The sequence below is a fragment of the Hakea prostrata genome, chromosome 2 (assembly GCF_041222555.1).
Source record: "Hakea prostrata isolate BN-2017 chromosome 2, UWA_Hpros_2, whole genome shotgun sequence".
Lineage (NCBI taxonomy): Eukaryota > Viridiplantae > Streptophyta > Magnoliopsida > Proteales > Proteaceae > Hakea > Hakea prostrata.
In genome coordinates, this window is record NC_142601.1 from 61880797 (window position 1) to 62110298 (window position 229502).

A 229502-nucleotide genomic window follows, 5' to 3' on the forward strand; every position below is an offset into this window, starting at 1 on the left:
TTTTCCACATTAGATGCTTGAATTGACTTCTCCAATGCCTTATTTGAGATTTGAAAGCATTTTTTGTTCTAAGTGAATGGAGTTGTAATTGTATTTTCAAAGTTTGAAATATTTATAATTAAAAATTACGCAAGTATTATTGTGGGTGTTACTCAATGCCGTTTGAACAAGTTGAGTTAGAGAAGCTAAGTTTGTCTACACCGCGCGGCCAAAGATTCATACAGACGCAAAGGGGTTCGACAGACGACAAAAAAAAAAAGCGGGGTGCTCCCTTTTACTCATCTATATCTATAGGGCGTATAAGACTGAATTTGCGATAGTCAAGGTCTGTATAAGTGAGAATGTTATGGATAATGTATAAATTTCTTTTCATAAAATCTATCGTGTGACCCTAATAGTTGCCATAGATAACTTAAACTTCAAATCTTGTTAAACAATTTAAGTTTTTTTTATATTTATTTTTCACATATTTCCTACTTTCTTTTGGTAATGTTCTTAATTGTTTATCATGAGACGCATTGCAAAACATCCTTAGCAATATTTTTGAGCTAAGTACCATCATAGGATTGCTTGATTATTAATTTTTTTTTTTAAGTTATCACAGGATTGATTGGTTGGTAAGACCAACACCTCTTAGTGAATAAATTGTAAGTTAAATTTTGCATGAAAAGTGCCTTTATACTCAAAAGTATTTATAGACTAAAAAAGAAAATAAGTGACTATGACATTAAATTTATTTACTTATTTTTACATTTTATAACGAGTGGCAAAGAAAAGCATACAAATACAATAAAAGAAATGACATCAACACTTGTAAATTAAGGTAAGGCATATATATATATATATATATATATTGAATATCATGTAAACTTCTTTCTAATTTATGATGTTTTTTTGTTGAGTAATTCGTGATATTATCTATTAATAAAAGCACTCATGATAAATTTCATCGAATATTAAAAATAAAACTAATGATAAGTACATGATATACAATCCAAAATGGCAACCCATTATACGAAATTCTCATGACATCATGATCGTATCGTTTAATTTTATGCATAATCTTCGGTGCAAAGGCCTATAAGATATATTTCTCAAGTGTAGATTGACTAAATGCAATTTCAAGCACATGTCTATTAGAAACAATGTTAAGTGCATGCTTCTTAGAAACAATAGTACGTGCATGCCTCTTGGAAACAATAGTACGTCTAGGCACGCTAGAAACATTTTCTTATGTAAGCGCATGAAAATTAGAATTAGAATCAAACAACCCGTCTTCTCTTAAAAACACAACATTGGGTTCCAAAATAAAATATATAAAAATAAATAAATAAATAAAAAGAAAGAATAGAAGATCTTTGAGTGTGTGAGATTTATAAAAAATAAAAATAAAAAAAAAGAAACACACATGCATACAAACAAACAAAAACCAAACATTCTGAAACTAAATGAAACATCTTAAACAACATAAATATACAAAGCATGTGTCTATGATCCTAAATAACCAACAATGTTGACCCAAAAAAAATAACCAACAATCCCCAAACATTTTTTTCTCATTTTTCTTAGAATAGGATTTAATGGTACAAAATGCCCCATCACTAATCTTGGTTGTCGTCTTATTTCTTGGCTCCTTTTGATACATGAATGGTAGTTTCAAGAGTCTTTTGACTCCAATGGATTACTGACTATCTCTATAAGTTGTTCTATAAAATTATATATCATATAGATTCAAGGGTCTTTTGACGTATTCCTATGGGTTACCGACTACCTCTAGACATGATAGACAATGAAAGGCTTATAACTCGTGGAGATATCTATTTTACTCACATTCAATCCATCCTCTTGTTAGGTGCAAGTCACATCTGATAACAACTTTGTGGGTCCATTGTGTACAACTATAGCTTTACACTCAAAAAAAAAATTCCCTCCATAATAGAAATCATTGCAACTTCTTAATTTGTAACGTAATTTTTCAAAACCAATACATGATCGTTAGCGATTACTCGTGAACATTGTTTTACTCTTCGTCAGCTTCTGAACTGATGGGGATTCCATTAATATGTGTTTTATGCAGAACTCCTGCAATAGAATTCAATAATAAGATCAATACACTTGTAAAAATTTATTTGTTATACTTCACTATATGTTATTTTTCACACGTGCACAATACTGATCAACATTTATACCTATTTTGTAGAAATACATGAACAAAGGTACATGCTACCATATTAGAAGATCAATTGATATCATCAACCCAACCTAATCATTTATATTTTATTAGTTAGACCCTCTAATCAATTGAGCACAATTTAACAACTACACTAATCAATCGATTAACCCTACTCAAGAGCATTATTGACCAATTGATAATTAGGTTTCAACTAATTGGAGTTATTCACAAATCGAATCCTCGTTGATTGGAATGGTTGGTAACGTTATTATGACATGAAACCATGCATGACCCGGTCGAGTCAACTCCGAGTAAGAACCAAAGAAGGCAAAGATCTTATTTAAACTTCTTTTGTTCTCTTCTTGAACTTAAATACGGTAGAAAAACGTGTTGCAATTACTAATTTCTATTTAAATAGGAGATATGACTTTTTTATTATTTTCCCATTTTCTTGGTAATAAGATAACAAACTCAGGGGTATTTCGGTCATGTCGACGATTATTTATTAAGCATCTGCGAGCTCAGCTTCGGCCATAAACATTCTCATAAGTCATATCTTCTCTTCTCCTCCTCCATCTCGATCTGGAAATGGGTATGTTCTCACAGCCGTCATTATTGGAAGCTGAAGAAATGCTAAAGCTTTTCGACTCTTGTTGGTTTGGGCATGAAATCTCCATTGAAAAGCAATCTTCCACAGCTTCTCCAACGAACCCTGTTCTTGAAATCCCAGGCGAAACCCCAAGCCGAAAGCCTTGCATCTCTCGTCTTCCCACGATTCTTGTTCGTTCTCAGAGCGAAGATTTGAACTTTAAAACGAGCTTCACATCAAATTCTCCTTCCCCGAAGTCAGTTCTCCCCTTACAAAGGCTCCAACCGATTCTTTCAGGCAAAGAAGTTGTAGAAGTCGCAGAAAGCAGAAAGGAACAAGAAAAGGTCAAGAGACCTGTCAAGAAGAAGAAGGATTTGAGAAAGAGAGGTAGCAGCAAGAGCTTAACAGACCTGGAATTTGAAGAGTTAAAAGGGTTCATGGATCTGGGTTTCGTTTTCTCTGAAGAAGATAAAGATTCAAATTTGGTTTCTATCCTTCCTGGTTTGCAGAGATTAGGGAAGAAATCTGATGAAAAAGAGACCAACATTGATGAATCTGTAATTTCAAGACCTTATCTTTCTGAAGCTTGGGGTCGTCTTGATCGAAGAAGGGAAGAGAACCCATTAGTGAATTGGAGATTTCCTGCTTCGGGTGACGAAATCGTCAAAAAAGATCTTCTTAGAAGTTGGGCTCACACAGTTGCATCAACCGTTAGGTGAAGAGATATGGTCTGAGATAGAATTCCACCTCTTCTTTCCCGTGTTCTTATCCAACATCTGGACAAACAAATCTCCAAAGCAAGCTTCTTAGTTTTACCGTATTTGGTTCAACAGTGTAATTTTGTTTTCCATTGTTTACTCGTGTAGTTGCACTTGTGCACTGCTGTAAATAAATAAACTAATTAGAGTGAATTTCTTCAAGATTTTAGTGCTCAATTTAATATCTTTTTGGATATTCTTTTCTTTGCACCAAAAAAAATATTATTTTCTTAGGAAAAAACAAGTAAAGGTGATGACATTTAAGAATTGGATTAGGATTGGAATAGAAAAGATTAAATTCACTATTTTTATTGATTATACTTTAGTAGAATTAAGCACCTGGATTTTTGTTGTCACCATCAACATAAGGACTCAGATTTCATAGGGAAGTTTGAACTTACTATTGTTCTAGAAACACATCCACAGATAGTCCGGGAGATGGTAATTGCCATCTTTTATTTCTTCTAAGCTCGACTGTTGTTGGTTACTATTAATTTTCACTTAGCCATCTTGAACTAGCGCCAAACCCATTCGGGTTGGACCGGTTTATTTAAGTTACTCAAATTGCTTCATTTCATTATGTTTGGGTGATTGATATTTATTTAAAAGAAAAGCCCCTGGAATACAAAGTACCAATTACATCAAAATACAACAACCAAAGAACAAAAAGGGGGGGGGGGGGGGAGAGAAAAAAAAGAAGAAGCCTGAGAAGCTACAGCATAAGAAGCTAATCTATCAGCTACAAAATTTCCTTCTCTATGTGTATGATTCACAATTAATACATCAAACTAATTGGAAAGATTGAAGATATCATGTATGTAATGGCTGATCATCCAAGGTGGAGTCTCTGATTTGTTGTTAATCAGACTAATAATAGCTTCATTGTCACTTTCAATAATGACTTTTTTTAAATTAAGGGAGATAGCTAGCTTCATTCCTTCTCGAATTGCAGCAGCTTCCATTTGAATGGCTTTTGAGTTTCCTCCTTTACAGTAGAAAGTGAAGAGAGTGTGACCCAAGAAGCTATGATTTGGGGATTTAAAATCACAAAGAAGCTATGATTAGGTTTTTTGGTGTTTCATTCTTTCTCTCTTGGTGATAAGTATTCCCATAGCGTTCTTGGCTAGTTTTAATTAGATCTCTTGTGGTTTTGGGATCTTAGACATGAGGTCTACGTTCAATTGAGTCTTGAAACATGTATTTTGTATACATTTACAACTTGTTATGGTGCATTGAGCTTCATCTAAGCTCCTGGGACTTGGACCCTATTTGGCCAAATTCCATCATCAAATCCTCTTGTCTCTTTTATATTATTTGTTATCTTGTATTGTTCTAGCACTGTTCATCTAGGATCAACTAATCCTCTCTAATCCACGCATTTTCATATACGCACATAACAGCGACTTTAAAACTAAAGAAAATTTTGCTTCTGAAAAATCCAAATCAACGAAAGACCGGATATGGAAATGGAGACGATACTTGACATGAACATGTAGCTGCTAGAACATATTCATTTCATGCCATTTAAAAGGTAAAGGGAGATTCTACAACACCACCCCAAGAAGAGAGAAGTCAATGAAAAACTTCTTTTTTTTCCTCCCATAGATCAAAAATAATGGATCAAAAAAATATCATGTCTTTGATTTATATATTTTCTCATATTATTGGCTGTTTCAACTTTATTGACATTAAGTTCTAGTCCAGTACCCGTCACTATTTACACTCTGCATTTCTTTTGTCTAATTCTTCTTGTTGGGGGAAGAGAAAGAAGATATATCATAATCTGGAAAGCTAGCATTACTTACAACCACGAAAGGCATCTAACTTCTGATGCAAAGTCCCTCCAATGTCTAATGCGAAGGGAAGAACAGAGAGAACAGAGCATGCATTGGCCACAGCATATATAAGGCAATCAATATTGAAGTAGAAGACAGCATAATTTGGCCATTTTGTCTCAGTTGCAGAGACACCCAGTTGCCCTCAAGACTTCAATGTTCTCCTCTTCATCATCACAATTCATTAAATAAGATATCTTCCTTCTCTGTTTTCATTTTTCAACCAAGCTTAAAAGCGTTACTGTTCACATGCTGCAACACATTCCAAAAGCCAGCCCTTTTTCCTTTTCCATTATAGCTTTCACCCACTTTTCTTTCTTTTCCTGCTGTTTTCCACCCTTTATTGGTATTCAGAAGAAAAAAAAAACATCATTCAAGGTTCACGAAGAAACTATTACAACCCATGAACCCATGGAGGATTTATGGACTCTTTGAGAGATCATAGCAGAAATGGCATCTTTTCTGGAGTGGTTGATGTCCTCGAGAAAATAGAATATTTTAGATTTTAGGGCTAAAGAGTCAAAAAGTGTAAAAGGGAAAAGTACAGTATCGCAAGGGCCAAGGGCCCCTCGTGACTGAGAAAATAATCTTAATTTTATCAAAGACATCCACCAGTAATGGTTGACCATGTTTTTATGACCGTTAGGTGAAATATCGTGCCTCGCTCCTCTGGTAGTCCCGTTTTTACGAAATTGCCACTGAGATTGCACCTGAGAACAGCAGAGAGAAGGTTAGTTTCGTCAACTAAAAATGAGTAGCATAAATAAAACATATACTTATTCAATTACTCCTGACCCCACACGGGACACAAAGCTCTCTCCCTGTGCTGCTTCTTGTAGTTTCTCTTTGGTCCCTCCCAAGGACCTGCACTGATTTTTTCATGGATGGCTGACCAAGCCATCCTTGAGAGCTTGGATGATCTTTGGTTCTTCTCCAATGTCTTCGCCTCTTCACCACTTTCCTTCTCATCCTGTGGAGTTTCTAATACAGATCAACCCCATCTCAAAGAGGCTCCAAGAACAGAACAACCCAAACCCAGAAGCCCGACCATTCTGAAACTGAAACAGCCAATTCTGTCTCCAAATTCTGCAGTTCTTGTTGAGGTAAGGTCACAATCCAAGGACTTGACTCCTGAAACCCGAATGCGGATCATGAAATCACCTGTTGTGGAAGGGTTTGAAAGCTCTTCGAAATCACCACGGAGGGAGAGGAAATCTAGTAAAGAAAGGAAATGCTGCGTTTCCAGTATGAATAGAAGGAAGAATCACAGATTGCAGGAAGTCATTGAACTGGGTTCCAGTCACAGAGAGGTCTCAGTCGTTCCTGGGCTTCGTAGGATGGAGAGAACTTACGGATTTGAGAAGTGTGAAAACCTCAACCAGATGAAAATGCCTCCATTGAGTGATGGAATGGCCATGAAGGAGCATCTCAAGTCATGGGCTTATGCAGTTGCATGCACTGTCAAGTGAAAAATTAAAAACTGACACACTATTAACTGGTAGGGAGAGAGCTCTGATGAGAGATATTAGGTAGTAGCACTTACTAATGAGGGTGAGGACTTGGAAGTGTAATGGGGTTTAGGGTTTTATTTTTCCTGCCGATCTTTTTAACCATTTTCTTCTAGCTAGAATGCAAAAGTTAGAGACTATCTGAGGTCATGTACAGGATATTAAATGCAATAAAGACATACAAACCAACTATTTTATCTACTTTCAGTCTCCCTCTTGGACTTGACATTTCCTTTTCATTGCAAATGAGCTGATCTTTTACAGATCCTATGCTCAAGAGGATACTCAAAAAGTCTGCATCTCTGTGATGATTTCAATGGGAACCTGATGAAACAACCTGCCTCCACATTTCTTTTACTACAACATAAAGTGTTACTGAACAAATAATTTGCAACAAATAGAATAGAACTTTGCAGCTTTGTGTTCTATGGTACCTAAACAAGACACTAGCATGAAAAATTACAGGAACAGTTTTTATCAAAATAATCCTGGGGCAAAATGCAGAGACAGCGGAGATTCACAAAAACCCCAAAACACATTTTTGGGGGGCTCACTGCGTAATTCCTTCATGGAGATTGACTCTCAAGTTGGAATACAGGAGGCTCATCAGCAATTCAGCACCTTTACTTGAGCCTCCTCTATATCTTCACGCAGTAGCAGCAGCACCCCTCCTTGCTCTTCCCTTCACTTCTTCCTCTGTCAGTCAGAAAGCAAAACTATTTCAAGTTAAGATTCCGCAACACAGCGAGCCCATTATGGTTGTGTGCGTGTGTGTGTGGCATTGTGTGAGAGCGAGGGCATTCCTCAAGATAATTTGACTATATTAATTTGCTAAAACTAATAGTTTGGGGTTTTGCTGGACCCAAATCAACAATAAAACTAGGTACTATTTCAAGGAAGAAGATGAAAACTGATTTCCAAAATGAAAGCCTAAACAAATACATTTAAAATCCCCATTGGATCAAATAATTATAGTTTTCTATCTATCAATAATTAATAACTAGTCATTTTTTCAAAATACTAACTAAAGCTACAGAGGGTGCACCAAAGATGATTACTGACACATAGTTAAGCCGTAGATAGGAAAAAAATTATGACCAAAACCTATAAGTGAGTTATCAGTTTCATGCACTGGTTATGTAACCAAAGGGGTGGACCTGTAAGAGCACACATTTGTTTTAACCTCGTTGAAAGAAGTTGCAGCTTCTTTTTCACTAACTTAGGTTACAACAATGTTTCCCTTTCATTTCATGTAATACGAAAGCACCTCCTGGCAACCACATTCAGTTAAAAACACTAATTATAGGAGGAAAATCAGGGATCCCCCAAGAAAATGGTATAACCAAAAATAAGGACCTATGAATGTGAAATCCTTTCAGCATTACTACAGCAGAATGTAACAGAGGCCTGGGCTACATTAAAATGTAAATAAGTTTTATGCCTCAGTGCAATGGTCAGGATTTGGGAACCTATTGACAGAAAAAATTATGCTGGTGGGACAACAACAGCATGACTTTCTGAAGCTATATAGGTAATGAGCATAGCTTCAAGTGGTGTGACCTGCAGAAAAAGGACCTTAACAGAATGCTTCTTCAAAAGCACAACATGATCCATAACATATCAACACTGCCACTTGTGGTAGAAGGCTGAAACAGCAACAGAACAGGAATAGTCACAAGATAATATGAGCATGCCCATCGGATGCTAGACATGCTATTACAAGTCCAGGTGACTTGCAGCCCAAACTCCTTCCCAGACCTACCAGCTGCATTAGTTGACAGTCATCTCATCAAAGGCTTATGTAGCATGCAGCCATGCCAGGTTCCATTCCCATTTTCCTACATTCACAAAATCCATATCCCACAAGCAAAAGGCACAAAACCATATCAAAGAAGCACAACCAGTTACTAAGAGACAACAGCAAACTTGACATGTTCATTAAGTATATTGCAGGAACAGCTAATGGTCATCAGAATTTAATAAAAATAAAAATCTAAAGTGAAATAGAACCAAATTGTTGAAGAAAAATAAAAAACAAGATTTAGAACTCTCTGTCTTAAAAATGAAATTTTCATTTTTACCCTTTACTTTTAATCCAGTGAGTAAGCAAGATCAACTAAGTTTTGTCAAGGGCACTCAGTTAAGAAATTCTGGTTACGAGTATTTTCTAGTTATCATCATCAGTCATTAGTTAATGTTTACATGGTGGTGTTTTTGTAATGGTACATTTCCAGTCAGGGGGCTATGGAATATTATTATTCTGTCCTTGGTTGGAATTTGCAGTACCTTTGATGTAGAGTAATAGAGATTTAGCCCACAGTTTGGATAGCTAACCCCATAATGAGCCAGGTTCCCCCTACTTCTCCACTTCTTTCTCTTCCTCTTTATTTCTCTTTTTCCTTCTTTTCTTCTTCCCTGCATGCTGGTTTTCTTCTTCCCTACAGAAACAGATTTTTCTGCTTTAATTCTGTGACACGATATCAAAGCCACAGTTAAGGAGTTTGATCTGCAGTGAACGTGAGGGACTTGTGTTATGTGTTGCTTTGGAACTAAATATAGTGCTCGCTTGATGCCAAGTGATGGTGCCACATGCAAACCCATGTTTGCGATGTGGGTGTGTGGTTTCCATTGTTGTGGTCCTCATATAACAGCTTGAGCTTTTGGAATAAGCAGTAGTAACAAGTCTTTAAGTTCAACCAGACTTTTCCCCATATAATAGCTGTATTTTGGTATATGTTTATCCGGATTAATGCTGCTTTATCATCCTCCTTTTCTTTTTTTCTGTACCCAAAATTAGTAAGTGTATCTCAACTAAATGTGCTAAATATAACTGTACCATGTCATCTTTGTCTGGTAGAAGACTGCTGACTGTGCATACATGCACAAGCAACATGCATATAAGAGTAAAGAAACCAAAAATAAAACTCCATACCATGCGTTCATAAGCATGCTGCAACCATCAACACTAAATGCAGCAGTCAATTGCATTTGCAATATTCCCTCACAATTGACAGATGGGCATTTATTGCCTCACTCAAGCTTTAAGATTAATCAGAGGCCAGTACCATGATAACCTGTATCCTGATAAGACATGGTCATTTATAAACCATTCCTACTAAAAACCAAAAATTATTTCATAATCTATGGCAGGTTACCAAATCCAGAGGCTTGAGTTCGAAGAACAAACAAAATCCTTTTGGAATTCATAGGCTGTTAATCTGGAGGGCACAGCAAGCACAAAAATAAATTCCAGAACCATTCAGAGAAATTTTGTCTCCACTAAGGAGAAGTTAAGAAAATAAAATCAACGGCAGACTATGAATAACTCTAAAATATGAGGATGGGAGTATATATTCCAAGATGCCAGAGGACTTGTAGCTGCAGAGACCAAGCACGAGACAAAGCTCTTGCTGGGATGGAGGCAGGCTTTTGTCCAGATTAATATCACTCCTAGTGCTGGCCATGCAAGGTTATAGAAGGGTCTTACCCATTTTCACACACTGCTAATAAAGTCAGATTCCCTACACCCCCCCCCCCCCCCCCCCCCCCCCCCCCCCCCCCCCCAAAAAAAAAAAAAAAACCATCGGCCCCCAGAACCACCAAAAAGGGAAAAGGTATAGGGGGGCAAAAATGAAAATGCATGACAAATAAGAGTAGTAGTTTTCTGGAGCTTATGAGTCGGCAGATTTATGTATATGTTGCCCTAAAACCTTAAAAATGATTCTGCACAATGATGGAACTTTTGAAGCATAAGAATCATTAGAAGATTTTCTAACACTTCCAATTGAAAAATATACTGAAACAGGAAATAAGAAATAAAAAGGAAACATCGCCTTCCACATGCACTTTAGCAGAAATACACATAAAGAGGAGGACATATTATATTCCCTAACCCCCCACACTTCCACCCCAAGAAGATGAAGAGGCCACAAATATTATTAATCCTAATATTAGCTATATAGCTTAACTATGTAAGTGTAGTCAGAGTCCCTACTAAAACTTGCAATTTGCTTCTCCTACCACCTGGTCCTTGCCTGCCACCTTATCAAAAGTGTTAGATAAACAAAGGCAATTGTAATGCAGAAAAAGTCTGACTCATGTATCAAAACACCTGAAAAGTACTTGCCTGTTACTCCTGTCTTCTTTGAGTGTAAATAGAAAAAGGTAACAAAGGTACCTTCAGGTGGAGGCCAAGGTTTTCTCTCTAAGATGGTGCAAGCTGCTTCCAGCTGAAGTTCTATGTTTGAGTCAGGGCAAGCCTAAATATAAGAGCATGTGTACTGTCAGTAAAGTTGACCTAGACTGCGTCAAGTAGTGCAACAGAATAACATTCAACCCATTGATTTACCACACCAAAATCCTTGGCTTGCATAATGCAGTTCTCCAATTCCACCAGATAATTTGTTTTACATCAAATAGGAGCAAAGATGGGCGCTGTCCACCAAAACCATCAAGAGGATTTCACAGGCGAGCTGCCTAGATATCCAAGAGAGCAACACCATTCACTTTAGTCCAATCAAAAAAAGGCTTACACCAGTAAACCTTGCCAATTATTAAAACAGGCCAAGAGATGGAGAGAATATCAAGCGTTCTCACACAGATCAAGTCAGGAACCTTGCTCATGGAAGATCTAAAGAGGTGTCAATTCTCTAAGATTTTTTCATGAACCAAATCAAAAGTATGGTCAACTTTTTTAATTGACCTTCATAGATTCTAAATCATTTAAGACCATTTAAATCTGCACTGCAGCCTAAGTCCAACCTTAAGACGGATCCACTACTTTAAATTTCCTCTTCTGCAAAAGAAGTAAATCATCATAAGATAACCGAAAAGGCCACATAGAAAAAGGTGTGCTTGCCTAATTAACACCAGTCTCTTTATACTTGCATCCCAGTAGAATATAATAGATTTTGCTACTATAGTGTAATTGTATTGGATATCTGTAACAGGGATGAACGACGATTTGAAATTTATGGATAAAGCATTGACATGCTTGATTGGAGAGTAAAAAAGCAAGAAAATGCAGCACTGTTTCCATTTTTCCTAGATCAGCATGCTTAAGACATAATCAATCATTAACAGTGGAAAATAATTGGCAAATCTCCTGGAGCTTCACCCATTCAATATCATTAGAGGAGAAAGTTTAACGGATTATTTCACTAGTTACACTTATCCACCCTGTGTACTTACATAAATATACCTACATAAATTTTTTATAACCAATAATTACACATTCAATCAGTGTATTAACATAAATACAACTGTATGATTCTCCACAGATCTCTTTGATCTTTATCTCATTGAAGGCATAAGCACAACTATAAATAGAAAATCAAAGACGCCAATCACCAAAATCTTCAAATGAATAAACTAGGCATCTTGTTGAATTTCCTGTACTATCAAAAAAAATTCTCATCCCAATCCACCCAAATCAAATCATCCTTCACATGGAGTTGGAAGCAGTATGGAATGTGTTGTGGATATGTAACCCGAGAACCCCCTCGGGAGGAAACGCACACCCACTCAGGTAAGTGTGTATCACCCCTTCAAAAAAACCCACGGGAAGAGTTGAAGAACCCCCTCGGGAGGAAACACACACCCACTCGGGTAGGTGACTATCACCCCCACAAGCAGAGTTGAAGAACCCCCTCGAGAGGAAACACACACCCACTCAGGTAAGTGTGTATCACTCCTTCGAGAAGACTTGAAGAGCCCCCTCGGGAGGAAACACACACACACTCGGGTAAGTGTGTATCACCCCTTCGGGAGGACTTGAAGAGCCCCTTGGGAGGAAACACTCACTCACTTGGATAGTTGGATAAGACCTTCCCTAAGGGATCTATCCATATTTGAGATAGGCTCGTGAACTGAGAAGACGTTCAATGCTAAGTCCAAGAATAACGTTGGAGACAACCAAGTCAAAAGGGTTAGTTAGAGATAACTACCCATCGTATCCACTCCGAAACGTGGGGAAGTGGATAATGGAATAACGGCTCTATTAGGCCCGCTAAGGAAGGGAACGTGCTTCCTAAGGCAACTCGGCCACTCTTCAACTAAATTGGTGAAATTAACGGAGATGCCGCCTCCAGGTAACCTCTATATAACCTCCATCCTAAAATGAGAAAGGTACGAGATTCAACTTACTATTAGTCTCTACGCTTTGAGAACCCTCTCAAGGCCTTCTATTGTTGCCTATAGACTAACTTGGGCGTTGGAGGCGGTCCCCCGACCAACACCAGGTCGGCCCGCTCTTATTTTCTTTGTGATTTCAGGAATCTCAGATACTTGTATTCGGTAGGAGAAGTCTTCAAGAGTTCATCCAATTATTCGGCTCTCGAAGAAGGTCTAGATGCAACAGAATGTAATCCGCTTGTCTTGATGAGAATTTGGAGCAGGATTATATTAGATCAGATTCTCTATCAGCCATTGATATCATGAATGTTAAAGTAGTGGTTCCTTGGATGGTGCAGGTTTTGAGATGCAAGATTGTGAATATTACAAGAGAACTTTTAAGAGTGGAAGTTACACATGTTTGGATGGATCTTAATAGAGCCTTTGAATACATGATAAGTGTGGATGTGAGAAATGTTAATACTATATTAGAAGCAAGGGAGTTTAATGAGAGGTTGAAGTACATAATAGGAGAGGACATGGTGGGTGTTACTTACTTTAGGAGGAGTTTGGAGAAGGCTTTTTGCTGTACAGTGAGAGGTTAGTCCTTGCTTGTTTAGGCTCTCCCCCCTTCATCTAAGCCTGTTTAGCTGGTGGGGTGCGTAAGGCCTTTTGATTTTTGGGTTCATTTTCTTCTTTGATGCAACTTACCTTGCCCGGGGGTAAGGGGCCATAAAGCACTAACTCTTTTGGTTCATGTGTTTTCATCTGTATCATAGTGTAAGCTAGGGTGTTATGTTACCACTGGCCTTTAAGTACCACCTTGGTGAATGATACAATCTTCAAAATATTCTGAAACTAGCCACTAGAGAGAAATAAGATTTACTAGGCAAATGAAGGAAAATTAATTACCACACAACTGAAGCAGTTCCATTCCTAGAAGCATCCAACCTATCATATCTTATTTTAACTTATGCTTGCTCACAATTAGCCAAAAAAACAGAGAGTTGGTCGTGTCCACTCAAACAGAACTAAAAGGGCAAAGGTTACCAAATTCAGAACTGTACAAAGCCCTATTGCATGGTTTTTGACATTAATAGTGTGTACGTGGTCATTAATACTTATTATACCCAGACACAGTTGCTGGAACCAACTCAAAAACTGAAGTCTTGTAAATAGGATCATATAGTTGTTCAAACCAGGAAATTTTGGCCTTCATAAACAATAAGAATCTCATTCAAACTAATTTTTATTTATTTTTGAGGCCAACACTCAATGAAGATCAACTTTGCAGTGGTATAAAAATTCTCATTGCCCACCAAGAAACCCTTCTGATTATAAGCGAAGTGCTAAATAAGAAGGGGCAGCATGTACAAGTGAAAATGACCAAGGACATAGAGACAAAAATACCAAAACACATACCTCAAAGAAACAGACATGAACTATGGTTGTAACCTTTCAAAAACATACTTAGATTGCTACCACTGTATAAGTACAAGAAACTACAAACAAAAACAAATCTAATGAAACCATCTTTATAATCAGAATACCAAGTAAATCATCCCATACCTGACATTCTTGCAACTAAATTCATCAACAGGAACCTGGTCCTAGAGATTATCATTCCAAAGGGTATTCGAGAGTCAATGCATACCCATGGAATTAATCAACCACCATTCACTGCACAGGCCTCAAGGGAAGCACATCCACTTTAGACCAAAAAAAGGAAAGGTAAGCACATCTACTACAGTGATATTCAATAACTAGAATTAAAAGTTCAAACAGTAAGCTTCAAACCCATCATTAGACTTTAACACAGTATTTTAAGATTGAAAACCCAGCCCATCAACCTCACTGATGAACATTCGTGACCCTAACATGAAGACGGGGAAGTGTTCTTCTGTTATCGAATACTCAGAAGCCACTCCAGCTTTCCCAATCCACAATGTAGGGCAACAAGTAAAACCAGAAAAAATGGGGTGTCCGAGGAGGCGAGGACGACCAAATGATCAGTGAACCGCGGAGCATTTACCAAATGCCGGCAGCACTCCCTACTAGCCAACCCGAGGGTAATATTGTCAACCGTGGGTAGCCACGTGCGTAGTACATCGGTATTTCTCATTTCACACGGAGGGAAAACACCGGAAAACCACCTCTGATTTACGAACGAACACAACTCTGTGTTCAGAGATCGGGTTTAGGGTTTAAGACACACATGACACCCACCCCACACCCCTAAAGATGACAAATGCTCTTGGTTTACTCCTTTAAATTAGTCTGATTTTACCGTAGCAAAACGATGTGGGATTAATTCTGACGTTTTCCTTCATCTTATATGACACCATCGAACAAAGGGGCTATGTGTAATTTCCTCTGAGACCAGCCGAACGAAGGCCCGAAGCAAGCGCTCTTGTCTGATTTCTGCGTGGAAGAGATCCTAATTACCGGAAAACAACTACAGCTGAGCTCAGAGATCTTCCAAGCTATGGCGACTGGAGGTGATGACGATAATCGTGGAGGCATTGACAAAGATGCCGCAATTGCTAAGACGGCTGGTTTCGTAGTTTTCTCAGGCATCGCCATAAGCCTCCTTAAAACCCTAATTTCATCGGAGAAGAATAAAAACACCACCATCACCAGCTCAAGCATCGAGTCTTGCAACGGATCGACACCGCCGGTTCAAGAATCAAGATCTCCTCCTCTGCAAAAACCTACCAAGGTAAGTAAAACCTCAAATCCTGCAATGAAACCCACTGTAATCCAAGAAAGGCCACCACCATCTTCGGCTCGGACACCATCTTCGGCTCGGACCGTAGAGATTGTGAAGGGAGATACTCTATGGGGTCTCTCCAGGAAATACGGGGTAAATTTTTCTTATTTCATTTTTTGTTTCAGTTTAAAATTGTGCATTCAAAATTTTAGTCCTTTCCCTTGAATTATCTGAGTTGCTGTAATTGCTTGCGATTCAAAAAATGAAACTCCTGATTTCATCGTTGAATGTAGGTATCGATTGATGCGATCAAAGAGGCTAATGGGATCACGGGAGACAAGATCTATGCTGGGAAGAAGCTTGTGATTCCATGATGGTGTTAGGTCATGGGTGATTGTTAATGATGCTAGCCTATTTTAGGGTTTTACTCGAAATCGTATGGAGATTAGTACAAAATCCAAATGTCGGTACGTTGCGCAAGAAATTGGGAGACGAAATGAAATGAGATGCTTCTGTTTTGTTGATTCTGATTTTTATGATTCGATTTTTTTTTTTTCAAAAAGATTTCATTCCATGATGGGTAAGTGTACATGAGCATATTTAAGCATATTTATGGACCAGAAAATATTTACATCTCTTAGACTAGAAGGGATTTTTATTTGGAGCAGCTGGGAGGTTTAGATTATGTCATGAAAAATAAGATATTCGAGAATCAAGTGGAAGGATTTAAATGTAAATAATATTTATTAGTTTTACGGTTTAAAGTTACCAATTTACAAAATTAGATCCTTTCATTCACCAAACTCTCAAATCTCCATTTCGTTTTTCTCTACTCAAATATCTACAACTTAAGACCAAGATTGCATGCAAATGACGAAAATCATTTTTGTATTAAAAGAAACCTTTGCTCCTTAAAGCATGCGATGTTGCTCTTCTTCCATGATTCTACTGCATGCCCTTTCTATCCCCTATTTTCTGCAGCTACATCATATTTTCTGTAAATCTTCATTTTCGTTAGGGTTAAGTTTTTCTCTTTGGGTTTGTATTCTTTCTTTAAAGAATGGTTTTTACTCTTCGAAATTGAAATTCTTGAAGTTTTCTCTACCAAACTAATGTTTCTATGACCTAGTAACACAACTGTAGGTTTTGATTTCTGTGAAATTTCAATTCTATTGATCGCTTGGACTTGTTCTTCGATTACTCCTTGCAATTCAGTTCAGTTTGGGGAAAACAAGGACGACGGTGTAAGGGTAGTTTCCATATTTCGCTTCTATTTCTTACCGGTTTTTACATTTAAAACCTTGCCACTTGATTCTTAAGCATTCGATCTTATTTTGATTACGTAGCATAATCTACGCCTTCCACTCCTCGCAGCCGCAGTGACTGCTGCAAACAAAAATCAATCTACAAAAGATTGTAGAGACCCCATCAACCTAGTGTGTGTGTGTGTTTTTTTTTTTTTTTTGGTAATTAACCTAGTGTGTGTTATATCTACAAGTACTACATGACTCAACTTCTGAAATATTGCAAGCAAAAGTGGTGCTAATAATATGGTCAAGCAATGTCATTTGGTGACGGCAATAAGGTCTAAATATTGCACAATTTGACCACACCTCTTGAAGGATCACACCATTATTTTATGCCACCTCGATTGCTTTGTGTATTTCATCCAAAACAACACACCTGCATGTGTATAGATAATAAGCCTTGACTTATAAAAAATAAACCTCATCGCCAACTTTTTATTGACTCGTCTCGAACAAAGGTAACATTATACATATTCTTTTTCAACAAGAAAGATTTCGTACACCTACGATAATTAGTGAGAAGCGTAGACACTCTAAAATAATGTCAAATTGACAATAACTCTAAAAAAAATCTCTTAAATTTACAGAGTATTGCACTTCCGATACCAAAATCTTTTAAATTATACTTTGATAATTTCATAATTTTTAAAATACTTTAATTTTTTTTTATAATAATTAATCTTTTTGTAACTTTACAATGTTGCTCTCAGTGCAATAGAATCCTAAATTTAATCTCTCTTTTTTTTTTTTTTTTTTCTTTATTTCTGCATGAGTTCATTTTTATTTGTTTTACATTTGTCAAATTTATACTAGAACCATACAACTAAAGGTATATTTGTTAATTCCTCTAACCAACTAATGGTTCTAACGAAGAAGAACAACATTATCATTTTGACATAATAATGGGGTGTTATATTTTTTTGTAAAAGGATTATGCTAGCATCTCATTGATATAGTTCAATGACTTGAAGACTTATGAATGTCTAAAATAATAAAAAGTTGAATAAATGTTGCTATATATTCATTAAAAAAAAATTTGTTTTTGTATTTAAACTTTATAGTAGTCGTTCATTAGGTACCACTTTACAATTTTACTTAGATCTTTCAATCACAAGTTTGAGTAACTTGAAGAGCTATCAGAAGTTTCTAGTGAATATGGGGAAAAATAACACCTAAACATTAAATTGAAATTTTGTGAACTTGAATCATCAGATCGTGGAATAGATCGCTCAACCAAACATGGCACAAAAATTTTGTAACTGAGTGAATTTATCGCAATTTTTTTTGGGTCTTAGTGTTAGATATTCTCCTTTGATTAAAGACCAAATAAATTTTCATGATGTAATACAGAATGATTTTTATTTTTTATTTTTTGGTGAGCCAAAAAATTAAAAAAAATCATATGAAGTAAATAAAAAGATATTTTACATTGAAAAGCATCAAGGTCTTGTCTTGTGAGTTGTGAGTCTTGTGACTATAACAAAGAAATGCAATGAACCCAATTGGGTGGAAAGATGTTTCTCTTGCAGCTACTTAGGGTTAGGCTTCCCTACATGGCACATTAAACAGCATGTCAAAAGGTACCTTCAATGGTTATAAAGTCAATCTCAGAAAACATGGTTTTAACAACTGAAAAGTGCAACCGATAAAAAAAATGTCAAGACCACCAAATTGCTGAGGGGCTTAAAACGTACAGCCTGGTTTGTAATGGGTTGGGCTCTTATGATAAGAAAACTATCCATATTTATGTGGGCCGGGAGGCCCAGGTTTACAACGGAAACTTCATTTATGTGACGTGTCATGTGGCTATAGGTCGGTGTCAACAAGTTGGTTAGCTTTCGAAGGGTTCCCCGCGCCAACTGTGGCGGTTCCTTAAAGCAACCCCGCGCTTTGCTCGTATCTTCATTAATTTTTGAATTGTTTCTGTAGAGAGAGGGAAAAGGAAAGAGGAAAATGGACGTTACTTCTCATCTTCCCCAGCTCTCTTGTTTGCTGCAACTCTCGATGACACCAACACCTCAACCTCCATTTCTCACCAACCGACTTCTCCTTCTTTCACATCTTTCCATTGCCATTACAAAGATGCAGACAACACCTTCTCTTAAACTCCACCCATACCTATCCAGGATAGGGCTTCTTAGGGTTTTCAAGCCAAAGAAGAAGAAGCAGACAGGTTGGGAGAAGTGTGATAAGGTAACCTTTGCTAGGGAAAAATTCCATCGAGATGATGGAATCTGGAGTTCCCCTTTGCCATTCCTGCGGTGAATCTGTCGGTTTAGCTTCCAATGGTGAGGTTTTCGTCGCTTGCCATGAATGTAATTTCCCAATGTGTCGATCCTGTTTGGATTATGAACTCAAGGATGGGCGCAAAGTCTGCTTGAGATGTGGGGCTCCCTATGATGGTATGATACCTCTGAGAAATTTCCATTCAATTGATTTCTTCTTGGTTTGAGCGTATCCATTAGGACTTGAACTTGATTCATATTAGTATATTTTTCGGTTGTTTGTTGTGATAATACTGTTTGTTCGTTTTCAGAGAACTTGGCATTGGCTGATGAAGAGCTGAAGACATCAGGAAATCGTTCCACGATGGCATCTCATCTCCAAAGTGATGGGGTGTGTTCATGCACTTACCTTGGTGCATTTGCTTAGTATTTTTCTGAACTCTTTTGAAGTACAAACATTCGGGCATGTGGTTTTGGTGTTGTGTGTAAACGGACTGTAAATTTATACATGATTTTAAGGAAAACTCAGTGCAGTCCTTAGGATTTTACCTCTAGCATATGCTCTAGTGCTTGATGTGGCATTCTTTATGAAATTTCTACTTCTCAAAAATCTCTCTTTACCTGCTAATTTGTAATTGACACAGGAGAACGGTGTTCACACAAGAAATTTGAGCAGCCTGTCTGCGGTGGATAGTGGTGAGTTCTAAGCTAATATTTTTAACCTACATTAAGTGAAGTCTATACCTCAAGCAGATACTAACACTAATTATTTGACGTTTTGAAGAGTTAAATGGTGAATCTGGGAATCCTATATGGAAGAACAGGGTTGAAAGCTGGAAGGAGAAAAAGAATAAGAAGAAAACAACCAAAAGTAAGCCTGATAAGGAAGCTGAAATGCTTGAAGTTCCAGCCGAAGTGCAGATGGAAAACAAAGAGTAAGTAGTAGTTTGAATAGGAAAATGTAGAACATTGAGAGTAATTATTACTGCTAAAAAAATCATTACATGATGGTTCATCAGCTGAGATGGATTAGGAAGTGGCCAATGCAAAACATCTTTTTTCTAATTACCACGGGCAGATTGGCCACAATCTGCTCACATGGCTTAGATGGGAGGGTTAACTACCAGAGGAGTCCATGTGGCTCACCCATGAAACCTTTTTAAATGAGAAAGGTGGAAAGAATGATGTTTAGTATGAAGATAATGATGCATATGATAGTTTTTATTTCTTTAGATCTTTCTCTCTTCTTCTTTTGCCCTTTTTCTCCTTTTTTTTGGGACTGGGGATGGGCATGGGAAAGTCATTGATCTTGTATTATGGATTGGGTAATGTTGAATTTGAATATATCTACTTGACAAAACATATCCTTAACTGATAATCTGGCCATTTGCTTGCAGATCCACAGAAGCTGCAGAATCCTTTTCAAGAACAATTCCAATTCCTTCCAGTAAAATCAAGCCATATAGATTTGTGATTATCATGAGATTGATAATTTTGGGGCTTTTCTTCCATTACAGAGTTACAAATCCTGTTGATAGTGCTTTTGGCCTGTGGCTTACTTCTATCATATGTGAGATCTGGTTTGCCTTTTCTTGGGTGTTGGATCAGTTCCCAAAATGGTCTCCAGTCAACAGGGAGACATATCTTGACAAGCTATCTGCAAGGTATATTTATAATTGCCACAATTATGCTACAAGATATGTTTCAAATTGTTGAACAACTAAACTGATATACCTTTAAAGTGTTTATGGTTACAACATAAGGGTTTTCAATATCACTATGGCAGGTATGAAAGAGAAGGCGAACCCTCAGGGCTTGCTCCTGTTGATTTTTTCGTTAGTACAGTTGATCCCTTAAAAGAACCGCCATTGATCACTGCCAATACTGTGCTTTCAATCCTCGCTGTGGATTATCCTGTTGAAAAAGTATCTTGCTATGTGTCTGATGATGGATCTGCTATGCTTTCATTTGAAAGTCTTGCTGAAACAGCTGAGTTTGCGAGGAAATGGGTCCCATTTTGCAAAAAATATTCAATTGAACCTCGTGCACCAGAGTTCTATTTCTCACAGAAAATTGATTATTTGAAGATCGATCTTCAACCACCTCGGGGGGGGACGGAGGAGAAAAAACATGTGAACCTCTCAGATTTGTAGTATGTACCCACCATTCTATCCCTGTTTCCAGGTTCATAAAAAAAAATTTTGGCGGTTTGGTATGGTATGATGATGGTGCTTGTCATTATTTTTAACAGTAGTAGTAATAGTAGTTTATTTCAATTACTTGGGAGAATTTTTTCTGTCTGGTGGTCCCCAACCGACCTGGGGTGGGGGCCCCCCCCCCCGCGGAGGGGGTGGGGCGGCACTTTAGTTGTCGCCTGCTCCCCCCCCCCCGCCCGAAGGAAATTTTTTTGAAGTGAACGCAGAGCAATGAAAGTAAGCATGTCAAAATCCTGCTACTTGGTGTGCCAACCAGGGAAACTCCTGCCTTATTATTATTGTGAGAATAATAAATCATGAGATTTTATTTTCATTTGACTACAGAGAGATTATGAAGAGTACAAGGTGCGAGTAAATGCTATGGTTGCAAAGGCCCAGAAAACACCAGACGAGGGCTGGACAATGCAAGATGGGACACCTTGGCCAGGAAACAACCCCCGTGACCATCCTGGCATGATTCAGGTCTAATCTGTTTATCTTAGTTTTACATTTTCTTTTCCCCTGAACTGTGGTATGCAGTCAATGCCAATTTCTTTTGATCTGGAATATCTTTAGCATCAAGGTTTTGTGCTCAGGTATTCATCTCCTGTAGTTTTTAATCTGGTTGCTTGCTTATTTATGTCCTCGTCAAGTCTTATACTTGTTAGAAATTGATTTCCTTTCTTTTGGTGGTTTCTTGATAGAGTTATTCTAAACATTTAATTGATTCTTCATAGAGTTTGAATCATTAGTTGAAGTGATAATTCTTGGCAAAGGTCATGCTAAACTCTTATTCAAATTTGTGCTCATAAAAAGTTAAAATATAGAAGAGATGTTCTTTGATCAGTGGGTTAAAAAAAAATTGGAATAATGACTTTTGGGTGGTAGTAAACAGCTTTTTGTAACTTTGTTCAATAGGGAGAGTTTTATTGCCTTCTCCATGAGGGATGACTCCAGACCACGGAATCATTTTCGAGGTCAACAAGCAGAAAACATTTCTCCATGTGTATATATCAGTTTGAGAAGTTAGTTGGCTTCAGATCTTGTGATATTTAAACTTGTATCTGAATTCTGAACCGATACTTGATTTCTCTGACGACACAATGCGAGTGTGGACATTAATGTTCTTATCTTTGGATCATTGGATGCTCTTGCCTCCTTTTGAAATAGTGCAACAAGCTTTAGGAAGTTTTCTATATGTTTTCTGGGAGAGGATAGGCACACTGCCCATGTGCAGTAAGCCAGCAGGCTCCACCACTAGGGACATGGCTTGGGGTGTCGGACAAAAGGGACATGGGTCTCAAAGGAGAAGAGATAAAGAGAGACAACACAGGTGCTGGCTTGTGGTATACAGGTGGTATGCTCAGGCTATTCCCATGTTTAATAAATGTAGATATTTGTGTATGTTATTGTGTGCATGCACATCTGTGCATAAAGTGTCTCCATTCATTCATTGAGATTATGCCCTTGATGTTGTCTTTTAAAGAAAAAAGGGGGGGGGGGTTCATCATGCAGCCTATAAGTGGGAAATTTACTGAGGAATTTTCCTGATCTGTATCAGGTTTTTCTTGGACACAGTGGTGCCCATGACATTGAAGGAAATGAGCTTCCACGACTCGTTTATGTTTCAAGAGAGAAGAGACCTGGTTACCAACACCATAAAAAAGCTGGTGCCATGAATGCTCTGGTATTTTACCTACAATAACTGAAGTAAAAGTAGGTTTCCTGAGTAGCATCTTTGTCCAGTCTAATTTAAGCTGCACTTACTGATTTTGTACAGGTCAGAGTATCTGCAGTTCTTACTAATGCACCCTACATTCTTAACCTTGACTGTGATCACTATGTGAACAATAGCAAGGCAGTTCGTGAGGCAATGTGTTTCATGATGGACCCAGCAGTTGGTCGTGATATTTGCTATGTTCAGTTTCCTCAGAGATTTGATGGGATTGATCGTAGTGATCGATATGCCAACCGGAATATTGTCTTCTTTGATGTAAGTTTGTAAACCAGAATATATGATTCTTCTCCTATATCTGAAACACTATTGTTGCATCCTGATAATGCATAAATTTACATTTCAGGTTAACATGAAAGGGTTGGATGGCATTCAAGGGCCAGTTTATGTGGGCACAGGTTGTGTCTTCAATAGGCAAGCACTCTATGGGTATGGGCCTCCATCCTTGCCTAGCCTTCGCAAGGCTGATTCATCTTGTTCGTGGTGTGGTTGTTGCTCTTGCTGCTGTCCTAAAAAGAAATCCAAAGATATTGCAGAGCTTTATAGAGATGCAAAGCGTGAGGATCTCGATGCTGCAATTTTTAACCTCTCAGAAATTGATAGTGAGTGTTTTCTTTTTTGTGATATTCAGATTTGAGCAGCAGTTTTCTCACTGTTAACAATACTGACACTTGGGAAATTCTGCAGACTATGATGAGCATGAGAGGTCACTACTGATTTCCCAGATGAGCTTTGAGAAGTCTTTTGGCTTGTCTACAGTGTTCATTGAGTCTACACTTATGGAGAATGGAGGAGTTCCTGATTCTGTCAATTCATCAACATTGATAATGGAAGCAATACATGTCATCGGCTGTGGTTACGAAGAAAAAACTGAGTGGGGAAAAGAGGTAAGTTACATTGCTTTTATGTTTATATTCTTGCAATAGTACTCTCAGAAATTGAAGGAGCATTAGACATTTTACAGGTGTGACTACTAGATGTTAACCATTCAGGGCTGTCTGGAAGCCTCCAAATTTGGCTTAAAGGATCAGCATCTAGTTTCCATCGCATGTTTGTCTAGGAAGTTCATGTTGGCCTATAAATGAACAGAGAACCTGCAAAACTAGAAATGTTCTGAATAATGGGCTTCACACACTATAAAATGCTGAAAAGAAACACTGAACTTCCTGAATTGTCTTCTTCCATTTCATTTCTGGTTGTTCTTCATCTTGAGCTTTCTCCTCTTTTTTGTAAAATTAGGATTTTCTTAATGTCTTGTACTTTAGCTAGAATGTCTTACCAAATGGTTGTGATTTGTCCTTTGTGCATGACAAGATAATACAAACACTAACACGGATTTGATTTTCTAATCTCAGCTTGGTTGGATATATGGGTCTGTTACGGAAGATATCTTGAGTGGGTTTAAGATGCACTGCCGAGGATGGAGATCAATTTACTGCATGCCCTTGAGGCCAGCATTCAAAGGCTCAGCACCCATCAACTTATCTGATCGGCTGCACCAGGTTCTAAGGTGGGCCCTTGGATCGATTGAGATTTTCTTCAGCAGACATTGTCCCCTCTGGTATGGATTTGGAGGAGGTCGCCTCAAGTGGCTGCAAAGACTAGCATATATAAACACCATTGTTTACCCATTCACTTCCCTCCCACTTATAGCTTATTGCTCGCTTCCTGCAATATGTCTTCTCACTGGGAAATTTATCATACCCACGGTAATTCTTTCCCTGCCATATGAAATAAGCACTAAATGCAAAGTTAAGAGATTATATCCTGACTATAGTTTACTATTATAACTTTGATATTTTAGTTATACAGAGACCTGGGAGAACTGCCCAAGTGGCTTCTGTCATTTTAATTATATTTAGGCCTTCAATTTACTTAATTCTGTGTTTTAAGGTACATCTAAATTTTGAAGCACGTTATTCTAAAGAAACTAATGACATTTTATCTGAATTTTATCTTCCTAATTTTCAGCTTTCAAATCTTGCAACTGTATGGTTTCTTGGTCTTTTCATCTCTATCATAGCAACTAGCGTGCTTGAGCTGAGGTGGAGTGGTGTTGGTATTGAAGACTTGTGGCGTAATGAACAATTTTGGGTTATTGGCGGTGTTTCAGCCCATCTCTTTGCCGTCTTCCAAGGATTCCTAAAGATGGCTGCTGGGCTTGATACTAACTTCACAGTTACATCAAAAGCTGCAGAAGACACAGAGTTCGGTGAGCTTTATGTCTTCAAGTGGACAACTTTGCTGATCCCTCCAACAACACTTCTTGTTGTCAACATGGTGGGCATTGTTGCTGGATTTTCTGATGCGCTAAACAGTGGATATGAAGCATGGGGCCCACTTTTTGGCAAGGTCTTCTTTGCATTCTGGGTGATATTTCATCTTTACCCATTCCTCAAGGGTCTCATGGGCAGGCAGAACCGGACACCTACCATTGTTGTCCTCTGGTCAGTGTTGTTAGCCTCAGTCTTCTCTCTTATTTGGGTCAAGGTGGATCCATTCTTGAGCAATACAGATGGTAAGACAGCTTCACAGAATTGCATCTCTATTGATTGCTAAATTAGCTACTGAAGAAAGTTTGTTTGCTCGAGATGTCTCAAACCTCGATACTGCTTCTCTGGCAATCTCTGAGAGCTGTATAATTATGGGTTACAGTTGCTATTTTTTGGAATGTTGTTCATATGAGATTTCCTCTTTTCCTTTACTATATCTTCAGAAGCTGTAAGCAAATCTTTTTTAAGATTGTAAGTTGAGCATACATTGCTTGTTCTCTTTAGCTTTTGGATATGGCTAAAAGTGAGCAAAACTTGGATCTGAGTCAGATAATTCAGTATGAAAAGATTTTGTAGTGGAATGCAATGGGTGAGATTTTTATATATATATATATATATATATATATATATATATATATATATATATATATATATATATATATATATATATATATATATATATATATATATATATATATATATATATATATATATATATATATATATATATATACCGTAAAGGGGGCAAGTTAGAAATTTTGTCTTAACATAAAAAAAGAGCTGGAAAGTAGAGGAATCCTCATACCCAGACGAATAAGAAATCTAGAGTGTGGAAAATGTTTTTCCATGTCAAAACTCATTCACCCTACCATATAATGAAATCCATGCCCCTCTGCCCTGATTTGGTGCATGGTTCTCTGAGATATGGCTTACTAAAAAGAAAAAAAGTTAAAAAAAAAAAAAAATCTTTGGCTTCACAGTTTATTCAGGAACTAGAATTCAAAATTTTCAAAAAATTAGTCATTAAGAATATAAAAAGCAGAAGACAAAGCGTTAGTGACCCGAAACAGGGCCACCACCTCTGTTCTTTCCAGTAAGGAGATGGGCATTTGTCTATCCATACAGTCTAGGAGCAAACATCAAACTCATCACAAGGGAGGGATTACTTTAAGATGAAAGATGCATCTCTATCATTGAAAAATCTTGACAATTGGAACTCCTCCCAAACCCAATTCAGTACAAATGTACAATACATAAACTCTATTAATCATTCAATGTCATTTTCTTGTGTGAAATGACTATACAATTTCTACCACTCGGTCACCTTGGTTTGTATTAAACTGCTTGCCAAAATTGAACTTCAGCTAACAAAGAATTTACCAAATTTTCTAGAAAATAGCTTGTGAGCTCCCAGATTCTTCCTCTCCGGATATCTATCAGAAGCAAAAATTCTTAAAAGCAGAGAATGACTGTCCAAATGCAACTCGCATGTCCACCATATCAAGAACTGCAAAATTGGAAAGCATCTATACAGCATATTCTAGTTCAATGTTGTTAAGGGAATTTGATCAAGTTATGGATACGGATGTCCTTTTGGTGAATAATAAACCACTGATAAGGTAACCAGTTCTTTCCAATTTTAAGTTCCAACCTAGCAGCAAGAACCACTGGAGTACCACATCCGTAAAATACCTTAAATTTCCAATATCCAATACTAAGAAGTCATGACTCAACAGGTGAAAAGTGACAGGTGAGAACCTAGTAGTACATCTGAATAATTGAATCCTTCATTTTCCAAGTATTTCTATTTGGGTCACCAGTAACCTCTGCATGAACATCGTCCATGCTCAAAGTGATGAAACCGATTAGAATCTCTCAATACGATCTCCCTCCCAACCATCTTGGACATGAATTTAGCCATCTCATGACAATCATCACATACTCGTAAATTCTTGGTGACCCGCACGGTCTTGCCAGGTGGCAAGCTTAGTATCCCAAAAGCCATGGCCAACTTCTCACTGTGTCCACAAAGGGCCTCTTCCTTTTCCATGTCGCCTGCATTTATCAACGCATACCTCTTGTTTGAAAGAAACCTTTCCTCTTTCATCCTTGTTTTCACTTTTTCCAAAAATGACTGTATCCTTTTGGAGTGTGGGTGTGATCTATCTCCTGAAACAAATACATGTTGTTTTTTCTTGAGCTCAATCCAACTACAACCTGGATTCTTCTTCAAGCCTTTTCTGCCAATCCTCTCTCTCAGCTTCTTCACTTCTTCCCACTTCTCTGCCTCCGAGTATATATTGGCTAAAAGTACATAATATCCAGTATTTTCTGGTTCTAGTTCAAAAACTTTTTCTGCAACTTTCTCAGCTAGCTTCACATCTCTGTGGATCCTGCAACCACAGAGCAATGCCCCCCAGACTGTTGAATCTGGTTCAATTGGCATCATTTCAACAAACTTGTATGCCTTCATTAAATGTCCGGCCCGGGCCAGAAGATCCACCATGCAGGCATAATGCTCCAACTTGGGCTCAATCTTGCAGTCATTTCTCATGAAATTGAAAAATCTCCATCCTTCAACTACTAATCCTGAATGGCTGCAAGCATAGAGTATTGCAATAAAGGAGATCTCATCTGGTTTGGTGCCTGTTTGAAGCAATTCTTTGAAGACAGCAATAGCATCTGTGCCACGCCCATGCATGCCATAACCTGCAATCATCACAGTCCATGAAACCAGATCCTTCACGGGCATCATATTAAACAGCAACTGTGCAATCTCTAATGCCCCACATTTCACATACATGTCAACTAGAGAATTATTTACATAATGGTCTAAGGAGAAACCATTCCTAAGTACATTCCCATGGATCTCCCGGCCTATCTCCAGTGCTGAGAGGCTAGAGCAAGCTGGTAGGACACAGGCCATGCTTACACCATTTGGTTTTGATTGACTTTGCATTTTGATAAACAAACTGAGTGCCTCATTGGGAAGGCAGTTCTTTGAGTAACCACCAATCATTGTATTCCATGACACAATATCCTTCACAACCATTTCGTCAAAAACTGATTGAGCATCAGCCATGCTACCACATTTTGCATACATGTCCATGAGAGCATTAGAAACAAATAGATTTGTTTGCAGGTTGTTCCTTCTGACATAATCATGTAAATTCTTGCCATCCTCTAAGGATCCATTAGATGCAGAGGCATGAATGATACTAGTGACTGTAAAAAGGTCCGGCTTTACACCATCTTTTTCCATTTTATGGAACAATAAGATAGCACTACTTAGCAGTCCCTCCCGAGCATATCCTGCCATCATTGAAGTCCATGAAACAACACTCCTTTCGTTCATTGTCTCAAAAACTCGAACTGCAGCATCCAGGCAGACACATTTCGAGTACATGTCAACTAGAGTATTATTGAAGGTGATTTCTCTTCCATAACAGGCTTTTATGCCATACCCATGAAGTGCCCTGCCCAAGAAAAGCCTACCCAGTTCCGCACAAGCTGGTAAAATGCTGACCATTGTAGCTAAGTCCATCTTAACTTCCAAAAGTTGCATCTCCCTGAAAACTTCAAGTCCCTTTTCAGCAAGACCGTTGGTTATGTGGCCACTTATTATCGAATTCCAGGATATCACATCTCGATCACTCAAATCTTCGAACACTTTGTTTGCACTTTCCGTTCGCTCACATTTAGCATAAAATGAGATCAGGGCGTTCGCAACAGTGTTGTGTGAATCAAATCCCATCTTGATCAGATAGCCATGAGCCTGCTCACCTCCTACGAGGTTTTCCAGAGCGCCAAAACACTTCAAAACAGAAGTAAATGAATAAGAATTCGCATCGATTCCCAGATGATGCATCTGCTTGAATAGAGTGACGCTTTCTCTGTAATCCCCAACTTTAGCGTAATGGTTCATGAGAAAACTCCAAAGAAAAACGTCCTCTTTCGGTATTCCATCGAAAACACTTCTTGCTTCCCTTAAATCCCCACAAGTAACATACATGAAGACTAGTTTGCAACCCAAGACACCATTAACATCAACACCATTGGAGGATATGACTAAATGCACCTTCTTTCCGTCTTGTAACGACTTTTGATGAGCACAAAGCTGCAGGATAGAACAGTAAGTGCTGGACTCAAGCTTGGATTTTTGACAGTTTTGAAGCATGTCCATGGCACTTCTCAAGTTTCCCAATTCACACAGTCTGCAGATTTCTGCATTGCAATCGGCTTCTACTCTTTTGTTGGTTTTCTCAGTCAATAAAGAGGCTCTAATGGACGTAGAGCTAATGAAGTTTGAGGGAATGATATGGATTCTAGAAGGAGGTCTGCGGCTGATGAACCCATTTTGATTGTTAGGATTAATTTCTCTTCTGTGATGACGAGGAAGAGCAACAATGTTAGCTGTTATTGTTATTGTTGTCATGGCGGAAAGGGAGAACGGCTAGCATTTGGGTCTGCAAATATAAGAGAGAAAATCCATTTTGAAAAAGATTTACTTAATAAAAATGAGAATTTTGCTTCTCCTATCAAAGAAAACAGAGAAAACCAGAAGAAGAAGAGAGCTGGTTCGTTACATTTGACCAGAATTAGAACCCCTTCCGGTTTGTTTCCCGGTCCAATAATGAAAGTTGTGGTCCAACCAATATTCACTCTCTCTATTTTGCTTTGGGCTATATGCAATTAAATCCCTACGCATCGGTTACCAGTCGCGGATGCAGCGGCCCAGCCCATTGACGACATTGTAAGAGTTGTCCAGCCCATTAACGACATTGTAAGCAAGGGTAGTCTGGTCATGAGAAGTTGAGAACAAGTGATTAGTACAAAAGCAAAACCCTAGGAGGGTTTTTTTTTTTTTTTTGGTAGAAACTCTAGGTGGTTTAAATCGCGTACTTTTTTCCTCTTCTAGGGCTTCTCTCAGTCTTCATCTTCATTCCTTCTGAACGCTCTCCCCTGCCGCTGTGAACTCGGTCATAGCCATGGTAGATCTTTCTCTCTCTTTATCCCTGAATGTGTTATGCTCTGCTCTGTTGTATCTATTGTTGTTCCTCACCATTTTCTCTGTAATTATGACAGGCTTCAGAGAAGAAGCTGTCGAACCCTATGAGGGAGATTAAGGTGCAGAAGCTAGTGCTTAACATCTCCGTCGGAGAAAGCGGAGATCGTCTCACCAGAGCCGCTAAGGTTTTCCAATACCTTCAATCATTCACTTTTTCATTTATTCACTATTAGTAATCATAGGTTGATTATTCTAAGCCAGATTTTGGTTTGGTTATTATTCTGCTTATAGGTGTTGGAGCAGCTGAGTGGCCAAACCCCTGTGTTCTCCAAGGGTAAGGTCTATGTGAACCGTCTAAAGTTACGGCGAGCTTTACCTGTATAAGTGCCTTCTCTTCCAACAATCTAATGCTGTGTTTTTTAATTTTCATGTTTATAATAAACAGCTAGGTACACCGTGCGGTCTTTTGGAATCAGACGTAATGAGAAGATTGCTTGTTACGTTACTGTCAGGGGTGACAAGGCGATGCAGCTACTGGAGAGTGGATTGAAAGTGAAGGAGTACGAACTGCTGAGGAGGAACTTCAGTGATACCGGCTGCTTCGGATTTGGTATCCAGGAACATATCGATCTTGGAATCAAGTAAGATGAAGCCTTTCTTATCATTGCAAATTGGTTTCTTTTGAATGATTTCTTATATGACACTGAATTCCATCTGTATGTTAATTGATGCATAGAAGTATATGGAACTTTAACTTGTTCATAAATGTTGTATTTGATCCACTTATATAAATATCTACTTATTGAGGTTTTGTAAGTGCATTGAACCAATTGGAAAATTCTCCTGAGGAACTTATAATTCTGTGTTGTGTCTTTTGGGTTAAGATTGAGTATAGGTTTTATAATTTTATTGTTTCTGTTATTCTGTTTTAGTCTTTATTGGAAATGTGATTGTCAATACGTTACATGCTTTTATTTTTACTTGTGATGTAGTTACTTGGTTTTTCATTGTGACATGCCCTAGCCCCCTACCAAGTTAGTCTGTAAGTGTATTTCATGTTACTCTCTTTATTTGGTCACTTGTGGATATCATCCTCCTTTGAAGGGATCTTCTGGTGGAACATGGTTGGCTCAGATATGCTGTAGGTGTTCTTGGAGCTGCAAATTGTTCATGGTTGCTACTAGTAAATTCAGCCACTTATTGTTTACTATTTTTCATGGGAAATAGATTATTTCCTAACCTGAGGTAGACACCCCTGCTTAAAGGGAACCTATCCGTTATCGGGGTTGATTTGTTCTGTTATCATGCTACCTGATTTTTGAGTGTACTATGGTGTGATGGGATCAGCACATTGTAGAAAAAATGTTGTGCGCAGCGCATGAGGCTCCTGCCACTGGGGTCTGGGAAAGGTTGCAAATCACAGCCCTGAATTCATCTATTTCTTTTGTTTTTCCTATGGATTTACTCTTCTTGCAAGAATTACTGTTAATAGAATGTTTCTTGAGGTGGACAACTAAATAGAAAAATACTCCGTTATATGTATCAAGTTGTAGAATCATGTCTGGGCTTGTGTTGAAGTTTAATCTTGTCCCTAATATTTTGTTTTGGTAAAAATTCATTAGCTTGAAAGTTGAAACCATGTTGAATATGTGTTGGTTGTTAAAATATCCTTTTTAAGTTGCTTTCCACTTACAGTATGCACTCTACTGTACCTTTCTATCCAGGTATGATCCCTCAACAGGTATTTATGGTATGGACTTCTATGTTGTCCTGGAACGTCCTGGCTACCGTGTAGGGCGTCGTCGCCGGTGCAAGTCTCGTGTGGGAATCCAGCACAGAGTCACAAAGGAAGACTCGATGAAGTGGTTCCAGGTCAAATATGAGGGTGTTATCCTTAACAAGTCTCAGTCCAACACTTCTTAGAGTGAAGGAAATACAACTTGGTTAATTTTTGTTTTGAGAAGCTTTTTAAGTTAAGTTCCCCTTTTGTTCTTTGTAGAGAGCGAGTTGTTTGACTCTTATTTTATCCCGAGAATTGGTAATTGGTTGTTACAGTAGTAATTTTGTGTGGTTTACATCACCATAGCTTAAATGCTGGTGACATTAACTGTTGTGCATCAAATGGTGAGGGTCTCTATTTAGCTTCTTAGGTTCAGCAGCGAATGAAACTTTTTGCCATCTAAGTTGGTTTCACTTTGATAATGCTTGGATGCAGTGTTGCAGGCTGCAGCCGTAATTTCATTCTTAGAAGCAAAAGTGTGTCTTATTGACCTCTTTTGAGTTTTGACTATAAAAGGTCAGCCTCTCAAAATCAAACAGAAGAAGAAGAAAAAAAGTGAATGTGGTTATGAAACTACCTGTTTGCTTATTATACCAATTCTCTTGTAGTTGGATTTGGTCTGTACGTTCGGCCAATTGAGTTGGGAATTTGGTTATAATCAGAGTTGTAAATGGAGCTGAACTGTTGATTTTTTGATACCTTCACAATTCGAGTTGCTCATTTAACCACTCAGTCCCCAATTTCGTATCTGGTTCACGAGCTTTGCCTTGACCTGGTTTCTGATTTGCTTTGTAATGTTATATTACATGATGATTATTCAATTTCTTTCCCCCAAACAAAGGTACGTGTTTTCAATTTCTTAGGGTCGAGAACAGCTTTTTCACGTTTTTGTTTTTCTGGTATAAAGAAATTCAGAAGGATGAATTATGTGCATGTAAAAAAATCTTAGTATTTACATGTCAAGAATCCAAAAAAAAAAAAGATCTTAGTATTTTCATGTCAACAATCCAAACTCGGTCTGTGGGCTCGCTCTAAAGCCATATGCTTAAACGAAAAATCATTGATCTCTTGCATGGATTAATGAGAGCTCTGTAACTACGGCTTTCATTTAGTTTGTTTTCTTCGTCTAACAGGAAAAAAAAAAAAAATTATTGACCTCTGAAGCCAGATGCTTGAACCAAGTTAATGAAAAATCAATGTCCCAAAAATTTGGGATTAATATAAGGGTGTGATTCTGTAACTTCGGATGTAAAATTTGTTGTTTTGTAGAGAGACAGGATTTTATATGTTGGAGAGATTCCTAATACCACAACTAATACCACAATAGCTTCATTCTAGGGCTGTGATAGAAGTTTGTATTCTTTGATTATAGGCAGTTTTTGTTGCACCTTGCACCAAATTTCAAGTATACATATGCAACTTGACTATGAACGTATGAGGATGTAACCAAGATCCTGGAGTTGCTGACAAAAGTCGTAGAGTTGTTTGGTAACTTAAATTTAATCTTGACTATGAATGTAAAATGAGTATTGTGTAACCCATCAAGTATTCCTGGATAGTTTGTTTACAAAAGTCAGATAGAATTATTTGGTAATTTAAATTTAATCACAATAGAAAGATCATTATAAACAAAGATCTATTGGTTTGCAATTGGTGTGACTATATTTTGGTAAAGGAGATTTTTGTGTGTTTCCTTATATTTACTTTTTATTTGTTCCTATTGTCCTCTTATTAATCAACTTCGTGTCTCCAAAAAGGAAAAACTAATATTTTTTCTTCTCAGATGAGGAGGAAGAAGAATCATACATGTTGGCATAGGTTATTTTGTATCTAATGTTATGAAAATAATTTTCTACGATAAAAAACAGGTGTGAAATTATTTTACCCTAAAAAGAAAAAGTTATGTGCCAATTGAAAAATTGAGGGTTTAATAATCTACATCAGTAGATACCCGAATTGATAAATGACGGGTACACGTACAACCGAGTAAATGAATATCAACGGATCTGTTTCGGATGAAACTTCAGAGAGAGTCGCTCCCGCTCTTTTTACATATTCCCTTCCTTTTCAACTTCCGCTGTAGGCCTCAGTTCTAACTCCCAGTATCAACTTGGCAACTCCCATCTTGTGTTTCTATTTCTATTTCCGATTGTAAACTCGGAAGACGATCAGCTATACTTTCTGGTAATCGATCACCAAAATGAGAGAGGAAGAGGTAGAGAGGCTGCGAGGTGTTGTAAGGGATTGCGTGAGCAAGCATCTCTACTCGTCTGCCATCTTCTTTGCCGATAAAGTTGCTGCCTTTACAAATGACCCTGCAGATATTTATATGCAGGCACAAGCTCTCTTCATCGGTCGTCATTATCGCCGTGCTTTCCATCTTCTTAACGCTTCCCAAATCGTTCTTCGCGATCTCCGTTTTCGCTACCTCGCTGCCAAATGCTTGGTACTGTCTTTTTGTTTCACTACTACTTTGGAAACGTTTGTGTTTATTCTTTTATTGTTGTTATTGTTTTACCGGTATTTCTTGCTGTTTGGTTATCGGATCTAGGGTTTCTGTATGTTTTCTTTTGTTCTACCCTTTTTCTTATGTTGATGCCTAAAGTTTATCAGAAATAGCATTCGAGTAACATACCATGCATGTCACACACTCCTAGCACCTAACAGAGCTGCCGAATTGCCGAAGAAATCATGATATGTCAAGATAGATGCCAAAGACGTGGATGCTCTGCTCTGCCTCTGCCCTTTACTCCTAGCACATATGTTGGAATACACCATCCGTGTGGAGCCAACGAATATATAGAACTTTTAAATGTCAAAGGAGGAGGAAAAATATCAAGTTGCTAATCAATGCTGAAATGAAGGTGCAGCACTGTAAACTAAAAATTTGTTGCTTTAGCTTATATTCATTTTGGTGATTCTCTCTTTAAACGGAAACATTTATAAGTTTGTTTCTTAGGGGAGGCACTGATATAGAATGGAAGCCAATACTTCAATAAATTCTAGCATTAGAAAAACAGAATATTTTGTTCTTTTAGAACCTCTTTGTGGATATTCGTGGTTCTCTTCTTTTTTGGTGCTCAAACTAAGTATCAATTAAATAGGAAAAGATCCAGAATTATCCTTATTTCTCTTGATTCTGTAAACGTTATTTCTTATGAATTTCCTGCAAAGTTGTTTGGTATGCTGAGGCTGAGCTATTCTTTTTGATATGTATATTTTACATTAAGCTTGACTTAGCTAGCTTAGTTGCTTAGCTGACCCACTAGTATTTGAAGCACATTTTGTTCAATACTTGATGCATCAAACCACAAATTCTCTCTATTTTCTAGATTACTTCTTGGTTAATTATAGTTTTCTGTTTGTTATTTTTTCTTTGCAATTTATTCAGGAAGAGCTTGGGGAGTGGGATCAATGCCTACAGATGCTTGGTGATGCTAAAATAGATGAACATGGAAATGTTCATGATGTAAAGGGTTGTAACGTCATGTACTTGGATAAGGATGGAGAAGATCATGAAATCAATGTACGTTTGTGTAAATAATTTTATGTTTACGATCTTTAGTGCTGCTTTTGTTTTCTAAAAGCCATGCTTTTTTTTTGTGTTTGGATGAGGGAGGTGGTTGGTGACTTTCTTGGATCTCCTATTTGTGATACCAAGTTCCATTATATTCATCATTTGATTGAAAATCAACAGTATTTCATGACTATAATAGATGTGTTCTTGTGTTTATTTACACTCCAATGGGTTGAGTACACACTTGTGGTGCACATACGTATTTGTTTAATAGGCTGATGAAATATGGACATCATATGGCATTCATTTGCTAAACATTGAATACACAACCTATGATATGGCTATTACATTTGCGATTTTTCCTAATCTGGTATACTGTTTTATACTGTTTTGAGCCTAAGAAAGTTTAACACATAATGTTGTAATGTTTTTGTTTAAGCATTTCTTGTTTTTGATGATGGGCTGCTGATTTCTTATTTAATGTTGGTTGAAAGCATTCTTCTTTTACATGAGATGTGTGTTTTGTACAACATGAAGGACAGACTCCAGGTTGTCTCTAGAGCAATGCTAAAGAGGACCACAGGGGGAAGCCATGTAGCTGACCTCCTAATTGGATTGGGTTGTATGGTATCCATTATTTCATTGCCTCTTTCCAAGGAAGTTTTCATTCCTCATGGTCCACTTCAATTTGGGGTTTCTCCAGATGGCTGATCCGGTGTCTTCTATGTCATATATGGGTTCTAGTGGGTGGGGGGTTGTGTCTGTTGTAGAAAGAGCAACACACTTTAGAGTACCTGGCATTCTCTCTATATCTAATCCAGCTGTGTTGAAATCTTAACTCTTTTTCATAGATCCCTAACAAAAGCCATAGGTTGAAACTTTTATTTTTCCAAGAACTCCATGAAATACCTTTCCTAAGTAAGGCACAAACTTTTTTCTGCTGGGGGATGGGGGAAGAAAAGAAAAAGGTGATAAGATGAGGAATCATAATCTAACAATATCTGCATTGTTGAGCTCCTTCCTTTGTGTTTTTGTTCTGATATGTTGCCGCCGAAAAGCAAGGTTCCCTGGAACTGGCTTACTATTGCATTTTATTTGACCCTCCAGACCACTTGGTTGTGTTGCAATGTTTGCAGTCTTTAGTTTAATAGTGCTTTTAGTTGGTGAGTCTTCCTCCAGTATTGTGTTTATGTTATAACCTGCCTTTGAATCCTTATATTCAGAAATTGATGATATTTCCTCACTTTTGTCAAAGTTTGAAGGGTTTGTAATCAACCATCTCACTGTTTTGTGGTTGTAAATCAGTTACTAGGCCACATGTCATTATTTTTATCTTTAGATCTTGAAGCCTGCAAAAGCTCAAACAAGATATTTATTTTTGTATAGGAACGCAATACAAAAATAGAGGAGCATTACTGGGTTCAACCATATAGCAAGCACACAAATTAGAAGAATGCACTATTATGTGCCAATCAGAAAAGGGAAATACTAATATATCACAACGTTTAACTGATATGAAGAAGTTGATGCCTTGTGGTTCTCCATTTCTATCCATTTAGCTGCCTTTTTATTACCTTGTGGAGTTATATGACATAAGATTATTTTTTTTTCTTAATTCAATCAGATATTTAAGTGGCTGAAGTGAACAATGATTGTGTTTCACTCCAATTATGTGTTCTGAGAATGTGAATGCATTCTTTTTCATTATCTATATACATCTTGTGACAGATATCTTCTGCTATATGCTTTCTACGAGGAAAGGCATATGAAGCTCTGGAAAACCGTAATCAGGCTAGGCAATGGTGAGTTTCGCCAGTAATCCCTTGTTCATATGGGTATTGAATATCATTATGGGGTCCTTAATTATTTTAGGATATCTTTTCAGTAGCCTTAATGATCATGAAATCAGGTTAATTTCATAGTTCTTGATAAGGAACCAATAGACCATATAAGGTACCGTGTTGCATGATGTCCTAAATATGGTCTTTGGTATGATTCCTATGATTTAGATTTTTCTTTTTAAAATTTCTGCAGGTGTTTGGTATGATTACTTGCCATTTGACATAAACAGAAACAAACAAATTTGATATAGTTAAGGACTTTTTCCTGATTTCTGGTTGATGGTTGTAGATGATTTATGGCTCTTTATGCATTGCAGGTTATGAGAACATTATGAGGGTAAATGTCATTTTACACTTTTAAAAAAATGAAACCAAAACAAGCTGCCTTCTCTCTCTTTGTTGCAGAAGATAGAGAGATGGCTGGAATGAGAGGTGTTGCCAAAGTCACTTGCCAAAGGTCCACACCTCACTGGAAATCTGTCAATCTCTAGTGGGATTTTCCTCTCTTTATAACCCCCTACTAGGTCCAGGGTTGTTTCTTTGCTATGCTCCCATTGCCAGATCATTCTCTTGATCTCTTTTTTTTTGGGGTCAAAGATCATTCTCTTGATCATAGATCTAGAACTCATGAGATCTCACTATTTTGGATTAGTGAGATGAGATCAGTGGCACAATAAAAAAAACTTCCTGACTTATGAGATATCTTGATCCATTTGAGATCCTGACTTCAGACCTTGATTCAACTAGACCAACTATACATATAAAAGCACCCAGGACTTGATTGAGCTGAGATGTCTCACCCCAATCAAGTTCCTATGGTTTGCTGCTGGAAGCCGAGTTCAAGTTTTGGTGCATTAATTAAATTCCTTATTTCAAAATGCAAAGTGATGTACTCACTACTCACAGGTATTCAAAGAGTCTAAGATAGGCATATTGAAAACACATGGTGCTCGATTGAGGATATAGACTGGCTTCTGATTATCTTCTCTCCGTCATGCAGGAATTGTAGTTATCATGAAATTTCAATGCTTGTAGAAAAGACATATGATGGAACTATAGTGTTTTCCCATTTTATGCTTCCCCTTGCCAATTAGAGAAAGAAAAAAGGGGCAATCAAACCTTTTCTACTCTTCTGCTTTTTTATAGCTTCACTTGGTCCTTGACCTTTGATCATTGTTAATATTTTCTTGTCAATCTTCTAATCTTTAGTTTTAGGACCTTCTGCTTCACATGCATAATGCATTTATTCTTAACTTGTAAGTTGTCTTTTTGTTTTTCTAAACATCTGCTTGTTTTTTCCCTTTTCAGTTTTAAGCAAGGCCACATTCTTTGTTGGTGGAAGAGCTCTTAACTATAATTCCTTTATTTATTTTTAGGTACAAAGCTGCTCTCAAGGCTGATCCTTTATGTTATGAGGTATGTAATACCAAAAAGTGTCCTGTTGATTCCTGCAACCATGACGTAATGTTATGAGCATTAACGAGCATCTAGAGATCTAGCGGAGTTTCAGTAACTCCTTCAAATTCCTAAATCAACAATTTCCACGGTTGCAACTCTAGATGATAAGATGAGTTGTGATTTGTTGGACAAGTTGTTTCTCTAAAATCTATTGATCGCACTTTTATAGGATACTGTCTCTCTCTCTCTCTTTGGGTTCCTAGTGCTCTTTTAGAAATGGTAATAGATCTGTGATTTTGTGTCTTTATCAGAATATCTCTTAACATTGTATTTCAGGCTTTGGAATGTCTTATCGACAATTACATGCTGACCTGTGAGGAAGGTAAACTTCCATACTCAGTATGTGCATTAAGGTGGAAACTTTACTCTTTTAACGTATTTATTTTTTCTTTTTCATCTCATGGTCTGAAGTTCCCCAGAAAATTTCCCATTGGGTGGCCATATGAATTCCCCCCCCCCCCCCTCTTCATGAAATTGGTTTATACAAGTCATGGGTCTGGAAGATGGTGGATCGTAGAGAGGAGATGGAAGCACCAACCTTGCAAAAGTAGCATTAATTCTTTGGTGGCCCAAAATGTATCCCATGGTTTTGTATTAAATTTACAGGGGACACTCCCATCACCATGTATGCATATGATAACTTCAGGGAAACACATTTTACCATGTGACTGTGTAAGGGTTTGAGATATTGATCGAAAGCTAGTTCTGGACTGATTTGTTTAATGGATGAATGAAGGTATCAGCTGATGCAGCTGGCCAGCTTCTAGGATGATAGTTGTTGTCATTGTCGCTTTGGTCAATCCCATCTTCATCTTGAGGGAGGATGAGGTGGGGGAGGGCTAAAGGGTGGAGGTTATGGTAGGTCTCATAGAGATGACATGGTGCTTGGAAATTGTCTCGTGAGGAATGTACGTGGTGTCTAATATATCCTACAATTAGATAGGTCATGTAGGATTTAGGCTTCCTGGGGTCAAAGTAAACTGGCCTTAAGGAAAGCTTTTGATGGTGTCATGTAGAAGACATTTCCTGCATATATGGAATTTTTATTTCAATTTATGGAGAAAAATGGCTCACATTGTTGGTGCAGGAAATCTTTCTTTTATTGTCAGCTATATATGCCTTGTGGATTGACAATTTGATTTTTCTGACTATTGGATTGATGGGGTAATTCTCTGGGTTGGCTTCATTTGGAATTTAATGGCCTATCTCCAAATTATTAACTTTATGGCCTTTCATAAATAAAGTTCTCCTACTTTTCCCTTCTTTTTCTAGTTTTCTTCTAGTCAAGTTGTGTTAGTTTGTACTTTACCCATATTGATTCCTGTGGAAGTTGCAAGCTGAGTTTGAATGATGAAATAAGGATCTTTCAAACTATTGATGTTTCGACCCAGGGAATTCCCAGAGGGGATTCTTTCTTGCTGAGAGGGAGGAAGACATTCGACCTTGAGTCAATTTCGAATTAGATGAGTCGAAACGACTTGACAAAGCATTCTTTTGGGCCATTTCCTTATTGACTCTGAGTGATCACAAAAAAATTGCTACGATGAATCTTGTTTTGTAGCTAACAGAATCAGGAGAAGAAATGGCTTTTTTTTTTTAATGATTAATTGGGGTTCCTCTTTTAATGCATAGGCCTACAAAATAGATGAGAATGGAAACAAAAATATCTGAATATTCTTAGTAGGGGCATGGATTAGATACACATAATAGATGTTCAAGCACAATTACATCCATGGCATATGGTGCTTCAAATGGTGTGATGGTATGCAATGGATATCATACCATTGTGAAAAATAATATGCTGGTGAATATAGAATTTGGTATCATGACATGATGATCTACTCCAGGCATAATTGTGTGAGAAAACAATATTGTAATTGGTACACTAAAAAAAGGTGATGACTTCTAGATTTAGGTACCCTTTTTTTTTTTTTGGTCTTGCACACACACACAGACTAATTGATTGTAACAAAAATTTGTGCTGCACTTTCCTCTCAATCTTCTATCATTCAAATCTTGTAAAATATTCATTAAGTTTTCATTAGCGAAGTCCTCTCAGCTATGGGTTTTCCCTCCTCTTTTGTTCACTGGATTGAGTCTTGCATTTCCACTCCACACTTCTCTGTCATCACTAATGGCTCCCCTGTTGGCTACTTCCCTTCTCGAGTCGGTATTCGCCAAGGTTGTCCCCTCTCCCCTTACCTCTTCACCTTAGCTCTAGAAGTGCGCTCCTGCCTCCTCCAATCCAAAACCGACCAACTACTCATTTCTCACATCCCTAAGTGTGAATCCCTTAAGCTCACCCACCTTGCTTTTGCAGATGACCTTATGATTTTTTTCTAAAGCTAACCATTCCTCTATCTCTTCTATCCTTTCCACCCTCTCCTTCTTCAAATTCCTTTATGGTCTTAGTGTCAATTTCGAGAAATCCACTATATTTTTCTTAGGTATCTCTGTCACTACTAGAGCTACCCTCCTTCAGCTTTCGGGGTTTAGCCTTGGATCATTCCCAGTGACCTATCTTGGCCTCCCTCTTATCCTCGGGAGACTTACCCGCCACCACTACTCTCCCATGCTTGATCATATCCGAAAGAAGCTCCAACTTTGGAAGGGTAAGTTACTATCTTTCGCCGGTAGAGTGGTGCTCATCCGTTCTATCCTCCAATCTTCCTACCTTTATTGGTGTGGTATCTTTTCCCTTTCAAAATCCACCATCCACTCTTTGGAATCCATCTTTTGTTCCTTCCTCTAGAAAGGCCAAGAAGCTTCCCATTTTCTCCACCCCATTAGTTGGAATTCCATTTCCCGTCCCAAATCTGAAGGGGGTCTTGGGTTTCGCCGTATTCAGAATATGAACCTAGCCTACCTCATGAAACTCATTTGGAGGATCGCCTCCAAGCATGACTCCATTTGGGTATCCTAGGTTTATTCCTATCTTCTTAAATCTGACTCCTTTTGGACTGCTCCTCTCCCCTCAAACCCCTCTTGGGTCTGGAGAAAGCTCTTGCTCCTCCGTGGTCGTGCCATTTCCGCCATCTCTGTCCTGGTCTCTTCCGGCACCCCCACCTCCTTTTTGCTTGACCCTTGGCATCCAATGGGTATCTTGTTCACTCTTTTGGGCCCTAGAACTGTCTATGACTCCTGCATCCCTAAGACCACCCCCTCCCTCCTTTATCTCCAATGGCTCCTGGTCTCACTTGCCTCCCCTTGTCTCACACAGGTTTGGACCACCCTCCCCCCCTCTCTCCCCATGCCACTGACTGCATTACTTGGCTTCACCCGCCTTCCACATTCTTTACCATTTCCTCGGCTTGGAATCTCCTAAGAACTCCCTCCCCCCTATCCCCTAGCTCCCCCTTGTTTGGTTCAAAGGTAATATTCCCTGCCACTCCCTTACCCTTTGGAGAGCCCTTAACCTTGCCCTCCCAACCCAAGCTTTCCTCATTAGCCGCCACATCCCTGCCAACCCAAATTGTACCCTTTGTTGGAATAATACGGAAGACCTTGACCATCTTTTTTCCCGTTGCCCTATATCCTCCTCCGTTTGGACCCTTGCACTTGCCTCTACTTGGCCCTGATCACGGAGGTCCTTCGGTTTTGCTCGAGACTGGAACTGGATCCTAAGAAGCTATGCCGGTGCTACTATTTGCGACCAAGTGGGTAAGCTTGTCTTTGCCGCCACGATCCATCATCTTTGGTCGGAGCGTAATATGTGAAGATGGACTTCCAAATCTCGTTCTCGAGATATGATTTGGAAAGCCATCTTCCATGATGTCTCTTCTAGACTCCTCTCTCTCCCCCCATCCTTCTGTGTTTGACACTCCAAGAAATAGGCTGATTGTTAGTTCTTGGAATCCATCCTCCTCTCTCCAGTCCCTTCCTTGACTGCTCTCCCCCCCCCCTTTCTCTCTCCCATTGTATGTGCTATTGTATGTGCTAGTGTTTGTATGTGCTTGTTGTTTTTCAGTTAATTAAATTATTTATTCATCGAAAAAAAACTGCTAGTAGAAAGAAGATTTTTTTTATGTGCTTGATAATGCTTCTTGAAACTTGCAATATGTTACATAAATGTGTCCCTCATATCATGGAAAGATCATTTTGTTGTGGAACGAAGAATTCTGGAGTTCTTAGTAATCATATATAATTATATATATAGGCAAAAGATGGTCACACATCAGCTTCTTGGTAAAATTGCATACTTGTATCTGTCCTAAAATTCAGGTTACTGTGTCACAACCCACCTTTAAAATGTCTTGTCTGCCCCCTTCGTGTTCATGTTTCCACTAATATCCCTCCTCCAATGCATGAAACTTCACACGGATTGTGTATCAAACCTTAAAAAAAATTCGGGGGTTAATCGTTTATGTAGGGTTTGGTTTGACTAATTGATTTTTGCATCTGTCTATTTAGTATTTTTGTGTCCAAATATGATGTTAAGCATGGCCTCGAACAGAAATGATTGGAGGGCAAGAATCCATGTAGCCGACCCCATTTAGTTGGGACAAGGCTTATTGTTGTTGTTGTTGTTGTGTCCAAATATGATGTTAAGTTTTCTTCTTTTTTTTTTCTTCCAGCTGAATTCAGTCTAGCATCAATCATGTTATTTAGTCCAACTCCTATGGTCCAAACAGTGTCTGTTTTTCTTGATTTTGGTGATATTTGATGTTATTCAGTTATATAGCTAATAGGATCAAGTTCTTCCACGTCCAGGTTGATTTTAAAATGTTATGGCCAAAGTGTGGATGTTATATTAATTATTTAGTTTGTGGTGTAGTTAATTAGCCCATGTTGACCAGTAGATCAAGAGTTTGTACCACATGATTGGTACCGTCTCCCCTCCCTGCCTATCCACAAAACATATGATGCTAAATTGTATGTTTTGTTATTAGAATGGACTCCATGGAGAATGCTCCTTTACTAAGAAAGTGTGAATTTGCTCATCTCTTTTCTTGCAATCTATTTGTGCTTCTTTTTTCTATTTCATTCTAATAGGTTCAAATTTTCCATGGTTTTACCAAGATCATTGTATCCCTTGACTGTCTTCCCACCCCCCACCCTACACCTCTCCCTGGTGCCTGGGGAAGAGTGTTAGCAATAGCTGTTATGCCTGCCAAACCATTTTCCAATACTTGGGTTGTTTTTCCTTTTATGAATACAGAAACAAATCTTCTATCATCATTGCATTTTGGTCCTGAAGATGGATGGCTTGCATCTTTCTACTCATGTTTAATAACAAAGGTAAGCTCACTTTTGACTTCATGGTGTATTATGCAAGAGTGCACATGTTAAAAGTCTTTTCATGACTACTTAAAATTGAATGCTAATGGTAGTTATTCTCATTTTATATGTGCTGCCTTTAAGATTGTTGAGCTATCTCATTTCTTTTTGGTTATCCAGTATGGGAAGGAAAGCGTTGTAGAAGCAAAGTTCAAAGAATTGGAGAAAGAAAATTATGACAATAACTCTCGAAACACCTCAGTCACTTGCACGCTGAAAAACAACACGGATCTATTGGCCTGCAAAGCTGAATACTACCATCAATGTGGAGAATATCAGAAGTGCTTCGAACTGACATCTGTGTAAGCTGTACAAGGATCACACACTGAAAGTAATGTTAATTTGTAAGTGATAAGATGGTATTCATGAAAATTTCTGTTTCATGCCATTTTTATATCAGACTACTGGAAAGAGACCCCTTCCACTTGAAATGCACTCTGGTGCATTTAGCTGCTGCTATGGAGCTTGGCCATTCAAATGAGCTCTATCTTATGGCTTCCAGTCTAACGAAGGACCATCCTAAAAAGTGAGTTTCTGGGCACCCTTTTTTTCCTGCCTGTCCAGAGATGCTTATGAGCTGAAAGATTCATTGGCGCTGACCCTTTTTACTTTGAGATTTTCCTATTAGGATGCTTGGGTGACTCACAAACTCGTGATCAAATACTTACATTGGCCTTTTTATCTTTCAGTGTTTTGTTTATTTTGATCATACAAGCATTGGTGTTTAAAGTCCAATGTGCTAATTGTGGTGCACCGTTCTAGTCTTTTTTCCTTTTGTTGGAGTTGAAACATCACTGAGTCTATATTTGCATGGTAAACCGTCTTCATGTGGCCTGAAATAGTTCCTATCTGCTGTCCTTGCACTTGCAAATGGTAAATGCTATTTCTGATATATATATATATATATATATATATATATATATATATATATATATATATATGCAACTTTAATTATGGCAATGAACAACGAACCAATTATCTTCATGGTTTTTATCTTTCAGATCCTTCTCTTGGAAATGTCTATATAGATATCTGCATATGTTCTGGTGGTGAAGAAAGCTTTCTGCTATTCTTCTGGTGTTTCATCATGTAATATGACCAGTGAGTAGAAAAAAGAATGATCTAACTGAATTTTGAAGGGAGTTAATAACTGAGGAAAGTGGAAGGTGATAAGGGGAGAAGCTTGGGGAAAGGAACAATATAGAGTGGAACTTTGCAATCTGCCTTTATTGTGATTGTATGCAAATATAATTTAGGCGATGCATGCACCTTCCTTGATGAACCGCTAAGGTACCACCCCCACACCCCCCAAAAAAAAAAAAAAGAAACCATGTGTTTCTGAAAATACGAAGGTGACCTCCCTTGGGACCCAAAACATTAGATAAGCATTAGGTAAATACATGATGACCACATTTCCCTTTCTTGTAAATGACTTCAATCCTAACTGCCATGGAGTTTCGAGACTGTGGAGGATCCAGACCAGCTGGAAAGTAAAAAGAACCAAAGCCCCTTGCAGCCCCTTAACTCCATTTCAGGCAGTCTTAACCATCTGGGTCACACCATGTGAAAATTTAACCTTCAGTCAGCAGTTATTGATAAGGCATCAAGATATTCCTACAGGTTAGGTTCACTAGAAGGGGAAGAATATGACAATCATAGATCGAGCTACAGTGTGTAGCATATACAAATAAAGCTAATTAGCAAGTATTTATCTTTGTTCGCAAAGAAATATTTTTGGGGAATATCTCCAGCTACAGATGTTGCATAAATCTTCCTACATCCCAAGTTCTTTAACCCCATTCAGAAATAATTTTCTTCCGGACGACTCGTAGGAGGTGAAATGACAATGAATTGTTGCTTCCAATGCTTTCCTGAATTGCCCAAGTAGTTGTCCCGACCTTTTATGACAGTGATTTGGCAAAAAAATCACAAGACATGAAGTTCTGAGAGGTACATGGTTGAGACAAATGAAACTGGCTAAATGGGTTAGAAGATGTCCCTGCAAGCTGCTCTATAGATCTCCCTGTTGGTACTTTTCTCCCATTTGGAAGCCTTGTTGCTGCTTGTAATTTCTGTATCAGATGAATGTTGAAATTTACCTCTCCTTTTGAGTAAGTGCTATCAGAAATACTGATTGTTGAGAGATAAGATTCAAGTGTGCCTCGCCATTATTCATATTATTCTCGATTCCCAGTGGCTCACAGTTACATTCTTTGGCAAAATAATGGTTATTGAATTGCGTTAATATAATTTATATGTTGTGTTTTAACAATATGTTATATGCTGACAAAGACTTCTTTGTTGTTTAGAGCTTTATCGTGGTTTGCAGTTGGTTGCTACTACTATTGTATCAAGAAGTATGATCAATCAAGACATTATTTCAGGTAATAATTAGGGCAAAATCAGGGTGCACTAGTCTATTGTATTTCTATTCTGATTTTCAGACTTATCTTTCTTTTCTACTAAGATCACAGTCTGTCCATATCTTTGGTTATGTTTTTATCTGCTTGTTCAATTCGGGCATTTGGTTTGAAGTGGATAAAACATGTAGGTCTTTCAAATCTATGTTCCTCTCGAATTGCTATGTAAAGTTTATTTGTAATTTTGGAGTTTGTTATTACATTAAATGGTGGACCTTGGGACAATGGTTGGTGGACCACAGTTGTAGCCTAAGGTCAAGGTATTGAAACAGCCTCTGAACAAAAGGGTAATGCTGCGTGGGAAACTTACTCCCCAAACTCTACTTTTGCGGAAGCCTTTGGCACCAATTTGCCCCCTTTTTTTATTAAATACATTGTGTGAGTTTGTTATTATATTGCGTTGTTAGGTTTTCAACTTTGATTTTTGGCCACATTTGTAGATATTCTGGAACAAGTGCAGAAGGTGACTTGTTATTAGCATAAATTTTTTTCTTTTTGAGTGAGCAAATAATTTAATATAAACACCTTGAAGGGGGAAAAAGAAAACTTACAAGAGAGGGGGATGAGGTGGGGAAAACAGGCTTAGGAATGTACAAAAGAAAACTAAGAGAGCAAATATTTTAATATAAACACCTTGAAGGGGGGAAAAGAAAACTTACAAGAGAGGGGAGGAGGTGGGGAAAACAGGCTTGGGAATGTACAAAAGAAAACTAAGAGAGCAAATATTTTAGAGCAAATTGCACTGACACAGTGACACCCCAAAATGGAGGCTTTAAAGCACTGACACTCCACTTTTTGTTTGAAAAACACAGGTCCTATTCTGTTAGAATGCTTAGTTTTATTATTGCAAAGACTATTATACCCTTCAAAAATATCTTATTCTCATTTACCCAAAAAAGAAAAAAGACATTCTTCCGCCTACAAAGGTTATTTGATGAAGACATTGTTGGATTTTTTTATTTTTTTCCCCTCAGATTTTGGTAAGGGCATTTTTGCAATTAAAGAAAAATAAACAGTGGGTTAACTATTTTACTAACAGAATGGACTTATGTGGTTAATGAATTGGGGTGTCTGTGTTTTTCAATCATAAAGTGGGGTGTCAGTGCTTTAAAGCCTCCATTTTGGGGTGCCAGTGCAATTTGCTCAATATTTTAATAAAAACACCTTGAAGGGGGAAAAAGAAAACTTACAAGAGAGGGGGAGAAGGTGGGGAAAGCAGGCTTAGAAATGTACAAAATAAAACTAAGTCCTAGTTAACAATAATGTGCCTATTCCTTGGTTTTACAAGAGGTCTGAGAGGTAAGAGAGGGTTTGGCGGTTACATTCTTGCAGATGGCTTGCCAAATCTGATCCTGGAATCAAGGAGTCTATCCACCAAATGTGGGGATGCAAGCACCGAGCAAGAGTTTCCTTGTGGTGTCAGCAATTGTAGATCTCCTGAAAGTGGAGGCTATCCGGTAGGTCTCAAAAACAAATGGTTTGGGGCATCAAGATCTAGATCAAATTGGTTTGGAGAAAGGTCAGGCAAACAAGAGGTGAGGCATAGTTTCAGCTAAGGTGCAGAAAATGCAGGAGGGGTTGGTTGGTCTATATGTTTCTGTGGAGGAGCATGGACTGGTTGGGGAGGCAATGGAGGATGTTCTCCAGGTAGTGAAGGCTGCTGGGGATGTGATATTTGAACCAAACAAGTTTGGCACAGGGAACCTGTGGTGGGGGTGCAGATGAGGTTCTAAGTAGAAACAGTCAATAAGGATGAGTTTCTGGAGGGGAGCCAAAGTAGTTGAGAGGAAGGTGGGGGGCAGATAGGGTGAAGCTCGTGCGGAAAGGAGGACGGGGAGAGCAGGATCTAGAATTTATGAAATGGGAGAGGGAGCACGACTTAGGTATACCAGAGGTGTAGAGTTCCGAGAACGTGTTTAAGGATGCTTAGGAGGTGCCAGGGGTCTAGCCAAAATGAGATGGAACATGTCCGTGGTTTTGAAGGACATAGTAGATAGGCCAATGGGCAACACAAGAGAAGTTTTCGCTAGGTCCAAGAAGGGTATAGGGGACAGTGGTAATCCAGAAAGAGTTGGTCTTAATGAGCTGGGAGTGGAACCAGTTGACCCAAACAGAGTTCTCTTTGTTGGAGACCCTCCAGATGAGTTTGAGGAACCTAGCAATATTGAAGTCTTTGATTCTACGGAGACTCTTGAATTTGGGCTTACAGATAATGTATTAACTAATTTAGTGGAGGTATTTAGGGGATTTTGTGCCTTTCCAAAGAAGCTACAGGAGGCATTCTATAGCGTGGATTGTGGTCTTAGGAAGGACAGAAATTTGCCTTTCTTAGTCTAAATTGATTAGTGACTTTAAGAAGCTGAAGTCTTAACTGGTCATAAGTGCATGACAAGTCTCCAAACCATTGTGTTCATTGGAAGAAAAACCATTTTACCTCTTTCTGACAATTAATCCCCCCCCCCCCCCCAAACAACAAAAAAACCCCACAAAACCAACAATTATTTATTTTTTTGATAAATATGCTTTTACTGAATGAAAAAAAAATATATATCTTCAAGAGTTTATTTGGTTGAAATCATTTGAAGCATGGCTGTGTTCCATTTTTGTTGTTGATAATAGGGTTAGTTCTCGAAGGCTTCAGTTGAAGTTGACATTTTGTAGATGTGTGCAGTGTGCCTAGATTTGCTCTTGATATTTATGGTGAAATTATTGTTTTTTGTCAAGATATCCATAAAATGCTTCTTGTAAAAAATATATTTATTATATGCTTGAATTGTAACGCAATAAATGAGTCACCACTTTATTTGTTGTCTAATTTGTTAATTCTGCAGCAAGGCTACAACTATGGATGGAACATTCCCTCCTGCTTGGATAGGGTATGGTAATGCTTATGCTGCTCAAGAAGAAGGAGACCAAGCAATGTTGGCTTATCGGACTGCAGCTCGTCTTTTTCCTGGGTAATTATCATGTTGGAACTAATCTACTCATTTTCTGCCATCATTTGCTCATCAGATGTAAAAGAGAAATTTTAGTTGTCATTTAGATAACTTAAGGAGTCCAAAATATGAATTTCCTATCAATAATTGATATCTAACCAGAAGTTTGAACCCTGAGGTTGGAGATCTTTAATAGCTTGTCTGTATCCTTCAAAGTTTTGTTGAGAATTGAGGAATGCTCTTTATATCTAGATTACTGTGGTCTATCCTAATTTGTAGCTAGGTTACCATGATTAGTGGATGATCACCAATCATAGTTTAAAACTCAGATTTCAGTCTTTCTTTTTCTTTTTACCTTTTTTTGTTTTTTTTGTTGTTGCCTAAATGGCTGAAACGTTGCATTTTTTGCTAATGAAATTTCAGGTGGTCATTTTGGGGTGCAAATGCTATGTTAAGCTGTGACACTTCAGGGAGACCTTATTCTATCATATGTAAACAATAAATGCAAACCTTTGTTTTGTATGAAAAATCATATTAAATGGTGGTTTTGGATTTGCACCCTTGGTTGGAAGTATATGCTGAATGTATTTCTACACCTGCCGATTCTAGATATAGCTTTAGTATTAGGAGACAGAAAAGGCAAGTAAAACAAGTAAAATTAAACCGTGAATGAATAAACAGAATATCGACAGTGTGTGTAACATAGACCACTTGTGCCAAGGTCAATTTTATTCTGACTGGATGAAGAATGGAGGCCACATCACTGTTGTATCTGAAGAAAATGCTCGAAGTCTTCTACAGCTGCCTTATAATTAGTCTCATATATGACTCTAAATATTGGAGGATAAACAATCTTATTTTTAGGTCGTTGCACTGTGAAGTCCCCCCCTGGGCAGTGAAACTGCCATAGACACCACCATATGCACTGTAGTCTAAGTGTTTTCTGTGGTAAAGTATGGGGCATGTCATTGCTTACCCCAGTATTGTCTACTGTACTTAATCCTCCAGTGCTACACACGCTGTCTATGTCAACATCCATGTTACTACAACCAGCCTGCTCATCTGGTTGAGATTGGCAACTGGCTCTCTGATGTAGCCTGTACATAAGAAGGATCAATGAACATTGTATTTCATTTCTTGTGTGGTTCTTCAAATTGAGTCTCTGCAGTGACTCTAATTGGCTCCAGTCCCTCTCCTTGCCAGCTCATGTCTTTCCTGACTCCAAAACAATAATTGTTATTATCGTGATGAATTGGAACTTAACCTGGAGTCTCTACCTCATGATTATACGGTTCAAGGAAAATAGGCTCTTGCTGTAATTAATGCAGTTTGCAAACTATTTTGGTATAATTTGAGTCAAAATTGTAAAGGAGGCAATCTCTCAAGAATGATGCTATCAAAAGGCCTAACTGTTTACCTTTTTTGTTCTTTTAATGTTGCCGTTTTTGTGATTGTCTATTATTTCTGTGTTGTAGCAATCAAAATTCTATTTTCACTTGTAATGTCCAGTTTTGGTTGAATTTCCTTCTTCTCTTATTCCAGGTGCCACTTGCCAACCATATACATAGGGATGGAATATATGCGAACACACAGCTTTAAACTAGCCGAAGAGGTGACACTGATGATTGTTTGCACAGTTGTAGTATGCAGTCCACTTGTTGAAGATGAGTTGGATGTGTGATGTCATTCATATGGATTTATCCTGTAGATGCTACTGATAATTGATGCATGAATGCCTTAGTTTTGGTATATTAGTGATCTTATGATACCTGTTTCCATGTAGTTTCTCTTGGAATGCTGTCAATTGCTTGCTTAGTCTTTGGAGAGAACCTCTGTGAACAGCTTTGGAATGGTTGGGCTATCTTTTCGTCATCTTCCATAACCATAAAGATGATGATTCTCAATGGATTAGACTATTTCTCCAAAGAAATCCTCATAAAGTGCATGTAGCTTCCATTTGCTAGTTTGCTTTTGATTGCGTATGCCTCAGCTTCATGCATTGTCCCAGAGTATAACTTGCTTCTTCCAAGATATTATGAAACCTTTCTTTGATACATTGTTCTTTCGGAGGTATATTGATGTAACCTCAATTGAATGAGGGCCAATTCTTCCAAGATCATTAGATGATTAGCAGTTAAGGACAATTAGGGCTTCTAAACGGTATCAGCCAGAACAGTTCAATGTTTCTGTGTTGGGGCAAAACAAGGGTCAAAAACAGGTCTGGTTCCCTATACAAGGTCCTCTAATTTGGGAAAATTACCACTGAAAAAATGCTGGACTGATCTCCTTTGTACTCTGATCTGCTGGTTAGGTTTTTTTAGGACAGCAAGAGATGGTGTAACGAATGGAAACTAGGGACTCTAGTGGAATTTGAGTGATGGTATGAACAGAAGGCTGTAATGGATGTAAAGAAGGGCTGTAAGGGACTAGTAGAACAAATAAATAACCTATTTTTGTACTTGGACTAGGCTCTAAACTTAAGGACCCAGAGAATAGGCCCTTAATATATAAAGAAGGCCCAACCCCCATATCTATCTACCCTAGGTTGATTTCCAAGGATAATAAGCCAATTTGGTGTCGGACCTGCATATGTATAATTCCTAAGTTTTAAGAAAGGCTAAAAACACTATTTCTATGCAATCATTAAATTCCAAAATCTAATCTTTTTTTCTTCTTTCTTTCCCTTTGCTTCAGTTTTTCATGGAGGCTAAATCAATTTGCGCTTCTGATCCACTGGTTTATAATGAACTTGGAGTTGTTGCATATCACATGAAGGAGTAAGGATACCTTGAGCTTGCAAAATGCTTCTTCTTTGTATCATACAGTACTCTGATGAGTTTCATATCGAGTAATGAATGTATTTGTTTGAGTACAACTTCTTGTTCAATTCTTGCAAGATAATTTGGTTCTTGTCTAGCCAGCCAGTCATGTAGGATGACTATTCATTGATTTTGTTGTTAAACAGAATATGCTTCCTGTTGAATACAAATATCTGGATGAAAGGCTGTCCACTTGCATAAGTCTAATGTTTTGGAATGTAAACTGATCCTACTTATTACTAATAATGGTTATTTGCTAGAAGAAATTGTGTTCATGCCAACCATAGTTATCAAGATGGCAAGGTGACTAAGGAGTTTAGGGGACTTCCTAAGCGCCGTGGCAATTAGGGGGCCACAAAGCATTGCCTTGGAGAACAAAGCATATTAGTTCACATTTTCTTAAATATGATCATTTCATGCAGCACAGATAACATACTAAAACTTACATAATTGTACTTACAGGCTAAAATAGAGATTAAAGAGTCATAATGATGAAATATTATCATTTAAAAGAACTTTAGTCTCACCATAATACAATAGCAACATAGCATGATAGCATATGATTATGATTTATATATAAATATAAAAATGGAAGTAGTTTTTATACCTACCTCTATGATGTTAAACTAGTAATGATTTTGATGGTGTGTAAGGAATGGAGTTTCTTTTTCTTTTCCCCCTTCTAACATGAATCCAAAAAGTCCCAATCTATCTGGTCTCTTTTGCTGGTAGTTTTTTTTTTTTTTAATCTTTTATTCTTTATTTTTAAGTGATCACATGATTCTCGTAACAAAGTATACAACCAATAATATGATTGTGTGGTGTTATGGAATAAATTTTGGTCATTTAAAAATCCAAAAATATGAAATCTAAGTACAAAATGAGAAAAGATACTGCGCTGGAAGGCATCAATATGTGTTGCCTAAAGAATAAAGCATGGAATTTTTGCATGTATAAAAGGCACACCGTCACTATGGTGCCCATAACATGCCTTATCACCAAGGCATTGCCCAGGTGTTGCCTTGGCAATGCATTAATAACAGAGTTGCCTACTACTTGACATCGACAATACCTTCTATATTGATATGAACAAGTAGTAGTCATCACCCACTAATACTGATCTCTACTTAGCACAAGATCTAATTTTACTTTCATAGAATCAGGGTGGAAGATGATTGTGTGGCTGCATTCTGTATTTATTCCCTCTTGGCCTTTTCAGTTGGTTGACTATTCCAGATTTCATTATTGATGATTTCAAACTTGCTAGATTTTTGACAAATTTCGTATTGTATTATAACTTTAGCTTAAAGGAAAATTTTATAGGACTGTTATTTGACCAGCTATGATGTATGGTGCAAAGTGTTGGGTTGTTAAAAAGAATCATATAGATCAACTCAGTGTAGCAGAAATGAGGATGCTAAGATGGATGAGTGGCAAAACTAGGAAGGATAAGATAAGGAATGATCATATTAAAGTTGGTTTGGGAGTTGCTCCCATAAGTGATAAGCTTTAAGAAAGTCGTTTGAGGTGGCATAGCTACGTTCAACAGAGACCTATAAATGCCCCAGTATGGAGAAGTGATATAATCCAGTTTGAAGGGACTAAAAGAGGTAGGGGTAGACCTAAGATAAACTTAAGAGAAGTGAGAAAGGATATGCATTGCTTAGGCCTTGTGTCTAACATGGCCTCAAGCATAACTGATTGGAATGCAAGAATCCATGTAGCCAACCCCATTTAGTTGGGACAAGGCTTATTGTTGTTGTTGTTGTTGTTGTTGTTGTTGTATTATAACTTTAGTTAAAATACCAAAACTCACTTATCTTTTTATATATGTTTTTAGGTATAAAAAAGCTGTGTGGTGGTTTGAGAAGACGTTGGCTCAAATTCCATGTTTAAGCGAAATGTGGGAACCAACTGTGGTGAATCTTGCACATGCATTCAGGAAACTTAAGTATGTGTGCTGTACAACTTTTGTAAAATGGCAATAGTACTCTACTCATATTGTCACTGTCAACTCTATTTCTCAAATACATATTGATAACATTTCATTTTAATTCCTTTTGTTAATGAAATTTTAATACATATGAGCCACAAATCTTATCCATCTAGGATGAGTTTTTATGAGTTTATCACAAACTTTTGCATCCTTCTAAAACTCTTGGGATCTAGAACAGATTCACATTGATGGATTTTGTGCTCTTCACATTTTTGTTTGTCATCAGAATAAAAGAAAAGCCTTGGGAACTTTGACACTGGATGTTTGAAACTGTATTTAGATAGTTTGGTTCTTTTGTTTGTTCAATGAGCAATCACTTCTGGTTTATATACACTCTTTTTTCCCGTACTTATTTACTGAAGCAATGAAACAAGGTTGTGGAGGGCAGGGCAAAAGGAGGTGGGGGGAATGATATCCAATAAGATGGAGGGTTATATGGAGGAACCACCAGGAGTGGGGTCTTCTTGCATGTTAAATTTGTGAATTTCTGTTTATTGATGATTAGGGAATATTGTGGAGACACTGGAGTGTTTCATTGTTATGGAATTGTTTGTTTGTAATCAGTTTCGTATGAGTTTTATTTATCTTCTTGTTGCTGGTGCTCTGCTTTTGTTATTCATACTGGTTATATGGTCTTTGTTGGACTTTTACCTGCATGTTAACTGACAGTATCCTTTTGGTTTTCATGTGACATGATAATGGAATAAATGGATACATGTTGGATTTTGCCCTCAAAAAACTGAAGTAGGGTCTATGATGGACGATTCTGTTCCCCTCCCTGTCTCTCTTAGGCTGCGTTTGTTTGCTAGAATAAAGTTGGGATGTGAATAATTTTGAAAAAATAAAATTTTCCATTAAATCCCAAAAGTGTGGTTTGTTTGGTTGATGGGGGTGGGAAAGTTAGAGAGGAAGCTTGTCTGGTGAGGTGGCATACTAACTTTCCCACCCCATGCCTTTTCAAAACCCCACAAAAAAACTGTGGGATTTTGTAGAAAAGTGTGGAAAACCAAAAAGTGGGACCGACATTTAACACTTTTCCACAAAATTCTTTCATTTCCTTCTCCGTCACCCCATTACACATGGGGCCCACATGTTTTTTCCCACCCCACCTTTGCAAACAAACACAGCCTCTTAGAGTTTTTGTTTTCAATATATCTTTTTGGGTTCAGGGTGGGTTGGTAGGTGGGAAGGGAAGAGAAACAAGCTGAGAAACAGCTTACTGCTGCAGAGGAATTTAGGTGATCCAAGGTTTTGGACTCGAAGCTGACATAACAGTGAAATATCTGTTTTATGCTTTCAACTAACCCTTTGACTGCGGGTGCGATTTAAAACTTTTGTAGAGGCCGGTGATGCATTTCAATTTTCATTGACCAAACATTTGTATCAAGCACTATGTTAGGACAAAACCTCTAATTCTATGATATTAATTTTTTGGTCATTGACATAGCTGTCAAGGCTACCACACGGAAAAGCCAAGGACACCCAGGCATCCGTAATGGCCTTGTGACAGCATGCTAATACCATATTGTGTTTTGACCCCTTGCAAGTTTATGTTTTTTTTTTTGGATGAATAAATAATTATATTAAGACAAAGGAAAGAACAAAGGAAAACAACCTTCAGGGGGAAAGAAGAAAATAAGAACTAAGACCCCAGGATACAACAATAAGCATGTTCCTTGGCGAATCAACAACCGGGGAATGGGGGAGAGAGGAGAACCTAGCCGAAACATCAAAATGGATGGCCTTCCAAATCGTGTCTAGGGAACGGGATTTGGAAGTCCGTCTCCTAAGATTTAGCTCCTACCAAAAGTGATGGACAGTAGCACTAAAGACTAGCCTACCTATTCGGTCACAAATAGAAGAGCCAAAGTAATTTCTCATAACCCAAGACCAATCTCTAGCAAAACCGAAAGAACGCCTCTACCGGGCCAAATGGTAGCAAGGGTTTTTCTCCAGAGGGAACTAAAGAAAGGGCAGGAAAAGAAAATGTGCTAAATGTCCTCTAAACCATTCCAACAAAGGATGCAGTTGGGGTTAACTGGGATGTGACGGCCAATGAGAAAGGATTGGGTAGGGAGGGCAAGGTGGAGGGCTCTCCAAAGGGTCAGGGAGTGACGAGGGATATGACTTTTGAACCAGACCAGAGCGGGCCAAGGGGGCTTGCGGGTGGGGGCACATAAAAGGTTCCAGAAGATGAAGTGGAGAATGTTTTAGAAGGGGAAGGGATCCAAACAGTGGTATTGGAAGGGGTGGCAGAGAGGGGGGAGGGTGACCCAAACTTGTGTGAGACTAGGGGGGGGGGGGGGGGACCCCAAGAGCCATTAAGGATGAAGGCAGACACAGGGGTAGATTTGGGAATGCAGGTATCTTAAACTGTGTGATGACCTAACAAGGTGAAAAGAATACCCATCGGATGCCACGGGTCGAGCCAAAAGGAGGTGGAGGAGCCTGAAGAGATAGGGAAAGAGATGGCAGCTAGGGCCGTTGGTCTCAAAAGGAGGAGCTTGCGCCAAACCCAACAAGGGTTGGAGTGCATGGGGACAATCCAAAAGGAGTCAGAGCAGAGAAGATAAGAGTAGACCCAGTTGACCCTTGCTTTTTTGATGAATGCGCTTGTATAACATCATATGTGGCATTCTCTTCTTTTGGATTAGTAACCCGTCTTGTATTATAACAAATATACCAAAAAATCTCTTAATCAGTGAGCTAAACAGACTTAGCCAAAGGGGAGGTAACCCGTTCAAAATGAAACCAACTGAAACCTTTATGGTAGGTAACCTTTTCATATCGTTCCAAACTATGCTCTCCAATCTCTTAGTAAACTTTGAAGCTTCTAGAATTAGTTCAGCTCTCCTGGTCTCCATTGCAGCCATCTAACTGGCAGCTCTCTTCACGTGCCTCAAAATATGAATTATTTCCACTCTTGAAAGGTGCGTCATGAGAGTCATAATTCTGTGCTTCAGCACTTGGTCTGTCCAGAGTCCTAGAATCTTTTCATCAAGAATTGCAACAACTAACGAAGAATCTGATCCCATGGAAATCTGAATTGAGTCTATTTTTCTATTCACAGATAAATTCCTCTCCAAACTGCTTCCATCTCCATATGCAGCACTGATCAAACTTCACATTTCCCAGCAAATGCTAAAATTCCTTCTCCATTATTGCCTCTCATTATACTGCTTTCCTGTATGTGGTGTATATGTTGGTTCTCATATTAGGTCATTGCTGGCATAATTTGGATATGGCTCCTATCTTGCATATAAGCATAATTATGGAATTATTGTTATATTACACCACATGCCTAAAGTGCAGTGCCAACAATGTGTTTTGAACTTTGAAATTGGCTGACACAACTAAACCATGTTTATAGACTTGGTACCGTTCAGGAAATGGTTTAGCTTTAAAAAGATCAATTTTTCTCTCCCTGGATTTATTGTATGTTCTAAACTGCAGGTATATCTAATTTCTATTCTGGTTGTAATAGTAGAAAACTGATTATTGGTTCAGATTGTTGATATCTGATGGTGGACTTCTCTCTCTCAACTATTCTTTTCTCCCTTTTTCTTCCTCTTCTACCACTTTCTTTTATTTGTGTAAATTTTGGGCAAGTATTCTTTGCTCCAATGCTGCCATTTTGCTAAAATGAACTTCAGAACTGAATTTGTAGATTATCTGTTTGATTATCTGACCATAGATAATAACCATAACAATTCTGGTATGAAACAGGATGTATCATGATGCAATCTCATGCTATGAGAAAGCACTTGCCTTGTCGACAAAAAGTTTGAGCACATACGCAGGCCTAGCATACACTTACCACCTACAGGTACTCTGATACTCATTTTGGATTTTGAACATCTGAGGTTTACTTCGTCTACAGTATTATGATTTCTGTTGTAGTCATGGTTTGAGTATAGAAATTGCTGGTCCATTCAAATCCATAGAAAAAAATTTGAGGGAAACTCAAGTTTCGACTAGGTGAAAATGGGAAACCTAGGTGGGAAACTGGGAAATTTCGAGGAAACTTGGGACTTTTTTGTGCAAGATTCGACAGGTTTTAGGGAATATTTTAGGGTGAGACTCTGCATTTAAGTTAATTAAAGTATAAAGAGCACATTGGTTGTATTTTGTTAAAAAAATCAATGTAAATATGTCATTCAATGTACATAACATCAATGTAGAGTTGTCCGAGAAGTACACTATAAACTTAACTGCTTAAGGGCCTATTTGGTTACTTGAGTCTGGAGATTTAAAAAATCTAGAAATTTCAAATCTATAGATTTCAAATTTATGGAGTCATGGTTCATAAAATTAATTGTTTGGTTAGCTTGAATCTTTCAAATGAAATTTGTAGATTCATCTTGAAAAAACATCTATGGAGTCATGGTTTAAATGTTTAGCACTTTTATAGTGAGGTGAAATCTCATAACCCATAAATCTACAAATTCACGTTTTTAGTGTAAAAAGGAAAATTCCAAGATTACATGAATCCAGGGATTCACACAACCAAACGGGTATAAATGTCTCATTTGTGAATCTAGAGATTTCAAATATCTGGATTCATGTAACCAAATAGGCCCTAAGTACATAACATTCAATATATAATTTCTAACTTCAAAACATCAAATACAAAGTAACTAACAATAAAAGGAAGTACAACTTAGTGCCAAGAGTGGATCCATCCTGTGAGTTGAGTAGTACTATGCCTGTAACATTCTCTCCTCCAACCAACAAACATAGACATCCCATGACATTTTATGCCTATGGTTGTCAAGGTAATTGACAACTGTAACTTTATAAGTCTAGTCATCAACATGCCTAAGATAACTAGTATGAGGGAATACGCAATTTGGATAGGGAAGTCCTGATGGATGGGGTATTTGTCGTGGTATTTGGGGAAACATGAAAGAAACAAAAAAAATTGAAATTTGGGAAAGCTACATAACTTGCCTGAAAATGTCCCAAGTTTCCACGAAATTTCCCAAGTTTCTACGACATTTCCCAGGTTTCCACGAAATTTCCTAGGTTTCCCCGAAATTTCCCATGTTTCCCACGAAATTTGGAAAAAAAAATTTTCTCATGATCCCGCTGGTCTAGCTGGGTTGAACCAGGTTTCAACGAGTTTCGACAGTTTTGATTGAAACTTGGGATTTTTTTCGGTCCCTTAGTTTTTCATTTCAAGGTTCCCAAAATGGAAAATTTTGGTGGAAATTTCGCAAAGTTTCAACTGAATTTTGTTCTATGGTCAAATCCAGATCTTGATTCATTGATAGGACTCAGAGACCCACTTTTGATCAATATGATGTTGCCACTGGAAAGATAATCCAGTATGTACTATTATTTAGTATTGATCCACTGATCTCCCAGTCCATTTTGAAACACTTGGATCAAGTTAGAAACCATGATTCTAGAGATAAAAAGCACATGGATTTGAATCTTGATAAACCGCACAGGTCTTTACAAGTTATGATGAACGGCTGTTAAGACAGTTTAGATCAGAATCTTTCCATAATTTGATGTTAGGGATTTATTTGGATGTGTGATTTTTGGCAGCAGAAGATGGGACAAACTTTTTAGGGAAATTTTCAAGCCGTTAAGATCTTTCCATATTAAACAAATGAAAGCTTAGAGCTCAACTGACTCGGTTTTTCTCGTCTTCTTTCTGTACTTATCTTTAAGGTGACGTATGATACTTGATCCATGAAAAGTTACCACATTGAGCTCCTGAACAAGTTGCCAGAACTCAAACTGATTCTACTAGAATGTAAATGAATCTGTCTGTTCTCTGATCTCCAATTTTAATATCTGTATCTATTTTCAACCAGATACTTAAGAACGGAAATGATGTCTGATTATTGATGGTTGTCACGTTATGACCAGTTGACCAAAATCATCTGAAGCAAATCAACATGTATTACTGGACTCATTTCCATCATAAGTTCATGTGCATCTGACTTTGCCATAAGCTCCTATGTGTAATTCTGTTGTCAGTTTTCTTCAGAGAAAAGAGGCAAAGGTTTGTTAGAAAGTAATATCATACTTAGCAGTGTGGGTTGTGAAAACAAGGTGGAGCTGCCAAATTGTAATACCTTATAAGGAGTTGCTCGGTCGCTTTTACCAGCTGACCTGCAAATATAGAGAATTACATATATTCTTCAAAAGTGGTACGCTCCTTCCCCCTTTATTCTCCAGAAGAGCAGGCAACAGAAGTTTGAAAATTTTGTATTTATCCAATCCCCTTAGCAAAAGGGGAAAAATATATGGCCATGTTTCTCTAAAAAGATCTGAAAGAAAATCTGACTTGTTTAGAAGTAGATTTGGTCTCCAAACCAAAATCCCTTCAATCTCTTGAAATAAGGGTTGAAGAATCTAAAAACCAATTCAATGTACATGAGACGGTCTAAAAGGAATGCAACTTGTGTTTTTATTTAAATGAGAAAATTAACTGAAAATGAAAATAATGCCTTTTTGGAAGATTCCGAATTTTACCAGTCTGCATCAAACTGAATTGCAAGTTTCTAGTGAAAATGGCAAATAGTCTATAATTCGTATTTTCTTTTTCAAGAAAAGGTTTGGTTGCAAGGTTTGGACCAAAATCTCTGGGTACATGAACTTATGGAATCTACCTCCATGCAACTACTCTTTTATCAAATTAAAAATGGTACTTGAAAATGGAAATGATCTGGTGGAAAGCTCACATACTGCAGACTTATTATCTTGTATTCTGTCTGACACCTTTTTAATTATTTGTTATTTGGATCTGGATACTGTTGAGTGTTGATGACTTCGAATTTTTCTGTGCAGGATAATTTTGATGCTGCGATTACATATTACCACAAGGTAAGCTGTTTTAGACTTCTATTTGTTGCTATTCATCATTCATTCTGTTCTTTTAAATGAAGATCAAGGGTTTCTCAAAGTACTTATATCTGTGTGTGCTTTTCTTTCTCTTCTTCTTCTTCTTCTTCTTCTTCTTTTTTTTGTGTGTGTGGGGGGGGGGGGGGGGATGGGGGAAGGAGTGTTGGGGGTATTTCCCATACCATACCATTCATGACGAGAAACAGTTCTGTCCACAAGTGGCTTACATGGTTAGAGAGCGTGTTAGTGAACTACATGCTCAAAATGTGAGTGGAAAAGCAACCCACACTGTGATGGTGGGCCTTGGTGCAATGGTGAAGATTGTCTCATTGTTATCAAGTAGTCATGGTTTCAAGGCAGGAAACAGCCTTATGCATTCCAGTGTGCCATTTTATTAAAGAATATATAAAACGAATTTTATGATCTGTCTTTTTATGGTGGTCTGTCCTGATCAGGCTTTGTGGCTACAAGCGGATGATCAGTTCTGCACGGAGATGTTGACACTTGCTCTTGTCGATGAATGTCGTAGAAGCTCTGATATTGAAAATTAGTCTTATTGAAATGAAGTGTAAATGCTTGGCAGTTGGAACTAATATTGCAGAGGAACTGCTGTAATATCCTTCCACAAGATGATGTTGATATGCAATGAAGATCAAGCAGCTTGCGTGGCTGACCTCAGAATTGTTAGGAGAATCAGAAAGGGGTGAGCCTATCATGGTCCGACCTTTGAAACCATGTTTAGCAGGATCTTTGTCATCCTGTGTGACAAACCGGGGAGGTGAATATCAATCTAGATAAGTTTTATTTATTCCACCTGCTGGTGTTATTTTTGTTCACCTTAGGCTGTTTCAATTTTTGTGTCTGCAACTAAAATATTGCAACTGTGCAACTTATCCCTTGCGTCAAGGTACGCCCATTTACAGTAATGCATGTATATTTATATAAGTATCCCTGTATACCTTTTATGCCATATCTTTCCATCATTGAGCTGAGCTCACTCTAGGGTGTTTGAATTGAACTTCTACTGGTGAGGGGTGTTGTAAGGGATTTTGTCCTACCGGTTTGTGATATCATCAATTTATATCAATCTAACCATTAGATGGACATATCTTCATACTCTGATATAGAAGAATTATTTCTTTACTCTTGATCATGGTTTCTTTTTCTTTGCTAAAATCTGTTTTTCGTCTCAACACTGAAGTGTATTAAATGGTTTTCATAGTTTGGATGTAAACGATTTGATTTGAAACCCTCATCTACAAGAATTTTAGGTGTTTGTGGAACAGTAGGAATTCTTACGCTCAATATAAAGACTGGATAGTAATTGGGATGTGTGCATGCAACTTGAACATTGGACATATTTTCACCTTTGCCTTTTTTTTTTTTTTATTTTTTTTTTTTTGGCACCTTTACCTAGAATTTGTACATTGAAAATATGTCATTTCAAATCCTTCTAGTTGATGTTTCTAGATAATTCCTTCTGTAATATTCGGGGGAGAAAAAAGGTTGGGTATGTCAGCGATCCCTATTTTCACATCGTATGTGGGGTTGGTGTGTTAATAACATATCGAATGCTGGTACCATATAATTTATAAATAATATTTCAATAAAAATTATTGGTGCAAGATTGTATGAGAAAAATGTCTTCCCAAATTCTTGCGATTGAAAATTTGTGACACCATGTTCGAACTTGAAGGTTGAGAGTCATTTCACAGGTGTGATGAGGGAATGGATATAGTGGCTGGACTTAGGCTCTTTTTGGTATCAATTATGAGAAATTTTCATTATTTTAAATTGTTTGGCATCTATTTTGAATTTTATTTTTATTTAAAATAATAAAAAAACCTCCAAAATTCATAATGAACTTTTTGTCCATTATGGATTATGATGAGAATTTCATTATCTTCATTTGTGTAAGTTTACTTAAAGTTCTATAAGTAAGATGAGGGTAAAATAGTCAATACCATTCTTATAACAATCTACCTCTTTTCCCCTTACTCATTAACTTACTTGACACCAAACTTATTTTCCATTTCAAAAATTATTTTCGAAAAATCACCAAACCATTCATTCTTGACCAAAAATGAATTCTTGTACTTATTTATTTTAAATAGGCATAATAGAGAATGAGAATTGATACCAAAAAGAGCCTTAATTCAGATCTGTTTCTCCTCTATTAATGTTTCAAAAAGCAAGGAAAAAAAAAAAAAAGAAGAGATTTAACGCTAGCATGTAATGGTTACTACGGTACTACCTCTTAATATAAAGTCATCAAATCCACCATCAAACAATTGTTTATTTGATAATCACCGGCACACCTCTTAGTGAAGACCATCAAACAATTGTTTATTTGATAATCACCGGCACACCTCTTAGTGAAGAGGTCATGGATTGAACGTTCTCCTCTTAGTGAAGAGGTCATGGATTGAACGTTCGTGTAATAGTTTTTACCCCTAGTATAAAGTTATCCATCCCCCAAAACATTTTAAAAATATTATTAAAAAAGGGGAAGGGTAAACCTGCTCCACTTCTGTGTGATACCAAATCCGATCTCAAAACCGGTTCGATGCGCTGCTACCAAGATTACAAACCATAGTCAGCGGAGATCCTGACGAATCTAGGCTGTTTGCAACTCGAGGAGCTTCTGACCTGTACTAAGGTGCTTCCTCAGCGTCTCGGCTTGCAGTTCGTGACATCCGTTTCTCATCTGTTCCATGCTGCGTCTGCGCAGCCATGTCTATGATAAGATTTACCATTAGTTTTAGGTTGGATTTGCTGAAGAATTCTACGTTTGATGGGCGAACTTCGTTATGGCATATAATCAGCCTGCTTGATTGGATTTGTATAGCTTTCTTGGTCTGTTTATATCTGGAGAAACGATGTCTTTTTGTTCAATTCGTTTGACTTTGAAAGTTCCTATTTGATTATGATTCATGCTTGGCATTTTATTGTTGTATACTGCAAAGGATGATCTCTAGATTGCCAACTCGTTTATTGAATATATGCGTGGCTTCGCTTTGCAGAGCCCAGCAATTAGAGAAAGCTGAAACAGTAATCTGTGATGGGATACGATTGGGTTATCTCCCAGATGTTGTAACTTACAATACATTGATCGCAGCCTATTGCCGATTTGATGGAGTTGATACGGGGTATAGAATTATCCATAGAATGAGTGAAGCCCGAATATGGCCAGATGTTGTTACTTACAATACCTTGATTGCCGGTGCTAGTAGACATCGACAACTATCAAGAGCTTTTGAACTGTTCGACGAAATGCTGAACAGAGGTATTACTCCCGATGTGTGGAGTTACAATACTTTGATGCATTGTTTATTTAAATCTGGAAGGCCACAGGATGCGGACAAGATATATCGGGATATAATCCTGGCTAATATCTCTCCTTGTCAAACAACGTTTAACACCATGATTAACGGCCTGTGCAAAGCAGGATATGCTACTAATGCCCTCGAGTTGTTCAGGAGCTTACAACGCCATGGGTTTCTTCCTCATCTAGTAACATTTAATATACTCATTGATGGGCTTTGCAAATCGGGTCGGCTGGGACAAGCGAGAAGAATCATTAAGGAGCTCGGAGAATCAGGTCTTACCCCAAATGTCATAACTCATACTACCGTTATGAAATGTTACTTTAGTTCTGGGAAGTTTGAAGATGGATTTCAGATATATTCAGAGATGAGGAGTAAAGGGTATCCCCTTGATACCCTTGCATATTGTACTGTAGTCAGTGCTTTGATTAAGATAGGTAGGACGAAAGAGGCTAATGATTGTATGTGGGAGATGATGAGGAATGGCTGCAAGTTTGATATAATAACCTACAACACTTTGATTAATCTGTATTGCAAAGAAGGTAAGCTAGAGACTGCACTTGAGTTGTTGAATGAGATAGAGAAAGGTGGGATGAAAAGTGATGAGTATACCCACACAATCTTGGTTAATGGATTATGCAAGACAGGTGACTTTAATAAGGCTCAGCAGCATTTGGAGTATATGAAGATGAGGCATTTCGAATCTGACTTGGTGGCTTCCAACTGCTTGATTCATGGGTTATGTGAAGCAGGTCAGGTGGATTATGCAATGAAGGTCTTTGAAAAGATGAAGCTGAAGGACTCATTCACATATTCTTCCATGGTGCATGGTCTTTGCAAGGTAAGAAGGTATCGTGCAGCATCCATGCTCATCCTGTCCTGCTTACGAGAAGGAAAGAAAGTACTTGCTGCAGATCGACGGGCTGTTCTTTGCGGGCTTCGTTCTTTAGGACTTAAAAAAGAAGCAAGGATGCTTCGGTCAAAATTCTGGATGGCTAACACTATGGCATGCTGAGATGGCTACTGAATAATCATTGGTTCGGGGAGGTTGTGGACTGGATGATTTATTTGACTGAAGGATTCTGCCCTTGCTGCAGCAGAGCTAGATTTTATGCAGTTCCTTGTAGCCACATCTGGAATGGCTTATACTTGTTCTCTGCATTGCTGCAGTTGAATTAGTGATAATCTGATTGATATGTGCACAGTGAGCCTTACTGATATGGAAACAGAAAAGAAGCATGATGCTTTCCAAAAACTTCACTGAGATGAAATGTAATGTTCCAATCCTTTGAGATTGATGCCTCCAGTTGTTTGGAATATTTATACTTAGACCATCTATTCTTATTTTTGACAGGTTCATGTTGGTTGTTTGGTGTTGTCTGAGACCACCAGAGTTACGTACAAGATCTTGCTTCATTTCATGCCAACTTGTGTGAATGCCAATTTAAACCTTTTGTTGGTATTTGCTTTGACCTGGAGCCAATGTATGAAAATTGTAAGTTTTGTTCTTTACATTTTATAAGATATATATTGTTGTGCACTTATTTTGGTTCAATAATCAAGGGTTAAGATGTCCTTTCTAACAGACAAAAAGACCTTGAAAACTAACAGACAGCAGGTGTTGAAAACTAACAGACGAAAAAGTAGAACATATATGATTTGTTTATTTCTTTGGGTGATAGCCAGAGATCCCCTAGAATCTTATGACTTCCAGTGAGGATGTTGTGAAGCTTTCTTTAGGTCTAACAGTCAGTGACCTGAATTACAGGCATATTTGGTTAATCCAGAAGTTTCATTTTAATCTCTATTTAAAATGTGGTGGTCATATTGTTGTTTTACATTGATAGGCAGCAGTGAATAGATGTTTCAATGTATACTTTTACATTATTTTATTACTTGAACTACCCACTAGAGAGTGGCCGGCGATATACAGTCTAGATTCCCACCATCAGGTTATCAAACACCATAGCCTGCAACAAAGTGGTGAAATATAAAATCTTTTACGAAAAGTCATAGATATATATTATCGTTATAGATTTGATTTCTTTTTCGAACAACTAAATATATCTCAAATAAGGAACTTAAAGGAGGCCACAGTTCCAAAGATGTTGCATGGTAAATAAAAAATGTATCAGATGAAAAAAGTTTCAAGAAGAAGCCTGGCTACTTTAAAAAAAAAAAGCCCAAATACTATGTTACAAAATCATCACCATGATGCTTAGGAGTTCCTATGAAAAATATGCTACTTTCTTTAGGTGAAAGGATCAATTCCCCACCCACCCAAAATAAAAAAGAACCTCAAAATGCCAAACTAAAGGAAAACAACCATCAAATGGAAGATTCAACAACAGCCTGGGCAGATGGCATCTAGGCATCTTTACTGGGGCCTGGGTGACTGCCAATTTATTGCAACGCACCTTACGCTGGTTTTTATTGTATTGAATCAAGTATTTGCCCGTAGCCTGATATCATTAATAATACCCTTCTAATGGTAGGGTTTTTCTCAAATTTAATAATTTATAAATCTTAAAAACATTGCTAGAAACCAAAAGTGTGTAAAAATTCATTTATTTTGATATCTAAAATGGTATTCTCATTTTGAGCAATATTGGCAGCATACATGCAGTCAAGGTTAACTCTTTCAATAGAATCAGATATAAACTGCATTTGTTGGAAAGCTGGTTTTGTGCTCTATCTAATACCAGTAGTCTTGTGGAATAATAAAATCATTTGAGCAGTCAGACGTCTTAGAGATTAGCATACTTCTATATTATGCTATATTGCCATGATGGTATGATAAACATAGTTTGTTGGTATATTTTTTTCTGATGAATACCTTCATTTGGTATGATTGTTTAATAAATATACATAACATATAGGTGGAATTATATGATTTTTAATATGCTACTTCTGCCAAATAAAATGTTTATGCAAAAAAAAAAAAAAAACCAGAAGAATATTATGACGTGGTAATGCTTTGCAGCTGCCCTATCACCAAGGCACTTAGGAAGGCTATTTAAATGTGTTGCTGTTGTTTGAGATGAAAAGTACATGCTAAAGATTGATGTTTAGGAAAGAATAACATTAAGTGCATGAGAATTTTTGTCTCCATGCCATTTGTTTTCTTCTGTTGTTTTTCTTTTTGTTCCATTTGAGTTATTATTTGGTTGACTGAGTACACTAATAAGAACTCGGTGGATTGGGATCTGTTGTCTAAGTTTTTTATTTGCTTACTATTTATCCTGGATGATGGATGCCACGCTTTTAGTTCTTTCACTTAAAAAAGTAATGTTGGGGTGTCTATCTTGCTACAAACGCTTAACAGTAAATATACTATGCAGATAATTTTATTGAAGGATCTTGGAGTTGGCAGAGGCTGTACTGTTCCCGGCATGTGAATGGCCAATGGAGATGCATTTGAATTATGTACTCAAAGATTCAGTAATGTAAATTTTTTAGTAAGCTTCAATCTCTTCACCCATGTTCCCTTTTAGTGGGTTGATGTATCTATTCATTATTTATTCATGGGTAACTATGTCTTCCCGTCTTCCCATCTTCTGTGTGCAGTCAATTGTTCTGCCATAATAGGTTCTTCATAAGCTATGCATATAGTTTCATTTTGTCCGGTAAGACAGGAAAATGTTAATTACCAGGTCTTGAGCAACAATTTCAAATTTCCTTCTAAGTGGAATGATTTCTCTGATTAGATCAAAATCCAGTTGAGCATGCTTGAGATGATACTGTTGAGCTTTCAGAGGCATAATGGAGTGAAAACTCAGAAAAACATCCCCCTTCTATTTGCAAAAGGATTTTGAAGCTCTGGAGACAAGTTTCCAGATCTGGTGGTAAAAGTCATTGAAGGTTCCTGCTGGCTGCAATATGGATGTATTCCTTGTCCTAATCTAATTAGATTGAGTTGTGTATACTTTGAAAGCATGACTGCCCAGTTCCACCCTTTCTCTCTGATGGATTCCGTTGATTACTGTCAGTGGTATAGCAACTTCAGTTGTGAATTGTGAGCATGTGTTGAAAGTAACAACAGTGGTGGTTTAGTTTTTCTTTTTTTTTTTTTCCCCCCTTCTATTTTTTGGTTAATTTGGTAAGATGTTGGTTGTTATAAATGCATCTTGCATGTAATTTGAAACCCCACCACACTAGAAGGGAAAATTAAAGAGAATAAAAAGAAAGAAAAATCAAGCATGCAATTGACTAGTGCTATCTGCTTCTTTACTTTATTTAATTCCGTTCCTGCTGCTTGTATGTATACACTGATATTCTATTATATATAAGTTCTTATGAGTGTCTCTGGACTTGAATGTATTTTACCGGTCATATCTTTAACCAATATATGTCTGAAATATATATTGTACTATGTTTAGGGTCTTGCAACTAATATCGTAGTTTCAGACTTGCCGTTAGTTCTAGTGTTATATCTATTGTTGATGGGGCAATGGATCACAGGGATTAGTGAAAGTGGTCTCAAAAGCAGAGAGGTGCTGCTTGTTGAAGATCTATGTGTCAGGCTAACAGTTGTAGCTCCTTTGATTCATTAAAATAATTTTATTATATTTTTTTCTAATGAGCCAGTCCTTTGTTTGCACATTATCAATTGATTTATTGGAGATGGAAATTGTCAAACTGAGAGTAAAGAAATGAAATATCGATGTTATGTGAATGACCTAATTTGAGTTGATTGGAGCAAGCCAAATCTCTACCTGGTTTGATGATCTATAGAAAACAAGAAAGCCTTCCTCCATTTTGGACTTTTGGAATGAAGAAAAGCCTGTCTTCTTTAAAAAGGTGCCAATACTAACATCACAGACAAGTTAAAACAAATTAAATTTGGTAGATTATGTATATGACCATTTTTCTGCTAGTGGGGATTTTATCTTATTTTCATCCTATTTAATCATATGAATTTTTCAAATTTTATGACTGATGTTCTGTAGTGAACCTTACACCCCAACCCCAAAAGAAAACTTTCAAGCAGCTGATGGTGGCAGCAGAGTTTGGACGTAGGGATCAAGTTAGAGTTATTCTGGGGAGTGCAGGTGGAATTTTAGACTTGCAAGCATGTCAGCATGAATTGGAGTTACGCACTTTGAATGCAGTTTGGTTTGGTATGGTATGAAGCTTTTCCTTTTTCCTTTTCATTAGGATGTGCATGTACACCTTGTGAGAACCCACAATCCCAAAGCCCTTTTGAAACTTTCCTGTTCTGTAGATGTCATGGAGGTTACAGTTATTCTATTGGAAAATTAAGGCCACCAAACCTATCAGTACAGCCTAGAGAAAGAGAGAGGATCACTGGCATTCCAGTTCCTAACAATCTCACGGCTTGGATTAACACCAGCTTGCTGTTGCTAAATCCACAAGTATTTCAGATTCTCAACACAACAGGAGCAAATATTTGAAGTCTTCGCAATGGAGCTCAGTTTGTCAAGCTCCCCATGCCTGTAGTTCTGTTTTTTTGTGTAGCATATGTGGTCTGCATTGTGATTGTCCTACGCAAATGAAAGTTTTGGCTGTGTTTGATGTACAGACTCTCGGGCTCTTATGCATTGAAGAACTAAATTGTTCCCTCTATTTTCTTGCTTCATAATATGTTCTAGACCAGAATCTATTCTGGCAAGATTTCTACTTGCCAACGGCAGGTATCTTGGACCAAGGCTATTTTAGATAGCCAAGAAAAGAGACAGATCAAACACAATTAAAGTTTGAGCAGAGACATAGATACATAAATATCATGATTTTGTTTTATTGTTATTTTATTATTTTATTATTTTATTTTGTGAGTTGTCAAATGTGGATGTATGACATCCAAAGAGAAGAGGGAGGAAGCAACCTAACCCTGTATAATCTGATTTTCGATTGATGATTGAAACGCTCTTTTGGATCAATCAATCAGATTCCTCGAAAAGTAATGGCATTCGCAGTATTTCCTTGAGGCGGGTTGCTAGGAGGTTAGATCCTCACTGACAGGAATAGAGCATGTGTTCTTTTTACACTTCTAAACACTGACATGGTGAATCGAAGATGGACCATTCTCCTAAACATGCGTTTAATGGATGTGAGAGGAGCACAATCCTCTACCCTCGCAAATAAAAGATCCCACATTCTGATCAAAATCCCTCATGCCTCTTATGGTTGAAAGACCCTCCCCCTCCACCCCACCCCAAAATAATCCTTTGATTTATTTTACAAATTTAAGGATTTGAACGCGGTTCTCCTTTGCATGTCCTGCTCATGCGGATTTTTCTCTTCTATGTATCTGGGTTTGCAAGATGTACCACTCTCAACGTCTCAACAGGTGGATGAATATCAATGGCTTCCATGATGCCAATGGAGGAGTAGTAGGATGGTTAGGAACCTACTTCTCAGTGGAGAGGTCATGGGTTCAACTTCTTCTGGCGGCATATGTAATATCCCTATCCCCATAAATAAAAAGAGCCATTGTACAAAAATATATATATATATATATATAGTCTTCCATGACACCAGCCATAAACCAAATGGTGGACCCAGTGGCGTGGGCTTTGTGATTAGAGAAAGCTTTTCCCATTTTAGTTGGAACTATGCGATTGGAGATTGTGGTGGGAGAATGTTTGTCGATCCTTGAAATTCTTCAACATTATCTCCAATTGGAATACACATCGATTTCAGTTTTTTCAGATTGAATGACTGTGGTTCAGTTTCTCCAACGGGGCAAGGCACAATGGTTCCGACTTCCGATGGTGGCTCGCCCTGTCCTAATTGATGTTTTGCATATTTTTGGTATCTTTGTTGCATTATTATTTCAGTTTCATTCCAGGGAGGGAAATAGCATTGCTGATTCCTTGGCTCAAAAGGCCAGTCTGTGTTGTCTTGGATTGGATGGCCTCTTTTCGATCCATGGTTTCTAGGTTTGGTGTAACCTCAGCCATGTATGTTGCGGCTTCTTCATTTTAATGAATATCCTTTCTACCAAACAGAAAAATAACTAGATTCCGAATGACTTTGAAATATATATATATAATTTTTATGATTAATAAATAATATATTAACGAAATAGGAAACAAGAATGACGGTGTTTAGGGAGAAGACCGGAAAGAAAGGTTAAGGCCCCAGAAAACAACAATAAGGGTTGTTCCTTGGGGTATCATCAATCAAGACTTCAAGAGCTGAGGAGAAGATACAAGCTTAGAAAAAACATTAAAATGGATGGCATTTTAAATCATATCTTTCGAACGGGATTTGGAAGTCTATCTCCAAAGATTACACTCCCACCAAAAATGATGAATAGAGACATAAAACACGAGCTTACAAACCCAATCGCAAATAGAAGAATCTAGGAAGTTTCTCAGAATCTAAGACCACTCACTAGCAAAACCAAGCCAAATGTAAGATAAAGCTTTTCCCCAGATAGGTCTCGAAAAAGGGCAAGAAAAGAAAAGGCGATCAAAGTCATTTGAACCATTCTAACAAAGGATGCAATTTAGGTTAATAGGGATATGGCGACCAATAAGGAAGAATTGGGTGGGGAGGGTATGGTTAAAGGCCCTCCAAAGGGTAAGGGAGTGACGGGGGATGTGGTTTTTAAACCAAAATAGGGGAGGCTAGGGGGTTTAAGGTTGTGGGCACGGAAAAAGTTCCAGGCAGAAGAGGTGGAAAATGTTTTGGTAGGGGATGAAAGCCAAATGATAGTGTCACTGGGGGAGCTAGAAATAGTGGGAAAAGAATCCCACGCTAGTGTGAAAATGGGGAGGGGAGCAGGGGTCCAAGAGCCATTGGAAATGAAAGCGGACAAGGCAATAGACTCGGGGATATTGGTATTATATACTGCACGAGAGCCAAATAGGGAAAGAGAATGCCCAACAGATGCCACGGGTCTAGCCAAAATGAGATGGAGAAGCCAATGGAGACTGAAGTAGAGATAGCAAAGAAAGCACGGGGACACAGCAAGAGAATTTTCCTCCAAATCCATGAATGATTGGAGGACATGGGGACCATCTAGAAGGAATCTGAACGAAAAATGAAAGAGTAGACTCAATTAACCCAAATGGAATCCTGCTTTGAAGCAATTTTCTAAATAAATTTAAGAAGGCAAGCCAGAAATACATCAGAGATCCGATGAATACCAAGGTCACCTTCAAAGGTTGGGTGACAAATGGTTGACCAACAGACAAGGTAGATGTAGCGGGATGCTTCACGCCCTTTCCAAAGGAAGGCAAAGAACAGAGACTCCATAGCATGGATGGTGAATTTCAAGATGAAAAAGATTCCACACTAGTAGAGTCTAGAGATAGGAGGATGGTGGATTTCAGAATATTTTTAGATAAATGAATAACATCATTAACCAGATCCCCACAAGGGGAAAAGTAAGATTGTATAAAATAAGGAAGAGCAAGAATTAAGGCTGTTAACGCCTGACGGTGTGATTTGGAGCCGTTTTAGTTTGGGCTTAACGGTTTCGGGGCTGAAAAACCCCATTTGGGCTTAACGGTTCCCAAACACAACCCATTCAAACCCAGCCCCCAACAGCTCCAAGCCTCCAACCCCCCCCCCCCCCCCTTCTCTCTTTTTCTTCGCCTCCCAATCCAGGAGAGAGAGTATAGGAATGAGAATATCCTCCACCAAATCTCTAACTGGATAAATAACAAAGTTGATTTCATATTTTACAATGTAGATCCTAGAACACTGAATGAATGACTGGAAAGTTGCCCAAAAGAATTCCACCCAAACACAGAGAGAGAGAGAGAGAGAGAAGAGGGGTTACAGTTGCCAAGCCAATTTGCGTCTGCTCTGTTGCAAACATTTGACATCATCACTGCGGAACCCCGTTGCAACCTTGTAATAATCAGACTGCCCTACTTCCTGCTAAATTATTTGCTTGACAAAATGCCTCATCTTCTATTGGTATTGAATCTGAGAATCCATAGCTTCCAACTCTATAAGGCTTTGAAACATGGATGGATGCACTGAAGGCTCAATTTTCATGCCATGTCATAAAAATCGAAGCACAAGTATGTATTGATTGGATAAATTCATACTATAACATCCAGCCATAAACACACATAGCTGAATTGGGGGGGGGGGGGGGGATGCAGAATGATATTTGGTGAACAATACACACTTCCGGTTTGTTTTCTTGTCAAAACAAATTTACACGGAAAAACCATGGGAGCATAAAGGCTATTACCAGGCATGCCATCAGGAAGTTGCAAAATGGTTGCCCCTGCCAGCATCCTCCACCCCTTCTTGAGGGACTGGTAGTGCTCCCAATAGATCTTCCATTCCATTCTTCCATGGACCTGCCGTTTCCCACACCTGTAATATTCTTTGCAATCTCACCACAAATTTCGCAACATCTGCATGAATCAGAAAAAAGGACACATTCATCGGTGCTCCACATTTACATTTTCTGTTACCAAAAAAATTAAATGCAGAAAAAAATGACTGATTGGTCAGGTAACACTAAGAAACCCCTTAGGTTTGTAAAACTTACTGAAAGCATGAACCACGCAAGAGTGCTCCTAAAGAAGGGAAAGAAAAAAAAAACCATTGCCATTGATATGTAGTAGTAACAGTAACAGTTTCACCGATTTAAATAAACAGTTCCACTAATTTGACATTCTAAGACAACAAGGGACAATGAGTGGGCATTATATCTTCTCAGACAAAAAGCTTGAACTTAGTCAGGAAACGATACATGGACAGTTTGTCTTCTCTTGCAGTCAGCCAATAATAAGTACTTAAATAAAAGAGACAACGAGGTAGTTTCCCATTAAATTTTCACCCAATGTCTAGTTGTGAATTGTCCTGACTACAGCAGAAGGGGCAAATTGTCTCTCTTGGAAAAGCCAAACTTCTATGAATGGAGATGAGCTCAAATTATTCTTCTAGACATAGCTTCACCACTAAACAGTTAGCTGCTCATTCGGAGATCAACCTAAACAATCCTGGCAAGTACATTGTTTGTTAGCTTCACCACTAAACAGTTAGCTGCTTATTTGGAGATCAAACTAAACAATCCTGGCAAATACATAGTTTGTTCATGTTTCCTAGTAACAGTACAACCTTGCATAGGAATGCTTATATCTCTGTCAAATCATCAGCATTACCTACTCTATGATACTTGGAGCTGGTAACACGACTCATATTCCACCACTCCAATCCATCTAGGGCTTCCACACAAAATAGCATGCTTAACCTGAAGATCTCTACAAGTTCAAAACTCGGCCAAAGAGATGTGCTCAGCAAAACATGTCCACAGAAAATAAATCTGATCTCCAAGCATGACAGCAGAAGAACCTATTTTTCTTGAAACTTTGTGATTGACCACCTGATCGAAGTGTTACCAGAGTGGGAATAATTTCCAGCTAAGGTGGAATATGTTGCTATTGGAAACAAGTCTGTATTGTAAGTCATTTTAACTTGGGGATTTATGTTCATACTGTAGTGTTTAGTGAGGAGGACAATACTAAAAATATCATTAGAGGGCCTCAGCAGGAGAAACTGAGGCAGATTTGTCAGCAGCAGTTGAGCTTAAAGTTGTGAATAATCAGATTATTTATCTTAAAAAAATGTATTCATATTCATTACTTTGGAATCAGATTAACCTAAATACAATTTTAACAAAGTGCTGATATTCAGCCATGATATTGGTGAATTGAGTTCACAAAACATACAAGACAACAGAGGAATAGCTTTCCCTGTCAACTTTTGACAGGTTTTAGTTTTTTCTTTTAATTAATTACCCATTCAAGGGATTAAATATAACCCTATCAACAAGAGTAACATTATAACATCCAAAAAGACATCTCTCCACTAATAGCGTATTTTGCTTTCATTGTATAATTCAAGATAAGCATCCTATATGTGGGACACGGAATTTTTTTTTTTTTTTTTTGGAGTAACACTATAATGACAATACAATGAAAAGAATTTTACACTTCATCACCTCAGTCCTTCAAATCAAGTCTACCTTTTTCACTTCATACTGATGCATGATTAAATCATTAATGTACCTAAACCACATCATTCGTTCTAGGCGTTGGACTTCTGTTTGAATCTGTCCTTGGCACACCCTTAGAACCATGACTGTTCCTGTAAAATATTTGGCCGATACTCCCCAACAAATTAACAACTATTGCATCAGTATATTTTCAATATTATTAGAGAAAAAATTCCCTCAAGTTGAGGGCTTAAATACTTGAGGCCCTGTCATCAAGAGAAACAGATTCTCCTTGGGCAATTAGTAGTAGAATCCAATTATTTTTTACAGAGTCTGATTAGAAGCAGGAACCAAAGACAACACTTCTCTTACAGAGTAGCCTCCAGTTACTACATCTTAGTACAAGCATCATTGAGAAATTTACAATTCTCTTGGTTTCAACTTTTAGATTCATAGTCAACTCAGCAGTCCTATCCCTTGTCTAGGATTGGTAATATTAACTGCACTCAGTAATTGAATTTAGTGAATTTTGAAAAGTTGTTAAGTCGCACAAATTGAAAAACCAAAAGCCACATTTTATAAAGAAAGACAGAAAGACCAAGAGTGCTGCCCCATTCGACCCAGGGGATTCCTTAGCATCATGTAATTGAAGATATACATCCCATCCCATATTATACTTGTACAGGTTAGAAACAAGTTTGGGAAAGGTTTTTGTCCTTTAACTGCATGTTACCTAGTTTCTCTGATGTAGGTCACCAAACCTATCCCAAGAGGACTCCCAAAGCGCGAAGAAAGTCCTAGGCTCGCATCCCAGCAGCATAAGAACCACAGCTCGACATCAGGGGTAGTCTGGTAACTTTTGCAGTTCTACTCGAGTCCAGCTGGGCATATTTAAAACTAGGAGTTTATTAGTAGTTCAATTCTGTTTTTAAGTAATTATTTGAGTCAGTCTAAGTTGAGATAAGGAGTCTTTTTAAGTCAGAAGTAGAAGTCCTATTTGAATTCTAATTGGATGTTGATTACTGTTAGGAGTCATTTTAAGGCTATAAATAGATAGCCTATGCTTGTAACAGAAAACAGATTTGAGAACATCATAATAAAATTAATAAAGAGTTAGTTGAAGCATAAGATCAAGGTGTAGTAGCTTCTCATCAACGGTAAGGGATCTCCAGGTGTCGACCAAGCCATCTAGGGATCAAATTGAGGGTTTTCTCCTTCGCCAGAGCTTTTGGGTCTGCCTTCATCACTCCATCTCCATCGCAGTCCCTTACTAGACTTGGACAGGTAAGTAACAAGTCAGCTTTTGTTCCACTCATCTTCCCCTAAATTAAACTGCTGTTTCTTCAACCCCTACCCCACTCGCTTTTCTTTCCCGTTCCCTAGTACTCATATTTCTTAACCCCTCCATTAGAATTCCCCTTCTTTGTAAATCCACATCCCCCCTCCCCCCGCCAACAACACTCGATCCCAACCTCAGCCCTGTTGACTTCCTTAAAACCCTAAAACCTTGATGCCCTAAATTACCAAACCCTAAACCTAAAACCTTAAATTTGAAACTGAGAACAACAAAGATTCAAATCTTCTAAACCCTTAACCAGACCCTGGACACCCATCCAATAAGCCATAAAACCCTAAGCAGCATTTGAATCGATTGGCTGAAAGCTCAGGAACCCTAATTATTCTGCTGATCATCTACTGTTCTTGGTTGGTTGGTCTTCATCCTATTGAGACTACATCGTTCTCATTTTGATTAAGCAATATATTTATATGCTGCAGAGTTTCTAAATGAAAGCAGTAATATTATTTGAAATGCAATGTTTAATACTTGTATGAGATGTCGACGCATGCTTCCTCCTAAGGATAGAGAAACTGAAATGAGGAAATGGATTAAAGCTCCAACTAATAAAATAACACTAAAAGCTGTTTAAAATCTTGATCCAGACTCCCTCATCAAATGATTCCCTCTCCCCCAAAAAAAAAAGTTTCACCAAAAACTGAAGGCCCATCTCTGAGATTTTCAGGAGAAAGATCTCCGGTGTTTGCCTCCAGACAGGTTGACTGTAAACTAAGGTCTCTAAGAACGGAACTCAAACTGCAAAAGACCTATAAGATTCATTTTTTTACATCTCTAGTGCAAATGGTCAAGTTTTGCAAAAAGATGCAAATCGGAACATTCTTTGAGTCAACACAGTACATTTTAAGCATTAGCATAGATTAATGGTATTTTGTTTTCATCTATCCATGACTGTGATGGTTCATGAGTTCATCCCCCATAATTGTACAGAGCTGATATTAATAAAAGAATCCTGCAGTATGGAACCGATTGCAAATTTCCACAATCAGATGATAAGAGCCAATTTATGCTGAATTATAATAAGAAGTCAGGATAAATAGCACAGATTGTCCCCTGGAAAGGCAGAATAAATCAACATGAAGCATATGTAGGAAAAAAAGGAGGATCCACTAGATATTAAAACAGGAAGCAGGCATAAAGAGTCGGTATTCGAAAAGAAATGAATACCTGTTGCCTTTTAACCTAAACCAGGTCTCAGCACACTGAAGATGTGAAAAGCCGAGTTCGTCTTTACAGCCACAACCAAGTTGGATGAGATCTGATGTATCAGATAACTGATCGGAACTTAGACAGATCCTACAGATGTTCTCGCCATCCCAATTTTCACTGCTCAAAGTTCCACCACTGCATTTAATATCAATGGCACAAGAATGTTTCTCTGGTTCAGAAACATTCGCCTTCTGTTCATCCGCAAAATCCTTCCCTGTTACCAATACACTGACCTCGCGTTTCGATTCTCCATCTTCTGCACTAACACGAGCAGCTTTTTCAGACCTTACCACAATAATAGCCTCCGATGCAGCAGCACCACTCGGATTCGACGAACTCTCACTGGATGCTTGCTGATCGTGTACTTGATTATTCGATGCTTCATCCATTACTACCTAACAGCGCCAACTCCAACCACGATTCTGTACTGAAGACGAGGTAACAGTTTTTTTCTCATAAAGTCTGCTCCAGCACTCGAATTTTATCTTCAGCTATCGATAATTACCAGTACCATGAACGGAGCTATAAATTTCCGAGCTCCAGTCTCTCAATTCCTCATAAATTGTTTCATAAATTGTTTCTAAAACATCAACATCAACAGTATACCGACTATAAGATCGAAATTTATCATTTTTTTAAATCGAATAAAGCCTTTGAGGTCTCCAACTGAAGAAAAAACAAACCGACAAACAAGAACGAAAATCCAACCTTTTGCCTTTTGCCTTTTAAGGAACTAGCCAAACCAAAAACCAAACTACGCCGTTTGTCTTCGATTCGAGTTTCCAAGAACGAAAGCTCTAGTGAAATTACAGTACAGATTGTATTTCTTATTCAGATGTGCAGTGACTACTGACTACATTATAATAGAGACTTATGAAGGTTTTATCCTATCCAGGCTGGACCGATACAGAAAGAATTGTTGACCTCGGAGCTTGTCCTTTGCGCTTGGTTTCCTCTTCGCCACTGTCAGATTAGGTGAAGAAGACGAAGAAGAACTGGAACTAAGGTTAAAAAAACAAAGATTCGAATGATAGATAGTGATTAAAAGCGATGACCATTGAATCGCTTCGATTGGAAGAACAAAGAAAGGAACTCCGAGAAATCGTCGTCAACACGGTTTCAGTTTCTTTCTTCATGATCACACAAAGGAGTACCGTATCAATCGGATAACCGCCACGGGGCACATAGATTAAAAAAACCAGATGGATTAGATCCTCTGCTTTGATAGAGTTGGTAAGTAAAATAGTTTTTTCTGGACTTTTTTTGTCATTCAAATGCCCTTGTCTTTAGTCATATTGACATGTTCTGTGAATCATAGCGAAGATAATTTGAAGGAGCAGGGATTAAAAAGTCTTTTCAGTAAGTCCAAACCCCTAGTTGCTACGTCCTGGTCAGTGGTCCACGAAGATTTGTGGTCCTAATCTTAATTTTGTCTCCTCTTACGCTATGTATGTAAAGAGGGCTCCACACTAATATGGATTGCCAAAAATCACAACCGTCTAACGAATCCTTCAATCTAACGGTCCTGTTTATCTAATCCAACATCGTGGACCCTTTCCACCGTGAGTCATGGCATTGAAGGTTCAGCAGTTAACGCACTTGGTGGTCCCATTCCACTCCCCAAGCAAGGGGCTTTTGATGAGCCTCAATGGTTCATTTATGACATGGAAATGGATCACGAATGACTGGTGTTCATAGGTTAGATCTGATGATTGAGGTTGATTTAAAAAATAAAAATGATTTAATTTTAATTTAATATCAACATTGAATCTTACATGTAAACACATTTTGCTTGTCCATAAATAAATCGTTAGTCTATTTCCACGTCAGAAATGAACAGGATAAAAATCCGATCTATCTAGATCCTCTACCCTGCTATGTGCTTCTTTAACAATTTTTTGATCACATAGAGATGAAGTAGGTGAATGTTGATAAAATGAATTAAAGGTGGGACCTTCAATAGGTTCAAAAGTCGTACGTGAACTTCATCTCTATTGTATACTAGAAAAGTGTCAAAAAAGCATGTATCTCTACTCTGATAGGTTGAGGATCCAAACTCCTTATTGACATGAACGACTAGTGTAGGTCTTACTAGGAACAAACTTACCTACCTTGTCTAGTTAGCTTCCGCTTTCAATTTGGATTCGGCTATTGTGGATAAGGGTGGGGGATTGAGATTTTTTTTTTTTAATTTGGTGATAAATACCGTTTCTTTGGCTACCAAAAGTTAATTACTTGACCAATAGATTAAAAAATTCTCAAATCTAATAGAATAAATTGGATCAAACTCTTTAACCTATCTTATATTAGACTAATCTAATTTAATACGTAAACATTAGAGTAGGTCTTATTAGGCACATAACATTCTTTGTTTTTTTATGTATTAATCTCTCTCTCTCACTTATGTAACAATAAACATTAATAGATTTTGACGCAAGGCTACAACACACGGCATCAATTTTTATTTTTTATAGTTGTGGAAAAAATTCTGAAGGCTCATACAGAGTTTACTAATGTTCAAATCAAGATTTCTCCGGTGCCTTTTGCAACTAGACTGAGATGTTAGTATTGAACTTTCCCTCCTGCTGGTCAGCTGAAACTCTGAACTGTGATTTTTCTTGGCTTTCCAAAGAATCTCATGGGGGTTGTGGTTGCATTGTTCGTGATTTTACTGTGCCCCCTTGCTGGCTCTGTCAATCCCATGTCAGTCTCATTCAATTTTGGTGAGTGAAGCCTCCGCTGTTTTAGAAGGTTTGTTAGCTGTGAGGGAAGGTGGTTTTAGCGAGGTGATTGTTGAGTCAGACAGTTTGTCTCTTGCTAGCATGGTTAATCAGGAAATCCTCCCGCTTCTGGAAGTGGGTCCACTCATTGAAGACATTCAATACATTTGCTATCTTTGGGTGGATTTTGTGGTTAAATCTATTTCGAAGAGGCTAATTCAGTTGCTCATTCCCTAACCAGGATGGCCGTGTCTTTGGCAAACAAGACGGTTTGGCCTATTTCCTCTCCCTAGCTTCTTGATCTTTGTAATCAGGTTGTCTAGGTGGTTATTTGCCCTTTTGTTTATTTTAAAAAAACCCTTTTCCCAAAAAAATATATATATATATATCAACACATAATAAAAGCAGACTCTACCGCGAAATCTTTTTTGTTCTTTTTCTGCCAGAATTTTTCTAAATACCAATAATGTTGTACTATTTGTTATTTCTGTAGTTATTTTTTCAAGGCTAATTTGGACATTGTAGTCATGAATTATTATGAATTTATCCTTAATTTTAATCCCGATTTCTCTTGACCTCTTTCAATCTCTCTCAAACTCTGTTACTTTATCCCTCTCCTTCTCAAACTCTCTCTAAATCTATTTCTAAATCACCACTATTTCTTAACACCTCTCTCAATTCGTCTCTCGCTCTTTATATCCCTTTCCCTCTCGAACTAGCTGGAATACCTCTCGCCATAATCCCGCGATCTCTCGAACCGCCGCCTCAAGTGTTTTTCTGCGATCTCTTTTCGGACGGTGTTTGGTGTTTGATGACGATGAAAGGGTTGTTATCGATCTCGGAAAATCGGAATGATCGATTTCTTAGGGTTTCCAGTTGGTATCTACAAGAGGTAGGCGGAAACAGAACTCTCCCGAATATCTCACGAAACAACGATCTCTCGAAATCTCTCGCACAAATTACTTGCGTCATTCCGACGAATTTTGTAACATTGCAACGAATTTTGTAACATTGCAGAAACCCTGATTTTGTAACATTGCAGGAGATGTTGGGTTTGCCTGTAAGTCTTCTACCTTACGATCTTATCGCCTCCATTGCCAATATTCTCTCTACATGTCGTCTAGAATAAGGCTTGGAGCTGCTGAATTGAATTGTTTGAGAATTTGGTGTTTCGTTGCATTATTTTTCTTGACCTCGTTTGCTTTTGGTTTGAATAAGTTATTTGTATCTATTTGCATTATTTTTCTTGATTCTGTTTGTTTGAATAAGTTATTTGTATCTCGTAGTTGTTACAAATTTCACACGTTCCATATGAATTCACACAACCGTTTATTCTAAGGCAATAACTAATTGCAGAAATTTCAGTGATCTCTAATAATAGAAGAACCAGAGAAAGCATTTAGAGATCACACCATTCAAGAAATCATCCAACACAACGCGAGATCCGTGCGATGCACGACAACATCGAGAGAGCCATCACAGAACATGTGTGCAGCCTATACGTGTAAAACAGAACGATTTAGACGGTTGAAGTTGCATCTCAATCGATTGATGGGTCCGATCGACAAGTTGAAATCAAGGGATATGAAAGATACAATTTTTAAATCATGGCCCTACCCAGGAGATCGCTTTTATTGAACCTGATACCTAACTGCATATACTGATTGACATACGGATCAAGTATTTAACTACTACGAGGTGGTAGAGTACGTGAAGAAGAATGGGGAAAGAGAGCTTATTTTCAGATCCTTGTGTAAAGCGATGAGAAGGTCTTGCTTGCTTCACCTTCAAGCTCCCACCCAGACTCCTTTCTCTCCCTTCAAGATATTTAAACTTTATTTTTCTTTAAGTGACTGAAGTACCCCTCCCATTGTAGTTTCTACGCTAAAACTCCAATTCATGAGCGACATGCAGGAACATTTAGTGGTCATTGATTCTCGGCTATTTGCTTGCTGATTTTGCTTTTTCTGTTAACACTCCCTTTATTCTAGCCAGTTCCATCCTAACCTCAAATCCAGCTCGTGAAGTTGATGTGATCTCGAGTAATGCTTATCTGAATCTTACAAATTTGAAATATGATGAACCAAAAATCTAAGGCAAACTCACTTTGCTTCCAAAATTTTATTTTATAAACAGTAAGATTCTAAACTTTTTTTGATCATGAGAAGAATTGAGCTGCCAACGGTCCAGATGTAAAGTGGTTGTCGAGATTCGATCTTGATCACCCGTTTTGCTTTTGTTTTTTTTTTTCTTTTGGGTTTCAATTGTGTAGTTCAAAAAGAAAGAAAAATACCAGAACGGTGGTCCAGATTCAACTACATGTCAATCCCAAATACATTTAAACCCATTATATGTTTCGCCATCTTAGCCAATCTTTTGGAGACTTCTATATAGATATTCTTGACCTTAGAGGAATCACATGATTCAATTTTTTGTTTTTATTTCTTTTGATTGATACTAAAAATTCTTTGGATAATAATTAATTACCTTCTAGATTCGTAAATTGAACTCACACAAAGTCACAAACATATAGGAAAGAAATGGACCAAACTATCCTTTTCAAAGAAAATGGAGCATTCTACAAAAAATCAATTGACTCTTCATATCCTTTTTCGATTCCATTTAAAAGCAAAAACAGACTTCAAAATCCCAAAAATTTTCTTATTAATTATAATTTTCCTCATGAAATTCCAATTAATTAAGCAAACGTGTCACATCAAGATCTCTGCTATCTCTACGACTCTACCCATGATAAATGCACCAAAAAGTGGGAGCAAAGCAGGTGTCGACAGGGGTGAAGGGAGGGGGAAAAAGGGAAATAGGCAGCAGGGAGACTTCCATACAAATAAAATTATACCTAGGATTTAATGATTAGGGATCTAGGAATAGTGTGTTATAGTTTTAGAGTTGTGGTTCTTAGGATCTAGGGTTATGGTCTCACTGTTTGAGATATTGAACTTTGTTTCTTTTGCTTAATAGATTCATTTGTTTGTTTTGCTCTTATTTCGTTGCCTTTCTTTCCTTTCATCTGATTTTTCCTTTTTATCATATTATTGTTTCAGTTGCTCGCAGTTCGTATGATTCCTTGAGCAAAGCGTAACCTTAATTATACGGCACATGCACTCATCATATATGCAGGTACTATTGATACAGTTCTGTTTTATGCAGCATTTTTGTTAATACTAGCTTGAAAATCTTGCATGAAGTGTATGGGGCTAGATATTTGAATCCATTCATTCATTTCATTGTTGCCAACTATCTTTATTTAAGTTTATATTTTTTAAATCCATTCATTTATTTACTTATCTCTTTAGAGTACAATGGCAACAACAAAACTGTCTGAAAATCAACGTCAAAGATATAATGAGAAAAGAAGAATCATAAAAGACCACACAAATGCAAACAAAAGAAGGAAAAATTTGTATTTATCTTTAGAGTCCTTATCTTTTTCTGTCCGTTTTTGTCTTTATCATTGTTTTAAATACTAATAATTTTGTACTATTTGCTATTTCTTTACTAATTTTTACAAGGATAATTTAGACATTTTAGTCAAAATTGAAAATACCAATTTTTCATGCACTAGCAATATAGCCGGACTTAAATATTGTGTTCTTCCAATATAATATCTTTAGTTGCTATCTCCTTGTATGACTATTGAGTCTAGCTAGGTTGTTGGAGTTCTTCCATAAAACCAGCTAATATAATAAACTCTGACATATTAGTTTCTTGTCACAAACTAATGCGTTAACCAAAATTGAAGAATACCAAAATTGAAGGATTGGCTTCACAGTGAGTATGGTTAAGTTTAGATCTTGGTGTGTGTGTGTTTTTTTTTTTTTAGATAATAAAGTTTATATAAAATTTTCTTTCTGTTTTTTGACTCGATATCTTTTCTCTCTCATATGGCTCGTGCATTTGCACGTGTCTTACTTTTTAAAAAAAAAAAAAAAAAAAAAAAAAAAAAAAAAAAAAAAAAAAAAAAAAAATAATGTTTTAGTTGAAAAAGAAAGAGATATAAAATTTGGGGTGGGAGATAAAAAAAATATTTATGAAAAAAGAAGAGAGAGAAAACACAGAAATATAAGGGGGTGGGGGGGGAGAAAAAAAAAAAAAAAAAAAAAAAAAAAAAAAAAAAAAAAAAAAAAAAAGAAGGAAAAAAAAAAATAAAAAAAAAAATAAGGGGTGGAGGGGTTGAAGAAAATAAGATCAAACAATAAAAAAAAAAAAAAAAAAAAAAAAAAAAAAAAAAAACAAAACCCCCTCGAGTTAATTGGTTGAAAAGTGATTGAACACTGCTTGCAACAAGCTGTATGCGATTTAATTGATTTGTGAGTAATCCTTTTGTACAAATAAGGTGCTCCCACTCTCTTTTTTATAAATTTTGTCTATTTCATTTTGAGGAATGATATAATGTAGTTACGGCCTGTTGGTTACATGAATCCAGAGATTTCAAATTTCTAGATTCACAAATGGGAGATTTATACCTGTTTGGCTGTATGAATCTCTAGATTCATGAAATCTAGAGATTCACCTTTTTACACTAAAAATGTGAATATGTAGACTTATGGGTATAAGGTGAAATCTAGAGATTTCATCTCTACTATAAAAGTATTAAACAATTGAATCATGATTCCATAAATATTTTTTTAGGATAAATCTATAGGTTTCATTCCAAAGATCCAGGATAACCAAACAGTTAATTTTATGAAACATGACTCCATAGATTTGAAATCTATAAATTTGAAATTTCTAGATTTTTGAAATCTATAAATTTGAAATTTTTAGATTTTTAAAATCTTCAAACTCAAATAACCAAACAGACCCTTAAATCATCAATCAATTCTTGCTTCTTTCTTAAAATTCGAAAGGAAGAAATCAAAAGGTGGATAAATTAATCTAATGGAGGTTGCATATCTTTAGTTTTGACAGTGTTTCGTTCTACCAAAGAAAATAGCATTACTTTTTTATGGTGCATTTTTTGTCACTTTGTTTTTTAAAGCATCATGATTACTTTGTTTCCTTATTTCACAATGTTGCCATAATTTCACAAATTGAAAAGATAAAGAAAATTCTTACCCAAAAAAATAAATAAAGAAAGAAAATTTTTCATAATCACCTTTTGACAATTCTATGACTACCCTAAATCGATTATAGGAAATTGATTAGAGTGAATTTGGTTTATTATCGTCATACTTTAATGTATGAGCTTACTGTATGATAAAAATAACAAGAGAAGAGAAAAAATCCCTTATAGTTTACTTTTTTTGTTTAATTTAATTAATTGAAATGCAAGAAAAGAAAATTAGTAATTTTATTATTTATCTTATAAAACATTAGATTAAAATATTTTTAAAAACATCTTTGATTAATTTATTATCTTAAGGAGTATAATGGATATTGTTTCAATTGATATAGTTAAACAGCAAACATTTAATGGGTCTGTATTTAATGCATGAAAAAAAAAAAACAATTTAGATTAATGTTTTTGAATGGGCTCTCATTTGAAGAACATTGGAATGGAGAAACAATAGGTTTGATGCGCGTAGTTCAAAACTAATATCTAAGTGCGGATTGGACAATCTAGATATTTAATATAGGAATGAGGAAAATTTGTTCAGAACTCATATATTGGACAAATTCATGAACTTCAAATTTGTTGAAGATAGAGAACACTCTCTCAAATTATAGACCTAAAAAACATTAAATCTAAATTAATTATAGAAAAAAGTATATATAGGGTTCAATAATCTTAAATAATTCATACGAATTGAAGATAATAATAGATTTATAAACAACTTGGAGATAGTGAATAAACAAATATTTGTACAACTAGTTGGGAAATTAAAATTTAAAGAAGGAAATTAAAATCTCATTCTCATTCTGCTAGTTGGGATCCAGTTATGTACAGCTATTGCCACTAAATGAGTCATTTTTTTTAGACAGTATCTAAAAACAAATCAATACCAGATGGATTATTCATGTTACTTCAATGGAAATTTTTTTTTTTCTTGTTAATTTTAAAGATTTAAGATAAATTAATTTTTCCTTTTATAAATTTCACATTAAGTAAATAAATGAAATTCATGCTGAAAATATATGAGAAAATCAGAGACAAAAGAATAGAAGCAACAATAGCTTTTTACAACTCAATCCTAACCTTTATCAAACAGGTTGTGTAGGGCTCAGGTTTGGGGGGTTTAAGTGCAAGTTTGGATCACCTCCTTGGAGGGCTCTTGATACTTGTTCACAAAATATTGTGTGGAACCTATGTGGGACCAATTGTAGATCCCACATCAAAACTATTTTATCAATATTGACGTGGGACCAACACTAGACACGTGAAAAAGTGTTGGGGGAGCAATATATGCTTCCTCGTCATGAAAGTGATCCGAACTCTTTAGGTACCTAAGATAGAGTTGGGTTTAGGCTAGCTTGACCCAATCCGACATGTTGACACTCTTAATTTATATATAAGCTTTTTTTTTTTAGGGGTGGTGGGAAGTGGGTAAACGTGATTATGCATTATGCACCATAGTTGAATGCAAAATATCTTTTCATTTATTGAAATTGGTAGATTTGTATTTAGGAGTGAGCACTGTTACATATAGTAGATAAGCATCAAACCTGTGACCTCTTTATTAAGATGTGCTCATTCTTTCTACCAATTCGTTTATAACCTCTCTATAAAGAGGTATCGGATCAACAACCCTTCAATGGTATTAAAAAAGAAAATCAACTCTACCTGCACCCAAAACAAAGTCAATTCTACCCTGGTAGCTGAGCCGATCTAAGCCTAGTTTGACTTTTTTAACCCAAAGGATAGGTTTAGATTACAAAATCTAGCGCTAGTAGGGTCAAGTAGGCCAAAGCCAGCCTGTCTTACCTAACCTTATATTAATTTAGTCAAATTTTAAAATTTTATATAAAATTGAATTTGGAATAAAAAAAAATTTAAGTTTGAATAACTATTTGAACAATTATCCAACTAGCAATCTCCTTTAAAAAAAAAAAAAACTAGCAATCTCAATGGATTAGCTTAAAGCTGGAAAATTCCAATATTTCATACCTAAGAAGTCAGCAGCTCTTGGTGTCATCAACCCATGCAAAAAAAAAATTTCAGGGTTAAAACTTAAAATCATACACAAGTGAGGGTTAAACATGGCTAACCAGACTCTATGATGTAAATCAGGGTGGGTCGGACTTAGAAGAACCCTAACAGGGTAGGCTTTGGGTTGGCGGTTCTCAAACCCTTATAGGGTTGAGTAGGGCTTAGGTTTGGGGTTTACATTGAGTTTGGATCACATTCCGTTAAGTCTCTTTTTTCACTACACATGTTGTAGGACCCATGTGGGATCCACTGTGAGTCCCACTAAAATTATTTTATCAATATCAAACATGCCCGGCCCAATATATGTGGTGAAAAACAGCACTATATGTCTTCACGGAGGTGATCACCCCCACAAAGTTGGTGTAGGCCACGCATGTGCACTTGTTATATCGCTTTTTCTTCGAACGGAAAGGTAATCTAGACTCTTTAGGTCCCTAGGACAAAGTTGAATTAATTTGTAGGATCTTTATCCACTCCTGTTCTTAGAAGCTCCAACTGTGTCCAATGGACTGTCAGCTCAATACCTGTCATATTCTAATCTTATGAGCGCTAGATGTAGATGCATTCCAGCTTCATTAACTGTACCAACAACCACATGATTATCCCTGTTACCCAGACATTCCATTCACAACTTTACGGAACTAGGGAATGCCTTTGTGGCTAGATTCAATAAAGGAATAAAAAATGATAAGACAGATGATAATTTGCTATCCCTTAAGCAAGGACGTTCAGAGTCTATCTGGGACTTCATCTCTCGTTTCAACACAAACCATAAAGAAACAAATAAATAAAAATAAATAATGACTCTACAATGGTAAGTCAGGTTCGGCCGGAGCCAAAAAGGGAGGAAGTGAAACGAAATAGCAGGTGGTGGTGGTGGTGGGTCGGTGTTGCTAGAGACGAAGAAGGAGGAGGCGGAGCCGGTAGAGAGAAGAGAATATGTTTGAGGGATGAAGTAGTTAACTCGGTCATCACGGGAGAAAACCTTACCCTTTATCAGCTCTTGTGCTTAGAAGCTCCAGTTTTGTATAGTGGACAGTCAGATCATTAACACTTGTCATATTCTAAATTTCTAATCCTATGGGTAAGGCTTTCTCCCACGTTAACTACTTCATCCCTCAAACATAATCTCTTCTCTCTCCCGTCTCCACCTCCTCCCTCTTCGTCTCCGGCTACACCGACTCACCACCACCACCTACTATTTCAATTCGCTTCCTCCTTTTTTTTGTCTGACTTACCACCTGTAGAGTCATTATTTTCTTCTTTTTTCTTTATCGTTTTCTATTTAGGGATTACATGTGAAGCAAGTCTGGGTGAGGGACTAATATCAAGTTTTCCGTTCCACTTCTTTTTTTATTTCTTTTGTATTCTTATACTAATTCATCTTCTAGCTGTATGTTGGTGGATTTTTGTTCTCTGAACTATTAGTTTTTAAGGTGGATTAGGTAGTGTTCATTGCTGCTAGGTAAGAACTGGTGAAGCCGCAGGCATGGAAAAGAGTCTGGAGTGCTAAGTGCATTCCTAAGGTGAAGAACTTCATTTGGAATTCTCTAAATGTTAGTCTTTCTATTGGGGTTGGGCTCCAAAAGAGAAAGGTGATTGTGGATGTCGACTGCAGAAGATGCGAAAAAGGGGTGGACTCAATTAACCACATTCTTTTTGGGTGTGACCATATATGAGTGGTTTGGTTTGCATGCAACTTGGCTTCTATTTTACAGTCTACTGATGCAATTTCCTTGACTCAGGTGCTTAACAATTGGTGTTCTATGAGATTCCTAGATAAGAAGTTGGATAAGATGATGCTTAGCCTTTTCTTCTACTGCTGTTGGTACTTGTGGTTAGCCTGTAACGACCTGGTGTTTAATGGGAAGAACTGGGCCCTAATGAGATTGTCAGCCGTGCTAAGAAAGCCCATGTTGAGTTTTGGGGCGTTGTTGATGGATCTATTGGGCCTAATGTCAATGGTATCGGTGTTGACCTGTGGTGAGGCCATTATGGTCAAAGCTTTCCCAAGGGTTCAAAATCAACTCTGATTATGCTGGTTCAAATGTTAAAGGTGGAATGGGAGTGGTGGGTCGTGACTCAAGTGGGATTGTGTGCTTGGCCTTCTCTGTGTTGGGGTGTTACCCTTCAGCGTTGTGTGGCGAAGCAGTTGCTCTCAGAAGTGAGGTGTTGGCTGCGATCGAGGCCAAGTTGGAGCAAGTCTGTTTCGAATCAGATTGCCAGTACCTGATCTCTCTTCTCAATCGGGTTCATCCTTGTGATCCTATGGATGTTAGCCCTATTTTAAATGACATCGAATCTTGGTTCAGCAAATTCCTAAGTGGTATTTTTGTTTTTGCTCTAGAGAGGTTAATTATGTAGCCGATGTTTTAGCCAAGAGGGCGCTATCATTTGCAAGTAAGACAGTGTGGCACGAAATCGTTTCCGTGTCTTGGCTCTTCTTGAGTTATGTTCTCAAGACGCCTCGTGTTTTTCTTACTTTCCTGTTTTATGAAATTTTATCCTTTCACAAAAGAAAAGAAAAAAAAAATAGTTTCCGACTTGACAAGCTTGGTTTATGAATGGGTCAATTGAAAAAGACACGTAAATTTTTATCAGATATTTAATTTTTTAAGAGGCTTTTATGGTGTGAGATGGGGTGTTGTTCAATTGAGTTGCTATTAACGTCTAAGAGGTCGATGTAGACATCAATTTTAATCTTTCGGACCATGATGGATATCTGAAACTAATGGTTAGTTTCTTAGAAGCTTCTCTTTAGATAGGAATTATAGTTTTTATTTATTTATTTATTTATTTATTTGTACAAAGGGGCTTTATTAAGCGAGGATAAGGATATTAATATGCCTCAGGTCGAACCCATGATATCTTCACTAAGAGGTGTTGGTTTCAACCACTAGAACAATTCTACGTTGACAGATAATAATTATAGTTAAGAGCATTGGTCTTTCTATTGCTCTTCAGATAAAGATTATAACTAAGAATTTGTAAATATACTCTACCGTGAGAGCAATGAATTCTACAGGGGAAGCTCAAAATACAGAACTATGACACTGCATTATTGTGGGCGATGGAGAGCTCGAATGGGGCAACACCTCGGTCAGAAGGATTTTGGGTTGGTGCATAAAGCAGGTGATAGTGGTGGTGAGTTGTTGCCGGAGACAAAGAGGGAGAAGGTGGAGCACAGAGAGGAGAGAAAACATGTTTGACGAATGAAGTAGAAAACACTTGGAGAAAATCTTTTCCATTGAATTAGAATATGACAGGTGTTGATGATCTACAGAACTGGAGCTTTTGAGAACATAGGCGAATAAAAGTCCTCTCCATCAAGAGGTATCAGCGCAATCCTTCAATGGTATTAAAAGCAAAAATTGTAGATTAGTTGAGCGATTAAAAGTCCAAAATCCCATGGGAAGGTATTGAATTCAAATGCTGTAGCACCTATATTAGTAATGTCATTTCCCTAATATAAACCCACTAAAAAAAATCAGCCCTACCTGCACAAAAACCAAAAAAAATTAAAATAAAAAAATCAACTGTACCAATTATGAAGTCACTGATCTCATCCGTCAGATTAGCCAGATTAGCATATTGATTCCTCTATTAAAAGATTAGTTACGTAAGTGCGTTAGATGATATGATTAATTATTTCCTTGTATAGGTAACTTCCAGAAACGAAAGAGCGAGCGAAGAACAGAAACGAGGACGATGTGCACGTTAGAGAAGCACGGCAACATCTTCCTCCTAACCCTCACCGGCGACGATGAGCACCGCTTGAGCCCCAAAGTCATCGAACAGATCCGTTCGGCCCTCCGTCAAGTCCGCGCCGAATCATCTCGCGGTGCCGCACTGGTTACCAAAGGCGAAGGCAGGTTCTTCTCCAACGGATTCGATCTGGCTTGGGCTCAGGCCGCTGGCAAATCCTCCGCCCAGAAACGCCTCTTACACATGGTTGATCTCTTCCAACCTCTCGTCGCCGACCTGATCTCTCTTCCGATGCCGACCATAGCAGCCGTGACAGGTCACGCCGCAGCCGCAGGGTACATGCTGGCGTTGAGCCATGACTACGTGTTGATGAGGAGAGATAAAGGAGTGATCTACATGAGCGAGCTCGATATTGGACTCACCTTTCCTGAGTACTTCATGGCGTTGATGAGATCCAAGATCCCTTCGCCGATCTCTCGGCGAAACGTGATGTTGAAAGCGGTGAGAGTGAAGGCGGAAGAGGCGGCGAAGACGGGGATGATCGATTCAGCGCACGATAGCGCGGAGGAAACGATAGAGGCTGCGATGCGCCTCGCGGAACAGTTAAGCGAGAGGAAGTGGGATGGGGAGGTGTATGCCGATATAAGGAAAGCTTCGTTTCCGGAATTGTGTGAAGTGTTAGGGCTAATTGATAAGGTGGAAAAGGTCAAAGCCCAATCGAAGCTTTGAAAATAGACATAATCTCATGAACTGTAATAATTTTGCATTTATGCATGAATCAAATCGTTTTAATGAATTTACATCTTATCTCTTCTCTAGTTCTCTGAACCATAAGAAAGTCGCAGGCGGACATGAAAAGTTCTCAAATGGAAGCAGAACAGTGGTGATTGATCGAGCCAGGCGACGCCAGGTTTGGATATCTCATATCTCATATTTGGCGGTAAACATGAAAGCACGGTTTCTTCTTTCAGATCCCTCGTGTTGTCCTATATTTCCAATTACGGAAAGGAAATGGAGGACGAGCGTGTCCCATTTTTAGGATTGTTATGGTTTGACGTCTTACAACCCAACAACCCAGAGAGTGTCAAACAAATCGATCACTGTCTATTTAGAAAGTAAAAATGCAAAATGTCCATCACCCTTTTTTCAGATGGGATTTTGCTTATGGTGCCGAACCCATACGTTCGTGAGGGTTGTTGGGCGTCCCAGCGCTGAATCGAAACAAAAAAAAATTCCCCCTTTTCTGGTAACATCTTCAGAAAACAGAGGGGCTTATGAATTTTCCTTTGACTACCTGTCTCTGGTGCTGTTATGTTTATTTACTTTCCCAATACCATTTCGGTAGATTTGGCAATGAAGCGATCATTCTTTTTCTATGTTCTGAATTAGGACCAATTAAGCTTTCTTCAGTAAAGAGCAGATCGATAATATCATTGAGAGAAGAAGAAATGAAAAACTTTTATCTATGTAATCAAGTCTGAGGGGGGAAAATGACCTTTGAGATTGACTATTTTTTCAAGAGGTCAGAGATGCTTCTTGCAATGTGAGTCTCAATCTTGGGAAGTCTCCTACGAAGGTTATTTTCAACTAATGTAAATTTAATGTTAAATCAGCTGATGATCTTCTCTCAAATGAAGTAGTCAATTTGGCTAGTAATCTACCTTTGCTTATCACATCATTAAGATTGGATTTATCAATTCATCCTGGTGTTGTAACAAATCCCGGGACACAAGAATTTTCCCAAGATAAATCTTTTCTTTGCAAAGCCTTAGCTCTAGGGCTTGAAATTGGGGAGAACTTTTCACACCCAAAAAAACCAAAAACTCATTTAATGTTGTAGATAGACTAACCTTTTTAGTTGGATCTTCAATAAATTCCTAGCTAAATATGTTTTTGTCATATTTGTCCAACATACCATACATTTGGAAAAGGCTCTATCAACCAAGCACTTTTACAGTTACTGATGAAACTAGAGTTAGGCAGTTAGCTAGGAATTTATTGAGCAATCTCAACTAATTAAATCCCAATGTCATTTGGGGCTAGTGTCCTTGCATCGGTCTGTCTTTTTCCTTTTCAACTGAATTAGATTTATTTTATTCTCAAAAGATTAAAAAAAGAAACGAAAGGTTGTTCGAAGAGCAGCAGAAGACGAGACGATGTGCACGTTAGAGAAGCGCGGCAAGATCTTCCTTCTAACCCTCACCGGGGACGATGAGCATCGCTTAAACCCCAAAATCATTAATCAGATCCGTTCAGCTCTTCACCAAGTCCGCGCCGAATCAAGCTCGGGTACCGCTCTGGTCACCAAAGGCGAGGGCAAGTTCTTCTCCAACGGCTTCGATCTGGCCTGGGTACAGGCCGATGGCGAATCTGCCTCTCACCAACGCGCGTCGACGATGGTTGATTTCTTCCAAATGCTCCTCGCCGACCTGATCTCTCTTCCGATGCCAACTATAGCCGCCGTGACGGGCCACGCTGCTGCCGCAGGGTTCGTGCTGGCTCTGAGTCACGATTATGCGTTGATGAGGAGAGATAAAGGAGTGATCTACATGAGCGAGCTCGATATTGGACTCGATTTCGCCGACTACTTCATGGTGTTGATTAGGTCGAAAATCCCTTTGCCGATCGCTCGGCGAAATCTGGTGTTGAAAGCATCGAAATTGAAAGCGGATGAGGCGGTGAAGATGGGAATGATTGACTCGGCGCACGATAGCCCGGAGGAGACCGTCGAGGCTGCGGTGCGCCTGGCAGAGCAACTGAGTGGAAGGAACTGGGATGGGCAGGTTTATGCCGGTATAAGGAAGGCTTCGTTTCCGGAGCTGTGTGAGGTTTTAAGGTTGAACAACGACAAGGAAGCTAAAGCCAAAGCGGCTTCGAAGCTTTGAAATCTTCCAAACTTCACCTGCTAGTATTCTTGGAGGGGAGAATTGTTGCCTTGTTGGATTAGATAATTGAGCAGAGACAGAAGCATCCGTGTGTCTTCGAAACTGAAACTGTTGCAGCCTTGAGGTTCTGGGTACCAATTTCGCAATTAGGATTGAAACTGTTCGCTACTGTACATGTTTCTGAACCTGATCTGTGTTGCCCTTCGATTTGACTTTAGCAGAACGCAAGTAACATGATAATATTTTGCTTTTCACGATATAATTGGTTGAACTTTTTCTTGTTGGATTAATCTCGTTCTTTTGGTAAAAGATCGCAATTACACTGGAACTGTTATGCTTTTTTTTGGTAAATTTTCTTTCATTGAACACAGAACAACACCTGGCCTCAGACATACAGTAAACAGTGATCTCTAAGTAAGGGAGTGGAATTTGGCCAAGACGTTCTTCCTGAGGTGGACGCAGCCTTCCTCACCAGCTGGTCAACTACACTATTAACACATCTAGCAATAAAGGAAAATAAACAACTGGAGAAACAACATTCACACTAGGTGGGGGGGGGGGGGAAGCTGATTCAAGATATTTGAGAGCTCTAAATTGTCTTTGTAATTGTCTTTGTCTAATGTGATAAGTTGAAGGTCCTCAGATAAAGCTTGTAGTAGGGCTTCTCTAATCGCCATTGCTTCTCCCAGCAGCACTGCTTCAAATGGAATGGGATCTGATGCTGCTCTCAGTGGAATCCCATTATGGTCCCTAAATACGAAGCCAACACTTGATGTGTTTTTTTTTCAAGCTTGCATCTGTATTAATCTTGATGTAATGGTCTTCAGGTGGACTCCATTTTGTAGGATGAATTACCGCAGTCTTCATCATAGGGATCTCTGAAACAATCTTCTTCTCCCTTGCTTGTATCTGAACCTCCCACTCCTTCCTTGCTTTGTGCACTACTTCTTGTGGAAAACTCATGTGACCTTCAAACATTAACTTGTTTCTCGCTAACCATATTTCCCAACATATGTAAGCTGTTAATCCTTCCAATCTTTTACCTTCCTTGCCTTCCAACCCCATATTCTTCTAGTGCTCTATGAATTTATGGACCTTTGGACTTAGGGGAGGATGGTACCCAAGGGAGGAGATTGCCCACACCACCCTTGCAAATGGGCAATCTAGAATAGTATGGTCTACAGTCTCCATGCTCTCGCCGCATCTCAAATGCATAGGATCTATCTTCAGTTGCCTTTTGATTAACCCTTCTCCAGAAGCTAGTCCTCTAGCACATGCTCTCCATAGGAAGTTTTCGGGTCTTTGGTTCTTCATCACACTTCCATATGTTCCTCCACACATCTCTACTCATCGTTATCATGTCCGAGTTAGGATCCTCTCTCTGATTACTGATAAGATTGTAAACTAATTTGGATGTGAAGATGCCATTAATAATGTGGCCCCATACTTGTATGTCTTCCTCAGGAGAAAGGCTCACTTGAATGCTTAGAATAGTTTTTGCATCTTTCGGGTGAAACGAAGCTTGAACTAATTCAGTTTTCCACTTTCTATTATTTGGTTCAATCAAGTCAACTACCCATTTCACTTGACCCCTCTGAAATTCTAGATGTTTTATCCCGTGATTAGGTGAAGATAAAATCCACTTATCCCTCTACACATCTATTTTGTCTCCCAAACCTATTTTCCATCTAAGCCCTTCCATAAGATGTTTTTTTCCCTTATAGAATGCCTTTCCATATGCCCATGAACTTAGATCTTGGCCTGCTTCGAGAAAATCACAAGTTGGGAAATAAAGTCTCTTATAAAATTGGGCCCAATAAGAATTTGGGTAAGCCCAAAGTCTGCATGCTAGTTTAGTTAAGAGAGCTTTATTTTGTATCTCTAGATCCCAAAACCCTAATCCACCTTGGTCCTTTGACTTACATAGTTTCGCCTAAGAAATCTAGCACATTTTATCATTTTTCTCATTTCCACCCCAATAGAAATGGATCACAGTCTGCTTGATTTTCTTATGATGTGAGTTTGGTAATTTAAAGTGAGAAGCAGCATAAGAATTGTATGAAAGAGCTACTGATTTGATCACTGCATATAAAAGAAGCTATTGATTTGATCCCTGCATATAATAGAATCTTTTTCTTCCACCCTTGTATATTGTTAGAAGTCTTGTCTTGAATATCCTTAAGGAAATCCTTTTTCACTGCTCCAAACTCAATTGGAAGCCCTAGATACTTTTTTGGACCATCCCCATATTTGATCTTTAATATACGGGAGAACCACCTCTTAATTTTTGTGAGGGTATTTGGGCTGAAGATTAAACATGACTTCTCATAGTTTATGCTTTGTCCATTTGCTTTACAGTAGAACTCTATGCAAGCTTTCAAATTGTAGATCTCTTCTAATCCCATTTCAGAGAAAATGATGCAATCATCTACAAATAGTAAATGGGATAGGGATTCAGATACCTATTCCTCACCTTGATCCCTTGGACCAAACCCGCAAGACCTACTTCACTTAGCATAGCTGACAACGCCTGAGTACATAACACAAAAATAGCTGGAGATAGTGGGTCACCCTGCCTAATTCCTCTAGAGAGTTTAATCTCTTGAAGAACTCCATTAACCAAGATATGATATGAAACTGTAGTGATGATTTACATTATCATATGAACCCATTTATCACTAAAGCCAAGAGCCATCATGATATTCTTCACAAAGCGTCATTCCATCATATCATATGCCTTCTTCATGTCTAAATTCATTACCATCAGCCTTTTTTTCCTCTAGACTTGTGCTTGATGTAGTAGAAAAGCCTCATGAGCAATAAGCACATTATCTGAGATAAGTCTGTTAGGAATAAAAGCTGATTGAGATGGGGAAATAATATCATCAAGGTACCTTTTAAGCCTATTTGTTAGTACTTTACTAACAATTTTTATAGTGACATTACAAAGGAAAATAGGCCTAAAGTGATCCACTAGTTCTGGTTGATCAACCTTTTGAATTAGACAAAAAAAAATATTGTTGGCTGATTCATTCAATTTACTATATGTGAAGGAATTTTGAATAAAGAGGCAAATATCATTTTTGACTAGAGGCTAGAGTTTTTGATAAAAACCTGGTGGAAGTCCGTCCGGTCCTGGGCTCTTCAAGGGTGACATGCCCCATAATGCGGCTTTAACCTCAACTTCATCTGGAGTTTGGCAGAGCTTTTCATTCATCTAGTCATTCACTTTTGTAGGAACTGCCGACAGAGCAAGTAACAACACCTCATCATCAATACCTTTCGAACTAAAGATGTCTTTGTACCTTTTTTGTATTTCTTCATTTACCTCATTTTTTTATTCTGACAATCTATCACCTCCAATTTTGAATTTCGATTTCTTCTCCTTCTTCTGATGGTAGATGAGTGGAAAAATTGAGTATTGCGATTTCCTTCTTTTGCCCAATGAAGTTTGGATTTTTGGAGTCACATTATTTCCTTATTTTCCATTTGTTGCTGCAAGAGACCTTGTAATTCCTCCTCCCTTTTCTGATTTGCATATGAAGGATTGGAATCTTGGAGCATATCTAACTCCCTAATATATTGCTGAATTTTCTGATTCACGTTCCCAAAGCAATTTCCATTCCAGTTCTTAAACTTCTCCTTACAACTGTTATGCTACATCTTTGGCATATCAAACATCAAATTTAAAGTTTCCTTTTGAATTTATGGATGTTAGATTATTAATTTCCTCCATCCATCAGTTCTTCATGCCTCCTCTCCGAAAATTTATCTTCAACTAAGAAGTAATAAATAAATGAGTTTAATTGAAGGGTTTCGCCTTTAGATGTTTACAGTTAATTTCTAATATTTATTTCATTGGCATACAAAAATAATAAACTAAGGAATCGTTGGTATATCCGTATCTATTGACTGTATAAAAAGCCTGTGTACAAGTACAACAACATTCAATAGAATAATACCATTGAATACTATGAATTTTCTTTTTCTAAAAAACAAAAGACTAGGGACTTATCAATAGAATAATGCCAATTCCAGCCAGCGCCAATCGGTTTTTCGAGATCACGAAGCAGCAGAGCCAGGTACCACTTTTTTTCGAAGTTTGAACCTGGAGATGACGATTCCCTGCGTCATTTCAAATTCTGATTGAGGTCAAAAAGGCCTATTCATGTGGACCCCTATAGAGAGCATGATCTAACACTGAAGCAGCCCCTTGGAGTCTTCACCCTCACAAAATAAAAAGCACAAAAAGAATAGAATAAAACAGAGAAAAAGAAAGAAAAAAAAAGCTCAAAGAAGCAAATGATGCAGTGTGACAGTGATATATTAGCATTTCTATGGAAGTGTTGAATTATTTTTCTTAACGGTTCGATTGGAATAATCAAGCATGGACACCGCCTTTCAATTCTGATGTTTCATCATGTATTTTGTGATCCAGCATAAGATCACCTCTGATTAGAAGCCTCGTTGACCTTCGCTACATACTAGATCGAGGTCGTTGTAACTTTCTACCAAAACAAAAATGGTTGTTGTAAATTTGTAAGTTGTAACTATTTACGTTTTTTTTTTCTTCTTCTCCTTTTTGGGGTAAAGGGTAACTATTTACTTAATTTTCTTATAATAGGGCTCACTTCGTTTTATTCGTCTCTCTGAGTCATATATTTGGGCGCCTTGATTCTTCCTCCAGCCTAAACTGCGAGCTCAAACGAAGTTATCATGGCGTCGAGAACCGCGATTTGCAGGGGAATTCTCAAGGGGAATTCAAGTTTTGGACTTCGATCTATGTCTTCGTGGTGGACTCATGTTGAGCCGGCCGCGAAAGATCCGATTCTCGGCGTTTCCGAAGCTTTTCTTGCTGATCCAAGTCCTGATAAAGTTAATGTTGGAGTTGTAAGATTTTATCACTGAATAATCTTTTTCTTAATCTCTTGAAGCTTTGGTTTGTTATGTCTTTAGATTTGATCTGTTTTTGATGTTTTAAGTGGTTTCCTTTTTTTTTTGGTTTTTAGGGAGCTTATCGTGATGATAATGGAAAACCTGTTGTTCTCCAATGCGTTAGAGAAGCAGAGCGGAGGATTTCTGGAAATCAGAACATGTAAGTCAGTTTTTTCCTTCTTTTTTCTGTTGATTACTGTCTTTTAGGTGCTGATCTGGAATTTACTGTTCCATTTCAGTCTCTCTCTATATACACTTTTACTTGTTTTGAATAACTTCTTATGTGTATGGTGTTATAGATATGTGCATTGTGGATGGATGCTTTTGACACCACTCTTGGTCCTAGTGTCATTGCACATCAATTTCTTCCTTTTACCACACCACTGTGTCCATATTATTTGAGACGCTTTAGGCATCTTCGTATTCTTGATAGTGACACTTATCTTTTACTTTCGGGTTGGGGATAAGAGATCCCTGAGGAATCAAGGAAATTTTTAATTTTCCCTCTTTCTCTTCATGGTAATAGTTTAGCTGGTTACTTATATTTCTGGTAATTCTCACTACTGTTTTTCCTTTTCAAATTGAATCCAGTATCAATGTTGGTGAAACCTAAAATGATATATAGCCTGTATTATCTGTGACAGTTACTGTTTGATCCTTAGTTTTTTATTCTTTGTGACAATCAGGTTAAACTTTCATGCTCAATGTTGTATGTTGACCTTGACAGTCCCTCCATTGAACCTGTTTTACTTTAATCAATAAAATGTCCATTTCTGTTGCAGACTTTAAGTGGGAAAAAATAATATAAATTTGTCTGAGGAATCAAAAGGTGAGTAAGGTGATTCCAAGCGAAATAGAGCTTATTGGTTTGAATATGGCATTTTGTGAATTAAAACTATAACTTGGAGGGGTCTTTCTTTTCTATTGGCCTCCGTAATTATGTTTTGGCTGGAACCAAGGTTTTAGGTGCGGATCCTGTTATTGGTTTTATGAATATGGCATTTTGTGAAGATTAAAACTGTAACTTAGAGGGATCTTTCTTTTCTATTGACCTCTGTAATTATGTTTTGGCTGTAACCGAGTTTTTAGGTGCCAGTCCTGTTTACTGGACAATATTTCTACTCAGGGAACTGGTTCACTTGTTTTGTTGTTTTTTTTTTTAACTGGTATGCTTGATCTGAGTTATTTTTATATGTTTGGCTGTTTGTCCAGGGAGTATCTTCCAATGGGCGGAAGTGTGAAAATGGTGGAGGAAACGTTGAAGCTAGCCTATGGAGATAATTCTGATTTACTGAAAGAGAAAAGAATTGCTGCAGTCCAAGCTCTCTCTGGGACTGGAGCTTGCCGACTTTTTGCTGACTTTCAGAAACGTTTTAAGCCTGATTCCCAAATTTATATACCTGTCCCAACATGGGCAAAGTGAGTGTATCTACCATCTGGATCTTTGTTTCAGCAAATAGAAAAGTGAATCGTAGAGTTTTCTGTATGCATAAATGAAAATAGAATGTTTGTCAGCTTAGTAAAATAGTAAGTAAACAAAATCATATCCAGGCAGATTACATTTCAAACGAACTATTACTCAGATGCTTTACTATTTAAATTTCATTCTTTCTTGTACATCTGTTCATATTCTAATGGTATAGATTTCTGCTGCAGCCATCACAACATCTGGAGAGATGCCCAAGTACCTCAGAGAACTTTCCACTACTACCTACCAGAAACAAGGGGCTTAGACTTTGCCTCTCTTATGGATGATATTAAGGTATAAAAGACTTCTTTAGTGCCAAACTTGGCTGTTTTCTCTTCTCTTCTTTTATCAATCAGTTCTCTGTCGCTAAAAATTATTAGAAACTCTTTGTAGAATGCTCCAAATGGTTCATTCTTCCTGCTTCATGCATGTGCTCATAATCCTACTGGAGTGGATCCTACAGAAGAGCAATGGAAGGAGATTTCTTATGAGTTCAAGGTGGGCCATTCATTTCATCAGATTTACTTTTTTATTAAATCTTTTTTTGGGTAATCTTTTTCTTAAATATTGGCTGTTATTATAATGGAATTTCTAACTAATATAGATATGCTAAAATATGCTTCCAAATTCCAGGTGAAAGGTCATTTCCCCTTCTTTGACATGGCATATCAAGGTTTTGCAAGTGGTGACCCTGAGAGGGATGCAAAGGCCATCAGAATTTTCCTTGAGGATGGTCATGCTATTGGATGTGCCCAGTCATATGCTAAAAATATGGGGCTCTATGGACAGAGAGTTGGATGCCTTAGGTAACTGATGAATAATTGCTTATCCATGTGCTGAAAGTTTTGTTTCTACATATCTTGAGATAGCAACAGATTTGCTTCTTTCTTTTTCTTTTTTTAAGTTATGTGGACATTCATTGTTCTCTCTCATACTGGGCTGTTTTGCCTTGGTTCCTCTTATTTATTTAGTCTTTGTGTGTTGCCTTTCTTCCCCCCTCCCCCCTCCCCCTCTCTTTGATACTTAATACTATCAAGAGATTCATTTGTGATCAGTGGCCTTTCCCATGCTCTTGCTTAATATTTCCTTTTCCTCAATTACAGCGTGGTTTGTGAAGATGAAAAACAAGCAGTGGCTGTGAAAAGCCAACTGCAACAAATTGCCAGACCCATGTACAGCAATCCACCTGTTCATGGAGCTCTCATAGTTTCAACCATTTTGAGTGACCCAGATCTAAAGAGCTTGTGGCTGAAAGAAGTGAAGGTACTAGTTATCTCTAATCTTCCCAATTAAGTCTTATTTGTTTGTCTGCTGAGCTGTTTATACTGACTAATTCACACCAACCCCCACCCCCAACTCCTCCCCCAGGGCATGGCTGATCGCATCATTGGAATGCGAACTGCTCTAAAGGAAAATCTTGAGAAGCTGGGTTCACCTCTATCTTGGGAGCATGTAACTAAGCAGGTAGTATATGGTTCAGTAGTTAATTTGTTTGATTGCTTGCATTTCCCAGTCTTAATGTGTTGCTTTATTTGTTTTTTTTCTCTCTCAAATGGTAGTTTGATTTTCAGCACCTTGATATTGTGTTATTGTTGGTCTCGCAGATTGGGATGTTTTGCTACAGTGGCCTCACACCCGAACAGGTGGATCGCTTGACAAATGAGTTTCACATCTACATGACTCGTAATGGTCGTATCAGGTAAATCAGATTTCATGAAGCTGCAAAATCCTGGCCATCTATGGTCTACATCCTATTGACTTGTTTTCATGTTTTCAACCTTTTACAGTATGGCAGGTGTTACTACAGGCAATGTAGGATACTTGGCAAATGCCATCCATGAGGTCTCGAAATCAGGCTCGCAGTGAAACTATTATATTAAAACTTTATCAGTTGAATTGTTGTTATCTAGAGGTAGATCCCTAGTAAAATCTTCCATAGGAATACATATTTAGGTAGTGCTTTTTCTTTCCCCCATTGGAGATGGGAAATAACATGAGGTTTTAGAGAAATCCTGATTTTTGGAGAAGAGGCTTAATAAATTTTGGCATGTGGTTCTCGGTGTCACATGAGTTGTAGAAGGGCATGCATCTAAATAATTATTCCTTGATTGGGATGATTCCGCCGCCCGACTTAGGGTTCTTGGTCTTGTTTTTGTCCTCCAAATAATTGAAAAGTGGCAACGGGTTTTGTATCGAAGCAACTGAAATGTTGTTAATTTTATTCAAAGAAAGAGGTGGAATGTTATGGTTGCAGTTATTCCTTCGCCTGTTGCTATTGTTTGTATTCTAGTCATTATTATCTTCCATAAAATAGAAGTCATTTATATCCCAGAGTAGCATGTCATATTTTCTGATATATTCATGATATTGTTGACAGAGATTTACTTGTATCCTTGGCATTTCCAACCATTGAATTATGTATCAATGGTATAGAGAGGCCTACAAGATGGTATCATTCGTTTGCAGACAGCTTTCTAACCCAGAAAAAAAAATAGTACTTAGGCAGCAACGTTATTTCATGTGAAAACTGAGAAATGGAGTGTATCCCTCCCGTGAAGAGTCTACTTTCATGCCCTCCAACTCGATCTTTTCCTCCAGTGCCACAACCAAACCTCTTCTTCCTACATCTACATCTACATCTACCGCTGTAATAGAAAGGAAAGCATAAACGAGCTCTTCTTTGGGTGCTTTCTCTCCTTCAGTTCCATCACAGGTGATACTATTGTGAAGTTGGTTTTTGACGCTTGCATCTGCCATTTGGTTCGAAACGTCGAATGCAACCTTCACAAATAGACTATTATGTCCAGGTCGCATGATCAAATTCGGAATGTCATCTCTAGGGATGTTGGATCCAAACTCTCTTGTTCAAAATCCCCTTGTAGACTCCCCAAATAACGGATTTATCATTATTTCCTGGGGCCTAAATGATTCTTTGCAACATGAATCCAATCATACTCAGGAAATTAAAAGGGACTATTGGTACAACCATAAGTGAGAAGGGACAGGGGTGTTGTAACGAGACTAACCATTGATGAAATGAAAACTAGCAGGATGTGTAGATTAGATCAACGCGGTCAGCCAATGATGGGTTAGTTGAGCGGTTAAAAGCCCAAACTCCCATGGGGAGGTCTTGGATTCACACCCCTCTTAACATAAAAAAAAAAATAATAATAATAATGACAGAAAGAAGAAGAAGAAGATAAAAGCCACCGTTATGGATGGATTTGGTGCACCCTTTTATATTTTCATGTGGAATAAGACAGGCCTGGTGTTGATTATTGCAGTTCAATGGTTTTCTGCTCATCCATATATGCTTCAGAATCTGTTCAACCCTACTTTTATTTAATTCCAGAAGACAGTCTGCTCGTTATTGGCCCATGTCACTTCGTAGGTTACAAAGAATCTGAATTCTCACTGAAAATATTCATTTCAAGTTTCCAGAATTATTTGCATCTTAAATTATTTATGGGAAAACATATTACCCTATTCCTAGAACACTCTTATCTGCGTTTACTTGGGAGGACACAAGTTTCATCCTCCATTGGTTCCCCCTCCCTACCCCCAAACCAGAAACCCCAACCATCATAAAAACAACTCCAGCCATAAAAGGATAAGCTTTCCCCATATTAGCTCAGCTCTTTCATCTGCTCATTCAAGCTCTCCAAAATTTTGAACAGATTCTCCTGTTCTGGATGTGATCCTCCCCTGGAAACAAAAGAATGCACTTCCTTATTCACCTCTATCCAGCTGCAAGCAACAACTTTCCTCACACCCTTGTCTTTCATCATCTTCCTCATTGTCTCTACATCTTCCCACTTCCTGAAATCTGCCATTATGTTTGATAACAGGACATAGTGCCCTGAGTTCTCACAGCCCAATTTAATTATCCGGGATCCAGCATAACTTCCAATATCCAAATTTGAGTAAATTCTGCAAGCACCAAGCAATGCACCCCATATATCCTGATTAGCTGCTACAGGCAGTGTTCTGATCAAATTCAAAGCTTCATCCAACTTCCCCGATCGCCCCAGTATGTCCACCATACATGCATAATGGCCTTCTCTAGGTATTACTCCGAAGTCCTTCATGCTATTAAAAATCCTGATGCCTTCATCCACAAGTCCTCCATGATTGCAAGCTGATAAAATTGTTAAAAAACTGATGTGATCAGGCTCTTCCACCCTCTGGAAAATTTCAAGAGCTTTCTGCCCAAGCCCATGGACAGCATAGCCACTGATCATCGAGTTCCAAGTGACCAAGTTCTTCTCTTTAATGCGATCAAAAACTCTTTGGGAGTCTTCAATACTTGCACATTTGGCGTACATATCAATAAGAGCACTGCCCACGAATGTCTGATCTTCAAATCCATTCTTCAAGGCCCAAACGTGAACCTCTTTTCCCTGCCTAATACCAGATATACCTGCACAAGCAGAAAGAATACTCGTAATGGTAATTGGGTTCGGTTCAGCTTGGTCCCCAATCATCTCTCTAAATATGCCCAGAGCTTCACTGAAGTAACCATTCTGTACATAGCCCACAACCATTGAGCTCCAAGAGATCACATCCTTTTCCCTGATATTTACAAAGATCTGGAAGGCATTTGAGATAAAACCACATTTAGAGTAGACATATATCAGGGCATTTCTAACTCTTCTGTCAGCTTCTAATTGATTTCTGTAAGTGTAACCATGAATCTCTTTACAGTAATCAAACTGCTTCAAGTCAGAAATTGCAGGAAGGATACTAGCTGTGGTTACAACATCTGGCTTCAATCCCACGTCCAACATTTCAACAAATACTTGCATGGCTTCATTTGGCTGTCCATTCTGCGAAAGAGAAGAAATTATCCCACTGTAAGTGATTACATCTGCATCCAATCCTGAATGGTTCATATCTTGCAGAAGGTGTATACTTTCCTGAAAACAACCATTCTGGGCATAGCTAGAAATCATAGCATTCCAGGCAACTCTATCTGGTTTAAGCATTCTATCAAAAACCAAACGAGACTCTTCAATTCTGCCACACTTTCCATACATCGAAATTATGCAATTACAGATTGTGGCAGTTGATTCGTGTCCATTTCTCAAAACATAACCATGTATTTCTCTACCAGTTGAATCTGTATCACATACTGATAAAGCATTTACTATGGTCACTGAATCTGGTCGTAACCCACTTTGTACCAACTCCCGGACTTTCATCATGGCTTCCCTATAAAATCCATTCTGTATGTAAGCTGAAATTATCGAATTCCATGAAATTATATCTTTCTGAGGCATTCTCTCGAACAATTGAATCCCATCCAATATATTTCCACACTTGCCATATAAACCGATGAGGGAATTGCAGACAAAGATGTCAGAATCAAACCCGTATTCTACAGCTAACTTATGGATGTACTTTCCTTGCTGAAAATCCGATAATGAAGCACAAACCTTTAAAAGACAGGAAAAGGTGTAAGAATCCGGTTCAAAACGCTCCTTCACCTTACTGTAAAAGAGATCCAACGCCTCCTGAAAAATCCCATTATTAGAATAGCCCCTGATCATGGCATTAACTAGGAAGGCGTTAATATTTGAAATTCGTTGAAAGACCATTTCAGCAACTCGGATTTCTCTACATATGGAGTAAAGGGTAATGAGCTTGGTTGAGAAAAATGAATCTCCATCAAGTCCATTAGTTACAAGCTTTGAGTGAACCAGTCTACCCAATATCAGGTTCTTATCACGAATGCAAGAATCTAGTGACTTCTCCAAACTTCTCTGATCCAGTTTACAGGGGTTAAAGGCTTTGCTGCTAAGAGTTGATGAGGACTTGCTGGAGACAGCAATGGATAAATGAGTGACCGACAGAATCACGATTTTGCGTGTAGAACACAGAGAGGAAATGACTCTCATGTCATCTGCTTCCAACAGAACTAATATTGCCCGTGCAGCTCAATTTGATCTGCCATGGCTGGCCATACTCCTTCAGGCATTATGAAAACCAAAGCAAAAAGTAAAAAACTCATCGTGGAAAGAATTTGTGTTCTAAATCTTATCGTGGAATCACTTGAGGGAGTTGCCCAGATTTCTCTTTTAATGCCATTTTCAGTGACATCAGGCATCTATAAAGTTCTTTCATATCCGTTTGTATCTCTGTGAACAAATATTTTTGCTGATTCCCTGTCCACATCAAATCCTTTCTAAATGAATCTAGGGATTGATCCGTCAAGAAAATTTGATCTAGCTGTCAGCAGCAGTTATCATGTATTTTTGGTAGAACAGGAGTAATCATTTAAACAGTAGACGCACCCAAAAAGATCATATCATGTGTTAGCTCCTTACACGCGTAGGAACTGGAAGTCCCTGAAAGGTAGATAATAGTCAATTTGACATTCAATTAAAGTAGTCCCATTAGCTTCAACTTTTCCTTTTTTCCCTGAGAATCCTATGCAAGAGTCCTTGTAGTGAAAAAAATTTCAAAAGATATAAACATTAACTATGCTTAAAGCCTGAAACCAAGTTTCCATGTCATGGTCAAGAGACTCTTAAAAAGTAATCGATTATTGTTAGTTGTTCTTGTCATTATGCTGTTTCTAAGAAGCTTAAGAGCATTGCAGATTCCGTAACCAGGAAGGCATTGTCTCAACCACGTCAGACATTCAGGATAAACTTTAATCCATGTTTGCTTAGATCTGTAACCTGAAGACTAGGCAGATCTCAATAAACTTCTGCTTTTCAAAGTAAAAAAGTTGCAGTCAAAGATGGAGAACGCTCTAAAGGAGATTTTACCTTTAGTTTTCACCAATATAAAAATTAAAAAAATAAAAAACCCATCAAAATAATTCGGCTATAAGCTACCCTGCTAAATGATGATAGGAAAAGAGAAAGAAAAAAACAGCTTTCACCACAAGTCAGAAAAGGCATATTATGTATGATTCAACTATGGAAACTTTGAACTTGGCAAATTGTGAAAAGAATGACATAGTGAACGTTAACACTTCTTCCCCCATCAGAATCGGAGAAAAGAATATACAAGTAGAGAACAGTGTTCAAAAACTTTACTTTCATAAGAACTGCAGATGTAAACATGACAAAAAGGGTAATATATAGAACACATGACAAAGAGGGAAAATATATAGAACACTTGCCTTTTGAATTGCCGAGTGTGCGACTACAAGCCGCGATAAACACAAGTAGAAACAAGAAGATGTAATTAAACTTAAAAACCCACCACTACTTTTGCTGCCCATGGTATTCTATTTGTGCTGTGCTGTCTAAAGGAAGAGCTTCACAGTCTTTCTTCTACTCACAGCTACTTTGATCAGTCCAACTTGGATTCTTTATCAGGTGACAAATATACAGGAGCACGAGACACTTTTGGCAAGAAGCTTAGGCCGGAAGCGAAAAACAAAAACTGTAGTAGATAAATTCACCAAATTTCAGAAGGCTCAGCCATCCACTGCACATGTCGGAGCATTGTGGAGCTAGAAATTCCACTTGTTGGGCCTGTATATATGCTGATCCAACCACAAAGCATGCACTTTTGCTTTGCATCATGAAGTACCAAAAGTCTGGCTCCAGGTTCAGTAGCTTATGTACCTTCAGGGTGCTAGGAATTTAGAGTAGATTGTCGCCTCACGTGCTCTGGTATCAACCTGTTTATGAGCTCTGGTGCAGCTCCAATTAACTGTAACCAGATTGAAACATAGTCAGTATAGTCTAGAAAAAGCTTCTTCAACTTTTTTTCATTTTGAACCTTTATAATCTTTGAACATAACAATTATATGAACATCCTATTGTGCCATATATGTCATATCAGTTCTGGCATGTTTCATATCCATTACATAGCAGTTCTTTCACTAACATATAAAAAAAAAACCACAGCTTCTTTATGTCTGTTAACTTCTTTAATAGACAATGCAATTCCAGGGGTTATACTTAGACGTTAAGTCACAGACAAGACTTTCAAAGTTCAAAGGCATACTTCCTGTTTGAAGTTGAATAGAGGAGGTAAAGGCCGACCATTGGGGAGACGGGCATTGGATTCCCTGAGCTCATCAAAAAAAGGATGAGCACACGCTTCTAGCTGTAGAAAAAACAAAAAACAAGAGAGAGATTAGTAAAAAAATCCATCCCAGTGTAGAAAATTAATTTTCCTACTAGTTATGACTTTTTCTTTCCAAACAAGTTGGTTTAGATCATTTTCTTGTCTTTTCTTTGTCATTGATAGCTGTCAAGACATTGCCTAGGCATCCAGGTGCCTGCATCGCCCTGTTGATTGTGTCCAGCCTTTGCCTTGGCAACTATGATGTGGTTTATTAAATAAGGAATATAAAATTAGCAGTCAATGAACAGCAATATAAGTACTAGTAATTAGTTCAATGCATATACAGAAATTAGGGAGCACTGAAGCCTCTTGGAAAAGGAAAAAAGAACTGTAGCAGAGTCCTGTTCCATCTAATAAATTTATAATGCATTAATTCAAGAAAACACAGTCCAAAACGAGAAAGCATCTTGCATACAATGGATATGGTTATACAGTAAGCCTGCCAGAGGTTTAGATAGTCTCACTGGAATAAAGATCATGTTTGGTCATGTCATTTGCCCCTGATATCCAAATCCTACACCTTAGTGGATAGCAGTCGAAAAACTAAGAAATACAACTAAGAAGACCTGCCAAAGACCATCCTCCTAACAGATTTCTATTCTTATCATGGAAAAGAAAAACATCAGTTTAACACCTATACAATCCACCAAGCAATACAAAGATCAAATCATTAGGAAAAAAACACCTTGGAACCAGAATATAATATACAGTTGCTGACTGTCATGAGACTCCTGACTCAAGAGAACCATAAAATAGGTTTTGGATCCAACCACAATAGAAGTACAATGAAAATCATACTCACAGCAGTGCAGCGAAGACTAGGTGAATACTGTAAAAGCCTTGATGCAAGATCAATTGCTTCTGGAGGCATTCTCTTGTGAAATACCTGAACCAAAGGAAAGGTTATAAACCAATTGTCAATTACGCACAAGCTAATTACCCAAATAAACAATTTCTGACTATAAAAACTGACTATTAAACTTAAGGTTTGGGAAGTATCGTACAAAGAAGCATCTAATATTAGATTGCAACACCAAGGGCACCCATGAGAGAATCTAAGGATGCCAAAAACCAAAAAATGGACCAAAGGAACAAACAAAAGGTTCAAACACATTCCGTGCATCATTAAATTCGAAACTTGGGTTTGATGTGGCCAAAAAATTATTTTGTTCTAAAGTATAAATTAAGTCCTCCATAAGCATGTAATAAAAATAATTGCCTCATTATCAAAAACAGCTGTGCATATTATATGAATGTCAATGATCAGTTCTCTGGTACCCAAGAATATTATAAAATCCATTAACAAACTTTTTTGGATGCATATCCATTAAAAATTCTCTCAATATAAAAGAGAACAGATGAAAATGCATACCTTGTGCCAAGGGTGAGCCTTTATCTGAGGAAACCTAGACTCAGTATAGTTTGGATTCATACATCGAATTTCTTCCCGAGTTGGAGTTCCAAGAACCTGCAAAAAGAATTTCCAGAAGTGAGTAATCCAGATATAGAGTTGCACAACCTCCCTCCCTTCCCCCTCTCCCAAATTGACTTGAAACAGATCATGGATCTGAAGTCTGAACCTTGATGATCTCTACAAGTTGATCCACCGCAGTGTCTCCAGGAAACAGCGGCTGCAACATCACAAAATTGATTCAAGTCAACAAGATATGATCAGAGCAACATGGCATAGACATTCTTCAGAAAGTTCACGGCTTAAAAGTTTTCAGTTGCAAACCTGTCCTAGAAGAAGCTCAGCAAGAACACAACCAGCTGACCAGACATCAATCGATGTCGTATATTCTGTAGCCCCAAATATAAGTTCTGGAGCTCTGTAGTATCGAGAGCAAATGTAGGATATATTCGCTTCGCCACGAATCTGAACAGATTAATTTTCAAGGAAAAATAAATTAATGAGAAACTATACATATGAAAAACCTTTTGCCACAGTAAGGCCACAGCATTAAAATCTTGTCCGAAAATGTATATAATTGTAATCATGTTTAATTCCAAGACCGTATGATCATTCAACATACTACTAGGATCATGTTATGAGAAAGAAAGCATTCAACTCCACTGCAGGAAGGACCAAATATGAACTAACAAGAACTCCGTCAGATATTTTGCAAATAGAGGTGACTGGGAGACAACTATTTGGACGTGAGGTACCAACAGAAGTTATTTCACTCAAGTCCTTTTTTCTGAATAACAGGGGACACACGCTTACCTATCAGTTCAGGTGAACACATGAATACTAACAATGCTTTTTCAGTCGTCCAAAAATATTTCATTTGCTTCAATGAAAGCAGACCATATGGTAAGAGAAAACAATTAGATGCACATACCAGAACTTTTGCACTTCCAAAATCACAAAGCTTCACTTGATGTGTAAGGGGATCAACCTGTTAAACATCTCAGTGGATTCAGCAAAATATGCTATAAACACCATTGGGGTAGAGCAATGCTGGAAAGAACATACCAGAAGATTTTGAGGCTTCACGTCCCTGTGGCAAACTCCAGGAACAGTGTGAATATAAGCCAGGCCCCTAAATATCTGAATACAACCAACCAACCAGTTAACACCAACCAGAAAGAAATAGAATTATATAAACCCCACAAAACAGAAGCTTAATATTTACCTGGTAGGTGTAGAGTTTAACATAGATAAGTGGCATCCTCTGGCTTGCATTGCTGTAGTGTTTCAAAACACGATAAACGGTCTCCGGGACATATTCCATCACCAGGTTGAGAAAAAGCTCATTCTTACTAGTTGTTGAAAAAAAGCAGTGTTTCAGAGAAACGACATTGGGATGATCCATAGAGCGCATGAGCTGCAGTTCACGATTTTTATACCGCTTGTCTTGCAAAACTTTCTTTATGGCAACTGTCTCACCAGTCTCCAAGCATTTTGCCTGGAAGTAAAAGGACATGAAATCCAAAGTTAAAAAGAAGAATGACCATAGTTGAAACCAAACCACCATGCCAATACCTGAAAGACTACTCCAAATGATCCATTCCCCACTACGCGTTCTGCCATGTAACTGATGGTCTGTAGGTTATAAGATAAAATGCATAAGGAACCAAAACGTGGATAGAGAGTGTAAAAACAAGGACTATATAAGATCCTCCCTATACTCCTATCAAAGCTATGATACTTGCGTCTCAGAGAAACAAAAGGTAATGCCATGCTGCCTAACTATAAATTTTCTGGAAAAAGAAAGTTTTGATCATATTTAAAATCTTCTACAGGAGTTACTACAACAAATCTAGAAATTGCAGGAGATGGGAAATATCTGAGTAAAGACAGCCACAAGCACAATTATCAGCAAGTTATAACACTAACCCGTTTGGCTTCACCATTTTTGCCTCCAATGGTGGTTGAAATGATATGACCAGTCACCGGATCATTCCCTTCAATAACCGCAGGGGCCATTTCCTGTTACAAATATTTAGTGAAAAAAGGACTAAAGCCACTCAAAAATCCAACGCAAGTTTCACAAAGGGAAATCAACAACATAGTGATAATATACCGAAAAGAGGATATCACATCCACAAACAGGCATCATAATTGAAGTGGGCTAGAAAAAGGAAGCGAAAACAGCGGGAAGCACTATGCCTTTCAGGAAAGTATCAAATGTCTTAAGCTTGCAGATCAAACAGAAAACAATGGGAAAAACATTCGGAAGAAGAATCAACTCCAGCAGCCTTATAATGTAAACCAGCTAAAATTGTAGGAATATCCAACGGAGGAAAGAAAAGAAAAAAAGGCAGAGCAATGACATCAGAAACCAAACCGTTAATAGAAAAGAAGTTAAGCCCTGTCACAAAGATGCCAAGTATAGTAGCCGGTAAACCCAAATCATACTTAAATCCTTTAAAAATATATTTCAAGATCTAATAGAACTTCCAAGTAATACCGAAAAAAGTAAAAGCAGCGCCTAAATTTATTGCGAGATCTCGAGACAAAGATGACTAGAGATGAGCAACGGATCGAGTAAGGAGAGGAAAGCAAAAGGAAGACAACCCTAGTAGAAGTAAAGAACATTGGAATATATAAATAACAAAGGAAACAAATAAAAAGAAAGCTCAAATTCAACATGACAAGTAAACTCTTCTCAAACTAGAAGCCCCATTAGCAAAATCTTAAAAGAAGAAGAAAGGGAGAGAACTGACGAAAACGTCTCGAGAGAGGTAACGAACGCCCCGCGAAAGGTCAATGCAGTCAAGGAGAAGGAAAAATAACGCCAAATTTTAAAAATTTCCGTTAGCTTTTCTACGAACACCACAACATTATTTGACAGAAAAGCCATAACAGAGGGCTTCATATACCTTAAATATGAAGAAATCCTAAGATCAAATGTCGTGGGAAAAAAAAAACTGAAAGTTTCACCCACTAGTAACCGAAAAATGTTCATCCCCTGTTAAAATCTCACAGGAAAACTTTCCACATAGATCATTTCCGCAAATCTCCGTTCGATCTCCAGCGAAGAACTTGAGCAGAGATCACAAAAAGACAACACAACAGAAAATGCTACAGAACAGAAACACAAAGCAGCCAAGGAAAAAATCGTCGCAGAAGTGCAGAACCGAACTCAAGCGTGCCAATTCTGCAAAGCTGGACGGAAAACATGGAATCTCGCCGGAAAGATACCTTGTCGTCTCCCATCTCCGGCCGACGAGGCGCAATCTTCACTCCTGATGGATTAGGCCCCAGCGGCATCGAAGCCATGTGGAATATAGCGTCTCTCTCTCTAATTTCTTCTCAGTTCCTCTCTTTTTCTGCTCTCTCTCCCTCTCTCTCTCTCTCTCTCTCTCTCTCCTCCTCTTTCGGCACGCAGTTATAAATTAGAAAAAAAAGAGACAATAATTCATTCCTATAAATTTCTCCAAACAGAGAAGGAAATTACCAGAATGACCTTATCTTGAAAATGCGATTGTGAGCATTGTTCGTTTCGAACATATACGAATAGTCACATCCCAAAATGTTTGTCTTTCTCAGTGGCAGTATCGTGGTTTTATTCCTATTTGCAGGGTATTTTAGAAAATGGATCCACATCCGAATGATTTATGTTTGGTGAGGTGGCTCAGACTTTTGCGGAATTCTATCACAAATTCGCAATAGGCGGGAAATTTTGCAGACCAGGTAAATCCAACTGACGAAGATACCTTAATTTGTGTGGTCATAGCCAATAATTAATTAGAGAAACATCCATAATTAGTAAAAGGTTAGGGAATAATTAACCAGTATAATAATAATTTTGAAAATCACTAAAATAAAATAGGGATAAATCGGTAAAGCCATGTTTTTTTTTTTTTTTTTTTTTTTTGCTTATTATAGTTATTCGACGGATCCCAAGTCAAAAGGAAGTCTTAACGGGAGACATGTGGGACCAGTCTTAGTTCTGGTCCCAATCTTACGTAGGCCCCACGAATTAGGCTACAATATATGGTAAGAAATTTTCTTACTACTGCAGTTGATTTTGTTGGACTTTTATTCGTTATATGATTAGGTTTTTTTTTTTTGGGAATTTTGAAACATGGCTTAAGTAACATTCCGTGGATATTATCAAAATTCAACTTAATTAAAAATTATATATTTATCATTAAAGAGTTGCTTAATTGATAAACACTTTTTAGTGAAAAAAATCACCTCTTCAACACCCTAAATGGCCTAAAAATATATATGACAATTTCATCCACTAAATAGAAAAAAAAGAGAGAGCAAAATGTAAGTGTAAGAGCATGGGCGGAACCACCCCAGGTCAAGGGGAATTCGGATCATCTCCCGGTAGGCTCAACGGACCGGGAACCCGGATCACCTAGCGAATCCGAACCGGCAAAAATAGGAAGGCACCGACAAACACGGAACCGAAATAATCCGACCGAAAAATATCCGATTATGATGATAATTGTCACTTTTTACATTTTTATTATAAATTCAATCCGACGGGATCGAATCCGAACCATCTATTTTAAAGAAAAAGTAATACTACTCATCCGGAAAAAATTATCCCGTTATCGATCCGAAGAATATCCGAATCGAATCCGGTGAGCGGACGGAACGGATATTTTCCGGTAAGAAAATTTCGGACGGAACCTTAAACGAACGAATGCGAATTGGAGGCGGATTTCGTTATCCATTTCGAGGTCTACTCGGGGAGCTCCCGAGCCCCGATCACAGTGAATCCCACTGGGAAAAAAAATTATTTTCTTCCAAAAAGTATTTTTCACCGTGGGTCCCATTGATATTTGTGGTCAGGCGAGGAGCACAAACATCAGGGTCGCTGATTCGGACTCAAGTCAAGGGGCATGGCCCTCCATTGCCAACATTTTCCTTGATTCTTTCAAATGTGTCTAGGCTTTTGGTCCCGTACATGTTAAATCTTGGTTTCGCCGGCAAGTTGAGAGCTAAGATTTTGTTTTTGTTTTTGCAAAATTCATATTTCATTCTCAATCTTGTTTTATTTTGAATTAATGCTAAGATCATTCAACAAAAAGAATTGGAAATTGAACTTGAATGCATCTTCTCCACTTACCATAGGATTCCCCAGGAGATTTGGCAATTAGTTTACTTAGTCATACGCACAGAAGGACAAGAGGGACCTGAAAGAACGTACGAAGCTCCGCAGCATGCCTCTGTGCAGCAGTAGTTAACTGCAACTGCACTTTGGCCATTTACCTAATTCACAAAAAATCATAACTACAGTCTCCTTCTCCCACAGTCAAAGTTGGACCAACTACCTTTTGAGATTGATCTGGTTGTTTTTTTCATTTTTATCTTTGTTGCATTTATTTGATCCAGAACCTGAACTATTCCAGAGTTCAGGTTTAGACCTGTGATTCATTTTGGGGTCCAAGCAGAGGTCCTGGCCCAGCGTACGATCCAACTTTTGGGTCCAGGAATCGAGGTTCATCTCTCTCTCTCTCTCTCTTCTCGTCTCAGTGTCTCACGCATCCTCTGCTTTGACCGTCCAGAGACTGCAACTCTGCAATTTACTGTTGAAGCCAGTGGAGTGGATGAACGTTGTGGCGATTGTGACTCGTGCATGTAGAGCCATGGAATTTGCCGTTTGGACCTTTTGAAGCTCCATTTACAGAAAGACAAACTCGCTACAGTTGTTGAAGACTTGAAGTCGTGTATTGGTGTATCGCCAGAGTCAGACACAACACGTGTTGACTGGAAACCCTGATTTCACGTCAGGTACAACCGTACAAATATACTCGTACTTGTAGTATACGTAGATGGTGGCAATTTAATTCTGGATTATCTTGTGAATTTATTTCTTGAAACGAATTCGTTGATTAGAAGAGAAGCCATGAAAACTTTCCATCCTATCAATTAGTGTTCAGAATTCATCTTGGGGTTAGGGTTAGAGTTCATCTCGGTCATCCGATTAACTGGTATTTACGAAATGAAGTCTTGTAGGTGATTGCAACGGGATTGAATTCGTCTCTGGATTCGAAAATCCAGAATCTAAACGTGTTTTCTTATTTGTTTCACATTAATAGGGTTCCTTCGTTTTTTTCTTGTTTGTATTTTGTTTTTTGGTGTAATCTTAGTTGTTAGTTTGATGGTTCATTTTCTTGATTGACCTGGCCTGTATTAGCTCATTGGGACTCAGGTTTAGGTAAGCTTTCACAGTTGTTACTAATCACACGCTAGAGTTAGTTTCCCATTCAAGGAGCATGGGAATGGGAATGGGCATTCAGAAGATATCTTATAATACATAAACCCTATAATGGTGAATGAGAAAGCTCAAGTCACATCTTTGCTTCGACTTCTATAAACTTAAGCAATAATAGTTCACAACTCACATGAGGAAACAAAAGATTATACGATACCAGAGACGTGTCTAAATTGGGCAGACGTTACACAACTAAAAGATCAGCAGAAACTCTGAGGAAAACAGAGGAATTTCCGAATGAGGAAGTTATCTTCTTTGAAAAGTTACTCAGTAGTTGAGATTTTTTTTCTCTTCTCATCTCCAAGACCACGTAGTGATGGCCTTAGGTACAGCCAACATTAATGATGAAAATTGCTGAGTGATTGACACGAGAATTAGTTGGTTAGAAACCTCTAAATAGATCAAAAGCAATTTCTAAAACCTTGGAGACAAGTTTGAAATCTTTGACGAAAGACCTACAATATAAAGTCTTTATATATGCGAGAAGAATCCTGAGCATTACTAGGTTGGGTTCTCATGCACTGGCTTTACCTAATTCACCTATGGTCGGAGATTTCATTGCATGGAAACTGGAACTGCCAACTTTTGCAGTTGGTTTATGATGCTTCACCAGGGGAACCAATGACTGGACTACATCAGCCATTAGAGGCCGATAATCCGCTTCAGGCTGCACACACATGGCAGCAATGGCAGCAACTTGAATGACCTCTTTCATTGAGTAATCACCTTCAAGGCCCGGGTCCATAATCTGCTCAACCTTCTCTCTATCGGTAAGCCGGGGTAGAGCCTTCACACACAAACAAGCAGAAACACATAATACAATGAGAATACACAGCAGCAACAACAACAACAGAGGAAAGAGAAATGCAGAGCCCAAGGAAAAGAAGGCTTTGTGTGTGAGTGGGGGGAGTCTGGTTTTGCTCCCCTTGTGGGTCTACTTTCTCCACCAGACATTTAGGAGAGGAGTCCCACCTTATCGGTTTTGATGAGTGAGACCTCCATCTGATAGTGTGGCAGAAATGGTGGGGGGTATTGTTACACAGTACCCTCAGGGGGGAGGTGATCCCACCTCTTCATTTTTTATTTATTTATTTAATTTTTTTTTTTTTTTGGGGGGGGGGGGGGGGGGGAACTGTTAAGAAGCTTTGATCATGGATGTCTAACAATCCGATCTTGCTGATTATCAAAGATCTTGGGAACTTCACTAACCAGCTCAGCACATAGAAAAACCCAAAAGAAGGATTTCTCTGCAAGCAGTTCCTATTGAATACCTTATCTCTTACTGGTGACTAGCCATCTTACAATGAAACAAAAAGCAAGTTGTTAGGTCTCAGACTGCTCTACGAGCTATTTAGTTCCAGAAAATTGATGCTGCAAAAGAAATAGTAGTGGAGGGAGGAATAGGGAGAAAGAATGGACAACTGGTGCAACATAATTGTAGAAATTCTGTAAAAATTTATTAAGTGTATAAGCAGATTAGGCTCTCTTCTATCTTCCTGTTCTCATTCTATTTTTTATTTTTTATTTCTCCCACTCCATTTTCCTCCTCAACAAGCCTACTGAGAAATGAGAGATAAGTGCATACCCAAGTTACAAGCACACCTTCCCCAGGAGCCCTTGTCATATCTACAGGCACTCTGCCTGTGAGCAATTCCAAGAGCACTACCCCATAACTATAAACATCGGATTTTGTTGTCAGATGCCCAGTCAATGCATACCTAGAGGAAAAAAATGCAAAATTTCAGACAAAACATGAAAGCATGAAGCAGTGTTTTGGCCTGATGTTAATAGGAAGTCATATAACAGTATCCAACACATATTGTAATGCTACATCATACGCAAAAATTTATTTAAACGAAAACAGGTTGGATATACAATTTCGCAATAGTAGTCTAGTACTGTGCAGTCCTCTTTTTTCAGTAATTTGTTTAGCTAATATAGACAAGCTTGAAATAGTGGGACCCTTCCATAGCATGCATTTTGCCATAAAAATTGGTGGGTATTGCCTACCTATATCTGAATTTGGGAACATTCTTTTCCAACAGCAGGGAAGAGAATTTTCCCCACTCCTTTTACACACATACATGGGGATATTAGTGGATCCTCGGAAATTAGTGTGTACTCATGCACATGCATGCCTAAATACACGAGGACAGAAGGAAAATAATGAGAAAATATCTTCAGATTCTTACTCAGGGGCCACATATCCCTGTGTGCCCAATACCCGGGTTGAAACATGCCCACCAGCCTTTTCGGATCCAAGCTTGGCCAAGCCAAAATCGGAAACTTTGGCATGGAAGTTCTTGTCTAAGAGGATGTTGCTGCTCTTAAAATCTCTGTGGATCACAGGTGGGCTCACATGTTCATGCAGGTATTCCAGCCCTTTTGCAGCCTCCAGACCAATTCTCAACCGGGTGTCCCAGTCCAACTTTTTTACACCAGCACTGCTGGAACCTGTAAAGTTCAACAAGAAGACAGTAGTTCAGCAAACGATAGATCACACAGAAGTATCAAGAAATCCAGTTGTATGAGTGATACACCAAAACAAGCTTCAATGGTGGCCACACAGTCACTAGCTTGATTGGCTGGCACTCACAATTACAGTTGTCAAGGTGTCACCACAAGTCCAGGTGCTTTTTTTTTTCACTTTGTTGCCGTGGCCCCTAGGCCCCTTGGTTTGTCTAGATGCTCATGACAACTATGCTCACAAAAGGTACAACATGTTGCACATCATTGCTGCCTCCTACTCATGAGTTTTAATTGTCCAAAACAACCCCACCAACTGGCCAGTACAATGCCCAATTTTTACTTACATTGCATGTTTCACCTTATGAGTTGATATTTGGATGTCTGGAACAGCACTTCAATGCTCCAAATGACTCAAAAATAGGCTACCCACAAAGTGACTCCTCTTACCTAGCTTGGTTGAGTAACAAAGAAAAACTTTCCCCATGTTTGATACTGATAGATAAAATGATGCTCATACATTGATGACATCTTGAGAATGTAACTTGACAAAAAAGTGGTAAGATTCAGGTAACTACAGCCTACAATGTGTCAAAAATTTAACCTTAGACCAGAAGAAGCCAATCATTGACTTAAAAATAACTTCAAGCCAAAATTACTCGAGGAGAACAAGCTCAGACATCAGTTATATATGTACATGACCAGGATAAAGTGAAGCCATCTTCACATAGCAACTTTGCACTGCCTGAAAACTTAAGCTGTCATGTATGGAGAACCCACTAGTATTAAGTGACCATCAAAGTCCTAGAATTAGGTTGATTTGGGATTTTTCCAAACAATAGACTATCAATAAAACACCTACTATAACAATGTCGGGCCACTCTCTCACAAAGGAATAAACTTTTTAAAGAGATTGACCACAAATATCACACATTTGAGCTTCCAAAATTTGGGCCAGCCCAAACACATACAACTAACTACAACCATCTAAATGTAGTACCTTTCCATGTCATTAATCTTCAATCTGCAAGCACTAAATAGTCCTGTCAAGGGGCCTCGGGGCAATGGTTGGCAGGCCATAGTTTTAGCCTAAGGTCAAGGTATTGAAACAGCATCTTAGCAAAAAAATTTGGGATAAGGCTGCGTAGGAAAATTGCCCCTCCCCAAGACTCTGCTTGTGCAGAAGCATTCTGCACCAGGTTCGCCCGTTCTTTTTCGCTCTTTTTTTTTTAATAGTCCTCTCCAATCAACATTTACTATCTTTATGTGATAGTACATTAGCATCTAGAAGTCACTGTGAAGTTAAATAAAGTTGCTTGAAGATGCCATTGTTGCAAGCTTTGTGACATCTTCTCTAGCAGACATGGGCACTTACATCAAGCATATTCTGTCTTCTTTGTTTTCCTTTCCCCTCTCAACCTCTCCCCACCCCACCCCCTTTAAGAAAAGAGATTGACATTGCTATGAAACGCAGAGTTCTTTCTCCACAAACTATAAACGACCAAGTATCAATAGTTAACTGTTAGGAAGCTACTTGATAACTATCTAATCATCCCAATGACATGCATGTAGTCATTATTTCAACAGAATGTGCAAAGTTCCTCATTCAATTTGTACCTCTAATTTGTTTGTTGATTTCTTAGTTTTGTTTCCAAATTTAATTCCTATTTTAGATTCTGATATTAGAAAATTCAATAGTTGGTCTTGTTGCCTTCGTGTTGTTAAGTGTTAACAAGAAACTGTACCAATGGACCAGAAAGAGATTATATCCTTCAACTTGTTATTTTGATTTACTTATTTTATTGATAAACAGAAGTACATTAATTGATTCATTTATGGGGTAATCTGGATCCCCTACTCAGACAAGTCGGATTTTTAAGTGTTTAATTTAAATGAATATGTGTAAAAACTCAAACCCATCAACAAATCTTCACAAGATTTCTTTCAAAAGAGGAGAATATTGTGATAAATTAATATCATAATTACTTGAATCCATTCAAGTAAACTAGAGAGCACTGGAGGAGGAAACTAGAGAGCTAGCACTCAGAATTCCCTACTTCGAAAATGTTCTGGGAAGAGTCGTAAAAATTTCACCTGGAATCTCTAGAAACAAAGCAGGGAACAGCTCAAGGACAATGAAAACAGAACCAGTGTAAAGAAACCACTTACCACAGGTGGGATACAGGTGCTCCTGCAGACCTCCATTGGACATAAACTCATAAACTAGCAACTTATGGTTACTATCGGAACCATATCCAAGCAAACCCAACAAATACGGAGAACGAAGACGACCCAGCAACTCCACCTATCGTTTCTGAAGCTAATCAGACAAAACCCAAGAGAGAAAGAAACAAAAATATGAAGAAAAAAAATATATGATTTTGGAAGACCATTAATCGAACCTCCATTTTGAACTCCTCTTCTCCCTGTTTTCCAGCTTGATCCATCAACTTAACCGCGACCTTCCTACCGTCTGAAAGCACACCTCTGTAAACAGACCCAAACCCTCCATGACCAATGATATTTGACTTACTGAAACCACAAGTCGCCGAATGAAGCTGCTTGAAAGTAAAAACTTGAAGGCCATTCTCAGTCGCAACCTGCACCTCAGCTCGACCAGCTCTTTTCCCCTCATCAGTGTCTCCTAAAAAACAGGGGTGGGCGAATCAACAAAGGGAAAAGATTGGGAAAATGGAACAACACTAGACGGAGAAGAAAGAAGATACTCACTACTCAACTGGGACTTCAACTTTAAGCGTTTGGAGACTTTATTTCGTATGTAGCAGTAGTAACTGAACGCAAACAACAATGAGACCACAGATAAAGCTGCGAGGGCAACAATGACCAAGAGCCCAAGTCTCTCTTTCTTCCTGTAGTCCTCCGCTTCCATCTTTTGAATCTCAGAGCAAAGTAAGTAACCCTTCAAAAGCCGGTTAAAGAACACAAAGCTAGTGCCATTTCTAAGGGAAAGCCCGGAAAGGGGAAAAAAAAGTAGAGATATCAGTCAGGGAGGGCTTCGCGACACAGTTCTCAGTTTCTCGCTTCACACTCCCCCTCTTCTCTCACTTCTCGGTTCCTGGAGTCTTCTTTGACTAAACCGAAGTAAACTAATGAGGGGTGAAGTAGAACACCACGCAAAGCTTGCTTTCCGTAAATTGGGATTCGATCCATGGAGAGGGCAATGAAAAACCAGAGAGTAACATGAGAAAGAGAAAAAGACAAACAAGTTAACTTCCCAATGCCTATTCAAGGCCTTTCAAAAGGTATAATTATTTTTACCAATAGGTCCCATTGAATTTATGATAGTAAAGCCGTGAGAACTCCACTGACGGGGTGATGATTCGAATTCCTTTATTTCCTCCATTTTTTTTTAACTTTTGAATCCAATTTTAGATTTTACCAACAGACCTAGTAATGCTCAAACTGATATTTTAACCCATGATGTAAAAAATATTCATGCATAGTACGGTCTAGTGGCAGTCTCCACTTAATGTTTACTAATTTGATTACGATTGTATAATGAAACCATACTGAACCGCGCTAGAAACCATTTTTTCATACCGATTTTATACCAAAACCGTACTGGACCGTTTTTGCAAATACCGAAACGGTATGGTACGGTTTTGGTTCTATGTATTCAATGTTGGTACCGTACTGATTGACACCCTTAATTAGAAGCATGGTACACTGTGTCGGCGATATATCGTCGTGTTGCTGGGGGGCGACACGACTCCCCCCAGCGACACGATTTTTACAATATATCGCCGAAAAGTCGGTGATCTATCGCTACATTCGCATATATAACAGTGTTTCGTTTTTCGCCGATTTTTCATTCGATTTTTGCCAAAGTGATATAGGACCTCTACAGACTCAGGGGGCGCTGCCACCCCTGCCGAGGTGGCCTCCCCGGACGCCCACCCGCTCTCAGGGGAGCGGGACTTTGTGTCCATCGACAACAATATGTGAAGCATGAGCCATACTCAACATAATTGTATGATGAATTGTAAACTTTAGTACATCTATTTATTAGTTGTGTATTTGTTTTCTGTTTATATATTTACATTAGTTTATATGAATTTTCCAAACTTTCAGTTTTGCCCGCATATAGCCAGACATGTGCTAGTTATAAACTTTAGATTAGGTGATGTTTTAGGTCAAAATAACACTCCCAATGTGTTTATTGCCATCAAATTAGGCTACACATCAAATTTTATGTCAAAATGACTTGAAATACCCTTTGAAACAGGGGTTCGATTTTTCATCGTACCCCTGCCAAAAGTCGGCCGACATCTGGCAACATGTCGCCCGAATCGTCGTGTCACCATGGTCCGACATGGCGACACGGACTGACATGTCGAACCATGGTTAGAAGTAGTCTACTAATACTAATAGTGTTGGTAATAATAGCGATAATATTCATATTAATGAAATTTCTAGAAGTGTTGGGGACTAAAAGTTACAAAATGAGCATCAAGCAGTGAAGACTTGATGTCTACCAAAACCGGAATTAAATTGATAAGCCATTACTTCTTTGGTAGTTTGGTGGGCTATGTAATAAAAAGACAACCTTTTCATCATTAAACCAAACTTGTTGAATTTGAGTTGTTTCTGATTTAGAGTATTGTAAACCTCATTTATTTGCCCACAACAATGCATCCAATTTAACTACTTTTTTCCAAACTTCATGCGTTAGAATAAATGAATTTGCCATCATCCATAAGCCCCATTCTCTAACCTACTAATTTTAGAAATTCATTATATATCCCTATACACAATAAGGTAAAATAGTGAATAAAATATGTAGATAGGGAAGTATGGTAATATGTATTTTTTAAATTGTGAGAAGTGGTTATTTTGGTAAATCAATGACAAGTGTTATGTTTAGCTCTATGAGTCACATGTTGATATTTTTTATTCTTTTAATAAGATTGGGTTTAAATTTAGGCATAGTTATATTATTTCTTTCAACTCATATAAAATAACATGTGATTACAAGCATACAGAAAAACCACTAGCTTTTGTGCTTGTCTTGCTAGAAATCAACTAAGAAGCCATTAAGAAATGCAAAATGGTTTCTTGGGCTAGGTGTTCCATTCTCAACCCAAGGGGTTTCATCGCCCAAATTCTTTTGGTCTATTTATAAGAGATAAAAACATGTCAAAGAGTCTATGTCTTAGCTCCACACTGTTCACAAAAATTGTGCATCTCCGTTTATTGAAATTATGCAAATATAACTAACTGGTAGCCTTGCATTCAAGTGATGCCAAAAGAAAGATTTGAGTTTAGAATGTAACAGTAATTTCAATAACATTTTCCACCATTCAAGTGCAATCCTTATAATTAATTCATCATATTTTTCTGTTCGATAAAAAAAATATATATATATATATCATCCGCAAACAATAGGCGAGAGAGTTCCAAAACTAGGGTCAGTAACCGTATTGCTTGCAAGTTGGGTTGAACCAGTCATGCTTCAACTTGAAAAAAATAGTTCCCCATAAGGCCATGGCGGCTGGCTTGCCTTGTTGTATGGAGAAATGGTCGTGTGGAGTTAGAAAGCGACACATCAGAAGAAATTAGTGAAATGAACTGGGGTCGCTTCTTCACCTTTCACTAGTCTACTACTACTAACACCAATTTATGAACTCAAAAACTCCCATGACGTGCAATTTGGTCTAACGGATGCACTGATTGGGTCGAGTTCTTCTAAATTCTCATCTCTATAGGTATGGTTTAAGTTTACAGTATTTTTTAAAATACTTATCTACGTAGGAACACGATTAGAATATTTAGAAGTTAGAGCCCATCGATATATGAATTCTGAAAGTCTACTTTGGATTTGGCTCCTTACACTCACTCGATTGCAGCCGGACTTGTGTGCTTCCAGAAGAAGTTTGAAGTAATTGCAGAGTTTATGCTAAAGAAGGGCTAAAATCTAAATGTCCTGCAGCCCCTATTCTCCTGGTAAAATCGCAACTCGCGAGAGAAGAATGTATGAAATGGAATCTAATGCATGTTGATAAGGACGGTAGTTTGTTCATGTTGATCCACTTCCCGAGAATAGATTTGGAGCAGATCTAAATTTTCAAAAGAAATTCACTGGGGAGCGAGCACTTTGTAGAATAAATGTGAGACACAACTAACTTTAACCATGCTAGATACTTTGTTGCCATTTTTGATAGTAAAATGGCCCACTTGGCAAAAACAGTATTCCTATCCTGATGCATCTCGATTGTAGACAATAGGTGCTGTGCATTTAATGCACAGCATAGCAAACTAACTCCAAATACGGTGCGGAGAGAAGAACTGACCAATTACAGATTCTCTCGTTTTGGGATTCCATTTCCATTTTCTAGACTTTCTGGCTGATTCCGCCAAATTCAGATCTTGATTTGAATCAGGAATGATGAGGGCAAACAGAAACAGAAAATATCTAAGAGTGCAATTCTTCATTCTTTTTCTAACAATCCATGATTTCCATCAAGCCGAACCAGTTTTCCTTACAACGGGAATAATGGTATCGCAAGGCACAACAATATCCATTAATCATTTCTGAAGGCAGATTTGCTACAATTAACACCACCATTTTGAAATTTGGTTTTTGATTAGTCCCGGATCCATTTTTAAAAAATGAAAGGGTTTTGTTGCTCTACTTGATGGAGGCCTGGTAATGAATACTTTAATAGCAGCTTAATAGCAATTCTGTTTCTTCTAGAACGGATAACAGTTAGTTGCATCTTGCTGTAGTAGGACCAGACTTGACAGAAGTTCAAATCATTCAATTTCTTGTGGTGGACAAGGACAACATTGCCTGCTCTGCTGCAAACTGAAGATTTTACGGCCTGTTATCTTGATTGTCCCCTTCTTGCAGAATGTCATTCCATCACTTGACTGAATCAGTTTTGGACGATTCGTAATAATGAGTGTTGACAACATATCCAGTCATGCCAAGCATCATGATTACACAAAGCAGCACATAAACAGACTCATCTATAATCTGAATGCTAGTATACAATTTATTGAGAGGGGACAAAATTGAGGTGAAAACTATGGTTTATAACCCAAAAAGAAACAGATTTGATAGAATAATTCTACATTAAGGATCCTGGCTTGAAATTAGTTCCCATGCACACTCAAGACCACATCATTTCACCTGTGATCTGGTGAAATGGTCAGCCGCCAATGACAATGATTGTATAGAAACTGGGAAACCAGGGCCCATCTGCACGTCAAGATCACCGTTACCAGCCATTCAAGATACCTGAACTACAAGTTGAATAGACAGACATCTACATACTAAAGAAAAAATAACGACACAGACACAAGAAGCAGAACAGGAGACCTGCATGCGCATGCAAGAAAAGCTAGGAAGCATTAATCGGAAATAAAGGGGTAGTAGGGGTGGGATTTTTCAAATGAAAGGCCAATTATCTGCCATGTTGTAAATCATACAGGTCCCAAAATTGTGGAAACGTAGACCATAAAGATCCTAGTTTATACATAAATTTCTACACCAAACAGCATTTGTCAAATGACCAAATAGAACTTGAGAATAAAAGACAGAATATTGCAAAGTTACGCATCAACTGAATAAATGCAAAGGGGCATGCCAAGACAGAAAGGGTATTGGATTAAATTAGGCTTTTGACATTCAACAAATGGCTAATCTAGAATCTAGACCATATACTATCTGCCTAGCATGGAATTATCACATCATTATCCCACATGGCATAACAAGGACGGGCCCAGCAACAAAAATGGGTTATCCAAATTATATATATAATGGTATAGTCAACTGAAAAAAGTTGCCAGCAAAGAAAATGACCGAAGTCATTCACACTTTGTACCGCAAACTTTTGAAGATTCTAATGTTCAAAATCTAGGGCGTTTCACCATCCAAGGGTTTCTCAGTTGGTAAATCCATGAAGTACTACTGCCATGTAGGGTTTCACAGGTTCGACTCTCCCTATGGAATATATAATAATCCCCACCCCCAAAATATAAAGCTACCAATTCCCAATAAATAAATAATCTTGGTGTTCCACAACTAGGCCATGCATCAAAATTGGTGGCCCATCAGAACTCTAAGCCCACTACAAGATGGTAAATGGTTAACATAAACATGAGAAATTGATGATGTTTATAATGCCATGAGCCCAACGCCGGGTTTTTTCAGTTAAGGCCACAGTTATAGCTACTTCATATGGTCTTTACAACTCTAGCATTAACAAACAGAAGCAGTTTCCCAGGCGAGTAAGTCCATGAAGTACTACTACCATGTGCCAAGTCAAATGAGGGCATGAGGCCTAAATCTTGGGAAAACATAGACTAATGGTTCCCTGCTTGGCTGTGCAACAAAATAAAAGGATCTAGAATCAATTGAACTAGTTAGATGGTGCATGCCAACATATCAGAATCAATTGAACTAGTTAGATGGTGCATGTCAACATAATACCATAATCTGTAAGACTGAATTTCACCCTGAATGTCCAACAGTCAAAATTGCGATATAGTCCTTCCATATGGCACAACCAGGTGTGCCTGTTGACATACTTCTTGGTCATCCCATCCAGAATATTTTTAAATAAGTTTTTTTTTTTTAAATTATTTTTTCCCTTACTTTAAAAAGAAACACAAAACATTTTCAAGGCCATAGGCATTCCCAGAGCTAATTTTGTGGACCAAAACAGAAGGACAAATCTTGATTGAGCAAGGGACTAAAGCTTGGCTCCAAGTTAACAAACCCAAGTACAAGATGACCATACAACAACAACTACAGTAAGCTTAGCTACATGGATTCTTGCCTTCCAATCAATTTTGTTTGAAGCCATATTAAATACAAGGCCTAAGCTATGCATATCATTTCTCACCATTTCTCTTAAGGCTATCTTAGGTCTGCCTAGCTCTTCTAGTTCTTTCAAGCTAAATTATATAACCTCTCCATACAGTGGCATTTATAGGTCTCCGTTGAACTTGGTCGTGCCACTTTAAACGACTTTCTCGAAACTTATCACTTATGGGAGCAACTCCCAGACCGACTCTAATATGATCATTCCTTATCTTATCCTTCCTAGTTTGTCACTCATCCATCTTAGCCTCCTCAGTTCTGCTACACTTAGTTTATCTATATGGTTCTTTTTAACCGCTCAACACTTTGCACCGTACATCATAGCTTATTGAATGACGGTCCTATAGAATTTTCCTTTAAGCTTTAATGGAATACATCGATCACACAAGACCTCAGATGCACCTCTTCACTTCATCCACTCTATTTTAATTCTTTGGGAAACATTATCTTCTATGTCACCTCTTTTATTTATGATTGAACCTAGGTACCTAAAACAATCACTCTAAGGAATCTCCTTATCGTCAAGTTTCACCACCTCATTATCTGCCTGATCATGACTAAGGGAGAGAGGCCATGTTTATGTTTATTCTGGCACCATCATGATGACCTCTTTAATGGTGGGCTGGTAGCCTCTCCATTATTAAAATAAGTTGACACCATATGCAATATCCTGTTAACTGAAGGGGGGGGGGGGGGAGAGAGCGAGAGAGGGGAAAAAAGAAGATGGGTTTGGCATCAGAATAGACCATGACATCCCATTAGTTCCATTTTTGCCTGAAATTACCAGACATGCATGAACTTGTGACCGAGCAAGAGGTAGTGAAACCTAGCTGGAGTTTTAGCTGTTAAGCATTTAGTAGAGAACATCCGCAGAACATTTGGGGTTCCACTTTTATTTGTTGTTTGGGGTGGCTGCGCCTTGCTACTGATAGTATCGACCTGTATGCTCTGTCACTGAACACAAACAAACACCCCTCCCCCTCCACTCCACAAACCCAAAAAAAGATTGAAGAAGAAGAAGAAGAATTAACCAAGAATACAATCTTTATTGGGTTCAGTGGCAATTAGCACCAAGCAGTCAGAAAATGGAAGGTCCTACTGATAACTGATGGATGGATAAGAAGAACAAAACCACAGCAGACTTTGTACAAGTTGAAAAAAATGCTAATTTGGCTAGAGGAACACATACAGGGTACTGGTTAGGTTTAGAGTATGTGGTTATTTAGGATTAAATAGCATTTGCTCGGGTAGGTTACTAGTTATGGACCACCCAAGTTATAGCAGCCACAGTCCTCAACACGGCAAAGGGACCAAAGCGTGGGAGAGGGTCAAAATCAACTCAAGACACTTGGACACGTAGGTGACATCTTGGTAACTATGGTAACCTACAGCAGCTGGACTTAATTAATGGTAAGTGGATGTATGGTCCTCAGGCTAAGTTTGGTTTATGGTCCCGTTGTTCTTTGACTTTCAGTGGGCTACAATTAGGATTGCCTTGACACACCTAAGTCATAAGTAGGAGTTTGCCTACTGTTTTTTAGCAACTATTTATTGTCATAGCAGGCAGCCATTTAAAGGTAAATCTTAAATCAATAAATTGTTGTGCAGCCGGTCTCCATATAGGCGGATTCCTATTCCCTAGGCATTACATATATTCTGCTTATCCTGCACTTTCTAGTTCCTGTTTATTACATGGAAGCCTTATATAAGTTTCCAATCACGTAACCAACCATCGTTCTCCATTTTTTCTCCATCAAACCATTATGCACAAAATCCCGTAACCTGCTCAGTTCACCCTCAGACACCAATTGGAGTATTTTCAACTATTTGTTTTCTAAAACCCAGATCCAGTCCCCTTATAACAATGTTTTTATTCACCCAAAGCTCTAGTCTTGTTATCCAACCTTACTCCTCCCATCACCTATCATGGCATCATTAATTCTAACCCTAGCCCTAAATTGATCCTACAATCCTCAGCTACTAGTCTCCTCGTCTGCTGCAAGCAGCAGCAGTTTTAGAATAGTTTACCTAATTGACTACTTAGTTTGGCTCTGGGCTGCATTACTTGCAACTCTTGGAGCTACTACCATTATGGCACCCAAAAAGGGAGGAAGTATAGTTTGGAGGAGGAAAAGAAAAGATGGGAAACCATTTCTCTAGTTACTAAATGAGCATTCTTCAAGCACATGTCCGGAGAACACTCACCAAGGAGGTGTCCGAACTTATATACGAGAATTTCGATGTCCGAAGTAAAAGAAGCTTTAAGGAGGATGAAACGGCAAAACACAAGGTCGATGAAATCCCAATGAAGTAGGAAGAGCAGGAACCCAGGACTAGTTTGGTTGACAAGTTGTTTAATAAGATTATGAGCACGGGGAAAATGCGAGATTGGAGGAGAAGTGTTGTGGTTCCAATTTACAAAAATAAAGGAGATATCAAAGGAAAACAAGAGGCAAAAGAGAGCCAAGAGAAAAGGGAGAGAAAAGAAACCCGGGAGACACAACACGAACGAGAACAAGGGAGCGGGAAGACACAACGGAGGCAACAAAGGAGACATGGAAAGGAAGAAAAGAGGAAAGACAAGGAAGACCAGAAAAAGCAAAGAGCCAGAGCGAAGCAAGACAGAGAAAAGAAGGCAAGAAAAGAGAAAGAAGGAAGAGAGGCGGGACAGGAGAACAGGGGGACAAAGAAGGAACGAAAAGGGCAACAAGGGCAACAAGCCAACAGGGAAGGAGAAAACCAAAGAACAAGAGAGGCCCGGGAGCGGAGAAGGGAGAAACCCAAGGGGAAAACCAAAAGAACAGGAGAGTACGGAACAAAAGGAAACAGAGACAAAGAAACAGAACAGAGACGGAGAGAAGGAACGACGAAAAGAGAGAGGAGAGGACAGGAACAAAGAAAAGAGGGAAGAAGAGAGGCCAAAGAAAAAAAGGGGAGAAGGGAGAGGGACGGAGACGACAAAAGCAAAGGAAAAAAGACCGCCACAAGAGACGGAGGGAAAAGAACAACGAAAACAGGAAAAGAACAAGAGGAGAGGGAAAACAGGAGGAAAGAAAGAAACGATAAAGAGTGCGGGAGCCCCAAAGGATAAGCTAGAAAGTCGAGGGGAGCACAACGGAGACCAAAAGCCGGAGAAGGGAATAACCAAGAAGGAATAAGAGCTAGGGGTAGACAAGTAACTAGGAGAAGTGGTGAGAAAGGATATGTATAGCTTAGGCTTGTATTAGATGGCTGAGAGTTGGAGGGAAGATCCATGTAGGACCCCATTTAGTTGGGAAAAGGCTTATTGTTGTTGTTGTTGTTGTTGTTGTTATTATAATATCTAGCTACTGTAAAATTTAGGTTCCTATGATTGTTCAACAATGCTCTACACAAAACAAGGTCTAGAGAACAAAATATACTTAGACCAAATTTAAATTTTCTTTTCTTCTATGTATTTTCTGATATTATTATACAATAAATCCCATTTTATAAATTAACACATGCAAGAATTGACATGCAACCATATCAACAAGGTGACTCAGTACAGGCTAACAATCTTACCGTACTGCACAGGGTGAAGGAATTTACATATCCAGCATATTTGGAAGCTGCAAAACAGATAAATAAATGATAGCATCAAATACTAAAAAGATCCAGAAATATGTCCTTACTAGTCGAAGTGCAAATTCTCAAAACAACCTATGTTTGATATAAAAAAAAAATGTTGGTTAGAACTAAAATATTTCGTGACTTATTTGTCATTTTAAATTTAAATTGATACCTGGGCAAAGAATCTTCCCTCTAAAGTAAATAGAAAAAAAATCATAACAGAATAACCTAGTGCCAGAAGAAAAAACAAAGATTTTTTTTTTGGTCAATAACGTTTCGTTTCTGATGCAAAGGAAAAACCCCAGTAAACTTTTACATGACTCACCATTAGAGCTGGAGGTGATACCAAAAGAAAACAACAGCCATCAACATGACTGAAACAATAATTTCAAGCTAGCTCAATCTGCATATCTTTTTTCTGAAAATTTTCCCTCTCGGTTGGGGTCACCTTACAAATAAAATGGTATAAACTCTAGGCAAGAAACAATGGTGCATTTTGAACAACATTGTAACAAGAAGCTATACAAATTCAACCCAAAAAAGGAACTAGCCTCCCGGAAAGCTCACATAGGAAGCCATACCCATGAGATATTGGAAGGTCAATCAAGATTATTCTTGACAGCATATTAATTCCAAACACAAAAAGCCTTTTGTCCTTCTCCTTGCATTATGGAAGAAGAACTTAGTTGGAATTGAGTTTCAATTGAGTTGTATTGGTTTCAGTGTCTATCAAGACGAGATGTGGGTCGAGTTTATTTTCAATCTGTTTCTGAATGAACTTTCAACCCCATTCCAACCATATTTTGGAAACTTCACACTTTCAACCAGATCATCTCGTATGTAGTCACTCATCCCAGTCAGAAGGTTGAGGAAACTTGGAAGGAAATCAGGACACACTTGTTTGTGCCAAATATCATAAAATAAATGTCACTCAAGATTTTCTTTCATAAATAAGCAAATACCCCTTATTTGAATCCAATAAAAATTTTCTATAAGGATAAAAAAATCAATCTCTCATTTCACCAAAAACAAAATTTTGACAGTAGGTGCAATCTTCAAATTTTGAACACTGGGGATTTGTCAAGAATTCCATAAATCTTAATTAGAAAAGCATTATCAAAACCAGCATAGCAGTAAAAAATGCATTTGTTTTTATCTCAAAAAAGCAACTTCAAAAAGCACTGGCATTTGGCACACACCAAATTAGGCTTGAGTAGAACATAACTAAATATAAATCATACTAAGCAATCATGGATTTGTTGGAAAGCATTCAATATTGCTTAGGTATGTCCCAGTCAAACCTTATCTGAAACCATGTCCAACCACAATGGACACTATCAAACTTGGGTCACAACCATAAAGTATTATTTAGAGTTCTTTAAGTGAAACGAATGAATTTAAAATATCAGAAATAGGAAGCCCAAAAAGAATCAGAGCCAAAAACAAACTCTGGGCTCAAAAATCAAGGTTTTAAATTCACTTGGACAATTATCGGGCTTTGACCAATCATGGTTTTTCAGCTAATCCAAACCAGCATCAGCACCGAAATTTGATCCCTGGTTAGCATCACCGATTATTTTGGGTTGGTGAGTAATAAGTGTATAAAATTTCCTGTATTAATATGCACATTTTGCATGTTTACGACAGGGTATGTTCTCAAATTCTACAATGAACCCATCATAGTCCATTTGCCAACCAAGGGGGAAAGAAAGAGGGAGGGGGTAAGATGTGCACTACTCACTCTTCTTTAAACCCACAGGCTTTGCAAGCAGAAGCGCATTCACAAATGCACCAACATTCTCACGTATATAATCCTCTGAAAAGTTTACCTGCAATAGTTATAAATTTATTCATCTTTTTCATTGCAGATGAATAGATCCATGATTAATCAAATCATGTGTACTAATCACAAAGTATATGCACCCACATGGTAATATATTTAAATTCAACAATGAAATTAAAGATGGTGTCTTAGCGATCATATACCTTTCCAAGGCCCACATGCACAATGGCAGTTTTGTCAATTTTGAAATCGATACGACCTTGCTTCGCCTGTTGCACTGCCCCAGTAACATCATTGGTCACTGAACCTAGCTATGTAGCAGGAAGAAAATAATTAGGGGCATTGCAGTCAATATCATATGTTAACACCCATTTAGTATCATCAAGTGGACAACTCACTTTAGGGTTTGGCATCAAACCACGCGGTCCTAGAATTCTTGCTACCTGTCACAGAAAGATCAAAATCTTTATTTAAAGAGAAGCACCAATTTGATTTGGTTATATGCAATACAAGTAGTATAAAATTTCCATTACCTTTCCAAGACGGGGCATGAAAAGGGGTGTTGCAATACACTTGTCAAAATTGAGCTTGCCACCACCTTCAAGAATCCAAGTGAAGAAGTTTTAACAGTTAATATGTAATTCAAATTAGAGAAAGTATTTTACAGTGACATAACATGATAAAGTAAGAGTTGGTAATGGGCTAAAAGTGGTAAATTTTGTCTTCTATCCATATGGACTAAATTCCCATTCTAAATCCTACTAATACGATATCATATATATAAAAATGAAAATAGTAATGTACAAATATTAAGGTCAAGTCATAATATAAAAATGCAAGGGGAGGGTTTTCCTTTAGAATTTTCAGTGGGTTATTTATCAGAGATCAGATACTTCATTTATTGAAGTAAGCAAATTACTATTTTTTATTTCCTCTATAAGCTCATCTGCTCCAACTATATCAGCCCCTGCAGCTCTAGCTTCATCTGCAGCTGCTCCTTCAGCAAACACAGCTACTCGGACAACCTGAAGCAATAAATTTACTTTTAATGACTAAGGATGTACATATCTTGCTTCGATGACATCATAGAGACCAAGCATAAATTGAAGGTCACCTTTCCAGTACCATGAGGCAAACTTGCAGCACCACGCACCATCTATGGCCAAGTAAAATACAATCAAAGTGTAAATGAAACTTAATTATCAAATCAATTGAAAGTTCAAAACAATGAATATTCTAGAACCAATGGTTTAAAAACCTTACAACGAAAATAGTTTCATATAAATTAACACAAAAATGGTGGAAATAAAACACAGTTTTTGGTTCCATCTCACATACACTGCAGTGCCCTGTCTTGTTTCCTTGGGTAAATCTTTGGACTTGGATTGGATAATTTACAGTTTTCAGGACAGCACTTGGAAACAAGGAGCTAAATGTGGTTTGAGGCATAGTATGAGAACTTGCTGAGATCTTGGCAACATCAATTTTTTATGGCTGACTGAGACATGATTCCATACGAGTTCATATATTGGTCCCCAGATCCTTGTGATGGTATGTTTCATAATTTCACTGTATTTCTATGCTTCCCACTTGAGTCTACTTTCGATTTCAACGATAAAATTTTACCCTAATTAGGTTTTGGGGCCAACTGAGTTGCCCTCTGACATTGAGTTTACAAAAGCCAAACCTTAATTTGAGGAGAAAGAGAATATATTCAGATTATACATTTGGTTTTCAATCCCCATAGACAAATCTTTTGACTTGGATATCAGTACATTTGTTTCTGAAAGTAGGAGGCTACATTTGGACATCGGATGTATTTTGGGTATTTGTGGAACCCATGGCAAGGCCCTTACTAGGTGACAGAGTATTCATTCTAGAAATTAGAAAATGAGGATGGGTATCCTAAATCCAGCTACTTGTGGGATATTCTTTAAGGATTCTGGCAGGGGAGATCAGAGAAGCATAATTTTTTCAGACCATGATGGTCATCTCCCACAGTTTATAATGACTTTATTGAATTGGCTTCTGCAACCAGCTGATTTTGGGTTTTCTTTAGTAGATGCCCTATCTTCTGAGATTTGAATTTGAAAGCCAAAACTTCAGGTTTAGGTTTAAGTTTCACTGATCCTAAGCCTCCACACCATAACCAAACACTAGTTACCCTTGTCTCAAATCCCAAAAGCCCTAGACAGCCCCTAAAACCTCGACCGCAGGGTTTGAGAAATCCTAATTTGCCCGCTGATTTCATTGATTGATCCTGGAAGACTGACCCTCATTCTTTGAGACTATATCGCAAAGCCTTATGGCTTTTTTAATGATGCATATAATCTTAAGTGTGAGTAAGGATTAATCTCAAATCTCAGCAGTTTCTAGAACTCCAATTGATTTTATCATAGTTTTCATCAGCAAATTAAAGTAGAAACAACTGAAAAAATGTTGTTAAGTTAAATCATAAGGCATAGAACAGCAAACAATACCTGGTCACCACGACGTGGATCAACTCCCAACTTCACATGTGCTTCGACAGTTTCAACAAAACCACGCTTGGCATTAGCCTGGAGAATAACTAGAAATGACCCAGGGAAACCAATGAATACTGGGTTGCAAAAAATTATAAATAACAAAATAAGAAGATAGTTACACTTCAAGAATGGAGCGAAAACAATGGCCAAGGACATTCTGAAATAAAGGCATGGTTGTTAAATTCAGAGATCCAATATGGTCTTCAAACTGAACATAAAACATACTACTAATTGTAAGGCTCTTTCATGTATTGTAAAGAACTAATAAGAATGTCCCACATGAATGCCATGAAACAATCAATCACACATGTTACACATGTAATACCCATATGCTGTGCAATAAAGGGCTACAGATACGTAATATCAAGGTGATCAATGAAACACCAAATAGTTACATGTCAGTATGTCCCAATGACACATCATTAAGAACTAGCAACCCTGCAATTTTAACTAAAGAAAATAACCTTGTTCACCTTAGGACACATTCCTATGTTTCCTAGGAGCTCAAATGGTTGAACCATGTAATTATTATTTGCTATTCAGAACAGCAGCATGTAAGAAAGCTGATATGTTGTTAAACATCATTCTATGTTTCCATATAATATTCCACATTCCAACTTTTAATTATGTGACAGAACCTGCAAGGAGACTTGGAGAAGAGGGAAAAATAATAATTACATTTCTTTGAATTCTACACACAATATTGTACTTAGCTCAATTTCCACCGTTGTTCTTACAGTGTCTAGGCAACACAAAGTGTTGAGGGGATTCAAGATAAGGCAACACCAACAAGGCGACCAAGGCACCCACTAATGGGTATTCTAATCACCTCTGAGTCAAGGGCTAAAAAGCTTCATTTAATACAGGATTACAGGGATTAGGAACTGGATTTTAGAAGATAGAAAATAGAAACTGGAAATCAAATCAGAAACAAGGGACAGAATTAGAAAGTAGCTGAAATAGTGAGTCCAGATATAATAAACATAGAGACATATCAAGTCAAACTCAAAATAGAAACATAGAATAGATTTATTGACTGACTAAGGAGGATAGAAATAGCACATGAATAAGATTAGAAACTGGCAGAAAATAAAGACTAACAGTAGAAGCAACGTTTTACGCATCTTAAAATATCCAGTTACACTATTCCTGTATTACTTGATACACTCAATACATCTCGCATAAGCTATATTACTCAACCAATCATCCAAATTCCAAAACAATAAATTTTGTTTTTGCAAGAACTGTAGTAGTGTTGATTTTCATCGTTATTAAATTACAAACTGAGGATTAGATAAAAATCTAGAATTTCTTTTGGTCAAATATTGTGCGTGTGTGTGTTTTGCAATGGATCACTATGTTTATGAACAAATACCTGAATAATTGAATCAACCTATTTCTTTATTGCAATGAAGTGGAGTATCTAAACCTGAATCTTCCCCAAAATGAATATGATATAGTTTTTGGGTACCACAATTAAGAAATTTCATCCTTTATGCACAATCAATTTAATGCTAAGTTAGACCTAACTTCTCCAGTTGATGCAGTAAGGCATCAAAATTTGCAGAATAGAGGATATTAATCCATAACCGGAGGTAGGGAATAAGTTAGATCTGTCCAAAAAAAAACGTACCACCTGTTTCAATTTTTTCCATTACAACTTAGCCATGTGGATTGATTAGCATTGCCAGGCATGAAATTAACATTTTGCTTCAAGCACAGGAGTCAATAATCGTGGACTGGGTGGAAAGGAGTATGACTATGATTATCGTAGAGTTTACTAAGGCTGTGTACTAATCAGCGAGTCAGAAACATCAGATCAAACTAATTACTTCAGGAGAATTTCAAAACCGTGATTTGGAACCAAGGGCACAACAATGTACAAAGATTTAGGAGTAGAAAATTATCAGTGATATGAACTTCAGCTAAGGCAGCATGTTCGACCGAAGCATTTCAAAGGACTTCGGCAGATAAAATTGTGAGCCGACAAAATTTCAAGTTGGTCAACCTGCAGCTCCTAAATCGTCACGAAGCAAAAGAACGAGAGAAGCTAATTCGTACCTTCACTTCTCTAATGGCTTCCTGCAGATCGAGAACAACCTTCTGCTTCTTCTTCTCGACTTTGATTAAGGTCGGAAACGGAAGCTTTTCTTCTTCGGCTCCTCTCAGAACACGCCGTATCCGAAGATCAGATTCTATCCTCCTCCTCTCTTGTTCCATCTGCATATCTTCCTGTGTATCTTCTTTCTTCTCTAACTCTTCCATAGGCGCTTCTTCTGCTGAAACAGAAACTCTGTCTTCCGGAAGAGGTGCGACTTTTGCCGGATACGATACCGGTGATATTGACGGAACATCCTTCACGTATCTAAAGTCCTCCCGCGTCCACGCACGAGGTTGTGCAGCCGTCGCCGGCTGGGAATCGTTCTCTGATTGTAAACGATCTCTTTCATTAATTCTTGGTCTTCGAGGTAACGATCCTTGAGGCAGCACTGAAAGATCTTCATCAACGGAAGATGAATTCTTAGGTTTTACAGGATAAGACACTGGCTTTATAGGTGCAGTTTGCGAAGGCCTTTCAACAGTATCATCCGTTCGAGCCTCTGACTTCGTGTCAGAAGAAGAAGTGGAAGAAGTACAAAATGACCTACCGAACCGCAGAAATGAGCTATTAGTAGAACAATCGGCACCGTATAGGATTGATGGCTTATCTAGCAGAGTAGTGGATCCAGAGATTCCCAATCCAGCATTGCGAGGAGGTTGCAGAGATGAGGAAGAGGAATGAAGAAGATGGATTCGAGTAGAACCATATCTGCTGCAATGACGGCGAGCCTGAGACAGAACAAGTTCTAAGGCCGCCATGGTTACAGAGCTCACACAACCAGCGTTGCTGGGGTTTTAACAACTCGGTGCTTGGAATTGGGCCCTCTCTCTGCCTTCGAGTCCGATTCCCGACTCAGCATTTGAGAAACAAAAAGGGTTTTATGCAATCGCAGAGATACATACCATCAGACGCTTTAAAAGGTCCGTATCACGCTGAATCCTTTCGCGGAGACTCCACAAATCTTCCCGTCAGATGGGAATATAAATACTCGGTCCGACATCTGCCGTGACCTGTGGATCCCACTCAGAATTATACAAAGTATTTATTTGGATTAATAGCCCACAGGCCACAGTCTTTATTCCCTGGCCCAGGCCTTTGCGATGGGCTAGTCTTGGGCTTTTCAAGGCCTTTGCGATGGGCTCGTCTTGGGCTTTTCAAGGCCTTTGCGAGCTCCACTAAGGTGTGGTACATTTTAAATGAATTAAGAGGCCGGTAAAATGATTTAAAACCATTACCCCCCCAAAAAAAAAAAAAAAAAAAGTAGGGAAAAGTTTTTCTTGCTACCCCTGAATTATTCATTTACCAACAATGTTAGTCTCAGTTAGTTTTTAATTATCTGTCTACATCTTAAGTTTATAAACAATATTCATGCTGCATGCCTTATAAACTTTAATATAATTTATAATGAGAAAAGGAAATAGTTACAAATGGTATGAGATTAAGGAAATCAGTCAAACAAAAGTTTTTTCATTCAAAATTATTCTTGTCATTTTGCAAATTCAACATCAACACTTAACTCTACTTTTCTAATGGCAAGGGATGTCTTTAATATATTTTTATCTTACACAAGAAGATGTAATTGATAAATTGAATAACTCAAGGTGTGGCATTAATTTTTGGGGTTAAGGGTGGTGCTAAAAATTTCCCAAAAAGAAAAGATAAAGTTTGCGTAAAAAAATCGTGAAAAAAGAGAGTTGTGGATTGGTAAGATCAATATGAAGAAAATCAAAATAAAAGTTGCATGAAAAAAGTCGTGATTTTGTTTGATGATATATTATGTAATACCCCAATCCCATATTCCCTTAGATGACTATTTATAAACATCTCACTCTACTAATGCAGTCCATTCGTATAAACTATGGTTAAGACAAAATGTTTGATGGATTTTTTGAGTTCATTAACCATATCACCTTACTAGGTAATTTTGTTGTTTTACTTTCTTTTGGTAATATCTTACTAGATGAAGTTTAACATAACCTCTCTTATTATGTAATACCTCATACTATTTGAGGATGTCCAAACATTCTATGAATCAACTTGACGAGTAGAAATAATAATAATAAGCCAAAGGGGTTGAACTATGGTCGGTTGGTTCATCCCGATCTAGATTGGAGTGAATAGTTAACCCAAAGGCAACTTGAGCATGGAGAAACTTAAGTGTTATGAAATACCCAATTGATATAGTAAGAGATATGATTTTGCTAAAATAGGGATAGGCAACCATGTTCAAGAAGGAATGTGGAATAACAATAATTAGGGAAGTTAAATCCTTGGATCATACAGTCGTAGATAAGACTCATTGATTGAGTTGACGATCAAGATTAAAAGGTAAACTCTATATAAATTAATAGACAATACAAAAGAGAAAGTAACTTAATCATTCTCCTTTTATATTTCAATTAAGCTATGCAATGATTTAGAACTCTTTAATGGTACAATTATTGTCTTAGCCATTGGAGGTACATTCCCGACCGATGAGTCGGCCCTAATTTGACTCTTGTTTTACAAGCCTTTTACATGTGGACAATTTTCAAATGCATTACAATCCATATAAAAATTCATAGTGTATTGAATTTCACTCGCAACATAAAAGATTTCAAATGTTGATTCTTGAATTATCTTTGAAAAGGTGAACATTCATGTAAAAATACATAATCCATACTTATTCCTATGCGGTTTAAGTTTGGATAGTACAAAATTTTATCTTTTCTTCTTTTTTGGATAAATACTTGATGAGCCCTTGAAGCTTTAGGGGAAATATCAGAAGTAAGATTTCTTGCAGTTCTTGGCATATTATAGATGAAAAGAGGAAGAAGGGTCAAGAGGGAGTTCCTTAAAGCATACGTTGACAAGGATGCTTTGTGTTCTAGTGGAGAGGTTCCTATCAGCAATCCATAAAGGAACAAATGACAACTCAGTAAACACTTCCTTTTGGACTTCCTAGCTCTCACTCTCATGGTATTGTCTTGAATCAGAATTATTTTCCTTCTCAAGGATAAGGATAAGGGCGAGGTGATTAATACTCCTGTGATCGTGTGGAATGTGAAATGATAAACATACGCTAGCAGCAATCCAGCATGCATGACTGCACGATTTTTTTTTTTTTTTTTTTTGGGTACGAAGCTGAAAAAACTTCATTCATGAATTTAAAAGGAAATACAGACACATCAAAAGAAAAATGGAAATACAAAAAATAAATGCATGGAAACACAAGATTCGATGCATGACTGCACGACTAAAGCGCGTACCCAACAAGTCCCTCAAAATGCATGTAGGGTCATTAGTTGAAACTTGAAAGAAACCCTTTTCCTTTCTAAAATCCACCATGACCCCATCATCAAAGCCCAGCAAGTTTTCTCCTTACCCATTAGCTTATTTGTTGCTTTATTTTACTTTTCTTCTCTCAAAGGCTGTTCCTGTTATACTAATCATGACCATGCATCCATGCACCTCAATGCTATAAACTGGCCCAACATTTAATCATGGGAGACCTGTCAATTTTGCAACAATTCTAATTCATCGATATTCAAATTTTATTCAAGAAAAAACGAGGATAAAGTCCCTACGTAAGAAGCTAGAATCATTCACTTTCTTCTTTAATTACTTTTCTTCAACAAGAAAACCTTTTTTTTTTTCACCTCTCTTTTGTAAAAGAAAAAGAAGAAAAATGGACAAGGAAGAGAATCTTGCACTACAAGCCCACCTTTTCACGAAGGACAAACATTTAGTGCGGTGGGTTTTCTGCTCTCACCAATGAATTGATGACACCTCAGCTATCCGGTGGTCATGTGGGCCCATTCCTTCTTGTTCTTGTCCAATCTGCTTCTCCCTTCTTTAATGGCGGTAACTCTAGTTGTTCATAATTATAAGATCATAAAAACCTTTTAGTTGACAAAACAACAACACATATAATTGTAAATGTGCGCGCGCGCGCGCGCGCGTACGCTGGGCCCTCGTGACTCTCGAGAGCTGTCGCATTTGACGAGTCAACTCACTGTAGCTCATCGACTGACCGCCGGAGAATGTATGTCCTTGAGAAGACCAACAATCTGTTGCATCGTCGGTCTCTTCTCCGGCGACTCGGCTGTACATAGGTATCCGATTCGCATAGTTTCCACCATCTCACTCAGCTCATCCCCGAGACTCAGCCTTGAGTCCAAAACCGATTCCACGCTCTGCCTCTCCTTCACCAGCCCTCGAACCCAATCCACCGTCTCTCTCGTGCATGCCTTCCCCATCAGCAACTCTATCAACACCACCCCGAAGCTGTACACGTCGACCTCCGTTCCACCGGTTTCTTCTCCTCTTGGGAGTCCAAACCCGGCGATTCGAGGTTCGAAATCGTCTGCGAGGAGGATATTAGACGACTCGAGATGACCATGAACCACAGGCTTTGACCCGGCGTGGTGGAGGTACGCAAGGCCACGAGCGATTCCTAAGGCGATTCGGTGGCGAATTCGCCATCCCATCTTCTCTACCAATGAGATTCCATGAACCTCCCACGTGTCGTTACTCCAATCCTCCACGTTTGTCTCCCCCGTCGGCAACTCATGCAACCACCGGTGCAAATCGCCGTTCGCCATGAACTCATATAGCAAAAGCTTCTCCTTCCCTGCCATAATCAGACAAAAAATTAATACTGAATCTGACAGTTCGAATTGCAGAAATTCTGGACCCACTAGCTCCGTTTGATTCTGACATCGATGGTGTCGGAACCCGTGACCCAGTTAATAAATATAGTGGGTGGATCTAACAAGAATGCAATTAGATAAAAATTATGATTTCGGTGGCAAGTGGAGATCAACTCAGTAGCAAAATACCTGCAATGCAATAACCGGAGAGTGGAAGGATGTTAGGGTGTTTAAGCCGAGAAAGATCATGAAAGAGTGCCACAGCTTCTTCATGACCAATATCTCTGCTTCTCTCTAAGACTTTAATGGCAACATGAATTTCTCCGGGCAAAACCGCCGAATACACGGGGCCACTACTCCCTTCTGCAAGCTGCGATTCCTTTCCGAAGTGTGACGTGGCCACAATCAGATCCGTGAATGTCAGATTCATCAGTGGTTTCTCAAACATCACTACCGGAGCCGACGACGGTTCTCTAATGTCTGCTACCCAAGTCCCTGACTCGGTCTCGAATGAGAACGGACCAGATTTCTCAATCTTAATTGGCAACTGAGTTGGTCTTGAAATTATCCATTGCTTTTTCTTCGATCTCTTTCTCCTGTACATGCATATTATGCACAAACCCACGGCGAAAGCTGCGGAAATAGCTGCAATGACTGAACCCAGAAGCAGAGCTTTTGAATTTAGGTAGGGTTTCTTCTTTTTCTTGCTTTGGACCCCGAGTTGGTGGTGTTTACTGGGGGATTTGTGATGGGGAGGGGCAGATTTTCTCGGATGACTATGAATTGAGGGATTTGGGAACTGTGAAGCATTGGAAATCCTCGTCTTGACGAAAGCTAACTTACCGAATCTCTTCAGTTCTTCTGGATCAACTCGGCCGGTGAAGTTGTTTACTGATACATTCAAATAATTGAGAGTGTCAAGTGGAGGGAAATCAGAAGGGAAGGTACCGTTCATGAAATTCTCAGAAACATCGAGGTATTTTAACGAGAGAAGGTTGGTAAGCAGCTTCGAATTCCCTGAGATGTTGCAAGATGAGATATCAAGATGCTCGAGCTTACTGAGATTCTTGAATCCAGTAGGCAATGTTCCCAGATCATTAAACGAAAGGTCTAGAACTCTGAGTTTCGCAAATCCGGAAAGATACACCGAGTTAGAAAACCTGTTGCGGGAGAGATTGAGCTTTTGAAGTGAAGAAGTTGAAACGATTCCAGAGGTGGGTTTAAATCCAACCATCCCTCCAAGGTGATTCATGGAGAGATTTACCTCAACAAGACTTGACATGGACCAGAATCTTCCAGGAACATACCCCTGAAGCAAATTATCCGAAAGATCAATCTTTTGCAACCGCGACATGTTTGCAAGAAACTTCCATGAAACGGTACCGCTCAGATTCTTCGAAGGAATCCTTATTTCTGTAATTGGAGGATCTGGGCACTTCCTATCTGCAGATTTGAAAATACTAGGTTCGAAATTGGATACCAAGCTGAACGCCTTTGAGATTAACTCATAGTCCGTAGTGTTGCAGATAGATGAATCTACCAAAACAACGAAAAGAGAAACAAAAAGAAAAAGCAGAACCCTTCTACAGAAGAACTCCATTTCAAGAGGGTTACCTCTCAGAATCTGCCATGCATATCTCAAGAGAGCCAGAGAGTAAAGAAAAAGAGTACACGCTTCGCTTAAATTAGAACAAGGGAACAAGGAAGGATTTTATCGTTATGGGCAAGACTCAAGAGTACAGGCACTACTAGTGGAGTAGCAGAGAGTCAAACAGACGGCGTTAAAATTAAGACGGCGTCTGTTAGTGGAGTAATAAAGAGTCAACCAAACGGTCTGACCCAACTGTTCACGGTCTGACCAAACGGTCCAATGGGGTTGGATGATAACGAATCCCTCCTTTGCAAAATTGCAAATGCTAAACAACAGATTCTGCACTAAATTTTGGGTCCAACCAATCCTTACTTGTAAGAAAAGCATTCAAGCTGGGAAATGGGGGCAGAAGAGAATGAAATAGATTAATGGCATGGAGAGAAAGTATTAACTCTTAAGAAACTTATACAACACCTAATCCAAAATATAAACTTGCAGACTTATCTACTATTAATTAGACATCTCTCTAGTGGGATATTGAAGATGTGGGCAACAAGTTATCCATCAATGTTATTGAAGTATATGGGGCAAACTTGAATATTGTGCATTAAATGTGCAACATCTACTACCAACGGTCGAGATTTCGATCTATACCTAAATTTCGATTTCTACCTAAAATTCGATTTCAACCATTTATCTCACAAGTGATTAAAAGTGAGACGGACAGATTTCGCAGCACAGTGCTGTGCATTTAAGTTGAACCCGAAGTACATATACATGGGACCTATACAATAATTACGAACCAATGTCATTTTCATGAAATTATGATTTGAGAAGATTTGGGTGAATTATTAATAGGTGAAAGAAATCTTGAACACTCAAGACTAAAGGAAAGATGAGTTGAGAAAATCTTTCTAGTTGTGAAGGAACACCAAAAAGGGAGATAGAGATTTTTAGAAATTTTTCTTTTGGGGGTTAAGGAGATATTTAGACAATTCAAACTACATTTCTCTTCACAAGTGGAGCTTCCCACAACTACAATTAAGATGTAGTTCACATTATCTTTTAATTTCTTTACCAAAAAAATGCAAAAAGCCATCTTCAATAATAAGCTTCATTTGTAATGCATGTGGACATCTCATTCCATATGCATTGTACAAGTTGCCAAGGCAGAAAGATCTGAAAAAGTATATATATGCATTTACTTTTAAAAATTAGCTTTTTTGGATATAATCGCATAATGCACAAAACTCTAAGTCTAATTTGCTTTAATTCTAAAATTAATCTTTTAATTAGAGGTTGAGTTTTCTTTTACCCACAGTCCTGAGATAAAATCTCTTATTGTATGATAAAATTTAATTTATCTTTCCCCACAATAATAAATTGGGATAGAATCTGAAAAATCAAAATACTCTCAAAAATCAAAATCTCCCTTTGGAAGGCTGCCCATGAAGGAATAGTAACCCAACAGGCTTTTCTTAGTAGAGATGCAGTAAATAGCAGTAATTCCCTTTGTGTTTGATTTGTACATCACAAGTGGAAAGTGTATCGCACGCTTTTATTTCATTGTGATCATGCAAAGGCCTGTTAGGGATGACAACCTTATTCTCGGGTTACATACTGTGTTTCTAGACCTTCATAGCTCTAATCAGGTTTGTTCATACTAAGAGCATTATGCTGGATTGGTGCAAAAAATGATCCATGCCACCTCTTTTAATTATGCATATTTTTGTTATATTAACAAATCTTATAATGTTCAAGCTGATTTTATGACCAAGGGTGCTAGGAATTCCAGCTCAGTTAAATCTGGTGGCAGTCCCCTCTAGGTTGTCTTGTAAACTCCTCTCTTTTATCCTTTGGCATTAGTCTAGAGAGCCTTTAATGAACTTACTTTTGACCCAAAAATATCTAGAGTACAATCAAAATGTTTGTTTACTAAAGTTAAAGAGAATCCATTTTCTTCTTCTACTCAAGGTGAAAAGAAAAACCTTTATCATTGTCAATTAGCAAAATATAATCATTTGGAATGAAAACACTTTATGAAGACAAATGTGGGTACGTAGAAGTGCAAATTTGACATTATCGACCAATTTTCTCGTTGACTTGCCTTTAAACTAAATAGGGCTCGGGCTAAGATGCTTTGTCTCGAGGTTTGATCAAGATTGAGAATTCCTAAACCAATAAAGGCTAGGCTAGGGCCTCTAAAGCGGTGGCCATAGTTTTGGGCTTCAACCAACCTTGATTTTCTTCTTTGTTCTCATATCCTTTCTTGTTCTTCTCCCTAAATTAGTTCAACCTTTTAATTGCCCTAAGATAAGGTCATACCGAGCTTAGGTCAACCAAGGAGACTCAAGATCGCACTAGAGATGTTAAAAAACTTAACCCTACCAAACCTTATGACAACCCCAACAGTAGGGTCATTTATTTTTCTTTTGTTAGGATTGTTGTGGGGGGGGGGGGGGGTTTGCCCACCTTCTCCATGACCTCTGAACCACACATGATGGTCACATTAATTTCTTACTTACTCCCATCACATGGTTTGATTATATATTATGCACTGTGTTTAACTAATTCACATAAGTCCAAACAGGCAATTCCTAAATGGAATTTGTATGGACTGAAAAGTGAAAACTAATAAGTCTTGATTCTATCCAAAAAACAAGGGAAAAACTACTAAGTATTGAATTCAAAAATAAACAGATGATATGGTTGATCCTGACACCTAAAAAAGCAGAAGCCACGATTGACTTTAAAAGTATTACATCTTATTTATTCTCTTCATCATCACTTTACAGAATTTTTGTTTGGTTATCTGATCTAATCAAACGAAGTTCTTCTACTCCCACTTGTGAATGAGATCAAGATGTGTTTGCTTATTCAATTGGAATTTTCTTCTTGTTTCGACTATTGGATCTTGATTCTTTATTTTTCCCAAGATAGAGCTGGTAGGTATTTTTCATTTCCAAATTCTGACCACCCTGGCTGAACACTAGGAATCTTGGGAATCCAGCTCCATAACCAAAATGATCAGATATCGATGGGGTGGGCCGAGATAGAGGCACAACCAAGCCCAGCCCAGCCCAGCCCAAACCCATCACCATCTGAAATTTAGGACTGCAACAGGGCCAGGCTGGGTCAGGCTTCTGCAATCCCAAGCCCAACCTATATATATTATAATCTAAGCACATTTCTCCCATAACCTTAATTTAGGGTCAAGGATTATTGTCATTTGACTCTAAACCCTACAGGGCCAAGCAAAATCCATTTTATGCCTTGAATGGCCCTATCCCTAACCTTGGTCGACCATATCCTTGTTCATGTTCCTAATTCATTAAGATCAAGTATCAGGGCAAAAAATCAAGAACGAGTCGGGACAGGTCCGGTGGCCAAAGAGCAATCACATGCCTGCCCTTGGCCATAATTAGGATCAGAATATTTTTGCCCTAACCCGCTCTTAAGACCAAAATTTTGAGCCTAAGCCCTGTTCCAGCTCAAGACGGTTTCAGGACCAACCTTGTACTGGATCGCCCGAGTCGTCAGTTTCAATTCCAGGTTTTTAGTGCCGTTATCCACTCCTTTTGAGTAACTTGAGCTTGAACGAATCGATTGTCAAACCAGGTGAAGATGTCTGTGGTGCTTCCTTCAACCTCATTAGCGAACACTCAAATCGACAAATTCAGGTTCTTCACTGTAAGTTCGTATTCGAATTCTCCTTCGCATGCAAATTGTAAGCTCTTTAACCGCAGAAAGCCACGGACAATCTCCAAAATTTTCAGATATTACACTCCCAAAGCTCCAGTTTTCACTTCCAATTATCACATCAACACTGATTTTGAAACGTCCGAGGGTGAAACGGTCGATTTCGATATAGGGGAGTCGGAAGACGAAGACTGGGAATCTCCATGGGAAGGGGCGGTTGTTTACAAGAGAAACCCTTCTGTGTCGCATTTGGAATACTGCACAACCCTAGAGAGGTTGGGTTTAGAGCAGTTATCGACGGAGACTTCAAAGTCTAGGGCTTCGACCATGGGGTTGAGGGTTTCTAAAGCTGTGAAGGACTATCCACTCGGTACTCCCGTTCTAATCTCCTTCGATGTAACCAGGAAGAAACAGAAACTGAGGCTTGACGGGATTCTAAAGACCGTAATCACTCTCAATTGCAGTAGGTAATATCACTCTTGATCTCTACTTTCTTGGCGGCAACAATGTCGATGTGTAGTTTTTGAACTGGCCTTTAAACAGTACAATCAACCACGTTACATGTATGCTCTAATTTCACCCAGTTTAATGCTATTTCGATTCGGTATGCTTGCAAAAAATAACAGACGTTGAATGGAAGCTAAAAAGTAATAATAGATAGTAAGTGTTTCCTTCTCCCCTTTCAATGTTTGATTGTTAATTATTTGTGTTCTTTGGGAATTTATATGTATTTGACTGTTTAGGACTAAGTACTTAGAACCTTAGAAACTGAAACCGTGTTTCCCATTGTTAAATAGAAGTATATCTTAGTCTTCGGAATGGGACCTTCTAGGATTGAGAGCTTTGGGACCAGAGCCATCATGGAATTGTCCAGAACTGTCCTTTTCGACACCCTTACATGTGCCCTTGGCCCTAACCAGTTTCCAGTGAAGACCTTCAACTGTGGATTCCAGTACACCTGCTTCATGTATTAGTTTGGCCATTTAAAAAGAATGAAGTAAACCATACTTATCAAATATCTGAAACCTCTGGTGGATGGTGCAGAACTAAATTACATTAAAACCGGATATGAACTCTCCTTCATTTGTTACCATCAATGTTGCAGTTAACTCCTGATAACTTTCTGTTATTTCTTCATCATCCTTTCCCTATCTAACAGTTACCACTTGATAAGTTGCAATATCTAATATAAAATAGTAGATACGAGTCCCTCCACCCCAATTACATAGGCATTGTAGGGTTTCTCAATAGTAACAATGCCCTAGCCAAAATAAAAAGGAAAACAAAAAGGACTTGCGGATGCGAATCACCTCAATAGTGCATTATGACCATCAATGCTATTATCTCAGTCATCAAACCCTCAATGTCAGCAATGGCAGCAACTGAACAGATACAAGTCAAGTACTCTGGTTGATGAGCATCTCTATCCAATGCATAAGATTCAATATAAGTGTGCAGAGACCATCAATCGATCATCTCAGTCATCAAAGACAATGGCAGCAACTAAACACATGTGTGTCAGGCCTCAGTTCCTTATATCAGCAAATAGGTCTTTAGTTCAATGTGACAGCATGACCCTCAAAAATGAACTGAGAGACTCAGATACAAGATTTATGGGCAGCAGCTCAGACAGAAAATTCCATTGGAATTGAGTAGTAGAAACCAAGTTTCAGAATTTCAGACTTTCAGACTAAGTAGTAGCAGAAACAAGCCTCCATATCAATATAATCAGCACAATGGTACCTCTCTTTTCATCGAAGTAGCAGTGGCCACACCTCAACTGGCAACCCTCCTGTATGACAGTAGCAATGTAGACAAACCCGAGCCTGCATTCCTCTGCTCCTCAATTTCTCAACTCCACAGGATGGCAAGCATTGGGTTAAACAATCACTGGCAGGAGCAACCAACATGTACTTTGTTGGATCCCAAACATTTTAAGCTTCTTATTCATTGTAGTATCAGCACTGATCAACAATCCTCTCAAATCTCATGTCTTCTACTAATCTATCTTTAACTCTAAAGCTATCTTTTTATTCTTAATCTCTCTTGGATCTGTTGCTTGAGGAAGCCCCATGCCTGGTGGATGCACCTATATTTCTCAATCCCTTAACTTATGACAGGGTAGCATCCTGTTTCGATTTGATCTTTGACTGCAAGTTCCCTTTAGCTTGGTATCTATCCACGCATGCCAGTTTCCCTTTTTCTCTCTATAAATTGATGTTCGCATGAACTTCCATCAATAGCTTCTTCAATTAATTCATGCATCTAAGGAAATTTCAGAGTGACTAACTTCCTTCTTAGTCTTTTATAGAATATATTCACATGACTTGAGAAAATCCCTAGTAGATTAAGATTTCAAAGAGCCCCATCAGCTTGCGAGTTTCAGCAAAAAGTTGCTGCCCCTTTTGATTATACTTCTGTTTTATGCATGTCTGTCCCAGATTTAAAACTTGAGAACTGTTGACTTTGCTCTCTCTTTCTATCTATCTATATATATATGTATATAGAAATCATGAACGTTCATGTACTTGAAAAATCCTTGCTGATATGATCTTCCACTTAATTTTAGTTGCCGTCCAACATAGACCATGCGAGGCCTCGTCAGAATTTAATAGCTATCCATACAAGCTGCAAGTATTCCTTTATGTATTTTAATCAATACCATAGCAAGAGCCTCTCTGTGCACAAGGCGATAATTAGTTGTGGTAGCATACTTGTGATGCATAAAGTCCTCGTTAGAAGGTGAGCTCTTTTAGTTGTTTCATGTTGATTTAATTAGCCATTTTGAAGACCCACTGTAGACTTATCAAATAAGGATATAGGGTATCTTGCTCAAGTAAGAACTCCAGTTAGAATATGGCAGCAACTCAAAATTTGAAGCAACACCCAATGTGTGAAAGCCATTGGATTCTAGTTAATCGCAAGTTTGTTGGTTCCAACTGTCCTTTATCAATGTACTTGTTGGCCATCCTTTTGCTGTACTCTGCAGACTGTACTTGCTGTTTTTACGCTACATTTCTACTGTGTTAATTACACTGAAAGTACTGAGCATTAACACTCTGTGAGAGTGTTGATCCTGACTCTGTTGGTAACAGTGACATCACCAACTGCCACTGTCTGTGGTAATATCCCACCTGACTGCTAATTCAGCATGATGGACTGTCTGACTGTCTCAAAGTCCCAAACAATCTTCAGAATGTTGCTTTGATGCTTTGGTTTGGTAATGTCCAACCTGACTTTTGGTCTTTGGACTAATGGTGCCTCTTTCTCTTCTGATCTGAATATAGAAATCCAGCATAGAACTACATATTTTTCGTACAAGAACATTTATACATATGCAACACGTGGAGATTGTATTATTTCCATTCTGTTGGATCCCCCTTCATGAGGACTACTACCCAATCTGGTAGCAGTAACCGTTCGAATTGTTTGATTTATTTGAAGGCAACCTCACTATTTTTTATCTGATGGTATGACTTGGTGCCAGTATCTTTTGTTGGGATGGTTGGTGCATTTTATTGTCCTTCAATATTCCTACCTTGATCTATCTAATGGCATGACCTGGCACAGGTGTCTTTGTTAGGATGGTTTTGTATTTATTTATCTTTTAATATTCCTAGGTTGGTCCGTCTAATGGCGTGACCTGGCACGGGTGTTTTTTGATAGGATGGTTGGTGTATTATTTTCTGTTTTAATATTCCTGAGTTGCTATCATTCAACGACTAAGGCTTTATCCAAAATGGTTGGAGATTCAAATGATCTTTTCTGGAATTTTTGTGTATGTGAATTTCATTTTCTTCTGTATGACAGGTGCGGTGAGCCAGCTGCTGAGTGTGTCTTCACCAACTTCACAATCTTATTAACTGAAGAACCAATTGAAGAACCAGAAGTGATTAATATGGGTGTGATCTTTGGAGAAGACAAAATCAAAACCAATGGGGAGGAAGATGAAGATGATGATGCTTTAATCGACCCAGACAATTGGCTTTACTTCCCCGCCGGAGAAAGAGAAATCGATATCTCTAAACACATAAGGGACATGGTGCATTTGGAGATCACCATTAATGCAATATGTGATTCGGGATGCAAAGGTATATGTCTGAAATGTGGCACAAATTTGAATACTGATAGTTGTAATTGCAGCAATCATGTGGTAACAGAGAAAACTTATGGTCCTCTGGGAAATTTGAGAAAACAAATGCAACAAAAATCATCTACCAAAAGAACGAGTAACCCCATGAAAAATTGATGGATGATTTGTTGGTAAAAGTTGTTCACTCTTATCTTTTGTGTATTTTTTTATTATGGGCATTTAATCAAAAATCAAGTTCTGACAAAACTCTTGCTGTCATAATCATATTGTATACAAATCTTTTCCTTGAAGCTATTTTTAGAGTCATTTCGAAGTATTATAACCTACCAAAACAAAAGTATTGTACAGGTTTGATTATGAGTATATAAACAGCAAATCGGATCAAACCGATGAGTTAACCACTCCCACTTGCAACTACTTTAGAATCTAGGAGAAATATAAGGATCATAGTTTACTTGCTTTTGAAATACTGCACACCGATGCAATTAGAACCATTCTAATTTTAAAAAAATATATAGAATCTTCTTATCTAAATTCAGGAAATCAACAACTTCTTTATGTATAAATTCCTTTTGAATTCAAATTCAAAAAGGAATTTTATATTGTCTATGTATTTCAGTTGGTATATGCAGCTGAACATCTTATCAATGTAGGCCAGTGGGTAGGTGCTGGTCCACTGGACCGCAATTTGGTTCTGTAACTTGCTCGATGTAGTTGGAATTATTTGAAACTTGTCTCGCCAAATTTGAAAAAATTATGACATGGTAACTATTAAAAAAATATATAATATTTTCCTTCAATAGTGGAGAAGAGAGAATATCCTCATTCCTCACACCTAAAAATGATATGATATTTTACTATCAAAAATAAAAAATAAAAATGATATGATATTCGCTATCTTGTGGTTGAACTCTGAGTCATTGTTTATTATTAACTATCGACTCTTCTGTGGAAATTTAGTAATATTTTTCTCATTCACATTGAAGGTCTGGAAGTTTTCATCCACGTTAAAGGTTAGGAATTACCAAAACGATAAGGTCAAGAGGAAGTATGAAAATTCTTTTAATTGGTATAAATTAAAACCTTATAGTATATGAGGTGGGGTTTTTTTTTTCCAGCAAATTGCACAGACACTAAAAAAATGAAGACTTATTTTCAAAAAACAAAAACACTCAAAAGTTGGATTTTCATTGGACACATTAGTCCAAGCCATTAGTGAAGATTGTTAAACCACCGTTTATATTTTTAATTTTCAAAATACCTTTATCAAAATTTGATGAAAAATAAACTACAATACAATAGGTCTTCATCGATACCTTTCACCACCTAGATAGAAACCTGTTCACATCTACAATCATCTTTATCGAAGGCCCTATCTTCCTTCTTTATTGTCTCAATATATATGGTTTCCAATTAATGCGCCCAATAGTTTTCTTGCTCGTTTTTTGAAGAACCCTTATTGAATTTCATGTACTTCTCTCTCTCTCTTCCTTGTATTTCCATTATAAGTTTGGAATGCACTGCAACGGTTTGGATCTTTTGGATTTGCTTCTTTGTGGAAAAGTTTATTTTTTATTTTTTCTTGTCTGCGGAAGATAAGTGTGAGGAAGGTAGGTGTTGGGCAACGAGCGCTAGTACCCTTGTTATTGGCATAGTTAATTACTTTGCTAGTAATGCTCAATGAGAGATTCAAATTCTTGTCTCCAATTTTTTGATGTATAACGTGTTGTTTGTTGATTTAGTTTTCGGGTGAATTTATTTTCTTAACGGCTTGTTTTGTGCAAAACAAACCCTATTTCCCCTACAAAACCTCGAAAATAATAAGTTTTTCAAACATAAATTGAAATCTTAAATCATATTTTATCTAGTGGACCCCACTTTGTATGAAGACAGTAGAAGGATCTGCACGTTTTTTAAAATAGATAATATTTTTTTTGTGCATAAAAAAATAGATAATATTATGTAAATAAGAATTGAAACTCATGTCTGTAACCAATATTCCGCCTATTTTTGATAAGGAAATGGATCATATAAATGTGTGAAATGTGTTTAATTATCACATAAAAGAAGTTAATGTCCATTTATAAGTTATATCATATATATATATATATTTTAAATTTGATCAAAACTCTATGATGTGATTTATAAATTTATTTTAACTCATTTGATGTGAAGTTGGGACACATGTTATCCGTCTACAAGAAAATAAACGGGATAAATTTCTTAAAATGTGTTGCTGCTTACTTCATTGTTATTATAAAACACGTGGACGGTGGACTTAAGATCTTACTGTATGCTGATGGGGCTGCTTCGGAAACACGTGTCGGCACCGACGTCGGTGTAGATCGTGTGGCAATCCTCTTTCTATCCAGTTTGATGATTGGTCGGTGCATATGACATTATGACTGTCATGAATACACAAGTTAAATTACGAGGAAAGGAAGGGGCACATATTAAATATTAAAATATTAAATAGGCAAAGGCAACGCGTTCGGTTGGTCAAGCCTAATAAGTCACCATCGATCATAATTTGAACCCAAAAAAAAACACGATCGATCATATCTTATCTCCAATAATTTAAGACCCCCACGTGATTTTTACCGGTTAGCGTCTAAAACTTGACACATGTGCCTTAACGCGTGATCTATAATCATCAGTAAAAATAGGGTAACTTTCATGAGGTTTGACCTATATTATTTTTAGTTAAAAAAAAATTTAAGATTTTGCATATACCTCTTTTGTACTATAGAAAAAGTCAATTTAGAGATAAATTATCGTTTCTATGACCAATTTGCCTTTATTATTATTTTTTTTTTTTTGTAAATTTCATTTGGACCCCTTGAAGTTTGGTTTGTTTCATTTTTAGTCAAAAAAATTAAGATTTTACATTTGCAATAAATTATCACTTTTATGACTAATTTGCTCTCCCTCTTTTTTTTTAATTTAAATTTTTGACATGTACATCCCACTTGCCATGAAATTCGTGACTTCCCTTTTAGTCCAAAAATTATAGAAAAGTCTTAAATTCAAATAAATTTCAAAATATGATCAAAATACATTTATATGTTAAAATCACTCAAACAAGGTTCCCTTAGCAAGGTTCCAGTATCGAATCCTTGTGGATGCAAAAAAGGGGACTCACCCACCACACCAGTGTGCACGGCAACCGGTTATAAAAACCGGGGTTGGCAACAAAAAAAAAAAAATCACCAACACCCTTAGCTAAACCTATTTTTGACTAAAAGGGAGTCGAGCCGAGAAGGATGATATGTAAAAAATTAAATTAAAAAAATAAGGAAACGGAAAAAGAAAACTATCTAAATTGATATTATATAGACAGGGTGGAAATGAAAGTTAGCTTTTGGATAAAATGACATAAATCAAATTTCAAGGGGTCCAATTGAAATTTGCCAAAAAAAAAAAGAATAAGGGCAAATTGGTCATAGAAACGATAAATTGTTCTTAAATTGCCTTTTCTATAGTACATGGGAAGCAAATGCGAAGTCTCAATTTTTTTAGACTAAAAATGACATAAACCAAACCTCAGGGGATCAATATGAAAATTACCCATAAAAATATTGCTTGGCCATTGGGTATGATCCTGCTTAATAGTACATTATGTAATACTTTTATCTCTAATATATTAAAAGAAAAATATCTGTTAAAAAAAAGACATAAAAATATTTCTAATAATCAAGTTGTTTTTTCTTCTTGAATTTCATTTATTTAGAAATATAACTTAGGGAATAAGAGTTACAAGGACTGGCCACCCATGGAGAGGAAATGGGCATTGATCCCATGTTTCCATCTGACATAGAGCCCTGCTCATCATCTACCGTATTTGCTGAATGAGAAACATAGGAAAAAACACAAAATTGTAATTGTGATTTCAAAACCGGGATATCATCTAGAATCGGCTAGAGAGAGATATGGGCTGAGTAAGTATTGCTGCTTAGAGGACCTATCACATCCCAACAGTTCGATTCACACACACACACACACACATATATATATATTGTAAACTATAAATTTATTCATTGCGGGCAGGGAGTGGGGCGGAACAAAGGTCCACCAACAATTCGATTCACATATAATCTTATCTAAACCCCGCTGTATAGCCTCTTTATGTGCCCTCCTAATTGCTAGAGTTTCTCTTTCTCTTGCACTATAAAATGACATTGAGTTTGTTATAGCAAAAATTTGTGTGGCCCAAAGTCACTTATGCAAATTACTCTTATTCTAACCTACAAATTCACCTTTTTGCCAAGATACATCACAATTTATTTTCAACCAATCTCGTGCCAGGGGATCCAATGTTGATCACAAGAGGGGCCGCTATTCAGTTGCAGTGTTCTTGGTATCATTACCTGTGATTTCAAAAATTCATCAACTGCAAACTCTTCTTTTTGAAAGGAAGAATCAACAAAATATCGATGAAACATGGCAATATTTCATTGGTTTGCTACTCATAGAATCGAAAGACACCTCTGAAATGATATTTACAAAAAAAATCAGCGATAAATCATTAATTTTACCATTTCTTGAAAAATATTGCCATTTTTTTCTTCTTCTGTTTCTACTTGCCATATTTCGCTATACGGTACAGTTTCTAGGGTGAATGCCTATTGTACATGTTTTGGTTTTCATGAGGTTGGAAAGGATTGTTATTTGTGGAACCCATCAGTCTTCTTTTTGTCACAGTTAATTTCATTTTGGATATTTTTTTGAATAAGTTTGGATATTTTACGATATTTTTCTGAATGGATACGTCGGCAAACATGTAAGAGTCTAAATGTCTAATCTTATTTACCACCTTCTTTTTAAACCCAAACCTAGCCTGTTAGCCTTTCTTGAGAATCTGTATTTTGAATCTCTATTATTGATATTTTTTTCATACATGCATGAGTTCTCATTCAACTTTTTCTAAATAAATTGTATTAATGATGTAAGAAATGGTCAATATTATAGGGTGAAATTCGCTTGTTTTGCCAGAGAGCGAAATGGCAAAGTTAGCCGAAATATCACACCTTGGGCACAATAAGAAAAAGGCTCTGGACTAAATCGTCTCCGAGCTTGAGTAGAGTAAATAATAGATACGTTAATAGGGTTACTTATGTGCCGATTTTATATAGATAATTAACATTACCATCGTTTGTTGGATGCAATGTGGGTCCTTCGATGGTTGGACTTAAGACCTCCCCTCCCTAACAAAGGAGTCAGTATCCTGTTTAAATAAGGAAAGTCATCAGATGGTGGGGTCAATCATGAATAACTCGGGGGATGTGCTCCACTATTTTGTCCTAGTACATCCACTAACCTTGTACCGACGTATGTTAAATAATATCAATAAAAAACTTTAAAAAAGTTTAAAACTTTGGAGTGGTGAAGTCTTATTCAACCTCCTCATCTTCCATTGAGTACCTTTTTTTCTTGTGAAAAGAAAATGAAACCAAAGACTTTGAGAGAATGGAAGGATCCCGATTATAACTATTTATAATTGAAATTCTAAACCCAAATTTATTTTCGCATCAATCTCAAACTAAATGACATCCTTGAAATCCCATAGATTATTGACCCAATAGGTAACGGAACCACAAAATATCTAGGATAAAGACGGATAAACCTAACATTACAGGAATTCAAGTTGCATAATCAACCAACAATCAACAATCAACTGCTCAAAACTCAACTCCAAAAGAAATGGAAAAATACACTAAATATCTTAGATGTAAAACAAAATTAAATTATTTTCAGTTAATCTTCAAAGCTAATTAATGTAGACAATATTCGCTTCAGATAATCCAAACTTTTAGGCGAGGACAAGGGGACAAGAGCACATTTCTCTTCGAACAGTTACTGGTGTCTATCATTGGGTTCCAAACAACATAAATAATCTAATTAGCTGCAAATAGAGCTAAATAAGCTTAAATGGACAAATTACTTTACAAAAGAACATCCGTTGCTGGCAGATTCCAATCAAACAACTGTTCTTTACCAAAAAAATTCAAACAGCTGCCACGTCACTAAATCTTTTTCAACGGTTGGGTGAACCCAAATCTTTTTCAACGGTTCGATTTAGTGGAACCTGCACTTTTTTCGTAGCTCATAACGAAAAAGTCTACATGAAAAAGCAGAACGGCAGCTGGGCAGCGATGCCAAAGGCCGCCTCCCGTATCTTTGGAACAGTCTTCCCAAAACGTGGCTGTTGGTCTTGTTCTGTTCTTATCGATGAACAGCAGGAACCAACGGTGTAAGATTCGATTACTCCAAGTGCTTTACTTAAAAACCCCTATTATTCTGTCCGAAGGGCCCCACAGTAATCATTGATTTATTTTGATGATACACAGTAATCATCGATTATTTTGAGCTTTTTTGGGTAAAAAATCATTGATTATTTTGATGGAAATAGAGTAATCATTGATTATACCGGATTGTTAGATAGCTCACTGGCCCCTACCTACCTAACAATTTTAGGGGTGTTTTCGTCCATTTGCGTTGTTTATCAGGAATATGCGTGTAAGTATTCGTTACGCCTGGCGGCCTGGGTCCAGTGGTACACAGAGTAGGAAGAGAAACCGGCACGAACTGCTTTACACGTCGAGGCAGGGTCTCATCTACCGATCATCAGGAATATCTACCAGTCAACGAAATCGTTAAAGACCTAGAAGTTACTTAAAAGAATATACCTTGGTACACCTTATCGGACGTAGGCGCGTATACGTGTGCTCCTAAGAAGTCCATCCACGTGGAATGTGAACAAGCGGTGAACGTTTGCTTGGAAATCGCAGTCTCGCCGTTAAACACGTCAAAAACGTCCGTCACCGTTAGGTCTCCCACTGTAGTTGAGTAAGCCCCAATATCTGTTGGACTGCTCGGCTACTCCAACTACTTTAAAACCCCATTGTCGGCTCTTTTTATGTTTCACGAGTCAAAAGAATTGCTGAGAGTACCAAAATTCGAAAATTTCTCCGAAAGCTGTGAACCTGTGTATATGAATTGCTTGATTTGCAGGTCCAATTAGGGTTTCCGTTCCTGAACGAAAGCAAATGACGGATAAGAAGAAAGAAAGTCAGGCTCTCCTTCTCGGTCGATACGAGATCGGAAAGCTTCTTGGCCATGGTACTTTTGCGAAGGTTTATCATGCCAGGAACGTTAAAACTGGCGACAGCGTTGCGATCAAGGTTCTTGACAAGGAGAAGATCCTTAGAGGAGGTTTGGTTGCTCACATCAAGCGTGAGATCTCGATCTTACGTCGCGTCCGGCATCCTAACATCGTTCAGCTGTTCGAGGTTATGGCTACCAAAGCCAAGATCTACTTTGTAATGGAGTATGTTAGAGGAGGTGAGTTATTCAATAAGGTTGCTAAAGGTCGGTTAAAAGAGGAGGTTGCGAGGAAGTATTTCCAGCAGCTTATCTCTGCCGTCGGATTCTGTCACGCGAGAGGTGTTTACCACCGCGATCTCAAGCCTGAAAATCTTTTATTAGATGAGAATGGTGACCTCAAGGTCTCCGATTTCGGCTTGAGTGCTGTATCAGATCAGATGAGGCAGGACGGACTTTTCCACACTTTTTGTGGAACACCTGCGTATGTTGCCCCTGAAGTTCTAGCTCGTAAGGGCTATGATGGGGCTAAGGTCGATATTTGGTCGTGTGGAGTGATTTTGTTTGTTTTGATGGCTGGTTATCTTCCTTTTCAAGACCAGAACATTATGCAGATGTATAAAAAAATCTACAAAGGGGAGTTCCGATGCCCTAGGTGGTTCTCTCCTGAACTTTCCCGTCTCCTTTTTCGTCTCCTCGACACGAATCCGGAGACCAGAATCACGATTCCTGAACTTATGGAGAATCGGTGGTTCAAGAAAGGATTCAAACACATCAAGTTCTACATTGAGAACGATCGACTGTGCAGCCTAGCAAACGATGACTTTGAATCTGCATCAGAACAATCTGTATCAGAGTCGGAGTCGGAGTCCGAAACGCCGAGATTACCCAAACCTGGGTTGCCCAGACCAGCTAGCTTGAATGCTTTCGACATCATATCATTTTCGCCGGGATTTGATCTCTCCGGTTTGTTTGAAGAAACAGGGGAAGGGTCCAGGTTTATTTCGGGTGCTCCGGTGCCGAAAATTATATCAAAATTGGAAGAGATCGCCAAAGTGGTTAGCTTCACGGTTCGGAAGAAGGATTGTCTTGTTAACTTAGAAGGATCAAGAGAAGGCGTAAAAGGTCCGTTGACGATTGCGGCTGAGATATTCGAATTAACACCGTCATTGAGGGTGGTTGAAGTTAAGAAGAAAGGAGGCGACAAAGGAGAGTATGATGATTTCTGCAACAAAGAATTGAAGCCTGGGTTTCAGACCTTGGTCGACGATTCTCCTGTTCCTCCCATTATTCCCTCAGATACCGAGTAGAGAAAAGAAGAAAAAAAAAAAAAAAAAAAAAACAGACTCAGACAAGTAAATGTACTACTTTTTTTTTTTTTTTTTTTTTTTTTGACTTTGCTCTTTTAGTTACTTGTTTTGTTTCTCCTCGTTGGGTAAACCTGTATGATATTTATACAAATTTCGTGTGTTCTGAGGACAATTACGCGTCTGTACAATAACCAAGCTAAGAGTTGCACTGTTTCCTTGAACTGAGATCTCACTTCTTTCTCAAACTAACAGGTATTCCCTTATTAATGTTGACACTTCAAAGGCTGATTTGAAAATTTTAATTAGCATGTAAAGAATAGGTTCTTATTATTGATTTGTGGGATGGATGATTCTGCACTTGGTGTGAGTGGTGACACCTCATTTGATGGAGTCAAATGGTGTAGTGCGCAAGGCCCAGGCAAAAGTGAAACATAGCATGACGCAAATGGAGAAAGTGCAAATGGTGTTTTTGAATTGTTTTAGAGAAGCAGTGGGCATTTGTTGGTGGAGATAGGTAGGAGTGCCCCATCAGGAACCCATGAAAGGTATTGAATCATATAAAATTTCATGTGGGATCCTAATTGTGGAGGGAAATTGAGGATCTGGAGTGCTTTTATTGTCCTCATGTCTCTTTTTCTAGATGAATCGGTTCTTATGCTTGTTTTGTATTTGTTTTTTTATCCTCTGAGAATCTCAACCATGATGAAAGAAGCTTTAGAAGGAAGAGGGTTGGTTTGTCAGTAAATCAGAATTAATGATATGAAATTAAGCTCTAGAAGAAGGTGAAGTGAAAACTTCTGATCAAACAAATGCTTTTCTTGCCCCTGAAGTTAAAAATTTTTGGTTCAGACTGTTGCTGCTGTTATGACTCACTTGGCAGCATATCTTAAAGAAATCTGATCATCACAATTGAGAACTCGTTCTCATAAGGTCAGTTGGTATGATCTGATAGGGCGAAGTAAAGATGATAACTTATCTGGGTAGTGCTTTAGAACGTTACCGTGTGTGAGGTTGTGAGCCAAATGAGTTTCTAGTTTGTTCAATTCCGCCGTGCTTGTCTTTTTCTGCCTAGCAATCGCATCAGCGGAAGACACTCCCCAATCTGCGTGAGAAAAATGTAAGTTGGAACTTGGAAGTTTCCTTTTCACTTTTTCAAAGTTTCTTCCAGAGTATGACTTGTGCATGCTACAATATTGTCCACATAACCCTATTATTATTAGCCTTACACACTGAGAAGAAATATCCCTGTCAAGATGGTGTGCCTTCTGGGTAAACTATGGTTTTTGTGATGTCAATGAGTGCTTTTGCTGTTGGGTTGATGACCATATGTCCATATGCTTAAAAGTAGGAAAGGATAAGGAAGGAAAGCTAAACCTGTGAGGACTATATTGGGTTAACTCATGACTTCCCTTCCACCAATATCTAATGTCATTTTACCAACAAAAAAAAAAAAAAAAAAAATCTAATGTCATGGAGCTATTGAATTCTATTTTAGAGATGGAGACTCTACTGATTGTTGTTTTTCACATTCAAGATCTCCTGAATCTTATTATTATCTCTAGGTAAGAGACTACCATCACTCTACAGAAGCACATCCACAACTACGATGTCCAGCAAGACGCCCACAAGTATGATGTTTTGGCCATTACAACAATAGCTTTGGAAGGGCGTGATTATGTCAACTAGAATGTGATCACCGGTTCAAATCAAGAGACATTCTATGGTGGTGGTGAGAGTGAGACAAGTTATCTGAAAATATCCAAATAAGCTGTGTCAATATCCCATTTTTCGGAGGTATGAACTTTAATACATGTGGATTATAGAAAGTACTCTCTGGGTTGTTGGTATCCTCATGTCACTGATAAAGGTATAACAGTGGTGTTAGCCACAAGTATTCCATGTGGTTCAAGAATCCTTAAGAGGCTTCAAAAAGGCATTGCAATCCAATCCATAAACATAAGGCTATGAAGCTACCACATTGAAATTTGAGATTGTTTTTTTTTTTTTCTGTATATTTATACTGAAATTCATAATAACGAACCCTAATTAAACTATGAATCTGACATATTTTTGAAGACATATATATACAGGTATACTATTGGATAACATATGGTAAAAGTACATGTAGGATGAGACTTAGGACTCATTTTATAGCCCATGGAATTTTTTGTTTAAGAAACAAAAAAAAGCAGTAGAAGATTGTTTAGTAAAACTATTTTGTTTCTAGTGTTTTTTGCAACATAAATTGAAATTTATGAAAAATTTTGTTCGGAAAAGAAGCAACAAAAGTTCTTGTTCTTGTGCTTGTTTTTAGAAGCAAAAGTAAGGCATAAAACGGTTTTAGAGATAGGTATCTATGAGATTTGACATCTTAAATATAAGATCTCGTTAAATTTCTCTCATATTGTGGTAATCCTTCCATTTGTTGCTTTTTTTAGCCCTAAACATAATGATCATTTGATTCTTCATCTTCTCTTCTTTTTTCCGTAAACAACTTCTTTATTCAGACGGCAAAGTCGAGGAAACAAGGGTACAAAACTCCTGCAACAAGTAGTGCAAAGTGGCCAAACAGTCAGAGCCAACAGAGACTATGTCTGCTACAACATTAGCTTTCCTAAAAATGGCAAGAAAGTTACAAGAGACAAAATATGTCTTCAACTTCTGAATGTCTTACACAATGAGCTTAATGCTTGTGGTGCTGGGCCTTGATGGATTGTTTATGTAACCAATGAGTGGCATACAATTGAGATTCGAAAATAACTCATCAAAGCCTTCACCCAATGCATAAAGCATGACCATACGAAGGGCTGCTGCCTCTCCAGTAAGTAGATCTTTGGAGTGAGTTGGCTCAGACACTGCCACTAGTGGTGGTTCACCCTTAAAGTTCCTAATAATGGCTCCCAAACCTCCCACCATTGAATGGGTTCTGGTATGGGTTTCTCTATCTCCAGTTATTGTGATAAAATGCTTATGATGTTGTTTTCTTTTTCTATAAGCAAGTTTTATCAAACGTTTCTTGGGGATGATCAAAGAGATCCTTGATTGTAAGGTTTTGCCTTACTTGCAGAAATATATTTTTATTATTTTAAAGTGAATATGAAGTGAAATCATAATGAAGCAGAAATTTCTACCATAAAGAATTTGAAATAGAAATCCTTTCCAGAACACCTTCTATTATATTTTCCCTTCCAATTATACGACCGCCAGCGCTTCCTAAACAGTCACGCTACAAAATAAGGAGCGGTTGGACCGGCCGGTCGAAGTCGACCGGCCTCGTTATCTCAAGGAAGGTCCGGTAGTCAGAAAAACAACCTACACTCTTCGTACGCGAATTCGCTGGTCGTTTACGGAGTCGAAACTCACCGGAGAAAAGGAAGAAGAATGGCAGGAGAAGAGGCCGGCTCAAAGATCGTTCGTCTCGTCTCTTTCTTAGGCGCCGGAGGTTCTCATTATGTGCTATTTTATTTTTGATTTTGAATCATTGAATACTGATAGTTCTTTGTTTTTCCAACTCCTTAATCAATCTCCCTTGATTTCTCAGTGATCTGCACCGCTGCAATCAACATGTGGAGAGATTTGGAGAGGAAGTCCGCTCTGAAGACGATGCAAGCCTCCGAAAAGGCTTCTAATGTGGTAAATAAGGCTCTCGATTCTTAGCTAGGTTTTCTAATTCATGGATCGGGTCAACTTGCTGTAATAAAATTGAGCAGTGTTGTTTCTAAGTTCTACGTTATTTTTGGATTAAACCCTTCTTCTCTTTTTTTTTCCTGAAGTTCTTGATATGGTTTTTCATATTATTGCCAAATTTTCTATATTTTTTTTTGGCCATCCGAAGTTCCTGTAATTATGCAGAGATAAGGAAATGTGAAGTGAAAACAAGATGTGCTTGGATTGGAGTTTTAATTACTAATTAGTTTGGTGTATGAGACGAGTGTTCTGTTGTAGATCACCTTTACAACTTCTTTTGTACAACAACAACAAATATGCCTTTGTCCTATCTTAATGGGGTTGACTACATAGATACTTGCCTTCCAATCAGCTCTGTTTGAGACATTACTAGATACAATGAGTAAGCTATGCATATCCTTTCTCACCATTTCTCTTAAGTTATCTTTGGTCAGCCTCTAGTTTTTCCTACTTCCTTTAATCTGAATTAAATCGCCTCTTCATACTGGGCATTTAAAAGCCTTGGGTGAATGTGGCTATGCCACCTCAGTCGACTTTGTTGAAACTTATCATTTATTAGAGCTACTCTTAGACTAGCTCTAATATGATCATTTCTTATCTTATCTTGTCATTCATCCATCTTAGAATCTTCATTTATACAACATTGAGTTTATCTATGCAATGCTTCTTAACAGCCCAACACTCCTCTAAATAGTCATCAAAGAAATGAAGCTTCTTTATAATGTCTCTCCCTCTATGGCCAATAATTGAGTTTTTCCACAAATGTCAACTACTTGTTCCGGCTGATGACATGTGACTACTTTTCACTGATGACTCGGTCAATTGGAAGCTTTGCTTATTGTACAGATGCCCACAGATGATATATATTAGTTTCAGGAAAATCTTCCTAACAATGTTTTGTAGATATCTTTCTGTTGTCTACCTTCCTAACTCTATTGTGATTCTGGATTTATTTTTCCCAACTCAGGTTTTGTTTTCGTTTTTCCTCCTCTATCTCTAAATTTCCTCTCCATCTCTATGTTTTAAAATGGAAGGACAAATATGAGAAAAATGGTAATTGGTTTCTTGTATCACACCTGCATATCTCCTTGTTTTTATTTTCACCATGAAAGTTGATGTTCAGCAGAACTGCTTCTTCTTCTCTTTTTTTTTTTTTTTTTTTGGGGGGGGGGGGGGGGGTGTCATAGTTTAATTGCTAGTCTTATAGTTTGAATTGGATGACATAGATTGATCTTGCGTCCGAAGATTTAGACATCATCCCTCGGTGTGAAACTTTCAGCTGTCAAGAGTGGATCAACAGTGCTGATTAAATTTATTGCTGAATATTCTTATAGGGTTAGTTTTGAAAGGGCTATCATCTTCTGCCTTAGGCTTACGCTCATTTGATGGCATTCGGAACAGTTAATTTGTTTTTTTATAGATTGAACTTTTTGGTCATTCTTCATTCAAGATTTCAGTAAATTCTTTTCTAAGATTTGTCTTGGCAAATTTCCAGCTAAAGTCTAGTGCTGTGCCAATACTGGACCTCTTTATAGGAGTTAAATTTATGTTTCGTGGTTGTAACTGCTTTACTGAGATGCATGGGTATCTGTGTTTCATCTAAACTTTGCTTCGACATCTCCAAGTCTAACACCTTTAGCTTCATGAGGTGATGACCCTTATAATGTTGTTATCTTGTAATGATGTATATACATTGAACGAGTGGAAAATTTGAACTGCCAATCCCAAGTGGCCCACAGACTGAACTATATTGGATCCGATTCTACCATCTGCTAAATTAAACCTTAAAAGATTCAATTTTGATTCTACATGTGTGGGTCCTTACACCAGAGAGCCTTCTACTTTTCTCCCAAACTGAAGGGTTCCTACAGGGAGATGTCATTATATGAAACTGCCTCTGATTAGATTTAGTAGTTGGATTAATATTGGGGCCACCTGCATGAGAACAGTTCTCAGGTAATTGCTAGTTGGAAGTAGCTAATCAGGGCTTTGGGCTTTTGGCCTGATCTTTGTTTTTCAGGCTTAGCTTAGGCAGGACATAAGTTTTTGAATGGTGTTTGGTCAATCCTACCCCAAATAAATTTACTTGACCCCATGTTCTGGCCATAGAGAAGCCAAGGTAGGGCCTGGAATCTGGCCTAGTGTCAGCCAAATAAATAGAACTAATGCAATACAGGTTTCTTATGTACTAGATATGGCATCAGTTAGTTAGTTTTCCACTACATACATCTGTAATGTTGCAACCAGGACATAATGCTTCTTGTTTTGATTTGCGAAAGAACTCATCACACCATGGTGGGAGCATTAATTTACGATATCCTAGTTACTGAAGCTATATAAAGTGAATTTGTTTTCTGATTTTGTTTTCTTTTAGTTGGGTTAGGATACATGGAATGCATGTATGTTTGTATTTTTACCTTTGTTTTTCGGCCATTAGGCTCAATAAAGTTTTATCATTCAAAAAATAAAATTGGGCCCCCTGCAGCAGCCGGGGCGGGGGGGGGGGGGGGGGGGGGGGGGGGGAGGTTCTAGTTTCATTATGATAGTTGATATCTTGTGGGCTGGGAGCTATGGTGCCAAAATATCAATGATGATGAATAAGTATATACAAAACTTGATTTTCTTTTGAAGTGAAGCTTTTGGTTAAAGACTGATTGCAATTTGACAGAGCATGATTTCCTTGTATGTTGGGTGTTCCAAAACACCTACTTGGAGGTCTATTGCTGATGCAATCCTACTCCCTTCAATCCCTGCTTGGTTTTCAGTTCACTATTCGAAAGATTGTTTTCCAGCCTTAGTATGGCATACTGCCTTGGTGATTTATCCCAGTGATGTCTTTGTTCTTACAGCTTGCACGAACATTATTTCCTTGTCCAATGATTGATTGTTCTCAGGTACTTTTTACCTATGTCATTTACCAAGATGATTTGTGGCATAGAGTTCCGTATCCTTTAGATTATTAAAGCTGAAGTAGGATATACATTTCCATTGAGTAATTTGATGCAATGTTGGTTATGGTGGGGTGGGATTTGAAAAGCACCAGGTAAAACATGTTGAGCTCAGAGATTTCGTTGGCTCCTAAATAACCTCCCCCTTAGTTTCTGATTCCTGGTGGCATTCATGTGTTATTCACAGTAGTCACCCAGCAGCATCAAGGTTTTCAATTTCAATCATGTATGCTTAAGGTTCTAGTGAACAATGTGTAGCTTGGTGGTGCTGTACCAATGAAAGCCTTGTTGGATTTTGAGTTTTTCAGCAGGAAGGACTAGTACATATCCTTAGGCGGAATCGTGGCCAGGGAGTTTATGACAGCATCTGAGGAGCTGTGTTAGCAACTGGTCCCTTTGTTCCCTTGTGGATACTACCTCATGGAATTGAGATACTCTGATGGATCCACTCTCTTGCCCTGGCTGGAAAATTGAATGGTAGTTTACTCTTTCATCTTCTCCCTCTCTCCCCATTATCATACCCACTTCTTCTGTACTCTCTATCACCACCATCAAGCTCATCGTTTTCCTAATTATTTACCATTTCTAGTGGTTGTGATTCAAATTAAAAGTATTAAGAACTGAGAATCATTATTCGTACATCTTAGGACCTTGAAAAGAGGTACTTATCTGCTTACCAACCCTGATCACCTTCACCTTGAACAATAAATGAAGATAGGAAATCTGTCTTCTCTTCAACTACAATACAGACACCTTAGTTTCCTATTCCACTGCAGTACAAACGCTTTTTAATTTCCTTTACAAACGAAGAAAAGGACATGTCTTTCATTGGAGAACTTTGCCAGTGGTAACTAAATCAACAGAAGTAAAGAAACAGATGCTGCTGCTGAGTACTAGTGGAGCAATATAAGAGGGGTTGGTATTGTGGGCTCGTGCTTCGCTGCAAGCAAATGATGAATCAAAATCTATACGATCCAGGTTTTATTCCATCAGCAACCATGTTGCTTGGTACAGATCTTCACTTGGTGAAGGGTTTTGCTATTTGTCATGAGAATCCTCGAGAAGGAAGTATCACAAGGTTACACAAACTACCGATTAATAGCAAAAACAATATTACATAGCATAAAATAATAGCAACGAGATAAATAAAACCATATAGTATATTTAAACAATATTCATAAAATAGAGATATAATTTTAAGACCAAGTAATAATTGAACTTTGACTATTCACACTGGATTAGCCACCTAGCTTAGGGTCTAAGTTCTATGATTGACAACTATGTTTCCGTGGGAGCAACCGATATTAAAAAAATTCCTTATGAAAAATGAATCGAAATACTAATTTAAGATTACTTTAAACAGAGGAATGGTTAAAATTGTATTGAACTGAATAAAGCACTCTACTGGTTACCACAAAAAAAAAAAAAAAAAAGCACTCTACACTTGTGAGATTTTAGAGTAAATCCAATTTTGCCTCAAAAGTGAGGGAGAAAAGCATAAACATTTGTTGAACACCCCAACAACGTGTGTGGTCCAATTTCACTTAGAAGTTTGTTGTAAACTTATCACCATATATTCACATAAAAGGTTCGTGGCTTGAACTTGTCTAAATTGTCATTTTTTTGAAGTCGCAATGGGGTCATGTTTAAAATTTCATGGCTTGAACTTGTTTAAATTGTCAATTTTTTGAAGTCACAATGGGGTCATGTTTAAAATTTCATATCCTTTGAAATGATTGATTTTGGGCCGTAACTCCTGACATGGGCGAGGGAGTGACTACAAGCCTGCTTAGACTTTTATGAGGAACTATCTGATCAATACATTGATTTAGGTGTTTTCTTGGTGTAGGATCATTTTAATCTTTTTTTTTTTTTATTCCATTAAAAAAAAAAACCCAAGGGTTTTCACCTGTATTTCTCCAGATATATAGTCTCTAATGATTAGGGCTACACTCTATTTTTCATCTCATGGTGAAACCATCTCTATAACATTTTGAATGGACTATAAGAATTTTGTCTTGCATGGATATTCTTTTTTTTTTTGGGGTCTTTGAGGTTCATCGGGGTTAGCTTACGCGTACCTCGATTACATCCTCAAAAGAAGCTTTATCGTCTGCAAGTATCAAACCCATGACCTTTTCACTGAGATGTATAAATCTGACCACTCTGTCAACCCTGCAGTGATCGGATATTCTTCATTTTCGTTATGTAGCTTTGCTACCATAACCAAGTGACTTTTGGATGAGGATTAGGTTTAGTTGAGATTTAGGGCTGACAAAGGTTAAAATCTAACATGTCGCTGCTGCCCTGAATCCCTGGACATTTATTAGATCGTTTGCTAGTTTGACTACGCAAAATAATGTGTGCGAAGGAAAAATGAAAAGAATTAAAAGAAAAAAATTGGAAAAAAAATTGTTGGTTACAATAAATATCAATCACATACTACACCAGGCGCCAGGCACCAGGCACCGTGGTTAAGACGAACAAAAACCCAGTTCTCTTTTCTTTACTGTGAAATCTCCAAACTCACACTATAAACCTACGCAGGCTTATCATGCTGGCTGTGGTTGCTGCTGCTGTGGACACGCTGGTTGCTCCCCTCCTTGCCAAGCCCATACGATATCTTTGAGGGAAGGCTTCAATTCCTTGTTGTAGAAATTTTGGTATTCATATGTATCCCCTGCTGCTTTCTTCACTTCTACCATGTGTAACGATGGTGTAACCTCGAAGATTTCAGCCTCTATTGCAAGGTGGCCCTTTCTCCCTTCCTTTTTCCCCTGCAACTTCACTAGCCCATCCTTGACCTTCTTCATCTTAAAGCTCTCATGATTCGCAATCTCCTCCAATTTTGATACAATTGCTGATGCCGGCTGTGCAGACGTGAACCGAGATTCTGCTTTGTGATTCCTGTCCTTCTCAAAAAGCCCAGATAAATCGAACCCCACGGATTGAGATATGATGTCAAACGCATTAATGCAAGTTGGTCTCATGGAATCCGTTGTCGCTTCTTCTTTATCCTGAGACGCAGCAGAAGAACCAGCATCACCAGATGGGTTGCAGGGGCCAAACGCTTTGAGGACATCACTGGCTATGGTGCCCTCTTCTTGTTGTGGTGGTTGGTATTCGATTGGTTTATATCCCTTCTTGAACCATGAGTTCTCCTTGATCTTGGCAATGGTTATCCTTGTATTAGGATTGGGATCTAGTATTTTCGAGAGAAGCTTTTTAACCTCTGGTGAGAACCAGTTGGGGAATTTGAATTCTCCTCTGCAGATCTTCCTGTACATCTCCATCAGGTTTGCATCTTGAAATGGCAGAAACCCTGCTAGTAGAACAAACAGAATAACCCCACATGACCATGTATCAGCCTTGGCACCATCATAGCCCTTCTTGTTGATGACCTCAGGCGCAACATAGGCCGGAGTTCCACATGTGGTGTGGAGGAGCCCATCATTCCAGCAGGATTCACCGAGTGCGCTCAGGCCAAAATCGGAGATCTTGAGGTTACCATTCTCATCAAGGAGGAGATTTTCAGGCTTGAGATCACGGTGGAAAACTCCTCTGCTATGGCAGAAATCGACAGCACCAATCAATTGTTGGAAATATCTGCGTGCCATGTCCTCTTTGAGCCTCCCTCTTGCAACCTTGTTGAAAAGCTCTCCACCTTTGACATATTCCATGGCGAAATAGATCTTGGTCTTGCTTGCCATGACCTCGTAGAGCTGAACCACATTTGGGTGCCGAACGAGTCTCATCACAGATATCTCCCTTTTGATCTGATCAATGAGTCCAACCCGGAGGACCTTCTCTTTGTCAATCACTTTAATGGCTACGCTTTGGCTGGTTTTGAGGTTCCTGCCATGGTAGACCTTGGCGAACGTCCCCTGCCCAAGCAATCGCCCAATCTCGTATCTCTGCATCAAGATGTTTCCTTTCTTATCCATTGACAAAGCCTCACAGGGCTAGGGAGAATCGGCTTGAACTATCTGAAAACATGTACAAACACATGTCCCTGCATGCTTGGAGAAATCTGAAAAATGGTGACCATACCAGGGACCACGATGGCAGAAGACTAACAGAGGTGAACTAAACCTTGCCCGAAGGCAGGCTTAATGAGCCTCTTTTGGTTTGCAGAGAAGATTTCTAGATAAAGAGAGAGGTAACAGACAGGTTTTCTGTGTTATCCATGAAGGTCCCATACTTGGTTATCATATAAACAGAGTAGAAACAGAAGAACGGAGAGAGTTAAGTTCCCTTTTGCATCAATGGAGAGGGTGAGAGATGAGGTTGAGAAAGGACTAAAAATAGCAAAAATCTGGGGAAGCTTTTCTTGGGCTTTCCTCCACCACTCTGTGCTAAGTAATGGGAGCGGACGTTATCTCTCATTCTATTTAAAGAGAAATATATCAAGACCCAATCAAAACAGAATCAAAAGGCAAAATTGCTGGAAACCACACCATGAGAAAGGCTTTCTGTGGAAGATTCTGATCTAAGGTCAATTAGTTCCTTTCTTTGTTCATTTGATTTAGGCTTTGAAGAGACCTTGATGAGTACCCTCTTTGACTTTTTCTTAGGTCAGCAATTAATACTGACTTGTGCAGTTTGATAATAGTTCAATTATTTGATCAATAATTTACAAGAAAAGAATATAATTTGGCGATTCTAAATTCATGTTTGGATGGAATGAATGATTAAATTAGTAGGGCCAGATGACTCATATCATATGTATGGTCAAAAGATTTCCCCCCACATATTTCTTCTAGGTTGAGAATTATTGTTGTATATAATCCATTCATTTCCTTCAGGATATTTCTGGAGAAAATTTTTTATATTAACATATAATTTTCTAAATTTCAATAATTTCAAGAGTATCATGGGTGGGTCTGCTCCATTGCGATTATGAAAATAACATCTTTTAGAATAAGTATATATTAGGATCCTCTATAAAAAGTATCAACAAGTGAAATAAGTTATTATCATATTATATTATCATACTGTACTTGGATATCATATCATACTATTATATAAAAATTAAAACTCAATTAAGTTATGGCAAATCTTTTGTTGGAGCAAAATACTTTTTTCAAAACGGAGCTTTCCCTCCCCGAATGAATACATCATTTCAAAATAAAACACCACTAAGCTTAAGACACGTTTTCAAACGAAACGAATACATACCCCACTGAGAAACCATCGGCTTTGAGAAGAAGGCAGTCTCTGGTGTTGGTTCACCTTCTTTCCTCACTGTTGGTGAGTTATCTTATTCTCCAGCTTTTTTGGTGTGGTGCTTTTCCACCTCCAATGGTGTGATTAACTTTTATTATTTTGAAATCCCACTTTTATTGGTTTCCAAGTAGTTTTTCTTCTACTCTTTTCCTCTTATTTTTAAATCATTCAGAACAGGATTTTTAGAAAGATAGAGCCTGTCAATGAGGAGGTTTTCCTATGAAATTGCTTCAGTCATGTGCATGAGCATCAAGCGGAATTTCAAACCGTCGGATCCAAAATTCAAGTTGAGATTTCAATCTGATGGCTCGAGTTGCTTTGCATGACGGTCTTGCGCATTTAATGCGTAGGAGTGAAGCAAAGTCCGGTTTTCTTAGCGGATGAGAACATAGAAAAATAAAACCAGAGGGACTTGGATTTAACTTTGTTAGGTCATATTCTGGTAGGGAAACCATATGGGCGTCAAGCTGTTGAAAAGCTCTTGTGAAGGCCTGGAATAGTCGTTTTCCATTTGAAGTAAGTATGCAAGACATAAGAGGAATATTCCAAGCCTTCACAAGAGCTTTTCAACAACTTGACGCCTATATGGTTTTCCTACAAGAATATGACCTATCAGAGTTAAATCCAAGTCCCTCTAGTTCTATTTTTGTATGTTCTCATCCGCCAAGAAAATGTCTTCTTTGATAGGTTCCATCTTTCTAAAAATCCTATTCTGAGTAATTAAAAAATAAGAGGAAAAGAGTAGAAGAAGAACTACTTGGATATAGATAAAGTGAGAGTATTGAATAATAAAAGTAAATCACACCATTAGAAGTCGAAGCACTACACCAGTAAAGGTGGAAAACAAATAGCTCATTGATTGTGACGAAAGAAGGTGACCGACATCGAGACAGCCTTCTTCTCAAAACCGCTGGTTTTTCAATGGGGTGTGAGTTCATTTTGTTGGAAAAAGTGTGTCTTATGTTTGCTGGCATTTTACTTTTAAGGACGCATTCATTAGGGGAGGGATAGATTGATTTGAAGGAAGGGTATTTTGGTTCAACAAAAGATTTGAAAAGAAAAAAAAAATTTGGTTTCTAAAACTTTCCATAACAAATTTTACTTTTCCAACAAGCACATCCAGCCACCTATGGAATTTAATAATTACACCCACATTAGTTAACATCCTCCGAAACCCGGATTTTATTAACAAACAAAATTCAACCACAATCAAATATTTCCCAAAGAATCCTCCAACTTCTATCTATCATTTCAAATTTTTTTTTAACAGCAACCCAGTTACCAACCCTCCCCAGCAAGTAAATAACCAGAATCAACCTTATACTAAACCACAACTAACCAGTCCTCAAACCATCCCCTATATGCCTGGGTGTGGGTGCTTTATTGGTGTTTCTGTTCTAAGGGTTTTGTGGACGTGATCTATTTTGGGCTTGACCCAACCTTTACCCTGGTTGACCCTGTCTATTATATGTACAACACCTTGGTTTGTTTCGAACCTTGTGTTCTTATGCAATTATGTTTGTACTTCTTTTAGTTATACGAATGAAGTGCTGTTTTACAAAAAAAAAAAAAAAAAAAACCAAAGGAGCCCCTGTTGGGAACGGCTTTTTCTTCCTTTTCTCTTCTCTTCTGATTGAAAGTTCACCACTTCTTACATCTCCGTCAACAAGCACTGAAATTATGAATCGCTTGACCAAATCTTGGTCTCTCAGAATAACTCGAATCACAGTGTGAGTTCAAAATCCTCTCGGGAGGGTTATAGACCCAAAGATTCCGGCTAATCCTTTTCCCTTTTTTTTCCCCTCAAAACAAAATAACTTTCCTTAGACTTCTTCTTTAAAGTAGCTTTCGTCCCTTTCTGCTTTATACTTGATGGCTCTTGGTTTCATGGCTCCACCACCACCAGATGGTGGTTGAAAATGCTTAAAAAAGGATATGAGGACATTTTTATTATTCTCAACTACATCAACTAGTTTTTGTCTTCTTGCTGAATTTTGATTCTCTGGTTTTAACAAATCTCAAGTATGGAAGTTTTTCAACCATTGGATTTTGAAGATGCTTTAATGCCAAATCTTGTGCTAGTACCATCGTCTCAGGAAAACTCATCAAGAATCAGGGGTACAATTGATTGAACCAAAGTGGTTGTGTGAAAGCTATTCACAGCCAAAAATATCTCTGCTACTACGATTGCAAAATCACTGGTCTAGCTATGCCTGGAAAATTTCTCATGACCTCGAGGTAAACCAAGTAATTGATCATCTTTTCCTCATTGAAGAACAAACTGATGAAGAAAAAACTTTGGTGACAAAGGGAGGACCCTGGCAGATAAAAGGATAATCTCATCATCCTGAAAGAATGCAAACTGAATATTTCTTTTGAAAGAATTCATTTTGACCGTTTTGAGATTTTGATGCATGTTCTGAACAAGCCAAACTGGGAGCAAAATGGGTCCTGTTAAGGAAATAAAAATGTCAAATTGACTTAAAGATTTGGGGAAATCAATGCAAATTAAAATAGATTGAAATGTAAGGTAACCCTTCAGACTTGGCTTTGGAGTTAGCAATGAAGAAGGAGAAAAATACTAATTGATCTACAGTTTGCAAAAAGGCCTCAATTCTGTTACTATTGTGGCATTGTGGGGCATGAATCCAGATATTGCTTTGTTAATGAACAAATTGTGGCGTAGAGGTTTTCCTATTTTTACTGTTTTCTCGGAATCAGTTGCAATACAAATCTGCAAAACTGAGTTTTTACCCAAGTTTATACCCAAGTGCTGTTGCTATTGCTGTTCGAATTAGTACTCTGATGGGGATTTCTTGTCCAACGCAAAACCAGGACATTCTAATGATGGATTGTTAGTATCCAGTACCATTTTTTATGAGGTGTTCATCCTTAATTTTCTCCTTTTCCTTTGTAACGATGCTTCAAATGCATTTCCAGTTGAGTTCTATTGAAGAAATCCATTGTACTCCCAATCCGCCTTTGTTTCTATCTATTGCATCAGATTCAATACTAACTTATTAATTACCGCTGGATTTGGTGGTTGCCTAGAATTCCTCACAAGAGCCTCATCATATGCACTGAAGAATCTCTGACAATTCTACTGAAAATAGAGAAAGAAACACTTTCTCTGACGAGAATCATATACATTGAACATGACAGAAAAAACACGTTCCTCGAAATCCTCTGATGAATCGATGGCACCAAACCAAAGGAACTCATCAAAGCTCAGCAAAACAAAACGACGCATGCAGCACTCACTTGGTCCAAAACGCCGTCACTCTTTTCCACTGGTGGCCTCCCCTCCTGTCGTTAAACTGTTAACTTTTCATGACGCGTAGTGGCCCAATGTCTCCGCCACGTACGCCGTCACCATGCAAGCTTGGAACTTTCCCTAACCCTAAAAACAGCTAACCATTTAAGAATATCAGAACGCATGCACTCACCCCCACACTCTTGTGATATTGTCGTTTATCTCCATTTATGCATCGCACACTGCTTTCATCTTCCTCTCTCCCTTTCTCTCTCTCTCTCTTGGGTAAAAGATCCTCAAATCTGCCAGTCTTTTGCACAGTTCCTTGTCCTCGTCTCATTCTTTAATTTGTCTCTCACACTCGTTCCATGAAATTCATTCATGCAAGTCAATCCTTCTGAGTGCAATCTCAACAGGTGAGGATTCCTGACTGAAACAGACAAAATTCTTTTGATCGATGTTAAAGCCCACACTGAACCTAGGTTCACCTCTATATGTATATATACATTTCCAGCCTCCGTTTTTTGCTCACTTACCATCCCCAGAACATGCAATCCACTTAACTCTTTTTCGTGTTCAGTGTTCAGTGTTGTTCACATGCAACCCAGTTCAGAAAAGAAGAGAAAAACGACTATTGTGATGGAAATACCAGAGGAAGATCGATGTCGTAGCTGTTTCTCCAACTGGGTTGTGCAACAAGAAGTAGACCTGCAAGAGCTCCTTCAAACCCTAAACCAAAATCCGAGGGATGAAGAAAAGCTTCGAATGGTAGTAGAGAAGAGCATCCAACACTTCAAAGATTACACAGAGAAGCGAACCCTTCTGGCCCGAGACCATGCACCATCGTTCTTCTGCCCAGCATGGTGCACCCCTTTCGAGAATTCCTTCCTCTGGATCGGTGGTTGCAGGCCAACCCTCTCCATCCGATTCCTTTACGCCCTCTGTGGCTCCGAACTCGAGTCCCAACTCGGTGAGTTCCTCAGAGGGGTTAGAAGGGGTAACCTTGCCGAGTTATCAGCGCGTCAACTCAACCTGGTTAATGAACTCCATTGCAATACCATCAGGGAGGAAGACAAGTTGTCCTCCAAGATGGCAAGTCTACAAGAAGACATAGCGGACCAGCCACTGGCTCTAATGGCCTTGGAGCCGAACCGGGTCGGAGACAATAGTGAGCGGGTGGACCGGGTTCTCGACAAACACGCTCTTGGCTTGGCAGGCATCTTGGAAGAAGCCGATCGGTTGAGGCTGCGAACCATGAAGGAGCTGATCAACATCTTAACACCATTGCAAGCCGTCGATCTTCTGGTGGCAACAAGGAAGCTTCATCTCTCCCTTCACGACTGGGGCAAGAGAAGGGAATCCAAGGAGCGTCACTGCAGAACCGCCTCTTGCTCTGCAGAGTAACTAAGCTACATGAATCTTCTTTCTTTCATTCCTATATATATTATATACATATATATTATTACTATTATTGTGATAATAATTATTTATAATATAGTTATTAGCATGTATGCATGCATGTACATATATATAATTAATAATGTAAATTAATAAATATGAAGTGTTTTAGTTTTTGAGGCTGCATTGGCAATTGCTAACAGCATCTTTTACTTTTTTACTGAACATAAAATCAGTTGAGCAGGATGCATGTATTTTCGAATGTCGATGGTGATTTTAGGATATGGATCTTGTTTTGTTTGGAAACCAGACAAGCTAGCCTCTGTAAAGAATCAGATTCTCATTAATTAATCATTCAGGTGTGATGCACCGTATAAAGAAATTAACCATGGAAAACGAAGGAGCTTCTTGTTTGAAAGGGAAAACCTCAAGGAAGAGTAGAACCAGACCAACAATAAAACCTGCAGCCGCCCGGCAATGAGGCTTGAGATGTTATATAATGGGTGTGGCTCTGCGTCTCTGGTTAATGGGTTACTCAATCTGCAGACTGCATGCATGCATAAGCATACATGCTTAGTTTTGCAGTTCTCAGCTTGTCATCTTCAGAGTTTCAATCTCGTGTTCAACACGTGGGTCGCTATGTTAGCTCATATCAGATAGATAGAACAACCTTACATGCGATGCCTGGCCTTCTCGGACTTCTCCATATACGTTACAGTTGCAGAGTCTTCTAGCACTTTTGAAATCTCTGAGTGGAATCACACGCGGATTTTGATTTTTTTTTCCTGTCCAAAATCAACTGCCATTTTGTTGTTCATCACACCAGATCATGTCCTGGGGTCTTTAAGAAACAGGGTTCAGTGATCAGTAGATCTATAAATTCCATCCTTTTATTAAAATTGAAAATATATATGTGAGGAATCGATCACGGTAGGCAACTTTCAATGGTTACACAGTAGAACCATTCAGAAGAAATGCATGTAAGCCACGTGCTGTAATATGAAGTCCATCTGTGAAGCAAAGTATAGTTGGGCCACATAGGAGGAAGAAGGTGGCTGGCTCTACAGTAGTCAGCAACCCCTCGGGGAGAGTCATCTAAGGCCACCGCATCTCTCTTTTTGTGATCAGTTGAGACATGTTGGACTTTGAACGCACAAGGCTGGCTGACGAGGCTAGTGAGTGAATCGTGTGAGTCATGCAAAAGCCAAGGCACTTCCGGAACTCATCACCACCTTGCAGCGTGGCTGAAATGCAATGCTCCACGTACCTGGGCTACCCTTTGAGCCTCCCCTAAAAACATACCCAAGCCCAACCCTTCTCCCGCAGCAGCAGAGACGATGAAGAGCCAAGTGCAACATGGTTTCTCAGAGTTCTATGAGCACTGGGTGAACCAACATGAAGCCAATCTCAAAGAACTCCTCTCAGTACCCAGGGACCCTTCTTGCAATGACCAGCTCCACCGAGCTCTGGTCTCTAAAGTGGTGACACACTATAAACAATACTACACTGTCAAATGGGCAGCTGCCAAAGACGACGTTCTGGGTTTCTTCTGTCCCATATGGTTCAGCTCTCTCGAAAACGCTTATCATTGGATGACCGATTGGAAACCTTCTATGCTTTTCCGTCTCATAACCACATTACGCCAGACGACGACCGGTGTCGTCCCCGGTGCAAGTCTAGTCGACATGACCGAAGAACAGTTGGAGAAGATCCAGAAGCTTCTGGTTCGAATCAGAATAGAAGAAGACAGGGTGGATAGAGAGATGGAGAGGCAGCAGGTGAGCATTGCCAACAGGCCAATGGTGGATCTGTCACGGTTTGCAACTCAGTTCATCAACGGTGAGGTAGAGGGTGAGTTGGATAAGTATGTCGATGCTACTCTGAGCTCGTTGTTGGCTGGGTTGGAAAAGGTCATGAAAATGGCCGATTGCGTCCGGTTGAAGGCCTTGAAAGGTGTATTGGAAGTGCTGAATCCATTGCAGTCGCTGGATTTCTTGGCGGCCACTGCTATGTTACAGCTTCGGCTGAGAGTGGTTGGGAAGAGAAGGGATCAAGCAAGGAGGACTCAGACGGATTAACTTAGCTAGTCGTCGTTTTTGTTTAGTTGTAGCGAATTGAATCATCATCTCACATTACTACATTAGTTAGTGTAACAGTAGTTTCTTTGCACATGCATGCAACAGATATGCATATATGCAAATACATACCACATTTAGTTAGGGTCGAAATCGATATCATTCGCGGTTAAGGTCGAAATCTTGATCGAGACCATTCACAGCACAGAATTGGGCAGCACATGAAGTGGAGCTCTAGGTGAAATTTCTACATTTAGCATTGTCCAATTAATAATGCTTAGCACTGAGCTGCCTACAATCCAGATCTGAAGTGGTCGAACAAAACGGTGTTTGACCACCAGAATTGATCTGGACCATAAGCATCTTAATGCTGCCCATTTAATTCAGCACTGAGCCAGGACCCGAAATTTTGAGTATCTCTACTCTCGCTGTGTTGACAACTGATGAAGAATTCGCTTTCTCTGGGCCCATGAAATGAGACAGAGACACCAACTCAATCCGATCTTGGAGACAGGATCCTGCTATGTGACGTTCGTACAATTTCCAGAAAGGACTTGTGGATGCTATACATATCTTCAATTTTCTGGAAAAAATACTTGGGTGCTCAGGTTCTTACTATCCCACTTATATACGTCGACATAAAATCTTAGGGGATATTTTGAAAAGTCTCTAAATGCTTGTGAAATGCTCCTTGCAGGACTCCTTGAAGTCTCATAGCGCTTGCATGGCTGATTGTCCTGTTGAATTTTTCAATCTGGATCGATAAGTGAACACTCAATTAAATGGTCCAGATTTAATCTTAATCAAATTAATCTGGGTTTATTGATCAAACCAAACCACTATGCTGCACTCACCATTGACTCACAAACCCTCTTCTTCAGGAAGTCCCCATCGTCGTTGCCGTCCGGTATCGTTGTATCTAGTAGCGGGAATCCTCATGTTTGCTTGGCTTGTCCCTCTTATCTAGTACTAAGTGTTGTTCTTGCTCAGGTTTCTCTTCTCTCTCATTTAGTTTCTTGACTTTTAGTATAATCCGTGGTTTTTCCAATGCTTATATGTGTTTGAAAAAAAGTCGTAGAAATCATTTCGTCTAGTGAAATCTCAATAGGTTCATCATCTAATCCACAGCTAGATCGATGATGGATTGAAATGAAACCTAATGAGACCGCTTTAGTTGAAAAACTGAATTATTTGAAAAACCCATGGTAAATGGAGGCTTTAATGCGTGTAATGCCGTCGGTAGAACTGACACTGGCGATAAGGTTTAAATTAACAATTCTTGTTCATCATTCATTTTTTTTTTGTGTGGAAGTGTTCATCATTCTAAATAAACTTATATATAAGATTATTTCATCGTGAACCCATTACTCCATTCCATTGAAGAATGCATTCATGCCAATAAAACAATCTAAACCCCACTGTGCAAATCATTAGTTTCACAATCTCAAACTAGCTCCCCAATTTCATTATAACACCTCTTTCAGTCATGTGTTTTGCATACTCCATACTGCTTCCTCTTCTTTTTCATTTCATACTTCTGTGTTTCTATATTTAGAATTTGTATTCATTCACATTATTCTACTTCTCTTTTTCTCTCACCTTCAACACTTGATTTGATCTAACCTTGGATTAGGTTCTTTGTTTCGATGATCACAAGAAGTTTTGAAGGCAAATGCGATCCAAAATAAGTCAGAAAACTGATCGGAATAAAAGAATTGTTTTTTGTAAGAAAGAATGAATGAAGGAATGGAAGAAATCAAAGAAGAAACAAGAGAGATTTTGGAAATAAAAAATATGCAAATCCAAAGCCCTGTAAAGTTTTGGTTGGATTGATGAACCCGATAGATTCGATTTTGTTTCACAATGAACTATTGTGAGATAAATGTGGCATTGTCTGGTACCCTGCCACTGAATGTCTGCTAGTTTAAATGCGCTGCAAAAGATTTTAACTGGGAAGAAAATGGAGAATAATGGTTCATTCATATAAGGTAAGATTAATAAGAATAACAGACCTTGGGTATATTAATTCCCACATTAGAATGCTAGATTGAGAAACTTCTCCTTTGATTATTAGTTTTAGTACCATTTTTGCTCTATAATTAGATTTAACTCGGCTAGGGATTGAATGTTCCCTTGGCATAGGAAATTGTTAGTTGCATTAATACATGTGGGTTTCTACCGAAACCTATGGCATAAATTATATTTACATCTCATGTTTGTAAATAATTATGTCCACACTCCTTGGAATTTATTACTATTACAAAAGTCCCCTTGAGAGTAGAGACTGTAGTTTTTAATATGAAATAGATATGACCTTGTTAAGAACCCTAAGTTTTAATATAGGTGTAAAAAAAAAAAAAAAACATGCATAAACTAGTCACTTCTTATGGTGACTTGAGTTTTTTTAGGAAAATACTTTTTGTTTGTAAGGTAAAAGATATGATTATAATTAATTTAATACGATAAAAGATAAATTACATTTTCCTTTGTCCTGGGTTTTTAAATAAAGAATGATAATATTATAAAATTTGAAAATATAATACAAGCTTCTTCTTTTTTTGTTGGGGGATATGAATATAAAATTTTTATTGAAAATAAACCAAAGAATACACTCTTTCGAAAAGTATTGTTTGCTCCCATGAGAGTTGTTGATGGAGGAGGCATCATCCCACCAAGCACAAAACTGATTCCTAGTTTTCCAAATTACCACTGCAAAGATGCGATCAATCAATGTGTCATGATAATATGCAAATTTGACTTTAATAAATCAATCCAATTCTGAGTGTTGCCACTTTTGAACTCAACTAGATAAATTCACAAAGGACAGAATTCAGGAGAGCAAAATAAGGCATCGAAAATTCAATTCATATTCTAGTTGGCAAAGATGACATATTGAAATAGAATTAATATCAGTATGGTTGTCATATAATTCAAAACATAAAATACCGTAAATGTAATAGAATAAAATATATGGGTGTAAATATAATTGTTTACAAATATTGGTGTGATTTATTATTTTTTTTTACCAGAACAAACAAGCGACAAATATATTATATGAAAGAGTTTAGCTCACAGGACCTATACAATCGAGAAGAATCCACAATGAACAAAGGTGGTATACCCCACCAGGATCTATCGAGGGATAACTTGCAAGCACCCTTTGCAAGGAAATCAACAAAGCTATTACCAACTTTATGAATATAATTAAAAGAAACCCTAGTAAAGAAAGAACAACGCTTCAAAATATCTACAACTAAACTGAGACACATCTAATCTAAAGAAGATTGGAAACCATGGAGAGCACTAAATGACATTGAGGCGATTGGAGTGAATATGCAGATCAACGCTCCTAAAGTAGAGCCCGAAAGAATACACATCTCTAATGGTGTTTCAAGTTTGCTCCAAAGTGAGAGCACTATGTCCACATTTGCTTTGAGCCGCTACAAAGCCACCATTATAATCCCACATGATGCACCATCTATCGTATTTGTTTGAAGTACTATCCCAAGATCCATCAACAAAAATCTGAAAAAAAGCAAGTTATTCAATAATGTTATGACTAGGCCTTGGATAAGGTTCCCCATGAGTCCTTTGGAATTTCATAATATGTGATTGTATGTCTGCAAGCAACCCATGACCACCGATCAACAACGGACGGGGATAGAGGCGATCCAAAACCGCAAGAAAAACCCTCAAAGGTATGGAAAACCCAATTGCAAGGTATCCTTGTTGGCAAGGAGAGGATCAGATTAAGCCCATGAAATAACATCGATTTTGTTTGTTAATGAGTCCAGATCCTCTACCTTTTTCCTTGCAATACGGATTATGTGGATTGCTTTGATTGTGCAAGGGGTATACAAATATTTTGATGCAAAATGAATTTTCTTAAATTAAAATGTTTGGTTGCATCTTTCATGGTATATTTTTGCAGTTAAAAGAAAATATCTTTTCATTTTTCAAATAGGTATGTTATGAATCTTTTTTTTTTTTTTGTTGGGGGTGAATGTTATCTTTCTACAAAAGATAAAATTGAAACTTAATTAACCGACCTAAAAGCTAAAAGCCGAAAACTCTAAAAGAAAACCGAAATAAGCCCGGAGACGTGGCAAAAAAAAACCTAAATAACGAAAAGCCTCAGGAGTGGCTTTCAACTCTCGAGCCTGGTCGCTCGACTTCTCCTTCCTCTTTCTCGCTCGGATCACTCTCAGCGTCTTCCGTCCTTCTCTAGATTGCGCTCTGGTTCTCGCTTTCTCTCTCCCTGTGTGGATCAGGCTCTCAACCTCTGCAACCGAACATACTCTCAGGTTCCCCCTTCTCTCGATCTCTCTCGATCTCTCTCGATCTTCACAATTGCTGTTGAGTTATATTTATTCAGTCCTTTTCGCCTGCAACCTTCCCTATTTCTGCTTTGATATTTTGGAGGTGAGTCTATTTCATTAACCCAACAGTGGATTCTTCAATCCCAGTCAGGAATTTCCATTCAAGGTATTCAATCCCCATTATCCTCTTTCTCTGTTAATTTTCCCCTAGGGTGTTATTCTATTTTTTTTACATGTTGAATCTGAAAGTATTTTTGAGTCTACGTTAAGCCTCTGTTTTGTAGATGATTCTGTCAGTTTCGTTTTTTCCAGTGTCCTGTTTAATGCATTTCTTCTGTTTTTAGTGTGTGGCAAGTCACGACTTTCTTTCGTAGTCACTCTTTGAGTACTCTATGTTTGATTGTTAATAAAAAGAAAATTTACAACTTAACTCATCAATTTTATGCTCGTAATAAAGACCTCGATACTGCTCGCAATGTGTTCAACAGAATTCCTAGTAGAGGTGTATGGGTGTGGGATTCCACAATCAGAGCTTATGCTTAGTACCTACAAATTCGACCATGCGTTCTCTCTCTTCAGACATATGACTGCTGCCCAAGTGAAACCCGAGAGTTTCACATTTGCACGTATTCTACGTGCATGCTCAGAGGACTTGGATTCCATTTGGGGCTGAGAATGATTCATGGGCGATTGATATTGTCTGTTTTAGAATGACTCTGATATGCTCAGATAACGGGGACACACCAACTTGCTTTCTTTGTGGCCAAATTTTGGTTGTAAAAAAAAACTAAAAAACAAAAAAAAAAAAAAAAAAGAAAAGAAGAAGAAGAAGAAGAAAACCACCTAGATAGGCTTTCTTATCACTTAAACCACTGGGTTTATGTTTGTTTTATTGCTCGCAATTTCACATAGTCAAAGCCCATGAATGTGAGCATTAATAAAACCTAGCTTGTGGACTAGTTCGTTTCTACCTGAACCATTGTATTTACTTATTTGATGGATAGATCATTTTCTTCTGTGACCTTAAGTATTCAACAAGGACCTCTTTTTCTTTCCTTCACTACCTTATTCCTGTCTTTTCTTATTCAACTAATATGGCTGCCTCTTTTTTCATTTTCTTCTTTTCTGTTCTTGAGGAAGGGTCCTCTTTTTATCACTCTCCTGTAATCCATCCTCACTTTGCCCTTTCCTTAACTTCTGACTTGCCAGTCCGTTTTGTCATTTTTTGCTCCTCTGAGCACTAGTCAAATAATATATTATTTTCCTCCTTTTTTCATGTAGGATCATCCCCTGCATATGGGAAATCCTTTCTGTGGAAGTTATGTTGCATGTTTAGACTTGTTCATTCTGGCCACAATGTGAGTGACTTTTTTATTGTTGTTGTTGGTTGGTTTTGCTATTTCTATTCTTTTCAAAAAGAAAGTTGAAATCAGTAACTTATAATCTTTAATTTTTATGAGTATTTCTGATGTTTTATGGTTTCTGAAACAGTGTATTTATGTTCATTCAAATTGATGTTTTTAGTATGTCAAGACTTTTGGGTCTATAGATGTTATCTCCATGTTCCCTCCCTGTGAGAAACCCGTTATCCTCTGGGAAAGCTAACTTGAATGGCATATAAGCATAAGATAATAGCTTCCATACCAGTTCCTGCTTTTTGATTAAAATTTGTTTGATAGCATACTAATGTTCATAGATTCTAATCATATACTTGATTCTAGTTTAGTGGCATGCTGATCACTGAGCTTGAATTCTTTGAGATTGAAAACTCTACCATAAAAAAGCATTATTTATTTTTATGTGTTTTCTCCCAAGTTTCACTTACTCTTTTTTGTTGTCTTGTCTTGTATTGATAGTTTTGAAATGAAAACAAGGTCTGCAGCCAGAAAGAGTACACTTGTACCTACTGACGGCATTGATCAGGTTAACTTCACAAGCTCAAAAAAATGTTTGATGAATTATCTAATGGATGTCTGAAGCTATTGATTTTTAAAAATAGGTAAAAATCAGAAATAACACTGGAGTTTTTGTCTGCTGAATGCATCAGGAAGAAAAATAAGGGATTGTGAAACAGAGTTCTGAACATTCTGTTAAATCCATAAGTCCTTGTTTCATATCAAAACTGAAGTTGCTAGGCATAAATTTTCAATGGCGAAAGAAAAAATACTTTCTGTAAATGAAGCAGTCCACAAGCTGCAGCTTTTCCTCTTCGATGGTGTCTGCAGTGAGAGGCAACTCTGTGCTGCTGGGTCACTGATGTCTCAAAGTGACTACAATGATGTAGTGATTGAGCGGTCTATCTCTGAACTCTGTGGCTACCCCCTCTGCAACAACCATCTACCATTGGAACAGCCTATGAAGGGCCGGTATCGCATTTCTCTTAGGGAGCACAAGGTCTATGACCTACAAGAAACCTACATGTACTGTTCTTCCGGTTGCCTCATCAATAGCCGCGCATTTGCTGGGAGCTTGCAACCAGAGAGATGCTTGGTCACAAACCCTTTAAAGATTAATGAGGTTCTGGATTTGTTTGGTGATTCTAGTTCCGATGAATCAGTTCTTGGGAAGGAGGGGGATTTAGGGCTCTCTGATTTGAAGATTCAAGAGATAGAGGATACAAAGGCTGTTGGGGAGTTGTCAAAGGAGAGTTGGGTTGGTCCGTCAAATGCAATTGAAGGCTATGTCCCCAAGGATCGTAGCTTAAAAGTCAAGTCTTCTCGTCTTAAACAACATGATGAAGGTATCTGTAATTCAAAACAGTTTATTTTTCAATTAATTGTTAACTTATCTACTCCTCTATATGTTCTGTTGGTTACCACCTCCTCTTGTAGCTCCCTAGCCCCTAAAAAGAAGCTCTTCTTTTCCTGTATTGGTTTGTCACAGTTTTACTCTGGGTATATGATGGGACAAATTTGCATATCATATTGCAGGGTCTAAAACACAACATGATGAAGGTGTCTGTAATTCAAAACAATTCATTTCAGTTCATTATTAATTTATTCACTGCTATATGTTGTGTTGGTTCCCACCCCTAGTCGCTGCTCCAGCAGCCCCTAAAAAGAAAAACTATTCTTATCCTGCAAACTGTGTGTGTTGTTGGTTCTTTTCCTATCTTCTACCACATGTTAATTTCTGTCATGGGTTTCTTGCGGCTTACTCTGGCTATTTGATGGAATTAATTTGCATCTCATATTGCAGGGTCTAAAACTGGACCTCCCAAACCGAAGAAGGGTCCAAAAGTGGCAAATGAGATGGACTTTACCAGTGTTGTAACCATAGGGGATCCATTTAACAATCTTAAAAGCTCTTGTTCCCCTTTAGTTGATGATTCCGGAACTAAGTTTAGAGAATCAAAAGAAGGGGAGGCAAATAGTAAGGGTATGGGGGATGAATCTAACCCCTCGAAGACATCCCCTGATCCCTTCCAGATGTTGAATGGTTCTCTTCCTCAATTGGATGAACCAAAAGGGGAAGTCAGTGGTACAACCTTGTCAGCCATATCAGAAAACATTTCTTCCTCTTTGGGCCCTGGCCTAAGTGCTTGTGGCACTGCTCCTATAGAATCCAAAAGAGAAGTTGGCGTCGAAGAAATAACTCAATCCATTGGAAACAAGTTAAAATCGTCTTTAAAGTGTTCAGGTGGTAAGAAATCAGTTCGTAAAGTTTCCTGGGCCGATGAGGGAAATATCGGCAATGAGGAAAATAGAAATATATGTAGTGAGAAACAGATGGGGAAAGGGCTGAAGGATGATCATAGCTCATCCAAATTGGAATATGGAAGATGATGAAGTTTCTGCACGGTTTGCATCAGCAGAAGCCTGTGCAGCTGCACTGAGTCAGGCAGCAGAAGCTGTTGCTTCTTGTGAATCTGATGCCTCAAATGCTGGTAATTACTTTTTCTTCATTTTGTTAGTTTTCTGGTTTTAAAAGTTGTGTATTTTACTGAACTCCCCTGTTATCTCTTTCTCTCGAACACAACACAAAAGTAATGGAAGCTGGTATTAAAATTTTGTCCCATACACACGTTGCTGATAGTCAAGATTCTGAGGACAGTGTGCACGAAGAAGAGCTGATTAGGTCAGAACAGCCACCTGGGTTTGCGCATTTTGACTTACATGACAAAATGTATTATGACTCCTGGTACGACAAAGTGCCGGAGGGCTTCAGCCTGGATGTAAGTCTGTCACGCCTTGATGTCATTTTTAACTAAGGAATCAACAAGCTTATTTGCATTTGGCAGCTTAAATCTCTTTGCTGGAAATTGGGCTGTCTCCTAATGGCTTGATGCCTTCTTGGTGTCACCTTGATTTTCCCTCCTTCAATGCTTGAATTACCTGGAAATGAAGTATGAGAAATAAATATACGTGCAAAGAAGTGAAGGGTGATGTTTTTGTTCTTATGGTGTTTCCGTGTTTATGTTTGTCTCAATGACCAATGAAATAAATACCTCTCAAACTACCACATTTCTCCTGGAGGAAGTGTATGGTTGCCACCTTCGTTGTCCCTCACCCTCCCTCATGGTTGATTTGTCACTTTCTTTTGCTTTTGAACAACTATTGTGATTTTTTCTTTTAAATGACTGCTCTACCTTCACTTCACTTCTCCAGATATAGGACCACTCACTTCCCTCCACCTTGCTTACTTGGTAGGCTAGTAAATGCTGTCTCATGAAACACAATCTGTTGGATTACTTGAAGTGACAATGTTATGTTCTAATATAACTATATTTTTATGTTATAGTTATCATCATTTGCGACCATGTACATGGCACTATTTGGCTGGGTTACATCATCCTCTTTGGCATACATATATGGAAGGGATGTAAGTGCCTATGAAGAGTTTTCAATGGTTAATGGAAGGGAGTACCCTAGCAAGCAAGTCCTGAGTGATGGCCGGTCATCTGAGATCAAGCAAACTTTAGCTAGTTGTCTTGCTCTGGCGTTGCCAGGCCTAGCTATGGATTTGAGGCTGCCAACTCCCATATCTTCTTTGGAACAAGGCTTGGTATCCATTCTGAACTTTATTAATTATTAATCTGTATACTTATGTATGTTATAGTATTTTTTCAAGGTGTTTTTGAAGTATATGCGTGTGTTGCTTTCTTTGGCTTCTTCTGAACCTGGTTCATCCCATATAATTTCTTTTTGTTGGCTGGACACAAACTCTGGAATTAGGATATATATAAGCAAGAGTTCTACTAACTTTTTTCTGTGTCCTGGTCCAAACTAATATTGGAGTGGGAAATAACGTGTGGTGGTGTAAACTCATCCAAAGAAACATGTGGTGGTGTAGTTCCTACATAGGTCCCACCTGCACCAAGCTACCCTACATTTCTTTTTTTTTTATATATATATATATATATATGCCCTTACCTCTGGGGCCTTCACACCTTAATTTATTTTTCTCCCTGTTGTTTCTCTATTGTTTCCAATCTAAGTGGCTCTGAGTTATATAAAATTCAGAGGCCATGTGTCAGTTCTTGCAATTCACTATGGAGATAATTTTTATAGTAGAAATATTGAATTAAACCATCTCACACTTTCTAGGCAAAGGAACTCTGTTCTTTTCATTTCTTCTCTAATGACAAGAATATTCTTATGCAGGGACACTTGCTGGAGACTATGTCATTTCTGGATGCACTACCTCCTTTCAGAACAAAACAGTGGAATGTTATTATCCTACTGTTTCTTGATGCTCTTTCAGTGTCTAGATTGCCTGCACTTACTGGATACATGACTAGTAGGAAGATGCTGCTTCACAAGGTGAGGTTATCCATCGTTGGGATCTAATAAATGTTACTGATTATTTTTATCAATATCTAAAAGGTATTTTATTTGTTAAATTCCCATGAAAATGTCAGTGTCTCTGGGCAATAGCCGCAGGGGTTTCAGTCTCCTCCTGACCGATTCTTTTTATTTGTTTTTTCTGTGTCCTGAAAAAATGATCCCATTACTTTATCGAGGGGCTTCGAGAACCCTTGCCCTAATTTCCTTTAGGGTATAGAATGGAGATAGTGGGTCATGGCTTTGGAGGCCCTCCAATTTGATCAACATTATACTTACCTAAGAACAATGCAAATTAAACATTGATGTGTTGCATAAAAAACTGTGTTGAAGTATCCTTGGTTGGCATTGAGGTCGTGGTATGTTCATCTGGTTTGACTGGGGAGCATCTTTTTATTATTATTATTATTTTTTTGGGGGGGGGGGGGGGAGAGGAAGGAATGGTCTTATGGTTGAGATACCTGGATTCAATCTTCAGTTGGGAAGAAACATCATCTGCATCTGATGGATGTTATAAACTTTTTGTACATGTTGGCTTTGTTGCAAGGATCAATGCATAGCAATTAAAAGAGGTCATGAGTTTTCAACTCTCCTTGGCCTTCATATCTACACACAGAAAGAGTTCCATATTTCTGCCCCATCTCCATTCCTTCATGTCTCAATAGTTGATATGGCTGGATTTCTCTTTGTGACTGAGGCATGCCCTCTTGATTGTTATGGGTCTCTGTTGCTTGTTTTTTTTCTCCCACTATTTGGGTATTATTGCTTTTTTGAGATATTGTGTACACTTATAAATGTAATCTTCTTGCTTGTTTGACATCTCGTGGTGATGGGGAAGGAACGAACAACTGAACCGCAAGTTGACAATTATAGAGGAAACAAATCAATTCTTCCCTTTCTTGAGTTAACCTGTTAGGAAACAAACAAATAGAGATTCTTGCAGGCAATTTATCGAACAGTATGTGGGCAATATCTTTTGCTCACATCTTGGTTGCAAATTATATCACAAACTATTTCCACAAATACATTTATAAGCATTTCCACAAAATTACAAACACAGAACACAAATGAATTTTAACTTGGAAAACCTCTCCGATGTGAAGAGGAAAAACCACGGGACCGTAGTCCACAAAAAAACCCACTAATCATCAAAATAGGGAATACATGGATTTTCTCTAGTTAAAACTGGAGGAAAGCATCAACATTCATCAAGAACAACAGTTCTTGGCATACACCATCGTATGAACTCTAATAATGAATGAAATTAAGAAGTTTCAGATCTTACAAAAAATAGAGGCAAAAATGCGTACAAATTGCACTGATTTTTCAAGCTCATATTCACAATCCCATGGTAGGATTTGAAGAACTAGAAGTCACCAACCTCCACTCCAAATTTCAGGTCAATCGGACACCAGATGACCATCTGATGAAGAGTTTGATTGAAACTGAATAAGGCACACTAAAAAACGGGATTGGAGCTCTTTTCTCTCTATTTTGGGAATTTTTTTCCTTCTCTATTTCTTCGTTAACAAAACAAGCATTTAGTTTCACTTTTAACTTCTAATAAATAAAAAAATTAAAATGCCTTTCCATAAAGCATATGGGCTAACTCAAGTAAATGGGCCATCCTCCACATGGAGAGAAACCCAACCCAACAAATCTCCCCCTCCCAACTATGTCGAGGGACCCGCCAGCCTGGCGATCGAACTACAAACTTGAAGCTTCTCCCTTGGTAGAGCCTTCGTTGTGATGTCAAAACTATTCTGATCAATATGGATTTTCACAATTTTTAACAACTTGGAAATCAACACATCTTTGATTCAATGGTATCTAACATCAATACGGTTTGATCTAGCATGAAAAGTTGAATTCTTACCAAGGTGTATGGCACTCTGACTATCACAATATAGTATATACTGATCTTGCTTGAAAGCAAGCTCCTCCAAAAATTTCTTCATCTAGCAACTCTTTACAAGCTTCTATTGCTGCAATAAACTATGTCTCAATAATAGAAAGTAATCAAATAACCTGAGGTAGATTTCCTAGAATCAACATCCTTTGCCATATCTGCATTTGTGTAGCCAATTAAAAGAGGTTTTTCATTTCCAAACCCAAGCTTTAAATCTGAAGTATCACGAAAATATCTCATAATCAACTTAACAACATTCTAATGCTCGCTCTCTTCTTAGACTTGAGAGAGAAATACACCAACAACATGAGCTATATCTGACCTCCTGCAAACCATGGCACACATCAAACTCCCTACCGTAGAGGCATATGGAACTCTCTCCATGTCTTCCTTTTCTTCAACTGTAGAAGGACTTTGTTTGGTACTCAATTTAGTAGCAAGAGTAGAACTAGCCACTTTAGCCTTGTCTATCTTGAATTTCTGAAGGACCTTTTCAATGTACTTCTCCTGAGATAACCACAACTTTTTTGCATCTCTATCTCGAATGATTCTTATACCAAGAATTTGCTTTGCTGGCCCCAAGTCTTTCATAGCAAAAGACTTGCTTAACTCCTTCAAATTAGTAATTCTAGATTCCTGCCAACAATCAATATATCATCCACATTGAGCAAAAGAATTATAAAATCATCATCAAAAATTTTTGGAACAAAAACTCAATGATCAGAAGATGTTTTCTTGTAGCCTTGCTCCCCGCTAACTAACTCAAACTTCTTATACCATTGCCTTGGTGCCTGTGACTTTTCCTCAACTTATATACATAATCCTCTTTTCCTTTCATCTGAACCGAAACACCAATCACAGGAGGGGGCCGCACTGTCAACCCGCAGCGGCGCAACCGAGGGCCCCCCCGGAAATTCTCATCAAAACCAATACCCTTCCTTTGACTGAAACCTTTAACAACCAATCTAGCTTTGTATCGTGGATGTAAAGAGTGTTCCTTCTGTTTTACTTTATACATCCACTAGTTCTTCAAAGCCCTTTTTCCCTTAGGCTGCGTTTGTTTGCTGGAATAAATGTGGGGTGGGAAAATTCTTGAAAAGAGTGTAGATTTCTTACTTTTCCCTTAAATCCCAAAATGGTAGATTGTTTGATTGCTTGGGGTGGGAAAGTGAAAGACAAGTTTCCTTGATTCAAGGAAACTTGTCTGCTGATGTGGCAGCCCAACTTTCCCACCCCATGCCATTTTAAAACCCCACATATTTGGTGGGACTTTGTGGAAAAAATGGGAAAAGTAAAAAGTGGGACCCACCACTATTACTTTTCCACAAAACCCTTTCCTTTCCTATTCTTCTCCCTCACCCCACTACACATGGGGACCCACATGTTAGTGGGGCGACCTTGTCAAACAAACGCAGCCTTTTGTGGAAAATTGATAGTGGTGGGTCCCACTTTTTACTTTTCCAAAATTTTCCACAAAATCCCACCAAATTTGTGGGGTTTTAAAAAGCCTAGGGGTGGGAAAGTTGGACTGCCACCTCACCAGACAAGTTTCTTTGATTCAAGGAAGCTTGTCTGTCACTTTCCCACCCCAAGCAACCAAACAATCTACAATTTTGGGATTTAAGGGAAAAGTAAGAAATCTACACTTTTTCAAGAATTTTCCCACCCCACCTTTATTCTAGCAAACAAACGCAGCCTTAGGCAACTTTACTAATTTAAAAGTGTGATTCTCATGCAAGGATTTCATCTCATCTTGTATGGCTTCAATCCACTTATTCTTATGTACATCTTCCATTGCTTCTTCAAAGCACACTGGTTCTCCCCCATTTGTTAGTAGCACATACTCATCACCAAAATATCATGAGGAAGGCTGTCAGTCTCTAGTAGACCTCCCAAGTGGAATAGGTGATGTAGCTTCTGGTATTGGTGATTCCTTTTGAAAACTATCATCTGTCTTAATTTCTATGGGAGAATCTGCATCATTTGGACCTTGTTGTTCATCTTAAACTTCGTCTCCAACATGTTCTGGCACCACTATTGGAGGAATTGGATGCAAGTCAATCAAATCACCACTATGCTTAGGCACAATCTTTTCCATCTTGTGAATGTCCTTTATGGTCTCATCCTCTATAAAGACATCCCTGTTTCTAACAATTTTCTTATAAATTGGATCATATAACTTATAGCCAAATTCATCTTGACCATAACCGAAAAATATACGTTGTCGTGTCTTGGCATCAAGTCTAGACCTCTCATATTTGGGATCATGGACATATGCTTTGCATCCAAAAACACACAAATGATCATAAGAAGCATCCTTATCTGTTCATACTCTGTTTGGCACATCAAACTGTAATGAAACAAATGGTGTCAGATTCAAAACATGCACAACTGTACTCAAAGCCTCACCCCAAAAGGATCTTGGCAACCCTGCATATGAAACCAAACATTTGACTCTCTTCACCAATATCCTGTTCATTCTTTCAGCCAAACCATTCAACTAAGGAGTTTTCGGAGATGTCTTTTGATGCCGAATTCCTTGTTCTCTACAATAAACATCAAACGGTCCTCTATACTCCCCCTCATTATTTGTGTGAATGTGCTTCAGCTTCTTTCTAGTTTCTCTCTCAACTAAAGCTTGAAATTGCTTGAATACAACAAGCACTTGATCCTTTGTCTTCAAGTTGAAGACCCACAACTTCCTTGAATGATCATCAATGAATGTCACAAAATAAAGAGAGCCTCCAAGGGTTCTTGTTTTCATAGGACCACACACATCTGAATGTACTAAATTAAGTCCATCTTTCTTTCTTAAAGGAGTGGAATTTTTAAGGAAACTCTATTTTGTTTACCTGCCAAGCAATAAGCACACTTCTTTAAATGTGTACTTTTCATTTCGGATAAGAGATTCTTCTTGGATAACATCATCATTCCCTTCTCACTCACGTGACCAAGCCTCTTGTGCGACAACTCAATTGTACCTTCATTCTCCATTGCATTTATAATGCCCTTGGAGAGATTTGTTTGCGTCAAATACAATGATGAAATCATCTTACCTCTTGCCATAACTATAGCACCCTTGGTGAGCTTCCACTAGCCATTTCTAAAGGTACTACAATACCCTTCATCATTTAGCTTGCCTGCAGAAATTAAATTCAAAAGGATGTTAGGCATATGTTTCACATATTTGAGAATCAACCTTGTCCCAATATTGGTTTCCAAATAAACATCTCAAATGTCAATAAGCTTGACCAAACCATCATTTTCCATCTTTACAACCCCATAGTCACTTGGTATGTAAGATGTAAAAAAATTCTTTCGAGATGTAGCATGTATTGAAGCACCACTGTTAATCACCCCATTAGTCTCCTGACACACAAAATTCACAACATCATTCTCAAAGATAATGAGAAAATCATCGGAAGTGGTAGCAACTCTATCATCATTTATGTCATCATCTTCTTCTCTGTCTTTTTCCTTTTTATTTTCTCTCTTCAGCTTCTGGCAATACATTTTTGTGTGACCTTTCAAACCACAATGGTAACACTCAACATTGGCAAACTCTTAGACTTACTCATGCTTGGCCTCTACTTTTATTCCTCCCCTTTTTCTCGACAACTTAAGCATCTGATTGTGAAGAGGTACCTTGTAATGTTCTTCTCATCTCATCTCTTCATTCAAAATACTACTTTTGGCCAAATCCATTAAGATTACACTATTTGAAGCTGAGTTAGATAATGAAGTTCTAAATGTTTCCTAAGAGAGTGGTAAAGAACCAAAAAGCCATAAAACTTGAATCCTCAACAAGTGATCTGTCATTGGAGTTCCAATTGATTAATAATTTGATTAAGCCTTAATCTGCTTGAAAAAAATTCAATTTATTATTCTATGTGGAGTTCCCTTATACAAATGCTCAAAGCCTTGATCCGTTTGATAAAAAATAGTGTGGATGTGTTTCTCCACTAATATGGTTAAACATTATCAGTCACCCATTGTCTTGTGTAGCCATATATATGTCTGGAAAATAGTCCATTCTTCATCTGTTCTATTTTTAGGCTTCTCACTAGCAAATACAAGCAAATAAAAATTCCTTACATAAAGAAGGTCTTCCATCTTCCCTTTTCAAATATAATAATCAGAACCATTTAAAGTCACCATTCTACTTGTGTCTGTCTCTGTTGTTTAAGTTAAGCAAACACTGACAAACAACCTAACTCTACCAGTGTTTGCTGGCGGTCCCAAGCTCGGGTAAAGGAGGAGGGTTGGTGCGTCAGGTCAACAATTGGCATCAGAAAAAAAATCTAGCCAAACCCTTTTTATGGATTTGACCTTATATGAAACATGTTATGCTAGGGTGTCCCCCGACAAAAGAAGGGATGCGCTACACTATGGCCCAGGTGTAGTGATAAGTGGGCAAGGGTTAGTTAGGGTGTCCCTTGTAAGCGACACATCGCACAAGCCCAGATTTGGTGATAGTAGGCAATGGTTCCCGTGCTGTGGATGAGCGGGTAAAGAAGCTAGTATAGAAACATAGGATTAGATTAGCATCTTAAAACATAGGATCTTTAACAGGTAAAAGCTTACAATTGATAGATGTTATGAGGAAAATAAGGATTAATATAGCTTGCAATCAAGAGATTAGATGGAAGGGTAAAAAAGCTAAAGAGTTGGATGACTTTAAACTTCAGTATGCTGGGGATAAAACTAATAAAAATGGAGTAGGCATAATAGTGGATAAAATGTGTTAAGAATGATCTGGTGGATGTTAAAAGAGTAGGTGATAAGAATATTGCTATCGAGCTTGTTATGGAGAAATAGATTGTAGATAAAATTTGTGCGTATGCACCTCAAGTAGGATTGGATGAGGTTTGAAGTTAAAATTTTGGGAAAATATGGATGGATTAATGCAAGGGATTTGTCAAAGAGAAAAGATTATCATAAGGGGTGATCTAAATGGACATATTGGAAAAGATCATAGAGGCTATGAGATTGTTCATAGAAGTTATGGTTTTGGAGAGAGGAGTTAGGAAGAGATCTCAATTTTAGATTTTGTTGTTGCTTTGGTCTATCTATTGTAAATACTTACTTCAAAAAGAGAGGAACATTTTACTTTCAAAAGTGGATATTATAGAAGCCAAATAGATTTCTTTTTAATTAGAAGGACTAATAGATTGTTGTGCAATGATTGCAAGGTGATACCACAACATAAACTTGTGGTCTTGGATATATGCATAATCTCAAAAACTCATAAAAGGTGCAAGGTTAACTATCCTAGGATAAGATGATGGAACATTAAAAGAAAGCACTTGAAATCCTTCGCTAATAAAATAGTCAAACAAGAAAAGTGGGGTTTTGAGGGGGACACAAATGCGATGTGGAATGAGATGGCTACGTGTATAAAAAAGGTGGCTAAAAATGTCTTAAGTGAATCAAAAGGAAAGTTACATTCTTATAGAGAGACTTGGTGGTGGGATAGTGAGGTTGAAGCTGTCAATAAGAATAAGAAAGCTAATTTTAAGACATGACAAAAAGGACTAAGGATGTTGAGGATCTTCAAAGGTATAGGTTGGTTAGAAATGAAGCTAAGAAAATTGTGGGAAAACAATGGAGAAAAAGTATGATGAGTTATATAATAAGTTGAGTATTGAGGAAGAGGAAAATCTATCTATAATATAGCTAAAATAAGGGATAGGAAGAGTAGAGATCTTGACCATGTTAGATGTATTAAGAGTGGAGATGGTAAAGTACTAGTTAAGGAGGATGAAACTAGGCAAAACACAAGGCCTTGATGAAATCCCAATAGAAGTATGGAAGAGCTTAGGAACCCTGGGCTGACTTGGTTGACTAAGTTATTTTATAAGATTATGAGCCCAGGGAAAATGCCAAATGAATGGAGGAGAAGCATTGTGGTTCCAATTTACAAAAATAAATGAGATATTCAAAGTTGTAATAACTATAGAGGCATTAAACTGATGAGCCATTCTATGAAGTATGAGATTATAGGAGAGTAATTGAAACCCGCTTGAGACTCTTAACCCCAATTACGGAGAACCAATTTGGGTTTATGTTAGGAAGATCTACAATAGAGACTATTTACCTAATTAGGAGACTTATGGAAAGTTATAGAGAGTGTAGGAAAGACCTTCATATGGTATTCATTGACCTAGAAAAAGCTAATGCTAGAGTTCCTTGAACGTTAATTTGGCAAATACTAGAGAAAAGAATATGTATGATAGTTCAGTGACAAGTGTAAGAACAGTTGGAGGGGGGGGGAGACAGTAATGAATTCCCAATTACAATTGAGCTATATAAGTGATCAACTTTAAGCCCATATTTGTTTGCACTTATAATAGATGAATTAATCAAAGACATTTAAGATGAGGTTCCATGGTGTATGCTATGTGTTGATAAATGAGACTCAAGTATGGATTACTACCAAGTTAGAATCATGGAGAACAACTTTGGAATCAAGAGGTTTTAAACTAAGTAGAACGAAAACAAAATATCTAGTTTGTAACTTTAGTCATGATCAGGCAGAAAATTAGGTGATGAAACTTGACGATAAAGAGATTCCTCAGAGTAATTGTTTTAAGTATCTTGGTTCAATCATAAATAAATGAGGTGATATAGAGGATGATGTTTCCCAAAGAATCAAAATAGGATGGATAAAGTGGAGAGGTGCGTTCGGGGTTTTGTGTGATTGATGTATATATTAAAGCTTAAAGGAAAATTTTATAAGATTGTCGTTCGACCAGCTATGATGTACGGTGTAGAGTGTTGGGCTATTAGAAAAAATCATGTAGATAAACTCATTGTAGCAGAAATGAGAATGCTAAGATGAATGAGTGGCAAAACTAGGAAGGATAAGATAAAGAATGATCATATTATAGTTGGTCTGGGAGTTGCTCTCATAAGTGATATGCTACGAGAAAGTCTTTTGAGGTGACATGACTATGTTCAATGGAAGCCTATAAATGCCCTATATAAAGAAGTGATATAACCTAAATTGAAGGAACTAGGAGAGGTAGGGGTAGACCTAAAATAACCTTAACAGAAGTGGTGAGAAAGGATATGTATAGCTGAGGCCTTGTATCTAACATGGCCTCAAATAAAACTGATTGGAGGGAAGAATCCATGTAGTCAACCCCATTTAGTTGAGAAAAGGCTTATTCTTGTTGTTGTTGTGATCTAACAACCAACCTGGAAGCTCTTATACCACTATGATGGGGGAAGGAACGGACAACTCAACTAAAATGGAGAATGGCCCATTACTTGAGTTAGCCCATATGCTTTATGGAACGGCATTTTAGTGTGTCTTTTTTTAAGAAGTTAAAAGAGGGACTAATTGCATGTTTGTTGAAGGAAGAAATCAAAAAATAGAGAGGAAAGAGCTCCAACTTAAAAGTGAGACTAAATGCTTGTTTTGTTAAGGAATAAATTGAGATGGAAAAAAATCCCGATATAGAAAGGAAAGAGCTCCAATCCCCTTTTTGAGTGTGCCCTGTCCAATTTTGATCGAAGTCTTCATCCGACGTCATCTGATGTCCGATTGAGAAGAAATTTGGACTAGAGAATCAGAGCGACTTGTATGCCTTTGTGCCTCTATTTTTTGAGATCTATCTGAAACATCTTAGTTTCATTCATTATTGGAGTTCATACAATGGTGTATGCCAAGAACTGTTGTTCTTGATGATTTTTGATGTTTTCCTCTATTTTTTCTATTTTTAACTAGAGGAGACCCTTGTATTCCCAACTTGGGTGATTGTGGATTTTTTTTTTTGTGAACTATGATCCCATGGTTCTTCCTCTTCACTTCGGAGAGGTTTTCAACGCTAAAATTCCTTTGTGTTATAAGTTTGTGATTTTGTGGAAATGCTTATAGATGTGTTTGTGGTATAATTTGCAACCAAGTTATGAACAAAAGATATCGCCCCTATAATATTCGATGAATTGCCTGCAAGAATCTCTATTTGTTTGTTTCCTAACAGGTTCACTCAAGAAGGGGAAGAATAGATTTGTTTATGTTGTTATTGTCAACATTGTGATTGAGTTGTTTGTTCCTTCCCTATCACTTAGTTTTCTTGGAGCGGTGCTAATAATCTTATTGAATTTGCATGGTGTGGAGACTAGTTTAGAGTTTCATAGAACTATCATGGATGGGTAAGAGTTTTAGATCCTGCCATGATTTAGTAAAATGCATAAAGGTTCAGAGGAAGGGGATGGCAAGAGAGAAGCTGCTGCTGCTACATGTTTCTCAGATACAGCAAAGGGAATGAGACTTAGAAGAATTTAGGTTACCTTGTTAAGCTTCTTCCCTTCCTTTTTCAGGTTGCAGCCTCTCCCAATTATAAGGCCTCACACAGTTTGGGAGATATGGCTCATGGCTGTAGTGTTTTTAAACTTAAATGTGGGGTAATAGTGTAAATGGATAAATAAAAACTATTTGAGACCAATGGTGATAGTAATAGGGAATCTGATTAATAAATTGATTTGTTCAGGGTGGCTTTGAAAAATTTCCTTAATTATATTCCACATACTTAGGATGGTAATGCATGGAATAATAAAAGGACAAGGTGGTGGAAGATTGAAGATGAAAAATAGAAAGGTATAGGAGTTTGTAAAGAAAGAGTGGTAAAAAAATGCTAAAATTTACTTCCATTGGGAAGGCGTTAAATGTAGAATATTTTCAGTGGTTTGTTTAAATTTTTGTTTACTTCTGACTCTAGAAATGATCTATATTTGCATGGTGTTTTCTTCCAAAATTTTGGAGTTCAGTGGAAGATTTCGAATCTTACACAAACATTAATCCACGCAATATTGATTTGCGAGTTGAGTGTACCAGCTCTGATATACTCTTTCTCAGGCTGGTATTCATCGCCGCAATCTCTCACCCAAAAAATGAAAAAGAAAAGAGGAAAACTACTGTTGCCTTCTGCTCTCGCGGAATAATTGTTCTGCCCATTATGTTCTCAATTCTCATTTTCCTGTCGTTCTCTCTGAAGCAGGTGCTAGATGGTGGAGGAATTAGTGTTGAAGAGTATGAGACCATGAAAGATCTCTTTATTCCTCTTGGTCGGTTACCTGAGTTCTCTACTCAAAGCGGTGCTTAATCGAAGACATATTGGTATCGTCCATTAGTCCCCTAGTGTTCAGTTAATCCTTCACACTGAAGAGTATGGGAGAAGAAGACTCCTCTCACCTTGCTGGGTTCATGTGAGTTTTACCATGTTGATGCGGACCATCTATATGTACATGGTACTCTTTTCTTGAAAAAATGTCCAGTATGAATTACTTTCAGTGACTCTCGGAAAGAAGTAAATTTGTATACGCGGTTGTAACACGGAGAAGAAATCAAAGGTTGTCAGGTCTTCCAAAAGTTTGTTTTGGATGGTCTTTTTATGAACTGTTCTATTATATTTTCGATTATACCCTCTGACTAGCCAATTGGAAAATCTAACAGTGAATGGAAAGGAAGGAGGATAACTCTGTCCTTTTGATTGTAAATATATATTTTCTACAAAACCTGCTGACTAACACGTGGGAAAAGAAGAACCAAAAGGACATGTTCCTCTCGTCCACGTAGGCAGCACGTGCCACCCAGCGAAGCATTTCCCTTAATGGTTGGTTTTTGTTTTCGAAAAAAGGGATTTTTTTTTTTGTTGGAGAAAGTACAATTGAATGTTTTAAAAGCTGGGTTTCCTCCTCTCTCTGATCTGCGCCGCCCAAAGGGGGGAGGGAGGGGGGACTTGTTGTAGTCATTGTCTGGTACGGTGGTGCGTACCACGCAGAAGACGGCAAAATCCAACCCAATCCAACGAGATGTGTTTCCGTCGCTTCCACGAGACATGGCTTCAGCGGCTAAACCACCTGCACGACGAGCTCGCTTGTGCACCAAAACCCAAGAGCAAAGAAGATCAGATGGAACTAAGAGAGCTGGTGGAACGGGTCATCGCTCACTACGAGGATTACTACCAAGTGAAGGCACAGGCGGCGACGTTAGACGCTTATTCGATGTTGTCGACTCCATGGGTGACCAGCCTAGAGAACTCCCTGCACTGGATATCCGGGTGGAGGCCAACCGTGGTTTTCCATCTCATCTACACGGAGTCGAGCTCCAGATTCCAGGCGGAGTTGATGGATATCCTAAGCGGACGCCGCACTGGTGATCTCGGGGATCTCTCCCCGGGTCAACTCGGGGGAGTTAGCAATCTGCAATGCGAGACGGTGGGCGAAGAGAATAAGATCACGAGGGATCTATCGGAGTGGCAAGATAGCGTGTGTGATATGAAGATGATGATGATGATGATGTCTTCGTCTTCGTCTTCGTCTTCGTCGATGGGTGGTGATGAGGACGTGGAAGGGAATAGGATGCAGAGGTTGGCGAAGGTGCTGGAGAAAGCAGATAATCTACGGCTGAAAACCATGCGTAGTGTGGTAGAGCTGTTGACCCCGCAACAAGCCGTGGAGTTCCTGACGGTAACGGCGGAGATGGAGTTTGGCATCAGAGGATGGGGGCTGGAGAAGGATCGAATCCGCGGTACCAGTAGCAGTAGCCGCACGGGCTGTGAAAAGGACACCGAGAAGATCGGCGGTCGATGATGTTGGCGATGTTGAGACTTGAGAGCAGGCACATGCAGCGTTGCAGCGTGATGATCGATCGATCGATGTGTCTGGTAAGTAGTGTTAGTTAGAAGCTGTAGGCGTTTAATCAATTAGTGTCTCTGTGTCTCAAGGTTTTTGCGGTCATCCGATTCGTCTGCCGCACCCGGAGGCGAGTTGAGGGTGGCTGTTTTTTTTTCTCTTTAATTTCTTATGAATCTATTTTCTTCAGGAATTGAAGGAGGACGTTTTTTTTTTTTTTTTTTCAAAAAATACCCGCGTAATATTTATGTGGCATTGTTGGTGCATGATCCTTTCCCTCTTCCAAACCAATAGCTGTTAACTTTGAGATTTGGTTCATCTCTTACCGTCCATGAGTTGGGTAGGGGGGCCCCACGACGATACCTCGATCTTGAGTGGGGGGGCTGGCTGTGGGGACCACGTTCACTGGATACCGGAGAGGTCCGATTGGACACTACAGTGTGACAGTCGGAGCGATCTGTGCAGTAAAGAAATTAGAAATGTAATACGTGGCACTAGGGAGTTCTCCGAAAGCATGCAGGAAAGCCACGCGTAGATACAGAGTGTACACACGTCAATGAATTCTTTATTTTCTTAAAATGGAAAATTTACTATTTACACACACACCACAAACAGAAGAGAACGACGACGTCGACGACACGCACGTATGTCGATGAAGTCTACGTAAACCTTCCCACTAGTTGTTAACTTGTTATAAATTATAATATTGGCTTATCTGGGTGGATATCGAGATTTTATGACACCTCTCTTACCGAGCGAACGAATACCGATAGGCCGATAGATGTGTAGAAAGATCTTAAATTCTCTTTCTTAAAAATATGGAATATCAGGATTGTATGAGTATTAAAGCCTAAAAGTTTACTGGTTTTTTTACATCAGCAACTATTCTATTATCTACTATCGTATCGAGAAAAAACAAGAAGAAGAGAAAGAAGCCCTCCAATCGCATCTTACCTTACATCATCATGGTCAGTCGTACGTAATGGCTGGACTCTGTAATCGTCTCTTTATCGATTTTGGGTGATAATGCATGTGGGCTCGGCTTCAGTTCTACGTACGCAGTCGAGATTTCGACATTGAGACCTGAGAGGTGCCGCAGTGCCGCTGCTGCGCAGAGCAAAGAGAAGGGAAAAAAACAAGCAAACTAGAGGAAATAGAGAAGATAGACATGTTAGGACTGAAGGAAAACAAGCAATAACTAGAGGAGATTGACAAGTTAGTACTGAAGAAAAACAAGCAACTAGAGGAAATAGAGAAGAAGATAGGTAGGACTGGACTTGCTAATCTCCCACCTAGTAGTAGGGCACTGAGTCCAAGAGTTTTTTGTCGTAGAGTCAAGTTTGGCTCCTAGAATAGATTGAATTGCAACCATAGAAATCAGACCTGATCTCAACAAACCAAACGCTCTAGCAAACAACTCCACACAAATAATGTGTTGAGGTATTTGAATCATATCTCAAGTTATTCCCAATTTATGTTTTAATATAGGGCATCGGATTAGTTACCAACGGTGTAGTGGGTTTTTGTGAGAGAGTCCAATTAACTATAGAAATTAATGTTATTCTATAAATTTTAGGTTTAGATATTCAGACTGTAATGTTTTAAGTAATCTTGTGCTTATTCCGTCATGAGATTCCACTGCCATGACAAACACCAAGCTGCAACGACTACTTTGAGAAAGAACCCCGTTGCCGCCAATATCTACGTGTACAGAACCCTCACAGTTAATGGCAACACACTCCCCTTGGAGACGAATCCACCACAGACACCTTCCACTCCTAAACTAATCAAGCAACGAATGAAACCTGGGCTGTTGATGTTTGACCCAAATCGATGAAGCCCAAGAAACCTTCTCACGATAACTCTAATAGACTCCCATGCAGATCGAGGAGCGAAGAAACTACTAGCCTCCGGCATCAAACCATCATGCCAATAGCTAACCAAAAAAAACTTCAGAAACCGATTTTGGGGTTTGTACGTTCGTTTCGAGTTCCTTACCAAAAAAAATTGTACTTTTAAATCTCCTTAAAGTCACCTCTCCAGGTCTACATCGAAGACCAATCACTTATTTCCATAAAAGACCCATTGACTTGACTACTAGTAGAGTTCTTTCGGTTTTTTTTGGTGTGGACTACTACTACTAGTAGACCTGGAGTCCGGATCATCTCCCCTTCGGGGGAGCGCTGAGGCCCATGGTGAAAAGCACTTTTCGAAAAAAATATTTTTTCACCAGTGGGCCTCACTGATTTTTGTGGTCAGGAAGTCATGGGGGAGCACTCTTTGCTTCCCCGATCGGGGATGATCCGAATTCGTAGACATGAGGGTCTTTTTATCCAGCAATTTCCTAATTAGTTGAGACTCATTTATTGAGGCTTTCAATAAAATTTATCCTTCTTTATGAAAAATAAAATAAAATTTATCCTCGAACAACATTTTGATTAATGCTCTTCCTCGCGAGCACAATAAATGCATTTATTAATATAAGCGGGGCTTTGCCCCTAGCCTCGAGGGGATTCAAACTCTGACCCTCCTATGTGAAAGCGTTGGTATTTGCCAACTGAGCCATCCTCGGGGTTATAATAGTTGATCTTATGTCTAATAACAAAATATTAGAATCTCAAGAAATTAGTTCAATTGACAAAGATCAATGCCTCATAATATGAGATCAAGAGTTCGAATCTTTTTAGAATTGAAGATTAAATCCCATAAATATATAATAGTTATATCCTTCCTTTATAAAATCACCTCTAAATAGAACACATATTAATCATTCATTTTACCAAAAAAAAAAAAAACAAAGTATACATTTCTTAGGAAATTTATAATACAGTGTACAAATATAATGTAATAATCGATATCCAAATAGATGATGTGGGATCTACTTTGAATGAGTGCAGCTGGAAAGGACGGATCGAACTTCAATCAATACACAGGACGGTCCTACGACTGTTGGATGGTAGAAAAGTGATCGATATTGAAACCTCGACCACTCATTGCTTCTCTTGGTATAAATTTTGACTGTTCTGCACATTAAATGCGTAATTGAAGCAAAATCCCGAAAGAACAACAAGGCAATCATTTCCCTCACAGGATATTCCAGAACAACAAGCCCAATCATTTCCCTCACAAGATGGGAATTCTTATCTGATTAGACCTATAGATGAGACTTCACATCAACACAAATTTTCCAAGGAAGCTAATCTCTTGATTTTCCTATAGATGAAAGAAACACACACAGTACATTTTTAGAATTTCATTAGAAACAACATCCCTGGCAAACAGCTTTCAATTTGAAGTGTTTGATCATGTTCTTATACTGTATCTTTGTACAAGAATATGATCAAACTCTATAGAAAAATAGATAGGCTTTACCAACTCAAAATTTCTATCTGGGGAAGGTAAATGATTGTATTATTTTGCATTTACAGTGACATGGTAGGATAGAGATGAATTTTCTAATGTGTGGTCGAAATAAAGAACTAATCTGAATGAGTCTTAGCTGGAATGGACGACAAAGGCTAAGTTGGCCAACCACCTCCATAAAAGTGTTGGGAGTTCTTATTATAACTGACCCCATTTTGACTTTACTTTTTACACCGATTGGTGAATTTCAACTTTCTCTTCTTATCTTCTCTCTCGAGCACTAATTCTGTCTCCTTCATCTTTCTCTCTGTGTGTCGCCAGTTTTTAGATTTCGAGAATTCAAGAAGAGTTGCAGAGATCAATCATGGCGACTGAGGAAACCGAATCATCAGAACCCACATGGCAAGAGTTGCTTGGGAGCAACAACTGGGAAGGTTTACTCGACCCTCTAGATCTCAACCTCAGAAAACTTGTCATCAAGTGCGGAGATTTTTGCCAGGCAACCTACGATGCCTTCAACAGCGATCAGAACTCTAAGTATTGCGGCAGCAGTCGCTATGGGAAGACATCTTTCTTTCACAAAGTCTGTTTTCCCTCCGCCTCCGACTATGAAGTTGTAGCTTTTCTCTATGCCACTTCTCGTATCGAGGTACATCATTCCTTCCTCCTTCACTCCCTCTCTCGTGAGGCTTGGGATCGTGAATCCAATTGGATCGGTTACATTGCTGTCACCAACGATGAAGTCAGCCAAGCCACCGGCAGACGTGAAATCTACGTCGCATGGCGTGGAACGATTCGTAATCTTGAATGGATCGATGTCATGGATGCCAAGCGCGCCTCCGTCAAACCTCTGTTAAACCCTAGAAAACAAGAACAACCACCACTCGAGCAAGAACAACCACCACTCGAGCAGAATGATCATCATCATCGTCATCACTGGTTCCACTCTCTGTTCTGCCATCTCAACAGCAACAGCACCGACGAAAACGGTGCTGGCAATAGCAGCAACGATAGCGATGATGATGATGATGAAGACGACGACGAGACAAACCCGAAGGTAATGAAGGGTTGGTTCACCATCTACACCTCCGAAGACCCAAAATCTCCCTTCACGAAAACCAGCGCCAGAACTCAACTCGTCACCAAGATCAAAGAGCTCGTCACTCGCTACAAAGACGAGGAGCTCAGCATAATCTTCGCGGGTCACAGCTTGGGTGCGAGCCTGTCCATCCTCAGTGCCTTCGACCTCGTCGAGAACGGATTGACCAATATCCCCATCGCAGCCGTTGTGTTTGGTTGTCCTCAAGTGGGTAACAAGGCTTTCAAGGACATGCTCAACTCATTCTCAAACCTTAAAATCCTGCATGTCAAGAACAAGATTGATGTGATACCACACTACCCAAGTAAGCTTTTGGGTTACCACTATATTGGCATGGATCTTGAGATTGATACTCGGAAATCCCCAAGCTTGAAGGATTCCAAGAATCCAAGTGACTGGCACAATCTTCAGGCGATGTTGCATGTGGTTGCAGGGTGGAATGGCGAGCAGAGAGAGTTTGAGCTCAAGGTGGAGAGAACTCTTGCCTTGGTTAACAAGTCTTGTGGTTTCCTCAAGGATGAGTGCTTGGTTCCTGAGGCATGGTGGATTGAGAAGAACAAAGGGATGGTGCTGGATGAAAGAGGAGAATGGGTTTTAGCCCATCCAGATGAAGAAGACAAGCCCTTCCCTGAATATTGAAGATTGTAATCACTAGCGTTGTGTGTTCTCTGGCCTTTTTCTTTCCCCCTTAATTCTGGTTGAAATGTGAAAATAGTCTGCTATTGTATTAGTTCTTGGGTTTCTGTCTTTCTTATGGCTGTTTACTTGTTTACAATGATAAAATTATCCAGCTGTGCTGCAATTATGTAAGGTAATTGAGTTGTATCAAAACAATGGGTCTGTATATTATCTTTTACATAACGCATGGTAGCTTCTAATATTAAAAATTCAAGGTTGGGTTCAAACTTCAAAGGTCAAAAACCCTGACTCTTACAGGGGATCGGCCTCTATTCCAAAGTTGAAAAAGAATCAGACTGATTCTTGGATTATGATCGAGAGCAGGAGCAAAATTGAGCAAATAATCATTTGGATTCATTTGTCTGGTTCCGTATTACTGAAACCAGTTCCATTCAGATGCGTATTGCCTACAATTCTAGAAATTAGAAGCAAATAATTTCACAGATCCTTGGCTTTTGAAATTTATAATTGAAAAGTTGCATGTAATTCATGTAAAATTTTGTCCGACAAGTATGCACTCGAGTCCTGAAATTATAGTTTAGCCACTCAATTTGATTACAAGTTGTGTTCTCCATCCATGCCATTTTGATTATCTTTGAGAAGATTTAAACTTTTGAATCCAGAAAAGACAGCAGCTGGGATGCAATTCTTATCAGGGTTTCAGTGCAATTACAAAGATATGAATCTACTGAATCGAATTATTTTTACCCTCAAAATACCATTTTGAGTTTTGTTGCACCGTTTCCCCTCTCTTGTTCTGGTACCATTCATAAGTTAAAACTTCTGCTCATCCAGTGAACTCAGGGTTTGAAAATACCCAAATTTTAAAATTCTGATGGACGGTAGAAGTAGACGTTACATTTCACCTAACCTTCGAAGTAATATATTTTCTGCTCACCTAATCGTTTACCTAACGCAATTCAAACACAACACTGATCAATTAGATTCGAAATCCAATGAGTTAGAACAGCAACCAGTACGCAATCAAAATTCTAGATACCTTTCATCTATTTACTGACCTACTTAACCCCACTTGTAATGTGCTCTTGGTAAATCATGTGCTGAATCCAGTTAAATAACTGCAAAATTAATCAACGAATCAAAGAGCTGCTTCTGACAGAACTGGTCTAGCAAATTCCTCAAAAGAAACTCTTATGGGATACCTATCCATCAAATTTCAGCTGGCCATGGACAAGAACAAAAAAAAGCTTCCATTGGAAGTTCAGGTAGGCTAATCTGTTCCAACCTGGAGGTGATAGGTTCATTAATATTTCAAGTTGGGAAGGACATATAACAGGATTAGGCTTCTTTCTGAAGTTGGTACTGGTCAGAAAAAGGAAGGGTGTCCACAAGTGGACAAGCACAAGAACCTGGCGATCAGTTAGTAATTGTAGCAGGCATGCATTGACCATGTCATACATGATTATGCGTCACCAGAGATGTAAAAATTGATGCAAATGTATGTGCTAGAATGCAATCCAGTGATGTCCTGCATATGGTCTTAGAACCCAATCATAATGCGAGGAAAAAATGGGAAGACAAATCCCAAGTTAAAAAATCACAACCCACTTCCAGCTTACTTCAACATTATCAGGCACAAGCATAACAGCACTCTGATTGTGATCACATGGAAATTTCAGTGTACAAGGGGTCAAACAATCTACAGCTTCCAAAAGTTTATATATAAGAATGTTTACAAGTTAAGATAATCACAGCAGAAGGATCAAGACTCAATTGTGGCTGGTTACAATCCCAGTAACTCATCTCAAGAGTTAACTTTTTCAGATACAATCATCTCAGAGTTAAGTACATGTCAGGTATAAGTTGGGGCTCAGGAATCAGTGTGTGGAACACTGGATCACACTCTTATTGTGGTAGTAGGGAAAAATAGAAAAGAATAAATGATAGATTAATCATCACAACTGGGAAAAGAAACAATGAAAGAAAGGAGGGAACAAACTTGAATACAGAATATCAGGTATGGGTGTACAGGTTAAAAAACACAGGTTATACAACTATTCCTTTTTCGCACAAGAGACCTAGAGAGAGAAAGAGAGAGAGGGAATTGACTCACAAGGCAAGGATGAAACCAGCTAAATCTTAAGTAGCTTCCACAGAGAGAATCTCAAGCTCCGCCCACCAGAGGGGAGATAGTCTAGGGGTTGCTGCATCAGCTGTGATGGAAATCACTTCCTTCAGTTTTTTTGTGATCTCCCTCATTGTTGGCCTCTTCCTTGGATCTGGATGAATACACTCCTGGATTACCTCACAAATAACATCGAGTTCATTTTTCTTGAAGGATTTGAGAGTGTGATCAATCATGTAGCTGATGCACCGCTTGTCATTCAAGTATTCAGCAGCCTAGAAAGTTTATAAACAACTCTTTAGAGATCTCATAGACAACAAAACAAAACTAAAACTAAAAGAAAATAACTGAGCTGAAACATGTTGGAAATTACTGAATAACCATGAGATTAGTTTGAGGTTTACCCAATTCACAAGGGGACCTTCTTCAGAATAAGGAAGCTTCCCTGAAATGATCTCCAGCAATAATACTCCAAAACTGTACACGTTTGTTTCAAGATCGGCAAAGGCTGGAAGTTCAGAGTGTCTCGATCCATCTTGACCAGAGTTTCTTGGTCTAGTTAACTCTGACCAGGAAGTGTGCTCCCCAATCTGAAACAACAAAAAATAATATAAAAGATCACATAAAGAATCAGAAAACATGGAACCCATAAAAGACAACTGAAGATACTTGCAGGATATCTGTAACTAGTACAGTTGGTTTGTTGCATACCTTAGCAGCATAATCATCTGTCAAAAAGACAGCAGAAGACTGCAGATTGGTATGTGCCACTGGTGGGTTCAGCTCATGATGCATGTATTCAAGGCAGTAAGCAATTCCCATAATAACCCTCACCCTGGCATTCCAGTCAAGATGCTCAACCTCTTTAACTGCAGATACAAAAAAAAAAGGTTCCTTCTCAATATCTCAAGCTCTTAATAGACAAGATTAAAACTCTTGGGAAACGGAAACATTAAATAAATGAGATAGATAATGAAAGATTACCATGAAGATGCTCAAATAGGTTTCCATTCGGAGCATATTCAAAAACCAGCATTCTCAGGAAAGGTTCATCTTCCTCACAGTAGCCAAGAAGATTGACAAAGTTTTTGTGGTTCACACGTGACAGCGTATCAATCTACAGAAGGTCAACTCATTAACAAACTAGAAGAGAGCATTAAAAATCAAAGGTGAGAGTTGTGGTGTTGATGATGGTGTTCCATGAAAGGCATCTTTTCAACAACAACTGAAAAACAAACCTTCTTCCTGTATGCCAAATCATATGAATTTGTCCAGTCTTTAGATGAAGTAATTACAGTGGATGCTACAGCAATCTCAACTCCGCTGGACAGTGTTCCCTTGAACAAAGTGCAGTCTGGAAATGTGTCAATGATGTTGCTGAAATCCTCACATGCAGTTTCTAGCTCAGAGCGGTTCAACTTTGGTACCCCTGCATTTAATAATCATATTTCACTTCAACATCTTTCAAGCATAACTAACGTAAGGTAATATAAAAAATATAAAAAAAAAACTATGTAATAAACTTCAAAATCACCTGTAACAAATGCCTTTTGTAACTGGCCACTAAGTCCAGTTCCCCAAGGACCTATGGTTGTCCCTCCTCGCCTTCGACATGCAAAAAGCACGATTGTAGAAAAAATAGCTAAGAATATTCCACCTGGAAGCACAGCATATTTCCATTTGGCTCCAGATGAACCACCAGCTACTGCAGGCTGGTTAGTCGAATTCCTGGAATCTTGGGATGACTTGGGAGGATTAGCAGATGAAGAAGGTACAGATGTAGGAGGTAGTTTCTTCTTTCCATTAGGTACTGCAGGGAAAGCTCCACTGCTTCGTGTAGTTGGAACTGTAACTATCTGTTCTGGGAGAACAGCATCACTTGCAGGGACAGCTGGGAGGTTGCTGGATTCTTCAAGCAGTCTACGGCGTACAAAATTAACCTCTAGTGCATTTTGTACTATGAGTTGTTCTGATAAAGCTGCAAATGACAGAATAAACTTTCACTTCAAATTTGAATATACAAATCTATGTTTTCAGTCACAAGTATAAAAAGACACTTTACACTTACACGGTGAAGTTTTACAACATTCCTCTCCATGATCATACGAAGAATCATTTCCAAACTTGAAACTTGATGGCCCCAAAAGAGTTATAAAATAATTAAAATTTAAAAAAAAATTTTAAAAAAAATCTTTAGTTGAAACATAAGATGCAACTTCCTGCCTTATAATTTACAACCCATAGAAAAAGAAGAAGATAAAGTATACATACAATGGGGTTGCACGGAGGAGAAGTAGAATTTTCATTTGAAGTTTGATCATGAAAGAATCTGCCTCCTTCAGGTTTTTCAGATTGCCCTGCCAGACACTTCCAACGCATGACCAATTAGCACATTTAGAATACTTGACGGATGATAATTTAGATGGAGAAAAATTATGAACAAAAAAGATAAAGCTACGGAATTAAAGGATGGAAAACATTCATAAGAATCTATGGTAAATGTCTCTACTTTGTAGCAGAGAGAGCTAAAATATCAGTATATTCTTGGTAAACTATGGTTCCAGATTATGAGGGGTAAATACAAACAACACTTTGGATAAGTAGGCTGATCTTGTCAGTTGTGAATAGGCAAGGGGAAATCATGGTACAGGTTTCTAGATCTGGACGATTTTGTAAAAAAACTTGGATGTGGCAATTTTCCTGTAGGGCTGTGACATAGACCATCAGCACGTGTAAGATGAGTGCACAGCCTATGCCTTTCAGAGTATTTCTTACAAATCTCTTTGGGTTGGAGGGGGAGGGGATGAAATAGAAAATTATTAAGACAGGAAAACCAAATTACAACAGAAAACCAAGAGGAAAAGCAATGGGAGAAAACCTACACAACTAAAGCAAAAAACAATCAAAATAAAGGGGATACATCAAAACTAGGGACTGGAGCAACAAAAGGGAGATCCCAAGAACAAGAAGATGTTGATTCCAGTGTGTGGCATGACACAGAGTGATGGATGCCAAGATCTGCTCAACATTACGGGATGATGATGTTCTCTTGTTTCTTTCTTGACATGCATAAGAAATCAATGCATCTAAGGGCTAACATACCATGTGCGTCACATTTTGTTTTGCCCCCAAAGTTTTTCAAGATCTCTAAATAAACTCCTTACTTTTCAATGGCCAAAAATGTTTATTTGAATAACATCTTTAGGAGCCTCTTTCTTATTGAACTACCATTTTCCATGTAACGATATAGGGACCAAAGTTATCCATATCTTGCAGAGAAAATGAACTCAATAAAACTAAATCACGTGGAAATTGCCAAACACACATGGAGCCATAACTGGGAAATGAACTCTCATGTAAAGTGAAGGAAGGTTAATCATGAGAAGACATGTATCTCCATCTTGCAAGAAGAGATAGCTATCAAAAGAAAAGAAGCCAAATGTTGCACAGATGGGGGGAAATCATACCCACCATCCTCTACTTAAATTCAGATGCTCAATAGATGCAGTCAGTTGGGGGATTTATTTTATTTTATTTTTTCTTTCTTTGTGGGTGTAGGGGTGGGGGGAAGGGAAGGGAACTACTCAAGTAGAAAAACCAGTGAACCAGTACAATATTCTCATTTTTGGAAAATAATTATTTGATGTATAGCAGACATGAATATGCCCCTGCTTATACCATGTTGTGCTGTACGATGGACAATTTAACTCCTATATTTTAGAGGTGCTATGTTGTCTCTTGGTATTTTAGCTCCACTTAATCTAGTGAGAAGAACCCCAAATTAAGTTTTCTGCTCAGGGCTATAAGAGAGTGCCTAGCCAATAGAATTGTTCAGAGTATATGATGGGACAAAAGTTGCTACATGGAGAGGCCAGCTAAGAATGTCAGTCCTCAGAATCAACTATAGGAGTTCCATAAACCTATACACAGTGCAAATTGGTCCGGATAGAAAATCGGAAAAGCCATAAGGCCATATTACTTTATTCACCAGCCACTGATCAACTCTGCTTCATATTTAACAAGGAATGATAAATTTAACCTCAATCTTCCTTCTTCTGGGTTGTTAACAAGGAATTATATTTATCCAATAGAAGTGTAGTATATGTGTAAAACACTAATAGGACTTCTTACCAACAAAACAACCTAGAATTGTCATAGTTTTGGAAGTATGAAGCATTTACTCCTTCATGAGATAAAGTAAGCAATACACAGCCATTTGACATAGAATACATTTCGGCTGTGCTTGGTGTGCATTCAAGGTTTGATAGTGCAGTCTGATATAACGAAAAATTAGATAAATACCAACATCTCAAATGCATTATTGACCTAGAATCCAATCCAAGAAGTCATAACAAATGGAGCTTTGAAGATGTACAAACCACCATATAAGAAGGGCAACTCCAATTTATGACATGGCTATGAATAGGCAAGCATGAATCTAAAAGGTTGGCAGTGTCAAAGCAACTTAAGAATAGAAAATAATTTCTTACTGATGTCCACATTTTCTATTCAAGCAGTGAATTCCAGGAAGCACACCAGCGCTAAGATTCTGATCAAATTGTAGTTCAAAGAGAAACTTGAGCTTCCCTACTGCAGGAGGAAGGCTTCCTTGAAATTTATTATCACACAGAAGCCTAGGATACAAAACAGATTATAGTAAGGTAAATAGGCATACACAAGCCAAATACATTTAATAGAGGTTGAACTCTAGCAAATGAACTCACAAGCGCTTCAGTGAAAGCATTCCACCTATTGCCTCTGGTATCTTTCCACTTAGGTTATTATCTCTCAAGTCCAATAGCTCCAGCATTGTAAGCCGCCCAATCTCTTCAGGAATCACACCTGAGATGTGGTTCTTGTAAAGGATTCTGCAAAAGGAAGGGGGTGGGGAGTGAAGAAAAAATAGGAAAAAGTAAGCAAGATCTGAAAACACTAATAAAGAAAAGAGTAGACAACTGACCAAAGCACCTCACCCTAAGCACACCGTTCACAAGGACAAAAAGTATAAATATTCAGCATCTTAGTTGCTACAAGATTTGAAAGCCTACTGGGATAATAATTTCCATAAATTACCGAAGACCTTCAAAGGTTTAACGTAATATAGAATAACTCCTGCGAGATGCAGTTTCATAAGTTTTAAGGAATAACTGCATGCTTTGTTCTGCTTTGAATTGGCATTCTTGGGCTAATTTCTCCAAAGTTACACTTCTATTGATGCTATTATAGGATAAAGTAGTATAAATGGCGGCCACCATTTCTGATTCTCCACATCCTGATCGTGACAGTTGTAGAATTGACTGTCCCAAATGTCACTCATGGTTTCACTTTTGTTTCACTGTAATTGGGTAAAAAAACTGCTTTTGGTGCCAAAATTTAGGCATTCCTCTTTATGAATACAGGATAAATGTGGAGGTTCTCTATTGATACCACAAGAAAGATCACTGTAACTCTGCAAGAAAGTGAAAACAGAACCAAGGAAATCCATATTCCCAAGGGATCTCAATCACTAACAGGAGCCACACTAAGTCAAAAAATCAGGCAATGGATACATGGCTCCACCATATATTTGTATTGTTTTACCACTTCACTCTACTAAGAAATATAACACCCATTAGTTTATAAGCTATCATGCATTTTTCATTACTTAAACCAAGTCCTTTCTGGACTTCCCTGTATCAAAGCCATCAGACCACATGGCTCCACCACAATAAATATATGTTCTTCCACTCCACTCCAGTACAAATAATAAATCTATCAGGTTGTATGCCATCATGCACTTTCTCACTACTTAACCAAACCCTTTCTGCCCTCCCCTTTATCCTTCCACCACTAGTTTGCTCCACAACATTCATTCTCACTGTTTCAGCAGCCCAATTGATACTAAATATTGCATTGCTAGTAAAACAGAAATGCAACTCGATTACCAAGAATTTGAGGATCAAACCACCCCAGGACATAGCCCACTCAAGTAACAGAGGTTAGAAAACCAGTAAAAATGTACAGTAACACATTTAAATTGAATGGCAAAACAGAGAGGTACATAGATTTCTTTCTTATCTTCTAGTAATTTGCTTACAAAAAACATACTCAGAGAGTGATTCTGTCAATTGGTGTGACTGATAATTTTTGCTATACAGCATAACATCTAAATTGGGGAGCGGCTGGGCATGCCATCAAGGAGGCAAGTATACGTTATCCTCTATCCTCCCCCTTTGAGAAAGTCCCCCTTGGTAAAAGCTGTCAAGCTGATATTAACAACTCTCTTTTCTAGAGCTACATATATGTTTTATCCATTTACACAGTGTTTGCAACCAAAATTTAGCAAGACAGCAAACACCTTATCCATAGTATTTTGGCAAAATGGAGAAAGGAAGTATGTACCAAGGAAAAAGGCATTGCTAAAGTATTTTTCTTACAGAGATCTTAAGTGACTAAGATTTCCAAGTTCAGGAGCCAGAGTTCCTCCCAAAGAAAGCTCTTTCAGATCCCTACAGACATATAAATAAGAATGCAGCATAAAAAATAATAATCCATCGGACTAATAAAAATGACTCTGCTAATTTCCGGGAAATAAGACAAAATGGTCTAGCAATCTAAGCTTTCAAAGGAAGTTCATGTCTCCTCACTTTGTTAAAATAACTTCATCAAGTTGAGACAAATTAGGCCTAATCATTTCAGAGACTTACAGCATTTGCACTTTACCATCCACACAGTGAATGCCGAACCACATACATGGGTTATTGTCATTGGGGTTCCAGTTTGTAAAGGCCCCAAAAGGATCACTGTCCACTTTTGCCCGAAATTGTAACAAAGCCAGTCCTGCATTTACCCCAAAATGACCATATAAATACCAAATCCCTGAAACAATTAAACGAGAAAAGAACAGAGATAACAGAAAACATAAGGGAAGTAATTAAAAGGATAAGCACCTTCAGTATTAAGCGACTGACACGAATAGATTTTCAGAAGCAGCATCAAGCCCATGAAATATGACACCCCATTGAGATGGAATCCTGGAGGTCTCCACCCGACCTCCATTTCTTTTTAGACCAATTGCTCTGACAATGCTGGTAGTAAGGATTGCCGCCCGAACCTGCCAAGAAGATCAAAGTCGCCAGGTTTTTGATACAATAATCCACCTTCCCTTTATCACGTTGACCTTCAGTCGATGAGGGTAGAATGACAAGTCCAATGAACCACAAGCATATGCATTCACGTATGAAAGAATCGGTTCTTCTTTTCTTCTTCTTCTTCTCTCTCTTTTTTTTTTTTTTTTTTTTTTTGGGGGGGGACACTTTTTGGGAAATAAACCTATCAAACAGCAGTATACAAACAATGCAGAAACTGAAATCTTCAAACGTAGGAAACGCGGTGTGCTATATGTTGATTTGGGTCCCTCATATTTACGGATTCAAATTTGCGTTACAAGCCTATTTTGTTTGAGGAACCCGAAGAGCATGTTTCAATGTATTACGTCCTCCTCAACCAGAACCTCAATGAAACCATCAAAGCTGCAACATTTGAACCGAAAATAAAATTAAAGGAAAAAAAAATTGCCAGAATTGAAACCCAATAAAGGTATCAGAAAAAGAGATTCTATTGAAAGACAAAACAAGGAATGCCCTCAATTGCAAGCAATCCAAATAAAAAGCTATGAGCGAGAATGGATCTTACCAGTTGAGAGATACAAGAAAGGTAAGAGAATAATAAAAACTTCTTGATGCATTTCATATATTTTTTCTGTCAAAATCTGAAAAGATGATGGAATGGATCATAAGACACAGAGAAAATTCTCTGCTGAAAAAGCAAAGCGATTGTTGGGACAGTGACGGAGATTGAAACAGAAGAGATGCCGGTTTGGCTCCCTCTCTTTCTGTCTCTGTCTCTCTCTGTGTTTTTCTTTTTTGTTTTTTGTTTTTTGTTTTTTTTTTTCTTCTTTCTCTTTCTTTCTTTTTTCCAGTTCCAGTTCCAACCCCCGTCATGCTCCAAGTCCAAGCACAAACGGTACCTTTTTTTAAAAAAATAATTTTTTATTTAATATTTTTAATCTAATGGCAAATGGTCCCACACACTCTCTCTCGCTGTCCTCTTTTTTAACACTTTCCTGTGTAAGTTGGGAGGTTAAGGGACCCACGTTTGCTGTCGGAGTTCCGGCGAATTAACTGTAACCGCCGGCGAGGTTTTCATTCCCGCGTTTTCTAGTGGTGGAGAAGGGCCCCACCTCCTATGTGTTCGGACGCGCTAATATCCATTCGCTTGCTCTTCCTGTTGACCGTATGCACTTAAAAGGTACGTGCCTCCCATTTCTAATCCTAATAATACAACATATACGAGCAAGTGTCGTAGCACAGAAATGCATCCTACCTCACATTTTCACCGAATGTTTCGAACGACTGAGATTTAATGAAATCCACATAGCAGCCATCCAACCGTGGATACACAAGCACTATCATATCAGCAGCAAAATTCTCCTTGAGATGCTTATTTTCTTTTAAATTAAGGAATAGCAAAAACCATACTCTCACATCTCCTGAAGGTTCAAGAGTTTCTTGGATTCCTGTGATCACCTAGCGAAACAATGTTGTTACTTCTTGTTCTTTTATGTATGAAAACGTAAATCTAACTTTTTCTTTTTTTGGTAAGAAAAACTCCATTAAAAAGCAAAGCCACGGGTACATCCTAGTTCCATAACATTAAAAAACAAAGCCAACAAATATGACAAGGAGTGTGGGTGAATAAGAAAACCTCCTAAGTAGAAGCACTCTCCTTTGCCAAAGCATCCGCCACCATATTGGCTTCCTTGTGAATCTAACGTTTGATATTGTATGAGTTTTTTTTTTTTTTTTGTCCATTTTATTTTTTCCACCCAATTCATAAAACATCATCTTCGACTTCTAGTTAGGGGTCAAAGTAGAAAACTCATTTTAATAAGTTGATTGGCAAAATTTCATGTTTGAGAATGTTGGATGAGTGAAATAATAAGGTGAATCAATAATGTGAACCAATTCATTTTTAATCCTTCCCTTTTTCTTTTTTTTTTTTTGGGTGCAATTCTCCTCTTTCTCTTAAGGTATTAAACAAAATACTCTTTTTTTTTTCTCTCTTTTTTTAGTAGAAAACGAAATACTCTTCTCTCTTCAACAAATATATATTTTTTTTAGATAAGATTGAATTATTATAATTCTAGTGGTATATAAAATGTAAATCTAAGTGGATAGCATGTATATCCATCTGTGGCATTACTGTCTAGCATGTAGCATGTCAATATAAGTGGGGAACATGTATATCCTTTTCCGAAAAATGTATAATGGAATTTTTATGTATATTATTATAATTATTTTAGTGCCATATGGCCTAGAAAGTAGTTGCTGTAGTCTTAACTTTTTTTTTTAGTATATTTGATAATTTTTCCATTTCAAAAGATCAATTCTTGTGTAAAAGCCGTTTTTACATATTTTTATGTGACACCATACTTTATTTGTAAAAAAGTGTTATGTAACTTGATTTGAAAATATTTACAACAAAAGAAATATAAATTTTGGATCAACCCAAAATGTAATATAAATAGGGAGTGTGTGTGCTCTAGGGAGATGTGAAGAAGGTGAAGGAGTCATGTTTGATTACATACGTAATCCAGAAGCATTACGAAAATTTTTTGGATCTTCAGTTGAACCACTATAGATTCAATACAACCTTGATGTTTTCAACCCTAAAAAAATACTTACAAGAACAGCATGCAATACACAATACATTTTTTTGCATTTAGTTGGAAAGCAAACTTAGGATAACCTGATGATCCACCAGCAATTCACACATCTTGTAAAGGAGAAAAACTAATTGTTTCTAGTTGGTTGCCAAAACTGGAGCAACATTTTGAATCCAACTTTCACATGTCAACGCGGTCTTGATCTACAACTTCAATTAAGGATATAATCGGGGTAGGGCAGACACTCCTTCTAAAAAGTATAAGAGGCAAACTCAAACACCCACCCTTTCAAAACTAAAAAAATTTTAAAAAAAATTTAAAAATTATTGATATCCTTTGGCTGCCTTCAACTTGTTGGTTCAACTTCAATGCTATTTTGCCAGTAGTCGAAATTGAATTTCAAGGAAAGATTATATGATTAGCTGTTTTTAGGTTTCTTTTTACAAAAGTAACCACTTAATGTTTCACTTAACAAAATTAATTAAAATTGAATTTGCATTACAAAACTAGCCAAAATAGTGAAAAAAAATTCACCTCTTTGGACATTTTTTACCCCTAAAACTAATCACATCAAAGAGAAAAACCACTATTTTGTCCAAAAGGGAAATATCATTATTTTTTCATACCCTTTGGACATTTTCACCCCTATGCTGGTATAGTCAATTTTAAGGGTAAAAATGTCCAAAGACGTGAAAAATCACTATTTTGGCTAATTTTGTAGATGCAAACTCAATTTTAACTAATTTTGTTAAGTAAAACATTGAGTAACTACTTTTGTAAAGGAAAACCTAAAAGCAAATAATCATACAAGGGAAACCTAAAAGCAACTAATCACGTAATTTTTCCAAATTTCAATCTCGACCAAGAACCGAGATTACAATCTCAACCGTTGCTCTCACTTTCAACCACCTGTGAGACGGACAATCGACCGTTAGCAACAGCTGTTACCTATTTCTGCCAATCAACTTGTGGCTTGGCTTCAATCCTTCCTGACAAATTCTCCTTAGTACACTTATTCAATAATACTAAATACAAGAAAATAGAGGAGATTGAACTGTGAAACCTCGTATCTGGTCATAAAAATGAGAGCAGATTAAATATCATAATCTAAATTGACTCAATGGCTTAGCCATCCAAACTGGGACCCGGCTTGAATCAACGACTGGACCAAATCAAAAACTATAATTCAAGAAAACAGTCACTTGATATATCTATACTTGAGCAGAGTAAATTGTGGAGCAAATTTTCCTTTTAGTAGATTATAGAAATATAAAGCTAAATACTATATAACATCCAAAGGCTGCTGTTAAGTAGATTATAGAAATATAAAGCTAAATACTATATAACATCCAAAGGCTGCTGTTAACATCATCATATTCCTTGGATACACAGAAAGTAGTAATAACATACAAGTTTTACTCACAGGCAAGTTTAGTACCAAAGCTAGTGAGACAGATAGCAAATGCCTGAAAAGCCGACAAGGGCTGCCTGTAATCCATCGTGAAGACGTCATCGCCGACCTTACCAAATTGCAATAATACAATTTCTTCATCCCCTTTGCCTTCTGGCTGACTGGGATCCACAGATGCAACCAACTGAAAATTTTTTACAGAAGCAACTGTAACACGGCCATGGAAGTTCAGGCACCAGCACTGCAGGTGCTCATGCCATCTGGGGGCCTTGTTCCTCAGAATCATAGACCCCGAAGCCGCTGGGCTCTGCATGGAACAGCTCTTCTCAGACCATTCATTGGAATTTTCTTTCACCAACGGACACTGCAGTGTGCAAAGCATTCTTCTAGGCCCCCTGGACTTTAACAGGTTAAACTTGTAAGAGACCTGTCCCATCTCAAAGTTGCCAGCTGGGACCTGGGGACTGATTTGCTTATTCGCAAACCGACGACTTGCTCTATTGCTTGAGGGCTTAGCTCCAGTATGTGGTGGCTGGCTGTCATAGATCGTGAACTTGGTGCCAAGGAAGTCCGAGCTGCAAATGCAATTGGACCTCAGCAGGGGCAAAAAGATTCATGAAAAAAGAAAGTTTATATAGATGTTCTTGGTCTAGAGTTCAAGGCTAGTAAGGTTCTTTTTCTCTTTTTTGGGTGGCATAAAGCTCATGAACCGAGGGGAAACATGATGTATGATGTCAGTCTTTATAAGGTTTTATTGAAATGTATAATCTGTATGGCAGTTTTATCACCACCATAAGTTCAATGCAAGCACCAAGATAACACATTAACCAGTTATAATTCAGTAAATTGTAAGAAATAACATTGACTCATGCAACACAGATAGCATGGCAGAAGCAGACTCTTGGGGGGGGGGGGGGGGAATGAAGTATGCATAAGGGATGCAAGTATTTCAGAGAAAAATTCAATACATTGGCGAGAAGTCAGAAACAGTACAGAACCAAAGACTATATTCAAGTTTGGCAAGAATAGAATCTTGCGGCCTTGTCAGATGCTCCATGTGACAAGACTTCAATCAAAACATCGGTTAGTTGCTCATGTAGATTGCCTTCTGAATGGTACCATTAACACATAACAGAATATTTTCCATCAGACCATATTGTCATACCAAAGTCAAATCCAGTGCTTAATGAAATTATTCAAATATCAACGGATGAGACTACCCCTGAGTATAATTCCAGTAAATATATCGTATATAGGAAACTCTGAAAAGCAGCCAATAAAACACACACCATTTATTTAAATGCAGACACTAGATGTTTTAACAGTAGTATGTACTGATCTTTTATACAGATTAAGGGACAGCAAGAAAGAGGACAGAATCTAAGTGATATGAAGAATATAAGATACAAGCAACAATTTAAAGTTTTCAGATAACTTGAGGCACTTGATACTTGATAGCCAACACTGGGTTGTGGCTGCAAATCAAATCAAATAAGGTGGATATCCTGGAGAACATATGCTCCAAGATGGGTTAACTTCATGTATAGATCAATAGAACCCGACAAGTATAGGAATTAGCCTTAAGTTATAAGCATCAACTGGGCCCAAATATGGGCCTGACTATAGCTTAAATCATGGCCTAGCATGGGCTGGTTATACTTCTGTAATTAGGCCTAATTAGGGGCATGGAAGGATTGGCCCTTTTAGTACTTCCTCTCCAATCTTGACCTTGTACTGCATCAGCTCTCACTGGCTTGAAGACACTCACTCTCGAGTTCTGTAGGGAATAGCTCAGTGTGGTGTACATCCAGTGACTCGAACTTCAGCCCAGAACATGTTCTAGCCACTCACAGTAACTTGGAAAGAAATCCTCAATGTGTGGCTTTCTCTCCCCAAAAAACTTGGGTGGAAACAAATTCAATACGCTCCACCTAAGCCTCTGCTTCAGCAGTAAAGGATATTTCCAACATTACAGTGTCAACTTCCACCTCAAGCTGCTTTTCCTCATCATTGTAAACTGTGTTCCTTGGCGCTAGTGGTAGTATCAAGACATATAAGGTCAAAAACTTGAATATCCTCACCATTATCATATGCAACATCATAAGCATCAAGTAGGGATGGCTTGGTCACTTCATCTACATCATCCTCCTCAGTAGCACTAGAAACCACAGCATTGAATTTTTGTTGCATGAAACCACATTTTGCAACATGTTCATAACATGAGAATTAGGACTTGGGATGACCCACCTCAAAGTAAGAGTCAGAATTGAATACAACAGGACTTGTCATCAACAACTGTAGCCCCTTAATTTATAGTGAGAACAACAACCAAATGGATGTAATAACTAGCATTGCTTCTAAAATTACCACAAAAATATCCAAAGGCTAATAGCCTCAATCAGGAAGAATATCTTCTCAAGGTATGCTGAAGATGTTCACCATTATGAGGTACTGTGTTCAATAAAAGTGCATTACACAACAGAAAAAACCTAAGTTCTGCAACAGCCTTTACCTTAGCTTCCCAACATAAGCATTACTGCCTTGGGACAGGTCATCAGCATCAAGAGAGATTATATATTCGGTGTGAGCACCATGCCTAAATCTTCGCGCAGCTAAAAGGAATTTACCTTTATTCATCGATGCTGCAAAATCAACCACATGAAGCTTAATTCAGATTATCAGGCCACAAGCAATCAACCAGTAAATATAACAGCTTATTTGGAAATTCGCAGGAAAAATAAGAGAAATTTTCAATTCTCAAAACAAAATACTCTGTTAAGAGTTCCAGGCATGTTCAGGATAACCCTAAAAAAGGTAAACATGAACTTCAAAAAAAAATGCTCCTCAGAAGCCATTAATTTGACTTCACGTGCATGTGTAACTCTCTCTTTCTAAGAAAATCCACCAAATGAGAGAAGGACATGCTCTCCTCATCCCAAAATTCCTGCACAAAACTAATGGCTTGATACAGTTACATAAAGTGATACACATTCATTATTGTTATGCTTGCTACATGCGAGTATCCCAATACACAAGGTTCCCACTAATGCAACGTCTAGGAGAGGCAAACATACATATCCTTATACACTGCTTTGCAGGAGAGTCTGTTTCCAAGTGACAAACCCCTCAACCAATAGTTTGCAATAATGCAACTTGACTGGTGTGCCAAGGCTACCCTCCTACTTCTGCTTGCCACATTTGACCACAATTGAAAGAAAGAAGAGAACAGTTCAGACACTACTCAAGGCCGAGTGTCATTTGGGACCCAGGTTTAGCACTAGGCTGGGTTGGACCTTCATTTTCAGGTTTCATTTGTATGATGAGCTGAAATCGATAATCCAAAAGCAGGGATTTACAAGCACTAGGTTCCATGTTAATGGTAGTTGGTCCAGCGTTTTATATTTCAGGGGAGAAAAGAACACTGACCAGGCAAGTAGCCCCTGCACCTAGACCCATGGAGCTTCTAACTGAGCACCCTGCCCCTACAGAAAGATGGAAAACTCTTGCCCCAGACATGCTTTCATTGGTAACAGCACATGTGCAGGCATAGATGCCCAAGCAGAATTTGCTTTCCCCATACTTTTCTCCTAGAGTAGTTGTCCATTGGAAGTCCTTAGTCTTTTGAGCAAGTTTTGGACATCAATATTTTGGACCCCTTACCTACCTAAGAATCCTAGCTAGGTTAGTCTAGATGCTATATTTTATTAGTAGTAGAGTCAATGTAAAATTTTTCTTTTCTTTTTGTCTAAATAAGCATTGTAACCTTAAGAATAACTTCCTAGAACAGTTGGTAGTAAAAGCCACCATCAAGCTTCCTGCTTCTCATCTTTCCTGCCTCAATAGAAGAGGTACCTACCAAAAAATAGAAAACATTGTACCTTTGTTAATGAAGATCAATTGAACTTCTTTCGTTGTTATCAAGATCACTTGACCGCCAAAAGGCTGTTGTGTATTATCTCCCTCTATTCCCTCTCGATATTTCCATTTCTCCTCTTGGTAATATCTGTTTGGTATGTAGTTGTAAAAGTCATTTGTTGGAGTTTGAAATATATGTAGGGGAACCCCTATATTTTATTCTACATTCTTTAAGGGAATGGCAATAAAGAGTCATTTGGGTAAAATCTAGGTTCCAACTCAACTACTGAAAAGTATTGGGAATGTTTTACAAAGAAACCCACAAATTTATTTGTTAAGGAATCTGAACCATTTGAATCACCCAAGGGGTCTACTCCAGCAGTTTTTTCCCTCAACGGGTAATAGCCTTTAATGGTTCTCCACAATTCAAAGCACTAGGTGTTGCTTTGCTGGCAAAACCTGCAAGTAAGCTGTTTGTTTGTTCTTCCAAATTCCCTGTGAAGGATGGTAGTTGAAATAATCAGTTGCTCTGGGTAGTGTATCTATTTCCATTGCCTAAAAGTCAGTTGTTTGTTCTTGGGAATAAGATTATAGTGTGGGCATTCCCCACTTGATTGGGTGTCCAACTAGTTCCATGAGTATTGTTGAACTGTAAGTGCTAGAAGGACTCACAAATCTTTCAACAGGAGGTTTAAGTAATGTTAACCTTTTCCTTGTGATGAGAACACAAATACGCAAACATTCTATGTCATGTTGGACTGCTCCAACTATCTTGATTGAGCATATTCCATAAAACTATCCTTGGATAGATGTGCTCAGGGAAAGTTCAGAAACAATATGATGCCATCACCAAATCCTCAGGAGTACAATGATCATGAAGAACTCATAAGATTCTAGATAAAAGAAATTAAAAATAGAAAACAAACCAATACAAAAGATGTAGACTTTAGCATCTTCCACCATCAAACTTTTCTGAGTAAAAGCAGATCCTAACATAGAAAGGGAACAACCAACCATAGAACTATTATGACCTTTAAAAGTCAGCTAGGTTTGCTCGCATTCATTTTGCCTTTCAAATACAGCTCTATCAATGTAGGAGATGTGTAGACAACTAGAAGGGATCATTGTTACAAAAAATATGCATCTGAACAAATTGGTTGGATGTGTTTATTCCCAACTACCACTGCAACATATCAGACACGACTTATAGTACAGGAAATGTAACAGATTTGATTGTATAAGCATAAATGTTTCATCCAGGGGATTCAAATGATCATAGGATAAGTAAAACTGACTTTGCAGGAAATTGCCCCTTTCATGTTCAGTATTTGGTAAGTCAAATGTATAGGTGTTTGAATTGAATAAAATCTTGTCCAGTGCAAAGAAGATAGTTCTGATCAGGAGGAGAGCACATTGGAAAGGGATTCCATTAAGATTTACTTACTTGGATGCAGCCCAAGATAAAGATAGAAAGTAGACGTCTTTTTGTTCCGCTTGATATAACATTGAAGGGGAGCGTCACGAGGCCCCGGCTGCACTTGTTGTAAAATGAATAACACGTTAATTCTGGAATCGGTAACTATCCTAATACTGCACAAAGAAGTAACAACACTAACAAAGAATAACGCCGATAACAAAATCAACTTCTAACATGACACCGGTTTTGAAATACAGATCAAACAGCGGGAAACAAGAGATAAAAACAGAGAATGCAACTAAGGGTTCCAGTGACAGATCTAAACACCCAACTTGGACCAGACGAACCACCAACAAGGAATTTTTTTTCCTTTTTTAACAGAGTGGAGAAAAGACAAAACCTGCTTAAGAGAAGAAGGAAAAGTGATCTTCCCGCTCTGGAGGGGTGACTTAACAATCCCCCTAGTAACGTCTCTCCACCTCTTGCAAACAGAGGCACAGGAGACGACGTTCTTCCGGACAGGCCAGCGGTCTTCGCTGGTCTCGACTCTCTGGATGATTTCCCCAAGAAGCTCAGGAAGCATTTTGGACCAGCAATCCTCCTCTGCTACAATTCCTTCTTCGGCTTCCTCATCATCACCTCCTCCGCGGTCCTGTTGGTGGCCTTCGATCCATTCTGGTTTTAGGGTTCTGAGATCCAGAGAGCAGCTCGAGAGGCCCCTCCGTGATCGAAAGACCCTTCTCAGAGACATCACTAGCTAGCTACTACCTTCTTCTGGTCATAAAATCTATCTTCCTAGGTTGTGAGGCTAATGGAATGGCGTGAGAGCAACAGAGAATGAAAATCAAGGAAATTTATCGAGATCCAAACTATCGAAGCGAGAAGGAGGAAGAAGACGAAGAAATCAAAAGGAGAGACAAGATAAAGATGTCGGATTTTAATTGAGATTAGAAAAGGCAATCTTCTCTCTCTCTCTTTCTAATTGCAGCGGAATTGTCGTCAATAATCTTACGGCAATTCAAATATAGTGGCTGGTCTTGCCTCTCTTTAGTCGTCGATTTCAATCTTTCTTTTTATTTTTTTCATTTTTTTTATTTTTTTCATTTTTTTTTTAAACGTCGCATTCCATCATTCGAAGTTTCGAACAGCATGATTGGTGGAAAATAACATGTTAGAGTCTGTACTCTGTAGATCATCAAAGATATTTGAACCCCTAGGGGCAATATCACTTTGACTTCAATCCCACCCATATCTGTAAATGACTATTTTGCCCCGGTAAATTCCAAATTTTACGTCCACAATTTTTGACTTCCTATATTTGATTCAGTGATGAGACTAGTAGAGAAAAAAAAAAAAAAAAATAGGGCTTCTAAGTTCTAACATGTTTTGAAGGGTGGAATTAGTTGTTGGTAAATGATATTAGGAATTTGAATTTTTTTGAACTTACACACCAGATTCTCTGGATTCAGGGACAAAGTCCTGTCTTATATTTTTTTGTACATGAGCTGGCATAAGCTGGCTCAGAATGAATCTCAATTTTAAAAGGAAAAAAAAATTGTCGCAATAAATGTCCTACTCAAACGTTCCATATATTGGAAAGTGTGTGGCAAATACATACTATACACATAATAAAGCTCGCATTTAAAATAGGATGATTTGTGGCAACTCTTTTTTTTGGGTAGAGATGATTAGTGGCAATGGCACACCTAGAAATTACTAGATGAGACCAAAAGGGGGGGCGGGGGGAAGAAGAAAGGGCTTGTGCCAACCTTGAGGGGTGGAATTAGTTGGTAAAGACCAGTGTCTTATAGTGTGACATTCAGAATTTGAATCTTCTTAAACTTAGGGACGAAGTCTTGTCTTATATTTAGATGTATATGAGCTAGCATAAGCGAGCTTAGATAAACCTCAACTTTAAAGGGGGGAGTGAATTTTGTCACAATAAATGTCCTACTCAAACATTCCATATGTTTGAAAGTCTGTTGCAAAAACATATCAAATACATAAAGCTAGCATTTAAAATACGATGATTAGTGGCAACACACACCTATAAATTACTAGATGAGACCAACAAAAGATAAATAAAGGGCTTGTGCCAACCTCGAGGGGTGGAATTAGTCGGTAAAGACTAACGTCTTACACTGTGACATTAAGAATTTGAATCTTTATGAACTCAGAGATGAAGTCCTTTCTTATATTTAGGTGTACATGAGCTAACATAAATTAGTCCAAATAAACCTCAACTTTAAAGGAGAAAAAAAAAAAAGTTTTATCACGGTAGATGTGTTACTCCAACATTCCATATGTTGGAAAGTTTGTGGCAGCTATATACCATATACATAAAGCTAGCATAGGATGATGTGGCAACACTTTTTTTTCTTGGTAGAGATGATTAGTGGCAACCCACAACTGGAAATCACTGGAAGGTTTTTGCTTTGTTATATGAAGAAGTATCAAAATGAAAATAGTCACCAAATGGAAGAAAAGAAAGGTAAAATTTTTCTCACACCAATGGTTGAAGTTGCCATCCAAAAGTCACAGGCCATACTCTTTCCCACGATCCAAAAGTTGTGATTCCTTGGCCCAATTGTGAAGGAAAACTCAGATCTTTTGTCTGATTATCCAAATCTAAGGTATTATTTATATAATCATTTCATCATGAGTTTATATCACGCGCCATATTGACATGCCAACCATGAATTCTATTTATATAGTGGCACTATCACCATCTGGGTATTACTAAATCATAGTCTTGGTTTTCCAGTGCTTGAATAGACTATTTACAGATATACTAAATATCGTATGTAATTGTTGTCTTCAACTGACTTTGTCAATGCAATGCTTCACAAGCTTCTCATCTGTTAATATCCTAATTAAATTCAATTAAAATAATAATAAAATGATTTGAAGAAGATCTTTTATCCATTAGCTGGTACTGACATGCATCTCTTTCAAACAGTAGGTAAAGCTGTATATATTTGTTTCCATAGCTCGGACCTTGAGACAGTGACAACCATAAAAAGCATTTGGTTGCCTTAAGAATTTAATTCTCGAGTGAACAATGTGGATCTTTCTAATTATGTATGTTCTCTGTAAAATATGACTCTTTATTCATACATCACCAAGGTGCCACATTCCGGCAAGATTCGCCGATATTTCAGGTGGAGTTTGATGATAATAGAGGTGCAGTGAAGGGAGGTACAGTGTAGAGTGTGGTCGTCATGTTTGGGATGGAAGGATTTGTGAGGTTTGAAGAGAGTTTGGAAGAACTCGAGCGAGAAGAAGAAGATGAGGCAGCAACAGCCATGGATTCTGGCGAAGATTCTAGCGATTCTTGTGAAGTATTGGTGATTATCGCCTATATTTTCGCCAGTTAACTGGAAAATCCAGTGATATATGACATAATCGCTTTCGCCTCTCACCGAATTGGGTGAAATATATTTTACCCTGGACATCAAAGATGGGTTTTTTCCCCCCTGTTGCCCTTCATATGAATAGCAACAATCTTGGGTAATTGGTAAAATGTGACAAATACTGTTAACCTTCACGATAATACTTACCTTATTAATCTTTTTATTTTTCAATCAAGAAGAACCACCTGACCAAATCAAAGGGCTATAAGCATTTTCAGGAAGAATTATACTCCAGAATCAAGATAACAAATAATTTTTGTAATATCAATCATTCTCAAAAATGGTGGTCTCCATGAAACTTTTTTCCAGTAATTACGTAACAAAGCGATAATCCACCTTACACTATGATACTATCTAATTATGATTAATATGTGCTTATCCCAAATAATAATTGCGATGACTTTGCTTTGCTTAGACTTCAAAGCTTAGAAAATTCTCAAGGTGTTGTGAATTGTGACAGCAGTGGTGGACGAAATGAGTAATGTATCCAAGTCCCGATATTGAAAAAGGAATTTTTATATGGAAAAAAGGAAGTCCACAAAGCAAAATAACATATTTAATGTGGATTTGCTGGTTAAGGCACGAAGGCTCCATCTGAAGCAGTCCCACTAGTGTTAGGTGGTGACTAGTCAAATGATGAAGAATCCCTCTTCTTAATTGTTAAACACGTCATTTGCTTCTACCTAATTGCATTGAATTTGACATGAAAATGTCTCCAAATTAACCCATTCATTAATCCATTTTATGTTAA

General features: G+C 38.1%; 24 protein-coding genes, 1 long non-coding RNA gene and 2 pseudogenes across 27 annotated transcripts; 16 read left to right on the forward strand and 11 right to left on the reverse strand.

The window, feature by feature from the left end:
- The first annotated feature begins 2684 nt into the window (after window positions 1-2684).
- LOC149025451 (uncharacterized) lies at window positions 2685-3711 on the forward strand. The gene has a single exon (XM_089143126.1). The coding sequence runs from the start codon at window positions 2762-2764 to the stop codon at window positions 3479-3481; it is 720 nt and encodes a 239-aa protein (XP_088999252.1). The 5' UTR covers window positions 2685-2761; the 3' UTR covers window positions 3482-3711.
- A 3673-nt stretch (window positions 3712-7384) lies between these two features.
- Window positions 7385-14893, reverse strand: LOC149025452 (uncharacterized). Of its 2 annotated transcripts, none has more exons than XR_016171739.1 (3): window positions 14825-14893; window positions 14544-14683; window positions 7385-9301 (listed from the first exon to the last, which is right to left on the reverse strand). It is a non-coding gene; the product is annotated as an uncharacterized LOC149025452 (long non-coding RNA). The 2 variants fall into 2 exon arrangements; XR_016171738.1 differs by having other exon boundaries at window positions 7385-7559; window positions 8424-9301; window positions 14544-14832.
- A 566-nt stretch (window positions 14894-15459) lies between these two features.
- LOC149025453 (uncharacterized) lies at window positions 15460-16065 on the forward strand. Its single transcript, XM_089145674.1, has 2 exons — window positions 15460-15837; window positions 15978-16065. Exons 1-2 carry the CDS (start codon window positions 15460-15462, stop codon window positions 16056-16058), a joined length of 459 nt encoding a protein of 152 aa, XP_089001800.1. The 3' UTR covers window positions 16059-16065.
- Window positions 16066-18987: 2922 nt separating this feature from the next.
- IRX1 (cellulose synthase family protein) lies at window positions 18988-26030 on the forward strand. The gene is given in 14 exon segments (XM_089145676.1): window positions 18988-19393; window positions 19528-19607; window positions 19861-19912; window positions 20001-20151; window positions 20614-20880; window positions 21003-21320; window positions 21621-21648; window positions 21757-21894; window positions 22973-23098; window positions 23192-23404; window positions 23493-23748; window positions 23834-24033; window positions 24502-24855; window positions 25118-26030. Coding segments are annotated over 14 exon segments (2949 nt in total). The 5' UTR covers window positions 18988-19215; the 3' UTR covers window positions 25706-26030.
- A 581-nt stretch (window positions 26031-26611) lies between these two features.
- DOT4 (Pentatricopeptide repeat (PPR) superfamily protein) lies at window positions 26612-29950 on the reverse strand. Its single transcript, XM_089145677.1, has one exon. It carries the CDS (start codon window positions 29852-29854, stop codon window positions 27233-27235), a length of 2622 nt encoding a protein of 873 aa, XP_089001803.1. The 5' UTR covers window positions 29855-29950; the 3' UTR covers window positions 26612-27232.
- A 351-nt stretch (window positions 29951-30301) lies between these two features.
- Window positions 30302-32576, forward strand: LOC149025456 (large ribosomal subunit protein uL5). The gene is made up of 5 exons (XM_089145678.1): window positions 30302-30410; window positions 30505-30612; window positions 30719-30761; window positions 30873-31068; window positions 32152-32576. The coding sequence occupies exons 1-5, from the start codon at window positions 30408-30410 to the stop codon at window positions 32348-32350; spliced, it is 549 nt and encodes a 182-aa protein (XP_089001804.1). The 5' UTR covers window positions 30302-30407; the 3' UTR covers window positions 32351-32576.
- Window positions 32577-34189: 1613 nt separating this feature from the next.
- Window positions 34190-62698, forward strand: APC6 (anaphase promoting complex 6). The gene is made up of 16 exons (XM_089145679.1): window positions 34190-34653; window positions 35599-35733; window positions 37453-37526; window positions 38942-38981; window positions 39300-39345; window positions 44182-44261; window positions 44421-44602; window positions 44701-44826; window positions 46610-46684; window positions 49552-49677; window positions 51199-51268; window positions 52351-52433; window positions 54316-54426; window positions 58198-58297; window positions 61276-61311; window positions 61785-62698. The coding sequence occupies exons 1-16, from the start codon at window positions 34408-34410 to the stop codon at window positions 61878-61880; spliced, it is 1626 nt and encodes a 541-aa protein (XP_089001805.1). The 5' UTR covers window positions 34190-34407; the 3' UTR covers window positions 61881-62698.
- Window positions 62699-63880: 1182 nt separating this feature from the next.
- On the forward strand, window positions 63881-70928 carry LOC149025458 (uncharacterized). Of its 2 annotated transcripts, XM_089145681.1 has the most exons (4): window positions 63881-64185; window positions 64353-65927; window positions 66010-66150; window positions 67997-70928. In XM_089145681.1, exon 2 carries the CDS (start codon window positions 64498-64500, stop codon window positions 65668-65670), a length of 1173 nt encoding a protein of 390 aa, XP_089001807.1. In that variant the 5' UTR covers window positions 63881-64185; window positions 64353-64497; the 3' UTR covers window positions 65671-65927; window positions 66010-66150; window positions 67997-70928. The 2 variants fall into 2 exon arrangements, with proteins under 2 accessions (XP_089001807.1, XP_089001806.1); XM_089145680.1 differs by having other exon boundaries at window positions 63881-65927.
- A 2797-nt stretch (window positions 70929-73725) lies between these two features.
- Window positions 73726-79345, reverse strand: LOC149025459 (uncharacterized). Its single transcript, XM_089145682.1, has 2 exons — window positions 78110-79345; window positions 73726-74002 (listed from the first exon to the last, which is right to left on the reverse strand). Exons 1-2 carry the CDS (start codon window positions 78538-78540, stop codon window positions 73786-73788), a joined length of 648 nt encoding a protein of 215 aa, XP_089001808.1. The 5' UTR covers window positions 78541-79345; the 3' UTR covers window positions 73726-73785.
- Window positions 79346-91609: 12264 nt separating this feature from the next.
- Window positions 91610-92714, forward strand: LOC149025460 (enoyl-CoA delta isomerase 2, peroxisomal-like). The gene has a single exon (XM_089143127.1). It carries the CDS (start codon window positions 91688-91690, stop codon window positions 92411-92413), a length of 726 nt encoding a protein of 241 aa, XP_088999253.1. The 5' UTR covers window positions 91610-91687; the 3' UTR covers window positions 92414-92714.
- A 1013-nt stretch (window positions 92715-93727) lies between these two features.
- Window positions 93728-95114, forward strand: LOC149025461 (enoyl-CoA delta isomerase 3 pseudogene; annotated as a pseudogene).
- Window positions 95115-99200: 4086 nt separating this feature from the next.
- Window positions 99201-103865, forward strand: LOC149025462 (aspartate aminotransferase, mitochondrial-like). Its single transcript, XM_089145683.1, has 10 exons — window positions 99201-99459; window positions 99579-99664; window positions 100717-100923; window positions 101161-101266; window positions 101366-101470; window positions 101606-101778; window positions 102076-102235; window positions 102341-102436; window positions 102577-102671; window positions 102760-103865. Exons 1-10 carry the CDS (start codon window positions 99286-99288, stop codon window positions 102836-102838), a joined length of 1281 nt encoding a protein of 426 aa, XP_089001809.1. The 5' UTR covers window positions 99201-99285; the 3' UTR covers window positions 102839-103865.
- Window positions 103866-104575: 710 nt separating this feature from the next.
- LOC149025463 (pentatricopeptide repeat-containing protein At5g16860-like) lies at window positions 104576-107807 on the reverse strand. The gene has a single exon (XM_089145684.1). It carries the CDS (start codon window positions 106867-106869, stop codon window positions 104599-104601), a length of 2271 nt encoding a protein of 756 aa, XP_089001810.1. The 5' UTR covers window positions 106870-107807; the 3' UTR covers window positions 104576-104598.
- Window positions 107808-107906: 99 nt separating this feature from the next.
- On the reverse strand, window positions 107907-113871 carry LOC149025464 (shaggy-related protein kinase iota). Its single transcript, XM_089145685.1, has 12 exons — window positions 113712-113871; window positions 112404-112496; window positions 112050-112109; window positions 111700-111972; window positions 111540-111614; window positions 111406-111462; window positions 110799-110939; window positions 110644-110694; window positions 110436-110531; window positions 109866-109949; window positions 108941-109042; window positions 107907-108643 (listed from the first exon to the last, which is right to left on the reverse strand). Exons 1-12 carry the CDS (start codon window positions 113787-113789, stop codon window positions 108566-108568), a joined length of 1188 nt encoding a protein of 395 aa, XP_089001811.1. The 5' UTR covers window positions 113790-113871; the 3' UTR covers window positions 107907-108565.
- Window positions 113872-116629: 2758 nt separating this feature from the next.
- On the reverse strand, window positions 116630-122398 carry LOC149025465 (Protein kinase superfamily protein). The gene is made up of 6 exons (XM_089145686.1): window positions 121942-122398; window positions 121614-121855; window positions 121381-121516; window positions 118938-119199; window positions 118331-118463; window positions 116630-117532 (listed from the first exon to the last, which is right to left on the reverse strand). The coding sequence occupies exons 1-6, from the start codon at window positions 122099-122101 to the stop codon at window positions 117260-117262; spliced, it is 1206 nt and encodes a 401-aa protein (XP_089001812.1). The 5' UTR covers window positions 122102-122398; the 3' UTR covers window positions 116630-117259.
- A 3280-nt stretch (window positions 122399-125678) lies between these two features.
- On the reverse strand, window positions 125679-138995 carry LOC149025466 (Ribosomal protein L1p/L10e family). The gene is made up of 10 exons (XM_089145687.1): window positions 138020-138995; window positions 135914-135991; window positions 134548-134589; window positions 134353-134458; window positions 133967-134031; window positions 133832-133876; window positions 133637-133744; window positions 133392-133479; window positions 131603-131649; window positions 125679-126433 (listed from the first exon to the last, which is right to left on the reverse strand). Exons 1-10 carry the CDS (start codon window positions 138815-138817, stop codon window positions 126356-126358), a joined length of 1455 nt encoding a protein of 484 aa, XP_089001813.1. The 5' UTR covers window positions 138818-138995; the 3' UTR covers window positions 125679-126355.
- Window positions 138996-141186: 2191 nt separating this feature from the next.
- On the reverse strand, window positions 141187-144441 carry MEE62 (Leucine-rich repeat protein kinase family protein). Its single transcript, XM_089145688.1, has 2 exons — window positions 142880-144441; window positions 141187-142671 (listed from the first exon to the last, which is right to left on the reverse strand). The coding sequence occupies exons 1-2, from the start codon at window positions 144288-144290 to the stop codon at window positions 142061-142063; spliced, it is 2022 nt and encodes a 673-aa protein (XP_089001814.1). The 5' UTR covers window positions 144291-144441; the 3' UTR covers window positions 141187-142060.
- A 3386-nt stretch (window positions 144442-147827) lies between these two features.
- Window positions 147828-152533, forward strand: LOC149025468 (BTB/POZ domain protein, putative (DUF177)). Its single transcript, XM_089145689.1, has 2 exons — window positions 147828-148447; window positions 151791-152533. Exons 1-2 carry the CDS (start codon window positions 147906-147908, stop codon window positions 152227-152229), a joined length of 981 nt encoding a protein of 326 aa, XP_089001815.1. The 5' UTR covers window positions 147828-147905; the 3' UTR covers window positions 152230-152533.
- A 6432-nt stretch (window positions 152534-158965) lies between these two features.
- Window positions 158966-160656, forward strand: LOC149025469 (CBL-interacting serine/threonine-protein kinase 12-like). Its single transcript, XM_089145690.1, has one exon. The coding sequence runs from the start codon at window positions 159120-159122 to the stop codon at window positions 160482-160484; it is 1365 nt and encodes a 454-aa protein (XP_089001816.1). The 5' UTR covers window positions 158966-159119; the 3' UTR covers window positions 160485-160656.
- An 8391-nt stretch (window positions 160657-169047) lies between these two features.
- On the reverse strand, window positions 169048-171600 carry LOC149025470 (CBL-interacting protein kinase 5-like). Its single transcript, XM_089145691.1, has one exon. The coding sequence runs from the start codon at window positions 171061-171063 to the stop codon at window positions 169672-169674; it is 1392 nt and encodes a 463-aa protein (XP_089001817.1). The 5' UTR covers window positions 171064-171600; the 3' UTR covers window positions 169048-169671.
- Window positions 171601-175891: 4291 nt separating this feature from the next.
- Window positions 175892-177002, forward strand: LOC149025471 (protein DOG1-like 3). The gene has a single exon (XM_089143128.1). The coding sequence runs from the start codon at window positions 176196-176198 to the stop codon at window positions 177000-177002; it is 807 nt and encodes a 268-aa protein (XP_088999254.1). The 5' UTR covers window positions 175892-176195.
- A 1331-nt stretch (window positions 177003-178333) lies between these two features.
- On the forward strand, window positions 178334-179074 carry LOC149025472 (protein DOG1-like 4). The gene has a single exon (XM_089143580.1). It carries the CDS (start codon window positions 178334-178336, stop codon window positions 179072-179074), a length of 741 nt encoding a protein of 246 aa, XP_088999706.1.
- A 4154-nt stretch (window positions 179075-183228) lies between these two features.
- LOC149025473 (RNA polymerase II subunit B1 CTD phosphatase RPAP2-like protein) lies at window positions 183229-200465 on the forward strand. Its single transcript, XM_089145692.1, is given in 9 exon segments — window positions 183229-183375; window positions 185247-185313; window positions 185438-186130; window positions 186589-187160; window positions 187162-187276; window positions 187377-187564; window positions 188131-188394; window positions 188994-189152; window positions 200088-200465. Coding segments are annotated over 7 exon segments (1995 nt in total). The 5' UTR covers window positions 183229-183375; window positions 185247-185313; window positions 185438-185538; the 3' UTR covers window positions 200193-200465.
- A 224-nt stretch (window positions 200466-200689) lies between these two features.
- On the forward strand, window positions 200690-201716 carry LOC149025474 (protein DOG1-like 4). Its single transcript, XM_089145693.1, has one exon. The coding sequence runs from the start codon at window positions 200902-200904 to the stop codon at window positions 201679-201681; it is 780 nt and encodes a 259-aa protein (XP_089001819.1). The 5' UTR covers window positions 200690-200901; the 3' UTR covers window positions 201682-201716.
- Window positions 201717-205312: 3596 nt separating this feature from the next.
- On the forward strand, window positions 205313-207099 carry LOC149025475 (phospholipase A1-IIdelta pseudogene; annotated as a pseudogene).
- A 1338-nt stretch (window positions 207100-208437) lies between these two features.
- On the reverse strand, window positions 208438-216908 carry LOC149025476 (protein MALE DISCOVERER 2-like). The gene is made up of 14 exons (XM_089145695.1): window positions 216624-216908; window positions 215879-216460; window positions 215636-215768; window positions 215366-215437; window positions 213674-213817; window positions 213440-213583; window positions 211221-211316; window positions 211018-211079; window positions 210484-210927; window positions 210188-210378; window positions 209934-210066; window positions 209661-209818; window positions 209354-209539; window positions 208438-209224 (listed from the first exon to the last, which is right to left on the reverse strand). The coding sequence occupies exons 2-14, from the start codon at window positions 215985-215987 to the stop codon at window positions 208964-208966; spliced, it is 2133 nt and encodes a 710-aa protein (XP_089001821.1). The 5' UTR covers window positions 215988-216460; window positions 216624-216908; the 3' UTR covers window positions 208438-208963.
- A 2565-nt stretch (window positions 216909-219473) lies between these two features.
- Window positions 219474-226396, reverse strand: LOC149025477 (tubby-like F-box protein 7). The gene is made up of 4 exons (XM_089145696.1): window positions 225739-226396; window positions 225366-225453; window positions 222579-222708; window positions 219474-220641 (listed from the first exon to the last, which is right to left on the reverse strand). The coding sequence occupies exons 1-4, from the start codon at window positions 226087-226089 to the stop codon at window positions 220071-220073; spliced, it is 1140 nt and encodes a 379-aa protein (XP_089001822.1). The 5' UTR covers window positions 226090-226396; the 3' UTR covers window positions 219474-220070.
- Window positions 226397-229502: the final 3106 nt, after the last annotated feature.

Bases quoted from the DNA above. Each gene is read 5' to 3' on its own strand.
- LOC149025451 (XM_089143126.1), top strand. From the start codon at position 2,762: ATGGGTATGTTCTCACAGCCGTCATTATTGGAAGCTGAAGAAATGCTA.
- LOC149025453 (XM_089145674.1), top strand. From the start codon at position 15,460: ATGGCGACTGGAGGTGATGACGATAATCGTGGAGGCATTGACAAAGAT. The intron at 15,838-15,977 runs GTAAATTTTTCT...CGTTGAATGTAG, and splicing joins GTCTCTCCAGGAAATACGGG to GTATCGATTGATGCGATCAA.
- DOT4 (XM_089145677.1), bottom strand. From the start codon at position 29,854: ATGACAACAATAACAATAACAGCTAACATTGTTGCTCTTCCTCGTCAT.
- LOC149025456 (XM_089145678.1), top strand. The intron at 30,762-30,872 runs GTAAGGTCTATG...TATAATAAACAG, and splicing joins AACCCCTGTGTTCTCCAAGG to CTAGGTACACCGTGCGGTCT. The intron at 31,069-32,151 runs GTAAGATGAAGC...CTTTCTATCCAG, and splicing joins CATATCGATCTTGGAATCAA to GTATGATCCCTCAACAGGTA.
- APC6 (XM_089145679.1), top strand. From the start codon at position 34,408: ATGAGAGAGGAAGAGGTAGAGAGGCTGCGAGGTGTTGTAAGGGATTGC. The intron at 44,262-44,420 runs GTAAGCTCACTT...TTGGTTATCCAG, and splicing joins ACTCATGTTTAATAACAAAG to TATGGGAAGGAAAGCGTTGT. The intron at 61,312-61,784 runs GTAAGCTGTTTT...TGTCCTGATCAG, and splicing joins CGATTACATATTACCACAAG to GCTTTGTGGCTACAAGCGGA.
- LOC149025458 (XM_089145680.1), top strand. From the start codon at position 64,297: ATGATCTCTAGATTGCCAACTCGTTTATTGAATATATGCGTGGCTTCG.
- LOC149025459 (XM_089145682.1), bottom strand. From the start codon at position 78,540: ATGGATGAAGCATCGAATAATCAAGTACACGATCAGCAAGCATCCAGT. The intron at 74,003-78,109 runs GTATTCATTTCT...TGATTCATGCAG, and splicing joins TTTAGGTTAAAAGGCAACAG to ATGTTGCGAAATTTGTGGTG.
- LOC149025460 (XM_089143127.1), top strand. From the start codon at position 91,688: ATGTGCACGTTAGAGAAGCACGGCAACATCTTCCTCCTAACCCTCACC.
- LOC149025462 (XM_089145683.1), top strand. From the start codon at position 99,286: ATGGCGTCGAGAACCGCGATTTGCAGGGGAATTCTCAAGGGGAATTCA. The intron at 101,471-101,605 runs GTGGGCCATTCA...TCCAAATTCCAG, and splicing joins AGATTTCTTATGAGTTCAAG to GTGAAAGGTCATTTCCCCTT. The intron at 102,236-102,340 runs GTACTAGTTATC...CTCCTCCCCCAG, and splicing joins TGTGGCTGAAAGAAGTGAAG to GGCATGGCTGATCGCATCAT.
- LOC149025463 (XM_089145684.1), bottom strand. From the start codon at position 106,869: ATGAGAGTCATTTCCTCTCTGTGTTCTACACGCAAAATCGTGATTCTG.
- LOC149025464 (XM_089145685.1), bottom strand. From the start codon at position 113,789: ATGGCTTCGATGCCGCTGGGGCCTAATCCATCAGGAGTGAAGATTGCG. The intron at 110,940-111,405 runs GTATGTGCATCT...TAATCTGTTCAG, and splicing joins TTGGAAGTGCAAAAGTTCTG to ATTCGTGGCGAAGCGAATAT. The intron at 108,644-108,940 runs GTATGCCTTTGA...ATCTGGTTACAG, and splicing joins TATTCAACTTCAAACAGGAA to TTAATTGGAGCTGCACCAGA.
- LOC149025465 (XM_089145686.1), bottom strand. From the start codon at position 122,101: ATGGAAGCGGAGGACTACAGGAAGAAAGAGAGACTTGGGCTCTTGGTC. The intron at 118,464-118,937 runs GTAAGAATCTGA...TTTTTCCTCTAG, and splicing joins CAGGGATATGTGGCCCCTGA to GTATGCATTGACTGGGCATC. The intron at 117,533-118,330 runs GTATGCACTTAT...TTGTGTGTGAAG, and splicing joins AAGGTGTGCTTGTAACTTGG to GCTCTACCCCGGCTTACCGA.
- LOC149025466 (XM_089145687.1), bottom strand. From the start codon at position 138,817: ATGGCGGCCTTAGAACTTGTTCTGTCTCAGGCTCGCCGTCATTGCAGC. The intron at 133,480-133,636 runs GTATATGATCGC...TAACTATTGCAG, and splicing joins TGCATGTGGGCCTTGGAAAG to GTAAACTTTTCAGAGGATTA. The intron at 126,434-131,602 runs GTAAGATTGTTA...CTTGACGTGCAG, and splicing joins CCTTCACCCTGTGCAGTACG to ATGGGCCCTGGTTTCCCAGT.
- MEE62 (XM_089145688.1), bottom strand. From the start codon at position 144,290: ATGGAGTTCTTCTGTAGAAGGGTTCTGCTTTTTCTTTTTGTTTCTCTT. The intron at 142,672-142,879 runs GTATTTTGCTAC...TGATTATGGCAG, and splicing joins CTCCGGTTATTGCATTGCAG to GGAAGGAGAAGCTTTTGCTA.
- LOC149025468 (XM_089145689.1), top strand. From the start codon at position 147,906: ATGTCTGTGGTGCTTCCTTCAACCTCATTAGCGAACACTCAAATCGAC. The intron at 148,448-151,790 runs GTAATATCACTC...TCTGTATGACAG, and splicing joins ATCACTCTCAATTGCAGTAG to GTGCGGTGAGCCAGCTGCTG.
- LOC149025469 (XM_089145690.1), top strand. From the start codon at position 159,120: ATGACGGATAAGAAGAAAGAAAGTCAGGCTCTCCTTCTCGGTCGATAC.
- LOC149025470 (XM_089145691.1), bottom strand. From the start codon at position 171,063: ATGGATAAGAAAGGAAACATCTTGATGCAGAGATACGAGATTGGGCGA.
- LOC149025471 (XM_089143128.1), top strand. From the start codon at position 176,196: ATGCAACCCAGTTCAGAAAAGAAGAGAAAAACGACTATTGTGATGGAA.
- LOC149025472 (XM_089143580.1), top strand. From the start codon at position 178,334: ATGAAGAGCCAAGTGCAACATGGTTTCTCAGAGTTCTATGAGCACTGG.
- LOC149025474 (XM_089145693.1), top strand. From the start codon at position 200,902: ATGTGTTTCCGTCGCTTCCACGAGACATGGCTTCAGCGGCTAAACCAC.
- LOC149025476 (XM_089145695.1), bottom strand. From the start codon at position 215,987: ATGGAGGTCGGGTGGAGACCTCCAGGATTCCATCTCAATGGGGTGTCA. The intron at 215,769-215,878 runs GTGCTTATCCTT...GGGTAAATGCAG, and splicing joins TCAGTCGCTTAATACTGAAG to GACTGGCTTTGTTACAATTT. The intron at 210,379-210,483 runs GTGATTTTGAAG...TATTAAATGCAG, and splicing joins ACAAAAGGCATTTGTTACAG to GGGTACCAAAGTTGAACCGC.
- LOC149025477 (XM_089145696.1), bottom strand. From the start codon at position 226,089: ATGTCTCTGAGAAGGGTCTTTCGATCACGGAGGGGCCTCTCGAGCTGC. The intron at 222,709-225,365 runs GTAAGTAAATCT...TTGATTTTGCAG, and splicing joins TTATCTTGGGCTGCATCCAA to CATCGATGAATAAAGGTAAA. The intron at 220,642-222,578 runs GTAAAGGCTGTT...TTGCATTTGCAG, and splicing joins GCTTATGTTGGGAAGCTAAG to CTCGGACTTCCTTGGCACCA.